Raw genomic sequence first — 255,147 nt, 5'->3', positions numbered from 1 at the left:
ATGGGTTCCTCATCTTCTTCCTCTTCCATGAAAGAGAAGTATCAGACCATGCCACTATATCCAGGTGAGCTTAATAATGTAAGAGGTCATCTTCCCTGTGGGCAGGACTGCATCTGTCATAACATTTTCTTTAGGAAAACTATTTTCTCTACCTGGGTCTTGGGAAGCTAGGGACTAGATTCCAATAGGGGAGATATGTCATTTTGCAGTTGACTCACTTCCTTACTCCTATCCCAGGTGGGGGGCATGGAGTCTGAAAAGATACACTTGTTAAAAAGTACTTATTTCTGGATTGTTGGATTACTGATTACTGTTTTAAACTTCCTTCTGTATACTTTTTTCATATTACAGTGAGTATACAACACAGCTCTTTGCATTTCTTGAAAGTTCCCATAAAAACTTGCCTAGCTCTGAAAGACATAGGGAACCATGAATCTCTTCTCATTCATAACTTGAACCATTACCTACTCATCTTTTCACATTAGGTTTTATTTTGGGTGGAGCTGTTTAGCTCAATCTCCTATACCAACCCTTCTTATTTTCCCACCTTATCATCCCATCTATTTTATTGTCTCCATCAGTAACTTTTCATCTCCATCACTATCAAATTAATTTATACACCCACAAACAGAAAGTATAATGTAAAACAAAAGTAAGAAGCTATTTAAGATGCAGTGGTCCTTACTGAGATTTTCTGGAGAGAGATTTTGACAGAAGACCACGTATCTAATCGTCGATCAAGAATAATGGTAAACCGGGAGTCAGATCCATTTTGCCTGTGAGATAAGAGAAAATAATATGTATTTCTTAGTAATAATCCAAATTTGCTAGATATGTGCTTACTTTTGATTATTTAGTTTACAGCTGATGTCTTGATGGAAGACAGATTTGGATTTGGAAGCTATCACAAAGGGCTGCCTTGGAAAACCAAATTTGTTCCATATTCCACCACTCACTATTTAAAATTTTTTTCAGGAGCCCTGGCCAAGTAACTCAGTTGGTTAGAACATTGACTCACTACACCAAGGTTGTGGGTTCAATCCCCAGTCAGGATACACACAAGAATCAACCAAGGAATACATAAATGGCACAACAAATCAATGCCTGTCTGTCCCCCTTCCTCTCTTTCTCCCTCACTTTAAAATCAATTAAAAAAAGTTTTAAAATTTTCTTTTTGGCATGACTGTCAATTTTTTAAAGGAGCAAGTGATTAGTGTAATGCAGAGAGGTTACTAAAATGGATCTGAAATACTGCAGACTTGGTTACGGGCAAATCTTATAGACAGCTGTGTTTAATGACATCAGATTTAACTTGCCATGGCAATTCATCATAAATCAATGATCATTCATTCATTCAGAAAAATACTATTAAATATGTTAAATATGTTTTTATCTCTAGTCTACCCTTTTAGGGAAGGCAGTTTAGTGGATAATAGAACTATTTTTTTTGGTTGTCAAATGATCTTTCATTAAAATATTTTCCATTGTGGTTCTTAACTGGCTAGGCATCCCACTGCCCCACTGAGGATCCCATCTATGATGTCATGAGGGTGGCGATCATCAACACTGCAGCTTGCAGACTGGGCCGTCCCCAGGATCTCTTTAATGTTTCCAGAGGGTTCTCTAGCTAAAGATCAGTGCTGCACGTGTTAGACAATGTTAACAATATCGTCAAAAGTGGTATTTCCAGTGTGCTTAATGTTTTGTTTTTTATTTTGCTTCTTTCTGTCTTCTGGTAATTCTTTGAGGGCTTTGATGACCAGGGCAGAAGCAGAAGGCACAGCCTCCATCTGGGCCTGTTTTGAATGATCAGTTTCATTGTGATCCTCAGACCCTTCCAATCACAGGTGGCTTTGGAAATGTCATCACCAACCTTTTGGGGGGACAGGCCCAGGGGACCGATCTTGGAGGCAAGGGCAAACATGGCACTGACTTCCCCACCAGTGCACCTCGGGAATATAACTTTGATATAATTGGGGTTGAACTTCGGTGGCACGGTAGAAGCATCTGGTGTTGGATGAACCCAGATTCAAGACAACTGAGGACAGCCAAACCTACCTCCTCTGAGCTAAAAGCTGAAAGCTAGAACTTGTATTTTCCCTAAAAAGACCACTTTCAAGCTTCAAAAGGTGCCCTCACAATTTTATCAGCCTAGATTTGTGCCCCCCTTAGTATTCAGGATCAGTAACCAGAAAATGTTTCTTTTAAAAACTTTGTCTTTGACCTAAATAAAATCTTTAAGGAAGCTTTTCAAATATTCCCTCTTAAAGTGTCCAAGTCTCAAATGTCCTCCAATATCAATAAGTTCCTCCTAATATATTCCAGTATCACTTTTGAGTCTATTTAACATTCAATATTGTTTTATCTTTGGAAGAAATGAAGAATAGCTACCTTAACTCTTGACCACTAAGATTTCCTTTTATACAAATTAAAGCCTTTATGTATGATCATCATTTTCAACTTCTGTTCTTTATAAGGATAAATACTTCTAGACCCCCAATTTTGTATTCATAAATCCTCAATATAATTTTTACAGCAATTTAGGTAACTAACAGCTTCACCTTCTATTTCTCATCTACTCTGAAGGTGAGTCTTATGACCATTTACAATAATAATAATAGTCATAGTAAAAAGCCATTTCCCTGTTACTCTATTCATATGGGTATCCAATATAAAACAAACTGAAAAAAAAAGTTAGAAAATGCCATACCTTGCCACATATGTCAAGTAAGTCAGTACTTTTTCTATCACTTCTTCTGATATACATTTGAAATTACAATTTTCTGGAAATGTAACGATCCAAGCATCATCCTTTCCCCGACCACCTAAAATGGTATTTAAAAATCAAACAAATTAATAATTTGTGTCACAACAATGCAATAAAGAGAATTTTTACATTTGAGAGAAGCAGTTAGGAGACAGTTTTTGGCCAATGAAACTTTTATAAGGATGATATCTCCACATAAACCAACATGAGACCATGTTCCTAAGTTTAAATAGTGACAGAGTGGTTTCTAAAGGGACACAGAGAGAGAGAGAACAGCAAATGAGTGAATATAGTTAGAATAAAATTTCATGGAATGTGTAGTCAAAAATACAGTCAATATCTCCAATTGGACAACAGAAATAATAACTGTTTCTATACCAATGCAATGAGCCTAAATTCAAAACAGGTAACTGGAGGTTTGACAGCAAGTGGAAACTTTGATATAACCAACCCCTCAGTCATGGTGAGCATGAAAGAATACAGGACACAACTGTAGGAAATAAGTGATGTTCTAATGGATTCATGGAAGACCCAACATTAGCAAGTAATAGCAACAATGGTATAGAAATCCTACCAGTGCAAAGAAAGACTGATTATAAATCCTTGTGGGTTAAAATTCAATGTGCATCCCACTCCATAACCCCCTCTGCAGCCTGGGGCATGAGGAACAGTGAGAATGAAATCCACCTAAGTGCAGGGATGAGCCTTACTTACACTTGTTTAAATTTCCACTCTACATCCAGCCTAACACATGGGCACAGAATAGTTGCTCAATGAATATTTGGCACTAAATGGAAGTTGAAAAATTATTTTAGGAGGAAAACTGTTGGGTGGCCTTAGAACTTAGCTCACAAATAGAAATTTCTAAAGAGGTTTAATTGTAATTCTTATTTAGATGAATTTAAGTGAATAGAAATATAAGGATATAAAAAATTCAATGTACAATAAAAATATGACAATGGCAAAGAAGATAGAGTGGAATGACAAATACTCAATCCAAAAGAAAGCAGAAATGGGGGGAACCTCCAACCAAAAAAATTAATGGGACAAATAATAAGATAGTAGATTTAAACCCAGCCATATGAATATTCACATTAAATATACATGATCTGGATGACCCAATAAAAAGTGATTATCAAATTGGATAAAAAATTATGACACAGCTATAGGCAGTACTGCCTACAAGAAATACACTTTAAATATGAAGGCACAAGAGCATTAAAATCAAATGGATAGAAAAAGATATGCCATGCTAAAATTACTCAGAGGAAGATAATTTTCAACAAAGTAGATTTCAGAGTCAAGAATATTATAGGTATTAAGAAGATAATTTGATAATCAAGCAACAATAAATACATCAAGAGGACATAATCTCAAATGCTACATACCTGATTACAGAGCCTCAAAATACATGAAACAAAAACTAATAGAGCTCCAAGGAGAAATTGACAAGACTACAATTTTTGTTAGAAATTTCACCCCCTCTCTCTTAACAATGGATATGACAGGAAATTTACAAGGACCTAGTACACTTGAATGACAATCTCAACCAACAATGACCTGACATTTACAGAACAATCCACCCAATAAAAAGCAGAACACACCCAGTCTTCTCCAGTGCACTTGAAAAAATATCAAATTCATCTAACCAAGGCAAACTCAAGGGAGTGTCCCCATTCCCAAATTATCTTTTGAATCAAATTAGTCCAAAGCATTCAATCAAATAATGATAAATCTTCACTATATAACTGACTTAAAGAGAAAGATCTTTAAGGAAGATATAGTCATAGAGAATTATGGCATCTGAACAAGTCTTAAAGAAACTCAAAGGAGAAACTGTACAACTCTGAACCAAGAGATTTAGTGCACCATTAAACAGAGTCTCTATAGATAAGATACAGTGTAGAACTAGTAATATAAATAATATATAATTATAATATAATATATATCTTACATACAATATAACATAGACCTGCCAAGTAAGCCGGTAAGCACTTGAGTTAAAGACAGAACCAACTAGCACTTAAGCAAACTATAACTACCAAAGGAAAGAATGCAAGGTTCTTACAAGAGTAAGTTATCATCAACTAATCTATAAACTGTACACCTACAAATGCTGTACTAGGTAGTGCATTTGTAAGAAAAGAACAAAAGAGATATTTAAATTCTAAATTGGAGATTGTAATTATTTTCCCCATTGGGAACCCTTTCTTTAAAAGAAAACATATGCAGAAACATTTTGAAAACAACTACAAAAAGCAGATAAGGAAGGAATTGTGGAGAGGGGTCTGGTGGGAAAATAAGCCCTGAGTGTAATTATTATATTTGGAACACAGTTTGAAAAACACTGATGGGCTTCAGTAAAATACCCCAAACTCAACCGTGACAGTATGTCACACATTTATACCACTTATAAAATAAAACATAAAACCACATTAAGTCACCACTAATTCACGATTACCACTAATTATAATCATTAAAGCAGAAGCTAGATTAAAGTGCCCAGTTAAAATCATCTATAAAGTAAATGCTTGTTTAGTAAGCTGAGCATGTAGATGTCATTTTAGGAGGAATAATTAAACCACTGAACACCTAAAGAAACATTCATTTCCATGCAAACAATGCATATGCTTGTAAAGTTTTATCTGTTTAATATAATATGTAATGTTTAATAGTATACTTCAAATTACTCTAATACCTGAAAGCAATTAGCTTGTCTTTAAGCAAAATTTTCCTAGATATCTGACCAAGTAAAAATGAAATGGATGGTTTACCATAAGTTTATCTCTAAAAATATGTATTGCTGTTGAGTAGCATTATTCACAGTAGCCAAAGGCAGAAGTAACCCAAATATCCATCAATAGAAGATTGGACAAACAAAATGTAATATATACATAATATGGAATAGTATTCAGCCTTAAAAAGGAAGAAAGTCCTGACACCTACTACAACATGGATAGACTGGAGAACATTGTGCTAAGTCAAATAAGTCAGTCACAGAAAGAAAAATGCTGTAGGAGTCCACTGATACAAACTGTTCTCATTACACTAGCAATGGCTGGGCCTTTTCCAGACAGGCCTCATATATGCAGAGCCCATGGACACAAGACAACACTGTTGTGAAAGCCTGGTTTGGGGGAGGATGGTCAGGGGATGGATGGAGGGAAGCAAAGGAGGAGAAATGGGGAGAATCTGTAATAGTGTCAACAATAAAAATTAGTGAAGAGGATAAATTCTTTGTCATGTGTATTTCATCACAATTTTAAAATATATATATATATATTTTATTGATTATGCTATTACAATTGTCCCAATATTTTCCCCTTTGTTCCCCTCTACCCAGTACCCCTATTCCTTGCAGCAACCCCCCCCCCCCGCCTCACTTCATGTCCATGCGTAGTGCATATAAGTTCTTTGGCTTCTCCATTTCCCATACTATTCTTAACTTCCCCCGGTCTATTTTGTACCTACCATTTATGCTTCTTATTCCCTGTACCTTTTCCCCCACTCTCCCCCTTCCTCCTCCCAGATGATAACTCTACAAATGATCTCCATATCTATGATTCTGTTCCTGTTCTGCTTGTTTGCTTAGTTTGTTATTTGGATTCAATTATTGATAGTTGTGAATTTATTGTCCTTTAAATGTTCATTGTTTTGATCCTCTTATCTAATTCTCTTTAGTATTTCATATAATAATAACTTGGTGATAATGAACTCCTTTAGCTTTACCTTGTCTACAGAGCACTTTATCTGCCCTTCCATTCTAAATGATAGCTTTGCTGGACAGAGTAATCTAGGTTTTAGGTCCTTGCTTTTTACCACCTTGAATACTTCTTGCCAGTTCCTTCTAGCCTGCAAAGTTTCTTTTGAAAAATTACCTGAGAGTCTTATGAGAACACCTTTGTAGGTAATTGTCTGCTTTTCTCTTGCTGCTTTTAAGATTCTCTCTTTAACATTTGGCATTTTAATTATATGTCTTAGTGTGAGACTGTTTACATTCATCTTGTTTGGGTCTCTCTGTGCTTCCTGGACTTGTATGTCTATTTCCTTAACCAAGTTAGGAAAGTTTTCTTTTATTATTTTTTTTCAAATAAGTTTTCAATTTCTTTAACTTTGTCTTCTTCTCCTGGCACCCCTATGATTTGAATGTCTGTACATTTAAAATGTCCTAGAGGTTCCTAAGCCTATCCTCATTTTTTTTAATTCTTTTTTCTTGTTGGTATTCTGACAGAATGCTTTTTTCTTCCATATGTTCCAAAACATTGATTTGATTCATGGTTTCACCCCTTCCAATGTTGGTTCCCTATAGGTTTTCCTTTATTGTACTTAATGTAACCTGCATTTCTGCCTAGGTCTTTTTTATGGTGTTGAAGTACCCAATGAGTTCCAGGAGTGTCATTATAGCCAACATTTTGAACTGTGCATCTAATAGGTTGCTTATCTCCATTTCATTTAGTTCTTTTTGTGGAGTTTTGTTCTATTTTTTCACTTGGGCCACATTTCTTTGACGCATGTTTACCTACACCTCCATTTTGACCAGAAGTTTATTTCATCACAATTTTAAAAAATTCTATAGCAGCGCTATTTACAATAGCCAAGTGTTGGAAACAGCCCAAGTGCCCATCAGTAGATAAGTGGATAAAAGAACTGGTACTTTTACACAATGGAATACTACGCAGTGGAAAGAAAGAAGGAACTCCTACCTTTTGCAGTACCATGGATGGAAATGGAGACTATTATGCTAAGTGAAACAAGCCAGTGGACAAAAGACAAATACCATATAATCTCACTTATAACTGGAAACTAATGAACAAAAAATAAACTAATGAGAAAAATAGAACAGCGACATGGAAACATGGAACAGACTGATAGCTATAGGAGGGAAAGTAGAAGGGGGGAATGGGAGAAAGAAGGGGAAGAGACTATTCAAAGAACATGTATGAATGTCTCATGGACATGGACAACAGAGAGGGCATTGACTGTGGGAGACAGAGGAGGGCTTGGGAGAGGAGGGAAAAACGGAAAAGTTGGGACAACTGTAATAGAATAAACAATAAAAATTATACAAATGCATATACATAAACACAGATATATACTTCAGAAAAGTAAACTTCTTTTATAATGCATAAATGAAACCCTAAAGAAAAATAACTTAGTACAGCTGCTTGGTTAGGTGAATGACTTCACAGAATTTGTAACAAACATTTAAGTAATCAAAGTATGGTGGAGGAGGAAACCTGAAAGAAACCACCTGAGTCATCAACCTCTTACCCAGTCAGCACCCACCTAGGAGATGTATTCTACTTTCACCTCTCATGGATTTCTAAACACTTGTCTGAAAGTCAAATATACAAGCATGGTAAGTTTGGTTTTAATCACATATCTAAACATATTGAAAAGTCTCCAATTATTCTGTAAATGTCCATTTTTTAGCAACTATGTGCAAAATGTATGAATGTTTATTAAAACAGCATTTTGCAAAAATATATACACATATACCAATAAGGACCAAACTAACTTTGCTAATCGATTCATAGATTTATCCAGTCTAAATATATGTAAAAGTCTGCTTACCAGACAAAAAGGCGATGTCTTGCATTAAGAAATGACTGATGTCCTTTACACGGAGATGCAGCTCAGAGTCTAAGACAAATGGGAAAGAGAGAGAAATGACACACATGTCAAAGTACTGCTAGAACCATGCAATTGCACATTATGCTAAAAAGAACTCCAGGGTTCCCACAGATCTGTGCACACAGACACACTGCTGATCTTCTCTTCTTTACCCCTCAGCTCTTTGGCAAGGAAATTTCACTGGTGAAAACATCACTAAGTATGACTGGTGTCCTACTTCTCAGAATCTATGCCCAGGACATAAACTACTCTCACTAACCAGAAAGCCAAGGGCAAAGGTCCAAACTCCAGGACACCTGGATATATTTTTAAAGGGTAGATAGTCATGTGGAGACCCTAGCAGGTTGTCTTCTGCTTCTGATAATGCCTTTCATTCTGCAAAGCTTTATTAGAGATTACAGACACTTCTCAGATCTCTTATCTTATTGAATCCTTAAAATAACCCCAAGGAAGATATTGTTATTCCATCTTATAAGTCAGGAAAAGAGTCAGAGAGTAAGCCCAGTGTAGTAGTTAACCATGTAGCTTTTGAGTCATACAGACTTGAATTCAAATCTCAGTTTCTTGCATTTACTGGCTGTATAGAAGTGCAAGTTACTTAGCTTCCCTGAGCCTCAGTTTCCTTACTTGTAAACTGGGCATAATAACCTCTACTTCACAGGGTGCTGTGCCAGCTAAATGCAAAATACCTGGCATAACAGTGGGTGTTTTATAAACACTAGCATATTAACTCACCTTTGATCATTACAGGTGGAACAACATCCATGCACTCATTGTTCAGTATGTTTTAGTTGTCCCTGATCTTAAGTGCTGATTTCTAATGTTCAATTCTAGTGAACTCTACAGGGGCCAAAAATCAAAGTCCACTACCTCTCTCTGGTCCATGAGCAAGGACAACTCTTTAAAAGAAATAGGTCATCAGACAAGGCTATTTTGGATTGTTGGTTTTAATGCCTGTGGTTCCACATCTCTTATAGAAGCCGTATTTCCACTTGCTGTCTTATACAAAAGGCCTTCAAAGATGTCGTGTCTGGTGGGATCTGACTGATGACATATTACCCTTCTTAGTGCTCCTGAAATCACACTGGGTTGGCCAAAAAGTCTGTTTAATTTTTCCCATAAAAGACACATTTTTCATTTTCACCAATAACTTCATTGATTTGGATATTTTGAGTATGTCAGCTATCTCCTGCTGATGGCTTCTAGTGGGTGGAAGTGAGGGAGGCTGCTAAACACCTTCCAATGTATAAGACAGCCCCCCCCCACAGCAAAGAATTATTTGGTCAAAATGTCCACAGTATCCAGAAAATTCGCAAAACACTTTTGACACATTTTCTCAGTCACAGCACCTTCTCCATATACTGAACAAATCTTTTTTTGTGTGTTTCAGTTTTGTTTTTACCTTTCTTGAAATGATAAAGCATAAAACACCTAAAGTGTTACATATCGTCTTCCATCTTCAATATTAAAATGGCCACACAAAAGTTCACCAATTTTGATGTTTTAAATGCACAATGATATGACAGCTGTCACAGTACAATGTAACAGAATTCTTTCGAATGAAATTAAAGACAACTAAGCACTACTAGAGCCACCATACAGAAAAAAATAAATGAACTTTTTGGCCAACCCAATACTATATGAAGGTGGTTTATCAGGGTCAACCATGCTCAAGGGGATGACAAAAACAAGTTTCTGAGGGGTTCACACTAAACACTGGAATAGGGTATCTGTTACAGAATGAACTACCCCTCATCCTCCCCCATCTGAAACATTAAAAAATTAATTAACAAAATTATTTTTGTAAGAACCATGCCATTAAAAATCTTAAATTTGCCCTGGCTGGTGTAGCTCAGTGGACTGAGTGCCGGCCTGCAAACCAAAGGGTCGCTGGTTGGATTCCCAGTCAGAGCACATGCCTGGGTTGCAGGGCAAGTCCCCAGTAGGGGGCACATGAGAGGCAACCACACTGATGTTTCTCTCCCTCTCTTCCTCCCTCCCATCTCTAAAAATAAATTAATTAAATTTTTTAAATCTTAAATTTGTCAGGACATAAAATTTAGTTCCTAAAAATGTCTTATAATGTTTTTTTTTAAATGAGGCTCCTGCTATGCCCCATGGACTTTTACATTTTTATGTCTTCACAACCAAACTGCTCAATGAAGTTATTTTTCCAGTGCTACATGTTTCCTCCGATAAAAGAATGTTGCTGACAGCCGCAAATGTGTCACACATTGACATTTTTAGGTATGGACACATGTAAGAAGGGTAAGAATAGGGATCATGCAAAGAGGACTAGAACTCTTTCTGCCCTTCACGGCCTATAAAGTGGCAATGTCCCGAATGTGTCCCACCATTTAAATAGGAGCACTAGACATTGAAATATTCCTATATAATAAAACTCAAATCCCTCCCTGCTTGGACCAGTTGAAGACAAATTAATGAATTTTGTCAGATGGCAGATCTGGATGCACTATCAATAATAATAACTACAACTAGATTCCTCCCATACCATTCAGGCTCTTGCATAGCTACAGAAACTATATCCACTTACTCTACATTTTCTTAACCCACTTATGTAATAAGAGAGGTATCAGACATAAAAGGCTAAGGGCTGGGAGCAGGAGGACCTGGGCCTAGAGCTGGCTCTGTCAATGTGCTGCTCTGTGATCCTGAGGCAAGTCATTCCCTACCCCTGACCTCATTACCCCCATTTCAGAAGTGAGAGAGATATAACTAATGCTTTTTAAGGCCCCTTACATTCTGTAAGATCAAACAGCAGATAAATCCATAGATGTAAGAGAAATATGGTGGTTTCTACCATAAAATGTCTCCTGCAATGTGCCAACAAAATAATATTTCCATACCAATGAAAAAGGATGAAATAATGATTAAGAGAGGAAATGGTATTCCTTTAAGAAATGATAACATTATATGGCATGGCTGGTGTGGCTCAGTGGACTGAGCGCTGGTCTGTAAACCAAAAGGTTGCTGGTTCGATTCCCAGTCAGGTACATGCTTGGGTTTCGGGCCAGGTCCCCAGTAGGGGGTGTGCAAGAGGCAACCACACATGGATGTTTCTCTACCTCTCTTTCTCCCTCCCTTCTCCTCTCTCTAAAAATAAATAAAATCTATACAAATTTTTAAAAAAGAAATGATAACACTATGGGATGGAAACAGACTGAAAAGAAAGGTGATAACAGCAGAAAGGAAACAGTGACAGGATTATCACTGAGCAAGCACAAAAGAGAGCACTGATTTTGGAGAGAGTTGACACTGAGTTCCACCTAACTTTGTATCTGACTCTTAAATATCTGCACAGATTTCCTACTAAAATACAAAAGTGAGAATAAATATGATTTATCATTTTCCTCTTGCTGACCCTTTAAACTCTTACTCCAGAGCATAAGAAATAAAAAACCTGGATCAGCAATGCTGGATCAAGTCCACATGACAGCATGTTTCTTGTTGGCCAGATTCACACTTGATAGGAGGCTTGTCAAGCTGTGCCAGGTGGAAAGCTCAATTACTCACGAATGAAAAGCATGTATTCTATTTACTTATGACTAGTTGCTAAGCTCCAAAAGGGCCGGTTGGGAAGCCAAAAAGGGTGGGGGGGCACTAACTCAACAGGTAATCTGACAAACACCCTTAAAAACACCCAGTTGCAGCACTGCTTCATTTAAGAGGCTTGCTGAAGCACCATGTGCTTGTAAAATCAAACACAATCAGGCACAAACTGGAAACAAAAGACAAGAACAGTGCTTGCCAATTTCTTCATTCCATACATTTGATCAGGAAGCAAAAAGAGACAAGCTTTTGTTGTGAAGTCATCACTAATATTTCTTTTTAGGTAATAAAAAGTAATTTGTGCAAATAAGGATACAAACTCCAATTTCAAATATAAAGAATTTTTTTAAATCCTAACAGATGTGGAAGTAAATATTTAGGATAGTTCACAGAGGAGGAACGTCTACCCATTCAATTTTTGTTATGTCACTTGCAGAGATGGAGAACACTTGTCACCTTGATAAAGGGTACCCTTTATCATGTTTAGAGATTTTATATTCATTAACTTTTTAAACAACCATTTATTGAGCACCAGTTACTGTTCTAAGTTGTGAACAGACACACTGTGTAAAAGCAAAGGTTCACAAATAAATAAGTTTGTGAAATGTCAGGGTTTAGACACATTGAAATATTCCCCAGCAAATACACACAGAAGCATTTCAACTCCTTGGCTATGAGCTATGTATGCAGTGTTTCCCAAAACTATTTGATCAGGTACTCCTTTGTTCCTTTGGTTGGTTGGTTGGTTGGTTGGTTGGTTGGTTGGTTGATTGTTTCATTGGTTGGCTGGTTGGTTTTGAGAAAGGGGGGAGGGGAGGGAAGAGAGGAGGGGAGGGAGGGGAGAGATAAAGGAAGCAGAGGAGACGGGAAAGTGGGGAAGATGGTAACAGAGCTACAGAGACTTCAGGTGAACAATCACTTTGCTCTAGAAGATGTAGATAAAATGATGGCCATGGTAAGGTAGAGAAGTCCTTTGCTATCATTGATAGAGTTATTTCAAACAAAGGCTGAGCAGCTCTGTGGCAAGAAAACTAGAGACAACAATCAAGCATGCAGTGGGACTGGAATAAATAATCTTTTATGTCCTACTTCTTCAAGAGTACGCCTCCATGATTTGAGTATGTATTACCATTCCAAGGAATTGCAATTCTACTGAGCTTATTAATGGCTCCTGTAGGGAAAATCATGGTTTAGAAAGTTAAGTAAATTGGCATCTATAAGTGTTCTCATTTTATAGAAAGTATTTTTACTCCAGATTCTGGTGTGTAACAGCAGTAATTCTAACCCTTGAAACTTTATTTCACAATGACACTTTCTCTCCTGTCATATACAAAAGAATATGAGTCCTGAACCATGCTGCACACACGTCACTTTGTCCAGGCACTACAGAGTCATGACAAATAAACCGCATGAAAGAGCAAACACCTCTATTCTCATGTTTTCCTAAAAATAAGAGGCAAAATGGAGCACACATTAAAATAGAAAGGAAAATCAAGGAAATGTCAACCAGAAAGATACAGGCCCGTCCATGGCAATCAACCCTTTGCCACCACCGATATGAAAACCAGGGGGAAAAGGTAGTAAATGATTAATAATAGATATCACTTGAGGAGGTATGACTTATAAACAACCTGCCAGGCACCACATAAAGCAGTTGGTACGCATTTTTGCTGGTCTTAGCAATATTCTCCAAAGCAGATATTAAAACCCTCCTCTTACAGATGAGGAACCAGGCTCCCATTCATGCACTTATTCATTCAAGAAATTCATACATTTGCCAGGCACCAGGGACTGTTCACACCCAAGGCAGAATCTAGTAGAAGAATTTTAGAAGATGCTTTTATGGTGCCATCTATGTGGTTCCCTAAACTCAGACAGGCAATCTCAAAAGCACACACAAAATACGCTCAATTAGCTCCACTGCAACTTATTAACTAGATATGGCTTCATAACCTCCCATTTGCTTCCAGCAAGGGTTTCATCCCAAACCATATCAAGAATGTTTTTATACAATCTTTTGCAAGAAACACCACTATTTTTACAGCCTGAAATTCTTAACAATGGTGCTTACTTTCAGCAATCATCTCTTTGAAAGTTCCCTATTGCTGATGTGCAGGAGTCAAATGAAATTAAGTTTTGTTTCGGGGTCTAAATCCCGTTGCCAGGCAGATGGGATTCTATGAGTGTGATTTTTCCCTTTCAAAGTGAACGTCAGATATACTAGCCCATCTGTAAACAGTAATGATTTAGCACATGCAAAAAATTGAAGTGCTGTCTTGACACGCGTTATGCTTTGAAAGGCAGAACAAATAAAAGGGTAACTGTGAAACTGTCACAAAATGAATTCCCATTAGACGATAGTAGAACAAACTATGCAGTACATTGTTCTGCAATAAAGGTACAGTATAATTCTGTACTAACAAAAGTATGATTCTTTCTAAATCCTCCCTCTGTTAACAACCTACCAGACCTCCTTCCCATCCATTGTAATTCAATTCAGCAAACATCCACTGGGCTTCTATTTGCTCCCCTCGGCTAGGTGCTGAGGCCCATTGGAATATGAATAGTTCCTCACTTTAAAAAAGCTTAAAAATTTAAACTCATGGACAGGGACAACAGTGTAGTGATTGAGCGGGAAGGTGAAGGAGAGGGTACAGTGGGGATAAATGGTGACTGAAGGAGACTTGACTTAGGGTGGAGAACACACAATACAGTGTACAGATGATGTGTTGCAGGATTAATTGTGCACCTGAAAGCTCTACAATTTTGTTAACCACTATCACCCCATACATTCAATAAAAAGGAGGGGAGCTTAAAAATGTAACAAAACCTATGGCATAAACAACTGGCCATAATATAGAGTACAAGATGTGCTATATCTGAAATATATAATATAGTGTATAGGGAGAAGGGAAATCATTAAGTCTAAACTGAGAGAGTGAGAAAAAGAAAGGTTTTGTAGATGATGTGACATTTGAGCTGGGCCTTGAAATTTTATGAGAATTCAAATGCATGGACAGGAGAATAGAAAAGGACTTTCCAGGTGAAAGATACAAGGCACCAACACAGGAGTAGGTAAAGGAACAGGGGATTATATATGACCTGATATGGTTTGAGTTTAGAGCATGGGCAAGTCTAGCTAAAGCTTGAAAGAAAGACTAGAAGCAAAAAGTGGAGAACTTTGCAGGCTTCCAGAGGAGAGCAGGCTTCTGGAATGCCTTTGATCCAGGATCACTGACTTAGCACAAAGGTATTTTCCAAGCAAGCAACTCCTACAACAGAAAAGCTGGGATGGAGAAATGGGCGTATTCTACAATCAATTAGCTACCAATTTTTGGTGTAGCCTCAGGCAATTCACGGAAGGTTCCCTATGGCTCCCGTTGTTTATAAGCACCTATAGAACACAAAGCCTGTGGGAAGGGGAAGGGAAAGGGAAAGCTCTCCTTTTGTGTTATAATCTCCAAATAAAACTTGGCTTGAGTTCTATTATAAACTTTTGCTTTGCATCTGTTTGTTGCAATAAATGCTAGTTACGAGTGCGAATATAGGCAGAGTTCCATGAGTCCACCTAGTAAAAGTCATCGAATCTGGGGTGGTCTTGAGGATGCCCGAAATACAGTCAATTCCCCAAAAAGAGAAGCAAAACTATCTGCATTTGCAAATGACACAATCTTGTATAGACAAAATACTAAGGGATTCACACACAGGGACACACGCACAATAAAGCCTGTTCATGCAAATGAGTTCAGCAAGGGTATAGATTTTTGTATATTATAGATCAGTATACAAAAATCAATTACATTTCTATTGTGCAAAGTATAAATGCAAAACATACTCTGAAAACTACAAAACAATACTGAGAGAAATTAAAGATAATCCAAATAAATGGAAAGCCATCCCACAGTCAGGAAATCCACTTAATATTATTATGGCAGCAATACTCACTTAACTGATATGCAGATTCAAAGCAACCCCTATGAAAATCCTGTGTTAGCTTTTTGTCTCCAGAAATTAAAAACGTGATCCTAAAATTCACATGAAAATGCATGGGAGGCAGATTAACCAAAAAAACCTTGAAAAAAATAAAGTTGGAGGACCCATACTTCCCAATTTCAAAACTTACAACACACAAAACTACAATAATAAACAAGACAGTGTAGTGCTGGCATAATGCTAGATGTAAAAATCAATGCAATACAATTGAGAGTCCAAAAATTAGCCCATATATCTGAAGTCAATTGATTTTTTTAACAAGGACAAGACAATTCAATGAGGAAAGAATAGCCTTTTCAACAAATGGTAATGGAAGACAGGATGCCCACATTGAAAAGAATAAAGTTGAACCCGTACTTTACACCGTATATAAAAATTAACTCACAGTGGGGCAGACATTGAAATGTAAGAGCTAAAACAATGACATTCTTAAAATAAAATACAGGAATAAATCTTTGTGACCTTGCATTAAGCAAAACCTTCATATATATGACATCAAAGGCAAAGCAATAATAGGAAAAAAAAAACAGATAAATTTGACTTTGTCAAAGTTTAAACTTTTTGTGTTTCAAAGGACACTGACAAGAAAGCGAAAAGATAATCCACAGAAAGAGAGAATATATTTCTAAATTATCTGTTCAGGAATATGTATCTTGAACACAAAGAGCACTTACTAATCAGTAATAAAAAGGCAAATAACAATTGGAAATGGGCAAAGGAATAGACACATCTCCAAAGAAGATATAAAAATGGCCAATAAACACATGCAAGGATGCTCAACATCATTTAGTCATTATGAACTGCACATTAAGACCACAAGGGGATATACACTTCACACCCATGGAGATGGCTATAATCGAAAAGATGTACAATAACAAGTGTTAGTAAATATGTGGACAAATGAGAACCCTCATACACTGTTCATGGGAATGTAAAATGGTTTAGTCCCTGTGCAAAACAGCTGTGCAATTCCTCAGAGTTAAACAGAGTTACCTTTGACCCAGCAACTCTACTTTTAGGTATGTATCCAAAAGAAATGAAAACATACATCTACACATGTATAAGAATGTTAATATCATTATTCATAATAACCAAAAGGTGGAAACAACACAAATGCCCATCTGATACACGCAACAACATAAGTGGACCTTGAAGGAAATTGCTAAGTGTAAGAAGTAACAAATTATATGATTTTGTTTATATGAAATATCCAGAATAGACATAGGAGAGACAGAAAATAGATTAGTGCTTGGTTAGGGACAGGGGCTGTGGGGGAATGGGGAGATGACAACTGAGGCACAGGATTTCTTTTTTAACTTTTTTATTGTTACTCAATTACAGCTGTCTCCACTTCCTCCCCACCACTCCCCCCTACCCCAGCCATCTCCACTTCCCACCCTGGTTGCCACCCCCCCTTGATTTTGTCCATGTGTCCTTTATACCTGTTCCTGAAAACACTTCTCCCTTCCCCCACCCATTATCCCCTCCCACCTCCCCCCTGGTTACTGTCAGTTTGTTCTTAGTTTCAATGTCTCTGGTTCTATTTTGCTTGCTTGTTTGTTTTGTTGATTTTAGGACGGATAAAATGACCTAAAACTGCCTGTGGTGATGGTCACACAACTCTGTGAACAGTGCTAATAAAAACAGTGAATTCTACACTTTAAATGGGTAAATTGTATGCTGTGTGAATTGTATCTCAATAAAACTGTTACAAAAAAACAAGTACATAAAAGGACTAGTGTTTATAATAAAAGAAGTTCATTTGCATATAGGATTACTTTTTCAAAAGCACATCCTTCCAAAAGAATTTAATCATGAAATGCAAATAGAAGGGAGCTCAACTTTTAGAAATACACGATAAAGAAAAAGAGATGACAGTTGTGTATAAAGATAAATGATAATGACATCATAGTACCAATTAGTTAACATGGTGGTTATACTTGGGTGTTATTTTGGGTGATATACACACATAAAATTCTGAGTTTTTCCACATAAATCAGTATGTCATACAGAGGTAATACAGCATGGTATTTTTGAGTGCATTCTCCAGAGGCAGATTGCCTGGATTACAATTCCAGCTCTACCACTAGCAAGTTGTATGGCATTGGGCAAGCTGCATAAATTCTTTGTGTCTCAGTTTCCTTTAGTGGTAAAATGGAGGAAATTATAATACCCATTTCATGGGGTTACTGTAATGTTAAAATTGTTAATACATGGAAAGACTTGGAACAGTGCCTTTATATGGAAAATGCTCAATAAGTGTTGGCCTTTGTTACAGAAAAAATGAAAAAATAACATCATAATTTAAAAGGTTTAGTGTACAGCCCTGGCTGGTGTGGCTCAGCGGATTGAACATTGGCCTGCAAACCAAAGAAAGGGTCGCCGCTTTGATTCCCAGTCAGGGCACATGCCTGGGTTGTGGGCGAGGTCCTCAGCAGAGGCCGTATGAGAGACAACCACATAGTGATGTTTCTCTCCCTTTCTCCCTCCTTTCCCCTCTAAAAATAAATAAGTAAAATCCTTTAAAAAAAGGTTTAGTGTACAAGTAAGCATTCAGGCAGTGGCATACAATGACGGTTAGCATTATGTTTCTGCAAATATTTTAATTCTCACCTCCCCCAGTTACAACTGCTTCAAGGCCAGAATACCACTCCCACCTTTCAGTTCATCTGCAAATAGGGGAATAAGATTATGGTTCCTTATCCATATCTCAGATCTTGTATATAAGGAAAACTCTTAAATGATATCACATTTGAATATAAAAATTGAACTTGCATGTTTGAAAAACATGGAGGAGTTTCCCTTACTGGTCACAATGGGGGGCTAAAAATCCTGAAAAACCTTCCTGCTACAAAACAGAAAAACATGGTGGGAAAAATAAAGTTAAAGCCTTTCTAATGCATGGCCGAGCTGGCAGAAGAGACAAGGAAATCCTCAGAGGCCAAAACCACTACTAGAGCAAATGTCCTGAGAAGTGAGCCAACTAAGAACAAAAGTTGCCCCCGGGCATCTGCCAATTCCCAGGTGACTTAACAATTTGGTTTTAATGGTCATGCACTGGTGAAGATTCAAAGCCTACAGCATTAGGAATCAGATCAGAGAGAATACAAGAACATATCTGTACAACCTGTGGGTAGGATAAAATTTTTTAATCAGGATACAAGAAGCACAAAGCATAAAGGAAAAGACTGATAGTTTAGGCAACATTAAATTTAAATTTTTCTTTCATCAATGACATCATAAAAAAGAGGTAGGCAACAAATTGGGTTTAGATATTTGCAACACATAATTGAAAAAAATGCTATCAAGGCTATATAAAAGATTCTAAGCTAATTTTTAAAAAGACAAATCACCAAACAGAAAAATGGAATAAAAATAACACAAACAGGCACTTCACAAAGAAGAAACAGGAATGGCCAATAAGCATCAGAAGAGATCCTCCCCTGTATTAGTAATGTGTGAAATACAAATTTCAAGGACAGTAAAATAATCTTTTATACCTACCAGTTAAGCATCAATTTTTAAAAAATCAACATTAGCAAGGCCCTTTATGTGCAACAACATAATCATTATAGAAGTGCTTTGCTTTTGGCCTTGGCTCTTACCACAAATTTTTTTTTCCATAAAGCATCCATGTTGAAAGAGCACCTTATAAATTGTTTTAGTGATAACTGAAAAAAAAAACCACATGAGATAAAGTTTTACCCTGATAGAGCTGAAGAGTAAATATAGTGACTTTCCACAGTCTAAAATGGGGGGGGAAATCAGTTAGATGTGGCAACAAAGATCACAGGAAGTCTGAGGTTGCGTTCAAGACTTGTGTAATGTGAAATCAAACACTGAAAAGTGTTGCCTGACTACCTAGTAAGCTTTCGATGTCATTTTACCACTTGTTTACACAGCACATAATAAACAGTTTCCAAATCAGGGAAGCATATTCACAAACCTCACTGTTCTCAGATGCTCAACTGTGGGATTGTTTTACCCCCAGGTAACACGAAGCAGAATTCTAGGGGGGGGGGTGCGTGGAAAATGTAAGGAAGGGATGACTGAACGGAGGGAGCAAACAGGAATACAAAACAAGAACCCATGGTTCGACACAACTTTTAATAAGTGCCTTCGCCATTTATCAGCCACTCTACTCATTCATGTATTTCCTTTTTCAACAAACCTCTGCCAGACTCCCATTTTACGCCAGGTCCTGTGCGGTGCTGGGGCCACTGGCCCAGATCTCATGGGGCTCTTCATCTAGGAACAGGAGACGATTACAGTCCAGAGGGATGAGTTAACAAGAGTGTTGAGCCAGGATGCCGCGGGCACACAGAGAAAAGATATCCAGCACTAAACTGATAAAAACAGACTATGTACTTAAAACATAAAAGAAAAAAGTGTTATGGCCTAGCTTCTGCTGAATACCTCCCGGAACTCACTTTCAGCATAAGTTCTAGGTCATGACTTAATGTTATACTAAAGTCAACGGACCCTGACGTGCTTCCAAGGATAGGAGAAATCTGGAAGCGAGTTCTGACATATTTTCATGGAGCAGACATAAATTTGTGCCTGCTGCAAGAGATGGGGAATGATTCATTTCTGTAACTTTTGCGAACACTGGTGGTTGTGTGCATGCATATAGTGCACAAATGTAGACATATTCAGTACTGTAATTAAAGTGTTTGGTTTTGAAAGTTCACTTTGCCATCTTTAAAATCACATGTTAAATCAATTATGCAATTATGAGGACGCTCACACAGAGAGGAAAAGGAAGACCATGCAGTGTAAGAGCCTTTTCTTACTCTTCTCCAGTGCTATAAAGCTCTTTTTTGTGATTTGATCATGTATGTCTTAAAATTGAAAATCCATAAAAACTGGCAAAATCTTTGCAAAATGTCAGAATTACAGTAAATGGGTTTTTAAGATGTACCAGCATCTACTGGAAATATCAGGGGAAACACTTGGTAAAGTATATGATTGTCTGACCACTATGCTGAACATCTGAAACCAATATAAAATAATACTGAAAGTAGCCCTAGCTGGTGTGGCTTAGTGGCTTGAGCACTGGCCTGTGAACCAAAGGGTCACAGGTTCAATTCTCAGCCAGGGCACATGCCTGGGTTGCATTCCAAGTCCCCAGTTGGGGGCGCATGAAACACAACCACACATTGATGTTTCTTCCCCCCTTTCTCTTTCCCTTCCCCTCTAAAAATAAATAAGTAAAATCTTTAAAAAAACCAAAAACCTTGTTTTAAATAAATAAATACTGAAAGTAAACTAATTGAAAAATAAAAATGCAAAAAAAAAAAAGATGTATTGGCATTATCTTAAAAACTCTACATTATCTGTTGTGAAAATGAATGTCTTTGAGAATTAGTTTCCTAGAGTCCCTTGAAAGTGCAGTTTAAAGAAAAAACTCTTCATCATACAATTTTGAATGTTCCAGATTATTTCTCAACAATAGAAATTTGGGGGAAAGGCATGAAAACCCAAGGGGCATCATTTTATTCATACGAATCATTGTCACTCAGTACCCACAGTGCAAATGAGCAGAAACCTGTTGGAACATGAGTGTAAAGACAAAATGACAGTCCCTAACCACTAGAGTTATGGCCAGCACTAGATAATTCTAAGCACACTAGCTTAGCAACAGGTAAATATTACCATCAGCCACTTTTTAAGTTTTTATTATAACATCAGTCCTCTGGAGAGCAGCTACCTCAAGTACAAGCTTGAGAAGTAAACAAGATGATCTACTAATGTCAGAACTCACAATATCCATGTAGACATATGACTAAATGTCAGATCTCCTATTCCATGAGTCTTCTTGGGTTCAGAAAACCTAATTTTGAAATGCACGGCATCTGCAAAGGTAATCCAGTTAAAACGATTTGCTTTAGTTTATAAGGCATGCAGAAGAACACACATCTGCTAATGGTCCTTGGAATGCCTCAACTAAGAAACCAAAACTGACCCTCTTGTAAACTGACAAGTGCAAAATGACAAAGAAAAATGGGGATGCTGCTTGTTGCTCTGTGTCTAATCACGTGATCTGCCTGGTAATTATAAACTCAAAGACATCACTCGAATACACATATACTAATCTTAAGTGTCATCAAAGAGTCGAAGAATATCTCATCACACCATATATTTAAAATAACTTCCTGTGGTTTGTCTTGTCATCAAGCTGTACATTAAACAGCTAATGCTTCAACTTAATGATCAGTGACACAAGAGCACAAATGAAGTTTTGATGAACTGAGAACCCAGAGTATCCTGGAAAGGGCAGCTCAACTCTGACACAAAGTTATTCAAAAGTCATGTTCCAGTAGTATCTACAACCTTTCTATTTTGCCTAGAAGTTTTACAAAGAGAATCATTAGCAACTTATTAAAATGAAGTCAGAATATAATACTATGTAATTATATATAATCTATGAAATATGTATATAATATATACACATACATATACATATAAAGTATATATGTGACTTGATTTTCAAACTTGATTTCCAGGGAAGAGAATGTTGTTTTCGTGGAACTGTTGGGAGGTGGGGGGGAATAATAACTAGATTTTTTTTTAGATTTTTACTTATTTTTAGAGAGAGGGGAAGAGAAGGACAAAGAGAGGGACAGAAACATCAATGTGTGGTTGCACTTTTCCACCCCCTACTGGGGAAGTAGTCTGCAACCCAGGCACATGCCCTGACTGGGAATCGAACCAGTGACCCTTTGGTTCACAGCCCATGCTCAATCCACTGAGCTACGCCAGCCAGGGCTGATAACTGAATTTTTTTTTAAGTTCAAACTTCCCCTTTTTACTAATTGAGTAAGAGATCATTTGAATATCAATAAATTCAAGTAATCATGGTGATACCAACTTTATATTTTAAAGCCATTGGCTCTTTATTTTTTAAATCCTCACCTTGAGGACAGTTTTTCATTTCTTTTAGAGGGGAAGGGAGAGAGAGAAACTTTGATGTGATAGAGAAACATTAATTGGTTGACTTCTCATACATGCCCCAACTGGGGATGGAACACAGCCTGGGTATGTGTTCTGACCAGAAATCGAACCTGCTATCTTTCGGTCTATAGGACAAAGTTCCAGCCAGCTGAGCTACACTGGCCAGGGCAAACCCATTAGTTCTTTATACCCATAAATACATTACAGACAAGGATCCATTTCTTAAAAAAATATATGCATGAGAATATCACTGTAATGTTAATTAATTTCCTGAGTAGCAGGAGGTGGTCTCAGCATGCAATTGATCCAGTCTATATCAAGGAAATACAGAAAGACTACATAAAATTTCACCTACTTATTCAGATATAAGCAATTTGAACAATCGTGTAAAGAAAGTACCTTTCTCAAATCTAGCAGCTTCTGCATGGGTTTTATTTAAACTATAAGCCCACTAGGACAAAACTGGACAAATACTTTTTGTGCTGAAAAGGTACAGTAGCCTCTTTGTGCTTTATGAAAGGAAAATTTTTAATTAATATAACACAATAATTTTATATATTTTATTTCTTGGACTCTTGTGTGTATGAAGAACTTTGTGCTCTGCCCTGGATGGTGTTGTTCAGGGAGCTGAGCATTGGCATGCAAACCAAAAAGTCACTGGTTCAATTCCCAGTCAGGGCACATGGCTGGGTTGCGGGCCAGGTCCCCAGTGGGGGCTGTGAAAGAGGCAACAAATTGATGTTTCTCTCCCTCTCTTTCTTCCTCCCTTTCCCTCTCTCTAAAAAATAAATTAAATATGTATTTTTAAAAATTTCATGCCCTGACCATGTGGCTGTGTTGGTTGGACATGGTACCACAAAGCAAAAGATCTCTGGTTCGATTCTTAGTCAGGGCACATGCTTGGGTTGCAGATTTGGTCCCCAGTTGGGGTGCACGTAAGAAGCAACCAATCGATGTTTGTCTCTCACACTGATGTTTCTCTCCTTTGTCTTCCTCCCTTCTCATGTCTCTGATAAATATTAAAAAATTCATAATGAAATAATTTTTAAATAAGCACACCCAAATGTAAGCCATAGGTCAACATATGGGGTATGATCCCAGTTTGGTAAAATACCTAAATACATGTGGATTCTTTATTGTCATACTTGCTAGTTAGAAATAAACACCATGAAGATAGGGGTTTTTTGTCTGCTTTGTTCTCCAAAATATCCTAACAGTGTCTAGCACATAGGAGGTGTTCAATCAATGTTTATGGAGTTGAACTGCTATAAATATCCATATCCATAGAAAGTTCCTATAGCCACAAACCAAAACTGTTAGCAGTGCATTCCTGCAAACAGTAGGACCCAGCTAGGCCCCGGGAGGGGATGACTTTTGCTTATCAGTTTATGGGCATGTTTATTGTTCAGGTGCTTTACAAACATCATATATAAATCATTTAATTTAAAAACATAAGAAAAATGGGAGGGTTATCAGTGGGGAGGGGGTGAGGGAAGGGGGAAAAGGTATAAAGAAGCATAATTGGTAGGCACAAAATAGACAGGGGGAGGTTAAGAACAGTATGGGAAATGGAGAAGCCAAAGAACTTATATGTACGACCCATGAACGTGAACTAAGTAGGGAGGAGCGCAGCGGGAATGCTGGTGGGAGGGGGGTACAGGGCAGAGAGGAATAAAGGGGGAAAATGGGACAACTCTAATAGCATAATCAAAAATAGGTTTATTTAAAAAAAATGAGAAAATGGGAGGGGGAAGGCCCTTACCAAAAGCATAAAAAAATAATTAAAAACATGCAAAAACAAAAAAAGTACTGGGTTGGCCAAAAAGTATATGTTTAGTTTTTTCCATACAGTAACTCTAGTAGTGCTTATTTGTCTTTAACTTCATTCAGAACAATTTTGTTAGACTGTACTGTGACAACTGTCATATCAGCATGCATTTAAATAAACATCAAAATCAGTGAATCTTTGCGTAGCCATTTTAATACTGAAGATAGAAGAAAATATGCAACATTTTGCCACATTATGTTTTATTATTTCAGGAAAGGTAAAAACACAACTGACACACCAAAAAAGATTTGTGCAGTGTGTGGAGAAGGTGCTGTGACTGATCAAACGTGTCAAAAGTGGTTTGCAAAGTTTCTTGGTAGTGTTGACATTTTGGCCAAATAATTCCTTGCTGGGGGCTGTCTTATGCATTGGAAGATGTTTAGCAGCACCCCTGGCCTGTACCCTCTAGAAGCCAATAGCAGGAGATAGCCTACATACTCAAAATATCCAAATCAATAAAGTTATTGGTGAAATGAAAAATGTGTCTTTTATGGAAAAAACCTAAATGGACTTTTGGCCAACCCAATACATAAGGCACTAGGCATGAAGGAAATAAGAGGAAAATCCAAGAAGACAGAGAGGTGAAAGGGAGAGAGCCAAAAAGTACATGAGAAAAATGAGGTGCGGCAGGTGGGAAATGACGAGGAAGTGACCGCCATCCAAGAAATTAGTATCCCAAGTTGCTGGGCCTCCCGTGTCTCCTGCAAGTGTTTAATTAAGGGCATGGCTATGGAAAGCTTTTCCAGCTTTTCTTTCCACCCCCCTTCGGATTAAAAACCACCCAATGGAGACAGCAGGTTTTCCTTATACAACAAAGAGAGCTGCCATTGTCTCAGAAACTTGCCTAACAATTACAGCCCAGTGAATTCATTATTCAGAAACCCAATACATGTAAGTACATTCTGAGAGGGACTAAATCATTCCATGAACATAACTGCCTATGTGGTGATTTAGTGTATGCAAAAATAGATATAGAAATGTTCTTCCCACTTAAAGCATTGGCAAATCCACAGCAGAGTGGCCCAAGCGTATCTGTTTAGCACCGAAATCTCTTTTCCTAAAAGACATCTCCTGCCATTGGAAGGAGGAGGATTACACACTTGACTGACACATGGTCTTGTCCAACCTGGGAAGGTCTTTGCAGAGTCCTGATCAATGTGGTATCAAAACACATGCCTCTCATTTTCCCTACGTTATCTCACCCGAGTCCCACACAGGCTTTCATGCTCAATGCGGGATCCCAAAAACTAAGGCAATTGAGTTAGTGACTATACTAGTGTTTTGTTTTTTATCTTCATTTGTGCTTTTGTTCTTCCTTGGGAGAACTCTTGTGGATATTTACTTTTTTGCCTCTTAAGCTTTTAGGAGGGTCTCTAAAATAATTCCATACTGTGAATTAATTAATATATTGTAATCCTTCTAAACACATGAAAAAACTATATATGGATAACCATACAATATGAGTGCTGATGGCCACGATGCCTTACAGTGAATAACTCCCACACACCTTTAATGTGAATACCCCATATTTTGGGAAACCTCAATTTGTACAACTATACACAGGAGGTTCAGACATTCCCTAAATTGAGCTATAGATTCAATGCAATCCCTTGCAAAATCCCAGCTAGTGTTTTATGCAGAAAATGACAAACCTAATCCTAAAATTTATATGGAAATGCAACAGTCACAGAACAGCCAATACAATCTTGACAAAGAAGAACAACGTTGGAAAATTCACACTGCCTGATTCCAAAATTTGGTTCACAGCAACAGTCATTAAGACAGTGTGCTACAGGGATAATGGCAGACTTATACATAAATCAGGGGAATGAAACTGAGAGTCCAGAAATAAACCCTTGCACCTATGTTCAATTGATTTTAAATCAGGGTACCAAGACATCTGAAAGAATATTCTTTTCAACAGATGGTTTTGGTAACATCTGGATATATGCACATGCAAGGGAATGAAGTTTGACCCTAATTCACATCGTACCCCAAAATCAACTCAAAATTGATGAAAGACCTAAATGTAAGTGTTCAAACTATAAAACTCAGACAAACACATAGGTTTGGCAACAGGGATGGACCTACAGGATATTATGCTATGTGAAATAAGTCAGACAAATACCATATGATCTCACTTATATGTGAAATACAAAACAAATGAACAAACAAAGTTCATTGCTAAAGAAAACAGATTATTGGTTGGATGGGGGATTTGGGGTGAAGGGGTTCAAAAGGTACAAACTCAGTTATAAAATAAATGAGTCATGGGGATGTAATGTACCGCATCGTCACAATAGTTAGCAATATCATAGTGCACATTTGAAAGTTGCTAAGATAGTAAAATAGATCTTAAAATTCTCATCGCAAAAGAAAAACTATTTATGGTGATGGATGTTAACCAGACTTATTGTGGTGATCATTTTGCAATATATAAAAATATATTGGAAAATAGTCTGGGAGTTCCCCCAAAGATTAAACACACAATTTCTCTATAACCTAAAAATTCTACTCATATATTTTGTGTATCTGAGAGAAATGAAAACATATGTCCACACAAAAACATGTATAAGGCTGTTCATAGCAACATTACTCATAATAGCAACTCAAATGTCCATCAACAGAAGAATAATTAAAATATGGCCTATATCTACAACACAATAATATTCAACAACATAAAAGAATGAAGTACTGACAAGTGCTACAACATGGATGAAACTTGCAAATCTTATGCTAAGTGAAAGAAGCCAGTCACAATAGACCACACTTTATGTTTTATCTCAATATTTGGAATAGGCACATCTATAAAGATAGAAAGTGTAGCCCTGGCTGGTGTAGCTCAGTAGATTGAGCATGGGCTGAGAAGCAAAGGGTTGCCAGTTCAATTCCCAGTCAGGGCACATGCCTGGGTTGTGGACCAGGTCCCCAGTAGGAGGCATGCGAGAGGCAGCCACACAGTGGTGTTTCTCTCGTTCTCTGCCTCCCTCCCTTCCCCTCTAAAAGTAAATAAATAAAATCTTAAAAAAAAAAGATAGAAAGTGTATTATTGGCTGCCAGGGGCTGGTGGGGAGGGCTGCTGGGAGGAAAGGGGGAGTGACAGGTAATGGGTAAGGCTAATGGGTACAAGGGTTTCTTTTGGGAATAAGTGATGGGACTGTTTGAAAGTTGTGGTAATGATTGTACTACTCTATGATTACACTAGAAACTCTCAAGTATATATTTTAAATGAGTTAATTGTATGGTATGAGAATTATATCTCAATAAAACTGTTTTAAAAAACTAGAATGGGCTCCTGTTTCTCCCATTTCCCCCTCTGGTTAACAAAACTTTCCTGCTCCTCCTTGCTAGGAGTGGCTCTCCTTCCCTTTTCAGATTAATGCACAAAATTATCTGAAAACAGAGAAGACATAACCCCCATAAAGTTGCTGGCTCATAATTTTCCAGAGACAGAATACACATATGTGAGCTAAATTGCTGCTAAAAAAGTCTGCTTTCCCAGTATCTGCAGGGTTAACAGCCAGCTTAATTTCTTCATGACAGAGGTGACAATATTATTCACAAATATTTGAAAGTCAGAGAGAAGGTAATCTACCCCGAGAGTAAATTTCAATATATTAAAATGTCACCGTATTTGCTTCTTCAACTATTTTATTTTATTTTTAATTGAATTTTTTGGAGTAATATTGGTCCACAAAACCATAGGCCTCGAACTTGACTCTGAGTAAAAAAATGGATTGCTTTCCAATTTGCAATCAGGCTTTGGCTTTCCATTAAAGTATAATTTTTTAAGAAAACTATCCCATGTGCTGAAAATGATAGGAGGTCACTGAACCGAGGTCTTCTCAATTGGAAAGCAATAGTGGCCACTTAATATTTCTACTAAAGCAAAAATAAGACAGGAAGAGATTCATCTGCACCAAATGACTAACCTACAGATTTCTTGTACCCATAAAGAAAATAATTTAACAGTGAAGTTGTAGTTTCCCTCTTTGAAGAGCTTTAAACATAGACCTCGTCTTTACCCACAGGCAAGGACTGCCGTGTGCTCCAGGCTGAAGGAAGAAACATGAGTCAAAGTGACCTGTGAGCATACTCACGACCATTTGAACAACAAACCAGAGAAATGATTTGTCTTTTTGGAGCACTGCCTTCCTTCCTCCCCAAATAAACACTGCCTTGGGGAAGAGTCATAGGTCATTCATGAGTCTTCATTGGTGGGACACAAACCAACTGTCTCTTCTAATTGATCTCTATACTCACTCATCCAGGCTTTAAATACCTCCTCCTATACGACAAGGATTCCAAAATTTATATCCCCAGGCCTGACCCCTTCCTTCAATGCCAGATTCCTATATGCAATTGCCTACTCGACATGTCCACATGGATAGCTTATAGGCACCTCAAAGTTAACAGGTTCCATACCAAACTTCTGATACTCATTGATTCCCCCCACAAACCTGCTCCCCGTGCTGGCATCTCCGTCTTCATTAAAGATGTTTCCTGCTGTCCACTTGTTCAAGCCCAAACTCTTAAGAGTCATCATTGACACTTCTCTTTTTCTCATGGACAAACCATTAGCAAATCCTTCCATTTGTACCTTCAAAATATATCCCGAATCTGACTACTTCTCAACACTTCCACTATTACCTCAGGTTCCAGCCATCATCATCAATCATAATAGCCTGTTTTTTAAATCCTCACCAGAGGACATGCTTATTGATTTTAGAGAGAGGGGAAGACAGGGAGAGAAACATCAATGTGACAGAGAAATATAGATCTGTTGCCTCTCCTACGTTCCCCTGACAGGGAACTAAACCCACAACCTAGGTATGTGCCCTGACCCAGAATGAACCCCACGACCTTTTGGTTCACTGAGATGATCCTACCAAGCCACACCAGCCAGGGCAATCCCAATAGCCTCTTAACTGGTCTCCCTGCTTCCACCTTTGTCCCACCTTTAGCCTATTCTCCACAGAGCATCCAGAGAGAAGATCTAAGTCACCATTCTCAAAACCTTTCTGTAACTCCTCATCTAACTCAGGGTAAAAGCCAGTCTTTACCAAGCCCTGCATGATCCAGCCCCCTTACCTCAGGCTTCAGTTCATCACCCGCTCACAGGCACGCACGCACACATGCACTCAAACACGCACTCACGTGCGCATGCACGCGCGCCTGTGCTCCCACACACCTGAATGCACTTACTGCTTCAGCCACATTGATCCCTTTCCTGTTTCTTGAATTTGTCAGCACTCTCTCAACTCAAGGCCTTTGCCTCAACTATCCCCTCTGCCTGAAACACTCTCCTCCTCAGATTCCTCTGATGACTTCCTCACCTCCTTTAGGTCTTTGCTCAATGTCACATTCACAGCACTGAAAGTAAGAAGAAGGCAGTCAGATACTTACTGATGTTAAAATGAGGGGAGGGTTTGGGTGAAAAACAGTGGGTTGGCCAAAAAGTTCATTTGGTTTTTTCCATAAGATGGCTCTAGTAGCGCTTAGTCACCCTTAACTTCATTTGAAACAATTTTGTTAGACTGCATTGTGACAGCTGTCGTATCGGCGTGCATTTAGAATAAACTTATCAAAATTGGTGAATTTTTGTGCATCCACTTTAATACTGAAGATGGGAGAAAATATGCATCATCAGCATATGCTTTATTGCTACAAGAAAGGTAAAAACACAACCGAAATGGAAAAGGAAAAGATTTGTGCAGTCTATGGAGAAGGTGCTGTGACTGATCGAACGTGTGTCAAAAGTGGTTTGCAGAGTTTCCAGCTGGAGATTTCTCACTGGACAGTGCTCCAAGGTTGGGTAGACCAGCTGAAGTTGATAGCAATCAAATCGAGACATTAATTGAAAACAAGCAATGTAATACCACGTGGGAGACAGCTGACATACTCAAAATATCCAAATCAATAAAGCTATCAGTGAAAATGAAAAATGTGTGTTTTATTTTACAGAGAAAACCCATACGGACACTTTGGCCAACCCAGTAAATTAGAGGAGGTTCTGTGAGTGACACTGGTCTCTTACCAGTAGCTAACTGCCACTGGGGCAAGACCTTGGCAACAATCATATAAGAGGCATCTCCCTTTCTGGGCTGACCTGTTCTTCTGCCCTGGGGCAGATGAGTTGCAGGCTTTTCCTGGCACCTTCAGAGGGTGCTTACTGGAGAAGATGTTATACAGAGACATTAACTTCAATCCTTGGGGGCAACTTCTAAGACTGAAGTGCCTCCTAGTGCCAAGCACTTACAGGCAAGCTCAAGACATGCAATGAATAAAATGCCTCTTAATTTTCTGATAGATTCTGAAGACCTTTGTTTCTTTTCAAAGAAAGTAACATATTACAACTTCATATACTGTCATACCTCAATTTACAAGAGGACACAGGTTTTACTAATAACTTATTAAATAGCATCAACCCTCCAGAATATAATTAAGAACCTGAAAAAAATGAGCTTTTTTTTTGCAATTGGAGTACATATCACAGAGTCCCTAAGATAATGCTGATATATGTGAGTAGTTGACTATCACGGCCCTACTCATAGTTCATTGACTCCTATTTTGCAGACAATTCTAACAAGTTTCTAGCTCATAACAACACACCCAAAGGAGCAACGAAGGAGGGAGGAGAGAGGATTAGGTGATAAACTGCTGGTTGGTATAAACTGTTAAAATAATAGTAGCAAGAAATGACAGCTAACAGAGGGGATATATGGAAAGACTAGAAAACCAGGCATTGCAAATTAAGAGGCAGAACAATCTGTGGCCAATATAATGTAGGGACAAACAGCCCTCCACAATTTAGGAGCCCTTCAGGCAACACTATATACAGCACTTCAATGTTGGTTATTAAGAGGATAACCTTGAGTCATTAAGAAAGGATGCATCCCTGGCTGGTGTGGCTCAGTTGGTTGAGGGTCATCTAGCAAAGTGAAAGGTCACCTGTTGGATTCCTGGTCAGGGCATATGCCTGGGTTTGGAGCCAGGTCCCCGTTGGGGGCATGCCAGAGACAGCTGATTGATGTATCTCTCATACATGAATGTTTCTCTCCCTTTCTTTCTCCCTCCCTTTCCCACTCTCTGAAAATAAATAATAAATAAAATCTTTGGAAAAAATTAAAAAGAAAATTTTATAGTAAATGTGCACAACTTTTATGCTAGACTTTCTGAGTCACCAAGGTGGTCCATCTAAGTAGATTTAAAGAAAGAACTTCACGTCAGTGCCAGGGGTTGTTTAATAGATGCCAGAGACGAGGATGAGAAATTAGATTCCCTTCTTTCCAGCTCCAGACCTATATTGGTCAGCTCCTTCTGAATGTTCCACGAAAACCGCATACCCAAAACTGAACCGAAAAATCTGTTTTTCCTCTTCCATTTCCTCCTTTAATGATATCTCTCCGCACCCAGTCATCCTAACTAGAAACCTAGAATTAACCTAGTCTCCTTGCCTATTCTTCAAACCTCACACCTAGTCAGCAGGTCAAACAAACTTTACCCTCTCAATTCATCAAGCTTCTCCCCTGTACCCCATCTGCAGATTTGACTTAGTCCATCCCTCCATCCACTCTTGCCCTGTTTTCTACAATTGCCATCTTACTGGCCACTCTATTTTGGGTCCTCTTCCTCTCTGCTGCACACTTCACACACTGTGTCCACCACGCAACTACCACAGTGGTATCTGTAAAAGCAAGAAGCCCCACCATGCATTGTCATTGTTGCCCACCCTGCACACTGTGCACTGAACAGCTCTAGCAAGGGCCGGTCAGTCTGTGTGAATGCAGCCCATAAGGGTTTTGCAGGGCACGACCTGTACCACCATATGGAGAAGGCATTGCTCTATTCCCCCACTTACCACACTCCAGTGAGTCCCCATCACCCTTCAAATAAAGTAAAGCCTTTTAATATGCCTTACAAAGCTCTGCCTGATCCAACCCCTGCCTACATTCCAAATTTCTCTCTCTTGTACTTGCCACAACTTACACTCCACTCATTTAAAAAAGTTTCCAAAACCTGTTATGTTGAGGCCTTTCTTCTTCTTTTCACACATCTTATTTCCTTTACCTAGAATACCCCTCACCCTCCCTATCCCCACCATACTACATCCCCATCCCCATTTCACAGGAAATTTGTCCTTGAAGATTTGAATCATGCACCACCCTTTCTCTGAAGTCTTCCCTTAACTCCTTAAGTGGAGCTGATCTTCCCCTCCTCTGGCTGTGCCCCCGCAAATCTATTTTTTGGGTGCCAAAACTCACAGTAGATCACGCATGAACACATGTAATTAGCTTATTACACTGTAGCATGTTTCCGGTAGTCTATAAATGATGATTATTGAAATGATCTTCCAGAAAGTTCTGTACCACCATGAAAAACTTTGTAAACCTATTTTAAATATCTGAATATTTTTGAAATACTTGAAATCCTTTTCACATGCAAAATTATCGTATTCTAACAGCACAGGTACAAACCACTTCCAGGACACTCTGTTGGTCTGCAGAGAGATAGATGGCACTGCTAAAAAGGCGGAAAGGCAGAAAAGTACTGCAAGCCCGTATGAAAACACAGCATAGCAACTGGTGTCATTCAGGTCTGCGATGCATTATCCCCAGGGAAAGGGGACCTGCCAGTCCTGAATAAGGAGGGATATTTGGCTGTGTGTTGTGGCCACCTCATCTGTGGAAAACTACCACCAAATGTATTTTTTTGGATGCCAAAACTCCCATTGAAAGACTTAGCACGTGCTAAACCAAACGACAAAGGGAGCAAGGGAAGGCATGTCCATCAATTGCAGTACGTCTCAGACCGCTCTGAAAAGCCCTAGCTGCACTTAAAAGTCGCAGAGGCGCATCTTGCTCTTGCCTTGCTCCTGCGCCCGCGTCTGCAGGGTCCCAAAGAAACTGAGGTCCTTGGAGCTAGCTGCAGAGCCCGCAAGCACCAAACCACAAAACTTGGCACCTCCAGCTGGGTAAAAGTCTGTGCATCACGGATAGCAAGTGCCCACGCTCAGATTATACCGCTTACACCCCTGATGCAAACCGCGACAGCAGCAGAAAAGTTTTTGTGGGTTTGTTGGGTTTTGCTTGTCTGTCCTCACAGACGAAAACGTCTGCCTTTGTAGCGAGGACCCCAAGAGGCAGGAAGCTCAGGGACCAAGCGGGAAAGATGCACTAGCCGGGAAAAAAGCCTGAGTCGCTGGCGGCACTGCTTCTCTCTAACTGCGGTGCCGCCCGTCTCAGAATCCCAGCGCCTTTTTAGACTTGGTTTCCCCGTACGTATTATTCAACCCCCGCCTCTCGCTTCTCCAGCATTTGGGAAATATTACAAGGGACGTGAACCCTCGGGAGGCTGGCTTCTGCTCTATAGGAGGAACAATTGGAAGATACCGTCTATTCCCATCTCTCTGGGGACACACAGGAGCGGGTGAGGGCTGCAGAGGGGACCTAAATCAACCACGGCGGAGACGTCCTCACCCCGCTGCCCACACTTTCTCACGGTTCGCCTGTGGGCCATACCCTGCAGCGGTGACCGGGGAAACAACCGGAGCTGGGAGCGCCACCGCAGTGGGGACGGGTGTGCGTGCGCGTGGGGCGAGGGAAGACAAAGTGTGCGAGCCAGGCGGGCTAGGGAGGGAGCGGGAGAGGAGAGGAGCGCGCCAGCCAGCTAGGCAGAGCCAGGGCTGCCGGGCGGTACGCGCAGGAGGGTACCTACCTGCGACGAAGACGGTTGGCAGGAGACAGAGGTAGCTGTTGGTGCACTTCTCCACACGCTTCCCGCGCTCCTGGGCCATGGCCATGTCCACCTGCAGAGGGATAATCTGGGCAGTAGGCAGGGACACGCAGCCATCCTGGTCAGGAGGCAGGTCCCGGCTTCTGCCGCCCAGCAGAGGGGTCTGTGGTGCCGAGGCCTGAGGCACGTGCCGCGCCTCCAGAGTGGGCGAGCCCAGGTTGGGCCGGGAGCCGTCTGCCGCCATCCGCACGCGGGAGTCCGGGCTAGGACCGCCACCCCGGCAGTCCGCCGCTGAACTCCGCCCTGCGTCTGCCCCTGCGCGTCCACGCACCGCCGGAGGGGTCGTGCCGCCGGGCTCGTTCAGCCCAGCTGTGGCCAGCTCGCCTATCCCCCCGCCCACTAATCCGCTAGTGGGGCCAGGGGCGGAGAAGGTGGCACAGCGCTGCACGCAGGGGGCCCGGGAACTTGCTCCGAGTTTGGGGCCCCGGTGGAGTGTTTCAGGCTGCTGCCACCGCGAAGGCAACTCCTCCAGGGTGCGCACACATGCCCCCGCTTAGCTTCCAAGAGGATGGGAGGAGGCGGGGGATGTGGAGGAGGGGCTCAAGTAGCCAAAAGGGAGAACCCCTGTGGCGTCGCCCATTGTCAGGGAGGGAAGGCCGGACTAGGCCAGCACACGTGGTGGGAGGAGCTGGCCCGTCCTCGCACTCCCATGGCAACTCTTGCAAATCTTGGCGGTTCCTTAGCATCCCGGCCAGTACTGGCCAGAGCGAAGATTCGCCACTCGGGGGAGTTGCTCAGTGCAGGCACAGGCAGGTGGCCCTGCCAGGACTGCTGACCCCGCCGGCGCCAAGAGGAAACTAGCCCTGGGGAGCATGAAAGAGTCTCTGCTGAAGCCAGAATAAATGCCCTTCCCAACAAGCTCGCTCTCTCCCCCGCCCTCTCTCTCTCTCATTCCCATCTCTTGGGGATGCTAAATCCCTTGCCCTCCAGATCCTTGATTCGCAAGCTCCTAGGAAGCCGCCTGTATTGATATCTGGGCTACAATCTCTCAGAAGCTTAGGTATCTTCACACTTCTTGGGGCACAAGACAACAGGAAGGCAAAGGGAGGCGCCTCTGCAAAGAAGCCTGGAGGAAAAGGAAGGGAGCTAGACATCTTTCCTTTCCCCAGAGCCCCCAGGGATCTGGAAGAGGAAAGATGGGGCTCTGCAGGCCTGGAAGGCAAGGAGTGAGCAGGGCTTGCGTGATCCCTGGGGATCCCAGGAAGCTGCAGCCAGTAGAGAAAAGACCAGGGGTTGTCAGTATGAAAACCATGCAAGTCTGAAACCAAGCCAGTGAAATGGATTCTCCCAGTTTCTCTCCAGTGCTAGAAGTCTTCATAGGAACTGCAACTACCAGTTCTTTATTTGATCCTACCCTTTTCTGAATGGTGTATCCGGAGAGTGATCTGATGTTACATAGTCCAGTCATTCCAAGTGGATCTTTTAAGCGCTCTACGGGGAGTCACAGATTTATACCTGAGGAGAATAGACCCACACAAAGTACAAAAGGCAAGAGTGAGTAGGGGAGGAACACACGCACTCGCCCACGCACACACGAAGACACTTGCCTCTGGCCAGTTTAAGCTCTGTCTGAATGTGTCAAGTCAATAGGCAGAATGCTTGCCTGCCTCTCTCTTGAATATGTGCGGAGAGAAGAGGAGCAACTGCTTTTAATTGTCCCCTCTGTTGTGGACAAGATGGCATTGAGAATTCCACCAATGCTACAGTCGTTCTTTTACAACAAATTAAGTTAAAAATAAATAAAAATAGCAGCCTATAAAAGTTGTAAATGACTATATAGGAGGATACTTTTTATAACTATGGGGTGGAGAAGGCTCTACTTAGCATAAGAAAAGTATGCAATTGATGCACATATGGAAAGACATCCTGCTATATTGTCAAATGAAAAGAAGTAAGATGCAAAACCATACTTATAGTTCAATACCAGTTTTATTTTTTAATATTATTTATACCATCTTTATTTCAACCTTTTGTAAGGTTGAAATAAATCCTCCAACCTTTTGTAAGGTTGCATTCCATTCCTCTGACCATGTTTTAGTATGCTTAATTTACTAAGTACTTAATATAGTAGATCTAGTACTTAAATTAGTGTGACTATTAGTATATGTATATCATTAGTGAATAAATAAGTGCTGGTGGAGCAACCCACTTTTTAAACCTCATACATGTGCATATGCATACAAAATAGTTGGGAAGGGTACAAACTTCTAACAGTGGTAGTGCCTGGAGACCAAAAATGGCAATAAGACCATTCAATGGAGAAAGAATATTCTTTTCAAAAAGGGTGCTGGGACAACTGAACATCTATATGCAAAACAATGAAGTTGGGCCTGTACCTTACATTATATACAAACATTATTCAAAGTTGATCAATGATCTAAATGTGTTAAAATTACAAAACTAGTAGAGAAAACAAAGGGATAAATATTAATGACCATGAATTGAATGGACAATGGTTTTTTAAATTATTTTATTGACTTGAAAGAGAAAGGGAGGAAGGGAGAGGGAGAGAGAAAAAATATCTATTTGCTGTAATATATAAAGAACTCTTACACTTCTAAGATAAAAAGACAAATAAAGTAACTTCAAATGAACAAAGGATTTAAGCAGACATTTGTCTAAAGATAATGTACAAATGATGGAGAAGGGAGAAGTACATGGGAAGATGCTCAACATTGTTAGCCATCAGGTAAATGCAAGTCAAAACCACATTGTGATACCACTTTATACACTCTAGAAGGGTTATAATTATTTTATTTTTATTTTTTTTAAGATTTTATTCATTTATTTTTAGAGAATGGAAGGGAGGGAGAAAGAGAGGGAGAGAAACATCAATGTGTGGTTGCCTCATGTGAGCCCCCTACTGGGGATCTGGCCCACAACCCAGGCATGTGCCCTGACTGGGAATCTAACCAGCAACGCTTTGGTTCACAGGCTGGCACTCAATCCACTGAGCCACACCAGCCAGGGCGGATTACAATTTTTTAAAAAGACAGAAAATAACAAATGTTGACAAGAATGTAAAGAAAATGAAACCTTCATTCATTGTTTATGGGAATGTAAAATATGGCAGTCACTGTGGAAAATAGTCTGGCAGTTCCTCAAAAAATTAGAGTTAACACATAACCCCTACAATTCCACTGTGAGGTATCTACCCAAAAGGGATGAAAATGTGCCCACACAGAGACTTGTACACAAGTGTTTACAGCAGTATTATTCATAATTGCAAGATGGCTGAAACAACTTAAATGTCTATCAACAGATACATGGATAAACAAAATGTTGTATATCCATACAATGAAATATTGTTTGACTTTAAAATGAATACAATTTGGGGACATGCTATAACATAGATGAACCTTGGCAACAATATACTTAAGCAAATGGTGCCAGTCACAAAGGACCACACATTTTATGATCCCATTTATATGAAATGTCTAGAATAGGCAATATAGTGATTAAAAAATAGAATAGTGGTTGCCAGGGAATGGGGAGGATGGAGGGATTGGGGATAACAACTAAGGGGATCAGACTTCTTTTTTCTTAGGGTAATGAAATGTTCTAAAATGATTGTGCTGATAGGTGGTCAATTCTGTGAATATACTAAAAGCCATTGAATTGTACAGTTTCATGAGTAAAATGCATGGTATTTTATTTTTATCACAATAAAGCTCTTTAAAATACCCTTAACATGCAAAGAGTATTCATAAATTAATAAGAAAATGTAAGGAAAATTCCCTGGCTGGTGTGATTCAGTGGATTGAGTGCCAGCCTGTGAACCAAAGGGTTGCTGGTTCGATTCTCAGTCAGAGCACATGCCTGGGTTGCGGGCCAGGCCCCAGTTGGCAGTGCACAAGAGACAACCACACATTGATGTTCTCTCCCTCTCTTTCAACTTCCCTTCCCCTCTCTCTAAAAATAAATAAATAAAATCTAAAAAAAAGAAAGAAAATGTCACAGAAATGGTCAAAAGATAGGAACAGATAACTCTCTGGAGAATAACAATAAGAAACCTAATATATACACATACATATATATGTTTATATAAATGCTCAGCTTAAATATTTTTAAAAAACAAACAATCCCAAGATATTTTTCACTCATCAGTTGGCAAAGACTTTTTAAACACTTGACATTAGTTGATGTGGTAAGCCAAGCACTTTCATGCACTGCAGGAATATAACCTGGTACAACCTTTCTGGAAAGCAATGTGGCAATTCGTATTGAGAACCTTAAAGTGTACATATCCCTTGACTCAACAAACCTCCTTCAAGGAATTTCTCCTACAGAAATAATCAGAGATTTGGGCAAAGATTTATAGACAAGGATATTTCTATAGCATTATTTTTTACAGTCCCAACAGGAAACAACCTGCATGTCAAACAATAGCAGGGTTCATAAATTATGATACAGTACACCTATAAAATGGATTATTAAGCATTTATTTCTAATGATATCTTCTTGTGCTGATGGAACTCTTCTGTGTCTTGATTGTATCAGCGTCATTATACTGGTTGTGATATTAAACTCTAGTTTTGCAAAATGTTGCCATTCAGGGAAACTGAGTGAAGGGTACATGAGAGCTCTCTGTATTATTTCTTACAACTGCTTATAAATCTATAATTACCTTAAAATTAAAAGACCAATTTTTAAATTACTTTCTTAAAGAATGTTTATGAACAGAAGAAAGCATTCATGATCTTTAGTCGATTGGATTATCTGTATTCAGTAGGATCTTAACTACATGTCCACCCTACCAGCACCCCCAATCCAGCGTAGGAAAGGGACCCAGGCATAGTAAATTAGTGCACAGGGATTTGCCACTGTGATAGGTTTAAACCACCAAGACACCATCCCGGGGCTTTCTGGAAATAGTGAAAAGGAGAATAACTCTTCAATAGAATTGTAAGTTACAGGGTTGAGGTGAACCTGGGGCTGCAAACAGAGCCTGCCCAAGAATGAAACCAGGGCAATAAAAGCTGTTACATAAGCCCTGGCTGGTGTAGCTCAGTGGACTGAGCATGGGCCTGTGAACCAAAGGGTTGCCAGTTAGATTCCCAGTCAGGGCACATACCTGGGTTGCAGGCCAGGTTCCCAGTAGGGGGTGCATGAGAGTCAACCACACATTGATGTTTCTCTCTTTCTCCTTCCCTTCCCCTCTCTCTAAAAATAAATAAATGAGTAAAATCTTTTTTAAAAAGCAGTTACATGAACCTCTAGATCTAGCCATGCCCAAAGAAAACTCCACCCCCTGGATTTTTCAGTTACATAGATCAATAAATTTTCTTCTGTGCTTAAACCAGTTTGTAGTTGAGTTTCTATCATTTACAACCAAAATAATCCCAACTAATGCATTATTATTGGTACATATAATCTTATTTAACCGTGAATTGGCATCATGATACCTTCTAGGTGCACAAATAAACCCAGAAATGCATGTTAATGCTGGGAAGCCTCTTTGACTGCCTGAGATAAGTAAAATCAAACAGGTTAATGAAGTAATGCAATTCCAGACCCTAACATTGACCTGAAGTTTACACTTTCTCAGGAAATTGTCCAGAAACATTATTTCATTTGTTACTATTTTTTAAAATTTCCATTTGTTGCCGTTTTAACAGCCAAAACTTTGCTTTCCAAGGAAAACACAGTTTCAGAAGCAAATATTTTAATTTCTGCTGTTTGTTACAGGAAGTGATTGCTTGAAACTTTGCTCTGGTCTGAGGACACAATGCATTCTTTTTCTTTTTTTTCATCTTTTAGGTAAAAGTGACAAATAAACCAAATACTTTTTTTAAAGAAGGAATTTTATTTATTTTTTATTCATTGATTTGAGGGAGAGAGAGACCGATTTGTTATTCCACTTATTTACACATTCATTGGTTCATCCTTTTAAAAAAATTTTATTTCTTTATTTTTAGACAGGGGAAGAGAGGGAGAGAGGGAGAGAAACATCAATGTGTGGTTGCCTCTTGCGTGCCCCCTACTAGGGACCTGGCCTGCAACGCAGGCATGTACCTAGACTGGGAATCGAACTGGTGACCCATTGGTTCGCAGGCCGGCACTCAATCCACTGAGCTATACCAGCCAGGGTTAAGTTTTCATATATAAATATTGAAACCTTGGTATTTTTGAAGTAAAAATATTTTTTCTCCTTAGAACACTGTTATTTTAAAAATCTAATCTTGAGAGTGAGTACAGAAGTATATGCTGCCGTAAAATTTCAAATCAGAGATACATTTTCAAAGTGTTCTGAGGACCTCCCTCTGTATAAAACCCTTCCAAGGTCTCTTCCTATTGTTGAAGTGGCTGATTCTGGGTTATTTGTGAGGCTGAACACCTTTTTCTGTTTCCTAGTCATCTAGTTCTTCTCTTGGAGACTGTTTGTAACTTTGGTCTGTTTCTAGAGGCCTCTGATGGAATAAACTTAGGATGGAGTGTGAGTATTAAAATAAAAGGGCTGGGGAAAGAAGGAAGTTATGGTGGGGGGTGATGACAGGAGAAGGATGGGGGCTGGGGATGTTCTTAGGCCCAGTTCCTAGAGATTTCGCTTGAACTTGACCACCTCCTTTTCCCTGATTTGAGTTCTCTCTGTTTCCCTCTTGCCTTTCAATCCAGGCCAGATTTCTTAGGATCCTATCTCTCCTTTCTGATGGTAATTTATTCTACTCACAATCTTCTTTTTCAGTCATCCTATCTTGAGACACTTAAGCCAGAAGGACAGAACAGCCTCATCTGAGCTTCTCCCGGGAGGAACATGTTATAAGAGAAGATGATAATCATGTTTCAATTTTTTTCTTTTAAGTATATTTTATTGATTATGCTATTACAGTTGTCCCATTTTCCCCAGCTTTCAGTCACTTCCCCTGCTACACACAAGCAAATTGGGCCCTTCTTGTGCTGATTTCCGGATGGGTGAGTTTGTGTCTGTTCCAGGGCCCTGTGGGTGTCTCCAACAAACTCTCCTGAGAGGCTGGGAGTTTCTCTTGCTGCCTCAACCCCCAAGGTTTTTTTCAGTCAGAGATTTTGAGGCTTCATTTCCCACCCACCCCCACTCCCCCCACCCCCTACCCCACACTGGAACCCTGGGTTGCATGGTCTGTCTCACTCCCCAGTTGTTCCTCCTGATTTATCTGCACGCAAATGTGGGACTGCCCGGTCTGCCAGCTGCCACCTTGCCCTCCAGGTCCTCCAGCCGCCACCTTGCCATGAGTCCTCTCTGCTCTGGTTGCCCATCTCCGCCCCTCCTACGAGTCTGAATGAATATTTCTTCTTTAACTCCTTGGTTGTTGGACTTTCATACAATTCAATTTTCTGGCAGTTCTGTTTGTTTTTTGTTTTTAAATTTGTTGTTGTCCTTCTTTTGATGGTGCAAGGAAGCAAAGTGTGTCTACCTACACCTCCATCTTGGCCAAACATTCCAGAATTCTTTACTGAGCCAAAATGTCAAACAAATATGAAGGTGTACTAAAGACATTCTGAGACATGCAAATAATATTTTAGAAACTCATCACCCATAAACTTTTCTTAGGAAGTCGCTAGAGAATGCATTCCCTCAAAATGAAGAAGTATATTAAGAAAGATAGGGTCGCTGGTTCAATTCCCAGTCAGGGCACATGCCTGGGTTGCAGGCCAGGTCCCCAGGGGAGCCACGTGAGAAGCAACCATACAATGATGTTTCTCTCCCTCTCATTCTTTCTCCTTTCCCCTCTCTCCAAAAATAAATAAATAAAATCTTTGAAAAAATTACTTAAAATATGCAAAAGAAAAAGGGAAAAGAAAGAGGAAGACCAGGAATTTAGGAGGAAGGCAAGGAATTTAGGAAGTAGGATCCAATACAGGTGCATAAACAAAGGAAATTCTAGAAGCAGAGATATGCAGCAAGCCTGGACTACAACCAGCTCAGAAACAAAAGGACAGAGGGCCCTAGGAGGAAGCGACTCCCAACTCTTTCTACTTCTTTGTAACCAAATTCTTTACATGTTCCCTGAGGCCTTTGGTCCACCCAAACAGGCTTTAACAACTTTGCATATCAAAGAATAAAGAGTCCAACTCCTCATTCGTAGAAGACTTCCAGGCTCCTTACATAAATATGCCAGTTCTTTTTCCAGATAGTATCTACCACCACAAATCAGTACTATAGAACAAAATAAAATGTAAAGTTTTGCATCACTAGACACTCTACTCCAAAAAAAAAAGGTGAGAAATGTCACCATATTCTTCTAGAGAAAACTGTGCTCAACTCCTATTTTTCTTTCCTCTCCAAGTCTATGCTTCCCAGCCACCTTCTGGGGACCAAAGTGGTATCCAGGCATTGTGGGCCTTTTAAAAATGTGCTTAAAATGAACTGGACACAAATAGTGGAAAGGTCTTTTCCCCACTGAAAATGAATTTTGGGTGTCCAAATTTCAAAGCCAATCTTGTGTAAGTTCAGGCAACAATGAGGTAGTTTCTCAGAGACTGAGACTCTGGATTCCACAGGGAACCCACCAAGGTACGCCTATCCCAGGAAGCCCAGCCCCCAAAAACCAGATGAGCAGATCTGTTCCACTAGGAATCCAGCTTTACTACTGGTAAAGTCCTAATCCAGAAATGGGAAATTTCTGTCTGCTGGGCAGACAAAGAACTGGTAGAGCAATCTGAAGCAGGTTATCACAGTGTGTCTGTATAAATACACCGTTACCAGAACTGCACTCTATCTGCAAGTCATTGGTCCTAGATCTGTAGGATTCTGAGGAAAAGACCACTGCATGAAATGGAAGTGACTGCCTATAGTGGATGTTATTTTATATGAAAATATTCCAGGACTGACCTACTTCTGCCTAAATTCATATCTTATATTAGTCTAAGGCAACAAAATCCCTACTCTATTTGTCCTTAAGATAGTCACTGCTCAGTCTGTTTCCTCAGCCAAAAGGAACCACAATTAATCATAGCTTGTCTCTCCACTTGCTTTGTGAACAGACTTTCTTGCTCTTAACTTCAAATTAAACATGAGGATTTGGACCAAGGCTAGATAGCTCAGTTGGTTAGAGCGTCGTCTTGAAATGCAAGGTTGTAGGTTCTGATCCCTGGTCGGGGCACATAAGAGAAGCAACCAATGAATGCATAAGCAAATGGAACACCAAATCCATGCCTCTCTCTCTCTCTTCCCACATCCTCTCTGTTTCTAAAATCAGTAATAAATAAAAAATGTAAAAAAAATAAAGGTTTGGGAACATGTGTCAAAACCAAGCTGCTATCAGCAACTACAAACTTAGAGAAGCCTTGACTTGAAGTAGAACTCAGAAAACAGTTTTGTAAACCATACACTGTATCACAACAGAGGAAGGGGACCTACAATTGTTTTATTTGCAAAGGCTACACTAGGGGAATGGAGCTGCCGCTAAAAACTAAACAGAACAAGCCTGTGAGATTCAAAGTAAAAGATTTTTGCTCAGAATGTACAGGGGTCCCTGACCGGTGTGGGTCAGATGTTTGGGCATTATCCCGTAAAGTAAACAGTCATCTGTTCAGTTCCCGGTCAGGGCGCATGCCTGGGCTGCAGTGCAGGCTGATCCCCAGTTGGGACACGTAGGAGAGGCAACTCTCATCCGGGAGGGAGAGACATCTGATTGATGTTTCTCTCCCTCCCCTCTCTCTAAAAATAAATGAATAAATAAAATCTATAAAAAACATATACAAGGGTCTGCACCAGCACAACTTTAAGGTACCTCCCAACCTTAAAATGTGTGTGTGTGTGTGTGTGTGTGTGTGTGTGTGTGTGTGTACACACATGTGTGTATCCCTGAAGGCTTATTAAAATACTCTCACCCTTACTTAGCTCTTTTTTCTTTTTTTTCTTCAGCTAAGACAGCAGAAGAGATGATTTATTGTACACACTACATTCAGCCACAACTGAGACTGGAACTAGTCTAGAATGTCACCAGTCCAGGGCAAAGGGCCAAAAGGGACTGTTTTTGTGTGAGCAACTTGGGTCTCTCAAAAGCATTCGCTTCTTCTTCCACTTGGCACAGAGGTTTCTTCAAGAGGATGGCGGAAAGGCTGAGAGTTCTAAACCTTTCTATCTTATCTACATATTTGAAAACGTACATATATTTAGCTTATAACAAGAAAATGTAAATCATATTTCAAAATAGACAATAGGCCCTGACTGGCATAGCTAAGTGGATTGAGTGTGGGCCTGTGACCCAAAGGGTTCCCAGTTCGATTCCCAGTCAGGGCACATGCCTGGGTTGGGGGCCAGGTCCCCAGTAGGGGGCGCTCAAGAGGCAACCACACATTGATGTTTCTCTCCCTCTCTTTCTCCTTCTCTTCCCCTGTCTCTAAAAATAAATAAATAAAATCTTTTAAACAATAAAAATAGACAACAGAATTAGACTAAGTGCTCCTTTTTAAAACTTAAGTCAGATCATGTCATAATACTACAAACTTGCATTGAAATCAGAATAAAATTTATCATCTCAACCTTGGCCTACAACGTTCTACATGAGCTCATCTCCCACTGCCTCCTTAATTTCAACTTCTACCACTCTCCCTCCACCTTGGCCACATGCCACATAATCTGCCATCTCGGGGTCTATGCATTTGTTGTTTCCACTGTCGGGGTTCCCCTTCATCTATGTATACAAAAGGGTCCCTCTCTTGCTTATTTCAATTCTCTACTCAAATGTCAACTTGTCAGAGAACTTCTCGCACTACCATATCTAAAACACGACTTGCTGTCATTCTCTGAATACGTATATTATTACATACTCAGAGCTTCCTTTGTAAAGAGATGTCATACGTGACACAGAGAAAAATACTTGCAAATATATGACACAATGTATTTTTCCTGATAAATAAAGAGCTGTTACAAGTAAGGAAGGAAAAAAAATGAGCAACCTAAAAGAACAATTGGCAAAGGAAATTACTTGACAAGGGAAAAAAAATACAAACACCTACCTGTTTAAAATATTTAAACTCATGATTATGCAAAGCACAGCAAATACTACTAAAGAGTAAGACACTATTTTCCTCTAAATCAGTGGTTGGCAAACTTTGTGCAGATCTGGGTAGTAGAACTTTCCATTTTGTGAGCCACAATATGCTCTGTCACATATTCTTTGGTATCTTTTCTTTTCTCAAACAACAACTCTTTAAAAGTAAAGCTATTCCTGGCTGGTGTAGCTCAGTGGATTGAGCGCGGGCTGTGAACCAAAGTGTCGCAGGTTCAATTCCCAGCCAGGGTACATGCCTGGGTTGCAGGCCATGACCCCCAGCAACCGCACATTGCTGTTTCCCTCTCTCTCTCTTTTTCCCTCCCTTCCCTCTCTAAAAATAAATAAATAAACTCTTCAAAAAAAAGTAAAGCTGTTGACTATGCTGACTGGATTTGGCCCAAGTGTTCCAGTTTGCAAACCCATGATTTTATGGGGGGGGGGGAGGGTACAGATGATACAAGTTTTCTGAGGGACAGTTTGTCAATATGTATCAGAATTTTAAATGTGCACATCCTTTGCACCAGGAATCCCCCAAGTTTGATTTTATTGGGTTGGCCAAAAAGTCTGTATGTTTTTTTTGTGTGTGTGTGTGTGTGAAATAAAAGACATATTTTTTTCATTTTCACGAATAACTTTATTGATTTGGGTATTTTGAGTATGTTGGCTATCTCCCATGTGGTACAACATTGATTTTTCTCGATTAATATCTCGATTTGCTCGCTATCAGTTTCAACTGGTTTACCATGGAACATCATCCAGTGAGAAATCTCCAGCATGAGACCTCACAAAGCACTTCTGACACGTTCAATCAGTCATACTACCTTCTCCACACACTGCACAGATCTTTTGTTGTGTTTCAGTTGTGTTTTAACATTTCTTGAAGTAATAAAGCATAATATGCTGAAAATGTTGCCTATTTCTTCCATCTTCAATATTGAAATGGCTACACAAAAATTCACCAATTTTGATATTTTAAGTGAATGCTGATATGACAGCTGTCACAATGCAATCTGACAACATTGCTTCAAATGAAGTTAAAGACAACGACGTGTTACTAGAGCCATGTCACAGGTTCACACTGACAAAGTTAGAACAAGACTTCAGATTAAGCTCTTAGAAATGAGAATATTAAAGCCCTGGTTGGCATACCTCAGTGGATTGAGCTCAGGCTGCAAGCCAAAGCATCGCAGGTTTGATTCCCAGTCAGGCCACATGCCTGGGTTGCGGGCCACGTGAGAGGCAACCACACATTAATGTTTCTCTCTCTCTTTCTCCCCCCCCCTTCCCCTCTCTAAAAATAAATAAGTAAATAAATCTTAAAAAAAAAGAAATGAGAATATTAGCCCTGGCTGGTGTGGCTCAGTGAACTGAGTGCCAGCCTACAAACCAAAGGGTCGCTGATTCGATCCCCAGTAAGGGCACATGCCTGGGTTGCAGGCCAAGTCCCCAGTGAGGGGTGCATGGGAGGCAACCACACATTGGTGTTTCTCTCCCTCTTCCTCCTTCCCTTCCCCTCTATCTAAAAATAAATAAATAAAATCTTTAAAAAAGAAATGGGAGTATTACACTGTTCAAATTTATTACATTTTTTATATTTGAGGAAAACTATTGATTTATTTGTTTTCTGTGTGTTTTTTTAATTATAAAAGTAAAACATGCTCATTGTGGAAGATTTTAAAACTATGGAAAAACATAAATAAACAGAAAAGCAAAGCCCAGCCTTAATGACATTATTCAGTGGCCACTATGGTTAATATTACAGCATTTTTCCTCCAGTCATTTTGAGACATTTGATTATTTTTTTTACTAAGCATTAAAGTGTACTCATTTCTCACTGACAATATCTTTTTAATGAGTGTGAAGAAAAATGTCTCAAAACTTCGAATATCAAACTAGTGATAAAATGAGGTTAACAGATGACATTTGCACAACGTGTTTCTTCATGCTTCTATCGTTAAAATCTAGAGTCCTACTCAAAATTGCATTTTAAATACCATGCAAATAATATTTAAAAAACACAGAAATCTAAACAATGAATTAGACAATGCTTTCAATCAAATGGTCAGAAGATTTTTTATAATCAAAAGGAGAGTCTTTACAGGGGAAGTATTAAATAGGCCACCAATGAACATAATGTTACTTACCCTTTGATGGTCCTTCAGTGATTGACAAGAAGGTTATAACTGCTATTTAAATTTTACATACAGATCAATTTTAAGGCATGGAAAGAAAACAAGATAAAAATCTGTCATCCCTTTCTAGTTCCAAAATTATTAAATAGAACAGATAATTTAAATGTCAGGAAAGAGCCATTCAAAAGCTTTCAGAAATATTGACAAATTACATAAATAATCTTCACCTGACAAATATTTTTGTAATTTAAAACGTATTTTTCATTTATCAAAAAATATTCTGAAGTCTTCACATCAGTTTCATCTGTTAAACAATAGGACACTATTCAATTAAAATTCAAAGCAAGTTTATATTTAGATTTCAATAGTACATGTTCATCCTTAAAGGTTATAGTTTGTTTGAAAGAGCACAGCCATCTGTCCCGTGATGGCTCATATGAGTTTAATTATCAAAGAAGTCCAGGTGGAATTTCTCACACAAATATACATCCTGCTGATCTGTACTAAAACATGACATTTGACTCTGATAGTTCGATTTTAAAGGCAATTACAGTCTTGAGTTCACTATTTTTCAGTAGTATAAACCACTAATGTCTGTCACCTTATATACTACATTCTATCACCTCCTATAAAATTGTAAAGCAGTTATTACTTCTGGAATTTTCTTATTCTTGACTGTTGATCTGGTATTGCAATGATTGATTATATATTTAAGCTTTCTTTGTATACAATTTTTGATATATAGAGCTTGTGTAATGACTTGCACTCAAACAAAGTCATTTATTTTGTATCAGTGACTTAAATCAAATCTTAAAAGGCAAGCCTATCAAATTTGCACATATCACAGAGTTTGGAGGTAACATTATACCAGAGATTATAGAATCAACATTTAAAATATCTCAGCAAGTTGAAAAAGTAATACATGCTCATTGTGGAAGATTTTAAAACTATCGCAATAGTTTTGGTTGAAAACCAGTGTAGCACCCTGGCTGGTGTGGGTCAGTGGATTGAGTGCCAGCCTGTGAACCAAAGGGTTGCCGGTTTGATTCCCAGTCAGAGCACATGCCTGGGTTGCGGGCCAGGCCCCAGTTGGCAGTACACAAGAGGCAACCACACATAGCTGCTTCTCTCCCTCTCTTTCTCCCTCCCTTTCTCTGAAAATAAATAAATAAAATCTTTTTTTAAAACAGTGTATTGAGGACTCCAGCTCAGACATAAAGTTGTGGTATTTTCATGACTTACCCACATGGTAGTATGTCTGCATCTGTAAGATGATTTTGTGGCAGGTGTAGATCTACAGAAAGGGACTGAGGAGCTTCATAGGAAGGAAGTCACTTAAGTGACATATGAAGGCACAGGGACAGTAATTAGGCTAGTTATTAGGAGAAGAAATAGTTTGAATACAGAAGGTTCGTTAGTTCATTTGTTCATTCAGCAAATAGTGACCTCATACAATTTTCTAGACACTCAGAGGATATGTGGAGAGCAAAACCAGACAGGGGTCTTGCCCTCAGGGAGCTTACAAGTGTAGGGGGGAGAAATATATACACCAATAAAGTATGACGTTATTATTTGACCAGACTTAAATTGTGCCAGGTACTTTCCAAAGGGTTTTACTTATCGTTCACCTACATAACAATCACAGAATGTAGACTCTGTTATCATCTCCAGTCTACAGATGAGGAACCTAGAGTACACAGTGACTTGCTCAAGGTCACCCTACTAGTAACTTGCAGAGTCCACACACTTCACCCCTATGCTGTACTGCCTTGGAATGACAATGGTGCAGATATAGAATGATGGAGGTGTCTCTCACAGCTTTCTCTCAGGTGATTTTGGGTCATTAGTTCTTCAGTATTTGCTCATTCAACAAATGTTTACTAGGGGTCCTGCTCTGTGGCAGGCACTGCATTGGGCAATAAGGACACAGTGATGAACAAGACTTACTGAGTCACTGACTTCAATAGAGCCTGCAGACCAGCAGGGAAGGAAAATATTGAACAAGTGACATGAAACGGGAAGTACAGAGAGTGATGGGAGCAAATAGGCTGGGCCCCTGGCCCAGGTCGGGGAGCAAATGTCTCCATCACTCAGACTGTCCCTTGGCTCAGGCTCCACAGGGATCAGACCTCCAGACTCCCCTCCAAGTAGGGAAAAGCAGCATTCTATGATATCTGTGTGAGACATAGGAAGCACAAGGGATATTGTTTAGGGGCTGCAGACAAGGTGGAGGGAGGAGGGCTTCTGCCTGGGACACCATCTAGGGTGAGACAGCATCAGTCACACGGCGGGATCCATGGTGGGAGGTAGTGTTAGTGTCAGACCTTCACAGCAGCTTTGTCGATGTAGATGTGATCTCATTTGGTAAAAGGGTCTTTACAGATATAATTAAATACCTTGATTTCAGACTTCTTGTCTCCAGAACCATGAAAGGATACATTTCTGGGTTGGTTTTTTTTTTTCAGCTGTGAAGTCTGTAGAATTGTAATTTGTTATGCCAACCCTAGGAAAATAGCATGGATATGTGGCTGGGCAACAGTATATGTAAAAATATCTGGGCCAACATCATAACATGGCTGATAAAGTAAATGCATGTGGTCCTCGGCCACGGCAACAGAAACAAAGTTCACAGATCGAGGAAAGTAATTGCTCTACCATGGAGCTGCAACATTGCACTCTGTCCTTACTGCCACCTTTTGGGAGGGACATTGATGAATGGGAGCCTAGTCAGAGACAAGTGACCAGGACGGTGACAGTTCTAGAAAGCTTGTCATACTAAGGATGAGTTGGAGGATACAACATTGGAGATGGGTATCCTGGAAAAGGGGTGGATGAACATGAGAGCAACCCTGACATATGTGAAACGATGTTTTATCAAAGAGGATATTGTCTTTTTTCGTGTTGCTCCAGGAGGGAAAATTAGGTCTAGCAGGTGGAAAGTAAACATGGAGAAGTTGTCTAACAATTGCCAGTTATAGAAACTCAAAATGCTGGAAGAATTTGAAAAAGAAAAATATTTTGGATTCTTATTTCCTGAGACATGGCCTGTGGTTCTGCCTCTACAGCTAACTGGTTATATGACTCTGGATATATCATTTGCCCTTCTTTGGACCTAAGTCTTTTTTTCTATGTACAATTAAGGGGTTGGATCAAGTGCTTGCCCAAAGTTTCTTTGCTTTTGATCACTTCACATTCTATGGTTTAATAAAAATGTTAAGATGTTTTACAATTTTTCCCTGGCTAGTGTGGCTCAGTGGATTGAGCTCCAAACCGTGGAGCAAAAGGCTGCCTGTTCGACTCCCAGTCAGGTTGCCCAGGTTTTATTCCCAGTCAGGGCACATGCCTGGGTTGTTGGCCAGGTCCCTAGTTAGGGTGTGTGAGTGGCAACCGATCAATGTTTCTCTCACACATTGATGTTTCTCTCCCTCTCTTTTCCCTTCCCTTCTTTGCTGTCTAAAAATAAATAAATAAACCTTTTTTTTTTAAAAAAAGATGTTTTACAACTTCTTAGTACCTACTATGTGCTAAGGCTAGCATCCACGCTAGATGTTTCAATGTGTATGATCCCATATAATCCTCTCCGCCCTGTAGGGTAGGTATAGGTATGTTACCCTCATTTTACACATTAGGACACTGGGAGATTGTGACTCGCCCAAGGTCATAAAACATGTATTTGGCTGAGCTAAAACTTGAATTCAGATGCTCCTGTTTCTGTTACTATTTCCACTACACTATGCTGCATCTTTTATAGTGTACTGACCCTTTGCCACACCTGAATTTAGCAAATCATAGAATTCAGTGTCAAAGAACTCCCTGAAAATCAGTTACCTGCTGCTATTAACAATCTCACACAAAAGATCAGAGCATTTCTCAGCCATCCAAATGATTGTGCCAAAGTCCATAAACTTTATTCACAAAAATCCTCGGGGGGGATGTGGAGAAAAGGAAACCCTCATGCACTGTTGGTGGGAATGCAGATGGGTGCAGCCACTGTGGAAAACAATTTTCATCAAAAAATTTGAAGTGGCTATCTCATCATTGCTTACTTTTATTTTTTCTGGAGTTTTGATCTATTCTTTCATTTGGGCCATTTTTTTTTGTCCAGGCATGTCCATTATGTAGTTAGGGGCAGAGCCTTAGGTGTTGGCCAGAGTGGGGATGCCCGCCTCGCTGTGCTGTGGTGCTATGTGTGGGGGAGGGGTCCAAGAGGGAACAGTGCTGCTTGCTCAGCTCTCTGACAGCTTTCAGTCACTTCCCCTGCTACCCACAAGCAAATTGGGTCCTTCTGGTGCTGATTCCTGGGTGGGTGGGTTTCTGTACATTCTAGGACCCTGGGGGTCTCTCCAATGAATTCTCCTGTGAGGTTGGAAGTTTCTCCTGCCAGTACAATTCCCACAGGTGTTTTCAGTCACATGTTTTTGAGGCTTTATTTGCATGGTGTGCCTCGCTCCCCAGTAGTTCCTCTTGGTATATCTGCATGCAAATGTGGCACCACCCACCACAGTCCTCCAGCAACCGCCTTGCCTCCAGTCCTCTCCACCCCACTGCCCATCTCTGCCCCTCCTACTGGTCTGGATGAATGTTGCTTCTTTAACTCCTTGGTTGTCAGACTGCCATGAAGTTCAATTTTCTGGAAGTTCTGATTGTTTTTTGTTTTGGTTGTGTGAGGAGGCACAGTGTATCTACCTACGACTCCATCTTGGCCAGAAGTTCAAAATACTGGTAATCAGGATGCTCACAGAATTGGTTGAATACAGTCACAAAATAGAGGAAACAGTGAAGGTTATGAAACAAAGTAAAATGCACAGGGAATCAACAGTGATGGGAAGGAAACTGGGACTCAAATCAACAGTTTGGACCAAAAGGAAGAAATAAACATTCAACCAGAACAGAATAAAGAAACAAGAATTCAAAAAAAAATGAGAAGAGGCTTAGGAACTTTTGGGACAACTTTAAACATTCCAACATCCAAACTATAGGAGTGCCAAAAGAAGAAGAGGAAGAGCAAGAAATTGAAAACTTACTAGAAGAAATAATGAGGAACTTCCCTAATCTGGCAAAGGAAATAGACTTCCAGGAAGTCCAGGAAGCTCAGAGAGTCCCAAAGAAGTTGGATGCAAAGAAACACACACCAAGGCACATCATAATTACATTAACCAAGATTAAAGAGGAATCTTTTTTTTTAAGATTTTATTTATTTTTAGAGAGAGGGAAAGGGAGAGAAGGGGGAGAGAAATATCAATGTGTGGTTGTCTCTCGTGCACCCCCCACCAGGGCCCTGGCCTGCAACCCAGGCATGTGCCCTGACTGGGAATCAAACCGGTGATCTTTCGGTTCACAGGCTGGCACAGAATCCACTAAGCCACACCAGCCAGGGAGAGGAGGAGAGAATCTTAAAAGCAGCAAGAGAAAAGGAGACAGTTACCTACAAAGGATTTCTCAAAAGAAACATTACAGGCAAGAAGGGGCTGGAAAGAAGTATTCCAAGTCATGAAAGGCAAGGACCTACATCCAAAATTACCCTATCCAGCAAAGCTATCATTTAGGATGGAAGGGCAGATAAAGTGCTTCCCAGATAAGGTCAAGTTAAAGGAGTTCCTCATCACCAAACTCTTATTATATGAAATGTTAAAGGAACTTATCTAAGAAAAAGAAGATGATCTAAAATATGAACAGTAAAATGACAACAAACTCACAACTATCGACATCTGAACCTAAAAACAAAAAGAAAACTAAGCAAACAACTGGAACAGGAATAGATATCACAGAAATGGATATCACATGAAGGGTTATCAGCAGGGAGGGAGGGGGAAGAATGGGGAAAAATGTATAAGGAATAAGAAGCATAAATGGTAGGTGCAAAATAGACAGGGGGAATGTAAGAATATTATGGGAAATGTAGAAGTAAAAGAACTTATATGTACAACCCATGAACATGAACTAAGGCAGGGGGGATGCAGGTGGGATGTGGTACAGGGTGGAGCAGAATAAAGGGGGGAGATGGGACAACTGTAATAACGTAATCAATAAAATATATTTAAAAATTAAAATCAATGAATGTATAAGCTGTATAAGACAAATAAATAATTTAAAGTGGAACTGCCTTATGACCTAGAGATTCCACTTCTGGGTACATATTCAAAGAAACCCAAAATAGTAATCTGAAAGAATATATGCACCCCTATGTTCACTGCAGCATTATTTACAATAGCCAAGATATGGAAGTAATGCAAGTGCCCATCAATAGAGGAGTGGATTAAAAAAGTGGTGGTACCTTTACACAATGGAATATCACTCAGCCATCCAAAAGAACAAAATCTTACCATTTGCGACAGCATGGATGGACTGAGGGCAGGGGGGTCAAACTCATCTTCACCAGGGGCCACGTCAGCCTCGCGGTTGCCTTGAAAGGGCCAAATGTAATTTAGAACTGTATCAAAGTAACTACTCCCTAACAGTTAAGCGACAGCTCGGCGCTGCTGCTGGGTAGAAACTAGGTGCCAGGCTGAATAAAACAAGGTGGACAGCTGGATTCAGCCCGCAGGCCTTATGTTTGCCACCTGTTACCTAGGGGGTATTATGCTCAGTGAAATCAGTCAGAGAAAGATGAATAGCATATGATTTCACTTATATGTGGAACCTAAAGAACAAAGTAAACAAACAAATAAAATGGAAACAGACTCATATACACAGAACAGTTGACTGATGGTTGCCAGAGGGGAGGGGGTTGGGAGAGTGGAGGAAAAGATGAAGGGATTGAGAGGTACAAATTGGTAGTTACAAAATAGTCACAGAGACATAAAGTGCAGCATGGGGAATATAGTCAATAATATTGTAATAACTAGGTACGGTGCCAGGCGGGTACTGGAAGTATCAGAGAGAACACTTTGGAAAGGACATGATTGTCTAACTACTATGCTGTACACCTGAAACTAATACAAAATAACACTGAGTGCAAACTGTAGAAAAAACTTTTTTAATAAAAAAAAATGCAGGGGCTGCTCCCTCAGAGCTTTTCTCTCATCATTTTGCATGCCGTCTCTGATCTTCCTCTCTGAAAAGAAGGGCAAGCTAGAAGGGCTGGTCAGCAGCACCCTGGGAGCCTGGCACAGCCTGGGCTGTTGGGCTGTGGAGCATGGAGGTGAAAGGAAAAAGGAGTGGCAGTGTCCTGTGGAGTTGCCACAAAAGGGGAAGACCAATGGGAATGTGAGTTCTAGTTCCCTAGAATTCCATGCAGGAGAGCCTCAGCACAGGAAGCCGGCTGAGTCGGCTTGGAGAAATATGTTGAACCAAAGGAGTACTCAGCCAGCTGCAGGTTTTTTACACGATTCCTGAGGCTCTGGGGTGGGAAGGAGTGGGCACCATCCCTGAGAGCTCAGTACAGTCCAAGGTCAGCATGCATGGAGTTCTGACACACTTACTCATGTGAATCTTTAGTCAGTTACATCGTCTACTTTACAAAGAAACTGGTGGGAGAAGAAGAAAGCAGGCATGATATAAACATAGCAGGAAGCAGTAGTAACTGACAGTGGCAGCACGGGAGGTGCCAGGGTGACTATAGAAAGAAATCTGGTATCCACTTAAAGCCAAGTAGTGTGAGAGCACCCAAACGGGGGCATTACCATACTTCCTGCCTGGTCCTATACTGCATATCCATATTGATGATCCAGGGTTATCAAGAAACAGGTAGTATTTTGTGCCTCCTGTATATAAGGGCAGAAAAAAAAAGGGGCAACAGTATAAAAAGTCTTCCACTCAAAATGATATACAGAAAAAAGTTTTGATGCCTACATGGGTAAGTTATCTAGGGAATCCAATTAGGTAGACAGACATTGAGAGTGGACGATGAGAGACATAATGCTGTGATGGAAACGCAGCAAATGCAGGGGCAGGTGTGCACTCAATCACTAGATTTAAAAAATAAATTCAGTTTCTGACCCTGCCTACCCCCCATCCTGCTGGGCCATCTAAATAAATGAATGAGTGAATGAATGAAAGGAAATCGTTGTTCCTGGTGTCCCCCTTTCCTCAGGGTTGTACTATGGTAGTTGGGGCTAATGCAGTGTCCAGGCCTTGGGAATGGCTGAGCGCACCTATCTGGTCCTTGATCATCATCTATATACCTTAACACCTGAGAGGTCCATTCCCCCAGTCTACACAGTGTCTCCTACAGCCAGTTCTCCTGGCTCTTGCCAAGGCTGGCTAGGATCTTGTCTGCCTTGATACACCCCACTGTCGGTCTCTCCGTTCCTGCTGTTTCCCTGAAAGTGCTGCTTCGTAGGAGAGAGTAAATCCTGCCTGCTCTTTGGACTCCAAGACCCCTTTGTCATTTCTCCTTCAGCAGCCTGGGGAAGGCTCTGTGATCATGTAACTCCAAGACACTCCAGGCCCACGACTCCCCCTTTTCCCCCTTCTTGCAAACCTTCTACGTTCTTCTTAGTGATCTACCTTTGGAACACAAGAACCAAGGTCTTGAGCTCGGGACTGGCTAGCTGAACCTGAAGGTAAAGGAGGAAACGTGAAGAACACTCTCGGCTGTGTATGGTAATATCCCTCTCCCCCGTGAGCTCAAAGCCAGCTGGGAAATAGGCTCAGGCAACAGTCAGACATAAAGGAATAATCATTAATTAAACACATGTTTGTTAAATATGTATTTACAGTCCCAGCATAGCTCTAGGCCATACGAACACAGAACGGTCTAAAGCAGACAAAATAGCCACCTATTATTTGCAAAGTTGCACTTTAAAATTTGCCCTAGCCTGAGGCTAAAATGACCTCCCTTGAATTGTATTTAAGGTCAATTTAAGATGTGATATATATGTTCTTGAATTTTGAATATGATGTAGGTAAACTTCATTTATCTAGATATGCTTACTCCTTTATTTAGCTCTAGTCTGTGTAATGCTGAAGTGTCTTTACTACTAATTAAGAAGCTACCTCCTACTTCCATTAATCTGTGTATCCATAAATCATCATTCATCTCACACTACATACCTTACAAAGCTGAGTTCACATTTGTTTTTCTACATTTTCTTCATCTGGGAAATACAAAGGATGAGGTTTATGAAGAGGCTAAAATCTAGTTTCTTAAGGTTTCATCTTTAATATCCACTGTTACATTAAATTTGAACCTGACTCATTACATCCTAGACGTGCCGGCTGTGGGCCTGTTTTCCCTCGAAGGCATTCCTTACCGCTCACTGCTCTACTCTGCACCGTAGGGATGGCGAGTGAGCCCTGTAAACTGTTCCCCAGGCTCCCAACGTTGGCTGCTTGCAGCCAATTGAAGGCACTGGCTGGAAGCCTGGGGACAGCCAGGGGAAGAAGCCAGTGTTCCTACCTCAGGCTGCATCTTCAACAGTGACTGAGTGAGACTCTGTGGCCCCAGCTGCTGCTCGATATGGCCCCAGTGATTCCCATTGCTGCCAAGCGACCAGGCCCGAAGATCCAGAATCTCCACCACCTCTTTGTCCCAGCAGCCTAACACTGGTTCTGGCCTCCTACTCTTTCTAATCTGTGGGCTGCTTTGCATGGAGTCCTCAATGGGCATTTCGGCTCTGATATGCTATCAATTCTCTATATTAAGTTCTCTCCACTTTAAATAAATGGGATGGTCTGTTTTCCACTTTGGTCTTTGATCCTTTTGGCTTAAAAACTATATTTACATCTTTGTCAGATCATGAAAGTGAACTCCATCAAGTGGGTGGGGAGGAGTGAGTGATTCATACAGTCACCAGTGTCGAGAATTTAGCTATTGTTTCATTTCTCAAGCGAAATACCACAGAAAACTGCACTCCACTGATTTGTTGTGATGGCCGATGCAAAATGGGTTTCTTGGTCCAGTGTTTGCAACATACTGAGTTAAACAAAGTTCAATGGCTTTCTTTAATATTCTCTCTCAGAGACTTTAATGTTCTAGTATGCATTGTAACTTCTCGACCAGGGACATTCATACACAGAGCTTCCCGGTGTTATTTGCCCAGGGAACCCACTTTTTCAAGAAAACCTAATAACATTCCCTAGGACTCTAGTTTCATACAACCCAGCTTGCGAAATGCTGAATAACAATCATCTCAAATCAGATTTTGATAGAGGATTGGGGCAGACTCATTTGAGATGGAGTGCTGGCAGTATCTCCATGTTCTTGCCTTAAGTACACAATTTAGACACCAGAGGTAGCGGTGACTAAACTGATGCCTCATAATTAAATTGAAGGAGACTGCTGGTGTTCTCTCTCAGAGGGCAGGAGGAAGGGGAAAGGGAAAACTGGCCTGGGACACCTGAATAAGCAGTACTTGGGGGGAAGCCCAGTTTACGGACAAACGGGAAAACCTGGACCTACCGCATTCTGCGGCCACCACCTCAACGCTTCAAGTGTCAACACGATTTCTGTGTATGGTTTGACTTGGAGCAGGGCTGACTGCATCCTGATTGGCCCACAGGGAAATGATTGCACTATGGTTTTTTAATCTCTCCAGAATCCAGGAGGACATGCTTTAAGAGCCCTGAACTGCAGTGTGGTGTAGTGGGAAAGGCATGGATCAGGCCTGGGTTCCGTCCTGTTGGACCAGGGGCAAGATAATTAACCTGTCTGAGCCTTCATCTTTATTTGTAAAAATCTGGAGTTCAATGAGCTGTACACGGGCTGTTGTAAAGATTAAATGAGGTATGTAAACGCATTCCAGAAAGTGCCATGCAGATATTAGCTAATAATTTATATTTCAGTCTTCTCCATTCAGTTCAATTTAATGTTCCCTCAGGTTATTTTTATGCTTCATTGTGTTTTAACTTTTTAATTTTTCAAATTATAACTTTGAAATATCTTCAGACGTCAATCGCAAAAATTAGAAAAAATTCCCATATACTTTTCACTCAGCTTCTCCAAAATATAACGTGTATAATCACAGTACAATTCCAAATCTCAGGATATGAACATTATAACATATAGTTGCACATGATGTACATACCATAATGTTGACCAATAACCCCACTTATGTCCCATTTCTGGTTCAGCATCCAACTGAGCATCATATGCTGCACTTAGTTCTGTTGTCTAGGTGGCCATTGCTTAGCCTTTGTCTTTCATAATCTTTATCACTTTGCCGTTTACAAGCCAGTTAATTTGTAGAATCTCTCTCAGCTTGGGCCTGTCCGATGCTGTCATGGTTAATATTAGTGCTTTGCACTAACATCGTGATTCTTTGTTTATTCATGCCATCGGGGTGTTATAATGATGGGAACAGTATCCTGGTTAAATGTATGATCTCTAGTCAGAATGCCTGGATCCCAGATCTGCCTCGACCAAACTGGGTGCGCCCTTGGTTTGTGAGACAGCTTCCTTATGTCAAATGAATACATGTTAACGCCCATTTCATAGCGTTGTTGCATTATTAAAGGAGTGAATATGTAATAGTATGGTAGTGCTTAGGTGTGTGTGTTAGTTAATGTGGGAGTATTAGCTAATACTCCCATATTAGGATTTAGTTGAGATTTACTGAGCTTACTAGAGGAAACAGGCTCTTGCAAACTGATGAAGAGACCAAAGCAGCAGCAGCAGGCATTTTAGCCGTGAGCATCCTTTGCCTTTCCCCACCCAAAGAGTCAGGGGCTGCAGACCTGCCGCTGGCAGGAACGCTGGCCCACCAAAAGATGCGCTGCCCCTTTCAGTCAGAGGCCTGCGCCAAGCACCAGCTCCTAAGTCCCATGAAATGAGGACTGGCTTGATCCACACACAGCAGTCATTTCTTCAGCATAATAGGTCCATGTCCTAGGAACTGAGCCCACATTTCCTTTCTCCAGCAGTTGCTGGGGAAAAATGTGTCAAAATAATTTTTTAAAATGTCGTGAAATAATTAAGTTCCCCCTTTTCTTCCTGACAACTACTTTGAGAACTCAGCCCTTCAAGCTTCATTAGTATGCATCTGGCACTTCAGCCACGGACACATTCACTGAATAACCATAGTGATAACCTCAGCCCCTAACCTTTGCATGTCCTTCTTGTTGAAGGGGCCAAACCACTCAAGACCCTCACAATACTTATTCTATTGGCCAGTCCTGGGCAGACTCAGCATTGAGGCAGCTCCCAGCAAGGTTGGTTGGGGGAAGGGAAGGAAGCCTCAATAGACTAATTCTAAGAAGGCGGAAAGAATCTAAAGCACATCTATGAAAATTTGGTAAATTGACAACTATTCATTTAAAAAGTCAAAGCAACCCAAGCTCTACATATAAAACATGATGCTTTCATCCGAATACCAGATGACATTTTACAAAGCAATTTTGATCCTTTACCTCATCTGACCACCCCTCACTCCCAACACACCATTTCGCAAGGGAGAAGAAAGAGGATTGAGAGGGAAATGTCACTAAGTGGCAAAGCTGAAACTTGAACTTTCAAATACAGCCCATTTCCTACCTAATGAAACAAAGGGCCACAAAAAGAAACTGAAGTGTCAGAATGTAATGCATGAAATGACAGTGGAGAAATTTTAGTTTCTTAACAGTGAAGGTGAGCAGAGTTTTTCAAAAGGGGCTTTCATGTCTGAGGAGAGGAGGGGAAGGAGAGAAGTGGGGGAGAGGGAAAGAGGGAGAGAGAGGTGCACACAGACATTTTGGACCGAGTTCCAAGCTACTGTAAAATCCCTGCGTCTTTGGCTACTTAAGAATCAAGTGATTTCAATGGGATGGAGACACAGACCATGAATCACATCACTTCCGATGCATGGGCAGCAGCAAGTGCGCACGGCCAAACACACAGGAGACTTTCAAATTGTATTTGCTGATGTGGCCGGACTTTTATCTATGCGGTGACAAGATACAGTCTTATTGAATACCCCTGCCAATATTGTGACCTCCACAAAATTAGATACTGCCGTAAAGTGTCAGTTGAACGCGTGGAGAAATGGTCCATCTTTTGTGATTTGTACAGGCAAAGAGGAAATTAGAAACTTATTTCCCATCACCAAACTGCTTCCATATTGTTTTATGCCAAACAGATCTTTCCAAAAAAGAGGCTAAAATGTCAATTGTATCATACCAAAGTTTATTGATTACATCAAAGAAAATTTTTGTCATGAAAAAGGCAAGTTGCATTCATAAAAGATGGCATTCACATTCATTATAGAAAGCAACAACATAGATGTAAAAAATTGCCTAAGTGAAAAATGTCATATTGCAGTCCCATTTTGCAAGCTGAAAAGTTATTTTGTCAACACACATTAAAATCTGCACATTTATATACCGCATGTTATTAAAAATGTCATTACTAAATTATTATGAATTTTGCAAATTTATGCTTCCATTCATACTGTTGCTGGTGTAAATGTAGTAGGTATGGAATTAATTTTTTCAGTTTAGTAGATAACATCCTCAAACAATGGACAACAGCTGTGAAATTACAAGGACATTGATGGTTCAAAATTATTCAAATGATGTAATATGATCCTACTATTACACTTTTCTCCTTCTCTGTCACAAAATAAGGTAGTTAGTTATAGTGCTGGGCATACTGGATGGCTTACTTCAAGTCGTTCCATCTGTTAACCCCACATTAGCCATTTTTTATAGCTCATTAATAAAATGTTTCTCAAAAAGGAGAGGCAGGTCCCCTCAAGGATCTAAACCATGGTATTATACGTCATGGCCATTGTGAACTTGGAGCGCAGTGTCATGTGTGGCTGAGACATGACAGCCCCCCCTTACTCATCTTTCTCGCTGGCTGCAAGAAATTTTAAAGGCCACCAGTTTTATTTCCACTACCATGGATATTCTGATTATGTTAAATCTCCAATGGCTCTGCATGAAACGACCTTCTTTCTCCACTGTGGCTCTCTCATTTGTATTCACAGTCCCTCGAGTTTTTACATAAAACAGTAACAATACAGCAACAACAATGAAAATAAGAACAACAATCAAACACCCAAAGCTTTCTTGGGTCTCTCTTTTTAGCTCTTTGGAATAGGCAAAGAATATCCAGACTTTGCTTTTAGATACAGGCTACCAGAACACGGAACATGTACGTAAGGTGTGAATGACACCAAAAAAAACCAAAAAAACTCAAAAATAATACTGATAGATGAGAACAAACGCAGTAGTGAGAATGGGTCAGTGGTGATGAAATGATTCTGACGAGTGAAATTATGTCCTTCTAAAATTTAAGAAAAGTCACACCTAAACATTAACACAAACTAGATATGGGAAGAATCAAATGTGCCATATGGACTATATAAACACAGTGGTACCGATTGAACCCAATACTTTTCCAAAAGGGTACAATATAAACACTAATAACAGTACAGGCAAACAGAAATGGAAACTGGTATGACAACACTTTTTAAAAGACCATTTCAATCTAGTAGTCACATGTCATTGATATATAAAAAAAGTATGTTTCATGTTTACATGTAATGACGACATTTCACATTTACTTTTATGTTTGAAGTGAACCCATGAAGAGGCTAAAAGCTCCTTCTAGCCCAGGAAGTCGAGGGCTTTACCAAGGTGGGTCTCACGGTTTAGAGTCAGACCGTGACCCAGCCGAGTTTGCTGAGAGAGACAACATTTATGTCATGGCTCTGCAGGCTGAAACACACCGTCCTGGGGTGGATCCTTCCCTCCCAAACTGGCAATGAAAAAAGTGCTGAATATATGCAGACACGTAGCCTCTTTCAAATTAAAACCATTAAGTCTGAAAGAAGCTACTCTTACTTGCTCCCTACAAAGTTATGAAAGACTGATGTTCAGAATGACCTTCACTTTTACAGAACTATGGTTTTGCTCACCTTACCTCATCCCAGTATGGCTAATATAGGAAAAAATCTGTTATAATTGAACTACTTTAAGGGGTTACTAAGTGACTAGAAATGTTTTATTTGCAAATCTAGTAGCCACGCACCCATTAAATGGGACTCATTCAGAAGAACAAAACTAAAATACATTTTTTGGATTCTCATAAAAACATCCAGGACTAACATTATTTCCACGTACATGTTCAAGGTATTTTTTTTTGGCAAGGATATTTTATTCAGACAAATTTAGCAAGTGGGTAAATGGAAAGGATTAATTATTCTATCTGATGCATTGATATCATCATCTAGTCTTTCTGAATTTTCAAGTACTCCTTTCATATGTTGAAAAAGTAATTTAAGATTATCATTCAGCAGGAACAAGAAATGTGGTCCAAACAGCCGATATCTTCCGCCAGGCAAAAAGAAAAGACATATTAGCAAAATCTATTCATTCTCATTGCATGACTTCTATTTTATACTATTGTATTAAAATCCATTCACAAATTTCATGGGTTAAAAGAGCACCCATTTGGAAAGTTATATTATTCTATTTAAAGCTGGAAATTCTAAATATTCTTCCTTTCAACCTTCATGTCATTCATAACTTAGAGCTTTGGCCATAATGGCTGCTTACAATAACTGTAAATGATTGTGATAGTCATTTGGTATTTAATGGACATTTATTCTGAACTCTAGACATAACAGAGCGGTTCAGTTTGTTGCATATTGAGTATCCTGAGATGATAACTTTTTGTAGTTGTTTCTTCATGCTGTCTTTTTTAGCTGTAACCACTGTCAATATGCTTGTAGGACAATAACATAGGCAGTTCAAGATTCTGATTCTGAAAAATTCAAAATATACAGAGTTAAAAGGCTTATTTTAATAAGAGCAAGGTGAAGCCATCTGCATAGCATTTTCAAGAATAAATCAAGTAGTCAATTTTGTTACGATAGGAAAGCAACTGTCTTAAAGTGCCAAGTTTTATTCACATGCAGGGAAAAAGAAAGAGTGACACAATCACCAGTTTTTAATCATTTCATCATTGGTCAGCAGAGTGAGATTCAGGCTTGCTTTCTGCGTTTGGACCGCTCCAGGGCTCTCCTGACAGCTGCTGCCACTGGGACTACCTCCCACAGCAGGTCCCATCCTCTAGCTCGGGAGCTCCTTGAAAATGTTTTATTTATCTATCTCCAGCGCCTAGCACGGTGTCTGGTACACAGCAGATGCTCGGGGCATGCTGAGTGAATGCATCCATGACTGGTTTCTGGATGTGTACATTTTGGCAGAGATTGTCTGAAGAGAGTGTTGTTTGGAAAAACTGTTGTTGTGAAAGTATTTTCCCTTTATTGAAAGAAACATGTCTCTTCCCTGTAATACTGAAGTTAATGTTCTTCTTGGAAGATCATGTATCTATGGGTCAACGAACTCTTCTGTTTTTCTCGTTCATTATCTTTTAAGAAAACAGAGAAATTTCCCTAAAGAAAATTGTGCATTTTTTTCTGTCCTCTAAATATTATCAAATGCTATGATCGGGATGGGTCATGATAGGCCAACGGATCCCTGAGTGAATCTGGTATGTTGAAAAGTAGAAATCTTACGTTGAGGGAAGGAGCCTAACTTTGATTCTCTACTCTAGAACCCGACCTTTTCAAACCTGAGTAGTGGAAGGCTTTAATGGGGTGTGTTATTTCCTTCCCATTTCTTTCCCAAGGAAGGTGCACCCTCCTTGCCGTGGCTGGACTAGAAGTCCTCTACGGTACCTTCAATTCCTCTTTATGTTCCACATTCTCACACTGCTTTTTCAGAGAGCAGGGTCATGGGGACTAATGAAAATAAGACTGCCACTGTCACTCGAGTGACAAGCTCAGTGGGGCTAAACTAATTGCCAAATATTTTCCTTGGAGGAGAACTAATGCCACGCGAATGTATATTCCTGGAAGAAATGAGCATGTTAAAATAGAACAAGTGCTAAAGAAAAGCACAACTCCCTTAGCTGTCTATTATGTATTACACGAGTTAAGGCCCTGGAGAGGCCAAAAGCAGCAGCAGGGTCTGAGACCCAGCCTAGTCCCCCAAACCACAGAACAAGCTAAAGACAGCAATCCAGGGGGATACAAAATTTACTGGAAAAAGTATAGTTAAAATGCACCACACAGCTTAGGACAAGACTATCTGGGACAAAAGAGTCAAAGACTTTAAAGGCTACTGGGAAGCGGAGTCATCACTGAGGGAAAATATAAGCAGGCAAGCTGCTCAAAATGGGGGGTAGGGGGCCGCCGATGGAGGCAAAACCAGTCAGCTTCCAAAATAGTATGGCAGATGCAGACTGTGAACTGTAGGAGATAGGAGAACCGATGAAATCAGTCCATTAGTTCAATATTTATTCTTCGCTGGAGCGTGAAGAAGTTGACGGCCAGCAAGAGAGGGGGCCTATGAGGTGTGGACTCACCATTGTTAGCTTCAAAACGAACTGACCTAAAATTTCTTTCACGATAAGCATTCATTTTTACGTGTTCAGGAAAGACAGCCCTGCCCTAAGCTGTATAGAGTTGTTTCCAAGCTGACAAGCTTGTAAACCTCATTCATGAATTACTCTAAATTCCCAATAATGGATAAAAGACCAATAAAGGTCTGGGTAACAGGTCCCTGCGGGGACATTCCGAGTTCAAGGATTCCTCCCATAGCATATTAATTCCTTCCAAATATTCTTTTGTTGGCAAATGAAATTTACTCATTTGTGGGAAAATTAATTATGGAGCAGTATGCAGAATTAGGCTAGCACCCCCCTGAATGGCTAGGAAGAGATTTTACCTCTGAAAGTTGAAACATTTAGCTTGAATAAAACTTGACATTAAAAGTGATTAGACTAGACTGGCTCATTAATATATATTTGGGGATTAGACATTTACGAGGACATTAAATTTAAACCTGCAAACACACAGACACAGCACATGGAGATACAAACACATTAAATTATTTTCACATAATTCCCAAAAGAACATGCAGTGCTAAACTGACTTGATATTATACAGATGCAATTTTGGAATATTTATTTTCAATGTTTCAAATGACATTTAAAAATCAAAATTATACTTCTTGGTCAGTATTAATGAGCATTTTCACATGATGGTACTGCCGTGACTACTGGCCCCTTACAAACAAAAGATATTGTATTTACTCTCCAGCTCTGAAAAATGCTGAACATTTTATTTGGGGGTTAGCAAATTTAAAATTCATATTTCCCCATATTCCAAGTAATGCATCTTTATATTTTGGCAAAGAATAGTATAAAGTTCACCACACCAACAGCAGAAAAAATTTAGAGTGATATTTTCATTTTTTCTTTATAATGCTGTTAATCTTTTTCTTTAAAGCCAGCCCACTTAACACTAGGTACCTGTTACAATATATTAGATTCGTCTGAGAATGTTCGTAAAAGAAGTGGTCTGACTGAAGGTCTGGCGGATAATGAGTCAGATGCCTTTTTACAGCTCAGATTTCTCTGTAATAGTGAGGTAAAGATACTTAAAGAATTTGAAGACTGGTTAACCTACCTGCTAATAAAAATGTAGAAGAAAAAAAAATCATTTTCTACAGACTACTCTTCTGGCTAAAAGAACAAATGATCACACTATAGCAAATGCATAACATTTACATGAATACACTTAAAAGACCCAAGAAGTCTCCAACTTGAATTGTTTTCATGGTAGAAGTATACAGACATTAGTAGTATGTGCCAAACTCGGGTTTTTGGAATGACACTGGTAGGTTATGTGGTAGATGAGTCAATATGGTCTGATTAGTAAACCACGCCATCCTTTTGGTGAACACCTCTGAGAGTTGTGGCAGTGCCGTCAGTGTATCAAAGAGAAATTTGTGCAAAACCTTCCTGTCTGGGTGAGCAGATCAGCTCTAACACGCCGTGGCTCTACCGTGTACTGGGAATCAATGGGACCAGAGACTTACTGTCCAAGTTTTTGAAAATCATGTCCTCTCCAGTGTGACGATCTCAGAAGATGAACAAATGATTAAAGAAAAATGACAAAATACTCTTAAGTATCAATAGAAGATATCCAAATGAGTCATGAGAAGCAATTCCTCATAATCAGAAAATGGTGTCAAGCAGATGAGAATGCAAGCAAGTTGGTACATTAAGAAAGGAAATCACCTTATTCACTCCAAGAGAAACTGTGATTGCTGGAAGTTTGAGAAAGCATGAAGATAGTAGATGTTCCTGAGGAAGGGAGGCGTTTCGTTACCTTGTTCACAATTGCACAAAAGGTGGAAAATTGCAGTAGAAAAAAGAGAAATGCAGAAACCAAAACAAAAAAAAAAGTAAATATTCTCTGAAATGTAAGACATTTAAAAAGAAACCTTGAGAATTTGAAGTCAAAATGATATGTTATTTTTGAAGACGTTACTTTCTCAAGTAAAAGTAGAAGTTAGAACTAGGAATAGTCTATTATATGTGCAAACTACTATTTCTCTGTATATCGATGTAAAATTATTTGTTAATGGGAAAATGGACTATTTTGAATGAAATAATTAAAAAGTATGCTTCTCATTGAAATAAGGCTTATCTCTAATCTTTAATTTACTAAGTCATTAATAAATACATTGTTCAAAATCCGTCGATCCGAGGTCTATGTCCACGGTTCACCACCACTCTGCCTTGAAGCAACTATGTCCCCTAGCCAACTGCACAAATACAATCTGAAGGGATAGACTGACTGCCCTTGGGCAGCTGCGGGTTAAAAACCTACTCAAAACTAACACGATGGGAAAACATTTGGTGAAAGCACACTTTAGTCCCATTTACCTCTGAGTCAGTGCTTGACTACTTTTATTCTAACACAATGTGATGGGTTTCCTCCTCTTTCTTACAGAGAGCTCCTCAAAAGGCTAGGCTAAGGAGCTGTACATTTTACCTTTAAAACGCCCAGGAAAAAAGTAAACATTGATAAAGTTTCATCAGAAAACCAGAAAGGTTATGTTTTTCTTTCTTATTCTATGCCTGAAGTTATAAGCTAATTTACAGTCTAGCTTTTGGCATTGCCCAAGCAAAACGGAAGATGAGTGGTGGACTAGTGGAATAAGTTTAACAATGCTGCCAATTACCCACATTATCTACTTAGTAACTACCGAAAATAGGCTTAAAAAAAGAAACCAGTTAAAGCAATATATGTATCCAGCAGAGTCCAATAAATAAACTTTTAAAGGCAAATTACTTTGATTTATTCCTGTTTTAACATTACTACATTTTTTATTAGTATTTTACCTTAAGGAAAGTTGGGGATGTGTTGATAACATGCAAATTGCAAATGAATATAGCTAGAGAAATATTGAGTTTCTAGAACACTTTTGAAAATTGCGTTGTCTTCTATTTTGCGGGCAAACATCATGACAAAGTCCCCCACCCTCATGTTTATTCTGCAAGCGTATCTATTTAAGACTGCAACGGCAAACACATTTTGGCCCACGCAAAACCTTATATCCAGCCATCGGAGATAAAGTTATTTCTGTGAAGCACAAAATTTAGGGGCCTATAGATTATGTTATTTATCAAGGAAAAAAAGGAAATATGAAAGTACAGAAGGTGGTACCGAACATGGAAAGAGTATCTGAAGCAATCAAAACTGTATAGCTGGCAGAGAATGGGAGATAATGAGCTGAAACAGTATGACATTTCCACATTCCTTTGCAGTCATCTAGAGACCTTTGACACCAGCTCAGTTAGCAGCATGTCAAAGAGGCCAATGCATAAAGATCCATCTCAACAGCCACAATGTTCGAATTCAACTTTATTTTTGTCTAATCCAGTTCACAGGACTGTTATCCTCAGAACCAACGGCCGTAGGTGACTGTCAGCATTTCAATAGAATGATGATTGTCACCATTGTTATTACAAGGATAAATTTTCATTCCTAAAAATTTCAAAGTGCTTTCTTTTAGAATTTTGTTCAGACAGCTGACATTCTTCCTTGTCTTCCACTCTGAAAGAACTCCCTACATAATGGAAAATTTCTGCTTGTTTGTGCAGACATCCAGTGCTAGGCATTGCCATATTGTTGGGTCCCTTCCTGCTGGATTATGGTGTTGCTATGTCTAATAGGCAGAGTCAAGCCTCCCTTTTTACTGTGGTGATTCAAATGGGAAAACTTACATAAAGATATGTGGAAAATTCCTCCATTGGTAATGGGAAGTGATATTTACTGCTTGGCCAGAAAGCCTAGATATATTTTACTGATTGAGAGACAGCTCAACAATTGTGCTCAGAGGGAAACGCAACTTTTGAAATACCAAAAATCCTAAACTTTAAGTTTCCTTTGAAATTTCATCATGCACTGTCAGCAGCATGGCAGTGCAGCTTTGTCAATTTATAAGCTATAGAAAAGCCCTGTGATCCTTAACGATGGACTCTTAGCTCAAAAATTAGGCACACTGTGTGCCCTGGCAGGTGTAGCTCAGATGGTTCGAGTGTCATCCCGTATACCAAAAGGCTGGGGGACTGATTCCCAGGCAGGGCACATACCTAGGTTGCAGGTTCGATCCCTGGTCAGGGTGTGTATGGGAGGCAGCAAATTGATATTTCTCTCCCATACCGATGTTTCTCTGTCTCTCTCGCTCTCCCCCTCTCTCTCCCTTCCTTGCTCTCTAAAATCAATAAACATATTTAGAAATTTTTAAAATAATTAAGCATGCTGCTGAAAATATAGCTAAGGAATATATTAGCTTAACTACACCTTTGAGTTAAATGACTGAGGACACCTATATGTGAAGATAGCAGAAATTCCACCCCTCACTTTTTAAAAATTAAATAGGAAAAAGTCTTTCAATTATAGTTACTGTATAATATTAGATTAGTTTCAGCTGTAAAACGATTAGACATTCATATAACTTACAAAGTGATCACCCTGATAAATCTAATACCTGCCTGGCCCCATACATAGTTATTACAATATCATTGACTATATTCCCTATGCTGTACTTTACACCCCCAGGACTATTCTGTAACTACCAATTTGTACTTCTTAATCCCCTCACCTTTTTGAAGATGGAAGAACTGTTTATAATGTTACTGCCATGACAGAACTTGGCTGTACAAGTTCTTTCATGCCGTTATACAAGCCTTTTTACTGGAGGCTTCAGGAGAGAGTGACTCAGACACTGAAATACCTCAGTTGTCTTAAAACAAGCCATACCATTGACTCCACTATTCTGCTTATATAATATGAATCCCCTTTATAACTTAACTAGGGTGATACCCCTTATGAGCTGAGGCCTTATCTGATTCATCCCTGAATTAGCAACACCTAGTACAGTAGCTAATTTATAGCGGACCCTCAGGGAATGTGGGATAAATTGAATAGGAGTCACCAGAAGGCTGCTTCTGTAATTGTTACATATAAATGGCTTGCTTCTTTCTCAAAGCCCACCGAGCCAGTTTCACGACCCGCTGCTAAATTTCCTTCTCCAGGAACCATCCAAGATCCATGTGAGGATAGCACTGGGAGTTTACTTGCCACAGACATTTCTGGCAATGGATACAAAGTATCCAGGATGCTTCCTGGTTGGTGGTCAGGACATCTTCTACCTCTAGGTAGGGACATATCCTTTATCCCATTAGGGAGTCTGTCAGGTAAGAAGAGGCCAACCTAGTGGAAAAGAATCTTTTGCCCCTGTTTAAAATGAGGCCAATGCCTTAGCAAGGGATACTGAACAAAGCAGGAAGTCACTCAGGATGTCAGGCTGTTGATCATTAAGATATGCTTTTTCCTTTATCTTAGAAGTGGCTTCTGCCACTTTGATATGGCCAAATAGGGCCTTATGTAAACCTGTGACTTATCAGAACACTGTGGCTGTGATGTTTTAGTTGGCCTTTATGCATTCACATTTACTACTTTACTCTTGTGTTTTCTCACAAGAGAAAAAATGGCAAAAAAAAAAAAAAAAGAAAGAAAAAGAAAAAAAAGTGGCAGCACCGCTGAGCTCCTACAACATTCGGTCTCATCTGTAACTCTCAAAATCACACAGAGTCTGAAAAACCATTTAGACTTTCAGACATTGGTTGTAAAGAGAGATGTTCATCATTAGGTGGTTCAACACGTTCACTGGTTCGATGAGGGTAGGGATGAATGAATGAATGAATGAATGATTGAATGCACGAAGGTGATGATGGAAAGTCTCCTCATTGTTCTAGCACGTCAGCATGCCAAGCTACAGCACGGACACTAGAATTCTTCCTACGATGTACATAAACCAGGGAAAACAGATTTCATGCTGAATGCCTGGCAATGTTGTATGCTTGCTACGTAAAAAGGGCTGTGGTCCCAAGGACTGCATGCTTTCAACAGAAATTAGGAATGTTCTCGTCTTTATCTGTGACTGCTTTGTAGCCTCCTCCCATTTAACAACTATTTAATTTATGTAAAAGTCATGTTCAGCCAGTATCTAATTTTTTCATGTCTGTTAATCACTCTTATCACCTAAGTATCTAGTTTTTTTAAAGGAAGGGCCCATTGAGCACGGGCTGCAAACCAAAGCATCACAGGTTCGATTCCTAGTCAGGGTACATGCCTGGATTGTAGGCCACAGCCCCCAGCAACCGCACATTGATGCTTCTCTCTTTCTCTCTCCCTTCCCTCTCTAAAAGTAAATAAATAAAATCTTAAAAAAAGGAAGGGCCCAAAAAAGAGGATAAGATATGTTTGAAGGTATTGACTTTTGAGATTTTTTATGTTTAGAGCATGAAGCTGGGCAGGAGCCATTATTTACTAGGAGCTCCATTACTCCAAATAAGAAAAACATTTAGGACCATCCCAAAGTGTACTCCCAAATAAAGAGAATGGGAGGACACCTCAGAGATCCTTCCAAGACAAATTCTTTATTATAAAAAGGTACCAAACCATTTTTTACTGTGACATTCTTTATTTGGCTTTATGCAAATTGCCACTGGAGCAATTATAACGTATTATAGCAGTCTGTTTTACCTCTGTTCAACTGATATTAACATATAATCACACAAGTAAATGTCACTTTCCCATCCTCAGACTAAACACCAGGCTAGAGGGAGTTAGTCAGGAGTCTACTGGAAAGATGGAAGAGCAGACTAAGGCAGTCTTAGCTAGGTTAACTTCATTGTGTTCAGTTCTACCCATTAGGCCTGCAGAAGCAGGGAATTAAGGCCCATTCTGACCACTTAACTATGCACTGACCGGCCTCGTCCAGCAAGAATCAATGTGGCTTATGCCACTGATAGTCTATTGCTTTTGACGGGGTCAGTCCTGACTTGTATCAATGATACGCCTCTTTTATTAAGGATACGGATCTAATCATTGAAGATATTCTCACTATAATTATTTTAGTTCCCTATGTCTGCATGAACCAACCACTGGATTCTATCAATCCAATAGGCCAAAAAAAAAAAAAATCAAACAAAGCAGTATTGTGGCTAAACTGGTTCAGAAATGTGATCAAATAGGTCAGACAGATATAGCTTAGACTAGTTCCTAAAAATGTTGCCTTGGAGGGGCTACAAGATCTAGTTGGTGTCAACATCACAGAAACAGGGTTTTGTTTGGCAAAATGAGCTAATGTTGACTGGAATGACATATTTAATTAATGTGTTGGTCAAAATCTGCCAGAAGTTTTTTGTTTTCCAGGCTAATCTACCCCTCTCACTTTGAAGACTTTTCTAGAAATGTTCAAAAAATATCAGGCAATGCAGGTGCCAAGCAATTAGGCTGACAGAGGGTAGTAACTTCTCATTCCCGCAAAAAAAAAATGTACAATTTAAGCAGCAACAATAAAAACACACTTATAAAACCATCTTGAATTTTTACAAGTGTGTTCAGGAGGGTAAGGATATAGAAACCACATCCAGGGGATTTTCTTTGGTTCAATTATACTGCTGGACAGACAGGGCTAGAAGCAACTCAGAGATTAAGCAGCACTATAATTAAAGGAAGGGGAAAGGTTTTGAAGAGGCAAATCAGGATTATCAACTGAAAAAAAAATCTGCAAACGCACCCACAGGGAAATTTCTAAGGTTCAAGCTGGAATGTTGGTGTGGAAATTCCTGGTGTGAATATTTTAGGCTAAAGAAAAACATCATTTTCCATTTAAAATTCCATAGGGAGCATATGTGATACTCCATATGGATTGCTAACGGTCACATAGAACACTATTAAGGAATCTACTTACCACCTGTATTGGATAACGAAGTTTTTACTATACTTTTTATGCAGAAGAGGAAATTAAGTGATGAACCTGTAAGGAGGGGTTTAACATGCTGTAACTAATGCAATTCTCTAAATAAGGCTTTTAGTTCACGGCAGATATCGAAGCTCCTTCCAAAAATCAGGTTGTAATATTAACTTAGTTCTTACCCTGGCGCTTCTTCTTCTTACATTCTTTAATACTATCAGGAGAATCTCAGGGAAAAGGCTGATAAATATTAGAAGAACTATGGCCAACCATATGGATACAGAAGACAGCATTTGGGCAAATACAAAATACATTCTCTGTTGTTTGAGAAAAGGCCTAGAGTGGAAAGAAAATACATAATGGAAAAACAAATCAGTTCATGTCACGTGAAACAGAAGTGTAACTGAAAGTGTCTTTTGTATTTAAAAGGAATTTTCCTTATTTACATTAACAAAAATAATTTTCTGTAGAACATTCCAAAAGTAGTAAACACATTTCATTTATCAAATGTTTGACAAGAAATGATAATCAAAAAAGAAAAAAATGGCCCTGGCTGGTGTGGCTCAGTGGACTGAGTGACAGCGTGCAAACCAGGGGGTTGCCAGTTTGATTCCCAGTCAGGGCACATGCCTGGGTTGCGGTGCCAGGTCCCCAGTGGGGGGTGTGCAAGAGGCAACCACACATTGATGTTTCTATCCCTTTTTTTCTCCCTTCCTTCCCCTCTCTCTCTAAACATAAAATTTTAAAAAACCTTAAAAAAAGAAAAAAGATAATAAAATACACTTGACTTTTTTTTTAATTTTAAAAAATATTTATTGATTTTAGAGAGAGAGAGCAAGGGGAGCAAACATTGATGTGAGAGAGAAACATCGATTGGTTGCCTCCCATGTGTGCCCAGATGGGGGATTGAACCCACAACCTTTTGGTGAATGGGATGATGATTCAACCAATTGAGCCACACCAGCCAGGGCAAATGCACTTGACTTTAAAACAACCAAGCAATCAACTTTAAAGCTGCCAACTGGAAAATATTTATTTACATTAGAAAATGTTAAGGCTCCAAAGATATGCAAGAAAAATGATGGTTATTTTTTACACTAAATAGCATTTTACTTCCTTGGCTGTTTTTTTTTTTTTTTTAAAATATGGGAGTAGATTTATGCTCTATATTCCAAATTTAAAAGATTTTTATAACCCTCTCAAATCTCTATATAAATACAAAAAGAACCGTAGAGCTTATCTCTCTCAAACGGGAAGATTCTACCACAAACATATTGAGTACTAGTGTGTGCCAAATAGCTTGACAGACAAAGAATATTGCCAATAGGACATTAAACTTTGGAGTTCAGAAATCCAGGAGGGCCCCTCATTCTGATGTTGGATTTCATTCCAAGTCATGCACTGAACTACTGTTACGTGGCTACTGAGAAGCATAAACAGGTGTTCTTCCCCTGCCTGAGCTGCACCACAGAGCTGCTGTTCAAGGTCGGGATTCACATTAGACTATCCTCCGATTAGGAGCCCTCCACAGACAACTGGTTGGTCCCGTTTGTTAGATCACACATAGTGTTCACTGAACATGAACTTGGTTCTCATTAAAAATTGATGTTTGTGCATGCTTATGTAACATGATAAAACAAAAACAAAAACAAAAAACCTTGTAGCTCTATACATATGAGGACTAGACTGAAGGATAAAAAGTGAGAATAGCCCTGGCCAGTGTGGCTCAGTTGGTTGGAGTGTCGTCCCACACTTCAAAATGTTCTGGAGTTCTTTCCTGGTAAGGGCACATGCCTAGGTTGTGGGTTCTATCCCCAGTCAGGGCATGTACGGGAGTCAACTGATTAATGCTTCTCACATCGATGTCTTTTCTCTCTCTCCCTCTTCCCCTCTCCCTAAAATCAGTAAATATATCCTCAGGTGAGGATTAAAAAATTGTGAGCAGAACAGTGAACTGGGGAAACGTAAGAGGTCTGGGATAAACATGCTTTCTAGGGTCCCTACCATACAGAAAAAAAAGCTTCAGAGCTCTACCCACACTCTAGTTTTGAAAAGCACCCAAATTTTCTAGGCAGTTAGTTAATCGAACCATCAGGGCTCAACAGACAAATGACAGCTAGTCACAAAGTATTCCTTTGCGTGGTACCTACAATGCTCTGTGATTAATAGCTCTAGAGTTTTGTTTCCTTTGATTGTTTTTTTACCTTCATTCCTTTTATTTTGATGGCGTCTATAGATCTTTGCAGGGGAGTAGTGAAAACAGAAGGTATTACAGGATTGGGTTTGGGTCTCGGAAATCATCATTCCCACTGACCGCTCCCAACAAGGAGCGTGTTACAATGCCTCAGGGTTGAATGTGTCCTGAGATATTAGCCGCAACCAGCATTCAGCTGAAGCTTCATGTGGTTTCTAGTCACATTTTGCTGGTTGCTTTACTGTATAAATTGTATGTTCACGTAGTAGCTCAACTCAAGTGCTACTTAAGGACAACACTACAGGCAACAAAATAAAGATTAATATTTCATTATTAGTTAAGTATCGGTAATGAACTGAAGTAGGTATTATGATATCAATCATTTAAAGGATTCATTTACATTAACAAGGGATAGTATATGGTAAGAGTTAGATTCATAGAATTATGGTACTGTGGCAGAGCTTCAATTGCATATTACATTTGGTTAATTAACTGATTCATTTGTGTACTATTAAAGAAAATAGAGGTTTAGCTTCACTGCCTCAATAATTACCTACACAGGTGCCAAATATATGCTGTAAGTATACTGTTTGGAGCAGTACTTCCTTAAGTGATTAAGTATTTCATATTTTTATTTATTAAGGTTATTTTATTGTATTATTTTTAAAGATTTTATTTATTTATTTTTAGAGAGAGGGGGAGGGAGGGAGAAAGAAAGGGAGAGAAACATCACTGTGGGGTTGCCTCTCATGCGGCCCCCACTGGGGACCCGGACCACAACCCAGGCACGTGTCCTGACTGGGAATCAAACTGGCGACCCTTTGGTTCACAGCCCATGCTCAATCCACTGAGCTACACCAGCCAGGGCTACTTATTAAGGTTTTTTTTTTAAAAAGCCTTTCAAAACACTACAAGTTTCTTCCAATTAAGTCTCAAGCGATATAAACATGGTGCTCACATCTCTGTGATAACATGGAATGTGGTATATGTGTGACTTTGCTCAAACCAGTGAAAATATGGACTCCTGGAATCTTTAGGGCTTACTCTAGCCATGCTCTCTGCTGCTGACATCCTTATCAGGGGAAGCCACTGGTTAATGAAAACAACAGTAATCTTAAAAAAAAAAAAAAAAACCTAGTCGGCCCTTGAACACATGGGTAAGTATACAGTTGGCCCTATGTATCTGCAGTTTCACATACATGGATTCAACTAAATGTATATGGAAAACATTATTTTTGATCTGTGGTTGCAAATCCACGAATGGAAAGGGCTGTCTGCAGTTTTATACAATTTTATATAAGGCATTTGCACAGCCACAAACTTTGGTATTCACAACAATCCTGAAATAAATCCCCAGCAGATACCAAGGAATGACTGTAGTTTTAAGTTTTTTGGTGAGTCAAAATATTGCATGTGGATTTTCGACTATGCAAGGAATTGGGGGGAGGGGTGCAGTTTGGTCCCTAACCTCCATGTTGTGGGTAAGTAAAGGTGCTGAAAATCTAACTTATTTTCATTCTTTTTAACTCCCCCAATCACAGCCATGTGTCCCTCCATGGACTGTAATCTCCTTGAGGCAGAGGTACAGTCTATGTCTTTGTAGCCCACAGAGTACCTTGCATAAAATAAATCCTGAATACACACTTATGAAACCAAAGTGAACTGAATGAATTTTAAGGCCAAGCTGTAGAATCTGCCTTTATCCCTCCAAACAATGAGGTGGTGGTTTTAAGATATAACCCACTGAGTATTAACTGGTATGTATTCCATACCTTGAGCACCTCTGCAGTGGCATGAATGACAGCTATGTACCATAAAGAGAGAATGAGGGCCAAGCAGATAATAATATACCCAACAGCCACTATATTGTGTAGAAAATTTACGGAATGAGTATTTCCACCAGGAATCACATGGGAGGTCAAGCTAGAAATTAGTTTCACTTCATAGAGATGTTTACACACTTTCAAGTTGAAAGATTTGGGCAGAGGCTACCAGAAGGGAGGTCTTTTGAGGAACTCGTGCAGTCCAAACTTGTATTTGAAATCTCACTGAAATTAGCAGTGTTACTGTGTAGAAGTAACTTCCAGTGCATTTATACTGAATACTTGCCACCTTATATAATCAAAATTTAAAAGTATAATTAATGTTTGCATGTACAATATACCATACATATACCTATTTTGTTATTTACATATTACTCACACATGTACATCTGCTTACCAAATAATTCCTCCCCAGAAGAATGAGAAAAATACATAAAAGGCTAAAGAACCCCAAATCACAAAGTGATTTATCCATGTCCAGAAATGAGTATCCAAGGCAAGCTGAAAAGATACAACACAAGAGATTTCATGATGGGTAAACATTGCACCAGGCAGTAATACACCGTGGTATCTGATTACTTGTATACAATATGATACCTACAGGGGACCCGGCATGGGCCAGGCTTCCAGAAGAGAATGGAACTAAAATCAGGACAAGGTCCAGGTTTTTCAAAAAGCAAGGATATGAAAGAGCTTAACTCTGCCCTAAGTCCTCTAGACTCTGGAATACAGGTATGGAGATGTGGTCAAGCAAGTGGCTAGTAGGGATGGGGCTAGAGATGTCTCACTAGTAAAGGAAGGGCAAAGAATGAGGTAATGGTAACTAACATCTAGGAGTCTAAGCCTCGAGCCCTCAGGTAGTGGCGGCCAGGGAAATGATGGCAAAAGGAGAAGCCCTAGCTCGTGGAGGGAGGTACACTGAAAAGCACTAGAAGAGGGAAGGGGGAGCTAGGAAAGGTAAACAAACTACAAAAACAGTAGTGACAGCTCAAGCACAACAGATAGGAGTACCTGAATACAAAGGCAACTAGCTCTATGCGCCTGCTTCATGTAGCAATGGATCATGGGTCTGGCTATGCAGTGTGCCTTTCAACTGCAAAAACCCTTATCTTTCAATTAAATTAATATTTTCAGCTGTCCTAGATTCTAATTCCTTCATATTCCTGCCAGGGTTGAGTGTTATTTTCAAATGCAATCTAAAACCAAGAAAGTATGGTCGGTTTCGCTTGCTGATAATTTCTGGGCCACACGAATTAATATCCAGGGCATTTAATTATCAAAGAGGAGGTGGTATCTCAGTTTCCATACTTGCTGCGACACCATGTTCCGCAGCTCTCTGATACAATTTCTCACCCATAAACAGGATATTGATAACATTGTTAATGTAGCCCAGTCTTGAATTCTCACCCTCTGGGCTGCTAGGGAAAATGTCACAATAATATCCATCCAAAGAACAGGGAGTGGATGTCTTCTGAGGGACTCACTGAAAGATGTTGCTGTAAGGCCAACTTTAACTATGAAAGGCACTTGGAAGCCCTGAGGCCACACACAAGGCTAGGAGGAAAAAGGGTGGGAGGTTTCCATTTCAAATCATCATCCTGTAAAACACAGGAATGAGTAACAACTAGCATTTATTGTACTGGGCACATTCTATGTGCCAGACTCCATTCTGAGTGCTTTATATGTATCATCCACTTCACACACACACACAATGCTAAAACAGGTAGGTGCTATTTTAACCTCTATCTTAAAGAAGATGAAATGGAGGTACTGAGAAAGCCAAGGTTATATATACTCTGCTAGTAAGTAGCTAAACTGAGATGAATTGTACCATTTCTGGTAGGCCTAAAATATTACTGGAAATAGTAGATGCAAACATATGCTAGTTCTTTAAGGTGTAAGAAATTAACCAGGAATAGAATTTTAGAGGGGGATTGATTAGAAATGTACTGTCAATTATACCTCTGAATTCTAGTTCTGACCATGGGGCATATTAGAATTTATTTAAGGGAACTCATTCTTGGATCCCATGTGAGGTGTTTATTACTGTAACAATCAAAAGAATCTGATTATGCTTTCAACTAGGTGAGCGCCCCAACTCATGAGCCTCAAGGGTAGTGTTCATCAAGGCTTCAGAGCCATTACCACATTACTGCCAATGATTTTGCCAAAACTATCCTTCTTGCATGTTACCTGCTATGTATTTTTACCCATGTGATCATGAATCTAGGTAAATTTCAGTGATGAATACATTATATGAAATTTCATCACTACCAAGCTCTTTTGCATACATATCCCGCTGAACTGTCTTAAGCACCCAAATTCATTTAAGGCCTGGCATTCTTGAACAAATATATAACTTTAATATTCAAGTACTTAACATGGTAACACACTCACACACACACACACAGTCTGATTATATACCACTTATAACATCTTGAAAATAGCTGGAAAGAAGGAAGATATTTCTAACATAAGTATAACATACGAATTAAAAAAAATGAAAACCAAATAAAGAGGACAGATAATAAACAGTAAAAAAAGTAACTCACAAATACTATACAAATGCCCAAATCTCCAATATCATACATATTTTGGTAAGCATTCAGAGTTGGATGACAACCCATAATAAAAATAAAGCTTAAAAGACAAAAAAGACATTAGTGAAAGACCAGAAAGTATTACAAAAAATGGTGTTAAATATAGTTGAATAAATAAAAAATCTAACCTTCAGAGTTACAGTGAATATTAAGACTGTAAAAACAATGGTTCCAAAAGTCCAGTTTCCGTACACCTGAAAAAAAAATTTATAATTACATGTACCAACAACACACAAGCCTGCTTAACAAAAATAAAAGCCAAGTTTAATCTTGTGTATGACTACAAAAAAAAAGTTTGTATGAACTGTTTGGGGAATGTCAGGTCAAAAGATCAGGCCAAAATGTTGGATTTTATTGTGACCTTAGATTTTCTTGGCCAGGGACAGTACATTTGTGGTTGGTAGCATTTATTTCCATTATTCCATGCAGCACCAAACAGGGAAAACACTGGCATAATAAAGGCAGAGAAAAAATCCTATGCCACTAACACTAATGTCCATTAAAACAAGTCATTGCATGACTTGTCACTAATGAGACTGATATGGGCTTTTCCTGTCATAAAGAACTCAAGCTCTGAAAAAGGACTAATTTACAGACAAATGGACTCACATTTTGAAAGCCGAGTCTTTTGGCTGTAAATATCACAGCTGTCAGCATGTGCACATCAAAGAAAAGCAAATACCATGTATAAATCCAAACAACGGCAACGAATGGCACATATGCTTACCAAATGCTGTCAAGATCTGAGTGCATAACATTAAAACAGAAAATGAAATGTAAAAGGTTTTCAGAAAATAAAAACAAAAACTTAAGGTTAATAGAAGCAAAAAAAAAAGAACTTGATCAAATCATACATGGGTGTTATGTTTTAAGTGCTGATAGCAGTTCTTACAACTCACTGTAAATTTAGCGAACATTCAGGACAGTGATAGATACAGTAAAATCTAGTCTGGACACCATGAACTGAACATGGGTGACGAATTAATTGGACACAGGCTGTGTGGAGGCACCACCTGAAGAATTTGCTGAGCAAATGAACCACGCCACTAGGACTGAACCACGCCACTAGGACTGCAGGAGAGTATCCACCTACTTTGCAGCAAACTTTTTAAAAAGCGAGAGTTGCCTCTATGTAATTCATGTGCCAATAAACATCAAATAAAAAGTGAAAGTCACAGAATGAGTCATAAAGCTTAAAAACTTGAGAAATCATAAAATCCAATTCCTTCCTTTTACTGGTGGGCAAAGTTGACTTGGAAAGCTGAAGTGACTTGCCCAAGGGCATGCGCAGATATTAAGTAGGGCACGTTTCTTGGCAAGTGCTGCATGTACTTACTATAAAGGACTAGATCTGTATTCGCTAATAGATATGACTATCTAGGTTCTAGACATAGTCATTTTATTCAGTAAATTCTGTCTGAACATTAACTTTGTTTCATATTATGAATATATAAAAAAAAAGGAATGACCTTAAAAGAGGAAGCCCCAAAACAGCAGACACAGTGAAAGCAGCACGTAGGGTGGTGGGTACGATTTTCCACTGTGTGGCTGGAGAAGACTTCACCCCACTAGCAATTCTCTCCTACAGCACCTCCCGGGCAACATCGTCCCGGTGCAGGTGCTGACCTATGTGGTCACTTGCTGGGAATGCACTGGTAGGAACAGTGTGACCATTCTGGAAAACACTACACTACCATGCGGAAGGGAAGGAGGAAGAGAAGGGAATTCTAAAGATATGACAGTTACTTCCCCACCTTGAACTCCAAGCTTTGGAAGGCTACTATGAATAAGAACTGAGTAGGGCCAGGCTTGGCTTTTAAAATGGGAAAAGCTTTGCTCACATCAAAGTAGTGGTCTAAAGCCTGAAATCCCCAAAAGTCTGTTCATCTAATAAAAATTACAGTCAAGTTAAATTAAGCTTCCAGAAGGTTTGCACGTAACCTCTCTAGTTAGACATGCACATAGCAAGTGATTTTGAATGTCAACACTTCTATTGTTCTAAAGAAGTTGTGAGAACTAAGTATTGTACCTTTAAAAAATTTGCAAAATGATTATAGCTACAATACGTGTATGATCGATCCAGTGCCTATGCAAAAAAAGATTTCCCATAAGCCATGCTTATAATGCCAAAAGAGTAATCTCATATATCTACCTTTGCATTTTCTTCTAGGGATGAAGTCTGAAAAAGAAAGTAAGTCCCAAAGAAGAACACTGCCCCTTCAAATGCAGCCAGTAACGTCCAATATAAGAAGGGGCCCAACTGCAGCATGGCATTGCCAGAGATTTTCCTATTGAGAAATGGAAAAAAAATACAGGTTAATGAATGTCTGTAGTCTGTTTATTTAAAGACACAGTGACATGCCGAGAGTGCATATGGAGTTTGACCCTGGTATAATGAAAGGAGCTAGCCCCGAGGGACCAAAAGGTCAGAGTGAGCTACAAGTTTATTTTCGTGTAATCACCTCCTGATTTTGATATTGGAGCAAACTGTCTGAGCACTTCTAAGTTAAGCTTTTGGCTACCTGACAACAATAATATCACTACTAATGAGCCCCCATTTATTGAGTTATCATGTCAGAAAATTGGATTAAGAGTTTTATATACATAGTCTATTTTATCGATATAAAAATCACATGACATAGGTAGTTTTATCAATCCTATCTATAAATAATAAGGAGCCTCAAAAAGGTGTATCATAATGCCTCCCAAACTTTGATGCACATTGGAATCACCTGGGGATCTCTGACCGCACTGATGCATGGCTCCCAAAGTCATTCTGATTTAATTGGCATGAGGCTAACCCAGGCACCAGGGTATTTTTAAAGCTCCCCAGGTGATTCTATCATCTGGGAATCACCAGTGTGGCAGCACACCACAGTTCACTCATTCAGGGAGGGACAGTCCTAGATTTCCTTGACTCCAGATCATGTTTTCAAATAAGCTTTCCAACTGCCTCCGCTTTCCAACTATAGTTGTTAAAAAATTTCTTTTTATCATGATTTCTTCCTGGGAATTTAACCTTGTTTGGTCTTGGGATACCCTTTATATCTTTCAATTGAGTCAAATCACATGTTTGAAGCTGTACAGTCATGCTTTGATGAATGGAAGGCGGATAGATCAAAAGTTTAAAATCTGTCAAAAAATAACACAATCTTGTCAGTACAAGTCAGAATATTAAATGAGGCTACCAATTCCAATGGAGCAGAGCTACAGATAGAAGATGGATTTATGCATAGATTTTTATTGGAGTCTATTTCAAATTACTCTTAACATTTATCAAAAGGTATCTAATACCTCAAAAGCAGCACATCAGTCCTCAATACTACCAAGAATGTCACTGGGCTGTATGGAGTAAGAAACACCCTTGTAATGTAAGTGCAACTGATCCTCATTCAGCTGGTACAGAGTACTGTGGGCTTTCCTGAAAAGGTGCTAAGTACACAACTTTTACGTAGTTACATTTCTAGGTACATGAAGGTATCTGAAATTCTGGGGATGCATAAAGCAATGCACTACTGTCTGCCTTGGAAAAACTGCAGGAGGAAAGGTGTAGCTGCTTCCCAGAATCAAGCTCTCCCCACAGCCACTAAGTCAGATTCCCAAGGCACATGGGAGCCACAGGGGAGGCACCTTCCTGAAGATCCTTGCAGGAACTGCCCAGCAACTGCCAGCCAATGAGGCTTTTCAGAGTCACTGTCTTGGGCTGAGGCAAAAGTGGTTCTTGTGTTTCCAGACCTTCTCTGGGAGTTACACTGCATACTGTGGGAAGACAGACAGGAGCATCACAGTGCGTTGGGTTATATGTGAGGCCTTCCAGCTGCACCCAGGTAAATGGCCAAGCTGCCGGAAACAATATGACAGCCAACATGCAGGAGAACGTGAGAGAGACTATACCTCTGGGGAGCAGCTGACCAGCAGCACAGGCCTGAGCACCTCCATAGGGTGGGGGGTAGCTGGTGGACTGGGCTTTCTTTTGCCTTTTAAAGCTGTAGAAGAAACAAACTATGCCTTTTCCCTCTGTAAAAGAACTAGTTTACTTTTAATATTTCTCTTAAAAATATGGAACTATCTAATTATGTTTTCCTTGTTTCACGTCAAAATGTATGGGAAATGCCTAAGTCAGTGAGTCCCTGATGGTGAAATCTAAAATCTGCTCCACAACTACAGAGAGAGGCACATATGAAGACGAGGATTTCATATTCACAAAAGAATACTTGGCCTACTGGAGTGGTCCACAGCGACAGGCCGACGGCAGTGTCTCATCAGAGTAGGCAAGAAGGGAAACTGAATTTTGGGCTGGGCGACAGGTATGTCATGGCCTTCATTTCTGCATCAGATGTGGCAAGTATACCCTCGCTGCAAAACTGTTTAATAGTTCATGACCTATACTTGCTGTTCAGTAAGTAAAACTTCCTGAAAACGCTTAAAATAATTTATACCCAACAGTTTTCTTTAGCTTTTCAACATTCTTAATGTACAAAAGTGCTTGATACAGCCCTGAAGTAGCGGAGGGTGTTAGAATAAGATCAAATAGCTACCATCTATTGAAAACTTACTATGTGCTAGGCACTGTTTTTTTAAAGAGACTTTTGTAATTCTTTTATTTATTTATTTAATTTATTTACTTTTTAGAAAGGGAGGGAGTAAGGGAGAAAGAGAAGAGAAACATCAGTGTGCACGAGATACATTGATTGGTTGCCTCTCACATGCCCCCAACTGGGACCTGGCCTATAACCCAGGTATGTGCCCTGGCCGGGAATCGAACCAGGGACCAACACTCAATCCAGTGAGACACACCATCCAGGGCCAGGCACTGTTTTTTAAGTTCTTTTATGCATAGTCACTCACACAATCCTCACAAAACCATTGTGAATTAGGTGCTCCCATTACCCAGATTTTATCACAGATGAAATAGAGGCACATGTCAGTCAAGTAACCTGTGCAAGGTCACATAGTTTAGTGAGTGGCACAGCCAGGGCTGGCACTCAGGCAATTAGCTTGAGCTCTTGCTGGGACTGAATGGGAGGGATTCTGCTTACTGCCGCCCAACCCCACTCAAGCAGGGCAATAGCACTTTTGGCCCCCACTTTAGTTGTTGACAGAAGACAGATTACACTGTTGGTTCAGTGCTGGAAAAGCACCAGCCTGCTGGTAAGAGCACAAGGCTGGTCACCAGGAAGACTGAATTCTGAGTTTGGTTTGGCCTCCAGTTATACCTGTGTCCTTAGGAAAGTCATTTCTGTGTCCTGGTTCCTCATTTTAAAAATAAGAGTATGGGAGCCCTGGCTGGTGCAGCACAGTGGATTGGGCACCAGCCTACAAATCAAAGGATCAGTGGTTCGATTCCCGGTCAGGGTGCATGCCTGGGTTATGGGCCAGGTCCCCAGTGGGAGCATGGGAGAGGCAACTGATTGATGTTTCTCTCACATGTCGATGTTTCTTTCCCCTTTCTTTCTCCTTCCCTTCCTTTCTCTCTAAAAAATAAATAAAATCTTTTAAAAAATGGGAGCTGATGATGTGCAAGATTTCTACCAAGGTTTTTAGGATTCCCCTCTAGATCTAACTATCCCTTTGCAACAAATACAGGGAAAGAAAGAACATGTTGAACAATGCCATCAATGCAATCAACAAACTTTAGATCAGGGGAAGCTCTATAAGACAAATGATCCGGTTTCATCAACAGAAATTGCCAGGTTAGCCTCAAGAAGCATGTTAACCAACTGCAAAATATGCACCTTATATCCTGATTCAAACAAGCATGCTATTCAAAGAAATGAGCCAGTTGGAGAAATTTGAACATTGACTGAATATTTGACATTATGGACTTGTAAAACTTTAAGATATGATAAGCACTGTTATTTTTTAAGTCCTTATGTTGAAGGCATACACACTGAAATAACTATTTTATACAATGGTTGATATTTACCTCAAAATAAGTCTGTGATAGAGAAGACAGGGTTATTAATGAAAAAAAAAATTGGCTCTGAGTTGATAATTGGTGAAGCTGAGTGGTGAGGACAAAGACACTCACTGTATTAATAGTATTTTTGCTACTTCTGTGCATGTTTGAACATTTCCTTTAAAAATGATGATGATATATTTTATGAATCTAGTTAAGTGTATCACAATTACTAAATGCGAATTTTATGAGTTATACTGGTTAAATCCCTTAATTTGTACACCTTCACTTCATACATGTCAACCACCAAGTCTCTCTTCTGTACTTGCTGTCCACTATTTAGCAACACTTATTATCTGCTGTAAATTAACACCTTCATCCTTAGCTTCAGGCTTTAGTTATACAAATCCAATTAAAGTATAGGTTAAGCAACTGGGGCTCGCTAGTACCAAGTCCGCCCATCCATACAGAAATGTGTGCATTTCCAATGGACACACAATGAATATAATGGCTTGATGAATTATTCTCTCCAACAAAAAGTTTTAGAATGGGGATAACAAAGGGAGAGAGGCTACATTTCAAGGGGCAGTTTACAAGAGAAAGCCTAACATGGCATCATCAGTTCAATCCATTATAGGTAGGAATAAATATTGTAAACTAACAAAGATCTTTGTGTGAGGCTTTTTTTTTTTTTTGCTAGTTAAAACATTGTCCTCCTTTAAGACTCCAGAACTCTATGACAATGTAGGTTCAAGTTTTAGGAATTAGTAATTTTGAACTAAATGGTTCACACACATTTAAGGAAAGGACCTATACCTAGGAAATAGGAGTAGATCGTTTTCCTGTTCAATGGAACAGAACCATGTGATGAAACCAGGTGAGGAGTGTGTGTCCTTCCCACCTTCATATGACGTGAAACCCACAACTCTGTAAGTCTGAGGGGGTTTTAACTGTAATGTTCCACTTACATATACAATCGGGGATCTGAGGTCAGAGTGTCAATGTTGATGTGTTGTTCCAGTAGACTATAAGCCAGGATGGGCAAGGATGTGAAGCAGATATTGTACATTGTAAGGTAAGCAGCATCATACAGTGGCTGAAATGACAAGAAAGGACAAAGAAATATACTGTAACAATCATCTTCAAGATGACATTTATGTGCTTGGACAAAAAATCACAACCTAAAACAAGACAGTTATTTTCACTTTTTGTAATAACAAAGGAAGTTAAAAAAATTATTTTGAAACTATATTACTTTTAAATTGTAGTTGACAATATTATATTAATCTCTGGTATACAACCCAATGATTAAACATTTATGTAATTTATACAATGATCACCCCATCTAGTATCCATCTGACACCACACATATTTATTACAATATTATTGATTATATTCCCTATGCTGTACTTTGCATCTCCATGACTATTCTGTAACTACTAATTTGTACTTTTCCTTCCCTTCCTCTTTTTCACCCAGCGCCCCCCAATCTGAAAACTGTCAAAACTTTCTCTGTATCTATCATTCTATTTTTTGCTTGTTTATTTTGTTTTTCAGATTCCACATAAGTGAAATCACATGGTATTTGTCTTTCTCTGACTGACTTATTTCACTCATCATAATACCCTTTACGTTCATCCACGTTACTATAGATGGCAAGATTTCATTCTTTATTATGGCTGAGTCATATTCCACTGTATGTATGGACCAGTTCTTTATCCACTCATCTACTGATGGGCACTAGGGTTACTTCTGTACCTTGGCTATTGTAAACAATGTTGCAATAAACATATGATTGCACATGTCTTTTCAATTTAGTGTTTTGGGTTTCTTTGGATAAATACCAAGCCCTGGCTCCTGTGGCTCAGTGGACTGAGTGTTGGTCTGTGAACTGAAAGGTTGCTGGTTCCATTCTCACTCTGGGCACATGAGTTATGGGCCAGGTTCCTGGTTGGGGGCGTGCAAGAGGCAATCGATCAATGTGTCTCTCACACACTGATGTTTCTCTCTCCCTCTCCCTCCTTCCTCTCTAAAAAATAAATACAATTTTAAAAAATATCCAGAAGTGGAATTGCTCAGTCCTTCTTTGTTTCTTACTAGTCTGTGTTGTCTGGTATTAGTCTATTTTGTCTGGTATAAGTATTGCTACCCCAGCTTTTTTTTTTTTCTATTTCCATTTTCATGAAATATTTTTCCCATTTTTTTACTTTCAGTCTGTGTATCTTTCTATCCGAAGTGAGTCTCTTAGAGACAGCATATTCAGGGTCTTATTTTCTTATCCATTCAGTCACCCCATGCCTTTTGATTGGAGCACTTAATCATATGCATTTAAGGTAATTGTTGATACCCTGGCCAAATGGCTCAGTTGGTTGGAGCATCATCCCTTACATGAAAAGTTTGTGGATTCAATTCCTGGTCAGGGCATACACCTAGGTTGCAGGTTCGATCCCTGGTTGGGTTACATATGTGAGGTGACCGATTAATAGTTCTCTCTCACACATCGATGGTTCTCCCCCCAACCCAATAAACAAACCACCATGGGTGAGGATTAAAAAACCCCACAAAATATTGAAAGATATGTATTTATTGCCATTTTTAAGAACTGATTTTTAGAGGAAGGGAGGGAGAAAAAAAGGGAGAGAAACATCAATGTGTGGTTGCCTCTCACGTGCCCCTACTGGGGACCTGGCTCACAACCCAGGCATGTGCCCTCACTGGGAATTGAATTGGTGACCCTTTGGTTCGCAGGCCTGTGCTCAATCTACTGAGCTATGTCAGCCAGGGCTGTTAAATATTTTATATGGCTTTAAATATCAGCTTCTTCAGGATTATTTATAATAACAAATGTGACCATTTACTAGAGATTAAATAAATGTATTCACAAAACCAAAGATAAATAAATATATGTATATATGGTATGACTTTCAACTCTTTCTGGTCCTGAATTGCCCTAGGCTGCAGTCCAAATTTCCCAACTGTCTGCTGGCTGTTCCATAGGCACCTGCAGCTCAAAATGTCTCAAACCAAACACATTAACTTTCCCCTTCAATTTGCTTTCTCCTATGTTTCCTACTGCAGTGAGTGGCCCCACAATGTCTGCGACCCTAGTATCTACCTTGGTGCCTGGTACCACTAAGGTGCTCAAAAAATATTTTGAAATGAGTGATTTTCTTCCTACCTCACTAGCTATTCCTTCTCAGTCTCCTATTCTCCCTGAGCCCTTCGTTGGAGTGTTGCAGAACTCAGTGTTTGGAACTTTTATGTATACTCACTCTCTAGGTGACCTCGTTCAGTCCTGTGATTTTATTTTTAGTTTAATTCATTTTAATACATTTTAGTTTTTTAAAATTATTTTATTGTTGTTCAATTACAGTTATCTGCATTTTCTCCCTACCACTCCCCCCTACCCCAGCCAAACCCACTTCCCTCCCTTGCTTTCACCCTCCCCCTTGGTTTTGTCTCTGTGACCTTTATAGTAGTTCCTGAAAACCCTTCCCCCCACTGTCCCCTCCCACTCCCCTCTGGTTACTGCCAGATTGTTCTTAATTTCAATGTCCCTGGTTATATTTTGTTTGCTTTTTTCTTTTGTTAATTATGTTCCAGTTAAAGCTGAGATCATATGGTATTTGTCCCTCACCGCCTGGCTTATTTCACTTAGCATAATGCTCTCCAGTTCCATCCATGCTGTCGCAAAGGGTAGGAGTCCTGTGATTTTAATATTAGTTGTTCACTGCAAACTCCCCAATATCTATCTCCAGCCAGGCCTGTCCCTGTATATGCAATTACTCACTTGAAATCTCCTCTTGGGCATCTAGTATATTTCAAACTTATGCCCATAACTGGACACCTGACCTGTCCTCACCTCAAATCTGCTCCTCTTGAAGTCTTGCCTATCTCAGGAAAGGGCAACTAAATCTTTCTGATGATTAAGAACCAAAATCTTGGATTCACCTTTGACTACTCCTTTTCCCACCTCACATCTAATCAATTAAGAAGTGTTTATTGTCTCTATCTTTGAATATATTCAGAATCACAACACTTCTGGGCACCTCCACTATTACCACCCCACAAGCCTCCTAAATGGTTTTCCTGCTTATCCTTTTGACCTATAGTCTATTCTAAGCCCTGAGCAGATCTATTATAAAATAAGACTCAAGTCATCACTTTTTTTCAAGGTCTGAATGTAAAAAAAAAAACAAAAACCCAAACAAACAAAAAACATTTCTGGGGTGGCTATAAAGCCATTCTTCTTCTTCTTCTTCTTCTTCTTCTTTTTTTTTAACCTATAAAGCCATTCTTGATCTGGCATCTCCTATCTGTCTGACCTTGTTTCTAACCTTCCTGCTGCTTGTTCATTCTACTCCAGCAGCAGTGGCTTCCTCACCACACCTCTGACTTAAGACGTTCCTTGAACTGGTTGTTGCCCCACCTGGAACATCTTTCCCACAGTACTTCCTCATTTCCTTTAAATCTCAGGTCAAATGTCACCTTCTCAGGGAGACCATCTTTGATTTAACTTGCCACTCCGTCTCTCGCAGACACATGTCCCTTTATCCTGTTTTTTTTCCCCTATACTACCAATCACCTGCTAACTTACATTGTAAGTTTATTATGTTTACTATTTCCTCACACTAGCATTTAAGCTCCACGAGGGCAGGGATTTTTATTTATTTATTTTTAAATATTTTTTTAAGATTTCATTTATTTATTTTTAGAGAGGGAAGGGAGGGAGATAGAGAAACATCAATGTGGGGTTGCTAGGGGTTATGGCCTGCAACCCAGGCATGTACCCTGGCTGGGAATCGAACCTGTGACACTTGGGTTGGATTTTTATTTATTTTGTGACAGCTGTAGCCTGAGAAAAAGCAAAGCAGCCCCTGTCACCACAGAGCTGGCTGAGCACTCACAGCTGGTCAGCGGTGTTCTCCTGCCAAACACGCACAATTTCACAGAACTGCCAATATCAAACAAGGACATTCTGTCGCTATGATGAACCAAAACAAAAATAACACCACTCCACAATCACACCTGACATGGAGTATGAATACTGTCCAAACCATAAACAATGACTAACATCCCCATTCTGGCTACTGTGAGTGACTACTGCTTCTTGACCAATGACAGCATTGGCCTCCTTCTGGTCTTCATTCCTCCTGGATAAGATTTATGAAATACTCAGTCATAAAATTACCGCTGCTCACTAAGAGCACCTCCTCTAGAGGAAGGCCCTGTTTCTTTAATCCCTTTCCAAATTACCTAACTCAATCCAAAGCTTATTAAGACTTTCCTAACACTGTCTTCCTGAGAGGCCCCACTCTTCCTCATGGTGTATATTCTTTTTCATTGCATCGAGTAATAAACCGAATTTGCTCAACTACAAGTATGTTCCTGGTGGTGTCTGGCTAGAGGGCTTTGGCAATCTTGAGCTCTTAGAACTTGGCGCGTAAAAAGCATTCAATATTGAATGAATGAATGAGTAGAGACTGGAAGTTATAACACATTTGTGAAAGACTGATCTGAGATTTAAACTTTTTCTGTATGAAAAAAAAAAACGGTATTCTCTGAACCTCATTTTGATGAAAATACTTACTGAGTTCAACATTTTTCTACACAGTGCTAGATGCTCATCTTGGCAATGTCAATGAACTGCTCACAGATTAACTATGAAAATTTCTGAGTCATTGAGCATTATAGCTCCTATATTTAGGTGTACTTGCACTAGAAGCAATGCAAAATCCATTTCAGTTGTTAAAGTGAGAAACGTGCCGGCTCATCCTGCCACTTAAATATCAAGTTAATATATAGCATATTCTTTATGTAATAAATGTTCAGAAAACAATAAAGGCTAGATGTTGTCATAGAACAATTACCTGTGGCCTGAATAAATAATATCCCATATTCACGTGTATTTTCACACATACAAATGTTGTCTGATTAATAAAATACATTTTAAAGATTTTATTTATTTATTTATTTTTAGAGAGAGGGGAAGGGAGGGAGAAAGAGAGGGAAAGAAACATCAGTGTGTGGTTGCCTCTCATGTGCCCCCAACTGGGAACCTGGCCTGCAACCCAGGTGGTGCCCTGACTAGGAATCGAACCAGTGACCTTTGGTTCACAGGCTCAATCCGAGCCACACCAGCCAGGGCTAAGATGCATTTAAATGTGACATACATTAACATAATTATGTATTTTGGTTACTAAAGATACACTGACTATCATAATGGGAGTTGCCTCAAAAAGGGTGAGAAAAACCTGAATAGAGCCTTAGTTATGTCTTTAGTTGACCTCAAAAACATTTACTGAGTGCTTACGAAGTGACGAGTACTGGGGACAGAGAAGATTCATGCCCTTGTCTGCCAAAGGCACACAGATCAGAGAGGAGAAGGTAGAGTCTTGAGTGTACAAAGAGCTGGGAGAGCCCGGAGGAAGGGATAACACTGGCCTCCAGCAGAGACAAAGCAAGATAATGTGCACACAAAATTCTCCATGAAGTTAAAAATATGGCTTTACATAGAACATGGAGATACTTCCCATACAGAGATTTAAACTCAGCAAAAATGTTCTACTGAATTACAAAGTACTCCCCAAAGAGGGTTACATTCCTTTTAATTCTCAAGGGAAGGGACTAGTCTGCTGGCATATAACACTGTATTTTCATCGGAAACTATCCATTTTTGCTAATGAGAAAATTGAAAAAATAACTCAGACTGATTGGTGTGTAATTTAGTCTTGAATTTCATTCAAACAAAAGAAGCATCAATCTACTTTTGTTCCATTATGGTACTTTGAGGTTACATGAAAGAGAATTGTAATTCTTAGATGCATAATTAGAGAGGATAGAATGTTTTCAAAACAAACAACAGGTTTAGTTGACAATGCTGTTTGTTAAACCTGTTACAAATTTTCCTTTTCATGAAGAAAAAAGAGCAGTACTATTCTAGCTTCGCTAAATTAAGGGCTGCTTTTTTGCTTAAAGAATCAGAATCCTGGTCACATTTCCACATTTTCCATAGCTCCCTCTCCAAGTCTGGGGTTGAAGAGAAGACCTGATGTGGACCTAAGATGAAAAGGGCTGAGTGACTGCCTGTAAGAATTCCAAAGATATTTGCAACAAAGGTTGCTACATTCAGCAGAAGCACCAGGCCAAATTCAGAACTAATGATATTCTATATCAGGTCACCACCTCAGAGACCTTTCTTTACCTGATAAATTTTTCCCCTAAGTCTTAGGCCCTAAGATATCTCACAGCTCCCTCATCTCCTTAACATCTCTGCCCAAAGGTCTCCTCCTCAGAGAGAACTTTCCCAATCAGCTGCTTAAAATAGTGACCCTCTTCCCTGGTCATACTCTATCAGTTTAGTATACTTCTTTTACCCATTCAGAAGAGCATTTACTGGCAGCCAATGATATATTTATCTGATTGTTGTCTGTCTTTCCCCTAACACTATATTGCAAGCTCCATGCAGGTAAGGTTTTTGATCATTGTTATATCCCCAGCACTTAGCCTGGCACACAGCAGGCACACAAGAAATATTTGTTAAATGAATGAATATACCAGTTGAGCAACTGAGAAAGCCAAACATCGACTATCCTATGGAAACCTAAGCAGTTAAGGTAACCTAAGGTAACATCCCTGGGTGGGGATCTCAGCTGGCTTTATTAGGAATAAGTCCTTCCTCTCTTCATACAATTTGTGCTTGGCAAATATCTTTTAAAAGGATAAGAAAGGAAAAGACCCCTTTCAAAATAAAAACAATGTTTTAACCAGATGAAGCCTATTTTCCTTTAGCATTTCCCTACAATATTTGGAATATCTTGCTCATGCTTACATCCCTCTAAGCGAGGAATTAGAAACATTTTGATCAATAGTAACCTGAATGTGCACAAAAAGCAGATTCATCAGAATTCATAAAACTCTTTGTAGCTAATAGTATCAGTTTTGAATAAAGAAGGCTGATGGCACTTCCTACAGCTAGATGATTAATTCGTAAAGCATTCTGCTTAACTGGCACCATGTGGCTGATGACATGGCGCTGATGTAAGAGAGAGCATACCAAACGGTTAAGGGGCAAGTTCAAGAGAAAGAGCAGTCATCTTCCATTGAGAAGAAGACATTCACTTAAAAATACTGCCACGAAATTAGACCAAAATCCCTTCTACCACGAGGAATTAAGCATACCTTGAAATTCAGAAGCTCAATCTGTAACACCTGTGGTGATGTTACCAGCAGCTCATCTTGGCAATGTCAATGAACTGCTCACAGATTAACTATGAAAATTTCTGAGTCATTGAGCATTATAGCTCCTATATTTAGGTGTACTTGCACTAGAAGCAATGCAAAATCCATTTCAGTTGTTAAAGTGAGAAACGTGCCGGCTCATCCTGCCACTTAAATATCAAGTTAATATATAGCATATTCTTTATGTAATAAATGTTCAGAAAACAATAAAGGGCAGCCCTGACCACATGGCTCAGTTGGTTAGAACATTGTCCCATATACCTAAAAGTTGTGGGTTCGATTCCCAGTCACAACACATACCTAGGTTATGGGTTCAATCCCTAGTTGGGGTGCATATGGGAGGCAACTGATCAATGTTTCTCTCTCACTGATGTCTCTCTCTCTAAAATCAATAAATATAATCTCAGGTGAGGATTAAAAAAAAGCAAAAGAAAACAATAGGGGACAAAAACTGCAGAGTTGTTCAGATAATCCAAGGTTTTATCCAGGAATCAAAGCTTTGTGGCCAGCTTAAAGGTCAATGTTTTTCTAGAAAATCAACCTGAGAAGCTGCAAAGGTGTGAGATTTTATGTGATGAAATATTAAACTGTAGCATTTTAGGATTATTGAAAAACACTGTATATGCTAACACAAAGAAAAAATAGAATATTCTTTTAAAGCTTATCTCAATTCCAACCAGGTATACTAAATAATTTTAAAAATAAAGTAATAATAAGAACACTGCTAAAGCAAAAACACAAACATTCACTATTGTCAAAATGAAACCCAATGATATCATCTGCTGAACCAAAAAAAAAAAAATTCTAACAACAAAAACACAAACCTCCTTTTACTTCGGTCATACTTTTCTAATAGCTACAATCCAATAAATACTGAAAAAGGTAAATTATTAACAGCAAATGTAAACTACATTATAACAAATAACTAGGGAACAAACCTGTTGTGAGAATCCGCAGAAGAACTGGTACAAAAACTGTGGCAAAATGAAACAAAGGTTCTGGAAAAAAAAAATGAAGAAGAGGGTTAATGTTTTCACTTAAGTTTCTGAACTAAAACAGGAAACTGCTCCAAATAGTTTTAAGTCAGTTCTAAGCCCTTCTAATATCAGAATGCAATAAGTCTCTACTCTAGAGTTGTAAGGAAATAACCCAAAAACAAATGACTAATTCATATTAATACCAACTTTTGCCCTACCAAGGCAGAAAAGATCTTACTTTATGAAAACCTCTTGTTATTCTTTGTCCAGGGAAGAAATGTGATCATACAACACAATTCCCTAATGGCACTGGCTTTTAAACGCCAATTAGACCTGCAAAATCATTATAAAATATAATGACATAAAGCTGTAAGTGTGTACAGGGGAGGGCAAAACTAAGTTTACAGCTGTTCACATGGAAAAAGACATGTAGGTTATGATTAGTACAACAGCTTTATTAACTCTGTGTTTTGTGTACTCACAACTGTAAACCTACTTTTGCCCAGCCCATATTTTAAGTCAATTGATGCCATTAAAGAGCTAGGAAATTATTACAGTGTATGTTGACACTAACAGTATCAACTAATGCTTTACTGCCTTTATCACTGCCTCATCAAACAATCAACATATTGATACTAGTCATTTGTTCTATGCAAAGATGGCACTGTGGGTGACACAAAAGCAAAATGAAACTTCTTATTCCTAAGGGACTTATGATTTAGTTGGGAGAATACTGAAAACAGATTTAAAAAACATAAGCAGAGAATTCACAAGACATTAAGTTACTAGGTGTGATTCTAAATACTGAAATTAATGTCTTCAGGACAAATGATCATAACTAATAGTTTCAAATGAGTGCTATTCCTCGGGGCAGGCTGTGACCTTATTTGAGTGTCGCCTGTCACCTGTTCATGTTGTCTGTGGATTTCTCTTTGGGCAGCGCTTTCAAGATCCCATTTTTGAGCCACATCAAAAAACCAGTCTCCTTCTTTCTGTCACACAGGTACTTTCCCAGGCTGGGAGAGTTGAGGCTGTTTTAAAAAATCCAATGCATCCTCAAAGGATGAACATCTTCTAGGCTGAGGATACTTAGGTGAAATACCACAGGCTCTGGAGGATGTTCCTAAAGAAAAATGCTACCCATGTTTTGAGTAACTCCTACGGCACACGCGGCAAACACAAGGCCGGTGGGCTGAATGTGGCCCTCCCCCTTGCTTTATCCGGCACCTTGTTTCTACCTGGCGGGAGCGCCAAGCTCCTGGCCCCTAGTTAAGGGGTAGTTATATTTACACAGTCCTAAAGTTACATCCAGCCCTTTGAAGGCAACTGCGAGGCTAATGTGGCCCCAGGTGAAAATGAGTTTGACACCCCTGTCCTACGGCATAGAATATGTGTCATAGCTCCAAAGAGCTCATCATCTGGAAGGGCAACATTCAACCATATGCATCAGCTCTAGCAGAATGCAAAATATCATAGGTAGCATTTCTAGAGTCATACTTTATTCTTTAAAAAGTTCTGATGCTAGAGGAGGCAGTGCTCAGTGGGGGCTATGGGGGTGCTTTGTGGGAAGGGGAGGTCTGACCCTCCCACTAGAATGTAATTTCCATGAGAACAAGGCCCTTGCCTATCTTATTCCATTGTGGATTCTCAGGGCCTAAAACAGTGCTTGGCACCTGGTAACACATTCAAACATAACTGCTGATTGAATAGAGAAGTTAACAGTTGAATTGGATGCTAAAGATGAATCTGATGTGTTGATGGCAGAAACCTAGGTAAGGCCTTGTGTATTTTAAACAGACGAGGTGAGACAAGGAGAGACTATGGGGTGCCTTGAAAGTCAGACCAATCCTGGACAATGGAGAGTAAAGTTTCTGGAATACAACTGAAAAGTGGTTCGCTGTTTTGTTTGTTTTTTTTGGAAAAGTGGCATTTTTCAAACATTAACCTGGCTGAATTATGCAAAGTAGATGGCATGGAGAAATCGAAAGCAAGAAGACCTGCCCCGGAAGCACTCCGGCGGGGAGGCAATGGCAAACTGAAGATGCAGAAAGGCTCCTTAGATCAGCCAAAGAGGGTCAAAAATATTAGAAATCATCTTGGGGCAAAATGCAGCACAAAAAAAGGAATACTGTTAAGCCAGTAACTAAGAGATAATGGGCACAGAGATCCTACGAAGATGGAGGGCACCACCTACATAAATAATCCCCTCCCTCGGGAAGCCTCAATTACTGACTACACTAGTGAACATGAGCCATTTTAGCGCTTGTTTTGTTTTCCTGAACAGAGTATTCCTTCCATCTGGTGGCAGGTGAATGAATTGCAGGTCAAAATCTTAAAGAGGCAAACTAAGCCTCTGGAATTAGAGATCAGATGGTTGGCAGATCTCTACGGCAAATCTTCATGGGCGGTCCTACTAAGGGGAGGTAAGAGGGAATAACAACCCATCTCCATGCGGGGCTGTTAGGTTACTGAGTCTAAGGCCCGAGAGCCCATCATTATGATGTACAGAGTCCTGGAATGAAAGTACAGCTATTGTGGAAATCTTGTTCTGTCACCTCCTAGCTGGCTCCAAAGGCAAGTTATGTAAGGTCTCTGAGCCCTAGATTATACACATTTTAAATGGACATAATACTAACTGCCTCATAAAATATTTGTGAGGATTAAATAAGAAAATACTTTTGTCAACCAGTGAATTATATTACATATACTGGGCTAATTATCATTATTAATCACCACCATATTTGGCCTGGATACCAGTTGATACTGGTTGACAGGGTCTTAGCAAATCTGTAAACCTGAGGTCAAGGTTATATATTCTTTTGGAAACATAAAGTTAATAAGACCTGGGTTTCATCACAGAAAACTGACACATAAAAGCGGTTGCTGAGCTTTCCCTCCTATGATATACAGGGTAAAAAACACCGTAACTGCTTGAATCACTGAAAAATGGTACACTAACTTGATAATATATCTATAAATTGGAACTGAATTAAAATCTTTGGTAAATTGTATTCTCTGGTAGACAAACGTAAGTATGCAGGCTCAGTTTAACGTATTTTGATTGGTGCTAAAAGAAAATCAAGGTGTTATCGGGGAAACTACCTCAGTTTCCAAACATGAGGGTTTGGGATACTGCACAATAACTGTGTTTTAGATTAATATTTAATGTAGTATAAAAAGGCTCAGAATATATTAAATAAAAAGGGCAAAGTGCAAAACAGTGCGCTTTGGGGCTGACTGCTATGTTTGGGGTTTCTTATTGGAGTGATGGAAATGTCCTGGAATTAGTGGTGATGGTTGCAAGTCACAGTGAACATACTAAAAGCCACTGTACTTTACACTACAGTGAGTTTTATTCTTTGATTTTTTAAAAATATTTTATTTATTTACTCTTAGAGAGAGGGGAAGGGAAGGAGAAAGAGAAAGAAACATCAACGTGTGGTTACCTCTCATGTGGCCCCACTGGGGACCTGGCCTGCAACCCAGGCATGTGCCCTGACTGGGAATCGAACCAGCAACCCTTTGATTCGCAGGCCCGTGCTCAATCCACTGAGCTACACCAGCCAGGGCTTGCTCTTTGAATTATATCGCAATAAAAACTGAAAAAACTCATTATATATAGTATTTAAAAACAATGTATACGTACATTAATTTGTATAGACAAAAGAATAGGCCATACAATGTTACCCTTTGCTCTCTCTATTGGTATGCATTTACAGAGAACTTCAACATTTTCATTTTAGAAAAGAACTTATGTATAAAAATATTTGAGAAAAGTCACTGTTGTATAATTCTCCTTTTATTTAGAGCATTAACTCACTAGGCAACATCCTCAGAGAACCTCATCTTGAGGAGAACCATGCGTTTCACATCATCAAAAAATCAAAATCAGGCAAGATTAGCGAGGAAGGACCCAAAGGGAACACAAATAAGAACTTAACCTGAGTATATTACAAAGAAATAACACCACCACACTGAAATGGAAGAAAATGAGGGGGGGGGAGAGTAACTTTGAAAATAGTATTTGACTATACACTCCAAGGCTAAAGACAAACAGAAGTGCACACATACTACTCAAGTTAGTCAGTTTGTTTGTCCCAGGAGTGAGTTAGCAATTCTGAATTTACTTTAAATGTACTCTAGGATTGAGCAAATAAGTAAACAGGGTAAATAAGTATTCAGGGTAATGAGAACCAGGTTTCTCATCTCTGGAGAAAGGAGTCACAAATAAGGAAATGGGAAGAGCTAGAAAGAACTTTGTGGTGTTGGGTGGCATCAAAGGTATCAGTATAAACTGAGTTCACATGCTGGATTCATACTGATACCTTGGCTTCCAACTCCAACACCAATACATATTTTCCAGCTCTGTCCACTGAGAAGACCTACAACCAACCTCAGCTCAGTAGCAATGAGTACATCTAGCATCTAGATCTTGATTTTTTTTAATTTAAAAAACTGTTTATTGACTTTAGAGAATGAGGAAGTGGGAAGACGGAGGGAGACAAGGAGGAAGGTAGGGAGGGAGACACAAAGAGACAGAGACATCGATGAGAAAAACATCAATTGGTTGCCTCCCATATGTGCAATGACAGGGAATTGTACCTGCAACCTGGTTACATGCCCTGACCAGGAATCAAACCCCCAACCTTTTGTGTACAGGACAACACTCCAACTGAGCCACACCAGCCAGGACTTGATTTCTAAATATTATTTGCAAAGAAAAGAAACTAGTATTCCTTGAAGAAATGTTCAAATCTAGGGCAGGAGCAGGAAAAAATACAAGATGAGCCTAGAACATCATGTGGTACTGGAAAATAAAGAAGTCTTGAAAAAAGGTTGGGGATGGGGGCAGAGAGTAACAGGGAGTTGCTACTCAATGTGTGCAAAGTTTTCATTATGCAAGATGAGCAAGTTATGAGGTCTGCTGCACAATATTGTGCCTGTAGTTCACAATACTGTATTGTATACTTTAAAATCTGTTCAGTGAGTAGAGCTCTTATCACAATAAAATAAAAACTTAAAAATGATAGAGATATGTTGAAAGGACATAGGGGCCAAATCTATAACAATATGAGTACCAGAACAATAACAGTAATGGATTTTAACTCAGAAAAAAATATCTGTTTTACTGGCAGATTGTTTTCTCCCCACCCCACCGGGATCACAGGCTTTATGGTCCAGTAGAAGGAATAGACGCAAATATACAAAGAAGCGTATCATAGATGTCTCAGAAGGGAGTGGTCAAATGTACACAGCAGAGTCAGGAAGGGCTTCATAGTTGAAGCCATTTGTGTGTGTGTGTGTGTGACTTCTAAGGCTAACTGCCTCTTTTGGTTTTTAAAACTGAATTTATTGGGGAGACATTGATTAATAAAATTGCATAGGTTTCAGGTGTACAGTTCTATGATACATCATCTGTATATTGTATTGTGTGTTCACCTCCCCACGTCAAGTCTCCTTCCATCACTAACTGTCTGTTTTCAGGACCTGGGGATATGTGACCTTGGCTTTTTTTTAATTAACATATAATTGATATACAATGTTGTGTAAGTTTAAGGTGTGCATGTTGGTTTGATACATTTTTTTTACTGAAACTGATTACTAGCATAATGTTAGCTGACACCTCTGGCACATCACATAATTATCAACATTGAAGATCTAGAGTCTTAGCAACTTTGAAGTATACAGTACAATATAATTAATTACAATCACCATACTGTACATAAATCTGAAGAACTTACTCATCTTTCAGTGGCATGTCTGTACCCTTAAATAACATCTCCCCATTTCCCCTTCACCCCAGCCTCTGGTAACCACTAGAATGCTCTTTTCAAATGAAATTACACAGAACAAAGTTGTAGGGTCTTGGAAACACCATTTCCATCAAGTTTCCAAAGTCAACATTGTCAGGAATGAGACATACTGACCACATGTGCCAAAAATGCATAACTTGAAACTAACAGTAAGCAAATGTTAGGCAAACTCTGATGGATGGAGATTCTATAAACCACTGGCAAAATTCCAATCTGGTATGTAGGCTAATCAATAATGTGCCAATTAGCCCTGGCTGGCATAGCTCAGTGGATTGAGCTCGGGCTGCGAACCAAAGCATCGCAGGTTCGATTCCCAGTCAGGGCACATGCCTGGGTTGTGGGTTTTGGGCCACGTGAGAGGCAACAACACATTAATGTTTCTCTCTCTCTCTCTTTCTCCCTCCCTTCCCCTCTCTAATAAATAAATAAATCTTTAAAAAATAATGTGCCAATTGATATCAACTTACTAATCTTGATAACTATTGTTGTGGGTTATCTAAAGTATTAACAGGTAGCAAAACGGGGCAAAGAATATGTAAGAATTATTTCCAGTAATTTTGCCATGTCTCTGAAGTCAGAAATGATTTAAAAATTAAATGTAAAAAGTCTTTAAAAAACTACACTGGACATAATACAGGAAAGGAGATCAATTTCTGGGCTGTCTTGGCTAAAAATGATGTGCATGGTTTAGGCTAGTTACTTCACCTTCATGTATGACACGTTCATTATGTGTAAAATGAGCGGCTTAAATTATATTCATAGATACCAAACTGCTCTGAGGAACCTCTGGGCAGGACAGTGAAGTTGAGCAAGTACACAGCTCTGGCCCCATCATTTTTTAGTCAACGCAACCCTGCTTCTATCTGCTGTTACCTGTGTAATTTCATTTGAAAAGAGAATACTAAAAAGAGTAGTTTAGAATACTGTTCACAATAAAAAAGGGAACCAACTACTGATAGACGATACAATATGGATGAAACTCAAAAACATGCAAAATGAAACAGGCCAGACACAAGAGTACCTATGATTCTATTTAGTACTAAAACAAGCATATCTAATGTGTTTATTGTATAAATTATATCTAAACATATATGCTATGTATTACAATACTATATATGTTAATATAAATTAGATTAGTCATTGTTTGGGTCAGGGGTGGAGGAGAATGGGAAGGAGCACATGAGAACTTTCTGGGATGATGGACATGTTCTAGTTTTTTTTTTTTAATTTGTTAAAGATTTTATTTATTTATTTTTAGAAAGAGGGGAAGGGAGGGAGAAAGAAAGGGAGACAAACATCAGTGTGTGGTTGCCTCTTGCGCACCCCTCATTGGGGACCTGGGCCGCAACCCAGGCACGTGTCCTGACTGGGAATCAAACTGGTGACTCTTTGGTTTGCAAGTCAGCACTCAATCCACTGAGCCACACCAGCTAGTTCAACAATACTACATATATATGTTAATATAAATCAGATTAGTCATTGTTTGGGTCAAGGGTAGAGGAGAATGGGAAGGAAGACATGGAACTTTCTGGGGTGATAGAAATGTCCTACATTTGATTGGGATGGTAGTTACATGAATGTGTATACATTTGTCAAAATAGAACTGTATACAGTTTTATCCTCACCTGAGGACATCATTGCTGAGAGAGAGAAACATCGATCGTTTGCCTCCCATATGCATCCCACTTGGGCCAGGGCAGAGGGGGGATTGAACCCCAACCTAGTTATGTGACCTGATCAGGATCAAACCCTCAACCTTTCAGTTTTCAGGCTAATGCTCCAACCAACTGAGCCACACTGGCCAAGGGCAGAACTGTATGCTTTTAATGGGAACATTTTATTGTATTTCAACTATAGTTCAAGAAAGCTGGCTGAAAATTTCATCTCAAATCTCTCACATTAAAAGAAATTTCTAGCTTCTGATTCCATGAACAGATTTGTTTTAATGACCACACACTTCAGTATGAAGACAAAAGGAACACGAGAAAAGAAGGAAAAACACCATGACTAAGCTGAGCCCACGTTGGATTAAGTAGTCTTTAGTTAAATTGCAAATATGTGACCACATACCTTATAGAAGAAATATTGTACAAGGTGTGCTATTCTCACATAATATAGATGTCCGTGAGCCAACAGCAGTTTCTTTAAATGTTTAAACTTTGGAACAGAATAATCGCTATTCCTGGCTGCTTGGCGACCTTCTTTGCCTTTAATACCTAAAAAAAGAAAATCTCTATAGGGTGAGTATTTTATTGAATAAGCAAGACACGGACTTGCTCTTTTCATATTTTTAACTTGCTTACATATTCCACTTTAAATGTAGTTTAGCTTAGCTTTTGTAAGCAAAAAGTGCTTTCTTTAACAATGACAATGAGACAGCAATAAATGGTAAAACGAAGTTTAACTGGTACTTACCTATTTCTAACACAATACACAACTAAATAGAATCATTATTTTAATTATTATAAGGCAAAAATTATCTTGAGAAAAAAAAATTAAATCTCAAAATTAGTTTAAGGCCACTTAGTGCTTAATTGTGCACGGCAGCAGTCTGGGGGCAATATTAAAGCAACCCAGAGACCTGGGGTCTGTGGTCTAGGAGCTCAAAACTGAAATGTTACAATGAGATGGTGAAGTTCTTTCACTGAAGGAAACTCCCAATAGCAGCCCAAGTTTCTCTGAACTCAAGCGGCTTTAGGCCACTGCCACAATGAATAACCAATGAGTAGAAGGAAGAATTCCACACAACACAGGGTTACTTCCAAATGAGAAGAATTGGGGAATTTGGGAATCCAAACTGTAGTACAATAATTCACAAGATGGTAGTTCCATTATTTCTCCCCCTTCAAAAATAAACAGGCTTGCTGGCGTATTAGGATGGCTGCCCACCAGCAGCCTGACCAGGGGGATGGGTGGGGAATGGGACAGGTTGTACAGGAGCTGTTGTTACGTGCCAACATATTAATTCAACACTACAGCCCAAACCACCCATAAATATCACCATGCAGAAAACCAGCCAAGCAATTATCACTTCTTAGTACCAAACAGTTAAGAATCTCTCTATAAAGATATAGTGCAGCAACGTAAGCAGATCTGGCCAGGAACGGAAAAACAATACAGTTTCATGCATGCTGTCCAAGTGAGAGCTAAATGATCAATTGTGCTGCCAGCAGGTTTGGGAAATTCACTTTACTTGACTCCTGTAAAAAGATCCTCACCTTGGTATTCCTACATTCCCCCCACGGGTAGGTCGGTCTTTGGGATGGATGCGTTACATGATCATATGAGAACACTAATTCCATGAACAGTTATCATTCCCAAATTAGAATTCAGGATGAGCAACCAAAACAATCTCTGTAGAATACAACATCATGCCAGCTAAAAACAATACTGATACCTTACAGCTGCCATCTCATTAGATGTTTCTTACCTATTCCCACATGGGATTCCAAGATCATACTAACATCATTGGCGCCATCACCTATCGACAGTGTTATTGGGCTGCCTTTTAAATTCTTCACCATTCTGACAATCTAAACATTAAATACAAAAGAGGTACAGAAAAGGTCAAAGTTGAATGTGAGATTGCACTACATTACGGGTAGATGCCTCATTCACACTTGTAAATGGAGGCCACGCAAACAGGGAGTTTGTGCATGTGTGTACAACAGTCTCAAATTCTCAGAGGCAGAAGAACACAGCTTTTCAAAATACAATGCCAGTGCCCATTCGTTTCTGGTTCTGTGAATGTATGAACTATCAAAACCCCCTACTTCTTATCTATATTAAAGACCAACATGTTTCCCTCTCTTTCATTGCTTCATGTGTCCTTTGAGATTGAGTGTTGAACGCATGACAGTGGAGACCAGAAAGCTGATTTGGGGCACCATGCATAGGGCTAACAGAACAAAAGTGGAAAGTGACAGAACAATGTTTTAGGGTACCTCTTCCTCTCCCCTCCCTGATGACACTCCCACTCCCCATTGGTGCCCTTCACACCTTATTCCCAGGGGCTTATCTAATGTTAAATTATTTCACTCATGTAGCTGGCAACTACAGTTCTCCCACTGCCCATATGACTTCGCCTCTCGTATAGGTAGCTGCATTTTAAAAGGGATCATCTTAAAGGTGGTGAGATTTGCAGAAAGTAGCTGAGATATGTATGTGTAAAAAGCCTGTCACTGTTCCTTGGGTGTCTCTTCAAGGTGTTGACACAGTGTAGCTCCATGCTGTGTTCATGGTAGGCACTGAATAAAATAAACCTTCTGGTGGAGTTACTTGTGGGAAGTGTATTGGGTAAGCGGCTGTCCTCCTACTCTATGTTTTAGATAATGACTGCTTTATGTGTCAACCCTCAAAATCCCTGGGAACCTAGCAGCTTTTAAAAGCTTATATAATCCAGTAGTTAAATAATGCCTTGTAAAAATGCTGGCCTCACAATTGCTTTCACCAGTTAACATAATCAAAACCCACTGTAAACACAACTGAAGTGATTAAAAATAATTTATACAAGGCTAAACCACCCCCTAGTCTTTTCTGTAAACAAAATTCAGTTAGGTTTCATTTAGTATTAAATAGCATACCCGCAAAGCCACACAGTCAATCCAACTGAACACCAAAATGATGGTACTGTGAAATGCCAGCTTTCCTCCAATCCCTCCTCTCATCCGGGTTCTTTTACAAAACCTTATTAAGACTGTCAGAAATAATCTGTGAGTCTTTGAAAAAATTAGAGAACCCAAACTAAATTGGTTTTTTATTGGCTACAATACTGGTTAAACTAATTGTACTTGTTATACTACGTGCAGTAATGACTTGTACCTCAAGGAAGAAAAACTGCAGCCAGGAAAGGTCTAGGAAAGACAATGGAAATTATCAAGGGTGACAGCTTCTGCATGAAAATATAGATTAAAAAGATTAAAGCTTGTCCTCACAGAAAGATAAAATGCTATACGATCATGGACTATAAAATAATGAAAGATTTAGAGAGATAAACATGTTTTTTTTTAACTGACCCCCAGGTCACCTGGATTAAGAATTTCTCTTCAATCTCTAGGATAGGTTCATGAAAAAGAAATCAATATACCAAAAGCTAGTTATCGATCAACTATAACTACATGTAACTCAAAGTGCAAAACAATGTACAAAATACCAAAAAAGATACAAGGATTGGTCACACACCTTAAAAAGCATATGATGAAGTAGTACAGATAGGGAATGAATAGAAGAATATTAGGAAATTTGATTAATACAAAATAACAATATGCAATAATCTGTGCAAGGGAATATATATCAGTGTCATCTAAGTCATCCACATAAGAAGGTCTATGATCTCAGAGAAGGAAGAGGACACCATATGCCACAGTAATCAGAAGTGATTTTATAGAAGAGTGTTCTGATCTAAATCATAGGTGTCCAACACAAGGCCCATGGGCCAAATCCGGCCCTCCACCTTGTTTCTACCCAGTGGCAGCACTGAGCTCCTTGTCCCTAGTTAAGGAGTAGTTATATTTATACAGTCCTAACATTACATTCAGCCCTTTGAAGGCAATCGCGAGGCTGACATGGCCCCCGATGAAAATAAGTTTGACACCCCTGATCTATATCATAAAAGACTGTTAAGATTTACATGGATGGGGAAAAGGGGGTTGGAAGAGTATTCCAGATGAAGAAATGCCATGTTCTAAGGCATACAGCTAGATAAGTACAGCATACGCTCAGAAAATAGAGCTGGCTTGAACAGATCAGTGAGTTTTCATATACTGGGAATGGACAGGTATACCTGGGGCCAGATCGACAGGGAGTGATATTCTGAAAGTGACATGCAGCAGGATGCAAGAGGAATGGAAGAAAAAGCAAGACTGCAGGCAAAGAGAAGTTAGGTTAGGCTAGTTATAGGTGCAGTTAAATTAGTTGTTAAAGGCCTGGACTGGGAAACGAATGGATGGAAACGACAAAAGATGTATTAGAAAACAGACAGAGTTCAGTGACTGAGGTCATGTGGTAGGGTAAAGCATGAGGGAAGTCAACAGAGATTTCAAGCTTTTGAATCTAGAAACCTGGATGTACAGTACACTCAGTAGCAAATGAAAAATAAAAGAGAAATGACAGTTGGGCTCTAGAGAAGGCTGAGCTGAGGTGATGACACACCCAAGAAGATGTGTTCAGTAAGAAGCTATTGAAGTAAAGCAGAAACCCAACAATTTGGATTGGAGAAGTGACTTGAAAATCACCTATATGGCCATGACAGATGAGTAAGTGATAGCCCAGAAGAGACTCTAGTGATAGAAATACAACAGAACGAGGACTGCAGCACAGGGGGCCCCCCATTCTGGGTGGGAGAAGCAGCACTGGGTCAGGAATTCAGACACCAGCCTGAGCAATGGAGCAGTTAAAATCCAGGTGAGCAACTTGAACAACAATTGGGGGGGAGGGGTATTGCCTCTGACTAAAGGGTGAGATTTCTGCGGATCCTGTTCTGGCAGGATGTGCTTCCCCAGCTGATGCTAACCAGGGTTCTCAAGGTTGAACAAAAAAAAAAAAGCAGCTGACTGTGGTGGGGATTCAGAGTGACAAGAAAGCAGACAGTGACAATGCCCTAAGTTAGGATGGGCTGTGTTTGCGTGCGCGCATACGCGTGCATGCAAGTGTGAGGCAGGGGGTGATTTATAGATAAAGGAGAATCCAAAAACACAGCCATCCCATGGGTGTAGAGCAAGCAGTTGAAGAATCTGAAGAAGCAAGGCTAATACATATGAAAGAATACGCCACAGTGTATACAGCAGTGAAAAAGTGTGTAACCGAGACTCTAAAGTTCCTTGGATCCAGTGAGTACAAGGAAGCAAGGTGAAGCAGATCAATGTGGGCTGGAGGAGCTGAAAAGGACAGCATATTCATGTGGTCCTTGAACTGGGTTTTATTATGAATATACCATATTTTTCAGGTTATAAGACACACACCCCCCGCCCCCATTTGGGAGGCATAATGGTTGTTAATGCTGCTCTTGAGTTCTGTTTACATTTACATTGGTGAAATATTATGTTATTTATGTTATTAAATATTTTACCACATTTTTTACTTCAAAAATGTTTTCCCCTATTTTCCTCCTTTAAAACCTAGGTGTGTCTTGTGGTCCGAAAAAATACGGTGATTGTTAGGCCAAGGGGAATTCCGAGAGAATTCCAGATGAGGAAATAATGTGAGAAAAGTGAGAAAAGCTTGGAGGTTGGCATGTGGAAAGGACACAAATGGACAACAATTCACATGGGACATGGGAGTTACGGTGGACACAAAGTGTGTAGGCACACATTTAGGGCCAACACGGAGAGCCCCCAGTGCCACACTGAGTCATCTGCCCTTCATCCTGAGGGACTAGGAAACTACTGAAAGTGTCTGAGCAAGAATATATGACGAGAAAAGGAGCGTTTTAACAAGATTAATTTGGGAGTGAGGGGCAAGAGATTAAAAGGGGGATTGTGAAAGCAAGGAAACCAAATCAGTCTCTGGGTAAAGTTGTAAGGGCTTGGACTGGGCTGGAGGTAAGAGGTTTAAAAAATGGCACCAAAATGACAGTTATGACAAGAGGTAAAACCAATAGAAGGACAGGGTGACTATATATGGAGTGAAGAAGAGCAGGGTCAGCCTTGGCTGGTGTAGCTCAGTGGATTGAGTACGGGCCTGCGAACCAAAGGGTCACTGCTTTGATTCCCAGTCAGGGCACATGCCTGGGTTGTGGGCCAGGCCCCTAGTGGGGGGCGTGTAAGAGGCAACCACACATTGATGTTTCTTTCTCTCTCTTTCTCCTTCCCTTCTCCTCTCTCTAAATAAATAAATAAATACAATCTTTAAAAAAAAAAAAGAGCAGGGCCAGAAGTATTGAAGACTTAGTTAGAAAGCAAAAGAAAAAATGGCACTGGTAACAGGAATAATGAAGACATGAAACAAACTAGCCTGAAGGACAAAAATTGTAGGATCTGTTTAGAATGCTAGAATTTAATGTGGCAGTGGGGAATCCACATGGAGCTGTCTATAGGCAGCCAGAAATATGAGACTTAATGAAAAGAAAAAGTCAAGACCAGAGAAAACTGGTCATTAGAGAGAAGACAGAGGATGAAACCAAATAAAAAGACACTAGATTGCCAAGCAGGGGGATAAAAAGTCAGGACTGCGGACCATCACGGAAACCAAGGATGGCGAGTTTTAAGGAGAATGTAATTGAGAGTGTCACCTGCAGCGGAGAACTGAGCAGGGGAATGGAAGACAGCATGATGGATTCGGCAAGGAGGCCACTGCTGTCCTCCAGGCGATCCAACAGAGTAAGATGAGAAGAAAGAATGGATGGGGCTAGGGGAGGCAGCAGACACAAATACTCATTAGAGAAGCTTGGAAGGCGAGGAACTGGGCAGCCCGCTTAAAGGGAACAAGTGAAGCATAGGTTTAATTTAAATTGGTGCAAAGACTCCTCCTGGCTTTGACCACCAAGAGGATGATGCCAGGGAAGATGTAATAAGGTAGGAATGGCCCTTTGAAGAAGAAACAAAGAAAGTAAAGTGAACATCTGTGCATGTGTAATACAACTCCCCTGAATGGAATAGTAATTAACATCCAGTCACCTGTGCTTTCTGCAACGGTGCCATCCGGCAGCAGAGCACTGCAGTGCACTTCATACAAATCTGTAGGAAAATGCTTTTGTAATTGTTAGAACTGGAGTCTTGACTAGAATTTAATATGAGTGACAATGTGGAGCCATCGATGATCAATCCATATTCCTGATGGTCTGTCCATGCTCTGAAAAAGAAAAATAATGCTGCATTTGAATCTATTATACACTTCTATTTAGGACCCCGATTTCTTTTAAACTACAAAGAGAAGGGTCATACATGAGAGGCATCATCAATCCGCTTCCTATAAATTCTAAAGAAGCAACTGTCTCAATTAATGGCACAACAAAGTTTTCATCAAATGTTTGATATTCAAGCTGCCTATACTGATGATGTTAAGTTCTAAAAGATGTAAAAATAATGAACATCTAGCGGTCAGTCTCCATATAAGAAACTGAAAGTGAGCCCTGGCTGGTGTGACTCAGCCGGTTGGAACATTGTCCTGTAGCTGAAGGATCCTGTAACAGAAGGCAGCCGATCGATGCTTCTCTCTCGCATTGATGTTTCTCTCTCTCCCTTCCTCTCTCTAAAAACAACAACAAAAATGTCCTTGCGTGAAAAAAATTTTTTAAAGTCCGTTAAAAAAAAAAAAAGAAACTACAGGTGAATTTTGGAAATACAGATTAAACTCTGATATGAAGACAAATCATTAATCAGTCTAAAAACTCCTTAACACTACAAGGAAAAGACAAAATGGCTTTGGGGTATACAGTCACAGAATACCTTTTCCTAATATTTTTTTCCCGAGTGACATAAACCATCAAGTTACCTGGCTTCTCAAATAAGATGAAGTACCTAAAATATATGGTGTTTATACCATATGGTGCTATAGGTTCCTTAAGTATCATTTTATACTAGGTTAGTGGTCTTCAACCATAGCCTTCCCATTAGAATCATCTGAGCAGCTTTAAAAAACTGGCTATGGCTAAGGTCTATCCCCAGACAAATTAAATCAGAGTATCTTGGGAAGGACTCAGCTATACATAGGTATGCTTTAAAAAGCTCAGTAGGTGATTCTCATGCACAGCCAGGACTAAGAGGTATTAGGTACCGGGAGAGAAAAATGTAACCAGTGCCAAGTATTTAAGAAAAACATTTGAGGGAAAACTTCCAACTGAGAAAATTCTACCAATTAACATGTTGTTTTTTTTTTACAATGAAGAAAAAAATAGTGATTAGTCCATATGAGCTCAGGAAATCCAGGGTGCCGTTTGAGAACCACTATGGTGAAAATATTAGACACAGCTTGATCTCATCATTATAGATTCATTTGTCTAACTTGATGGTTCTCAAAGTTGAATGTTTAGAGGAATGTTGTTCAAGTTTCTGGGACTCTTGCAGATTCGGATTCAGCAGGTTTGTGGTGGGATATGAAATTCTGTATTCCTAACAAGCTTCTGGTGATCATGGAGCTGCTGTTCTTGGGACTAAAACTTTGAGTAGCAAGAGCCTAATAAGCCCCATCTTCCCTTTAGTCCATATTTCTTGGGTGTATACTGCTAATACCATAACATTTTGTACTTATTCATATTTTCCTTCATAATTTTATGACCATTTTTTCACTAATTAAAGCAATTAGCAAACATGTGTTCTTCTTTGCTCCCCCACCCACAGAGCTAACTTCATGTGCAGAAAACAGTGGCTCAATAAGCAAGCAAGCAAGCAATATTGTCAGCATCCACTTTATCTACGCTATGCAGAAGAATGAAAAGAATTATTAACTAATCTTTCCTTGGAGAACAGAAAAGGTCCTTGTGGTGACAGAAGCATATATGATAGATGATACCCATCCAAACAAGATATAAAATAGTCAATATCCAATGACTGGCATAATAAATACACAGGAAGAACAGTGGGTTCTTTGTCAGCTGTAATATCTGAAATGGAACTTCAAAAGACAGGGCAGAAATTGGTGGGGGGAGAGAATGTATGCCGTGTTGCACCAGGAAAACAAGTTGAAAATGTCACTTGAGGCCTTAGATGCAAACTGACTCTGTGGGTCATGGAGAACCACTAAAGGTTTCTGAGCAGAGACATGGTATATAGTCAGTACTTTACATTCAAGGCCCATTTGGCTGGCGAGGGGCTAGAGGGATTTGAGGCTTGAGTCGCTATAGACCTGATGGGGAGCACGAGTGGTGAAACTGGGGACATGAATAAGGCTCAGTAGCTGGTCTGAAGTGGAAGGGACAAAGGAGTAGAAGCTGGACAAGGTGATTCTAGGTCTGACACCTATGTGAGCTGGGGAAAGAGGGAATGTTCTGAGCCGGTGAGTGAAGTTTTCCATAAGCCCTGGCTTTCATAAAAGTGCCCCAGAGCAGCTGAATGGTGCTATGGACTGAACTGTGTCCTGTACCAAGTCCTATGTTGAAGCCCTTACCCGCAATGTGATGGTGGTATTTGGAGATGCAGCCTTTGGGAAATATTTAGGTTTAAATGCTGAGGCCTTTATGATAGGACCAGTGCCCTTATAAGAGAAAAGAGACACCAGAGCTTCCTCTCTCTCTCTGCAAGCTAGAAACAGGGACCACACCAGATGTGAGAAATTAGTTTCCACTGTTTAAGCTACCCAGTGATAGCCTAAGCAGACTAAGACAAATGGACAAGTAAAATGCATGTATTTTGGACTGCCTTTGTAAGTATCTCTGGCTAAAGAAAGGACACATTACTCATAGGCAATTAATAAAAACCTGTTTACTCTCATTGATACCCTAATACCAGAACAACAGCTGTTTCAGAATTGGCCGTAGCCTCAAAAATGTGGGCTATTCATCTTTAAAGTTGGTCTAAACATGAAAGATGAGAAAGCAGATATTGTTAAAGATACAGCATGGGCTCTGGAACTGGACAGACTTGTTCCATCCCTTATTAAATAGCTTTGTCATCTTGAATTAAGTCATTTCATCTCTCTGAGCCTCAGTTTCCCTATCTAAAAAATGAGGAAAATAAGATTGCTTTACTGGGTTGTAGTGAAGATTAAATGAGAATAATTATATAAAGTGGCTAACATTGTTTCCAGAGCAAAAAGCATGCTCAAGAAATGGAAAATAGTATTATCTAGGGGGTTCTTTGAATTTAGTGCAGGTACATCCTGTGGCAATCCTGAAGAGGAAACCAATATGTTTATGGCCAAGGTAAATCCCAGTAATTGGTTTAGGCAAGGCTAAGCCTTGGTTAGTGATATGTATAGAAAAATACATCACTGAATTAATGTGGATCAGTGGCTTTCCTTGAGATTCTTAGGTCCCACAAGTTCTTCTGAAGTAGCTAGTTGAAAGCAGAGTTGAAGTGTCCATGTTAACAAGAATTTGGTTCCCTTTGGAATTCTGGGGCATGAATATCCACACAGAAAATGACTCCAGGGTCTCAAAATACAGGGAAACTATTACAAAGACCAGTTGTATTACATTCAGTTTAAGAGACTGTGAAAAGTAGCATTTTATTTCTTAACATGGACCAGGCCAGAATATCAATGCTAAATATCCAGACCCTAAACATCGAGAATCTGAACTAGTCCCCTAGACTTTGACAGGTTCAGTGTTTTCTTTGAAATTAAAGGTAAGGTTGAAAGTGCCAATTAATGTCAACTGGGCTGTTAGCCACATCCTCAGGGCAAGATTTAAGTTACAAGGATAAAACACCTGCAAACACAGTATGATGAAAAATGGAGCCTCCTGCATAAGCACCTGTGATTTACATCTGTACCAATGTCTAAATAAAAGAAACTAGCCCTGGCTGGTGTGGCTCATTGGCTTGAGTGCCAGCCTGCCGACCAAAGGGTCGCTAGTTCGATTCCCAGTCAGGGTACATGCCTGAGTTATGGGCCATGTCCCCAGTAGGTGGCACGTGAGAGGTAACCACACATTGATGCCTCTCACCCTCTCTTTCTGCCTCCCTTTCCTTCTCTAAAATAAATAAATAAATAAAAAATCTTTAAAAATAAATAAATATAAGAAACTAATGCAATTTCTTACTTTTTAAGGTTTCTAGTACTTTTAGGAAATTCATGCACCAGCTTCTTACGATATTCTATCAACAATTCATGTAATCGATCTTCTTTCCTTTCACTTTCTTCAATGGTTTTTGTGGTCAGTTCCAAGAGTTCAGTGCTGGTTTGGAAAAGGCGGCAGGCATAGCAGGTGGATCTGGCTGTCTCCATCTTATCCCCAGTAAGCACCCAGACTTTTAGACCTGCTGCATGCAAAGCTTCAATGGTTTCAGCTGCTTGATCTTGTAGCCTGGAGCACAAAGGAAATCTTGTTATTCTCAAAAACTCCTCACAGGGATTCTGCAAGAAGGCTTATTAAAGAGAGTATGTTCACAATTCACAGCATTTCTAGAGTCTAGGCATGTTATCACAGTTGGTTTTCTTATATATCCTCTACTCTGGGTGTGTTTTCTCTGGCGTAATTTTACTTATTAGAGTGAAATTCAAACAATGAGGTTTGGAAAAATTCATGACATCTCTTGATATAACTGGTATCCTATGGCAGAATTAAGAATCATCATTCTTAGCTAAAATGTTCAGAAACTCAGCAAGCATTCTTATTCATTGTCACATTGGCATATTACATTATATTTTACATCTCACCACACAAATACTTAACATGGTCCAAAACAGAAAGGGCCAAAGATGTTTTAATGAGATATTGAGGGAAGTTAGTGAATCCCATCTCCAAGCAGCTTTAAGATTAGGAAAGTGAACCATCCTGAAAGAGAATTTAAGCATAATTCTGAAAGGCAGTGATAAAAAGAGCATGATGCTTTCTTTGAGTTCCTTTTGGCAAGAGAATAAAAATGAAATTAGACTAAATGAATTTCATTAGAATTTCAGTAGCTTCCAATGTGGCTACATGCATGTTTGTAATTTTTTGTTTGGTTAAGTCTCACAATTTGCACTTATAATTTCTAAAAACAAAAAAAAATCTTGGACTTCCGGCCAAGATGGAGACATAGGTGGACACACTGTGCCTCCTCGCACAACCAAGATAGGGACAACAATTTAGAAACAGAATAACAACCAGAACTTCCAGAAAATTGATCTGAATGGAAGTCGGATAACCAAGAAGTTGAAACAGACACGTTCATCCAGACTGGTAGGAGGGGTGGAGTCGGGCAGCCAGGCACGGGCTGCGGCGCCAAGAGCAGAGAGCACTGGGACTGGGCACGAAAGGCATCCGGGGTGCGCAAGACTGCTGCGGGTGGACCCTGAGTGTGCAAGCGGCAGCTGGCAGACCCAGTGAGGCAGTGATTGTAAAGCAAGGCAGTGCACGCAACCCAGGATCCCAGCGCTGGGAAATAGAGCTTCAGGACACTGATTGAGGACACCTGTGGGGGTTGAGGCACAGGGAGAGACACCCAGCCTCACAGGGGAGGTCCTTGGAGGGTCCCACCGCGTGCACAAGTCCACCCACATGGGAATTGGCACCAGAGGGGCCCAGTTTGCTTGGGGGAAGCAGCAGAAGGGACTCAGGTCCCACGGAGAATGGAGCAACTGCCATTGTTCCCTCTTGACCCCGCCCCCACATACAACCGTCACAACCCAGCAACTGGAGTGCCCAGCCCTAGTGAACACCTAAGGCTCCGCCCCTCACAGTAACAGGCATGACCAGACCAGAAAAAAAAAAAGAGAGAGAGAGAGAGAGAGATGGCTCAAACGGAAGACCAAATGAAGGCCCCACAACCCATCCTTTTAAGCGACTGAGAGATAGCCAATGTATCAGATGCACAAGTCAAAACACTGGTGATGAGGAAGCTCACAGAATTGGTTGATTTTGGTCGCAAATTAGATGAAAAAATTAAGGCTACAATAAGTGAAATGAAGAAAAATATACAGGGAACCAATAGTGATGGAAAGCTGGGTCTCACATCAATGGAGTGGACCAGAAGGAAAAAAGAAACAACCACACAGAAAAGAATGAACAAATAAGAATTCAAAAAAATGAGGAGAGGCGTAGGAACCTCTGGGGCATCTTTAAACGTTCCAACATCTGAATTATAGGAGTACCAGAGAGAGAAGAAGAAGAGCAACAAGTGGAAAAGTTATTTGAACAAATAATAAAGGAGAACTTCCCCATTCTGGCAAAGGAAATGGACTTCCAGGAAGTCCAGGAAGCCCAGAGAGTCCCAAAGAAGTTGGACCCAAGAAGGAACACACCAGGGCACATCATAATTACATTAGCCAAGGTAAAAATGAAGGAGAGAATCCTAGAAGCAGCAAGAGATAAGGAGACAGTTACCTACAAATGAGTTCCCATCAGACTGTCAGCTGATTTCCAAAAAGAGACCTTATAGGCAAGAAGGGGCTGGAAAAAAGTATTCCAAGCCATGAAAGGCAAGGTCCTATATCCCAGATTGCTCTATCCAGCAAAGCTTTTATTTAGAATGGAAGGGCAGATAAAGTGCTTCTCAGATAAGGTCAAGTGAAAGGACTTCATCATCACCAAGCCCTTATTACATGAAATGTTAAAGGGACTTATCTAAGAAAAAGAAGATAAAAAACATGTATAGTATAATGACAGCAAACTCACAATTATTAACAATCACACCTAAAACAAAAACAAAAACAAACTAAGGAAACAACTAGAACAAGAACAGAGCCACAGAAATGGAGATCACATGGAGGGCTAGCAACAGGGGAGTGGGAGGAGGAGAGAGGGGGAAAAGGTACAGAGAGTAAGTAGCATAGATGGTAGGTAGAAAATAGACAGGGGGAGTGCAAGAATAGTATGGGAAATGTAGAAGCTAAAGAACCTATGACACATGGACATGAACTAAAGGGGGAGAATGTGGGTGGGAGAGGGTGTGCAGGGTGAAGGAGGGAAATGGGACAACTGTAATAGCATAATCAATAAAATATACTTTCTAAAAATACCCTAAAATATTAAGAGTGTAAAATTTTCAGGAAGATCATTGCTGAAGCCCTACAATCATGTCTGTCAGAGCTCAATCTATTAGTTAAAGAAAATCATTTTAAAGTATGCAAAAACAAGCTCTACTCTGTTAAACCAGGTTACAATGAACTCTCATGTTATTTGCGCTACCTTGAATTTCCTTTCTGCTCATCTCTGTCAAAAATTTCACCCATTCTACCAGGCACCACCCCAGGTCAAATGATGCCTCCAGCACAAAGCTCCCTACACATAATAAGACTATTTCATAAATATCCACGTAAATGGATGGCTTCGTAAATATTCACAAGACCATAGAGATGTCTGATTCATTGTTCTAAGGCACAAATATTTAACTTGAAAACCACTCTACCAACAATTCAAAATCTGGTGTGTAGATATGCAAAATGAAACATTTCAAAACTGGAGATTAGTTACCAATCTGAACAGATACCCCCCTAAATGCCTGGTCATTCAAATAATAAGAATGTCATCTTTAGTTACTTGTCTTCCACTGCAGTGGCTCCAATTAAATTCATGTTTGTCTCAATATCATCAAAAATCTTTTCCATTTTCTCTTCTCTGTCTTGTAAGGCCATTTTTGCCTCCATGAGCTGTCTGTCAATTCTTTCATAATCATCTGGAGCAATTTCTTTGAAGGCTACACAAAGTGTCCGATACCCATCCTAGAAGCAAAATAGGAGACCTCTAGTTATGCACATATTAATAGAAAAAAAAACCACTCTCTTTAAATACTCTTGCTTTACCACACAAAAGAAATTCTGACACATTTTTAGTTTAAAAAAAAAAGAATTACAACTATAAAGGTAACGTTCAATTAGGCTCAAAATAACAAAATAATTATCTCTGGGGGTGAAAATAAAAGCAGAACGTAATACAAAGATTCTTGAAAAGTCTTGAAGGCTGCAAATTCTGAAAAGAAACTTGCTATAGGATAATGTTTTATATTAAGAAAAACAATATTACTAAAGCCCTAAATCTAAAAATAGACCATAAATATAAGCTAAAATCCACACAGATATTTGAACAGCAATCCCATAAACATAATCATCTCCAGCGTTTCTCTTTCTATTTCTCAGGGGTAGGGCTGTACGCTCACCATTGCATTTCGTTCCACATGGGCTTTCGTTGGCTCAATTTCATGATTTTGCACCCTGGGGAAAACTGCTGAGTCTGCTCCTTTACAAAAGAGAAGTACATCTCCTAAAATAAAGAACCAAAGTACTTGACTTAGAATTTGAAGACTGGTAGTGGGACTTTAATAACAGAATAACTATTAGAGTGGACGTTCCCACCCAGCTGTTATATGAGTATATCCTGAGCCTGCCTTGCAATGCTCCCCCAAATGGAAGGAGACATCTTGATCTTTTCTCTGTCGGGACAATATTTACCACCTCTTGAGACCAATATGGACACAAGTAATAACTCACAGTTGACAACATGCACCTCTGTTAAAATATACTTCCTTCCAGTGAATCATGAAAGACTGTGCTTGTGTCAAGAAGCTGCATCTGAATGATCTTTGAAAATGCTGTCAACCTCGATTTATAGAGCACATGTGATCCAACAAGATCAAATCATTTTACTTAATTTTTTTAAAGATTTTATTTATTTTTAGAGAGAGGGGAACAGAGGGAGAAAGAGAAGGAGAGAAACATCAATGTGTGGTTGCCTCTCGCGCACCCCCTACTGGGAACCTGGCCCACAACCCAGGCATATGCCCTGGCTAGGAATCGAACTGGCAACCCTTTGCTTTGCAGATTGGTATTCAATGCACTGAGCCACACCAGCCAGGACTCACTTTAAATAATTATACAAATTAGCTTTTAAAATAGTAGCTTGATCGTTTTTACCCAAAACTTGAGAATACCTTGGTAGAATGGTAGTACAACTATAGCTTGATATCAGTCCATGCACCCTGGAAAGTAGTCACAGTTGAGCATTAAGAAAGAAACTTCATTCTTATAAGGCAAAATGCTGAATTCAACAATTAAAAAAAAAAGTGTAGCTCAGAGGTCAAGGCCCCTGACACCTTACCCTTTGCAGTAGAATGCATGTATGCATGTGCACAGGTAAAAACAGCCAGTATATCAAATATTAAGTGTTTTTTATTTCATTTTCTCTCACACATCCAAGTTGTTTAAAAGCCACAAAGCAAATTCCACAATGACATAATGTAAAGTTGGATGTGTTCCCTGTAGAGCCTGTCTGTATCTTCCCATCCTCACATTACGGAATATGCAACAGATTGAATACTAGAAATTAAATTACTAGAAAAGTAATCAAGGCTATTTTGGAAGAAACCACCTGGAAACACACACACACACACCCCCCACAGATACAGAGGCTTCTGAGAGCCCACAAATGAAACAGTTCTCCCTATGAGTCATGCTGAATTCAACCACCAACCACCCTGATTCCTTCCAAAGATATGGTGGGGGGGCCTGGGATGATGGTACTGTTTCCCTTGCAAAGGGCAAGCTTCTTTATTCTGTCAAAGAGGCCAGAGTGCTGGGGTAAAATTAGAATGCCCTTTGCCATTAGATGAGCCCTTAGTTATCTTTAGCTCATCGGCTTCCAGGGAATGTAAAGCAGTGTGGAATGAGGAAGGTCAGGGAGGAATAACCAGTAATTCTCTATACTCAAGAACTTCTGCCCTGGCTGGTGTGGCTCAGTGGACTGAGCACTGGCCTGCAAACCAAAGGGCAGCCAGCTCAATTCTCAGTCAGGGCACATGCCTGGGCTGCAAGCCAGGTGCCCAGTAGGGGGCGAGCCAGTGGCAACCACACATTGATGTTTCCCTCCCTCTCTTTCTCCCTTCCCCTGTACAAAAATAAATAAAAGCTTTTAAAAACAAGAAAAGAAAAAGAACTTTATGGCTAGTAACCACAATCCCCACAACTCTACTGGTCTGATGCATATAGACATTATTGGTGACTGGTACATGGAACAAAAAAGTCACCCTTTCAGTTCCTGTTTGGACAACCAGGACTGAGGAGTCGAGTTCAGTTTCTAAGAAAATGTACATGCTGTCATACCAAGGGTTCTGCCACTGACAATCTGGCAAGCTGAACATATGTACTTACTTACATAAATACATTAAGGCCTATACGAAAGCTACTGCTTTGCCTGGTGTTAGGTAATCATAAACTACTACTGAAATGTTTCCTTTCTGGAAGTTGTCAACATAAACATATAAATCTAAAATGGAAAAAGAGAAGTCACATTTTAAAAATACAGACCTGCTTGAGTCTTCACAATGACACTCATACGACGGCGGACAGAATCAAAATTTAAGGTGTGAAGAAGTTCGAACCTTTATAAGAAAAATGAGAAAAGTAAAATACCTAGAGCACATTGGGGAAAAATAAAACACTAGAGAAATATTCAAACATCTTAAATGAACAGAGCTCTCCTCTTGGGGTAAGGGATGCTGGTTAAGTATACAACTGGTGATTTCCCTTGCATTTTTGGAATTTCCCAGCAGTTAGAACATGCTGTCAGAGGACACCATTGTCGGTAAGGGGTATCTGTATCCTCTTGCTATAATATCAACAGTCGTAAGGAGAGAGTAACTACAGAGGAATGGGTGACCATGAGATGTCCCACCAAACCATATCTGAAGAGGTCTAGAAATTGTCTCACCCTGCCAATTACTTTAATCATCTATGGAATGCTAACTATGTGGCAGGCACACTGCTAGGTGCTGGAAAATAGACAGGAATCTGCCTGAGGCCCATCCCTCAAAGAGCTCCCCATATAATAAAGGAGTCAGAGGGTCATGAGATGAGTACCTCCCAGTCTGCCAAATACTGTTATAAAGGAACTCACAGGGGAGAAGACATCCGAAGGAAGGCTTCCAGGAAACAGTTGTATCTGAGCTGTGTTTTCTCCAAGGGAGGTGATGAAGAAAGGGTAGCACGGCATACTGAGAGAGGGAAGCGCATGTGCAAAGGCACGGGAGCAGCACAGCACATGGACCATGGGAAGGAGGCTATAAAGCAGTTCACTGAGGCTTGAAATCTCATTGATAGGGGAATAGTAAGAGAGCTAAGCAGGGGCTGGGAAATGAGAACACTGGGATTTTATCGTAAGAGCAACAGGAATCCACTGAAGAGTTTACACAGTGGAATGATATGATTAGATTTGTGTGCGATGGCTGAGTTATATTAATCAAATGAAAGAATGCAAAGGGGTAAAAATAAGAGTTAATTATTAACAAAAGGTGAGGAAATACTTTTCTTGAAAATAAATAACGTGGATACAAAGCATTTGACCTAAAAATATTTATTACAAAGCTTGTTTTCAATGGGAGTGAAGAGGTCACTGATTTTGCCTGTGTGTGTGTGTGTGTGTGTGTGTGTGTGTGTGTGTGTGTAAGATATCTATATGTAGCGTTTCATTTGGTGTTGGCCAAGACAGGGACACTCCTGTGAACTGGCTACAACCTGAACTGATGATGATTCTGGGCTCTTGGCAGTCAGGCCAAAGAGCTTTCCTCTGGCTTCTGAGCATCTCTCCCCAAAGGGGATGCATATTCCCTAAGCAGGTTTGTGAGACGGGTCTCGCGTGAAAAGCTGCAGGCCAGAATGTAAGCCAGATAATTAAACTGCAAGTTCAGATGAAGGAATTCAAATTAATCACAGAGCCTAATTCAAATTTGCTATTAAGCCAAGGTGGCTTTGTTTGCTGGGGGGACACCGACGCATCAGAGTACTTGTCCTGAGGCTCAACCCTGAGCATCTAGAGCAAGGCAAAGCTTCTGACACCGAAGCTGCCATGACTGGCTGGGCTTGAAACAATCCCAGTTATTGGTTGAGTTCTGGACAGAAGGTTTCATGTATGTTCACTGGTTTTTCTTGCAGCGTGTGCTGGAGACACGAAATGGCACTTTGATTTCAGAAAGAAAAGCCCAGGCAGACTCTCGTTCAGGCCACTGGACTCATGTGAACCAAACTGGTATCATTTCTACCTCAAATCTCTGCTTCTGCCATTCTGTGAAAAACATCTTTCTCCTCCAACTACTGTTACATAAAACCCTGAACTGGGAGAGCAGAGTCCTACACTTACAGATGCAATCAGTTTCCTTTGCTGCCCTTACTAATAAACTCAACTAAGGTTGACTGCGGGGTTAAGACGTAACAAACACACACACAGTGCTACTTACTCTTCTATTTCTTTTCTTGGGTTCTTTACTCTCATATGGCCGTTCCGAGTTCCTAAAAATGTGAACCCATACCTGTCAAAAACAATAAAAAAGACCTTTGTATGTCTCTAAAGAATGACTAATTTCCCATGCACTGGGGTTACTTGCGATCTTTTATTCTTTTCTTCTCTTTCATATGAACTCAATCTACAATTGCATTTCACTTTACTGGCTGAGATGATAACACAGAGCAAGTCAATGCCCAGTCACAGACTGTAATCAAGAAAGAGGCAATTTGTAATTTCAGTTCTGTAACGAACACACTGGGTGACCTTTTAGCTACTTAATTATCTGGGGCCTCCTGGGTAAAATGGAACTGTTGTTCCCAAACGGTATCAAAATTGCTGGGAGCACTTCAGAAATGATGCGTTGTACAAAAAGTGGCCATTGTTACGATTTGCAAAATATAACGTGAACATTTAGACTTCTGGCTAGAATACATAAATAGTACTGTAAGTTATAGCTATGCATTACTATTTTCTTTTTGCTCTTAATTGTTAGGGTTTGGGAATTTTCCATAAACTTACAGATAAAGGAGTCTGACTTTTTATTAAAGAATAAGAATAGTTACAAGATAAGGTTACTGAAGCAAACAGAGGGAAAAAAAAAAAACCGACAAACTCCTGTCCTGTAATTTCACTTTTTCAGGACAAGTACAGGAAGTGCCTTTTTTCACTCTTCAAAAATGCTAATGTATTCTTCTACAATTTCCCTCAGGGTTTTTAAAACAACTTTATTGAGCTATAACTGATATACGAAGAACTGCACATATTTAATGTGTGAGATTTGATGCCTTTGGACACACGCAAACACCTGTGATACTACCACCACAATTAAGGTAAGAGACATATCTGCTACCTCTCAAAGTTTCTTTTTGTCCCTTTTTTGTTGTTGTTTGTGGTAAAAACATTTCCTATGAGATCTTTCTCCTAACAAATTCTGAAGTGCTAAAATACTGTATTGTTAACTATAGGTACAGCTTTGTACAGCACTGCACAGCAGATCTGTAGAACTTACTCATCTACAATAGTGTAAGTGCTTACTTTGTAGCTCCTTTCACCAAAGCTATTTCATCTGGTGAAGAGGACATATAAATTAATTCAGCTGATTCTGTAGCTCCATCAACAACATCATTTGTTTTAATTTCTACAGTATGGCATAAACACAAGGCACGCAGAAAGAGCTCCTCTCGATTCTGTTAAACAGTAACAAAAAAAAATAACTATATTATTTTCACTTCGATCGCTTGGTAACTAGTCCGTGAACAGAGATATTAATGTAAGAGAAAGTTATAACCTCTGGCAAATTGAGTTAGCAGAAATTTATAAATTCTTAATACTCAATTGAGCTATATATTCTCTTAGTACCTAACAGCACTCCTGGTTCTCAGCTAACATACCCTAAGGGCTGTGTTAACTCATTCAGGTTAGTGTAACTCCAGCTAACACCAAAGCAGTGACTTCTTCATAGCCTAAAAGAGTTCATTCATTATCTAATTCACAATCTGGCAGTAGCTCAGGCACAGGGAACTCTGGTTCATTTAATGCCTAGATACTCCTGGGACTTGAATGACTTGAATGATTTGAACAGACACCATTTTTGGAGTAGCTCAGATTTTAAAGACAAAGCACAAAAATTACAATCACACAGACAGGGCAGTGAAAGTTTTACCCAAATGCAGTTTCCCATAATTCTCTCTACTTATAAATTCTACAATACCTGTTTACAAATTCCAGAGGTGTTAGTAAAACAAGAAAGGTGAAATGAGAGAACAAATGGTTATTCAAAAGTCTATGTCACAGGCCCAAATTCTTCATTTCTACTCTGCAGGGTTAACACAGGCATACATAGATTGATTTCTGAAGGTAAAATGGTAACGAAGAAAAATGCCACCTTATCTGCTTTGTCAAAGTATGCTAAGGGTCCATCAGTCTGAGAGAGTCCATCAGTATCCTGAGTTACACCTTTATACTTGTGCCCATCTATGCAGCATTCAATGAATTCCATGCTGTTTTCAGTGAGTGTTCCAGTTTTATCTGTAAATACATAGTCCACCTAAAAACAAGGACACAAACATACATTTTAACTCTGTTCAGTGTGATTAGTATGTAGCTGGGTATAAGGCAGAGCAAATTCCATACTCATAGAAAACACCTTTCTAAGACTTCTTGTCAAATGCCAGGAAGTTACAGAAACAATATTGTCAAATGAATGAGAAATGAGTATTTTTAAAGACAGCAAAACAGTATCACACGTCTGAGGTAGATCTACTCAAATATAGATGGTTAATAGAAAAAAAGAATGTGTCTGTCTATTTTATCAAAGAACCCTTCAATTTAATACTTACTCATTGTGATGTAAAGAAGTTACATAAGAACAGTCAATTTTCCAAGGGGAAAAGAAGAACATACTGACCACTTATCTGATGCGTGCACACGTGTGTGTACCCACCCACCCAAATATAAACATACATTTGACCGGAACCTAAACTAACTGGGATATGATAAAACTTTTCCTTAAAAAGTAAAATATTCTATCAATATGCTGGATTGATGTAAAATGTACTGTTTCATACAACATGTATAAGAGCTACAAAATATAGATGGGACAGGGGAGATGATAATATTAAGTTACTTGACCAAGAGACACAGTAAGTCAATAATGATCAAAAACATAATTGAAATTTATTTTCATGTACCATATATATTTTCAGATACATCTCAGAAAAGTTTCCAAACAAAAAAAGCAGAGTTTTATGATAGGTTGAAGTATAATATAAGCAAATTTTCATAAATAATGGGAAAAATAAGCTACAAAGTAAATTTTCCATGTGAAATAAGTCATTTTGAGCATTTCTATTTTATCTCAGTTTTTTATCTCTTCTATTTATAACATCTGGCTTTTGGAAACCCACAATTTTATTGTCCTTTTGGCAATTTATGCTTAAATAGTTAAAATTATGGGCTGACAGGAAAAAGCATAAGCCCAAGATTAAGGTTTCTATTATGTAAGGGAGAAAGAGAGGAACTCCAGAAGTAGTTGCTTTCTAATTATTTTTCAAAGCTTTTTACGTTAGCAGCACTGGTACAAATATAGAATTCCAATCTTCCTATTTTTTTTTTCCTCTTAGCCAGCCAAGTTTGAATTCTCTCTTTAAATTAATCCAAGTGGTATTATTCCTGTGTTGTTAGATTTCTTCCAGTTAAATGAAAAGTCTTTGGGGCTTTTTTTCTGATCAAAATTATTAACTTTCCTTTTGCCCTAAAGGTTACCCTTGCTTATCGTACCTCCTGTGCTAGGGTGAACATTAATGAACTCATTAGGAAACCTTTTATGAGTGTCAAAGGTGGTCATTTTAAAAATATAAAGTGTGACTGTTTGCAGATATAGAATAGGTTGCGTGGTATGGCTCTGCATACAGTAACTCTCAAAGGGATAGGCCAATAAACTATAACCTAATATAGTAATTATCAAACCGTAGTGTGCATCACACTTACTTGGAGGACTTATTGAAACTCAGATCGATGGGCTCTATCCCCCAGAGTTTCTAACTCAGTAGCTCTAGGACAGGGTCGGTTAATGTGAATTTCTAGCAATTCATCAAGTGATGTTAATGCTGCTAGCTTCAAGATCATACTAGAGAATCACTACTCTAACATACATCTTATACTCAGGAAAGGGGGAGGAGAGGATTGACTGTTAATAAAAAGTAGGTATTCTCATATTAAAGGAAGACAGACGGCTGAGGAGTGGTAGACTGCTGTTTGCCTCTGACTCTCAACAGCTTCTTCCTCTTTAATTGTGGGTTTGAACCACCGAAAAAGGCCCCTCTCTATCAACAGGCTCAAACCCATCACTTCATGGATGGAAAACCTAAAGTGAGATAGGTGTTCTAAGGTAGACTCTGAATTGAAGGCTGAACACATACAATTGCCTATTTCATAATTCAAAACTGGTCAACAATGTTTAACCTAAAGGAACACTTAGAATGGAGTGTGGCTCTAGCACCTGCTAACTTTGAGACCTTGGGGAAATTCTCTTCATTTCTCTGAACTATAAACATTAGCCTTAAGGAACTAAACCTGCTGCAAAAGGCTGTAAAGAATACAAATTAAAGCTTGACAATAAATATGTTGGTAAACTATGACGTGTTATACAGATGCTGACTGTCACTGTTACCGACTTAAGCAAAATTAAACATACTGGACTCATCTCTGCATCATCCCACCCTCCCTAATTTTTCTGAACTATTATGATCATATTGCTATAGTTAGGTACGATATGTGAATTTCTCCAACTAAATGGTGCAAAACTTGAGGGTTTCTTGTTTATTATATAAAAATAACCACCAATACCAAGAACATATCCTACATACACAGAAGTTCAATACGTATCACTGGATTGAATTGTTGGCATCAGAGTACATCCTCAGATGCACCATTAAGCATGGCTGCAAGACCGGGAGGGGATATGACAAAGGAGGCTATCCCCGCGGTGCTTTTTTCAAGACAGGTTGACACCATTTGGTAGTTGAAAAGACTGATGTCTGATTATAAAAGGCCCCAATCCTTTTCCAACTGAACTGGGTGAGCAGTCTACTTCTTTTTGTTTCTGAAGTAACACCCTGCCCTAAACATATCTCCCTATTTTTAAAAATAGTAATGTGGGTCATTTTTAAAAGGGTTACGCCAAGTGTTTGCGATAGTGTTGATGAAAACTAATTGACGCTGCTTTTAGCAACATACAAAGCCCTCTATATCTTAAATTATGATTCATCAAAGAGAAAACTGATTATATTGCATTTTGTGTGTGATGTTCCACTGAAAGCTACATGATCTAAGAAACTATTTCAAGACTTCTTTGCCATTTTCACTTGGGGAGTTTCTACACGTGTAAGCGGATAATGATGGCAAGTTGCTTTTTTTTTTTTCCACTGCATAAATTGAGGTGGTGGTCTGGTTATATAAAGCAAATGACAATCACACCCAAAAAGCAGGTTTTGTTTGGAGGTGGATGAAATGAGGACGGTAGTTTCTTTTCAAGGATCAAATTTATCAGATCATCACCGAAAGATCCACTTTACCTTCTGCAGTGTGAATACAGTCTAAATGATAGGGATTACATTCCCATAGGTAACATGGAACCTGCTGAGGTGGAGATCTGAAAGGAACAGATTAAGAGTCTTATCTAGTGGAACCTGCCTGGATATCCTGCCTGTTTCTGGTGGGCATTAGGCACCGTATGTGGAATGATGGCTGTTTAATCTGCAGTAGCCCGAGCCTCACTAGCCATGTTCACCTTTGGGTAGGTTAATCCACATAGCCAAGCACTGAATTTGCTCAACTGAATCAGCTGTCAGGCACTGACCAGTGTGACTGAGTTCATCGGGCATCGTCCTGCAAATGGTTGCCGGTTCGATTCTCGGTCAGGGCACTTGCCTGGTTTGTGGGTTCGGTCCCCAGTCAGGGCACGTGCGAGAGGCAACTGATCAATGTTTCTCTTTCACATTGATCTTTCTCTCCCTCTCTTTCTCCCTCCCTTCCCCTTTCTCTAAAAACAAACTCGTTTTTAAAAAATGTCAGCTGTCAGGAAAAAGTTCCCCAGAGATGGTTTGCAATTTAATTTTTGTTTTTCCATGCAAAAATGCTGCTAATTAATGCCTTTTATAGGAACCAGAGTAGTTTTGCTCATATACCTCTGTCCCTGATGAAAATTTCCGGTTTGTAAAAGGCTAAGGTCAGTTGTTGCAGCTGAAATCACTTACAAAAGAATCTTCTGAGAACTGTATCTAAGGGGAAAGCATTCATTCATTTCTTGTTGTATCCTTAGTGATTTAGTATCATTGTGGGTTGCAGACTCCATGGTTCGGAATCCTGGAGTCCTGAAGTCAGGTTTCAACAAAATTATATCTGGAGAATTTTTTCACTCTTGTGACTGGAGCTGTCAAGAGGGTACTTCGGTTTATGTAAAGGCTGTGTAAAGAACAGAAATAGAGAGCGGGGGTGGAGGGGGACTAAATTCAGGAAGAGAGTTTTGAAATGTAGATGCAAATTGGCACCATTTAAAACAAGTGTGAGGCCCTGTTCCAGCCACACAGTTCCATTAACTGAATTTGCATCTCACAGTCACAGGAATGACATTTCCACATCCCTGACATTCTAAATATCATGAGAACCAAATGCAGCCAAAAACTTCCCTGAGCTTGTGAAGATCATTGCGTGGCACAGTAAATTGAGACAAAGGGGAAAAACTCTCTCAGTACTGGTAAGAAAAGCACCTAGGAAATTGTCACCTGAAGAACTACAGCTAGACTGCATTGCATGGGAAAATGAATCCACTCAGGTCAGAAACAAGGTCACAGCCTGGGCTACGTTGGTATGGGAAGCAAAAAGCATTTTGAGGAGTTCATGCCCTCACATTTTTCCTTCATTTAAATGTTTGAACTAGGATAAATAACCGCTTCTAGGTCCATATTCCATCTGACCAGAAATGTACTAAGAAAATGTCAATAGGACAATGCTGGTCAATCTAATTTATGGAACAAAAATGCATTTATAAAATTGCTTTATTTACTACCCCATATTCTATCCACAAATGGTTAGAGTTGGTGCTGAAGACTACATGTTTCCTGTTCCAAAAGCAATAACCCATAACCTGACAGCATCACCAGGTGAGTTTTAGAATTTCTTTAACATTCAAATTCAATACATAAATTGAAGTCTTTACCAAAAATGCCAGTAAAATGACTGATGGTATAGTTATGAAAACATCGCACACCTTCATTGCATGTCTGTATAAAGTTCTTCTCTCTGAATCACATTCCCAAATGTTAAATGCTTACATATATCAGTAATCCAGACTACGATAAAAAGATATTTTAACTATGTTAACTTATTTTAAGTGAAAATAAGTTCTAACCTGACCAAGTTCTTCATTAAGGTCTGATGTGTTAACCAGGGCTCCTTCATTAATTTCTTCATCATAAAAGTCTTTATCCCATGCAATGAAGAAGGAGCCCAAGAATTTCTGCATTTCTACTGTGACGTACATGGAGACAGGGATGATAAAGTTGAACAGAACCATAAACGAGAGGAAGTCGGTGAACATTTTCAAAACCTAAAACAAACAAATAGTTCATGCTAATTAGATGCACAGTTCTATTAAACAAGTGTAATATAAAAAACTAGGTAACTTTCTATCTTTCACTTCAATGCTGAAAGCACTGTTCATGCTATAAAGACAAAACTTCCTGAAGACAATAACTAGATCATTGGTCAAGATGATTATCACAGGATGTGAAAACACCCTCGATTGTCATTCTTCTTCCATAAGTGTACATTTTGACTCCATACTTTTTTACGTCCTTAAGTTGTCCTCTCCTCCTACCGCAAGACAGGAATGCAAGAGCAAAGTTTACATGTTGGCATTCATTACAGTCTTTGCATAATAAACCACAAACTTGTATTATATATTAACACGCCAGCTTCTTGCCCCAATTACTTAAAACTCAAAGGCATCATTATCTGAGCAGCATTTCAATAAAGGGTGGCATGGTCAGAAAGTGCTATAGTTAAAATTTTCAGCATAAAACAAATTACCTTCAAAGTTTCCCGCTCTTTCTGGGTCTTTTGGTTATACCAAGGTTCATCATTATGTGGCGTACTTTGCCAAACATACTTTAGAGTAGTGCATACTGCAGCTTTGGTCAGTAAGATAAATAAATACACAATCAAGAAGAGATTAATGGACCTGGAAAATAAGATATTATGGGTTGAAAAACCATCTAGTTACTTAAGATATCAACCAGGTGTAAATTGAACTATTCAGTTTTCTAAAGCTTCTCCTGTCTATGGTGTGTGACCACAGCACAAGCCTCTAAGTATGTATGAACCTTGGTTATCACTGGTGGAGTGTTAATCTCAAGTGGTAAAATGGAAAAGCCATGCCTGACCTGTATGTTGGTGACCGGTGCTCCCCAAAGTGCAACGGCTGACTAGCTTAACCCGCCTTTAGTAAGGATCCTATAAAACAATAGGACACACACGCGCGCACACAGCATTACCTACTCAACCCCAATAGGAGGAGTAGGTTGTCTCTGTTTCCCTGAATCCTCAAGATTTGGAGCACGGGGTGCAAAAGCAAATGTGAAATTCTCAAGCTCACTGTGGATTCTCTTAGTCTGCAAGTAGAGCTATGGGGAGGGTGTCACTGATGGGCTGGGTATCCATGCCAACAACAGTTAGGTCCAGGCCAGCGTCAACTGGCTTGAAGTGCTGCCGGGTTCCACTTCAACATTTGCCCAGAGACTATCATCTATGTTGTAGAAACTCCTTAAATATAACAACTAACATAACAACATCATCCAGAAGTAAATAGAATACATTTACATATCAACTAAGCTATGCCTTTTCGTAGCTATGTGAGCTTAGGCAAGTCACTTATCTCTGAGATGATTTCTTCATCTGTGAAGTGAATGGGCTAACAGGAATTACTTCATAGAGCTGCTTAGAGTATTAAACAAAATCAGAAATACAAATCATTGTGTACAGTTTCTGGTAACATTAAAAGTGCTCAAAATGGCAGCTGCTATTATAATTGACATTGTTTTTTCATTAGGGTTCTTATTGGAATTCTTGAGAAGGAACTACCCCAGTTCAAGAACAACTAAAGAAATTGTGGTGCACACTAACTTTTCAACAGCAGAACGTTTCTGACATTTCCCTTGGTAGTTCAAAGCCATTTTGGTTTCCATCCCTGTGTAAACAGCAACTCCTAAGGAATAACAGAATAAAATGAAAACTAAGTTACAACCAACTCCCCGCATCCCTGGATGTATGCATTTTTTTATCCTATAAAAGTAGGAATTTTAAACCCTCTTGTATTCAACAGTTGATATATCATTTATAGTATAATTTTAATTCTACATAATATGTCATCCTTCAAGTTGGTTTACTATCTTATAAATTATCAATATCAAAAAATAAGCTAAGGTTCAGTGGCAAATATCTATGTTCAATTTTTAACATGTACTCTTCAGGCACAGACTTCATAAAGTGTATTTCTGATAAGTATATCTTAAAAATTGTTCACCATATATCTTCTCGGTATTTTTCAGTGTAGCTCCTTTCAATAAGAGATTTTCAGGTCCCAAAGACCTAAATAAAAAATGAACAGAGCTAAATTAAAAAATGAACAACCCAATAAATAGCACCATCAACTTTGGGGACATATTTTCCCCATACATCCATGTCCTGGGTTCAGAATGTATTTGTCTACTTGTACCATATGCTTACTCCCCAGAACCAGCTGAAAGACCCTTCCCTATGAAGTTACTTGAAGATAGAGCACAGGGAAAAGCACTATACAGGAGTAGCCATTAACACACAGAGGTAAAGAGATATAAAAGGGTTATGAGCCATAGACAACAAGACCAGAACAGGACAAAGTAGCAGACAGCAAGACACAGGAAGAGGTGACAGACAAAAGACTGGGGAGGCAAATGTCGAGGTGGAATAGACACACTGACATATTTAGAGAGAGGAGAGTAAACCCGCCTTTGGGGGGGATCATTGGGCAACCAGGCGTTTCTTTTACTTCCTTTTGAGTATGGTATAAAGGCCAAGTGGAAAAGTTGAGGTACTGGATGATAAAAGAGGGGGGAAAAACACCTCTTTTTATATGAATTGCTTTGTTATAAATGATTAGCCTTTTGTTTTACTGAAGCCTATGTATTCTCCCAGCACTTTATCCACTGCCCATACCCACAATGACTCTCCCTTAAACCACTGAACAACCAAGGACAATACAGCGCCTAGAAGAGATTTGGGAATATCAAAGTGTCTGGAGCTCTGCAATTCTGGGAACCTCTGACATCACTTCTAATACCACCCTCTTCCAGGACACACACACTCCACAGAAGAGCCCCTACCAATGAAAGGGTTAGTTACTTAAGACCCTCTAGTGGGATACTGGCTAGTTACTCCAGATTTATTCACCTTCACATCTCTCTTTATAAAAAATGTATTTGGCCATTTTAAAGGGCTTAAAAGTGAAGCATCCCCCACCGCAGGACAGATGAAAGGAATAGCAAACTAACCTCGCAGTAGCCTCAGTGCTATTATTATAAACACTGATGCGCCCAACAAATCTGCAAATAGAAGACAACAGCAAATGAGTTTTCTATATCCAGGTAAAACCTATATATCACAAAAATGAAAACGGGTCAAAATATAAAGAATGCAAGAGAGATAAGGCTCGGAACTATGAATGCCCATTATATTTCTGGAAAAGTTATGAAATAATGGCAAGGAGTTTTACATTTTAACCCACTTCTTAAAATAATATTCTAAGAACACAAATATTCTAAATTGGTTCTCAGGATCTCCTTGGCATTGTATATGCATATAACGCCCCTCTCATTTATACTTTATATATTCATATGAAGAAAGTTTTCTGCTGCTAACACAGCTTTCAAACCCATTATTTAGTTCAGTAGTTCTTTCGCTTGAGCATGCATCAGAATCACTGGAGGTCTTATTTAACTATGGATTTCTGGGGCCCCTACCCAAGATTACGATTCAGGCAATAATTTGCATTCCCAGCTGGTTCCTAAGTGATGCTGATGCTGCTGGCCTGAACAAGCCTTTGAGAACCATGGCATTAGTTTTAGCCGGTGAACCACTGACTATTATCTTGGAAAATTCCAACTGTCTTGCAGCTGATGTCATTACTGAGCTTGATCCAATCACTTAATATGGGTAGACATATATAATCTGCATTGCTGAAAGAATGGGATAAAAAGGCCCAACTCCTCCTTAACAAGAGTGTTGTAGTTTACAATCTGTATTATATTTTGTCAGAAAAATGAAAATGACTACTGTATTCCAAAATATGAAGCTCTGCTAGTTCAGTCATCATATATTAATTGTGCAGGTACTGTGCGAGGTGCTAGAGATACACTAACGAGTAAGAAAGACATTACTTGCCCTAAGACAGACAAGCAGGCAATTTCAAAGTAAGTGATTACACCACCAGGGCAGTGAAAGTACAAGGCACTCTGAAGTCACATAGTAAGGGCACTCAATCTAGTTTAGAAAATTAGGAATAACCTTCCCTGACCTAAAAAAATTCTCCTTCATATTTAAGGTAACTAGGGCTTTAGGAGTTGCCCTGTAAGTATGCAAGAATGTGTATTTGTCTCTAATTCAGCCAGTCCGTTTTCTGTGATTCCATGGACCTTTGAATTCACCTCTCTTACCTCACTGTAAGTCTAGCTTTACTGTTTTATCTCCTTTGCAAACTGTGAGCTCCTTGTAGGCAGGGCACAGCTGTTTTGCTTTGTGGTCCTAGTTCCTAATATCAAGGTGGATACAGAAGAAGGGAGAGAGGGAAGAAGGAAGGGAGGATAGAAGGGAGGACACTGTTCTTGTAGTAAGACCACTATTGGTATTTTGTTTCTCCACTACTGAGCATTCATACAAGCTACATCCAACCATCTGACCCATTATGACCATCAGCATTCATCACCGAGATGGCTGGAATAGGTAATGGATGCCCCATCTGTAATGGTGTAATACAATGAAAGTAACTGGCACACCTGGGGAAAAACCTGTTGCTCGACCTGAGTTAATACCATGTTCTAATCAACCAAACTGACCAGCTTAAAAATCAAATTCCAAATTCCTGACAACCCAGTTACTGTTCATCAGCAAATCTACTCCAGAAAGCCTAAGTGTAGTAAAATAGAGGACATCACACCATTATACTACTCCCTTTACTTAACTGTTCACTGTGGACCCCCCGCCGCAAAAAAAAGCAAAGCTTATCTGAAACATGCAGTTCATCATCATCATCACATAAAAGGATAGAGTGTCTACTAATTCCATGGTTCCACACCCCCTTCTATCTTTGATGTAAGAAGACACACAAAGTGGTGCATTTGTTTTAGTTACCTCTGGTTAATGCATGAATTTGGTAGGCCAGTCTTACAGGATAATATCATTTTAACATTTGATGGATGGCCATGTTTACAAATAACAAAAGTAAAAGAAAAATCAAAAGTGAAAACAGATGCTTGAGCCCATACTGATTTATCTTGGGCTGGTAGTGAACAAGGCTGCTCTAATTCATTTCCCTGCCAGAAGGAAGGAATAGCTCATAAAAACACAAAGGAGAGGAGGCTGGTAAGTGGTGGGTGATTCTTTGCGATACTGGTGGCAAAGATAGGCAGAGCCAACAGACAGCACTAAAATGAAACCAGGTGATGTTTACTTGTAGAGGTCAGGTTGAGGCTGTTCGCATTCAATGGCTGCTCGGAGGGTTTTAATGGATTCAGGTGTCCGTAGTCCAACGCTATCACACACTGCATAATGCGTCTAGATGGAAGCAGAAGAAAAAGCAAACCCAAGAAAGTACTTCTTTTCATAATCATACACCCACCTGACTCCAGAGACACAGTATGTTTTAGGAAGAGGCCCTGGCAGAATAATACAAGTACTGAGGCACATTTCCAACTAACTAAAAGCCTCAAAATATATTACAAATAATGAGAAAGACAACCCTGCTGCAAGGGGATTCCAAAGATAATAATAAAAAAACTAAAAGCTTTTATTGGTACTGATAGCAGAGAGAATTCCATTTGCAGCATGTATGTAATTAACTGAAACCCCCCATAAAAATTTAATGCATTCATTTTTATTGAGACCTATTATTTTGCTCACCCTAGTGTATGGTGATATAAATATACACATATAAATTAAGCCCCTTTTGGTCATAAGACTGCTAACATCTTGCCAACAGAAAGAAAAAAATCATTAATAGTTTCATTACACAAATAGCATAATTAATGATATTGAAAACGCTCAAAGTGGCTACATTTCATATAAGGAGCAGGAATATGATGTGTCTTGCTTTAGTCTGACAGAATATTCGACTAGTGTGTATCGTGTACTTGATTTACCCAGAACTCAAGGCAGGCTCCAGTGAACCCATTTATAAATCATCAAAGAAAGGCTGACACAGACTCAAAGACTGCACCACATCCACCGAAGGGAAAGCTGTTGCATAGTCTCTGGGGAATATTATGGAACTGCCTGAGCTGTCTTTAAAACTCTCTCCTGACTTTGAAAACCTACGTACTTTCGGCTGATTTGATTGGATCCACTTAAAAACGTTTTCCCCTTTCAGGGAATCTTTAGGTAGATTTCTTGATTTTTATCTTGACATTCCCTTGAACACAACTTTGTTTCTGAACAGTTTAAATGGGACTAGTTTATCACCATACCCTGGAAGTATAGAAGGTAGTCATCTAAGGCATTTACGGTCCTTTTTCTTATACTGAGTCCTGGTACTCAACTCCAGATGGAATAAACAAAGGAGAACTCTCAAGTATACACACAGAGGTGAGCATATTAGTATCATTTCTTAAAGGCAGCATGTAGAGAACACATATTCATACTCCACGGAACTCTGGACAATGACCAAGAACTGACTGTGTCAGAAAGTACCAGGAAAGTAATTGATTTTTCCAAGTTTGAGCAAATTTACTTGAACAGGTTTTATAATTCTTACTAGTTGCAATAAAGTAAACATTAGACAAACTACGCCCTAAGGTACTGTTTAAAAAGCAATCAAATTACTCCAGATTAGATTTTCTACATGTCAGGAACAAACATTTTGAAGGAAAAATATTCATCACTTTTAAAATAAAAACAGATCAAACTGTAAGGTGAGAGTAGTTGAAATTATTTTTATAGTTATATAGTTTCAGCTTATGATTACTCTATTTTTAAAAGCCTACATAAAATATTGAGTGGGTTATATCACTATGAAATGCAAGCAATGCTATTAAAAATGTGGTGGCTTTTATTTGGGACACGCAGTTTCCTCACCCAACACTGCCCTTTTCCCTAAAGTTAGGGATTTGCTTAGAAGCTAAAAGATAATTATAGAAGAGCTGTCTTCAAATACAAAACTCACACAAATAAAATAAGATAAATAATTAGAAGGCAGTGAAAAAAGAGTATTTTCTAACTAACTATCCTGAGCTTAAAATGTTAAGGCGTGGTCGGCATTACCTTGCAATTGGATTCCCCATCAAGACTGGCTGTAGTAACATAACAGATTCCATCACTAGTGCAGGAAGATAGAAGGATAAGATCACAGGGAAAGGTCTCATCTGCCTGCACTTCTACTACATCGCCGACCTAGAATGGAAAAAAATATAAATATTCTTAACTCTAAACAAAGGATTCATTATATGCAAGTCAAAAGAGTAGCAAGAGACTTCCTGTTTTGGGGCTCAGAAAGTGTCTCAGCATTTTACACCACATGAAAGCGGATGAAGGAATATTACTCAACATTCAGCATCCCCTTTAAGGTCATGAGGACTTGTGATGCTTTCAGGTGACCTTAGCATTGAACTGTAATATCTAATGAATGACACTTCTGCACCCAGGGACCCATGTGCTCTCTAATGTTTCTGGCACTGATGTTTCTTAAGACAGTGATCATTATCACTTCATGAATGAATAAAAAAAATCTACATGTCTCAACTTGAGCACTTCGTAAATATTGGGCAGTAACACTCCTCCTCTGCATTCACACATATTTTAATATGTTTTCTTGTCAATGTGTTAACAGCTATTTTTGTTGGGTGGTGCCAATTCTTTCTTCAGTGCTCAGAAAACTGTTAATTACAGGCACCTATTTTCTCAGAACATTTGAAAAATTCAAATAGGTCATTTTCCACCAATTCACCTGCTCTCGGAACAGTCAATTAATACAGCAATGAGAAACAATTTCCTATGTGCAAGTACAAAAAAGCTCAAGTAGAAAAAAAATGAGAGAAGAAATCATGAACCCTTTCTATTGCAGGTAATTTAGTAACGCAGGGAATCAATCAAAATGGTTGAGACTTCCAGTCAAGATGGCAACACAGGCAGACATGGCTCACCTCTCTGCACAACCACATCAAAACTACAACTAAAATATTCAACAACCATCATTCAGAACCATCAGAAATTGAGTTGAATGAGTCTGACAACTATGGAACTGAAGAAACCACCTCCATACAGACTGGTGGGAGGGGTGCTGACGCAGAACAGACTGGTCCCTCATCCACATGTCATGCATCAAATTCCAGGAGGAATATATTGGGAATGAGGAGTCCCACCCCCACACCAGGACCAACAGCCCAGGGTTCCAGTCCCAGGAAGATAAGTCTCCACAACTTCTGGCTACAAAAAACCAGCAGGGATTGAGTCTGTGAAAGAAACTGCTACCTAAGCAGTTCCTCTTAAAGAAGTCACACATGGACTCACCTACTCAGACTCACTCCCTCTGAGCTCCAGAACCAGATAGCACCTTGAAAGGCACCAACGGGATACAGGTCTGGTATCAAGGCAAGCAGAGGCGACTGTACCTTTTCTGAACCCTTGCCCCACTGAGCTGATAAGCTGGTGCCATACCTGAGGCTCCATCAATCTGGCCACCACTCATTGACCCACCTTGGAGATCCCCAGAGACTCCACCCCACCCAACTTACAGCCTACCCAAGCTGTTTTTCTGAATGCGCTGGATTTGGCTCATTCTTCACGACTTTCTAAACCCTGTCAAATAAGCAACAGCAGGCCTCAGTGAGCCCCAGGTCCGGCACGAGCAGAAGCCAGCCTAGTTTCATAGCTTGGCTTCACCTGGGAATTTCCAAGCCCAGCACAAGGAGCAGCCATCTCAGATTGTTTTATACCTCTGGAAGAGTGGCTCTAGGCAGAACACAGGTGGGGGCTGACCTTGGCCTGCACCACCAGTGAAACCCCAGAGCCTGCAGACCCAGTGAACAGCTACAGACCATGTCAGAGCACCACCACCCTGACCCTGCACTGCTGATCCTCCACAGAGGGCGGAAGTTGGGGGTAAGTGGTCACAGCCAGTCCTCCTAGCCAGCTGGCCTGGTTAAATCCCTCCCGTCGACCTGCCAACAGCAACCAAGGCTCAACTACAAGAGGAGGGTATATTCACTCACACCTCAAGTACCCAGCTTGGGTGACAGGGTAAGCTATGCCACTGGACCCTACAGGACACCTACTACATTAGGCCATAGTACCAAGACACGGAGTCAAAGCAGTTCTACCTAATACATAGAGACAAACACAGGGAGTCTGCCAAATGAAGAGACAAAGAAACACGGCCTGAATGAACAGATCAAAACTCCAGAAAGGAGCTAAATGAAATGGAGATAAGTAATCTATCAGAGGAAAAGTTCAAAACACAAGTTATAAGGATGCTCAAGGAACTCAGTGGGGACTTCAACAGAATAAGAAAGATCCAGTCATAAACCAAAGATACACTAATTGAAATAAAGAACAATTTACAGGGAAACAACAGTAGAGTGGATGAAGCCAAGAACGAAATCAATGATTTGGAACATAAGGGAGCAAAAACCAATCAATTAGAACAAGAAAAAAGAATCCAAAAAAATGGGGATAATATAAGCAGCCTCTGGAACAACTTCAAGAGGTCCAACTTTTGCATCATAGGGGTGCCGGAAGGAAAAGAGAAAGAACAAGAAATTAGAAATCTATTCGAGAAAATAGTGAAAGAAAACATCCCTAATTTAGCAAAGGAAATAGACATGAAAGTCCAGGAAGCAGAGAGAGTCCAAAACAAGATGGATGCAAAGTGGCGCACCTACTCCATGACACATCATAATTACAATGCCAAAGGTTAAAGATAAAGAGAGAATCTTAACAGCAGCAAGAGAAAGCAGAGAGTTACCTACAATGAAGTTCCTATGAGACTATCAGCTGATTTCTCAAAAGAAACACTGCAGGCTAGAAGGGATTTACAAGAAGCAGGGACCTACAGCCAAGACTGCTCTACCCAGCAAAGCTATCATTCAGAATTGAAGGGCAGATAAAGAGTTTCCCAGACAAGAAAAAACTAAAGGAGTTCATCATCACCAAAATATTATTATGTGAAATGTTAGCGAGACTTATTTAAGAAAAAGATCAAAACTATGAACAATAAAATGGCAATAAATACCTATCTATCAACAATTGAATCTAAAAAACAAACTAAGCAAACAAGAACAGAGACAGAATCATGGATACAGAGAGCGTTTTGATGGTTGCCAGATGGGATGAGGGTGTGGAAAAATGGGTGAAGAGGTGAGGGGAGTATGAAGTACAAATAGGCAGTTACAGAATGGCCATGGGGATATAAAGTACAGTGTAGGAAATAGAGGAGCCAAAGAACTTACATGCATGACCCATGGACATGAACAATGGTGGGGGGATTGCCTGAGGGAGTGGGGGGTGCTGGGTGGGGGGGTGAGGGGGAAATCAGGACAACTGTAACAGCATAATCCATAAAATATAATTTTAAAAAATTATGATGGTTAAAAGGTAAGACTTTTTTCACCTGATTTTGTGTCCCAGCTTTGCCACTTACCTATAGGACCTTGGGTAAGTGCCCTAGATGATCGTTAACTACCTAACAGGACTGGTTTGAGCATGAAATGAGGACAAAGGTAGTGCCTTGCAAACTCCTGGCACACAGACACCATCTGATAGGTATTAATTATAATTATTACCAATACCTTGTAACTAGTTTACTCCCAATGTTTTTGGGAGAGAAAATGTAGGGAAAATCGTCCAGTCCAGCACTTCCCAACATTTTTCACACCATGGCATATTCAGAAAACACTTCCGTACAGCACCGTCAAATAAAGGGAAGAAGGTGCTGGTGGCAGAAGACAATCCACTTTATGAGCTAAATAACTGATATTTGACACACCAAACTAGACACACTCATTGTGAAATGCTGAGCTAATAAATAACACACTTGCCTATTTGCTCCATAATTTGGCAGATAAGGATGAGGATTGTAAGACCTATTCAGGAACAATTTTATTTTCTTTACCAATCTGCATAGGTTGCCAAGAGCAACAGCGTCAATAATTGAACTAATTTGTAAATAGCATTTTATTTTGTTGGATCTTTCCTTCCTCAAGCACATAAACTTATGCTGTTTTCCTAAAACCATAATTGATGCTTAAATACACAAAGGAAACATGGATGAAACTCTAAATCATGTCACAAGAAGGAAACACTCATTAAAGGATGGAAGGTGATTCTCAGGCCCTGAAAAATAAAGACCACAAACGGAGAATTTCTAAAACAACATTTAGGGTTTGCTTGTATAGTAACTACCAGGGTCCCTCCAGGGGCCCTGCATCTGACGTGCAAACTGAGTCCCGATGAAATGGATATGGGCTAGATCTCAAAGGTCCTGGCAGGCCAGGCTTAGGGCTTAGGGCACACCTTGAAGGCAAAGGTGAACTGGGAAAGGACATTGAAAGAAAGGGAACAACACAGTCCAGTTAGATAATCAACTCTCAAGTCCTGTTTCCATTTAGCAAGTTAAAAACCATGAGAGAATAGCATCGTTCCTCAACATAAATATCAGAAAATCTACAAAATCATGTTTCTTTTTAGTCCATCAGAGAGCTGAGGTTGCAAAGCAACCAAGTGAACTGAATTTCAAACGCTGAAAAGCTCCCCTAAGGAGACAACTGTTTCACAATTGACAAAAGCACCGGGTGAAGAGATGGCTTCCATAAATGTTCATTAAAAAGAAAACTAGATTTCTAACCAAATCTGAAAGGCTTGTAGCCAGGCGGTGAGGGACAAATCCATATGATCTCACCTTTAACTGGAACATAATCAACAAAAGAAAAAAGCAAATGAAATATAACCAGAGACATTGAAATTAAGAACAATCTAACAACAGCCGGGCGGGGGGGGGGGGGCAGTGGGGAGAAGGATTTTCAGGAACTTCTACAAAGGTCACTTGGACAAAACCAAGGGGGAGGGTGGAAGCAAGGGAGGGAGGTGAGGATGGCTGGGGTGGGAGGGAGCAGTGGGGAGAAAATTCAGACAACTGTAATTGAACAACAATAAAGTCACTGAAATGAATGAATGAATGAATGACTCGGTAGGAGCTAATGTGACATCAGAATCTATGCAAGCCTGACAGAAAAGACGAGACCATAACCACTCATCGGTTCTTCTCTACAGGCATCCGCTGGGTGCTCATGAGAAACCAGGAGGGTGGGAGACCTAAAAGACCCTTCCTCACCAGTATGGGCATACAGGTCATGATGGATTGTATGCCAGAATCATGGACCCTTTCCCCATTTGAGACAAAAGCCATCTGTCTAGGAGAAAGGCAAGAAATTCTCCCTGGCACAGTATCAGGGAAATGTCACTCTTGCCACAGGAGGTAGAAGCAAAAGCCATCTGCTGCTGCGGATGGGACAGGAAACTCACTCTTACCAAGGACTTAGCACTGATAAAAGGCAAAGTTCAGCTGTCATGGGAAGTGGAGTGGGAGTAATCAGGAAGTTCCACCCTGGGGTAAAGGTATGTAAATCCAGCCTAATATTGAGATTAGAGCATGAGACCCAAGAAACCACTCTGTTCCAAACAGGAGCCCTGCAATGAATAACGACAAAGAGCAATCTGCGACTGAAGGAGGGGAAAGGGACAAGAGGGAGGCATCCACTGCGTCTCAGGGATGTAGGACCTGCAGAAGGTGGAAAAGGAACACTGAGAAAAACCCTTTGGCACACCAGGCCCCACACAAAGGACAAGGCAACCGCAACCCAGTATTCCAAAAACCTGAAGTGCAGTGGTATACTGAAATATCAATAGCCACAGGAAAACCAAAGTCAGCTCAACTCCAGACTAGATTGATGTAACTCCTGACATTAATGGACTGACAGAAGAGGCCTGCCTACTTCAGAATAAAAACACCGTTTACCTAGGTCTCTACCATTCTTTTCTGTAGTGTCCAAAGTTTAATAAAAAAAAAACGAAAAGTAGACAACATTCATGTGCAGATGAGGAACTTGGGCAGAGAGATGGAAACTATAAAAAATAAGAGCAAATGGAGAAGTTAGAAATTAAAAGAATATCACAGATAAATATTTCCTTTAATGGGCTTATCAGCAGGCTGGATACAACAAAGGAAATAATCAGTAAACCTAAAGAAACTCTTACAATATTTCTAATGCCAAAACCCATACTCTTTCCCTTACAGATAATCTGCAGCTGGATTCTGTAAGTTTTCTGTCTAGATTGTCTTCTCTGTGTTCTATGTGATTCCATCCAGTCTCATGGCTTCATATGCCATCTACATGCAAATGAAACCCAAATTTCTACTTCCACCTAAAACATCTCTCAGCTCTAGGCTTGACAATTCCATCTGGATGTCTATAGGTATCTCAGTATTAATGTGGCCAAAATGGAATTCCTGATTTCCCTTCATTCCCACCTGTCCCCGAACCTGTTCTTCTCCATCTTATTTAATAACACTAGTATTCTGTTTAATTGCATTATTTAATACATCCACTTGCTCATGCCAGAACCAAGGCTATCTTTTATTCTTTTTTTATTGTTGTTTAATTACAGTCGTCCCAATTTTCCCTCCATTGCTCCCTCCTGCCCCCCACCCTCCCCCGCTCCCTCACTCAGTTCCCACCCTGTTGTCCAAGGAACATTATACATGTTCCTTGACAAGACCCTTCCCCTTCTTTCCCCCGCTACCTCTCCCCTTCCCCTCGGGTCACTGTCAGTGCGTTCTTTATTTCCATGTCTCTGGTTCTATTTTGCTCGTTTGTTTGTTTTCTTCAATAGATTCTCCTTATAGGTGAGATCATATGGTATTTGTCCCTCACCGCCTGGCTTATTTCACTTAGCATGATGGTCTCCAGTTCCATCATGTCTCACTCCCTACGTCCAATATGTCACTAAATCCTGATGTCCACTGCTTGTGTGTAAGTTTCTTAACATCTCTGTGCCTCACTCGCATCAGTTATAAAGAGGGGAGAATAATACCAAAAAAGGCACACCCTACCTCATAGGACTACTGTGAATTAAGGAGGAAATTAGTTAATGTAATGTAAAAGTGAGTGCTTGGCATAGTCATGTAATATATAAATGTTAAGTACTATTTTTTTTATAATTATCTCTACTACTATCATCCTCATACAAAGTCTCACCATCTTTTGCAGCAGCTATCTACCTCGCCTCCCTGATTCCACTTTACCACGCTTCAGAGATGTCTTTTGAAAACAGAATGTCTTTGGGAGAAAAAAAGATCAAGTCACTTCCTGACTTTGAAACCCTTCAAAGATTTCCCATTGCTCTGAGGATATGGACCAAGTCATGCTTCTTTCTGCTCAACAACTACACATTTAGACACTTTTGGTTTATAAGCACCTCTTTACACATACAGAAAAGGCTCAATCAAATGATCAAACAGTGGTTCACACATCAGCATCAACTGATTTAATTAAGATTATACTTGACTGAGGTAAGCCTTAAGGCAATGAAGCCTAGTGAAGGGAAGGTAGAAGATGGGTGTCTTTCAAAGAGGGTGGGTGTAACCACAAAATCAGAAAGAGAAAATGGGAGAAAGGGAGAGGATTGGGAGACTTTTACTTGCTTTGCAATTATACTAAGTGTACTCTGAGCAACAGATTTAATGCTACGAATCATTTAGAATGCCTTGGTTCTTATGCTGAACAGCAATGCTGAGTTTCTACCAACTGGTTTGAAAACTTCAGGTTCTAACCACTCCAGTTCATCACATGGTCTTCCCTCTGGGATGCAGAGACTGGAGGAAAAAAGAAGACAAACAGAAAGACATTCTATGCTCAACTTGGGTAACTCTCCCACTTTGTAGCCTTCTTCCCATCATTACTCTAAGATGCAACACAATTTACTTATCACTGGGGCTATAGAGAACTTATGTCCAGAAATTCCAGGTACTTCATAAACAATTCAGCAGTGATAACACTTGATAAAAGTACAGGAAGTATCTTTTTTATGAATTTATATGACAGTCCTAAACCATTCTGGAATGATACTTTCACCTACCTGCTTCTCTTTCTGCTCCCCCCATCTTTTTCCCTGGTTCTGGGGGAATTTGATTTATATTAGCTTTTGTATTTTAATCCATATTCACATAGAAATATTATTTCAAAATACCATGCAAAATCAACAAACTTGACAAACCCTAGGGCAGACTAAGAAAAAGAGACTCAAATACCTAAAACAAAGAGAAGACATTACAACTGATGCCATGAAATAAAAAGGATAAGAGACAACAAACAACTGCATTCTGACAAGACAAACAGGATAACATAGAAGAAACAGAAAAATGCCTGGAAACACAGAACCCACCAAAACTGAATCATGAAGAAATAAAGTATCTGAACAGATACAATACTAGTGAGAAGATAAAAGCAAGAAGCAAAAACCTCCCCCTCAAAAAAGGCCAGACCCAGATGATTTCATTGGAGAATTATACCTAGCATTAAAAGAAGAAATGACACTAATCCTTCTAAAACTCTTCTAAAGAATGGAAGAAGAGGGAATATTACTACACTCATTCTATGATACCCTAATACCATTACCAGAAAAGCACACAAGGAAATACAACTACAGACGAATATCCTCAATAAATTTTGAAGCAAAAGTCCTAAACAAAATACTGTCCAATCAAATTCAACAGTATATTAAAATTATCATATGCCATGACCAAATTGGATTTATCCTTCGGATTCAGATACATGATGAGGTCTGTCTGGAAAAAGTCCAGCCACTGTTAACATAATGAGAATGGTTTGTGCGACACTGATGTAACCTGGCAGCCAAGGAGAGTGGACTGGAATGCGCATGTGTAAACAATGATGACTTCACTGTACTGGTCAGTGGAGGAGGTAAATGTTGAATGACCATGTGTGCTGAGCAGCTGTCACATTCAAAATATCTAAGCAAGTACAGCAACAAATCTGCATCAAATTTTGCATTAAGATTGAGCATTCCTCCATGGAAACTATTCAAATGATTCAGAAGGCCACAGCTATGGGCAACTGGTGATCAGCAGCTTCATCACGACAATGTGCCTGCTCGCACATCACATCTCATGCAGAATTTTTTGGCAAAAGATCAAATCACACAAGTGACTCAGCCCCCCTACAGCTCAGATTTGGTACCTTGTGAATTCTGGCTTTTCTCAAAACTAAAATCACCATTGAAAGGGAAGAGATTTCAGACTGTCAATGAGATTCAGGAAAATATGACGGGGCAGCTGATGGTGAGTGGGAGAACTGTGTGAGGTTCCTAGGTGCCTATTTGGAAGGGGACTGAAGTGACACTGTCCTATGTACAATGTTTCTTGTATCTTGTATTTCCTCCAATAAATGTCTCTATTTTCCACATTACATGCTGGATACCTTCTGGACAGACCCCCCCCCCACACACACACGGAGAAAACCTACACAATCATCTCAATTGATGCAGAAAAGGCAAAAAAGCAATTGGTACAATTCAACACACTTTTCATGATAAAAACGCTTAATAACCTAGGAAGAAAAGGACATGTCCCCAACATAGTAAAAGCCACATATGAAAAGCATACAACTAATATACTCAATGGGGAAATACTTTTTCTCCCAAAGCTTTTCTTTCCTCTAAGATCAGGACCGAAGCTAGGTTGTCTACTCCCAGCACTACTATTTAACATTGTACTGGAAATTCTAGTAAGAGCAATTACAAAAGTAACAAAAATAAATAAAAGGCATGTAATATAAATTGGAAAGGAAGTAAAAATATCCTGGTTTGCAAATGATATGATATTACAGGTTAAAAACCCTTTAGAGTCCACAAAGAAATTTAGAATTAGTAAACAAATTCAGCAAAGTTGCAGGATATCAAATCAGCACTCAAATATCAATCACATTTTTATATACTAACAATGACCAATCCCTAAAGAAAATTAAGAAAACCCATTTACAATACCATCAAAAGGAACAGAACACTTAGGAATAAACTTAACCAAAATAGGTAAAGACTTGCACATTAAAAGCTACAAAGCACTGCTAAAAGAAATCAAACATAACATACATACATGGAAAGATATTTCATGCTTGTGTATGAAAAAACCTAATATAAAAATGCCTATAATATTCAAAGCAATCTGCAATGGAATTCCTATGAAAATGAAAATCCCTATGGATTTTCGTAGGAATGGCATTTGTTCCACAGCATTTTTTTTTTTTGCAGAAATAGAAAAAAGAATTCCTGAAATTCATATGAAATTTCACAGGACAGCCCCCCCATCCCCAAATAGCCAAAACAATCTTAAAAAATAAAACTTGGTTGCCTCACACTCCCAAATTTCAAAACATACTATTAAGAACAGTAATTAACATGGCTGGTACGGCGTAAAGACAGATATATAGGCCAATGAATAGACACCTGAAAAAACCCTTGAATATATGGCCAAATGATTTTCAGCAAGGGTGTCAAGATTATGTGATGGGCAAAGGACAGTCTCTCTTTAACAAATATTGCTGGAAAAACTGGTTATCACCATGGAAAAAAATGAAATTGGACTATTACCTTACACCATATACAAAAATTAACCAAAAATAAGATAAAGAACTAAATGTAAGATCTAAATCTATCAGACTCCTAGAAGAACATGAGGGAACAGATTCAAAATATTGGATTTAATGATGATTTCTTGGATATAACATCAAAACCACAGGAAAACATCAATGTTAGAAATGTAAATATATCAAACTTAAAAACCTCTTACCAAAGGACACTATCAACAAATTAAAAAGACAATCTATGAAACAGGAGAACATATTTGCAAGTCATCTGTCTGATAAAGGGTTAATAGTCAGAATACATAAGGAGCTTCTCTGTAAGTCAACAACAAGCAGCCTGATTAACACTGGGCAAATAGCCCTGACTGGTGCAGCTCAGTGGGCTGGGCAACAGAAAGGTTGCAGGTTTGATTCCCAGTCAGGGCACATGCCTGGGTTGTGGGCCAGGTCCCCAGTAGGGGGCGCACAAGAGGCAATCACACATTGATGTTTTTCTCCCTCTTTCTCTCTCTCCCTTCCCCTCTGTAAAAAAGGAATAAATAAAATCTTTTAAAAAATGGACCAAGGGCTTGAATAGAAACTTCTCCAAAGACATACGAAAGGCCAATAAGTACATGAAAAGACGCTCAACATCACTAATCATTAGGGAAATGCAAATCAAATCCAAAATGAGATATCACCCAACACCCATCAGAATGGTCACTATCAATAAAGAAAAGAACAACTGTTGGAGAGGATGTCAAGAAGTTGAAACCCTGTGCACTCTAGGTACAAACATACAATTATGCATATATTATGAAAAATTATATGGAAGCTCCTCAAAAAATTAAAAATAGAATTACCATATAATCCAAAAATTCTACTTCTGGGTAAATATCTAACCTAACTTAGAGCAGGATATTTTTTAAAAATATTTATTTAAAAATTTTCAATTAGTTTATTTTCAGTATTACTTTGTATTAGTTTCAGGTGTACAGCATAGTGGTTAGACAATCATATATTTTATAAAGTGTTCCCACCAATATTTCCAGTACACACCTGGTACCAGGTAGTTATTACAATATTAATGACTATATTCCCTATGCTGTACTTTACATCCCTGTGACTATTTTGTAAATATCAATTTGTGCTGCTTAATTCCACCACCTCTTTTATCCAGTCCCCCAATCTCCCTCCTCTCTGGTAACCAGCAGTACACTCTCTTTGTCTATGAGTCCCTTTCAATATTGTTTGTTCATTTATATTGTTCTTCAGATTCCATATACATGTGAAATCATAGGTATTTGTCTTTTCTGACTTTTTGTACTGAGTATAATATCCTCTAGGTCCATCCCTGCTGTTGCAAAAGGTAAGATTTTGTTCTTTTCTATGGCCAAGTAGTACTCCATTATATTTATGTACTACTGTTGTTTTTTATCTACTGGTCTACTGATGGACATTTAGCTTGCTTCTGAATTCTAGCTATTGAAAATAATGCTGCAATGAACACAGGAGTGCATATATTCTTTTGAATTAGTGTTTTGAGTTTCTTTGGATACATACCCAGAGTCATAAGGCAGCTCCATTTTCAATTCCTCAAGGGAAGTTTATACTGTTTTTCATAGTGGATGCACCAATCCACATTCCCACCAAGACTGCAGGAGAGCTTCCTTTTCTCCACATCCTCACCAGCACTTGTTGTTTGCTGACTTATTGATGATGGCCATTCTGACAGGTGTGAGGTAATACCTTACTGTGTACCACAACTTTCTTATCCACTTGTCTATTGATGGGTACCTGGGCTGCTTCCATATCTTGTCAAAGCAGGATCTTGAAGAGTTACTTACACATGTGTATTCATCACAGCATTATTCACATAGCCAAGAGGTGGAAGCAACCCAAATGTATACCCATAAATGAATGGATAAGGGAAATGTGCTATTTGCATACAATAAAAAATTATGTAGCCTTAAAAAGAAGAAACTCCTATCATATGCTACCCTGTGGATAAAGCCTGAAGACCTTTTTGCTAAGTAAAATAAGCCAGTCACAAAAGGACAAATACTGTATGATCCCACTTATAGGAAGTGTCTCTCTAAAGTAATCAGTCATAAAAACAGAAAATAGAAAGGTCTTTATGAAGGGCTGGAGGCAGGGGGAATTAGTGTCTAGTGGGTACAAAAATACTGCTTTTCCATATGAATGGTCAGTCTTGGCTCACGCTTCACAACTTCCTAAACTCTCTCAAACAACCAACAGCCAGCCTCAGTGAGCCTCAGGGCCAGCACTAGCATCAATCAGCCTAGATTCACAGCTTGGCTTTGCCTGGGAATCTCCAAGCCCAGCACAAGGAGCAGCCATCTCAGATTGTTTTAGAGCTCAGGCAGGGTGGCCCCAGGCAAAACACAGGTTCAGGAGGACCCTGGCCTGCACCATCTGGGAAACCACAGAGATTGTGCACCCAAGGGACAGCTACAGACCACACTGGAGCACCACCATTCTGCCCTGCACTGCTCATCCTCTATGGGGGTGGACATTGGTGGTCAGTGGTCATACCCAGTCTTTGCAGCTGACTGACCTGGGTAAACCCCTCCCATTGATCTGCCAACCGCAATCATGGCTCCACTACAAGAGGAGGGTGTACTCGGCCCACAGAGAGGGCACACCTCGAGTACCCAGCTTGGGTGATAGGGGAGGCTGTGCCACCAGATGCTACAGGACACCTACTACATTAGGCCACACTACCAAGACAGGGAGCCATAGCAGCTGTACCTAACACACAGAAACAAACACAGGGAGGCTGCTAAAATGAGACAAAGAAACATGGCCCAAATGAAAGAACAGAAGAAAACTCCAGAAAAAGAGCTAGACACAATGGAAATAAGCAATCTATCAGATGCAGACTTCAAAATACTGGTTATTAGGATGTTCGAGGAACTCAGCGAGGACCTCAACAGAATAGATCTAGTCAGAAATGCAGGATACACTAATTGAAATAAAGAACAATTTACAGGAAAATAACAGTAGAGTGGATGAAGCCAAGAATCAAATCAATGATTTGGAACATAAGGGAGCAAGAAACAACCAATCAGAACGATAAAAAGAAATAAAGAATCCCCCCAAAATGAGGATGATGCAAGCGGCCTCTGGGACAACTTCAAGTGGTCCAATATTCTCATCATAAGGTGCCAGGAGGAGAATAGAAAGAACAAGAAATTGGAAATCTATTTGAAAAAATAGTGAATGAAAATTTCCCTAATATGGGGAAGGGCATAGATATGCAAGTCCAGGAAGCACAGAGTCCCAAACAAGATGGATGCAAAGAGGTCCACTCCATGAGAAATCTTAATTAAAATGCAAAAGTTAAAGGTAAAGAGAGAATCTTAAAAGCTGTAAGAGAAAAGCAGTTAGTTACCTACAGGAGAGTTTCCATAAGACTGTCAGCTGATTTCTCAAAAGAAACTTTGCAGGCTAGAAGGGCCTGGCAAGAAATATTCCAAGTCATGAAAAGCAGGAGCCTACAGCCAAGATTGCTCTACCCAGAAAGGATATCATTTAGAATTGAAGGGCAGATAAAGAGCTTTCCAGACAAGAAAAAACTAAAGGAGTTCATCATCACGAAACCATTATTATATGAAATGTTAAAGGGGCTTATTTAAGAAAAAGACCGTGAAAACTATAAATAATAAAATTGCAATAAATACATCTCTATCAACAACTGAATCTAAAAAACAAACTAAGCAAACAAGAAGAACAGAGTCAGAAGCACGGATACAGAGAACATTTTGATGGTTGCCAGATGGGATGAGGGTGTGGGGTAATGGGTGAAGAGGTGAGGGGATTAAGAAGTACAAGTACGTAGTTACAGAATAGCCATGGGGATGTAAAGCACAGTATAGGAAATGGAGTAGCCAAAGAACTTATACAAACAATGGGGATTGCTTAAGGGAGTGGGGGGGGGGGGCAAATGGGGAGAAATTGGGACAACTGTAATAGCATAATTAATAAAGTATAATTTAAAAAATAAAAATACTAAAATAAAACTGTTGGCAACAAAAGTATTATTTGACGTAGGCAAGTTTGAAATCTTACTGACAAGAATCTTAGGTAATAATAAACATTGATTAGTTTGAATAAAAACTAAAATACCTGAGATATTAAAAAACAATAACAACTTTGGAACTCTTAGACATTGCTGGTAGAATATAAAATGGTAAGCTGCTGTGGAAGACAGTTTGTAGTTCATGAAAAAGTTAATCATAGAATTACTGTTATCACCTAGCAATTTTACTCCTAGGTGTGTGTGTGTGTGTGTGTATATATATATATATATATATTTTATATATATATATATACCCAAAAGAATTGAAAACAGGTGTTCAAACAAAAACTTGTATATGAAATATTCATAACAGCAATATTCCTAATAGCCAATAGATGGAAAAAAGCCAAATTTCCATGAACTGGTAAATGGATAAGCAAACTGTGGTATAGCCACCCAATGTAATGTTATTCAGCTGTAAAAACTAATGAAGAATACATGCTACAGCATGAATGACTCTCAGGAACATTAAATTAAATGAGAAGGCAGCAAAAAAAGGCCACTCAGTGTACAATTTCTTTTATATAAAATATCTAAAATAGGTAAATCCATAGAGACGGAAAGAAGATTAGTGGTTGCCAGCGCCCGGGGGAGGGAGGAATGTGGCATGGCCACTTAATGGCTTATGGGGGTTTCTTTGGGGGTGATGAAAATGTTCTGGAACGAGACAGTGTTGATGGTTGTACAGCACTGAGAATGTACTAAATGCCACTGAATTAACTGTTCATTTTTAAAAGGTGTGTTTTCACCACAACAAGAATGGGCTACAAAAATTAATACCTTGATTTTTTCACTCTCTTTTATAACTCGCTTTGCATTTTCAATAATGTAAACAGTTCTCTTGTTGACTTCATTGTCAGCTCTGTGTCTCAGCCAATCCTCGTATCCCTAGAAACATAAAAAAAAAAACCCTATGTCAAGCTCACATAATGAAGTTATTAATTTCTATAATCCCCTAAACGAGTTGGCAGCAGATATTTATAATTACAGTATTTAATTCAATTCATGATGCTAAAGAGACAACATTGTACATTTTTACAGAATAACTAAGATAAGTTTTCAAAATAACCCTTAAGTAAATACCTTTATTGTATTAAAAGATTCCTTCATTTTATATTTTAACTATTAATGAAAACAGGCATTACAGCCTTAATATTCTTCAACTGTGAAGGACAATGATCCATTCTTCTAATTTTACTCTTGTTCAAGGTAATGTGAATTGTTTCCACTTTTGAATTTGAAGAAAATTTTTTCTGGATGGTATTTTCTTACAGACTTAACAACAAATATTATATTTTGTCATGTATAATGTGCTCCTGTGCATAATGTGGACCCATGTTTTTGTATGCATTATACACAGGATTATTATGCCCATCATTATACTCATGATATGTAATCATTATACCCATGTATATGCCCTGGCCGGTGTGGCCCAGTGGATTGAGCACCAGCCTGAGAACCAAAGGTTCAATTCCCAGTCAGAGCACATGCCTGGGTTGTAGTCCAGGTCAGGTCCCCAGTAGGGGGCGTGAGAGAGCGAACCACACATTGATGTTTCTCTTTCTCCCTTCCCCTCTGTCTAAAATAAATAAATAAAATCTAAAAAAAAACGTGTATAATCATAATTTTTACCACATCCTTATTTTTCACTCAAAAATTTGGGCATAAAAGTACACACTATACAAGGCAAAATACGGTATTCTTCTGTAGTAGACTACTGGAATGGTTATCTCTGAGGAAACTAAATTCTTCCAGGGACAGAATAGAAAAGGCAAGCTAGGATTATTTTGGCAGAGAATCTACAATTTGTTTTAGAGATCAACAGTGAAACTTCTACACTGACTTAGTGATAGAAAAATATAAATTGGTGTTCATTTTTTAGAATTAAAGGTAATCAGGGAAAAGTCTAATGGCTCATTTTTCTTTGGGCTTTTTGTCTGAAGTATATTTAAGGGAAAAGAACCAAGGAAGGAGGATGTTCATTTGTTTTGGAACAACCTCCTCTCCTTGTTTTTACATCACTTTCCTTTTTTTCTTTATAATATGTTTGTACCTTTTAACATAACTGTTTAAAGAATCCTTTGATCGCTTCCCCCCTTTTTTCTCAATTTCTATATTCACTCCTATTCTGTCACTCTTTATGACAATGCAAGGCTATCACTTTGAGAAAAGAAAGGCCCTAACAGGAAATAGTACTGAGCATCAAATGAATCAGTAAGAGCTTTTGAAATCATACAGGTGATTTTGTGAAGTAGCAATTCTATGACATTAAAGAAAATAATCCTAACAGCCTAAGGGAAGACACATTCCAAAAGTCTTCATTTAGCAACCAAGAACTCGATAAAATATTCTTGTAGTTTCTGTTAGGCCAGGTAGAAGACCAGATAACCACAAGAGGAAAGGAAATCTTGTTCCCAATACTGTTAAGGAGACCTTTATTTTGGACGTTGAGACACTGTTAAAAGCACTTTGGTAAGTACTGTCTAAAAGGTACTATCATATAAAATGCTCAAAATACTTCAAAGACATTGTAACCACACAGGAACTTCATTTCTTTAGTGTGGCCTTTTCTCCTGTCTTTCCTTTTGATTCAAACTGGCCTCGTCCAGCACCCTGATCCACCCGCATCCTTCTCTCTCCCATGGCCACTCCCTTAAGCATTAAGCCCTCAGGACAAGGAGTTTCTGGTCAGCATCAGATAATCTCAGGAACAAAGCATCAGGTCTGTTGACCACAGAGACAGTTTCTGTCAAACTAGGGATAACATCTAGGCCTCAGCTGTGTTTCGGCTCCAGGCCCAGAAACGCAGCGAAACCAGACCACGCGATGCCATGGCTGCATCTGGACCAGCTGCTCCGATCACCTACCCCTACCCTAGTGCTGACCACTCAGTAGAGGTCACAACCCTGACTCCCTTAGTCACCATGACTAATGATCTCTCCCCAATATAACCCATCCCCTGAAAGCCATGGGGGAGCCAGGTCTTTGAGCATTAGCTCACCTGTGACTCTGGGCATGGGCTACTATCTAAAAATAAACCCTTACCTTTCTTGCTGCACGCAGGCAAATGGATACCTTTAGCCTCTTTAGTCCCTTAATAACATCAGCATTACAAACTGGCAGTTGTCAGCTTTGACAAGAAACAATAAAAGTCTCCTCTACCCACCATCCCCTTCAGCATCCTCAAGAAAGACAAAAAAGCAAAAGTATTTATGCTCTTGCGTTCTCTGCTATAGGCAAACAAACAAAAAAGCCCACTAGAATGGAAATTTTTCGTGACAGACATACCGCAATGAAAAGATTAATGCATATTAAAAATTTGCCTCCCATTTCCTGACTAAGCTATACCTTCCACCTACTCTTTTTGAGTTACGTTGCCACACACAATATTGAGCAGGAAAGGAGCAAGAAAATTAAGCATGTACTTTACAATCATTTTAACAGGTTTTCAACAGGAACCAAATATAAGTTAAATCCAGAGACAATGCCCACTCTATACACATGTGGAAAAAAAAAGACCATTGAAAATGAAATTTAAACCAAACAGGAATAAAATGCAAGCAAAATTGTAAATAAGTTTACCTGCTTGATGGCTGTAACAGTTATAACAAAGAAAAGTGGAAGTCCACTGGTAACTGGGCTAGTTGGTGTGTCTACTGTGACCTAAGTAAAGACATTAAATTGAAAGTAAAATGAAAATAAGCTAATAACTTATATGTAGCACTTACCTGCTGCAAAAATTTCAGCCAGAATGCAGACAAAACACATTCTGGTAGCAGGATGAATGTTAACTTTCATTAAAACAAAAGTAATCCACACAGCAGTTAGTTTAAGAAAAAAGTTCTAGATCAGGCTGAGTTTTCATCCCAGCTTGGATTAACCCCGTTACTGAAATACACCCATTCATTTACCATCTACTTTTTGAGCGCCACTCTGTCAGACCCTGTGTGCTATTATCAGCCAGGCTCTAGAGATGCTGCTTTAAACAAATGGGGGAAGTTCCCTGACCTCATATAGCTGGTGGCTTAAAGGGAAAACCAAACACTAAACAAATGATTCATTGAGATCTGAAGAATAAACAGAAGTTAACCGGATGAAAGGGGGGTTGCTTTCCAGAAACAGTAAACAGCGTATACAATGTCCCTACGTGGGAGGGAGTGTGGCACAGGTTAAGGAAATAAAGGAAGCCAGTAGCAAAACAGTGTCATATGAGATGGGGCTAGAAAGAGAGATGCGCCAGACCAAGCTGACTCACTACACTAGAATTCATTCTTTTTTTAAAATTTATTTATTGATTGATTGATAGAGGGGAAGGGAGAGAAACATCAATGTGCGGTTGTCTCTCGAGTGTTCCCTACTGGGGACCTGGCCCACAACCCAGTCATATGCCCTGACTGGGAAATCAAACCAGGGACCGTTTGGTTCGCAGTCCAGCGCTCAATCCACTGAGCTCCACCAGCCAGGGCTAGAATTCATTCTCTGTCCCACCAATAGTGGAAAATAATTGAAGCTTCTAAACAGGGAGAGGTCACATGAAGAGAACTGTATTTTGAAAAGATTCTCACTGCTTTGTGGAAAAGAAAATGAAAGAGAATGAGAATGGAGGCAAGGAGTCTATTTAGGAGGCTACTACTCTGATCTAAATAAAAGATGATGGCTTGGATGAGGGGGGTAGCAGCAGACATGGAAATATGTTCCAGAGATATTTAGGAGGCAAAAATGACAGGAATGGTAAGGAATTTGTCATGAGGGGTGATTAAAGATGTCTTCCAAGCATCTGGTAACATAGCTGGTGGGTGTTGTCATCAGTCACTGAAATAGGAGAGTAAAAGAGAGAAATAGGTTTGATTTGAGGGGCAGAGGACCATGAGCTCCCTCTGCCCTCGCAATTCACTGACTCTCATCTCTAACCCCCATCCAGTCCTGCCCCTGCCACACATGCTATGTTGCAGACACAGACTGAAATACCACTGACAGTCTCTAATCCTTCAAGGTTTAGTTCAGAAATCACCTACTCTTTGAAGCCTTTCCAAGCTCCTCTTGGGTAGAAAAAAATCACAACTTCTACCACATCCCCATAGCATTTTACTCATGCTATTTTTATGAGTTTTACTATATTAAATTAAGCGAATACATAACTGTTTTTGGCTATACCCTAAATTCATTAAGGCTAGAAAAGCCGTATCTGGATCTTCATTGCATCTGCTAAAGTCTTTGTTGTCTGGACTACTGAATGGCATTTAATAGGTGCTTGGTATATGCTCACTGAATTGAACTGAAATCGCTGCACGCCAAGTGGAATGACTCTTCTGAATACAATCCTCTATGCAGTTTATTTTACACTGTTCTGTAAGACATCTTACCATGAGTGGAAAGGAGCTCCTTTTCAAATGCCCCATCATTCAAGATTGAAATTGGCTCTTTCCCATATCACAACCCAGATTGGTTTTAAGAAGCAGGGCTAAATTCAATTACAGCACCATTTACTCAAAGACTTAAAGTGAATAAACAGAAGCACTTAACACCAACAAGGCATTTGAGCAATTGCACGGGATGTTTCTCCCTCATTTAAAAAAAAAAATGAAGTGAGAAAAAAAAGTATTTTCAATGCAGTAAAATTTTCAGGAGGTGATTTTTGGTAAGGGAAAGATTTTAATAGCTTATAGACTTAAAAATGGAAGATGCAAGTTAAAACCTCTAAATACTAGGCTTTCCCCCTAAAAGTAAATGAATGAAGAGCAAAACTAATAATCAGAAAGATAAGTGATAAATTTTCAATTAGGCTGAAACTAGTACTTAAAAAAGGAAACTAGTAACCTATTTTCAATTTAATATATTGAAAATATATTATACCATTGTGTTTAATAGTATCCAGTACATGTCTTTCTGGCATAAACAAAGATAAAAAACCCATGTAAGTTTTTTAAAAGCGTGCAAGTCTAAACAAGTTTTCTAGTAAAAATGCTACTTTAGAAATATGTAAAATAATATCAATTTTAAAATATAATTAATGTTACAACTTTAAAAAGTATTATTACAATAAGTCCTGAAGCATCTTTTTAATCGCAGGGCATTTTAATGTTAGAAATCACTTCCAGCCAAGATGGAGGCATAGGTAGACACACTTTGGCTCCTCGCACAACCAAAAGAAGGACAACAACAAACTTAAAAACAAAAACCAACCAGAAATGACAGAAAATCGAACTATATGGAAGTCTGACAACCAAGGAGTTAAAGAAAAAACATTCATCTAGACTGGAAGGAGGGGTGGAGACAGGCATCCGGGGGGACAGGACCTGTGGCAAGGTGGTGGCTGGAGGACTGGGGCAGCGAGGCAGCAGCTGGGGGAGCAGGTAGTCCCCCATTTGTGTGTGGATAAGCCAGGAAGAATAACCAGAGAGCAAGACAGACCTCAAAACCCAGGGTTCCAGTTCAGGGAAATAAAGCCTCAAAACCTCTGACTGAAAAAACCTGTGTTGGTTGAGGTGGCAGGAGAAACTCCAAGCCACACAGGACAGTTTGTTGGATAGACCCACAAGGTCCTCAAACATACACAAAATAACCTCCCCTCCCTGGAATCAGCACCAGAAAGGCCCAAGTTGCTTGTGAGTAGCAGAGGAAGAGATTGAAAGCGGGCCAAGAGCTGAGCAAGTGGCATTGTTCCCTCTCAGACCCCACCCCCACGTATAGTGCCACAAAGCTGCAATGTGGGCTGCCCTGCCCTGGCGAATACCTAAGGCTCTGCCCCTTATTACTTAACAAGCACAGCAACACACACAAAAAATGGCCTAAATGAAAGAACAGATCAAAGCTCCAGAAAAGATACAACTAAGTGACGAAGAGATAGCCAACCTATCAGATGCAGAGTTCAAAATACTGGTAATCAGGATGCTAACAGAATTGGTTGAGTATGGTCACAAAATAGAGGAAAAAGTGAAGGCTAATAAAAGTGAAATAAAGGAAAATGTACAGGGAACCAACAGTGAAGGGAAGGAAACCAGGACTCAAATCAATGGTTTGGAGAAGGAAGAAATAAACATTCAACCTGAACAGAATGAAGAAACAAGAATGCAAACAAATTAGGACAGGCTTAGGAACCTCTGGGACAACTTTAAACATCCCAATATCCAAATCATAGGCGTGCCTGAAGGAGAAGAGGAAGAGCAAGAAATTGAAAACATAAAGAAGGAGAACTTCCCCAATCTGCAAAGGAAATAGACTTCCAGGAAGTCCAGGAAGCTCACAGAGTCCCAAAGAAGCTGGACCCAAGGAGGAACACAGCAAGGCACATCATAATTACATTGGCCAAGGTAAAAAGGAAGGACAGAATCCTAGAAGCAGCAAGAGATAAGGAGACAGTCGCCTACAAAGGAGTTCCCATCAGACTGTCAGCTGATTTCTCAAAAGACACCTTTCAAGCAAGAAGGGGCTGGGAAGAAGTATTCCAAGTCATGAAAGGCAAGGACCTACATCCAAGATTGCTCTATCCAGCAAAGCTCTCATTTAGAATGGAAGGGCAGATAGAGTCCTTCCCAGATAAGGTCAAGTTAAAGGAGTTCATCATCACCAAGCCCTTATTTTATGAAATGTTAAAGGGACTTATCTAAGAAAGAGAAGATCAAAAATACAAACAGTAAAATGACAGCAAACTCACAACTATCCATAACCAAACCTAAATAAAGAAAAACAAAACAAAAAAATGAACTATGGAACAGATTCACAGAAATAAAGATCACATGGAGGGTATGAGAGGGGAGGGGGGGAATGGGGGAAAAGGTACAGGGAGTAAGAGGCATAAATGGTAGGCACAAAATAGACAGGGGGAGGTTAAGAATAGTATGGGAAAGAAATGGAGAAGCCAAAGAACTTATATGTATGACCCATGAACATGAACTAAGGTGGGAGGGGGATACAGGGTAGAGGGGATTAAAGCAGAGAAAAAAATGGGACAACTGTTAATAGCATAATCAATAATATATATTTTTAAAAAGATTAGGAATAGACTGAAAATTTGTTTGAAGTAATTAAGTTTCTAAAAGTGGAATGCCTATTTGTGGAGCTCTTACCTGTACAAGGAAAATGATGAGAAAATAAAAGTTTGCAATTCTTCTGAACTGTTCAAACAGATTCTTTGGGAGGAAATTCCAAAGTGTATACTGTAAAGAAGAAAAAAATACACATTATCGGAAAGCAAACAAAAAAACCTTAGTAATAATAAGTCATATGGGTCCCAGTTACCCCAATACTCTGAAAACATGTTAAAACCCAAATATCACACATATGAATAAGCATTTAATTAGAGGCAGAGTAAGAAAACACACTTTTAAATAATAAAGTTTTCACTTTGACCATTACAACCGGACCATCTAGTCCCCTACATCTGCTTTCTCTGACATGGCTTAAATTAGGTTTCTTGTTACGTGCTCTCACATCACCGTATACTTCCTCGATTACACTTGTTGCAGTGGATCATTATATATGTGTGTGTGTGTGTGTGTTTTAATTAAAATGTCTCCCTCAACAGGCATGAGTTATATGGGCAGGCTGTTCATTCGTCTTTTCTTTATTTTCCCCAACATCTAGCATGGTGTCTGACACAAAGTAGACACTCAATAGCATTAGCTGGATGAATGAATGAACAAATTAATTTCTCTGGCTTAGCTAAACTTTGGATTCTTGATCACAATCACGGATATAACTCTGTCCCCATCAGTACCTCCGTGACAACTGAGGTGTACACATAACCCTGGGTTACACATGGCTTTTACTTTAATCAACAACGTACCATCCTGTGCTCTGGTAACTGATAATCAGTAAAGGTTTCATGGCTAAATTGTACACGCTCAAGAGGAGAGAATTCTTCAGCCAGTAGTCAAATCCCATAGACTTTCTCACTGGTAACTTAAGCTGAAGGACTGGGTCACTAAAAATCATCAGACATTGGATTTTATAGCTGTCTTAATAAAGAAGACCAGAAGACAGAAAAAACACATTCCTTAACCCAAAGCTCTAAATTTATACTGGAACAGTCCCAAGTATCTCCATAATGTGAAAAAATATCCATTAACTTAAATAAGGTGTATGAGAATTTACAGCTAATCCTTCTTACAAAGCCTTACGGGCTCAAGATCCCCCCAGGAAATCGCAAGAAAAATGAAGACGAGCGGAGGGAAACATATCCAGTGATGGAGCTGCATTACAACCAACAGGCAACCTACAAAGTGCTTCCCCCAAGGTTCAGAAATTCCTCAAGGAAAGCCATTCAAAATGAAGTGCACAATTGTGTGTGCCTGGGCATCAGTCAGGAGAAGAGAGTCCATACTTTCCTCAGGCAGCTTGTGTCCAAAAATAAAAGGGGTCAAAATCACTGATTCAGTCACACTTTGAAGCTGATGCAGTCCAGATTGGCACCTAACTATCCCAACAACAGGCAAACAGATGAACTTCTGGCTTGTTGACCTTGTTATACAACTAAAGGATTTTTAAAAAAAAACCTTGGAATATCACTTTATTTTTTAACTTTTAGATTTTATTTATTTATTTTGAGAGAGGGGAAGGAAGGGAGAAACAGAGGGACAGAAACATCAATGTGCGAGAGATACATTGGTTGCCTCTTGCACACCCTCAACTGGGGACCTGGCCCACAATCCAGCCATGTGCCCTGACTGGGAATGAAACCAGTACCCTTTAAGTTTGCAGGCCTGCACCCCATCCACTAAGCCATACCCACCAGGGCTAACTAAAGGATTTTTAATTAAACAAACATTAGGAAGGCATCAGCCTCCCAGTTGCTTTCAAAAGCCTGAAATAATTTTAGGATTGTATAAATGTAGCTAGTCCTTAACTGTTAAGGAATTGAAATTACATTTGGCCCTCTGAAGGCAACCACGAGACTGAAGTGACCCCCCGTGAAAATGGGTTTGATATCCCTGCTTTAGAGGAAACTACCAGTATATGCCCTCCTCTTTCCTATTCGAGGTCATGAGTTATTATTATGAGGCACCGTTGTGGATAGACCTAGAAAGTGTTAATGCTAAATGAGATAAGTCAGTCAGAGAGAGACAAATACCATATGATTTCACTTACATGTGCAATCTAAAGAAAATAAATGAACAAACAAAATGGAAGCAAACTCTTAGGTAAAGAACATTTTGATGGTTGCCAGATGGGACGGGAGTTGGAGGAATGGGTAAAACACAAGAAAGGGTTAAGTGCAGATTGGTAGTTACAAACTAGTCATGGGGATGTAGAGTGCAGCATAGGGAATATAGTCAGTAATATTGTAATAACTGTGCGCTGCCAGGTGGGTACTGGAAATATAAGGGGGAATCACTTTGTAAAGTATATGGCTATCTATCCACTATGCTATACACCTGAAACTAATACAAAATAATATTGAATGTAAACTGTAACTGAAAGAAATTTTAAAACTGCAGCATAGGGAATATAGTCAATAATATTATAATAACTATGTATGGTGCCAGGTGTCTACTAGATTTATTGGGGTGATACCAAATACAATGTTAGTTCACAGGAACTAAGTGTTTATAGCATTTGTTTCAGTAACAATCAGAATGGAGATTATGGAGGGGTCATAAGTGAGTTCTTGTTCAAAGAAGTCAGTAAGTATATCTTTTATACTATCGTAACATGCCATTATAAACTTAAAAAGCAACACCAACATTTAGAGCATGTTCAAAAATGGGTTCGATGCCCTGGCCAGTGTGGCTCAGTGAGGTGGAGCAATCCCCCATAAACTGAAAGGTCAGGTTCCATTCCTGGTCAGGGCACATGCCTAGGTTATGGGTTCGGTCCCCAGTCAGGATGGGTGCAAGAGGCAACCGATTGATATTTCTCTCTCACATTGATGTTCTCCTGCCCCCTCTCTCCAAAATCAATAAACATATCCTCAGGTGAGAATAAAAAACTAAAATAAATTTTAAAAATGCATTCTACGCAAAGACGCCAGCTTACCAAGTCTATATAATGCATTTTACATCTGCTCTATAGTTAACTAAACTGTGGATCAGCCCCTCAAACATTAATCACTTATTAAAGGTGGGGGTTGAAATGAATTAAATCACAGTTTGAGAGTCTATTATTTCAATTTATGCAGAGGGAGGCTTTAGAACATTACCTGTTTTTACCTAAGGTCCAAAATTTTTCAGCTTTAGCACTAAAAAATGGTGACGGTGTAGTAAGGCTCTAAATAACTTTGTTCCACTGTGTCAGTACACCACAAGGGAAGGGTAACCGTTACAAAGGAAGTAGTAACTATTTAACTATTTAAAGTTAACAGCCAATTGTGAAGGAGCTATCAGAAGGAATACTGACTTTTCTAAGTACTAGGATTTCGATGTGATAGAACAAAATAACTGTATTTTAAGATTAGTTGTAAATAAGCACCCAGTCGTAAATAAGCAGAGCTCTAGCTTGAGTAACTCTTCATTCTGTTTAAATTACTGTATTCATTTGATGATCAGCTCTCCTTATTATAGGCATTAAATACAATTTTCAGCATCACAGTAGTTGACTTTCATTTCTATTACCAATGCCAAGCAGAAATTTCTCTTTTTAAGTATCACTCTTTCTACCATAAATTCAGAAGAGCAAAAAAGAGTAGCCAGGATATTATTGCATTAGGATTTTGTAACTTCAGTTAAAAAGGCACCTTCAAGGAGTTTGATAAGACTCAAAGAAAACAACATATGATAAATTCTACAGGTGAATCTGATTTTTTAAGTATTTATTTATTGCTGTTCTATTACACTTGTCCCAATTCCACCCCCTTGCTCTCCCCTACCCCACCTATTCCCCCCAGTCAACCCCCACCCACCCTTTTGTCCATATCCATAGGTCCTTTACCTGATTATTTTTATTTTAATTTTATTTTTTAAGTTTATTTTGTTATTGTTGTTTGAGTACAGTTGTCTCCATTTCCCCCCCACCACAGCCATCCCCACGTCTCACCCTCGATCCCACCCCCTCCTTGGCTCTGTTCCTGTGTCCTTTATACACGTTCCTGAAACCCTTCCCCCTATTATCCCCTCCCACCTCCCCTCAGCTTTATCTGATTTTTAAAATGAGGATAAATACTAGTGTAATTTTAGGCTTGAAAGTTTAATCCAAGATGTCCTCTTACATAAGAGTACTCAGATTAATTTGGGCACACCTTCAAAGAGCTAGGTGGAATTCACTGATTCTTATCCCACTGAATGGCCTTCAAGATGAGGCTTAGGATTTTTAAAGGAAAAAAGAAAGCAGAACAGAGGAGTACCACAAAAGCTATAGCAATCCATTCTTCTTTTGCTACAAGAGGGGATTTCCAAGAGTTTCATACCAACTACAAACTTCTGGTGATTCCCAAACAAGTTTTTCTAAAGAAAATGTTTGTGTTCCCAAAAGAAAAGAACACTAATTTTTAAAAAGATTTTATTTATTTATTTTTTTAGAGAGAGGGGAAGGGAAGGAGGAAGACAGGGAGAGAAACATTACTGTGTGGCTGCCTCTCACATATCGCCTGCTGGGGACCTGTCTGGCAACCCAGGCATGTGCCCTGACTGGGGATCCACTGGCAACCCGGTGGTTAGCAGGCCAGCACTCACTCCACTGAGCCACACCAGCCAGGGCAGAAGAACACTAATTTTATAAGAAAAATTTCAAGTAGGTCAAAGTGTTTTTTTGTTTGTCTTTTTTTTTTTTTATCTTTAGTGCTCCTTACATTAACAAGACTTATTCCCAGTGTTACACTGGCATTACTGATGACATTTATAAATAAACAGAAAGCAATCAATCAAAAGAAAATTATTTTTATTATTGAAGAGTTGAGAAAGAAAATCAATACTTGCTACAAAGTTGGAAGGTAGCTAACATATACCATAAATTGTACATTTCTTCATTAAAAGATTCTGGTATAAATACAGACAAAAGACAATGTGAGGAAGAAAAAGTCAAATTATAAAACAATTGCTCTCTCCAGAATGGACCCAAAGGCCTCCTTTTTCCTTCTGAATGCTTCACATTCAAAATAGATGAGACTGAAGAAATCAATAGTACTGTTCAGGACTATAATAACAATAATCACAGAAATACAAGTATGACAGCAACTACCATTAAGTTGTTACTATGAGTCAAGCACAGTGCTTAAATGTTTGCTGTGGGTCACTTGACCTCATTCCTTATCTCAATCCTATAAGGTAAGTACTGTTAATATCCCCATTTTACAGATAAAAAAATTGAGACACAGAGAGGTTAAATGACTTATTTTAACCTCAAACTCAGATTTTCTGTCTACAAGGATGAAGTTCTCTACTGCTATACACTGTATACTATCCTCTTATATTCATTGTATTAAGATTTCATTCTTTTTATGGTTAGTATGAGGGGGGACTCCCCCCCAAAAATAACTGGAATTCTTTTCTAGAGGGTGGAACCCTTGTAGTACAGGTTTCCCCCACTAGGTGCGTGTTCTAGCAATCCATATGTATCAGTGTGCCAGCTGGCACTGTTGAGAGGCTGTGTTTGACCTCAGTGAAATTTTTTTGAAGACTCTTTCAAATCATTTGCCTATTTCATGATGGTTGATTTACAAGTATCTGCCCACACCACACTGAGTGTTCAGTTTTTAACCAAAAACAGGATGACCCCCATGCCCCATACTCCCTATTCACCTGATCTTGCCTTAAGTGATTTTTTTGTTTCCCTGATGAAAAGCAGTCCTCAAAAGGAAATGTTTTGCCAATGCAGAGGAGGTGAAACAAAAAAATGGCAGAAGCACTAAGATACATCAAAATCAACAAGTTCAAAAACTGTTTTGAGCAGTGGGAAAAAATGTCGATAGGTGTATTACATCAAATGGAGAGTACTTTGGCCTTGGCTGGTATAGCTCAGTGGATTGAGTGCAGGCTGCAAACTAAATGATTGCTGGTTCGATTCCAGCCAGGGCACATGCCTGGATTGCAGGCCAGGTCCCTAGTGGGGGCCATATGAAAGGCAACCACACATTGATATTTCTCTCTCTCTCTTTCTCCCTCCCTTCCCTTCTCTAAAAATAAATAAATAAAATCTTTAAAAAAAGGAGAGTACTTTGAAGGTGACTGAAGTTTAAACTTGTAAGCATACACAATTTTTTATAAATAAATTCCATGTGTTTGGAGGTCCCCCCTCATACACTGTCATTTCTTCTTTTTCTGCTCTAGAGTATTTATGAAAAAGCAGATTGGTTAATACGCAGTTAACCACAAAAACTGTAAACCTAATATTTACAGAGGAAAAAAGAAATCTGTAGGTTTATCAATGTTAACTTCTTTATTCTGGTTTCTAAAACATCTACACAAATATATAAACAAATTTGTTTAGACATAATCTTTATGTGCCCTGTGAGCTCCTGAATATTTTAAAAAACATCCTACTGCATTATTTTACCTGCTGGCAAAACGGAAGCTAGATAAAATATGAAAAATGTTCTATTAAATACCAAAAAAACTGAGAATTAAGCTGAGTTTTATATGTTCCTTGAAAATATGAAAGTGCAAAGATATCACAACAAAATGATTATCACTAGTTCAATGGAAAAGTCACTTTAACGTCTTCCACATAAAACACTATGGAAAACAATAGTTCCCTAGAAAATACTTCATATTTCACTTGACGCAGAAGGAGAGATAAAACTGAGAAAGAAACCCAAATAGCACAACGATATGAAAAGGGCTTTAGTGGATTGAGAGTGGGCCTTCAAAGCATTGCCAGTTCAATTCCTAGTCAGGGCACCTGTGGGCCAGGTCCCCAGTGGGGGTCGATCGAGCAGCAACTACACACTGATGTTTCTTTCTCTCCCTCTCTTTTTTCCTTCCCTTCGCCTCTCTCTAAAAATAAATAAATAAAATCTTTAAAAAAGTAGAAAAGAAAAGGGTTTTATCACTAACTCTGCTTGGAGGCCATGTCACTTATTTCTTGTGGGTTTACTTTCTCCATCTGCAAAGTGAGCTGGTCTTAGGGTCTTTAGGTTCTACAACTCTATGATTCTGAGTCAAATAACTACTACTGGTTGTTTTCTTAGATATTATGGGGTAAGTCACAATTTTCAGTGAAGGCCTGCCTTGGGCACACACATGGAAGTTACTGGCTGAAGATAAATTTTCTGCCATAAGGTTAAAAATGAACAGGAAAGACACTGTATCCAAGTACGCTCATAGTGTGCTACAGGCCAACAGATCATAAGACAGCAGTGTTCACTCATTCTGTCCACATTGTACACATTAATCTCCTAGCTAAGTACAGTCCGTACTGTATCACTACCCAAAGATAAATCACATGTACCTTTAAAAACTAATGTTAATTTTTCTAAAAATTGCATAATTTTGTGTTGCAGGCCCTAAGATGTTTGCAAATATGCTGTGAACCAACCGTCACCAACATTTTAGATATGCCTTGTCAGGTGGCATGACTATGGAAAATTTTCAAAATCTGCTCCATGGTACAAGAGGTAGCAGTGGGTTAACTGTTCAGTACCTAGCACCCAATCTGGTCAGCCAAAGGTAAAGGTTAAGATTAATAAACTAATACTTGTCGAAAGATGACTATGGGTACCAGGAACTATAAGGAGTGCTTTCACATATCAAATATTAGCTCTATTTCACTGAGGAGAACATTCAGACTTAGGGATTAAATTGGTCAAGGTCACAGAGCTGGTAAGTTATTTAAACTCAGATCTTCAGATCCTTAACCACTGAGGCACTGTACCAAGCAGGGCACAGCCTTAGGCCCTAGGGGTGTACTTGAGAAGCTCCTCAGTGAAAGAGAAAGCAATACAGATGTCATTCCAGGAAAGCACTCTCCAAAGAAAAAGTAAATTATTTACAAACTAGTCCATCCAATTAAGGGCAATACTGGAAGCTTTGGGCAAGTAAATAATTCCTACTTTTAGCATACTTTATGGCTTAAAGTAAGAGGCATAATCAACAGACACTGTGAATCATAATGGAAGGCAAGTGAAAGATGTTTCAGCTGTAACAAGACAAAGTGATGCTTTAAAAAAACTGCCTTTTGGTGGATGAATTATCACAGTTGGTTCATGACTGGTATAAGTGCACGTCCATGTATGCATATATAAATGCACCAGCTTCTGCAGAAGCATAAATAAAAATAAGTGCATTATCTGGCTCACTGCATGAATATATATTGAGTTAAAAACTTACCTTCGATGAAACTATCCTATTATCACAGAACCTTTGTGCGATGCAAACTTCTGTTGTCGAATCTGGACGATTGCCAACAAACACAGTACGTGTACCAACTCGTTTCTCTTCGCCAGCACACTGACCAACAGAAAGAGGGAAACAGTCAGTGTTTCATCACATTTCTCCATGCTTCTGCGGAACTCAAAATTCTTGTCTAAGCATGTTTAGCTATGGTCTAAAGAGAGAGAAAGAGCAATAGAGAGAGGACAAAATCTTGTTAGGAATGTCAAACTCCACTAAGCTCTCAGTTGCTGATTTAGTGCAAGTGTTGCTAGAGCCAACTGTTCTGAGGCCAACAGTGCAATTTTAAAATGTTTAAATTAAGCAAAGCATTCTAGAGAAACAATAATTTTTATTGTCAGCCATTTTTCCTTCATCCACAGAATCTCAACAATCACCATCACAGCAACACACTAACTTAGGAAAGGTCTGACTGGAAATATTTAATTTCTATACAACTATTGATGACAGCTTTGTCAATACCCTTACCAGACAGCAGAAAACAGAATGCAAATTACTTCTACACTCAAAATAATTACTTATAAGAATACAGAAATACCATGGCTGTCTCTATTAACAAAATGATCAGCTATTTCTACAAAGAAAATTTATAAATTCTTAGGCTTCACAGGAAAGACATTTCTTTGCAATCTCTCAGGGCCTACTGTCAAAAAAAAGTCCCATTTCAGCCCTGGCTGGTGTCACTCAGTGGATTGAGCACCGGACTGTGAACCGAAGGGTCATCAGTTCAATTCCCAGTCATGGAATATGCCTGAGTTGCAGGCCAGGTTCCCAGTAGGGGGGTGAGTGAGAGGCAACCACACACTGCTGTTTCTCTCCCTCTTTTTCCCTCCTTCCTCTCTCTAAAAGTAAATAAATAAAATCTGTTTTAAAAAGCCCCATTTCACAAAATATATCTCTAAAATCTCTTTTACATTTCTAAAAAGTAGATGTGCTGAATCTAGATCTTCCAAAGTTGAGCTCCATTTTACCTCAGCCTTGTATTTCATGGAGGCTTTACTCTATTTTCTTTTCTTAAGTCAGGGTAGTACTTTTTCTTATATAAATTTGGGGCTGTCTCCTTTAATGGTACTATATTACCGTGTTTGAGACAACCATATATTTAAGTCAAAGGATATATGACAGAAGCCAATACCCATTTATATATTTCCATTATTTTTGAAAAAGATAATCCCTCAACCTAAAAATGTTTTAAAAGTGTATAACCACAAAGACTTTCCTTCCTTTTGATGATCTATTCAAAGATCAAAGATGTAAACCTCTACCTGAAAATAATCACTTTAAACAAAACCACTTGGAGCTTGCAAAATTCTCCAAACGTCTGTTTGGATGTATGCTAGTCTGACTTTTTTGCACCTTATGTATATAGTATGGGAAACATGCTCTTTTACTTTTACAAAATACAAATCACCCCAAAATATAGATAGGTAAGACCTTTTGCCTCACCATTTTTGATTTAAGCTTATTAAATAATTATTTAGTGGGGATTTCCTTCAAAATCTGTAGGGAATCAACTGAAGAGTAATTGGGATAAACTGAAGTAGGAGAGATTGAGGCTATAAAGGGTAACTTCTGGGGCTAAGGGAGATTGTGGGAATCTCTATCCATGGCAAGCTGGAAAAAAAATCATTTGTAAGTATCTGTGCTGGATAGCTTAGCTATTTAGCCATCAGCCTAAATACAGGGCATTGGAACAACTGATTGTACAGGTCCTTCACATGCCAAGAGTGATTAGCAGGTAAATTTTCAAACAATTTCTGGAAACAAATAAAAAATACCTTTACCAGAATGGTAGCTATAAACATTTTGATTCAGGAACTGACTTTTGTTTGCATTGGGAAAATATCGGGTCTGATGCAGCTTACTAATAAGATCACTAAATTTTCCATTAAGATCCACTTTGTAAAACGTAAACTAAAGTGAATACTACCAGAAGTGTAGTTTATTCTTCTTCACACTTTTCCTCACCTTCTGTTCCAAGTTATAGTCTCACTCTATAGTCTCTACAACATGTGAACCATATAACACGCCAATTTGAATTACAGAAATTGTCGAGTTCATACATACACTGCAATTTACAACATTTTGTTTAATATTCATATGGTTGTTTAGTTTTCCACACAAGCAAGAACTGGCACAGAGTAAATAAAAAAGAGCTACCTTTAAGGCAGTTCTCAGATCATTCTGCAAATGGAAAGGGGAAAAGTAAAGACAAGTGGCGGAAAGTCCGTTGAGTGCTTTCTGCAGGATGTTGCATACGCTGCCGCTGCCGATATAAATTGTTCCCCTCAGTTAACAATGGCCACTGATGAACTCAAAACAAAAATGAACTAGTACTTCCCCAATTCTGAAATGTCTTCAACTTTCTTCTCTAGCAGGTCACAGCATTCCAGGGAACAAAGGGAACAAGCAAAATGCAATTTTTCAGGCACATGATATTTTTATGAATTCTGTACATCTGAATAGCATTTACAGTTTCCCTAAGTGCTTTCCCCATACATTATCTCTGGGACCGCTTTCAAATAGGCCAAAGTGACCTCTATCTCCATTTAATTGGACAAAATGGATTAGAATTGGTATGGGGGGGGGGCAGACCCTGACAGTGAGCATTATTAGATAATGAAATAGAGGCCTGAGAGCTGCAGCTTGTCCACTCCAGAGGATTTTTCATAAAAGGCCAGTCTCCTCAGCCCAGGCAGGATTGAGTTTGGAGCTTCCTGAGAACTGAGGGTGAGGTAGGGTGAAACAGATAACTTTCCCATGCCTGTTTTCACTCTAGAATCTGATGAACCTGCAATTTCTGGTGGAATCTGCTCTGTTTAATGTTTTTGGTCTGCATATAAATGGCAATGCTGAACTGGTGTAAATTCACTGTAATTTTCCACTTGCTACCAATGTAGTGTTAAAACAGTGGTTTTAATTCTTAGGATTTTGAATAATGTAGGTGCTTTAGCCAAGGCAGGGAAGAGAAACTCCAAGTAGGAATTGAAATAATTTCGCATTTGGGCGGCATACAATGTAGTCTGCAGTGGATGTGTACGATTCCTACCACCTTATAATGAATTTTAATCTATTAAGAGTCTATCCTGTGTTGAACTGCTTCCCATTCAAATGTCTTTAGAAACAATTTAAAAAATTGAAATATACTGGCACCAATTCTATTTTCACGACACATCATACACTATAATGACAAGTATTATATAAAGAATATTGAAAAGTATATTTATAATACATGAATTAACAGAGAAAGCAATTTCATTTTCTTCTTCAAGATAAAAAATTGTCCTTTTGTACTCCTGACTCATAGCTCCACAATGTAAACTGAATATTGTTTTAGCTCTGGCTGGTATGGCTCAGTGGGTTGAGCATCATCCCATAGGCCGAGGGGTCGCTGGTTCAATTCCCAGTCGGGGCACATGCTTAGGTTGCAGGCAGGGTCCCCAGCTGTGGACATGCAAAAGAAAACTGATTGATGTTTCTCTCCCTCTCCTTGTCTCTCCCTCCCCCTCTCTAAAAATAAGTAAATAAAATCTTTAAAAGAAATTAGTAAATAAAAGAAAGTAACTTTCACCAGAACATACTCTCTCAATAAAAATCAGAGTAGAGTGGTACTATTATTCAACTAGCACCATCTTAAAATCCTATGCTTTTGCAAGTCTCAAAACACAGAAAGCCATTGGAAGTGTAATTTGTTTCTGGATTACCTCTAGACCAGTAACTCAGTAAGAACTAAGGGAAAATAGAGACCTCCATATAAGACTGTCAGTATAAAAGCTGTCACAGGATCTGAAACAGAGCTCACTCTCTCCGTACTTTCCAGGTGTTGGCCGACTTAAATATATCACTTATTCATAAACCAGTGGTTCTTACTTCTTGCCACATACTGGCTTTAAACATAATACTAATACTTGCATATTTTATTTGAAGTTTAATTTAATTTTTGGAAGCTCCCCAGGTGACAATTCTAATATGCAGCCAGGGCTGAGAAAAATGCTACAGAATTATTGCTCATTGAATTAATTGCTCTTAACCAACATCCTACAAGTTAGCCATAGTCCTACACGTTTAAGTAATTAAAATAATTAAAATAATTTGCTTTTCACAAGGTATCCCCTTCCAACCATTTTAAGCTGTTCACAAAATGTGGTTCTCCTTCAGTATTTATTTTGCATGTGGCTCTACCATCAATTATTCAGATCACTGATAAAAATTACATAATATAATGCCAAACAACTCACTTTAGCAACGACTCATCACTGATGTCATTCTCGGCAGCCACAAAATTCTTTTTTTATTTTTCATGAGACTGTTCTTTGTGAGTTACTAAATATAAGTATTTGCCAAAAAATGAACAAAAATGTTTATTAAAAGCTGAAATCTTGGCAATGATTTAAAACTGTTCTCTGCACCCCAGCCCCACAGCTATTTTCTTCTCTGCAGCACTAGTATACTCGAACAGCATCATCAGTCTTAAAAGTCCAAATGAATTAAAAATTAAAAGAAAGAGCATTTCATCAAACTTTTAGCTATCTATTAAAATGCTCCCCAAAGTCAGCCTTTTTATACGAGGGTTGGAGGGGTGGGGCGTGCAAGGAGAGCACTACTTTGCTGGGAAACATTTCCCGAGAGTGTTAAGCTTCTTGGTTAAACTTGCTGCAATGTATTCAGTGGTCAAATGGCTGAGGTTTCCAAGCCCACTCCACTATAACAAGCCAAAAAGAGTAATCTGGATGTGTAATTTAGTCATAACTTTAAAACGAGCCTTAAAATTCTACTTTTCACAATTTGCTTTTATTGCATCTTTTTTAAGTGATTAAGCTGTCTCTCCCTCCTTTGCCAGAGGCAGCGAAGCAAAACGGGAGACAAGACATTTTGTATCTCCTTGCCTTTAAAACTTAATTATGGTTATATTAACTGAAACTCTCAAATACCTGATCAAAAGACAACTGAATATTCAAAGTACATCCCTAGACGCAAAGATTATCTCTAATTGGACATTACCCGATGGCAGCACATTTAATTGAATAGAAACTGCTATAGGAAATGGATTAAGTCCTGCAAAAGCACACACCTAAGTCAGCAAGCACAATGCTTAGGAAAAAGCAGTGACCGTGAGGACTTGGATGAGAACACCTTTTTTTGAAGCTCAGAGTTAGACTTGCATTATCTAAATGTGATCCACGGAGCAGTTTAATTTCGCCAAGAACAATCTATCCTGAGTGTTTCCAATCTGATACAACTTCACACCATGTCCTCACCCCAAGGACCCCAGGGCTACACAAATGTGACTCTAAAGATGAAATACAACTCTCTTACAGGATGGCTAATAGAGAGTCAAGGAGATAGAATAAAATGTTGTAAGCATGTAGTGATTCAAGATTCTTACAAGAATATTTTTTAATGATTCAGGGATTCTTCCATTTATAGAAAGTAACCTCGAACTCTTAAAAGTTTGTCCTGGGCCTCCACTTTCTTTGTTAACAGTATTTCTCCTGACAGCCTGACAATATAAGTTATGTCCAGAAAAAGTCCAGCCATTGTTAATATTACGAGAATGGTTTGCATGACATCAACGTATTCTGGCAGCCAAGGAGGGTGGGCTGGAATGAGCACGTGTGAACAATGATGACTTCACTGTACTAGTCAGTGGGGGCAGTACAGGCTGCTGAGTGAGCATGTGTACTGCATGGCATCGCATTCAAAATGACTGAAAAGCAACGAATCTGGTTCAAGTTTTGTGTTAAGCTTGAACATTCCTCTATGGAAACTATTCAGATGATTCAGAAGGCCGCAGCTAAGGGCAACTGGTGATTGGCACCTTCATCACAACAATGAGCCTGCTCATGCATCACGTCTTATGCAGAGTTTTTTTGGCAAAACATCCAATCACCCAGGTGAATCAGTATCCCTACAGCCCAGAGTTGGTGCCCTATGACTTCTGGTTTTTCCTAAAAGTAAAATCACCTTGAAAAGGAAGAGATTTCAGACCATTGATGAAATTCAGGAAAACACGACAGGGAAGCTGATGGCTACTGGGAGAACTGTGTAAGGTCCCAGGGTACCTAATTTGAAGGGGACGGAGGGGTCATTGTCCTATGTACAATTGAAGCAGGAGACAACATAGGAAGAACTCTAAGACTGCAATACTGTCACTGGCCAGCATTTAGCACCCTGGTTGCCAGGAAACGCCTTTTACCAATTAGGTAGATTAAATAGTAAACCGAGGCAGGGAGGAGGAAGGAGACAAGTCTCACATGCTAACTCAGCAGTCCTAAGCCTGTTCTGATATTGCCAGGTGTTTCAATATCACAAGAAACACTATATTAACAAGAAAGAAAGCCTTGAAACTGTGCTTTCATCCCAAGGCCTGAATGTGGAAGAGGGTCCCGGGGCCCAAAAAAGAGCCCATAAAACAACTTTGGTTAATTGCCTACCTCCGGTCACTATCTGTTTTATGAGGGAGTCCCTGATGCTTACAGAAAAAGCCCATAAACAACTTTGGAAAGTGCCTCAATTTTAATTAACTGTCAGGTATTTGTTTTACAACAAGATGACCAAATGGGGTCTGGAGCAAGATAAGAATTTGGATAGTCACATTCCCCCAGGAAAGCTGGCACCACGTTTACCTATTAATCATTATGTAACTTTTTCTGTCCTATCCCACCAACTATATAAGTCTCTCGGGGTGTGCCTCTCTCTTCCTCTCTGGCTCGTAGCTCTTGGGCCACAGGGCCTCTGGCCTTAGGCTGCCCAGGGGCTTGCCACCCTGGTTTTCAGCCACTCTCACCCTGCTTTGCCCTGAAACTTTCCCTTTCACCCCCTACTCTATCTGGTCCTGTTCTCTTCCATGGAAGCAAGCCACTAATAAACTGATTGCATACTACTAGATTTGCTGATATGTAATTCTTTACATGCGTCAGCAAGAAGAAACCAGGTCTCTCCCGTCAACACAATGTTTCTTATATCTTGTATCTTCTTCAATAAATGTCTCTATTTTTCATATTACGTGGCTGGATACCTGCTGGACAGACCTTGTATCCACACAAACTTAACTAGAGGCAAACTGAGCACATATGTCTACAAGACCTCAGAAATTAACTTTTCACTTTCACTACCTGATGCAGACCCCAGTTTGTGGGGTCCACGTCATTATGGATGAAATATGAGACAAATTCACACAAGTCCTGTGGAGGAAAAGGGACAGCATGCCTTTTCTTTCAAGGGGGGGCAAAAGCCTTGGACCTTGCTTGCTCCAATGAGCTTTTATTGTCGTACTGGGCACATTACAAGAAGGTCCTCATTTACTATGCACAGGTTTGCTTTAGGTGGTTACTTTATACAGAAAACAAAGGAGAGAATGCTGGTAATCACAGCACAGAAGAGGGATATTTGCAAATGAAACGGCAAAAGTAGTTGGACTAGTTACACTCATCCTTGGAAGGTCTAGCATGGTTTTTAGGAAGTTGCTTTGCAGTAATTATCCTCAATTCAGGGTGAGGGAGTTTTATCAAAAAGCAAGACTCACAGCGGCCTAGGTACACTGCAGGCCTGATTCCCCGTGGGAAAACCTATCTGTGGGCGTGGGTCCTGTGCATCTCCCAGTGGGAGCTGGGCCCACGCCATGCAGAGCGGCCTCCCACAACTCCCCATATGTATATACCAGCTAGCATTTCAAACACTTAACAAACTTTTAAAATCTAATTTGGGAGGTACGTAACTTTTTATTTAAAGATTTTATTTATTGTTAGAGAAAGGGAAAGGGAGGGAGAAAGAGAGGGAGAGAAACAACAATGTGTGGTTGCCTCTTGTGCACCCCCTATTGGGAACCTGGCCTGCAACCCAAGCATGTGCCCTGACTGGGAATCCAACCAGCAACGCTTTGGTTTGCAGGCCAGCATTCAATCCACTGAGCCACGCCAGCCAGAACCCAGCCAGAACCCAACCAGAACCGTACATAATTTATAAGGATAGGATCCATGAGGTTGACTGACAATCCAGCTAAACATTTCCCATAGTCCTGGGGGGAAAAGGATAAAAACATACATGCAAATAGAAAGCAAGCATAATGAGGCTCAGGACCTCAAAGCCCAATCTGGCTTAAAGATAACAGAATAAATTACTACTGATTATAAACAGCAGAGGCAGGAGGGAAAGATGGGACCACCTGCAGAGAATCACATGAGAATTTTCTAATCCAATGGCAGCTAAATCGCTTCAGATTAATAAGTAACTTGTAGTAACCCCTGTGATCCCTGCATAGTTTCCCAGAATTTGGGACGTAATTGTGGCTTGCAAATTTGTGTAGCCCAAAGTAGGTGGCAAAGGAAGCACCGGAGGACTGGTCTATCTCTTAAGACTTTAAAACAGTACTCTGGTGGTCTGACCTCCATTACAGCATTTTGTATCTTTTTTGTTATTCCTTTCAAATGACCTGATTTGCCTTTGTAACTTTTGATTTTAACGTATTATGATTTTAAAAACTTAGTATCCTGTACCACATAGTACTTTCTCCTCATCTTGTGAAATTCTTTTCTAAACCATGCCTGCAATAAATGGGCCATGATAGGAAGTGGGGCTAAAAATCAAACTTCTGAGGAAAAGTTCAACTGAACTTCTGGTTCTAGGCAGGTAAGTAGTATAAGAGGAAAAGGCATAATCTAGGGATTCACAATGATACACTGAGTGCCCCCACTGTGAGTGACTGTGATACCATACATTGAAGCTTCAAAAATGTGTGCCAAATAATCACTTTCTAGGTCGTCAGAGAAAAATTTTTATTACCCAGATAAACTCTAGCTAGAGCAAATATATATATATTAAAAGAAGTGTCTGATGTCCCAAACAGGGTTTTATCTGCCATTTCAATGACAGCATCATTATTATAAAATTGATAATAAGTGAACTTCTAGCAAGGTCTAACAGTTGAAATACATGCTGGAGGATGTTGGTGAGACTAATGAATGCAATTTTTTTCCTGGTATTGTTAAATATATCATACAGAAAGAAAGCCACCTCGGAAAAAAACGTCAAAGCTGTACATGTAATTAATTTAAATAGCACATTCAGGCCATATCTTTTTATTTTTTAACAGCCCCCCAACAAAAGAAGTAGGTAAAAAACAAGTTTCCACTGTGAAGCGCAGCTGAGTTGAATAAGCAAGGAAAACACAGGGGAGGGGCTCTAGCCTCACAACTCCAGTCACTGCCTCAGTGAGGCTAGCGGAACCTCAGCCAGCTTCTCCGCTCACATGACGTCTGAAAGAAATGTTTGTTCTTGAAAAGAGTATCCTCCCTAGATGAAGGCTTTTGGGGGCAAGGTTTGGAGGAGACAGGAGAAACAGTAAAGACATGACCCTGGGAAACATATAGGGCTTAGTTGAGCCTCTATTTCCTTAATAGTAAAATGAGGTGATGTAACTTAAAAGACTACTCACAGTACGATTAACAACACTTGGAGATCAATTTAAAGGGCTCCAAAGGCTGTTCACATCAGATGAGGTTTATTAACCAATTATATGACTTTTTAAATTTTTAACTTTTTTATTTTTTTAAATGTTTTATTTATGGCATTACAGTTGTCCCAATTTTCCCCCCGTTGCCCCCTCCCCCCAGCCCACCCCCACTTTCACAGTCAGTCCCCACACCACTGTCCATGTGCGCGGGTCCTTCATATATGTTCTTTGACTAACATTTTTACTTTTTATCAATCAGTCCCCAGCTCCCCCCTTCCTCTTAACAGCTGTCAGTGTATTCCACCATTCCATGCCTCTGGTTCTATTTGGTTCATTGGTTTATTTTATTCATTAGATTCCTCTTATAAGTGAGAACATGGTATTTGTCTTTCACCAACTGGCTTATTTCACTTAGCATAATAGTCTCCAGTTCCATCCATGCTGTCGGAAAAGGTAGGAATTCCTTCTACTTCTCTGCTGCACAGAATTCCATTGTGTAAATGTACCACAAGTATTTTTTTTCCACTCATCTACTGATGGGCATTTAGACTGTTTCCAAATCTTGGCTAGTGCAAATAGCGCTGCTATGAACATAGGGGTGCACATATTCTTTTGGATTGGTGTTTTGGGATTCTTGGGGTATATTCCCAGCAGTGGAATCGCTGGGTCGAAAGGCAGTAAAAACGCAAATATCTCACATAGCAATATTTTTGCTGATATATTTCCAGGGCAATGGAAATAAAAGAAAAAATAAACAAATGGGACTACCTCAAATTAAAAACCTTCTGCACAGCTAAAGAAACCACCAAGAAAATGAAAAGGGAACTGAATGCGCGGGAAAACATATTTGCCAATAACACATCAGACAATGGTTTGATCTCCAAAATACATAAAGAACTGACATGACTCCACACCAAGAAGACAAACAACCCAATTAAAAAATGGGCAAAGGACCTTGAATAGACACTTCTCCAAAGAGGACATACAGACAGCCTACAGCCATGTGAAAAAATGCTCAGCATCACTAACCATCAGAGAGATGCAAGTTAAAACCACAATATCACCTCACACCTGCCCAAAAGGCTATCATTAATAAATCAACAAACAACATGTGCTGGCAAGGATGTGGAGAAAAGGGAACCCTCGTGCACTGTTGGTGGGAAAGCAGACTGGTGTAGCCACTGTGGAAAACAGTATGGAATTTCCTCAAAACATTAAAAAATGGAACTGCCAACTATAATGATTATTAAAGCTCCAGGAACTGGGTTAGCACAGAACTAGGAAATGGCCTCAGCATAACTCAGATGTACATGTTTTACTTAAAGCAAGGAAGTTTCTGGCTTTGCAGAAGAGCTAGAATAGGCAAGTCTGCTGCCACCCCTGTACAAAGAGGCAGGGTGAGCTATGACCCAATGGCAGAGTGCTTGGTGTTTAACACACCACTCATTAGTGTTAGAGGGCTAGAGATGGCCAGGGAGGCTGACAGGTGATATTTTTGACCTCAGGTGAGGGCCACTCAAGGACTCCCCTGGAGCCTGTTGGCCATAATATAAGCCATCAGTTCTTTGGAACTGTTGATTTGACACCACGGTAGTAAAACCAGGAACACATTTCTCCCTTTGGGACAGAGCACATGGTCACTTGGGAACTACACTAGAATTACTGACACTGTCTCTTAATCTCCCTTCTCTCTCCCAAAGCTTTGGATTTAAAGTCCCTGTGCATTATAAATATCAGGTGTGGCTATAAATTTAATAGGTGACCTGTTTGTAATTATTTCTAACACATGCTTAAAAGAGACATTAGAAATTATCAAAATGTACAAAGTATAACTTATAACTTCCTGTATATTGAACCACAGAAGGAAGAGCACTTCAAATGAGTATCTGATTTCTTTATGGCTTATGTACAATAAAAGTTGTTTTGTTTTGTGTTTTTTTGGAATTTTATTTATTTTTTTTAAAGATTTTATTTTATTTATTTTTTAGGGAGGGAAGGGGGGGAGAGAGAGAGAGAGAGAGAGAGCAACATCAATGTGCGGTTGCTGGGGTTATGGCCTGCAACCCAGGCATGTACCCTGGCTGGGAATCGAACCTGGGACACTTTGGTTCCCAGCCCGCGCTCAATCCACTGAGCTATGCCAGCCAGGGCATGGAATTTTAATATACCTTTGAGTACCTTTAACTGGGCATCCAAATGAAGACAAACTGGCAAGGATATTAGAATACATCACTCAATGTTTCCTAAACTGCATTACATGGAACAAGTTGATAATAATGTTCCTTAGCAAAGGGGGATGGAAGGCTGCTCCTATAATCCTCCTCCTGATTATTCACAATGCATATTCATATAAGAGCTCTAAAAAGTCTTAAAGTAAAGAAACCTCTTTATGTTTGGTTAGCATTTGCCATAGAAATCTCACCCCCCACCCCCGCCACCCTGCCAAAGATCCAATGACATCATGTTCTGTATGACACAGTTTGGGCTCTGCTACTCTAATATATTTTTCTTTCTTTTTTAAAAAGATTTTATTTATTCATTTTTAGAGAGAGGGAAAGGGAAGGAGAAAGAGAGGGAGAAAACATCAATGTTTGGCTGCCTCTGGCATGCCCCCTACTGGTAACCTGGCCTGCAACCCAGGCATGTGCCCTGACTAGGAACTGAACCGGTGACCCTTTGCTTTGCAGCCCTGCACTCAATCCACTGAGCTAGGCCAGCCAGGGTGTTACTCTAATATATTTCTTAATCACAATCAGCTATGCTGGCAAAGCATTCAAGGGTATGAGGTAAAATAACTTAAATTTGTGATAATGTCTCTACCTGTATGCCAAAAATAGATAAGAAAAATTAAGTGTCTGGTCATGATCCCAGATGGGTGTGCTTTTGCTTTTAAGCTTAATTACGACAGGCAAGAAACCAGGAGATCTTGGTTCTAATGTGTTCTACTACTGATTGGACTGTGTGTGTCTTGGGGGAAGTCCCATATTGATTTCTTCATAGGTAACTGGAGGAGAGTTTAATTAAATAATCTAATCAAGCGGACGCAGAGGAATTGGGTCCCAATCTTCTAGCAATAAAAATTGGAATGTGGGCCCTGGCCAGGTAGCCCAGTTAGAGCGTCAACCTGATATGCCATGGTTGCGGTTTTGATCCCTGGTCGGGGCACATATGACAATGAATGCATAAATAAGTGGAGCAACAAATTGATGCCTCTCTCTCTCTCTCTCTCTCAAATCAATAAACAAAACTTTAATGAAACAGAACAAAACAAAAAAATCCTTGAAATGTGATTTTGAATCTTGTACCATTTGTTACCTTTTTTTACCTGGACCACCCCCCCCCAAAAAAAAAACCTTTCCAAGGGTGGGGAAAAGATGTTTAAGGGTAAGGAATAACTTACTAACCAATATGCAACGAGATGATAGTGTATTCAGGATAGAATTTATTCATACACTTCAAAGTGGAGAAGAAGTGAAAAATAAAAGAAATGTTGAAAATTCACAAAGACCAGGGAAGGGTTCATGTGCCTTCAGGGCACTCATTTTCATACATTTGAAGATACAGTGGCTCTTTCAAGCTTTAACAATGCCCACTTAAAACAACAGTCAATTTATTTAATGATAGCCTTTAGATGTGGGGAAAAAAATGAATGCCTTCTCAAATGTACCTGTTATGGAAGGGAAACAATTTATTTCTCTGATAAAACAGAATGAGATTTGCCCTGGCTGATGTGGCTCAGTTGGTTGGACATCCTCCTGTAAAGTGGAGGGTGGCTGGTTCAATTCCCCACCAGGGTGCGTGTGTGGGTTGCGGGCCCAGTCTCCAGTTGGGGAACGTGCAAGAGGCAACTGATTGATGTTTCTCTGGCACATCGATATTTCTCTCCCTCCCTTCCTTCCTTCCCCTCTCTCTAAAAATAAACAAAATCTTAGTACAAACAACTTTAAGTTAAAACAGATTAGGATTGGCCCTGGTTGGGTAGCTCAATTGGTTAGAGCACTACCCCAATACTTCAAGGTTGTGGGTCCAATCCCCCACTGGGGCACATGCAAGAATCAACCAATGAATGCATAACTAAGTGGAAAAACAAAGCAATGTTTCTCTCTCTCTCTCTCAATCAATCAATTAAAAAGATTGTTAAAAACAGGTTAGGATTAACTGCTATAAAGGCAACTACAAAAAATTACAAGTTTTACTTGAACAAAAGGTTTTTGCTATAAAATGAAACGCACACAAAACCACCTAAAAGAATTATTACAGCACACACATTCGAAATGTATGACTTTGAAAAACAAACCTTACTTAGAACTAAAAGTCATACCACCCCCGGACAAGTAAGATAAACAGTAGTTTGAGATTCTGTTCAAGTACATGACTGGAAAGAGCAATGGGATTATTTCCGAAGCACACGTAGGGGTCATCCAGAGCAACTGGAAGAATTTACAGCTGATGTTAAAAATACCTGGCAAGCTTTGAACAGGAAAAATGCTTTCAGCTAAACCATGAAACAGCATAGAGGTTGGAGCATTAAGAGACTGTCACTCAGTGGAACACAAGCAGATTAGTTATGACCAGTACTTGCCAATTCAATGTTCGCCAAGACTCAATTCTTCTGACTGCATTTCACTCTACTTCACATTATTATAAAAGGCACATGTATGCAAATCTGTCAGCACAGTTCTGAGTCCATTCTTACTCTACTTTGTAAACTCAGATGATGTAAAACCTTCTAAAACTGACAAACAGAAAATAATGAATAACAGCATTAGTTAAGGGTGGGAAAATGGCAGAACCCAGCTGATCTTCAAAGGCTGGAAATTTAGGTGTCAGATTAGTCCTTTAGACCTTGTCTTCAATCCTAAAAATGGTAGGTAAGAGGAAAAGGTGGGGTTATCCTAACAGTTGCAAAACTTTCTTAGAAGGCAACATACCAGAATGATGTTGAACACAGATTTTACAGATTTAGAATCCAATACCATACAGTGTGCCTTTGAGCTTCACTACAATTTTTCATAATGTTGAACAACAATGTGATGAGGTATCAAAGAATAAAATATTCACTGCAAAAAAAAAAGGAGGTTTGTTCATGCATTTATCCTTCTAGGATAGTTAGAGTTTTAAGGAGATATGGAAAATAAAAAGTGTTGGTGGGGACACCTTGTGAAGAAATTGGAACCCTCATACATTGCTGGTAGGAATATAAATAGTTCAGCCTCTGAGGAAAACAGCTTGGTGGGTTATCAAAAAGCAAAACAAAGAATTACTATATGAGCCAGCAATTTTCCTCCTATATATATACTCGAAAGAACTGAAAACAAATGTTCAAACAAAACCTTGTGCATTACTGTTCATAATAGCACTATTTACAATAGTCAAAAGAGGGAGACAACTTTAATATCCACCGATTGATGAATAAACAAAATATAGTGTATTTATACAATGCAATATTATTCAGGCACACAAAGGAATGAAGTGCTGATACATTCTACAACATGAATAAACATCGAAAAATTGCATTGAGAGGAACCAGACACAAAAGGTCACATATTGTATGATTCCATTTACATGAAATATTCAAGAGAGCTAATTTCATAGAAATGGAAAGCATATTGGTGGTTATCAGGATATGGGGGAAGGGAGATGGGTATGGAGTTTGCTTTTGAGAAGATGAAAATGTCATGGAACACGACAGAGTTGGTAGTTTCATAACATGTGAATATATTAAATGCCACTGAATTGTTTGCTTTAAAGTAATTTAAGTTATATAAAATCAGTTAAAAAGCAACACTCTTGTCTCATAACAAGTCACAAGATGAAGTTGTTAACATATATGGTTGATGCATTCATTCAACCAATATATTTATGGAGCCCCTAGTATGCCTAGACACTAGGAATAGACTGATGAATTAAAAAAAGACACAGTCCCTGCCTTTAAGGAGTTTAGAGTGATGGGCGGTGACCAGACATCAATCAAATACTTAAACAGATCTATTAGGTGACAAGAATGATGGCTGCAGAGAATGAGAGCTGACCTGGCCAGGACCACACAACAACCACATGCAACACAAGCCTGATCATATTGCTCCTACAGTACGCCCTCCCCATTTCAATGGGTTCTCACTGATCTCAGAACTGGAACCTAAAATCCTCACTCTGATCTGCAAGGTCTTGCACGGTCAGGTCTCTTCCTTCTGCTTCTCCAATTCAAGCCTCACATACTCCTGCTTTCTCTGTTACAGCGCACCAGTGTCCTTTCCATGCAAGGTGAGCCCCAGGCCCCTTCTTGCCCTAGGTCTTCCACTTCATTGCTTCACGCCATGTAGAATATTCCTCCTCTCCTCTTTACCTTCTTGTAATCACCATTCAGATCTCCCAACTCTATTTTCTCACTAAAGCTTTCCCTGATGGCAACTCCAATAAAGAGAGACCAATAACTTCTTCTCCAAAATCTGTCTGCTACAAGGAATTCACAATGAGCAACGAATGTAAAGCACGAAAAGAAAAAATCTCAATTCAGCTTTTCAAAAAACCATCACTCCAAGTCTCCCCCAAATCCTCCTCAAATATTCTTGTCAACATGTACCCAAAGAAATCCTTTGTGACTTCTTTGCCTTTGTAGAAAGTGTTTTTCTAACCTGCTGATTTGTTTCAGTAAAAACAAGGCCATGATTGTGACAATAACTCTTTATAGTCTACTTACACATTAGCTCATTAATGACTGGCTATTGTGATACCTTGTTAACTGATTTATACACACTTCAGACAATTTTATCCTGGGCAGTATTCAGATTTATCATTTCTAGTTGATTGAACAGTTAATTAAAATGGGTGGTTATGATCATTTTTATTTAAAAAAAAAAGTCAGGCATCAGACCAGGAATATAATCCTCAATGTAAAAATATTTCAATGACTAAAATCAGATTAAACCTATATTACTTTGATTTCCATGAACATAACCTGCCATGACTCACAAGGACAAGTTGTAAGAGATTTTCAGGAGGGCCTATCACCTAGTGAGTGTGCACTATGGAACAAAAGCTAGGACAAAAACCAACATAATTCAAATCAGCCAGCCATGTGCTGTTCTCTTTTCAAAACCACCTCATTTAATAATCATAAACTGGGCCAGGGTATTTTTCAAAGCCCTGATTTCTTTGCAAGCAGAGCAGAGGGAAATATCACTAAACTATAGAAAGCCCCACCCAAAAAGACTGCGTTAAAGCCTGAAAGGACATTTATACAATATAACAATATTCCCGTGCTTTCTGGAAGTAAAACTAAATTGCACTAGAACATAACATCTCAATGATTAACAGATATTAGCTATTTGTACATATTTGACATAACCATTAGTAATAAAGCTTACACAAAGTGTTTACTAATAAATGAGTAAACACTAGCATGTAATCAGTACCACTATTTCTTAAATCATAGCTTCTAACCTTAAAGAACACTATGGATGGACAGGGAAGAGGGTATGGAATTTAAAACCTGAAACACAAAGTCTAGATACTCCATTCCAAACAGAAAACAAGACTGGTGGTTTTTCCCCAGTAGTTCTCACCTGTACCCCTAAATGTTTATAAATACAAAATGCCAGTTCAGGACTTAGGTCTAAACATTGCTAAGATCAAATAGTTGTTTCTATTTGATTGCAGCAAATACATCCTATGAACGAATTTCCTAAAAGTTAAGACACGGCAGGGAAGGAGAACTGCAGGTTGAAATGGCTGTCAGTACAATGGGTTGGGAACGAAAGCTAATTGTTCAAATAAAACTCTAATGTGAAGACTAAAATTCAACATTCAAGACCAGCACAGGAAAGACCAAAGCCTCTCCTTTCATCAAAAACATGTGAGTGAATTTTCTCCCTTCAGCTTTTGCTCAGTCTGTACGGAGGCCACAGTAGATGTGTTGTAGAAAAACAACTCGAACACATACATAACAACTGATATATTTCAATCGCAAAATTGTCACTTATCAAAATTTTTAGCTTCCCTGATAGTAGAAAGGTCACAAAAAATGAGGTTTTAGAAATATTTTACACACATACCATCTTAATCTAGAGCTGATAAATAACAGAACCTAACAGACGATTTTTCAAAAAGTGATTTCATTTCCCTGGGGGAAATCTTTCTTCCTAGTTCCCCTAGCTAACTAGGTTCCTGGGACTGGGAAATCTCAGAGGTTACAAGTCAAAGAGGACCCCATGGCCTTAGGCCCCCAAGTATCTTGCGTAGTCCAGGGTATATGGGTAGGTTTTGAATTCTTCACCCTCTACATTCCCCCTGCCAACCTGCCAGCCAAAAAGTCTCCCCCATTCTTTTACCTGTTGCCATGGTGGGAGGTCATCAGGCAGCAAGCAGAGGAAGACTGGAGTAAACCCCAATCATTTCGCTCCCTGTTCCTGGACTCAACCCCTTACTGACTTGGATTGTACCCCAGTTCCTAAACTACAGTTCCTGAGGTACAATCTCATTGGATTGACAGAAAGAACACAAGTAGGATTTATGTGACAGGAGTATATAAACACATCTGCAGCACACTGCTAAGGAAACCCAGAAATTAGAGGGAAGGATAAAGATTGCTGAGATGTAGAGGCTTACTAGAGCCAGACAGAGTTCGCCTAGGGAGATTTCCAGGTTAATGCATGTCCGAGCCTTGGGTAATTTTGGCCTCTTCTAATCCAGAGTATGTATGATCAAAGTCATGAAAAATCTGTTTTTTTATTTTTATTGTTGGCATTATTATAGATGTCCCCACCCACCGCCCCTTCCTTACCTTACCGACACACTGTTGTCGGTGTCTGTGGGTCATGGGTATGTATAGGTTCTTTGGCGTATCTCTTCATCTTCTTTCATCCAGCCCCCCCCCACTGCCCCCCGCTGACAGTTGTCAGTCTGTTCCATGTGCCCGTGCCTGTGTTTCTATTTTGTTTGTCAGTTTATTTTGTTCACTAGATTCCACATATAAGTGAAATCATATAGTATTTATCATTTTTAATTCTATTGTACATTTCTCATGCGCCGTACTCCAAAGCTAGAAGTTGGAGAAAATGACAAAAGAGAACTTTATTTTTAGTCACATACAGTGCTTGGTTTCAGGACTCCTCTAACACAGCCCGACTTTCCTAGACATTCTAACTGCATTTTCTGCTAGCAGTTTCCCCAACAAGAGGGCTCTGCTCTCACCAGACTGATCTCTCTCATTTTCCCCCTAAGTATCTCAGGTTTATTCCAAGCTGCTGCTCTCCTGGACTGGAATTACCTAGTCTCCTTGAAAGGAAACTGAAGGTTCAGCTATGCCAAATTCAGCAACCTAATTAAGAGACCCTAATGTATGGGGGGCTGTAGATACATAAAACTGGCAAATCTTTCAGCAGGGGTGTCCAAACTTTTGGTGTCCTGTGGGCCACACTGGAAGAGGAAGAGTTGTCCTTGTGCCACACATTAAATTCATTGCAACACATAATCATTAAAAAAATCTCATAAAGTTTTAAGTAAATTCACGATTTTGTGCTGGGTCACATTCATTGTCATCCTGAACACATGCGGCCCTCAGGCTGCAAGTTGGACACCTCTGCTTTACAGGCTGGTTTCCCTCTCAAAGTGATTAGCCAGTGATCCTGTCAGCTCTGTGCCTTATTCTGTTAATATACATCTGGGATTTGCTTCCTCAGTAAGGATAAGCCAATGTTATAAGCAGATGAAGAATTCTGTAGGTCGATAGACAAAAAGTAGATGGGTGGAATGATGAAAGATTACAAGCAGACAGATATGGTTCACTCATTTGACTAAACCAACCTAGCCCCAAAATCAGAGTATCATTTAGAGCCATTGGAGATCACCAAGAAACATCAAGCTATAACCTAAGATGAAAATATACTTTGATCAAGGCCAGACTCTCAATGTTTAACCGCTTCATAAATATCTTCTAATGGTGGTATTCTTAATGCCAAAAAAAAAACCAAAAACAGAGGCATTCTGACATTTGCTATTCTAATGACCTTCTTTCAAGAGTGGCAATTACCGAGGTGCTTCAAAGTGGCCATAAAAGAGACAGTGAGGAAGAGGAGCATACTGCTAAACGTGTGGGTTCTGGGGCCAAACATCTAGGCTCAAATCCTGATTATGCTACTTACTGGCTAAGTGACCATGGGCAAATTCTTGAACCATATATCTCAGTTTCCCTATCTGTACAAATGAGGGTGATGGTGATAATAAGGCAATTGTGAGACAGTGTCTTCACATAGTAAATATTCAAACAATATTAGTTACTGTTTTATATAATACAGTATAGGAAAATAGCAAATTCCTTTGCTGCCTCTAGTCAGTTGCTTCCACCACAGATAAAAAATAGCCTATGTAAAAAAAAGTAATCCTAACACAAATAATTGAAATATAGCTATAGGGTTATTACACTTGAAATGCAGTGGCACAAGTGAAATCAATGTGAACATATTTGTAACTAGAATAAAAATAAATACAATCTTTGTAAAATGGAAGCATAAAGGAAGCATGCTGACAAAATCAAAATGATCATGAGTATTTCTTTAAATGATGTGTGTCATGCTGACTAGGTAATACTTCTTAATTAGTATATATGCATGAGATAAAGTAATGCACTGCAACTTTACTCAGGACTTCAGTGGAACTAGAAGACCTACATTTCATTCAAAATGCCTGCAAAAGAAGAAACTAAAGCCAACTTCAAAAGGCTCAAGATTGGAGTCCAGAGAGTATCAGAGAGTGGAGGGCTCTGAGTAAGGCACTCAGTTGGAAGTGGAAATAAATAGCATGTGTAATAGAATGCACACAACTATGAATTAGCACATGGCTCCACAACACCTGCTGGAAGCGAGAGGAAATCACACACACACAAGCAGACAGTGTGAAGAAACCTCCCATCCTGCCCCGGCAGCCGCACCCTTTCTAAAGGGAAAAAAAAGGTGGTCAGAGCACAGAGTGGCTCTGGACAAAGAGAGGGCCACGAGTTTATACCTGGAAACAACTGGCCTTAGAAATTCACCAACTTGACATTTATTCCAAATGAAATTAAATGATATGTGCGGGGGGGGGGGGGGTATTAGTGAGATCCCCTAAACCAAAACGGATCTACCCACTTTTAACTGAAACATATGTTTAAAGAGCGTCTAGAGAGCTAAACACAGCGATAAGCATCATTCCTATGCTAAACTCAAGGGGCTTTCTTCACCAGAAAGCCAATTCTGAGTCTCCGTTCCCACTCATAGTCTCAGTTTTCCCATTAATAAAATGTGGCTCCCAGCTGGTACCCTGGCATCAAGTCTTGCTTTCACTAAGCAGCGGTGGCTCCATGTTTTGATTTCAGTGGCCGCAGCTGATCTGAAACTGAATGAAATCGGTAACCCTTTCCGGAGCTTCTGCTTTTAAGAGAAGTGGAAAAAACTGCCATAAATAGTTCTGCCTTTTCATTAACGTGTTCTTATTAATAAATGTTTAAAGTAATTTATTTTTAATATCAAGAGAGATCAGGGATTTCTAAGAGACAGTATATAAATAAAGGGTGGCGCAATGGGAGAAGTCTAAATATAGTTCACATATTCAGGTGAATGGAGAAAATGAAGAGAAGCTGATGGGCCTAACACTAAGTACAAACTACATTAGAGTTTTTAAACATTGGAGTACTTGAGTACCCAATAAAGTTTATAAATAAAATACCCTGAAAGATGACATTTAATATTGTAGTCACCTTTCAGAAACTACTGCCTTTATCCATAATTTCTATTTAAGACCCAAGGTAGGCCTTTCCAAATAACTGTTCCTGGCAATAAAACACTAATTCTCTGCTTTTCTAAGTTTTCATCAGTACAACTAAAATCCTTAAACATCTTTGCAATCACTTGACAAACATGTGTATGTTTGCCAAATAGCTCATCCCATTCATTTCTGGTATGTTTCAATGGATTTGAATTGGGAATAATTAAACTTAAGAAACAAACTCCCACTTGAACAACAATTAAAAAATAAACAAACTCCCAGAGCAAGAAGAAAGTTGTAGCCACTATACAGATTGTTCAGACTACTGTGTGAGAATCTCTGTCATGTCATTTTCATCATGGATTTTCTGATTTTAATGTGATCCTTCAAAAATAAGGTTGTCTTGTACATTTATATTTAAAAGCTTATAGTAAAAAGCCATACATCACTTGACCTTAAGAAATAGCACCTCTTGCATTAACTCAGATAACCTCTAGCTGTTCACTGGTATATTATATAACACAGAGAAGAAAAATTTGCTAAGGGGTTTCACCGTTACTATTGTTCAGTTGTTTACAACCTAGTGAACACTGGATTTCCTCCTTAAATAATTCCACCACCCCAAAGAATTACTAAACAACTAAACTGTAAAATTTTTGTGGTGTAAGTGGCTATAAATCTCAGTAATAATCACCTTTGAACTTGTTTAGTTGACTGACGTTTATCTGATAATCAGGATCAAAGAATGTCAAAACTGGCTTTGTAAATGTTTAAGCAAGATTGGGTTGAGCAATTGTGGCATAGTGTAATTCACAATGTAACTTCCAAGGTTTACTTTTGCCATCTTTATTTCATCTTTTCTTTATAAATACATAAGTAGAGAAATTTATTTACATGAATAAAGACCCAATCACCAAGGTTCTACAGTGAAAGCAGGGTTTGAACTCTGATGGTGACCCTAAAATACTATGAAGAAATTCCTTCATTCACTTCTAGGAATAAATGTTTAAAATTTGTAAAAAAAAAAAAAATCTGTAACTGTAGGAGGTAATGAATGTACAATACATGGACAACCCATCCAGAAACTAGATTTTTCAAGTTCAAGAAATATTTTGCTAGAAGGATCTGCACCTTTGCTCTGCTTTAGCTAACTACTCTATGGTGATAGACTAGGATTGGTTAATACCTACTGCTTCATTTCTGACACTTCAAAAACCAACAGCTCTCGCTTTGCACCCCTCACAACTTTTCAGCTTACACTCCCACTACAGTGGCTCTTTTCAAAACCTCTACTCTTTTATTTTTTATTTATTTTTTCAATCATAGTTTATATTAGTCTGTATTAGTTTCAGGTGTACAGCACAGTGATTAGACAATCACATACTTCAAAGTGTTCTCTGTGATATTTCCAGTACACTCCTGATACCATACATAGTTAATACAATGATTGACTATATTCCCTATGCTGTACTTCACATCCGGTGACTATTTTGTAACTACCAATTTGTACTTTTCCATCCCTTCATCTTTTTCACCCAGCTCCCTAAACCACCCCCTCCCCTCTGGCAACCATCAGTCTCTTCTCTGTATCTATGAGTCTGTTTCTGTAAAACCTCTAGTGTCTTGATCCCACCCTCAGTTTCTCAAAGTCTTTATCTTCACTTTCCATATGGCGCCTGAATACCATGTTCACTCACGGAACTTACCAGGCCCCTTCGATTCCTTTCCAGCCTGGCTTTCTGTCATAATTGATATACAAAATCCAAAATTCAGCCAGCCCTGGCTGGTGTGGCTCAGTGGACTGAGCACTGGCCTGGGAACCAAAGGGTTGCCAGTTCCATTCCCAGTCAAAGCACATGCTTGGGTTGCGTGTGGGCCAGGTCCCCAGTAGGGGGCGCTCAAGAGGCAACTATGCATTGATGTTTCTCTCCCTTCCCTTCAGTCTAAAATACATAAAATCTTAAAACAAACAAACAAACAAACAAACAAACAAACAGTTCAGTACCAGTCTCAGATACTGCTTCTTCATTCCTGCATGAAGGAAGCTGAGAACAGTTTTGGTATAACCACACTAATGTGAAGAATGATGCCATTACAAATCCCTCAGTGCCATTCCACAAACCCCTCACTTGTACTTGTTCATCTCATTCTCCGTTTACCCTAAGTACTGATTTCAAAGCTTCATGGCTGTCCTCTGGTCCCTTACCCCACTGTTTTCTATATGGGTGACCTTGCTCCTATAAAATCAGGCTCATCTGGTGGGCATTTCTTCACACTTCCCCACTGTGTGCATTTTCCCTCCAATTTTAAAAGAGGGAATCTCTCATCCTCCTCAAGACCAATAAAGAGCCTCCATATATGTTCTTGATCTCCATCTTCCCATCTTTATGCACCAATAATTATCCCACCTCTCCTATACTGTCAACCACATAATCTATCTCCCAATGGTTTCTTAGGTGAAATGCTTAAGCCCTCCTTTTCTTAAATTTGCGCATGCATGCACACACAGGACACACTCTTGTTGATAAAGTACCCTTTTCCAGCCTTATCTCTCCTTCCCTACACAGGCTCAATATAAAGTAAAGCTTCTTTAAGGCAGGAATTTTGGAAGAGTTTTTGTTTTATTTTGTTCACAGGTATACCGCTAACCTACAGCAGGGCCTGGCATATGGCAGGAGCTCAATAAAGAATTGTTTAATAAATGAGTAACCTCCTAAAAAAGAATGCATTTACTATGTCTACTTCCTCACCTCCTTATCACTCTCTCAGCCCACTCTGTAAGCTGGTTCCTGCGCCCACACTCCCACAGCTCTAACTTGCCAAACTGAATGCACAGTTCCCTACTTATCCTTTGTCTACTACTGACACTATTAACCATCTTCTTGAAAGACTGTTTTGTCCTTTGCTTCCATGATATCACACCTCCTCTTACCACTCTAGACACTCCTTTTTGAGTCTCCTTTGCCAAATCTGCTTGTCCTGCCACCAGACTAAATTACTAAATGCTGATGTTTCCCTAGATTCAGCGCTCAGCTGTCTGTCCTTCACCATCCTGTACGCTCTACCTAAATAACATAATGCATATGCATGGCTTTAATGAACATCTATACACTGATGGCTGATGGCACTCTAGCCACAGACTTCTCTTCTGAGCTCTACAAGCATAGGAAAACAATGACAACTGTTTACATTTGAGGGTTTGCATACCAAAGCACAATTCTAAAATCTTAAGGTTTATACTCACTTAGTCTCCACAATCAGCCCATCAGGAAGGTACTATTATTGCCACCATATATGGATGAGAAAGTCATGGCACAAAAAGGAAAGCAACTTGCTCCAGGCCACACAGTAAGTGGTGGAGCTGGTAAACATGAGTACCTTTTTAAAATAGCAGCTTTATTGAGATATAATTCACATACTATAGAATTCAGTTAACAATGACATAATTATTATGTTCATGTTGTACAACCATTACCACAATCTAATTTGATAACATTTCAACACCCCAAAAAGAAACCCAGTACCCACAAGCAGTCGCTGATATGGATACTTTCTAACTTTGATTTTCAGGTACATTCAAAAAAAGAAACAAATACGATGTGTTAAGCCAGTCAAGACAAAATGACTTCCTTTTTTTTAAAGTGTACATTTGTGTTTCTCCAGTACAAAAATTTATTTTTTGTGTGTTTAAAATGAAAGTTTTCTACCAGGATTGGATTTACCCATATGGTACAAGACATCCAAACAGGAAAAAGCTACATATTCCTCCAACAAGGCAAATATTGCAGCCTTTATGTGCTACAAGAAGGCGGACACTCAATCCTCACACGAATAGTAAAAAGAATACCTTTAGCCGACTGAATAAAGAATGACCTCTTCTTACATACAAAGTTTTACACAATACGTGTGTCTAGTTACATGAAAAAATAAAGCCAATTGTATAAAGTCAGTAGAGTATGAAAATGGCAATTATCAACAGCATATATGGCACAAATTGAAAAGAAACTGCTTAACAGAAGAAAATGTAAAAGGCTTTTTAAAAATAGAATTTCATTAGACTTTTAATGACTCTAATTAGAGAAAGTACTTTCATGCTGCTCCAGGTGGAGAGATGCAATGAGAGGGAAACTGCACCATTGATGCCAGCTTTCCTTGCCCAGTAACTGCAAAGCACTAATGAGTTATTTCCAATCCAATTTACTGTTTAAGGACTTGGGACAGACCAAGAAAGAAAAGGAAATAAAATAGATATGTAGCTTTTCAATGACATCAGAAAAACACAACCAGAAGAAAAGCATCAGTATTCAATTTTATGAAACGGAATTCTTTCAAATGTTTGGTTTCTGCCTCTTCCCCCTCACAGATCTGCACCTAATTGAGTTTCAAAATGTATTACTTCCAAACAAGTCAGATTCAGATCCCACAGCAACTAATAATCTGGAAGCCATCATTGGTTTAAAAAGGCAGCTCTTTACTTCCATCTTGAGGAATGTGAACTCAACTCCTGACTCTGTTCAATTCAGCAATCATTTGTCAAGCACCTACTATGCCCCAGACTCTATGTTGGGTTGTGGGGACCAGAGAGGAAGAAGACAAAATTCCTCTCCCTCTCAGTTAAGTGGGAGAGAAAATATACATCTAAATAAGGAAGAATATGAGACTATGATAAATAGTACAGCCTGGATATAGGAAGAATATTCTGTTTTTTTGATCAAACATCCCAAATTTTTGTTCCAGAAAACATGGTGAGTCCAGCTACAAAAGCCATGTGAGTCATGGGAGAAAGAGATTAGTTTCTAAAGAAATGGAGAGGGTAAATCTGAGAAACATAAAGGTATTCCTTCACTCACTAATTCATTAAGTACCTACTGTATGCTAGGCTCAAAACCTGTAAAGGTCTCAGTTTAGTGAGCACAATAAACAAACATTGATATTGCATGCTGAGAAGTAGAAATAATAATAATAATAATGATAATAATGGTTAACATCTATTGAAGATTTAGTATGTGCCAGGTATCATTCAAAGCATTTTATATGTATTAACTCATTTACTCCTTAAAACCACTCTGTGAGGTAGGTAGCTATTCATTTCCCCATTTTATGGATGAGGAAACTGAAGCACAAAGATAATATTTCACTTATCCTAGGTCAGGTGCCTAGGAAGGAACAGAGCCAAGGTTTGCATGTGCACACTCCAGCCTGCATCCTTAACCCCAATACTATACTGTCTTTGGCAAATGCATAAATCAAGATTATGCAATCCTGTTAAATAATCCTTACAGCAAAGCTACAAAATAGGTTTTACCACCTTAATTTAGAGGGGAGAAAATTGAGGGACAGAGAAGATAACTAAAGCATTCAAAGTCTTCCAGTTAAGTAGTAGAGCCAGAATATAAATACAGATCTGCCATAAAGCTCTTTATATATTACAAATGTCTGCTGTAAGCACTCTGAAAAAGTAAACCACTATGTACACAGTTCTTCCAGAGCAGCAGTATCGTACTGAAAACATAGAGTATTTAAAATGCCTTAGGCACGTGGTACCTTGGGGAGTAAGTGCTGCAGCATCTGGGTCTGCATTAAACAGTTACCACAGAAACTGGTAATTCCTGAGGACCAGCAATACACATAGCACTTTGATTTGTTTTGATAAGAACAGAAATCCCCTGGAACAGAAGACAAACAGGACATAGGACTAACACGACCATTTTGTTGGTAATATAGCTGGAGCAGTTGTTATTACACTGCATGCTACATAGCAACTTATTCAGGGAGAATTCTGTTATCTGAGGATTTTGATTTCAAAGTAATTTTATCTATTAATTCTACTACTTAGAACACGTTTGTTTTCACCATTCCTGAAAACCATATAAAATGGCACTCATCAGGGCCACAAAGCACCCCCAGGGGTATGCACTTACTGAGGAGCTTATTCAAATGCAAATGACTGATGACACATACAAATATTGCTTCAGAGTTAGAAGAGAGAAGCTAGAACAATTTTATTAATGGAAAGTGTGACATTTCCAAAAAATGCTGAAGCCATTAAAAAAAATTCCCTAAAGTATTTTTAAAGAAAATGTAGTAATAAAAAAGCATTTTAGAATAACTGAAACATGTAATCATGTTAAGGATTCTCTATACATCTAAAATAATATTGTAGTTTATAAAATCATAGTGTATGTGTGATATGAGTATTACAGTATAGATTTAGAGACATTAATTTTTAATTTACTTGTTGAGTACATTTTCCAGTATATTTTTTGGAATTAACTTCTTACAACTAGAGCTACAAATTTCTCAACTTTAAGAAAACCAAGACGGGTTTAACTTTGTGCCAATTTTTGAAAAGTAGCAGATCCACTAGCCCAATCCCAGCCTGGAATCCTATTACAGAATCAATACTCCTCAAAAACTTAAGGCTCTTCTACCATCAGATACTGAGTGGGCTTACTGCTCCAATAAAGGTCAAAGGTCAAAGTTCTCATTTTTGTGTACAATGGTTATGGCTTTCCTTTAGATACTCACATATCTAATATCTATCTATCTATCTATCTATAGACAGAGGGGAAGGGAGTGATGATGAGAGGGAGAGAAACATCAGTGTGTGGTTGCCTCTCATGTGCCCCCCACTGGGAACCTGGCCCACAACCCAAGCATGTGCCCTGACTGGGAATCAAACTGGCAACCCTTCAGTTCACAGGGTTGCACTCAATCCACTGAGCCACATCAGCCAGGGCCACATATCTATTTTAAATACAAACTGCTATAGTAATTGTTAAAAATTCTAAACACTAATAAAAAGAAAACATTTTTGAACAATCTGTTTAAACCCCATTCAAACATTTATTTCAGAAAGAATTATTTGATATTTTCAAAGCATGCAATATCAGACTGGACTCTGGAAATTCAGAGATAAACATATAGCTATAGTAGGTGCCCCTAAGGCAATGTCCTAAAAGAGAAATAACAATAATGAGTACTTATTGACCATTTACTATATACCAGGTACTCTTATAATATGTTATATAGGCCTACTTATTTAATATTCATGAAAACTGTACAGTAAATATGAGTACGGGGCCCATTTCACAGAAGAGGAGACTCAGACAAATTATGTACCCTATCCATGGTCAGAAAGACTTTTCAAAAAAAAAAACCCCACGTGTTGTATATGGAACCAAGCATTCTGGCTACAGGCAGTACACTCCTAACATCCAGTTAACCCTTGAACAAGAGTTTGGACTGCATGGGTCCACTTATACACAGATTTAAAAAAATACTGTGAATGTAATTTCTCTCTATGATTTTCTTAATATTTTCTTTTCTCTAGCTTACTTTATTGTAAGAATACAGTATATATTACATATAACATACAAAATGTGTTTATTGACTGCATGTGATGGATAAGGCTTCCATTCAACAGCAGGCTATTAGTTAAATTTGGGGGGAGTCCAAAAGTTATATGTGAATTTTCAACTGGGGGGTTGGCACTCCTAACCCCTACATTGTTTATGGGCCAGCTGTACTCCCTCAGGCAGATAAAGCAAACATTCTTTCCATCATTCAACAAATATTTGCTGAGTGCCTACCATGCACCTGGTACTGGTTTATGCAGTAAGAATATGAGTTAAAAAAAGAGACAAAAATCCCTTTCCTCATGGAACTTATATTGTAGTGGGAGAAGACAGACAACAAATAAAGCAAGTGAAATATATAGTGGTAAGGAGAACAAAAGCAAGGAAGAAGAGTAAGTGTTGGGGAAGGTTGCAATTTTAGATAAGATTGCAAAGGAAGGCCTTCTTGAGAAGGAGATTTCATGACTAAAGGAAGGACACGCACCTTTCTTACACGGAGACACAAAGAAACTAGAACAGGATTTCCTCTCATGGCTGCAGTCTCTAAAACCTTACCATCTGGAAGAGAAGACAGATACTCAAAGAGATCACAATAATCCAGTGTGGTGGATGTCACATCAGAATCACTATAAGCAAGAGGGAGAAAGAGGGTGACTAACTCAAACCCAGTTACAAGTCAGAGAAGCCTTCATGGATGTGATGCCTGAAGCAAGTCTTACACAGATAAATAGAGGTTGGCTAGGCTAAGAAGGAGGAAGAATGCAGAGGAATCAGCAGGTCCAAAGGCCCAAAGGCCAAAGACGGCATTGAGTAATTAGGTGATCTACAAGTTCTTCTATTGTTAGAGAAAAATGTATAAAACAAGAAAGATGTTGAGAGACAAGGCAGGACAGGGACCAAGCACACAAGTGCACGTGACCTCATTCACTTTGGCATGGCCTGTTAAGGGCCTGAACCATAACTGCTCACAGAGGATGGTAAAAAGCAGATGGAGTTGTTTGAGAAAAAAGTAATAGGACTTGGAGGTCTATTGCTTGCCTGATGGTAAATGGGAACATCATTCACTCAGACAGGAAATACAGAAGTATCAGATTTGTGAGTGGAGGTGATTATGAGCTCTATTAAACACAGTGCTGCTTCTGAGGGACCTGTTAGAAAGCCAGGTGGACCTCTTCAGTAGGCAGCCCCAAATATAGATATGTAGCTCAGGGGAGAAGACTCACTGGAGAAGAAATAGATTTGTTCTTCATCCCCATAAACTTAACAACTGAGGGCATGACATTGAAGGAGACCGCTCCACCAGTCAAGGACACACCTTCAAAGAACGACAACATTTTAAGGGCTCTCTGTTGTTTTATAATGCTGGACAATATATAAAATTCACAGGTTTAAAGTTATAATTCAATGGTTTATAATATGTTCAGAGTTGGGCAATCATTACTATGATTCAGTTTCAGAACGTTCTATCCCCTGAGACCCGGTAACTGTTAGCAGTCGCTCCCATCTCCCCTTTTCTTCCCTTCCCTTAATCCCTGATCATCACTAATTAACTTTCTACTTATTCTGAACCTTTTAAATAAATAAAATAATATACTATGTGGTCTCATCTTACTTCTGTCACTTAGCATATTTTCAAGGTTCATCCACACTGTAGGTGTATCAGTACTTCATTCCTTTTTATGGTCATACAGAACGTTCCACTGAGTGGATGTACCATTTTTTGTGTATGTATGCATTCCTCAGTTGGTGGACATCTGAGCTATTTTCATCTTGTGCCTATCATGAATGCTGCTATAAACATTTGTGGACAAGTTTTTGTACAAACATGTGTTTTCAATTTTCTTGGGCACACACCTAGTAGCAGGACTCCTGGGTAATAAGGTAATTCCATGATTTACTTTTTGAGCAACCAGCACACTGTTTTCCACAATGTTTGCACCACCTGACATTCCCACTAACAAAGTGTAAGGGTTCTGATTTCTCTATATCTACCCCAACACTTTTATTTTCCCTTCAAAAAAAAAATAGTCATCCAAAGTGGATGAGAAGTGGTATCTCACTGTAGTTTTGATGAACATTTCCTGCACAATTAATTGTGCTGAGCACCTTTTCATGTGTTTATTAGCCAGTTGTACATCACTGGAGAAATGTCTATTAAAATCCAGTGCCCATTTTTCAATTGGATTTTTTTATTGTTGAATACACACTGTTTTGGAGCCTTCCCTCTGCCACTACCTATGGGACCTTGGACAAGTCTTTAACCTTTCTCTAGTCAGTTGGAAACAATAATGGTACCTATCCACACAGTTTGAGGATTAATTAAATAAGATAATGTTGGTGATCATGAAATGGTAACTATTATTGTTCAAAAGAATATTTACACACATTTTTACATATACAAGGGTGAGCAAAAGTAGGTTTACATTTACTACAATCATACAATAATAAATAAATAAATACAAGAGTATCTGAAAACTCTGTGCACTCACAACTGTAAACCTACTTTTGCCCACTTCTGTATCTATTAAGTGTGTGTGATGATAGTTTTCCTTCTTATTGTTCCAAAACTTCTGTTTACACTGGTTTTAGTTTAAAATTATGAACTATCAGATAGGAAAACTTTTGATAATATCATTAATCCAATTTTTAAAAACAGCTGTGTGATACTACATAAGATTAATAAAATATAGAAGGATATTTGTTAACACCATTGTTTATAATAGTAAAACAGTTAACTAAATAATTCAAAGGTCCATCAGGAGGAGGCTGTTTAACAATGGATTACTGTGCAACTGTTAAAACATGAGTAGCTCAAAATGTATCAATATGAAATCATCTCTAACATACATTAAATGAAAAAATCAAAGAATATTATACATTCTGATTCCTACTGTATAAGAGGTGTGTGTGTGTGTATCCTCACATAGATATAAAAACAATCTGAAATTTAACAGTGGTTACCTCTGGAGAATAGGGCTACGAATGAAGCAGGAATGTCAACTTTTTTATACTTCCTGGAGTTTAAGAATATTTAACCACATATAATACTTTTCAATTAAAAAAAAATCCTTAGCCCTGGCTGGCATAGCTCAGTGGATTGAGTGCGGGCTGCAAACCAAAGTGTCGCAGGTTCGATTCCCAGTCAGGGCACATGCCTGGGTTGCAGGCCACGGCCCCTAGCAACTTCACATTGATGTTTCTCTCTCTTTCTCCCTCCCTTCCCTCTCTAAAAATAAATAAATAAAATCTTAAAAAAAAATCCTGAATCCTGAACCATGCAGCTCAGTAGGCTGGGTGTCATCCCACAAGATGAAGGTCTCCAGTGTGATTCCTGATCAGGGCACATGCCAGGGTTACAGGTTCAGTCCCCAGGCAGGGCACTTATGAAAAGCAACCAATCAATGTTTCTCTCACATCAATGTTTATCTGCCTCTCTTTCTCCCTCCCTTCCCCACTCTCTAAAAATAAATAAATAAAAATCTTAAAAAAAGAAAATAAAATCCTGATTAATGATTGTCAACCAAGCTTTTCTCAATCATATCTATCCTAATTTATATAAAATGCCAGCGAGAGACAGCATGAATGAAATCATTCTTACTGATTTTAGGATTAGATAATAATTTATCTAAATTTTAAGTTATTATCAAGTACATTTCAGTATTGTAAGACAATCCAAGGAATTAAAACAGAGGAACGCTATCTTTAAATATCTAAAAACTGATTTGATTACAATAACTTTCAGAACAACAGCATTTGAAATAATCAACACCAGGCTTACCTTTGACCAGATTCACCAAGGTGCCAGGTAAAAATCCAATCTTATAACAGTTCTTAGGTGCTACCAAAAAGGTTTCCTATTGTGATTTCCCTATGGCTTCACTGTACTGTCTTCTAATCTGCTCTGAATAATTGCAAAAGAAATTTCGATTTGAGTAGTGTTCCACTGTACATATGTATGTATTACATCTTCTTTATTAAATCATCTATTGAAGGACACATAAACAACCCAAGTGTCTCAATCAGAAAAAAACCTGTAATCTTTTATCCACTTTGAATTGCATGTCTGGTGATTTAAAGGCCCTGGAATTCTTGACCCCAGAATATTTCATCATCTTCCCTGCCAGTTCCTTAGCCTGAATCATCCCCACTATCTACCTGTCTGAATACTCCCAGACCACAGACTGTTACTGAAAAAAATATTGTAATGGAACTAAAGGCATCTTTGTTCTTACCAGGTGATTTTATTGTTGAGGATCTAGAATGGGCTTTACAGGCTGTATTCTAAACTCATTCCCCTTTTCTGATATCCTGAAATTTTCTCTCTACACGTGGCAGATATTATGTATCATAAGTGGAATAAAAATCAAGAACATCTGATTTGTTCCTGGTTGTCTTTATTTCATCATACCTTTGTCTTTTTAACATATGCTTTCTTCCTGTCAATGCATTTCCGTTCCTCCTTCCTATCTGGATGAATGTGACTTCTTTAATTCCTTGGTTGTTGGACTTCCACACAGCTCAATTTTCTGATGATTCTAAGTGGTGTTTGTTTTGTAGCCTACTTGTAATTTTTGCTGTGTTTTTGAGAGGAGGCGAGCTATTTACCTACGCCTCCATCTTAACCAGAAGCTAAGTTCAGAGATTTTGATTTTTAGGAGTCTCCCAGAAAGAGAAGAAAAAAGGAGTGGGTGAGGGAACTGTATCTTCAAACACTTGAAATGAAAGTATAATGCCTACGTAACCATACAATTCTGTTTTCTAAGTATTAGTAACCTGTGAGTAATTTACTTTAAAAAATGATGGGAGGAAAAAATTAAGTGGGGCTTCAGCTTTCATAATCATCACTTTTAGCATACGTTTTGCTTTGTCCAAAACATCCCAAAATATACAATTCCATTATTTAAAGTTATTGAGTGTAATAGATTTTTAGTATGATGCAGCAATTTGCATGAATTCATGTGACTGAAAATGTATTTATTTTCCAAAGAAACATCCAACTATAAAGCTTGTTTCTCCTTTCAGTGCAGTTTTCTTATCTGCAAGTTGCCAAATAAAAACCTAGTTCTATATAGTGGTGTGGACCTCAAATGCTTTAAGAGATACAATCTCTTTCTTTAAGGCAGGCTAAATTCTTGCAGACTGGTACAACCACTATGGAAAACAGTATGGAATTTTCTCAGAAAACTAAAAATGGATCTGCCTTCTGACCCAGAAATTCCACTGCTAGGATTACATCCTAAGAACCCTGAAACACCAATCCAAAAGAACCCATGCACCCCAATGTTCATAGCAGCACAATTTACAATAGCCAAGTGTCGGAAGCAACCTAAGTGTCCATCAGTAAATGAATGGATCAAAAAACAATGGCACATTTACACAATGGGATTCTATTCAGCAGAAAGAAAAAAGGAGCTCCTACCCTTTGCTACAGCGTGTGCAACTGGAAAGCATTAAGCTAAGCGAAATAAGCCAGGCAGTGAAAGACAAATACCATATGATCTCACCTTTAACAGGAACCTAATCAACAAAACAAACAAACAAGCAAAATATAACCAAAGACACTGAAATAGAGAACAGACTGACAGTGACCAGAGGGGAGAGGGGAGGGAATTTCAGGGGAAAAGGGGAAGGGTTTACAGGAACAAGTATAAAGGACACATGGACAAAAACAAGGGTGGGTGGAAATGGGAAAAAGGTGGGAAGGGCTGGGGGGGTGGGCTGGGATGGGAGTAAAAGGCAGAAAACTGTACTTGAACAACAATTAAAATTTAAAAAATAAATAAATAAAGTATCTTTGACTTTATGTTTCAACACTGAGTATACATTTGTAAATCCTGGTTTGATTTGTAATGTTTTTATCTAAAAAAAATCAATAGCAAAGCTGGTGGCTATGGAGATTAATGGCATACAGTTAAAAGTTGGTTGACTATCAGAGACAAAGTAGAGTGGTGGCACATAGGGATTAGGGGAAGGGGAGAATTGCAAGTTATTATTTAATTATTGAAGAGTTTCAGTTCTGCAGGATGAAAATAGTTCTGGAAATGGATGGTGGTGGTGCTTCACAGCAGTGTGGGTGCACTTAATGCCACAGAATCATACACTTAAAGCAGTTAAGAGTGTAAACCTTTATTTGTATTTTACCACAATTAAAAATAACTAACAAAAAGCTCCAGCTGGTGTGGCTCAGTGAGTTGAGTGCCAGCCTGCAAACCAAAGGGTTGCCGGTTCGATTCCCAGTCAGGGCACATGCCTGGGTCTCGGGCCAGGTCCCCAGTGGGGGGCGTATGAGAGGCAACCACACATGGCTGTTTCTCTCCCCTCTCTTCCCTTCTCTCTAAAAATAAATAAAATCTTTTAAAAAACAACAAAAAACTAAATTGGCTTGTTTCTGAAACATTTTTTTTAAAAGTTGATTGGCTGCAAAGGCAGTGCAGTTGTGGTTAGAGTGCCACAAGGAGTCTTGAACCAAGGGTAACTATGATTCCAATTTCTATTTTGTAACTTCTTTTAAATTTTTTTATTTATTAATTTTTAGATAAGGGAATGGAGGGAAGAGGAGAGAGAGAAAGGGAGGGAGGGAGGGAGGGAGGGGGAGAGGGGGAGGGAGAGAGAGGGGGAGAGAGGGGGGAGAGAGGGGGGGAGAGAGGGGGGGGGGAGAGAGAGGGGGGAGAGGGGGAGAGAGAGGGAGAGAGAGGGAGGGAGGGGGGAGAGGGGGAGAGGGGGAGAGGGAGAGAGAGGGAGAGAGAGGGAGAGAGAGAGAACACATCTGTTTGGTGTTCTACTTATTTATCCATTCATTGGTTACTTCTTGTATGTGCCCTAACAGGAGACTGAACCCACAACCTTGGCATTATTGGGATGATGCTGTAACCAAATGCTCTAACCCAGCCAAGGCCTTGATTCCAATTTCCTGAACCTGAGATCCACTAAGAACAGAAACACAGTGCGGATGGGAGTGGCTTGCCTGGATAAACTTCCTGCTCTGCCCCTAATTAGTTCTGTGATTTGGACAAGTCATTTTAAACTCTCTGACCCTCAGTTTCCTTTTCTGTAACATATAGAAAATAAATAGTACCTATCTTCCCCAGGTTTTTCTGAGAATTTCCTGAGAAAATACCTGTTAGAGCACACATCACACTCAATAATCCTCAGCTATTACTAGCAACCACATAAATGTACAAAGTTAATTTTCCCAAACTGAACAGAGATGCACATTTGTTCCCATTTTGGCAAAGGTATAAGAGGACAAGTGGGTGTGTGTGGCTGTATGCCAACACTCAATGCTGATTGTAGGTGTTCAGTCAATGGCCGACCAGTTATGGGGATATTTGGGCCCTACGTTGAATTCAGGCTTTCTCAAAGGATGCTTCTAAGAAGGTCTGCAAGAGAATCCCTGGAGAATTTGTTTAAAATACAGAGCTCTCTGCCCCAAGCCACACCTTGTGAATCCTAATCTCTGGAGGTAAGGAGGCTTGGGAATCACATGTACACTGGCTGTGAGCAGAGAGAATGAGGGGAATTTGAGGGCACGGATGGAGAAACTGAAAGGGATCTGGCTCTATAGAACGGCTTGCTGATTTCTCTTGCTTTGATTAACTTTACTAGCAGATGGTGCTTGGATCTTGACATCTATATCCATGACTAGCCAAATGCCTTGCCTAATTTATTTTTTCTTCCCTCTCATGCTACCTTCCTCTTCCCAATCTCATTCACTGATGGAAAGTACACCAGACAAAATTTGAACTCAATCCTCTTACCATCATACCACTTTCCTTACCCACTTGTTTACTCCCATTGTGGGAAAAGAAGATGAAACAAATATATTCTCAGAATATTACTGCACAAATTATAGGCATTATAATACCTATTTCTGAGATCTACCTGGTTTCTCATCTGGCTACTTAAATCTTGGTATTGCTCTTCTCTTTAGCCAAGGAAAGAAAATCACCTTTGGCCCTGGCTGGTGTGACTCAGTGGATTGAGCACCAGCCTGCAAACCAAAGGGTCACCAGTTCGATTACCAGTCAGGGCACATGTCTGGGTTGCTGGCCAGATCCCCAGTAGGGCGGTGTGCAAGAGGCAACCACACATTGCCGTTTCTCCCCCTCTCTCTCTGCTCTCTAAAAATAAATAAAATCTTTTTTTTAAAGCACCTTTGAAGACCCTTCCTCAGAGTATGCAAGAGACCACCTGGAACACTAGTAACCTGAACAGCAGCCTGATCTCTGCGGGGGAGTGGAATTTTCTTCAGACACAAGGCAAGGTTCGATAATGAAAAAGGAAAAGTCACAAGATGTCCCTAAATTTTTTTTTTTGAGAAGTGCTTCTAGTTCATTTTTCCTGTCAAGCTGCACAGCAGCCTCATACATTTTACCTGACAAGAAAACACAATACTTCATCTGCAGCACCAGGAACTGACAAGAGTCAAACGGTTGACTATCAGCCACTAAATCCATCTATAGCTTAGAATATAACAGAAAGCAGAGTAGTCTGGGAAAAGAAACAACATGCCCCCTCAAAAACACTTACTAGAAAAGTTATTGATGAAGTATCAATTGAAAGAAAATGCCACAGTCACTTTTCTAACAAGTAGAACAGCAAAAGAAATGGTCCCCCAACCCAAAAATGTTTACATATAAGTCCTAGAGAAAACCATTATTTCCAGAAGCACACTCCCAGCCACATTGTTTTTTCAAGTGCCCTTTCTAAACAAAACAGTAATCTGAAGCAGAAAGTGCAGTTCAAATTCCTAATACAACAAATTTATTTTATAAGAAATCTTAGTTGCAAGTGATAACCCATTTGCATCTTGAGCTTTAAAGCAGAGATAATAATATTGCCACCTCAGAGGATCTGTGAAAGTACTGTAGGAGATACATGTGTGTGTAAAGCAATTTAAACACTTAGCACCTAGCATTGCTAAGACAACTAAAAACATTAGATATTATTTTTGTTAGTTTTGAAAAATAGTCACATGCAATAAGGTCTTACACAACCAAACATTCTCAATGAACCCTGGTAATTTGCTGAAATGGAAAGCTGACTTGAAAAACCAAAATACAGTAAGAAGGTTCTTTGAAACAACAAGAAACACTAGCACGTGAGCAACACCCTATCTATGCCATCTGCAGGACTCAGCGGTACCAAAGAGCGTGAAGCTCAAAGAAAAACGACAATTTCTGCCCCAGAGAGGCCAACACACTAGTAAGGGAAAAAAGACAAACACTGTCACTGCCACTGGCACAAGTGTGAGACCAGACATTATGCATCTGTGCTCCTCTCTGCCCACCTACCGGCAATGATTCCCTAAATGGCTGTCACTCCGTTGCTCCGGTCTCAGACCCAATTCCTCCAGAGTCCCTGGTCTGGGTTTCTGTAAGCCCCGTGGTCTGTATGTGGGACCAACTATTGGAGCATTCCTCTACCGGTGTTCTTCCACTTAATTGTTTCTCTAATTGTTTATACTTGAATTTTCTTTTAGCACCTCAGAGGGAAGTTAAAAAAAAGCCATTAACATTAACCACCAATATAATTTTAAAAGACACAACTTACCACCTTGCCAGGCACAAGGCAAATGATCCTTAAGGCAGTAGCCATAAGCTAAGTAATACATGTGGCCAAAAAGAGATATGGCAATACAAGAGCAATCTCCTTATTTGTGGCTCACTGAGAGCCATTAACCAAACCACCACTCATTAGCCACAAGAAATACACACCTAATGTTAACAGGGCTAGAGAGAGGAGCCCTGAACAGAAGCAGTTTGGGAAGGTGGAAAGAGCTTAAAAAGTGACTACAGCGTAGTGCCACAATGGGTAACATACCTCCACAAATGAAACATGCTCCATAAATGTTGTGCAAAGATCTATTCTTTGCAACTGAGAACATACTTCCGCTCTGTTTTTTTAAATTTAAAGATTTTATGTATTTATTTATTTAGAGATAGGGTAATGGAAGGAGAAAGAGAGGGAGATATGCGAGAGATACATTGATCAGCTGCCTCTCACACACCCCCAATGTGGGGCCTGGCCCGCAACCCAGGTATGTGCCCTGACCAGGAATCACACTGGTGACCTCTTGGTTTGCAGGCCAACACCCAATCCACTGAGCCACACCAGCCAGAGCTAGAACAGACTTTCTTAACAAGCAGTGACACAGAATGGTAAAGAGAGCGTGAGTTTTACATTTCTAGTCAGACTGTGAGACTTTGAACCCTAGTTCTTCTTTTAGGCTTTATGACCTTACATTGTTTAACTTCCCTAAGCTTCAGTGCCTTGACCTGTAAAATGAAAATATAGTGAGGAGTCAGTAAATAATACACAGGGGCTTAGCACACTGTCTGGCACATAGTTGGCGCTCAAATATTAACAGTAAATAAATACTAGAAATGTTAGTGGCAGAAAATAAATTAACTTAAAAAAACTGTGTAAAATAGAAAGGAATACTTAAGGAGAAGCAAGCTTGATCATATGATTGATTGTATGATTCTGTGTCAATTGTGAAGAAAATTTGAAACCTGAAGCTTTAAATATATTTTATATATATATATATATTCATTCAGCAAATCTTAATGAGCACCTACTAAGCATTACATAGTCTGTTATGTACAAGAGACAATGACAGATGCTAATGAAAGAACACAGATAATATACTATAATGAGCACAGAGCACAGGGATGGGGGAATTCATTCTGTCCCAAGAACGTCTGGAAGGGGAGATCCACGACAGCTTCACAGCAGAACTGACCTCTGAATTGGGAACACAGGCAACTCCAGAAAGCGGAAGCAAGTGCCTGGGCATATATGGCAAACACCTGGAGACATCTGAGGTCTCGGGGAACCTGTGCATAATTCAGTATGGCCAGTCACTGGGGTATTAGGGAGAATAAGTGTCACAGAAAGGTGGCTGCAAAGGTACGCCTGAGAAAACCCGTGAGGGAATTTCTGCATTCCCTAGGCTTTAGCATAAAGGTAACCAGATATGGCAAGGATGATGGTTTTAAAGCCGCCCTTGTGATAAAGAAATGCAAGGAAATAACTACTTTAAAAGTCAGAATAGTTACTTGGGAAGGAGGAAGGGTTTATGATTGGGACAGGCCCCTGAAGGGACTTAGGGAGTGGTTGACAATGTTGTTTCTTGATCTGGATGTTTGCCTTGTAATACTGTAGTAAGCTACACATTCAGTTGTGTGTGTGTGTGTGTGTGTGTGTGTGTGTGTTTTACATCCATGTGTCATTTCCTAATTTTAAAAAAGCCCTGGCTGGTGTGGCTGAGTGGATTGAGTGCCAGCCTGCGAACCAAAGAGTTGATGGTTTGATTCCCAGTCAGGGCACATGCCTAGGTTGCAGGCCAAGTCCTTAGTAGGGGGTGCTCAAAAGGCAATCACGCACTGATGTTTCCCTTTCTTTCTCCCTCCCTTCTCCTCTCTAAAAATAAATAAAATCTTTTTCTAAAAAAGCTAAGAAAAGAAAAAAGGCACCCTCTTGTAACACTGTATAGCCAGAAGAGGGAAGAGTAGGAACTAAAAGGAACATAAGGAAAGTAGTTATTGCCTCTAGATGCAAGATGATGAGGGGCAGTAGCCTCAGGACAAGGGCAGTGGGAACGAGGAAGAAATAAACCCATTTGAGAAACATCTTGACAGCTGACTGTCAGGGGCACAGAGAAGATGCAGACAGTGAGTACAGATTTGGACATAGCATGAGAAACCTTTGGGACTTCAAATAATACTCCCCCCAACCTCTTTAATTTAGAGCTTCCCTTTGTCTTGGTACATATCGACTAGTAGTAATATTCTATTTCCTATCAGTAATAATTCAATTCATGTTTTTGGCTTTCAAAAAGAGAAGCAAGATAGGAGTAGCTCTTGATGTAATATCAAGACTTGGGGGGAATAGGAGGAAAATGGTTAAGAGACACGTGTAAACACACGTGAAAGAGAAGCTCTTTGGTGAAATTTATGACAGAAGTAAATGGACAGTCTCCCAAGTGAACTATTGCACTAAAATGTAAAAAATGATATGGAAGGCAAAAGCTATTCGGGTCAAAGAGTTTCCCAATATGATAAACAAAAACATCAAGGCAGGGAAATGCATCGTGCACTCTTCTGATTTTCACATGTCTTTCTTAAACTAGGTATTGTAAGCTAAAGAAAAAATGATAGAAACTGGAAGGTAAAAGAGATGGATCAACGAGAAAGGAAAAGTATTCCATACCAGGTCAGAGCACAGTGGAGGAGGAAGTGATTTTGCTCATGCACAAGCCAAAATGAACTGTCTTCATTTGAGAGAAGAAACAGGTATCAGCAATTACATATGTCAGATTGATTACAGAATGGGCCACAGCAGCCCCAAAAGAGTCCCTTTCTGCTTTATCACAGAATAGGCACTCACCAAATGAACAACCAACTTTGATAATACTTACCTGGAAATAGGATTTTACCCTCAGACCCCTGCTTCTACTGCATAATAATAATAAAAGCTGGCTACCATTTATTGAACAAATACTTTATTCCAGGCACAGTCTAAGCCCTCAGCATATATTACCTGATGAATCCCCACAGTAAGCCTATGATACCTTTATTCATCTCCACATTACAAATCAAGAAACTTGCATCCTTTCAAGTGGCAACTGTGGATGAATAAGACATGAAGAAGACTGCATAGGACAGACTTGGGCCTGAGCAAAAAGAGCCTGCCTCACCCTGGCTGGTATGGCCCAGTGGACTGGGTGTGGGCTGTGAACGAAAGGGTTGCTAGTTTGATTCCCAGTCAGGGCACATGTCTGGATTGCGGGCCAGGTCCTCAGTAAGGAGTGCATGAGAGGCAACCACACATTGATCTTTCTGTCCCTCTCCTTTCTCCTTCCCTTCTCCTCTCTCTGAACATAAATAAATCTTTTTTTAAAAAGCCTGCTTCATACATGGTCCAACCCAAGTCACCAGGGGGTGACTATATTACCTAGAAATCAAGGGCTAAATCTCCAGTTGCTGAAAAGAATGATTCTGTCTTATCCTCAGTGTGTCTATCTCATCTGACAACATGTGGCAATCAATGGCAGGCAGTTGGCAGTGATTTGGGTTCCTGGCTAGCTGTTTCTTTCCATAGAAATATGACCAACATCTGGCAGAGTCACCAAATGTCAAGATGAATGGGTCCCCACTAATTCATATGTTTATAATAAACTGGATTGTCAAAATTGGTCAGATTCCATTACAGAATTACAGTTCAGCTACACGTAATGCTGAACACACATGAGCCATTAGCTGGAACTTTGAAATCTCTTTGCTCTATGGAAATTTCTATTCTGGTAGTAGTTGTACGAGATTTGATCTTTATCGCTTTTCCTGGCAGCAGTAAAATTCCATTTCCATGAACTCTGTTTCCTCTCAGGAAATACTCTAAACATTTTTCTCAACGAACTTCTCAAATATGAATCATTTTCAATTGCCAGGAAGACACTCCTTCCCCCACTGTTTCGCATCATAGTAATTTCCCTAAAATGACAGTTTTGGAGCAAGACACACTTACTTGGAAGAAAAAAAAACAGAGTACGTTCTTCATCTCCCCTCCTCCTATGGCTTTGCTCAAGCAGTTCATTTGGACTCAACAATCTTCTCCCATCTATCTTCTTGTCCATGTCCCACCAACTCATTCATTCATTCAACAAATATTTCCTGAGCACTTACCTACTAGTTTTTCAGTCCTGTAATAGGTGGTATGGGTTCAAGAAAGTGTATTAGGAATTAACCAGGCAGAGACTAGGGAATGATCATTGTATGCAGTGGGACCGTCATGTAACATGCCGAGAATTTCCTTTGAGGAAAAGTTTCCCAATAGAGCACACGTGGCAAACACAAGGTGTATGGGCCGAATCCGGCCCTCCACCTTGTTTTATCCAGCCAGGCACCTTGTTTCTACCCAGCGGCAGCGCAGAGTTCTCACTTAACTGTTAAGGAGTAGTTACATTCATACAGTCCTAAATTACATTTGGCCCTTTGAAGGCAACCGCGAGGCTGTTGTGGCCCCTGGTGAAAATGAGTTTGACACCCCTGCAATAGAGGATACATTTACAGCAGACCTTTTCAAGAAAAGTAGGAGGACTTAGAGGAAAGAGGAAAGGCATTTATGCAAGCTTAGAGGAAAGCTAAATACAAAGACCAAAACTGAACTGCTGCCTCAGAAGTTCATCCTAATGTCTGTACTGAAGCCACACTTCCAATGGACTATACCTACCTGACCAACGCCTGAGTACAGCAAGAACAGGACCCCACTGAATGCTGACTTTGGACTCCCCAAAGGCTTTTCTGAACGCTCCTTCAACTGCACCTCAGTCTGGAAAGCTTCTGCGTAAACTACTACTATCTCCCCTTCACTAGGGGGTCAGGCTTACAACATGGACTGATGGCACACCTACCCTTCCAATCTCCTTTCACCATTCTCTCTCACACAGGCAGCTTCCCTTAATAAAATCCTTGCCATCCCTGGCCAGTTGTGGCTCAGTTGTTTGAAGCATAGTCTCCTAGATCAAAAGGTTGCAGGTTTGATTCCTGGTCTGGGCACATACCCAGCTTGTGTGTTTGATCCCCGGTCAGGCATACATGAGAAGGCAACCAACTGATGTGTCTCTCTTTCTCCCTTCCTCTCTAAAAGCAATGAAAAATGTCCTCAGGTGAGGATAAAATAAAATGAAAATAAAATCCTTGCCAGTTTAATCCTAAATTTGTTTCTCAGAGGACCCAGGCTAACACAGCATTCTAGACAGATTGTCTAGCATGAGTAAACACCCAGAGGCATGAAAAATCATGAGGTGCTCAAAGCATCCCAAGGAGTGGTATGTGTCTGACGCTTTCTATAAAGGTGTAAGTATAGAGGGCAATGGAGCTGGGCCAAATCAGAGAAGTCTTGTATGTTTATTAAGAATTTTGGATTTGCAACCTTCTGGTCAAGATGGAGGCACAGGTAAACGCGGCACTCAAATCCTTGCACCACCACATCAAAAATTCAACTAAACTAGAGAACAGTCATCATTCAGAACTGCCTGAAATCTACCTGAATGGAAGTACAACAGTTAGGGATTTAAAGAAATCACACAGAGACTGGCAGGAGGGGCAGAGTCGTGGAACAGACTGGTCCCACACCCATGTGTGGTAGTTTAAAATTGGGGTGGAGGATCTCGGTTGTGGAGGTCCTCCTGAGGAGCAAGGGATCCCAGCCCCACAGCAGGCCCCTAACCCAGGGTTCCAGTGCCAGGAAGAGAAGTCCCCATAACTTCTGTCTATAAAAACCAGTGGGAATTGTGGCTGAATGATGGAACTCTTTGGGAGTCCCAGGCACTTCCTCTTAAAGGGCCCCCACACAGACTTACTTGGACTTAATCCTCTGAGCTCCAGTGCTGGGACACCAGCATGCACGGAACCAGAACATACAGGGAGGAACTAAATTGTCTGGCATCAGGACAAGACCTGGGGGGCAGCTTTCTGCTAGAGAGAAGTGCTGGCAGAGGCTACTGCCCTTTGCTGAGCCTTTCCCTCACAGAGACAGCAGGTGGGTGCCATATCCGAGTTTCCACCAACCTGGCTCACACTGTTTTCCCTAGTCTTGGGATTCCCTGAGATCCTGCTCCACCCAACTCGCATCCAAGCTGTGAGGCCCATCCAAGGCCCATTCAAGATGCTTCCAGTGGCTTTTCCATACAACTGGCCTCTCTTGCCTCATGCTTTGGACTTTCCTAAAATCTCTCAAACAAGCAGCATTTGTACTCTGTGTACCCGCTACCTCTTATTAAGTGGCCCTAGGCCCAGCACTATCAGCAGCCAGCCTTGGTTCACAGCTTGGCCTCTCCTGGGTACCTCCCAGTCCAGCACAAGTAGAAGCCATCTTTAGAACTTTCTGTAGCTTGTGTCAGGTGGCCCCAGGCAGGGCACCAGGTAGACAGCCTGAGACTAAGCCAGATTACAACCCTACCACCTCCACAAATGACATACTCAAGGAACGAACTCAGTGAGCCCCAAAGCCCCACTGAAATGAGTCCTGCTCAGCAGGGTCTACTCCTGTGCTACAGTCATGGGCAATCCTTGCAGCCAGTTGGCCTAGGTGTCAATCCCTCCCAGTGATGCCAACAGCAGTCAAGGCTCAACTACAACCGGACAGTGCACACAGCCCACACAGGGGGTGCACCTGGTGTCCTCAGCTTGGGTGACAGTGGAGGCTACACCACTGGTCTCTACAGTATACCTGCTACGCAAGGCCACTCTAACACACCTGGAGCATGTAGTGGTTCTGCTTAATACACAGAAACAAACATAGAGAAGCAGCCAAAATGCAAAGACAAAGACAGGTCTCAAATGAAAGAACAGGAGAAATCTCCAGAAAAAGAACTAAATGAAATATAGGCAAACAAACTACCAGACACAGAGTTCAAAACAATGGTTGTAAGGATGCTCACAGAATTTAGTGAGAACTTCAATAACATGAAAAAGTACATAGAGACTATAAAAAAGAACAAGTCAGAAATGAAAGATACACTAAGTGAAATAAAGAATAATTTATAGGGAATCAACAGTAGAGTAGATGATGCCAAGAATCAAATCAGTAATTTGGAATATAAGGAAGTAAAAAACATGCAACTGGAACAGCAAAAAGAAAAAAGAATCAAAAAAACATGAAGACAGTATAAGGAGCCGCTGGAACAACTTCAAGCAAACCAACATTTGCATCATGGAGGTTCTGGAAAGAGAAGATGGAGAGCAAGAAATTGAAAACCTATTTGAAAAGATACAAACAGAAAACTTCCCTAATGTTAGGAAGTTTTCCTAACATCTTCACACAAAGGAGACACACAAGTCCAGGAAGCACAGACAGTCCCGAACAAGAGGAACCCAAAGAGGCCCACACCAAGATACATCATAATTAAAATTCAAACAGTTAAAGACAAACAGAGAATCTTAAAAGCAACAAGAGAAAAGCGGTTACTTACCTATAAGGAAGCTCCTATAAAACTCTCAGCTGATTTCTCAACAGAAACACTTCAGGTCAGAAAAGACTGGGAGAAATATTCAATGTGATGAAAAGCAAGGACCTACAATGAAGATTACTCTACCCGGCAAAGGTATCATTTAGAATCCAAGGAAAGATAAAGTGCTTCTCATACAAGAAAAAGCTAAACGAGTTCATCACTACCAAACCAGTATTACATGAAATGTTAAAGGGAGAAGGAAAAAGAGGAGGAGGAAGAGAAGAGATAAAAATTATAAACAATGGCAACAATTACATATCTATCAACAATTAAACCTAAAAATCACAATAAACAAACAAGGAAAACAGAAACAGACTCATATATACAGAGAACATTTTGATAAATGCCAGATGACAGAAGAGTTGGAGGATGGGTAAAAAAGGTGAAGGGATTAAGAAATACAAATTGGTAGTTACAGAATAGTCATGGGGATGTAAAGTACAGCATAGGAAATGCAGTCAACAATATTCTAATAAATATGTGTAGTGTCAGATGGGTATGAGATTTACCAGGATGATCACTTAGTAAGATATATGTCTAATCACTAGTGTGTACACCTGAAACTAATATAATACTGTATGTCAACTGTAATTGAAAAATAATAAATGAATTTAAAAAGAATCCTGGACTTGGAAAGATTTTGTACAACAAAGGAAACCATCAATGTAATGAAACCCATAGAAACGGAGAACATATTCATCCATGTATCTGATAAGGGGCTAATGCCCAAAGTTTATAAAGAACTAATAAAACTCAACACTAAAAAAAAATCAAACAATTCAATTAAAAAATGAACAAAGGACCTGAAGAGACACTTCTCCAAGGAGGACGTACAGAGGGCCAATAGACATATGAAAAGATGCTCAACCTGACTAATCATTACAGACATACAAATTACAACCACAGTGAGATACCACCTCACACCTCTCAATAAATTAACAAATAACAAGTATTGGCAAGGATTTTGGAAAAAAGGGAATCCTCATGCAATGTTGGGAATGCAGATTAGTGCAGCCACTGTGGAAAGCAGTATGGGGATACCTCAAAAAATTAAGAATGGAACTGCCTTATGACCCAGTGATTCTATTTCTGGGAATTTATCCCAAGAAACCCAAAACACTAATTTGAAAGAATATGTGCACCCCTATGTTCATTGCAGTGTTATTTATAATAGCCAAAATTTGGAAGCAGCCCAAGTGTCCATCAGTAGATGAGGGGGAAAAAAAGGTATGGTACATTTATACAATGCAATACTACTTGGCCATAAAAAAGAAGGAAATCTTACCATTTGCGACAGCATGGAAGAATCTGGACAGCATTATGCGAAGTGAAATAAGCCAATTACATAAAGACAAGTACCATATGATTTCACTCATATGTGGAATCTAATGAACAAACTGAACTAACAAGCAAAATAGTGACAGACTCATAGATGGAGAGCAGGCTGACAGCTGTCTGAGGGGAGGTGGCTGGGGGTGCGGTGGAGGGATTGAGAAAAAAAAAAGGAAGAGAGAAAAAACTCAGACACAGACAACAGTATGGTTATTGTCCAGGGGGTTGGAGGATGGAGGGAGGTATAGTGGGATAAATGGCAATAGAAAGAGACTTGATTTGGGGTGATGAACACACAACATAGTGTAGAGATGTGTTGTGGAACTGTGCACCATAAATTTCTATAATTTTGTTAATCAGTATCACCCCAATAAATTCAAAAAAAAGGAAAAAAAGATTGAATCTTAAGACAACAACAACAACAACAACAACAAACAAGAATCTTGGATTTGGCCCTCTGAGAAAGAGAGTACCACCAGAAAGTTTTAAGCAAGGAAAGGGCATGTGTTTTCAAAACACTATTCTGCTTGCAGAATGGATCATGGACCAGAGGAAGCCAGAAAATGGAAGCATCTCTATGTATGCTTCCATTTTGTCTGCTAGCTTTTGAGGTCCTAAAGAGCAAAAATCATTTGTTTTGGTTTAATCTCTATGCACCAATAATGCTTACAATAGTGTTTAACACTAAGTAGTTACTCAAGAGGCCTTGCCATATCAACCAGGCTGGGCCTCAACTCACTGCCCAACATTTTAATTAAAACCACTCAAAAGTTTGCCCTGGCTGGTGTGGTTCAGTGGGATGAGTGCTGGCCTGCAAACTAAAGGGTTGCCAGTTTGATTCCCACTCAGGGCACATGCCTGGGTTGTGGGCCATGTCCCCAGTGGGGAGACATGTGAGAAGACACCACACATTGCTGTTTCTCTCCCTTTCTCCTTCCCTTCCCCTCTTTCTAAATATAAATAAATGAAAGCTTTTAAAAAACACTCAGAAGTGTAAGGATCAGCTGTTGAACATTCCTGCTTTAACACTGAGACTCTATCTAGAAAATTTAGAACAGTTAAGTTACAGTTATAAAGGGTACAAGTTATTCCTAAAACATTAGTTTTTTAATATGTATGAGGTCAATAAAGTATAGAGAGCCAGATAAGGCTCAAGGCCCAGAAGCGTATGCACCGAGCACTGGATAAAAGTCAGAATTGGGTTCTGGATACTGGTACAATATCTAATGAACTTTGGGAAAACATATCCCTAAGGTCTGGGTTTTTTTTTTTTTTCATCATAAAGAAGGAATAAAACTACTCTAATTTATTTAATGAGAATATGTGGGTCAAAGTGCTTTGAAAACAATAGGAGGTAAAATATTGTATTGCCACTTAAAATTTTGAGAGTAGATGTCAAGTTAGGGGTTCCCGCCACACACACACACACACACACACAATATAAAGGCAGGAAGAGACTTTAGAAGGTGATGGGTATGTATATTACCCTGATTATGGTAATGATTTTAAGGGTTCATACATATGTTCAAACCCGTCAAACTGCATACATTAAACATGTGTAGTAGTTTGTAAATAATCACACCTCAATAAAGCTGTTTTAAAAAGACTAGTGATTGCTAATTGTGATTTGCAACAATATCAAGGGATGGTGTGATATCCAAAAATGCTCAAAATACAGTGGATTTCCCTTTAGTTTCATCTGTCAAACAGCAAATTTAGTTGAGAGGGTACTGCTACAAAATCAAATAGTAATCAGAATCAATTCCTGGAAGGCTATGCGTTGCTGGAGCTGGAACTAACAGCCCTCCTGATGTCCCGGGCACTGAAAGGTCATTTGATGATGGCCTGCTGTCCTTTCACTCAGCTTTCTCGTCGCTATCCCCCAGATATGACTGACGAAACTCCAGGGACCTACCATAGGTCCCAGGACATAGGTTAGACAGTCATGAGCAGAGCAAGCATGATGGGCCAGGTACAGAAGGTCACCAGGGTGGAAAGCCCCGGATACCTAGCAACGGGCAAAACTGGGAAAACAAGGACCTCACTCCCAGGGTAACCTTTCTTCTCCTAGCATATCGCTTGTCATGCAGTTTAGATCCTGACGTTTCATATCACTGGTCGTTCGGTTCAGACCCTCCCCTTCTCTCTGCTGGCATGAAGCTAATCCTGTGGGTTAGATCCCCTTAGAGTGGGAACCCACAAGGATGCCGGGGAATAGCCCTTGAACATTAAGCCCACAGGACAATGAGGTTCTGACCCACATCAAATACATTTAGGCCTCATTTGTGTTTCAGCCCCAGGCCTAGACATCAGCAAAACCATGGCTGACATTAGGACCAGCTGCAATGACTAATGAACCTCTGCCCTGGTTCTGACCAATCAGTGGAGACCATGACCATGAAAGGACACACCTGGAAAGCTGATGCATCTTCTTCTGGGATCCTCTCCCGAGATCTCTACAAAAATACACTCAAGATGGAGGACCCAGTGTGGCTCTCCAATACATACAGCACTTCTGCACCTTTCCCTACCTGCTTCCCCCAGGCACACATTCTTTGTCTCTCTCTCTCCAAAGCTCCAAGAGCCCTTCATTTGCCTCTGTAACTTGTTTCCTGATCCCATTTCTTCTACCTCTGTGACTTTCTAAACGCACTTTCTCTTATAGTTTGCGTCTTGACTCTGAATTCTTTCTCAGCCTGAACTCAAGTACCGAGTTTGCTCAACCGAGGTCCAGTCTGACTCCAGAAGTCTAACACCTGGTGCCGATGCTGCCCACAGGCCCTACTTGTGATCACAAAAAATAACCTCACTGAAAAAGGCAACCATTACCTGCAAACAGCCTGAAGTGGTTAGTGTCAGTTGGAGAATAAAGTCACGATGACTTAGAAACTGTCAGATCAGACTGGCATGCGCTAAGGAAATAAAGCTAGCTATCAATGGCTGGTTGCCTGTGCAAAATGAAAACGGCATCTCCAGCTCTCTGTGCTAAGACAACCACTTCCAGACCCTCCCCCCAAACACACACACTTCTGAAACCCAAAGCATTTGACAGTACTTTTTAAATCTTGCAAATCTGCAAATTGATTTAGTAACTTGCTGTTTTTTTTACTTAGGAAGGAGATGGGTAAAAAGTAGAGGAAACTAGGTCCATTTTTACAAAAAGGAACTTGCTCTAGGCTATTTTGGCAAAAGAACTAGCCACATTGCAGAAATCATTCAAAGTCACATTTCGCAGTTTCCAAACCCAAATTATTTATTTCCAGTTATAAAGCACACTGAGTAGTAGGAAATCAATAATGAGAGTAATGGACAACACTATATTGAGCACCTTCTATGTACAAGGCACTTTACATATATTATCTATATTCATCGTAATAACCCATGTTAATATCCTACATTTCAAATTAAGATAAAAATGAATGTCAGGGAGACAAATGTGCCACAAATCAAGTAAATGGCAGAGGTGAAATCCAAACCAAGATATCTGAAAGCCCAGATTTTTAGATGGCAAATCCTACCCTCCTTGTCCCTGTCCCTGTCATGCCCCCTCCCTTCTACACACATGCATGCACTCACTTACAAAGGAAGGCAGTACAGTGTAGTGGGGTGATAATGGGGTTTAATAAACAAACCCACACTGAAGTTCTGACCCCTTCATTTACTACATGCAAAATTTCAGTGGTAAAAATTACTTACGAACCTCAATTTCTCATTATAGTTAATTAATTTAAATAAATGTACACAGACACTTGCTATATTTGTTGCCTTTTCCCTTACTCTCTTTTGATAGCCTGAAGACCAAATGAAGATGAAGTAAAAATACCTGTATAAGCAAGGTCAGCAAGTGGTTCTAGTGACCTATAAAACACATATAGTTAAGGACCTGTTAACGGCTTTGTGGCATCTAACCATGATTTTTATCCATAAAATAAAGGAGAATAACATATAACGATCACATGGAATTTAGCCTATGAATGTAAGGTTGGTTCAGCATTTATAACTCAAACAACACCATTCACAGTGTCAACAGCCTAAGGAAGAAATTCCATATGATTATGTACTTAGATGCAGAAAAAGTATGACATTCATTCAACAGCCATTTATGCTTTTTAAAAATACTCATTTAACTAGGAGAAATACAAGGGAACATCCTCAGCCTAATAAATAGTATCTATGAAAAACGTACAGCTAACTCATACTTGATGGCGAAAGACTGAATGATTTTATCCTACTGCAAGGAACAAGACAAGGAGTTCACTCTTACCAGTTCTACACATCTAACCACATAGAAGTCCTAGTTAATGCAGTAAGGCATGGAAAACAAATACAGACAAAATTGGACAGGAGAAATAATAGTCTTTTTTTCCACAGAAAACATAATTATCTAAGTATAAAGTCCAAAAAGTGCCTACAAAAAACTACTAGATGTAGTAACTAACTTCAGCAAGATTGGAAAATACAATATCACTATACAAAAATCAACTATAGTTTTATATATAGCAGTGAAAAACTGGAGACTGAATTTTTTATAAGCACCATTTACAATGGCACCAGTAAATATTCAAGACTTAGGGATCAATCTAACAAAGTACTGTAAGATTTATATGTTGAAAATTATTTTAAAAATTGATGAGAGAAATCAAAGAGGACGTAATTGAAGAGATAAACTGTGTTTAATGGATCAAAGGACTCAACATCATCAATACCGCAATTCTCTACAAAATCAATCTATGGATTCAACTCAACCCCAAATAAAATCCAAGCAAGTTATTTTTTTAGAAATTTGCAAGATGATTCTAAAAGTTATAAAGAAAAACAAATAATTTAGGATAACTAAAAACAATTTGGAAGAAGTTAGAACTCAAACCAACTCATTTCAAGATTTTTCCATAAAGCTATACTATTCCAGACAGTATGATATTGGCAAAAGGACAAACATACAGGTCAATGGAACAGAGCATAACAGAAATTGATACACACACACACACACACACACACACACACACATACATACATATGGTCAACTGATTTTTGTAAAAGATGTCAAGTTAACTCAATAAAAAAGATAAATCTTTTGGTGTTTCAACAAATGGTGTTGGAACAATAGAACATACCCTATATTTAAAAAATGAACCTTGCCCTGGCCGGTGTGGCTCACTGGATTGAGTGCCGGTCTGTGAACCAGAGGTCATCAGTTTGATTCCCAGTGAGGGCACATGCCTGGATTATGGGCCAGGTTCCCCAGCTGGGGGCATGGGAGAGGCAACCACACATTGATATCTCTCTCCCTCTATTCCCCTCTGTTTTTAAGTAAATAAAGTCTTAAAAAATAAACCTCCACCTAAACCTCTCTATATACAGGGTCTGGCACAAACAATGCCCCCTTTTTATTACATAAAAATATTTTATTAAAAAATTATAAGCATGTAATTCTGTAACATAACAATATCACATTCAAGCACACCATATGACATTTTAGGTGAAATGTTCAAATTGCTGTCCGACTTGTGCAAGACATTCACATACCCTATCAATCACACTCAATGACGTTACTTCTGCCAGACCTTGTATATATACCACTTGGAATGGACCATAGACTGAAATGTAAGCCAAACCAAAAGCTATAAAACTTCTAGGAAAAAAAAAAACACAGAATTAAACCTTTATGATTTTAGGTCTGGTAGTTATTTTCTTTTAATTTTTTTTTGTTCAATTACAACTGTCCCCACTTTCCCCCCACCCATTACTCTCCCCTGCCCTGCCCACCCACCACCTCCCACATTCAATCCTCCCTGGCGTTGTCCTTGTCCATGGGTCCTCTATACATGTTCCTTGACTTGACCTTTCCCTGGTAATTATTTCTTATGCAGGGCAGAAAAAGCGTGAACCATAAAAGAGAAATGTGATAAACAGAATTTTAACAAAATTTAAAACTTTTGCACTTTGAAAGATAGTAATGAAATAAAACACAGACTGAGAAAAATATTTATAAAGCACATGTAACAAAGGGCTTAACCAAAATATACAGAACCCTCAAAACTGTGTGTGTGTGCACGTATATACACATACAGACACCTAACTCAAAATCATTAGTCATTAGGAAAAATGCAGAATAAAATTACAATGAGGTTATCACTAACCACCTACTAGAATGGCTAAAATTTAAAAAGACAGAGAAAAACAATGTTGGCAAGAATACTGTAGCAACTGGAGCCTTATTATTGCTGATGGGAATCAAAAACAGTATAGTCACTTTGGAAAACAGTTTTACAATTTCTTATAAAGTTAAACACACTTATAAAACCAAGCCATCCCAGTCCTTGGCATTTACCTAACAGAAATAAATACATATGTCCACACAAACATCTGAAGACCAATGTTTACAGCAACTTTATTCAAAACCACTAAAAACTTGAAATTCTCCAACTGTTCATCAACTTTTGAATGGATAAGCAAAGGCAGCAAACTTTGAATAAATGCAATGCCGTGCATGACTCTCAAAAGCATTATGTATGCTAAGTGAAGTAAGCCAGACTCAAAAGGCTACATATTCTGATCCCATTTGTATGAAGTTCTGGAAATGATACAACTATAGAGACAGAAATTAGACCAGTGGTTGCCAGAGGTTGGCAGTGCAGGGAGGGGATTGATTCCAAAGGTGCATGAGAGAACATTTTGCATGGCAAAAAAATTCTATTCTCTTGATTTCAGTGGTAGCTACAAACTATATAATTTGGTCAAAATTCATAGACTTGCACACACCTTAAAAGGGTGATTTTTACTGTATGTAAATTATATCTCAATAAACCTGAAACACAAAAACAAAAATACATACCACTTCAGAAATGGCTAACAATTTTAGGCAGAGATCTACAACTTATCAGAACTAAACATACAAAATTTTAGTTTTAGTTTTTGGATTTTTTAAAGATTTTATTTTTTTTAGACAGAGGGGGAGAAAGAGAGGGAAAGAAACATCAATGCGTGGTTGTCTCTTGCGCACCCCCAAACTGGGGACCTGGCCTGCAACCCAGGCATGTGCCCTGACTGGGAATCGAACCATCAACTCTTTGGTTTGCAGGCTGGCACTCAATCCACTGAGCCATACCAGCCAGGGCAACATTCAGAATTTTGACTGTAAGTTTATGATCCACGATTAAAGGACGGAAGATAGGGAGGACAAGCTCATGACAGTTTTTTGTGTCTTCCACTGGTCATTGATAAAATTGTGTAAAAGAGGCCTCTAGTAAGAAGATGATAAATATGGAATTTATGATCAAAAGTCTCCATTTGCTATTTGAAACATATTAACCTAAAATGATAAATGGCCAGTAACTGCCTTCACCAATTGCTAGAGTTTGTAGATTACTCATTCAAAGGACTGCCTAATGGGACAGAAACCTGTTCAAGTACTAATTCTCCTTAATGTACAAGTGTTCTGATTTATAAGAGCAAGGAAGAAGCATTTTCATTCTATAGAATTTCTTTCTCTTGGTTAGTGTTGAAGAGACATAGGAAAAGCTTATCTTGACAGCAGAGGCTGCAGGATGGGAGAAGGTAAAGAGTTGTCCAACACCCCCACCCCCACCACCAAAGGGCCTTTATCCTCATTTGGCAAGCTATTCAGTAATAGTTGCAGGCAGGTGTCTAGTAGTAGATAAACCAATGTGAATGGTCCTGTGTTTGCAGGGAGCTATGATCAAAAACAATGGTAGAAGTCATTTAGGTAGCCTTTTCAGAGTCCCAAAGAAAACCTAAACTGGAAAACAGACTACAGAAAACTTGTCTTTATTTATTCATCCACTCATCCAACAGTATCTATTGACTGCCCATTCTAGGCCAGGCTCTGGGTCAAGGCTGAAGACATAGAAATACCTACCTGGTCTAGAGTATCTTACAATCTTCTGGTGGACAGGGGTGGGGGGGTGTATGCATAAGGTCCAATAACAGACAATAGGATGAAGTGCACCTTAATGGAAGAGAAAAGCTATAGCTGTGATTTATTCCTCCTTGTAAATCATTTTCTATTAGGCTCTCAGCAACCCAGAGTTCACCCAGAACACAAGACAGGCAGTCATTCCAAGCAGCAAGAACAGCATATGCAACAGAAGCATAAACTTGACATAGCCAGGAAACTACATGAAGTTCTGTGGTACTGACAACCTGATAGAAAATGGCAGGTAATGAGACTGGAGAAGTAGGCATGAACCAGAAAGGTTGAGGGCTCTGTAAGTTGTGCCAAAAAAAATTAGATGTCAGTTTATGGGGCAGACAAATGGAAAGCCTATTAATAAGAGAGTAACAAACCAAGATTTGCATTTAGAAAGATGATTCCAAGGGCAAGTCAAGGACGGACAGGGGCAGAAAGGAGATGGAGAGTTTCCTCTCTCTCTCTTTTCTGGGCAGTTGAAAAGCTGATGGAGGCCCTGGGTCAGGTAGCTCAGTCAGTTGTGGGTTTGATCTTCAGTCAGGGCATATACAAGCAGCCAGTAAGTGCAGAGATAAGTGGAACCAATCAATCGATCTCTCTCTCTCTCATCAATCAATTTTAAAAAAAGGTTTTAAAAGAAAGGCCAAAGGAGTACTGGAGAGTTGGTGTCCATTATAGAGCAACCAACTTCCATAAACCAACCTTGAGTCATGCAGAAGAAATGACCCATTCTTTTGCCTATTGCGGGTCTCTAGCTAGCAACTGTGATGACTTCTCTCTCCACCCACCCCAGCCCCTACCGAAGTAGCAGCTGCCTAAGGACAAGAATGGTGTCTGTCTGTCTGTCTGTCTGTCTGTCTGTCTGTCTCTCTCTCTCACACACACACACACACACAGACACACACACTAATTTATATCCTAGTGCCTTGCTAAGAGTAGTAACTATGTTGACTGAGTGAATGAATAAATGACTGAATTAATAGTTTGGGCCCAAGAAACCAATTGAGAGCTGTTGCAAAATGTGATTTATGGATTATTTAGGGAGTTGGTAAGCTACTCATCACATGGAAAGTTGAAATGGATACCTTTGGAAGCCCCTTCCACTATGAAGATTGTATGATTCTAGGCAACTCCCGTGAAAGTAACAAGTAGCTGAATATGAGATATGTGAGATCTGTTCTAAAGAAACACAAAAATATCAGAAAATAATGAACTAAGTCAGCTGAAAGCTAATGGTACATTTTTATAAAGGCCCCCGAGAAAGGAAACCACTGATTATGATAATTAAGCTTCTGAACGTAGTCAGTGTAGTAGATCAGGCCCTGTAATCTACACAGACCCCTCTACACAGGAGGGAGCGAATGTCAAGTGCTTGGAGGTGGGCCCAGAAATAAGGTCTAGGAGGAATTCCAAGTAGGCAAGAGCACACAATTGGAAAAGGAGAGTGGGCAGCAATAGGCAGAGGTGTAGGCAGGTGAGCAATGAGCATCAGGATACTCAGCATGGAGAAAGCAGACAGAACACAATTATCAGGGAAACCTGATAAAAAGCAATTAGTCAGTGAACATCAGTATCTACAATGGGCAGCAAAGTCCCAACCACAGGCATGCGTCTAGGCAGATCTCAAGTTCTCAAGTTCCTGAGAGGCCTGGCTACGAAAGCATATCTCTGCCCTTAGAGGAACTAGGGCACCGACCACTGTGTGCAGACAAGGACTTCACAGGGGAAAAGCAGAACAGGGCCCCATTTCTGGCACGGAAATACAAGGGCATTCTTAATCACAACTAAGCAAAAGCAGCCTTACAAAAACCTAAGCACAAAAAGTCAGAGTGAGACTAGCAGACATGCTGATCCGCTGAGCTAGTTGTTTCCAAAATTCTCCCCAACTCAAGACAGATTAAAGCCCAGAGCCTCATTCCCAGCTTGACCTACCCCAACTCTGTCCACCAAACTGCTGTGAAGACATGAAAGCCAGCAGGGCCTCACAGCCCTCCGGACATCAGATAACAGGACGCAGGCCATGCAGAGAGAAGAGCGGCTTAAAGAATATCAATGGAAGAGAAAGAGTCACGTGGAAGGACCAGGGAAAAGAAATTCAGTGTATAGACAATGTCTTCTCTGGTCACTTTCTCCATCTACCACCATTTCCCTAAACCAGAAGATAAATCTTAAAAAGCTCTATGGCCTGTAGGTATTACCCAGAAAACTATTCACTTTTATATTTGTGGTTATATCTAGAAGAAAATAATAATTTGGCATCGGTTCCTTGGTCAAGACCTATACCCACAACTATATGTAAAATGTGTTGTGGGAAGATCAGATTCCCATTACATGTTTTTCCTTATGTAACATACACCACGGTCATAATGTGTAACTGGGAGGACAGCCCGTATTGCTACTCGTCTTTCCCGTTCTGAACCACACACTTAGAAGGTCTTGAAGGGTTTAAACAATGCTCTGGCCTATCTGCTCTCACTGTACAGATGAAAATCTGAGGGCCACTTGGGAAAGTTACATTAAAAAGAAATTACACAACAAACTCGTGGCAAAGCCAGGAACGAAACCCAGGCGTCTCTGCTCCTTCCATGATTGCAGTGTCACCAAATCTGGCAGATACGCCTGTCATCAGGAAGCAAAATTCAGCTAAATGCATTCACTCCTAATTTTTAACCCTTCCCACTTGAGCTCACACACAGCCCAACATAAAATCTCTTTCCACGTGCAGAGGCGTTCTGTGATTCACGGCACAATGGAAATCCCCCCACTAGAAGTTACACAGTTTAAATTATCCAACTCCAAAGCAAGAGAAAGCCTCAAGCAACACCATCTGATTATGATATCTTGCTGCTGCAGAAAATTAATCAAATTCATCCTAGAGACTCATCTGCTGCATGACACACTCATGTCTTGATATTGAAACTCCCTAACAAATTTCAGCACAAGATGTGCTGATGAATTCTTTGCTAGCACTTTCTGATCTTCATCTGTTACTGTGACTAGCACTTGAAGAAATGCAAATGAGGAAGTTGCTCGACCCATAATACATATATAATCCGTTGTACTGACATGAAAGATGGGAGGATAGAAAGGGTCTCGTTTAGGGAAATTCTTTTCACTGTTACTTCCGAATATAAACAAATGAAAAGGGAAGGTGAGAAAGTCTAACTGGTAAATCATGAATAACTAAGTTGCGATAACATTTGAAAAATGTCAATTAAATTATTTAACAATAGTCATCTGTAACGAAATAGTTGATTCTTTAAATCCTGTGGGACTTTCCCCCCGGAAAATCCTTTCTGAGAAGTGCTTTAAGTTTTGTTAGGCACCAAGGACACGAATTAAGGATGGAGTCAACAGTGAGTGGGGCCACTGGAGACCATGTCCCCACGGCACTAACCCTGGTCATCAGTCTTGAAGCAAGCGCTGTCACTGCTTTAATTCTTATTCCCTCTTCCTCAGCTACATTTGAATCTGGTGATTTCTAGGAATGAACCTTCTTTGTGACACATGCTGTATATTACTGTTTGAACAAGCCTTGAGTTTATGTGAAGTAAAGCAATGTTCTTTTTTCAAAGCTCTCAGTTCTTAAAATATCGGAACCTGCAAAAAGCACATGCAGCGATGTTGTTATCCCTTCAGATCAATAGCTCAGTCATTGCTGTGAGGTATTAAGAAAAGAAATGGGAAAACAAAGCAAATCTTTAGGGCTGCATCTATTCTGGCAAATGAAGCCCAGCAGAGAGGCACAAACATATTAAAAACCATTTTAGGGAGTGAGATCTTGCCAAGCAAAAAAATCTGGGGCCACTCCATCTACCCAAATGTTTTCCTAGAGATGTTAGCTAATAGGCAATTAAATTCTAGGAGCAGCTACAAGCAAACAGAGACTTGGTGGGTGAAAAATAAGAGTGGATGTGGGCGACAGCTGAAGACAGAGGAATATTTGCAAAAATATATTAGGGTCTCCTAACTGCTCCGGAACAAATACTCACTAAAATACTCATTTTAATCTTAAATCCCTTCAGCTGAATAAACTTCACAATTTAAATAAACATTTGAAACATGTCAACTGCATTATACCTGTCTCCTAATTAAAATAAAACTTAAAAGGAGATACTAAAAATTAACAGAGAAGTTCCCATTGAGCAAGAAAGATATGATATGGCCCTGGCCAGATGGCTCAGTTAGTTGGAGTGTTGTTGTCTTATACAACAAAAGTTTGTGGGTCCAATTCCTGATCAGGACACATACCTAGGTTGCAGTTCGATCCCTGGTTGGGGCATTTATGAGAGGCAACCTATCAATGTTTCTTCCTCATCTATCTCTCTCCCCTTCCTCCCCACCATCTCTTCCTCTGTCTTGCAAATCAATAAACATACTCTCGAATGATGAATGAGAAAAAAGATGTTACATAGAATTTCATATTTAAAAAATAATCTCTTGGGCTACACTTAGTGACTTGTTTCCAAAGAGTACAGTATGGAAAGGAGGAAAAGAGTAGTTATATCATGGAGGAATCTGGGAAACACTAGTATAAGCAGGTGATTAAGTTAATCAGCAACAGTGATAAATCATATTGATATGTAATCGATATGGTGTGATAAAGGTGGCACTTCACCTCTCCCTCTTTGGTCTTCCTCCCAAAACTCAACAGCCTCAGTCTAATTCATCATGAGAAAAGGAGATAAAACCCAGTGGAGGGACATACTACAAAATTCCTGACCAATACTTCTCAAAGTTGTCAACATCACCTAAACCAAGGAAAGTCTGAGAAACTGTCACAGCCAAGAGGAAACTAAGGAGATACAACTAAATTTGATGTAGTATCTTGAATAGGATCCTGAAATAGGAAGATTATATTAATGGAAAACTGAGGAAAACTAAATAAAATATGGACTTTGGTTATATCGATATTGGTTCATTATTCTGACAAATTTGCATTACTAGTGCACAATGTTAGTAATGTGGGAAACCATGTGTGGGGTATATGAAAACCCTCTGTGTTAACACTGCAACTTTCTTATAAATCTAAAAATGCTCTAAAATAAAAAGATTTTTTAACACATTTAAAATTTGTTTCTTGGATATCTCCCTTGTCCATTCAAATCCTGTGCTTCTAACCAAGTATCAGAAAGCGAATCAATGAGGCTGGGCCACCTGTTCTGTGAGAAAGAAACCTGCACTTAACTTCCAATGGATCACTGTCACCAGGAGAGAATGGTCTTGTCAAAATAGTGTCCTTGAGTCAAACATGGAGGAAAGTTAAAATCAATGGCAAAATTGGGCATGAGTGACCTTTAGCAATGTAGTCAATCCGTCAGCAAAAACAGATTGATGGTGCAGCACAGCCCTGGAATCTAAACCCAGGAGAAGAGTACCCAGAGTACCCAGAGAAGAGTATGTGCAATTAAACCTTGGTAACGAATGCTTCAAAATACTTTAGATAGAAATCTAGAAACTAGAACAACATAAGCTTTAGCAAAAAATAGTTTGACCTTGTATGAAAAACATTTAAAAAAATTTGAAAAAAAAATGCTCCAGTGCTGGAATCACGGGCATTATCAGTTTTACAATCATTTCCTGGATTTGGATGGCAGTGGACAAAAGTTAGGTTTACAGGGATAAAGGTTAAAAAGTACTATGCAATTTTTAAAGTCCAGGTTTGGGTTGACTAATCAAGTAGACACTGTTTACATTTCAGTTGAAATCTGAAGACATTAACTGATACAAGGGAGGTGGGGGGGTGGGAGACTGAAAAGTAGTTTACTACCAAGTGTTGGTGAGAAACAACGTACCTGATTTTGAAAGGTCTACATTGAATCAACCCTCAGTCAATTATTTTTTATAGAAGACTGGTTCTCAAATATTACTATGCATCAGCATCACCTGGAGGGCTTGTTACAAAACAGACTGCTAGGCGCCACTCCCGGAGTCGCCGATGTAGTAGGTCTGTATCAGTGGTCTGAAAAGTGCATTTCTAATAGCTCCCAGGTGTTGAGGATACTTGTCTTCGCTACTGTCTTTTGTAAACACTCCAACATTAGACAACCTACCACACTCAAATTTACATGATTTGGGACTTTTCTGCTCTTTTTCTTTAGCAACAAATATTTTGAGCACTTATTCTAGTGTCCAGCACCATATTAGACGCTGGCTTGAGTATAGAGAGCAGTGAATAGGTTAAAGCACACAGCCCTTAGATCTTTTTCCAGGAGAGGTAGCTAACAATTAGTTCCAAAATTCATTAATTATAATTTCAGAAAGACCTAAGTAAGAGAAGTACAAGGTGCTATAAGACCCTGTGAGACAGGGTGTTCTGATCTCAGCAGGGGTCAAGGGAAGTCCTCCTTAAGCAAGTGATGCTTGAGCTTAGTTATGAAGAAAGAATAGAAATGGGTCCTTGGAGAGAGGATTCCATACAGTAGGAGCAGAATGTGCAGTAGCATAATGGTGCCTTTCCACTATCTAAATATTTTCAGATAAGGTCTAAGATTCAAGCGTGTTAAAAACCAACTCGGCGCTATGGCAGACCTCATAACAGCTCAGAAGGACATTCCTTGCTCACAGACTTCATTCAGAGCTTTATTTTATTCACACGGCACCTTTCCAGGGTGACCTTCCTTTGTCACCCTATGAAAGACTGGCCACCTCCCCTACCCAATACTTCCTATCCTCCTTCCCTGCTTTCTTTTCCCCTTATCACTCATCACTATAAGACACTACAATTATATTTTTGTTTATAGTCTGTTGCCCTGTCTACTGGTTGTCCACCCAGACCTGTTCTTCCTTTCTTCCTGAGCACCTGGCTTTTCAGCTAATAACTACATTTCCCTGTTTCTCTTGTGGCTAGGGAGGACCACGTGACTAAGATTTCTCCGAAGGTACGTGGGTAACACTGATGTGTAAAACTCTCTGGTCATTTTCCTAAAGAAGCTTGCCCTGACCCCTCTCTCCTAGCTGCTGGAACCTGAAAACCAAATGCGGAGGAAAGCAGAGCTGCCACCCCGCTAGCCTGGCATGGAATGACCTCATGGAATACAGGCCGACTGCTGACTCCTCGCCCTGGGCTAGTACATGCCACATCACAGACATCTACCTTTTGCTGGCCACTGCATTCTGGAGCTCTCTTATATCATCTTACTCTTTACCCTAACGACATCCTTCCACATTAAAGTGTAAGGTCCATGGGGACAGAGATTTTTCTGTTTTACTCACCAGTGCATCCCTAACAAGCGGAATGTGCCTGACACATGGTAGAATACTCGACAAATATGTGTGAACTGATTAAATTGACAATTTCATTATCACCACCATTCCACATCTACAAATCACCTTCGTGGCTCCAAGAAGTTCAGATTAAGAGAACCAAACTGTTCCCCAGACAGTGCCCCAAAATCCTATACCTCTTTCCTGCCATCTTCCCTCCCCTTCCTCCACTGAAAGTGCCCTTCAGCCACATTACCCTCCTTCCAGTTTCCCAATGTGCCTTGCTCTTGCCCAACTCAGGACCTTTCAAAAAGTTGGTTCCAATATCTACTCCCAACCCCCTTTGCAGAAGTAGTCCCTCGTCCCTTCAGTTATCTACTGAAATGCCATTTCCTCAAATGGAACTTCTTGGCCACCCTATCAAAATACAGACCCTATTTCTGATATCTGTTTCTATTTATTTTATTTATAGCTTATGAAAATGAGTCATTATAAACTTTTGCTTCTTTTGAATTGTAAATTAGATTACAATTCTATAGTGCACGAATCACTTTTGTTTTTGTTCACCACTAAGTTCCCATTGCTTAGCATAGTGCTTGCCTGTCATATGACGTCAATAAAGTGGGGAATAAATAAAATGCACTAAAGATGGTGTTTTTAAAATATTTGAGGTAGACATGAGTGAAAGCACATGTAGCTCTCCACAAATGCAGTATTTGAATGTCTCTGACTACCAACCCAAGGATAACTTAAGTTTCTAATTTATGGAGCTATAAACCAATGCACATTCAGTCCTGCTTTTGTTTTCTTAGGATCATCATTCTTCCTTTCCATTACTACATTTTAGTTGCTAATGACCAGGTGGGATTCAAATCATTCCTACTGGTGTGATGGACCAAGAGCAGGTTTTACCAGGATGTCTTAAAAGCAGATTCATATGGGCAATATACAATTTCAAATAAATGATTATATTTTGTGGGCCTGCCAACTGGCCTCCCAAGACCTCAGGCCCAAGAACCAAAGTTCCTCTTATCTCACAGGTCAACATTTCAGCTCATCAATTTGCTTCTGGATTATGTAATCTGAGGTGGCCTACTGGAACTGTGTGGGCACCAGCCAAACTGGGCACTCTGGAACACTGAAGGTACTCAAGGACATGGGCTTTTAAAAACACCATTTTTAAAAACTGTTTCCTCCTGTAGCTTGTGAAAATACAAAGTGACACATGGGATAAAACTGCACAGAGCTAAACACATACACAGAAACACAATGGAGTACGAGTATAACAGGAGAAATATGAGTAAGACCAGTAGATATTATATCCATATCAATATCAAGATCCTGATTGTGGACATTATACTAGTTTTGCAAGACCTTACCATTGGGAGAAACTAGGTAAAGGGAACATGGGATCTCTATTACTTCTTACAAATGCATGCATATCTACAAGTATCTCAATCCAAATTTCAATTTAAAAATTTGCTTCAACATATAAACTCTATGTTGCAGAATTCAACTGGTTACTCTTCTTAAAACAAAACAAAAAAACAGGAAGGAAGAGCTGGGGAAATGAGAGAAAGAGAAGTAAAGTAGGAGTGAATTGAAATAAATAAACATGAAGTAGGAGTGAATATGAAACTTCATAGTTGGGGATATTATTAAAAGAACAGTATAATATCTGAAAATATACATACACATCTTCAGTGTACTTTCATAAGAACATTAACAAATAAAATAAGATATATGAAATGAGAAATAAAACATATACACACATGTATCTTCAGTGTACCTTCAGGTCACAATGTCAAAGAGTAAAAGATTGTTCAAGAACACCTAGTTCAATCCCTGCATTTCCCAGTTCTGGAAAAATAAGGCTCAAAAAATAATTTGCTAAACTTTAAAACTTTTAGAAAATGATACAACTTTGGTATAGGGAAGGACTGCTTAAACAAGACACATAAAAACACTAACCATAAAGAAAAAGACCAAAAAAATTAACAACGTTAAAATTAAGAACTTGTTTGTGAAAAGACATCAAACAGTAAAAGGACAAACCACAAACTGAGAAGGTATTTGCAACAAATATAACCAACAAAGGACTAATATCCTGAATATGAAAAGGATTCATAATTATAAGTAAGTATGAGGAAGATAACCCAATAGAAAATAGTTAAAAGACATGGATAAGTATTTCAGAGGGGAAATATAAGTGGCCCCAAAACATGCAAAGATGCTTAACTTCATTAGTAATCACAGAATGGGGGAAAAAAAAGAGTCAGACAATACCCAGCGTTGAAAACATATGAAGCAATGTGAACTCATACATTGTTAGTGTACGTGTATATTGGTAAAACCACTTTGGAGAACAATTTCACCTCTTCTGATGAAGTTGTACATTTCAAGATCTAATATTACACATGTGTCTGAGTGTATATGCCCAAGTGTGAATGTTTTTATGTGTCTATGTGTACACACACAGGGGAAACCCCCTTTTATAAATACGCACCAAAAGACATATTTTCTGATCATAACAGGGAAAAAAACATACAAACAACCTAAAGGTCCATCAACAAAACAATGGATAAGGTATGGAATATTCTCAAAGTGAAATATTACTCAGCAGTGATAATGAATGCTACATAAAATCTTAAAAGGAATCTTAAGAACATATGCCCTGGCTGGGGTGGCTCAGTGGATTGAGCATCAGCCTATGAACCAAAAGGTTGCCGGTTTGATTCCCAGTCAGGACACATGCCTTGGTTGCAGGCCAGACCCCCAGTTAGGGGTGGGTAAGAGGCAAACAGTTGATGTTTCTCTCCCTCTCTCTCTCTAAAAAAATATTTTTAAAAATTTAGAAAGGAAAAATTTTAAAAAGGATCTTAAGAATATAATACTGAATAAGAAAAAAACAGCATACTACTTCTAAAGCTCAAAAAATAAAAACATATTATCTAGGTTTGCATACATGTGTTAAAATTATTTTTTAAAGCAATAGAATGACTCACAGAAATAAGATTAATAGTTACAGAGTGAGGGAAGACAGGGGGATGAGGTAAGGAAGTAGCACATAGGTAGACAGAATTATATTGGTAATGGTTTAATTTTCAAGTTAAGTGGTAGGTACAAGAGAGTTCCTTTTATTATTATGTATATATTTTCCAATATTCTTCAGCATGCACTGAATATTACATTTTTAAAAGAAAGTAATTTTTGCCCTGGCAGGGTAGCTAAGTTGGTTAGAGACTTGTCCCAATACACCAAGGTTGTGGGTTCAATGCCTGGTCAGGGCACATACAGGAATCAACCAATGAATGCATAAATAAGTGGAATAACAAATCAATGTTACTCTCTCTCTAAAATCAATCAATAAAAATTTTGTTATAAAGAAAGTGATTTTCCTAAGGCTATACTTCTGTTTAGTGGAGGGATCATAACAGAGAAGTTTCCTGTTCCATACATCAAAAAAACTTTCCCAGTGGTAAGTACCATATTTTGCTACGTATAATGCACACCCACTTTCTTGGCCCAAACTTTCAGGGGGGAAAAATCTTTTGATTTAATTTTTAATTCTATTTATTTATTTATTTATTTATTTATATTTTGATACCTGTTTTTGTATTATAAAGGAATTTTAGCATCTATTTTTGAACATATTATGGTACAAGAAATTTTAGGTAACAAATAATTACAAAACACAAGAACAAATACAAGGTATTTCATGTACTACCTACACCCATGTAGAATGCACATCCTTATTTTTCCCTCAAAATTTGGGCAAAAAAGTGTGCATTATACATGGCAAAATATGGTATATATTAGGAACTAAAGAGACATTCATTGAGGCAAAAAGAATTTCATGACTACTTAAGTTATTAATTCCAAACATGAATTCTCATAAATCCATTACTATGACTTCTGATTTCATTTTACTTTTATTACATTGCCTTCTTTGATATCTTTGATAAGTAATAGGTCCAAATTTTCACAAAGATATTTTAATAGCAATGCCTTACATTTCAAAACAGTGATATATATTCTACTGGTACTTTTCATCAAGGTCTAGGGTCTAACCTAAATTAACAAATGATTATGACTTAAAAGAGATTTATAGAATTCCATTTCATGAAACTACTTGTTTGCTATGGCCATTATCCTTTGATTGAATCATTGCCTATAATAAAACATTGCAAGCAGAGGATTCTGCTTCATAAAACCATTGGTTCTCAAATATATACATAAGAATTGTCTACTTACTGCCTCCTACTGTCTCCTAACCACTGGCACTCAGACAGTCAAAGAGATGCTGCACTGTCCACCATTGTGCACCTGACTGTGTTCATGAATAGGGATGAATAAGTGTCTTTGAGAAATAATGTTAAGAGGCCAATGGCAAAAAAGATAGTGGTAGTGCTCCCCAGGAAGCCTGCCCATCATATTGTAGAATCACCAAAAAATGCTCTCCACCATTACAGGTGTTAGCTAAGAGGTTAATAAAACCAGAATTGAGTTTAACTCTATGCTTAGAGTACTAACAAAGGTACAGGCCTACATTTGATCCCCCATCATGCAGGTTGGGGTAAAACGAAAAAGCACATGACCATTAAAAGCCCCTAAATGACACAAACAGCACTTCCTAAAATTTGCCATTGTTCCCATTCAAAGTATAGACAATTTAGTTCGCAAACATTACTATTAAAGAGGAAAGTGAAGTTCCAGGCAGAGTACAAATGACCAATCAAGAGATGAAGACCTGAAGAGTAGCCAAGTTACAAAGAAAAACAAAAGAAAACAGTGAAAAAAACTCCACTGCTTGACTGTGAAACCTAAACATAGAGTATAAAATTATAACCCTGGGGAAAAAAACTTAAATACATATGACTTAAAAGCCCTCATGATTCATAGAGGAGGAAACTGAAGATAGGGTACAGAGCTGACCTTGAATTCCATATTTCTGAACTCGCATTCACTGAATAATCTTACAACCACTTGCTCGCTCTCTGTCCATTTCCTCAGGTGTAAAATGAAGAGACTGAGTGATTGAATGGTCTCTAAGATGCCTTACCAGTTCTAAGACTTGCTAAGACTTACAGGCTTTGTAGAAGTCCAAGCCTTTCACTTTGTAGGTGGGAAGGCTAGCAAACTATTGTTATTTATGGTAAGATCTTCCATTCCTGGTCTATACACTCTTTAGATTTGTTCACTTGTCCTCACACAATCATAAGACATAAGTATAATAGTTAATTGTATGTGCTATCTTGATGGGGCCACACAGTGCCTAGGTATTTGGTCAAACATTATTCTGGCTGTGTCTCTGAGGATATTTCTGGATGAGATTAACATTTGAATTGGAAGACAGAGTAAATCAGAGCACACAGGTTACCTTCCATATCGTGAGTAGACTTCATCCAATCAGTTGAAAGTCTAAAGACAACAAAAATACTGACCTTCCTCTAAATAAGGGGTGGGGGGGGTGGTAATGTTCAACGTATATTTGCTTAAGGAATGAAATATGATTCCTCTCCGTATTTCTAATCTTATTTCCCATTTATAATCATAGACTTTTAGAACTTGACTGACAGATCAAATTGTTCATTCTTTAGACATCGTTGTCATGTTCAGTTAATAAAATTATCTTTGCTCAGACTTTAGAAGTGAAGCCATTTACTCTAGGCTCACATGCTGTGTTTTGTAATACATACAATAGTATCTGTCTCTTACATTTATGTTTTTAGGTATTTAATATTTCTTCATGTAGTTAATAACTTTTTATATTTATCAGCATCACCATTGTTGTGCACATATTTATTGGGTTGGCCAAAAAAGTCTGTTACGGTTTTTCCATAAAATAAAAGCTATTTTTCATTTCACTAATAACTTTATTGATTTGGATATTTTGAGTATGTAAGCTATCTCCCCCTATTGGCTTCTCTAGTGGGTAGAGGCCAGGGGTGCCGCTAAACATCTTCCAGTGCATAAGACAGCCCCACAGCAAAGAATTATTCAGCCAAAATATCAATAGTACCAAGAAACTTTGCAAACCACTTTTGACACATTTGATCAGTCACAACACCTTCTCCACACACTGCACAAATATTTTTTGCGTTTCAGTTGCATCTTTATCTTTCTTGAAATAATAAAGCATAACATATCAAAAATATATTCTAGCCCTGGCTGGCATAGCTCGGTGGATTGAGTGCAAGCTGCAAACCAAAGGGTAGCAGGTTTAATTCCCAGTCAGGGCACACCCTGGATTGTGGGCCAGGTCCCCAGTGGGGGCCATGTGAGAAGCAACCACACATTGATGTTTCTCTCTCTCTTTCTCCCTCCCTTCCCCTCTCTAAAAATAAATAAAATCTTTAAAAAATGTTATATTCCATCTTCAATATTAAAATGGATGCACAAAATTTCACCAATTTTGATGTTTTTTTAAATGCACACTGATATGACAGCTGTCACAAAACAATCTAACAAAATTATTTCAAATAAAGTTCAGACAATTACTAGAGTCATCGTATGGAAAAAAACATAACAGACTTTTTGGCCAACCAATACATAATTGACTTCCTTGAGAATTTGCTATTATACTTTAAAAGTACTCACTTCACTATGAACAACATGAAGCACTACTGATTAAAATGTTTTTTTATTTTGTCTTTTGATCATTTTATCCACATATTTTACAAATACTTTATTTTTATTATTTTTTTAAAAGATTGTATTTATTTTAGAGAGGGGAAGGGAGGGAGAAAAAGAGGGAGAAAAACATTAATGTGTGGTTACCTCTTCTGTGCCCCCTACTGGGGACCTGGCCCACAACCCAGGCATGTGCCCTGACTGGGAATTGAACCAGCGACCCTGTGGTTCACAAGCTGGCACTCAATCCTGAGCCACACCAGCCAGGGCTATATACTTAATTTTTAAATTAAAAAAGCTTATATTGAGGTATAAGTACTTTCAATGTTATAATTCTTGTGAGTTTATTGCACTTTTGCTGGTTACCAGATTCAGAAATGATAGTGGTGTCTCATTTAAGCCCTTAATACACAAGGATAGAAATAATCTCTTTTATATGGACCAAAATTTGAAATGAGATTTCTTTTTCATATTTTTTATAAAAATTTTACCATTAATGTAGGCATTTGTGTTATATCAGGCTATTTGCAGAACTAATTATTCCAATCAGTACTTCGAATTTCTGATCCATGGCTTCATTGATATATTGCAGGTATATGGACTTGTTTTGGTTGTAAGTTGTCTTTGTTTTCTTACCATTATAACAGCTACCACCAAAGTGGTAAGTTCCTGACACTGTTTTAAGTGATTTACAAGCATGAGTTCATTATACAAATTTGATTATTATAGTAATCGGTGTTTTCCAAAGAAACAGAACCATGTGTGTTTATTTGTGTGTTACACGTGTGTATGTAAATACCTGTATATTTCATATACTTAATATTATTATTTATATGTATATATAAACAAATAAGGAATTGGCTCACATGGTTAGGAAGGCCTGAGAACCAGGAGAGCTGGTGGTGAGGGCTAGTAGGCTCTATACCCAGGAAGAACCAATGTTTTACTTCAGGCCCGAAGGCAGGTGAAACTGATGCTGCAGCTCAAAGGGAGGAGGACACAACAGTGATGTCTAAAGAATGAACAATTTGATCTCTCAGTCAAGCTCTAAAAGTCTATGATTATAAATGGGAAACAAGATTAGAAATACAGAGAGGAATCATATTTCATTCCTTAAGCAAATATGTATTGAGCATATCCTATGTCAGGCACTGAGGCATTTGCAACAGTAATAAGCAAAAATAGTCACAGTTCTTATCTTCATGGAACTTACTATGAGCAAAGCTTGATACTGAATAGGTCAGCAAACAAAATAATAAGTGTAAAGGAAAGGCTCAAAGTGCTACCTGGCATTGTCTGAGGGAAGGATAAGGGACAGCTTCCTTGGGGAAGTGATGAGTAAGCTGAGCTCTGAGAGATGCATACGAGCTCAGGCAACAGAGTACAAGAGAGAGGCTTACCAGACAAGGAAAACAGTATACACAAAGGACCTGTGGCAGATAGAGCACAAAAAGTGAGGAAGACTTTGCAGAAACAGGAAAATCCATCCTAAAATCTATATAATATAAAATCTTTAGGGACCCTGACTATCCAAAATAATCCCAAAAAAAGAACAGAGTTGGAGGTGTCACACTTTTTTAATTCACAACATACTGCAAAGCTAGAGTAATGAAAATAGTGTAGTGCTAGCATAAAGACAGACATAGATCAAAGGAATAGAATAGAGAGTCCTGAAATAACTCTCACATATGGTCAAATCATACATGGTCAAATGATCCCCACCAAAGGTGCCAAGGCCACTCAATGGGGAAAAGTGAGTCTTTTCAACAAGTGGCAAAACCAAATACCCATATGCAAAGGAATGAAGTTGGACCCTTACCTTACACTCTGCACAAAAATCAATTCAAAATAGACTAAAGACCAAAATGCAAGACTTAAAATGATGAAAATACTAGAAGAGAACATAGGGTGAAAGCTTCACAGCATTGGATTTGGCAATGATATCTGAAAGTGTGCACTTATTAGGTAAGCAAGAGAATTAAATAACTAGTCATTTAATATTATATAAAGCAGTCTCATGAAATATTAACCCAAATGCTTATTCCACCCCAGTTCCTGCCTTATTTTTCCTGCACCAAATCAGAAGCTCCAGGACCATCATCACTGGAGGCACTGATTTCAGAAAGGAGCATTTGCGGAAAGATTCCTATAGCTATTGTTGTTGAGGCAGAAAGCCAACTAATGTCCATGTTTAGTGCTCCTTTTTTAAAGTCTGAATCTCACCACAGCAAACACAAGGCACTGAAGACCAAGGTTTTGGTCTTTCTGCTGCATTTAGAATTGAAACCTATGCCCTCTAAATTAACTGGCTCCCCTGTAAGTGCTGTAAGCAATAACCACCCAATTGCTTGGGTAACTGCCTCCACCTGGGGGTCCCCTGCCACCTAGTTCACATGCGACCTCCTCTATAAGTCCCACCCCCAGCCACTAGAGCCAGAGTGAGATTCAGTGCCCTCTTCTGAATGTCTGCTGCACGCACTTTGTGTGCCTTCAAAAGAACAGCACTGATGACCTGTTACCTTGTGAGGAGGTTGGTCCTGTGTTGTCCTGTCTCTAACAGAGTGCAAACTACTGGAGAGCAGGGCTGTGCCTTATATACGTATTTTGGACCATAAGACACACCTAGGTTTCAGAGGAAAATAGGAAAAAAATTTTGAAACCAAAAATGTGGTAAAATATTTAATAACATAAATAACATAATATTTCACCAATGTAAATGTAAACAGAACTCAACAGCAGCATTAACAACCATTATTCCTCCCAAATGGGGGGGCGTCTTATAGTCCGAAAAATACGGTGCTTCTAAGGCGCCAAGTAGAGCACAAATGTTGAAAGGAAGTTTGTGATTCAAATGAATGTTTTCAAAAAAGAAGCCAAAGTAAACTGTGCATTATACTATAGATCCCTTAATCCAAACTCCTGCAAACTACATTAATTGTAAAGCTTAAAGAATATCCCCACTGCTTAGACAAACAGGTGTGGCTTACATAATCTGCTCTCTCCAGCTGTTACTTATTTGTGACACCCTTCCTAGCTTCTGCTCCCTGTTGATCTGTAGGATTACTTCAACTTTCACGTTTGATTTTCTAATTTATTCCTTACCCAAATCCTAAAATAATTTTAATTTCCTTATTTAAAAAAATTCATTAACTTTAGAGAGAAAGGAAAGAAAGGAGGAGGGAGAAGAGAGATGGAGACAGAGGGAGGGAGGGAGGGAAACATCAATTTGTTGTTCCACTCATTTATACATTCATTGGTTAATTCCTGTATGTGCCCTGACCAGGGATCAAACCCGCAACCGTGGCGTATCTAGATGATGCTCTAACCAAATAAGCTACCTGGCAAGGGCCTAATTTCCCTTTTTGATGACAGGGGAAAAAAGCTGCCACTTAAAAATAATCAGAACCATATCCCTGGGGTTTTCCATGACTATAAAACTGGAAAACAAACCTGGAATAAAACGGTATTTATAAATATTGCTATAAAATTCATTTATTAGTCCAATAACTTTTTTCTTTTGGCAGTTCTTCCTATATAATTATCCTTAACTAAATACTGTCCAGTATGCCTGCCCTTTGGAATTGTGTTTCCCAAAACAACTTTTAAATCACTGCCTATGAGCTAACTGGTAGCCATGTATAGAATAAGATGAAGTAATGATGCAAATAAGTGTTGAAACTATGGGCACATAGATGGAAGAAGGAGGGTTGCGAGTAATGGCAAAAGTCAGAAAAAAAATGAAAATCCACGAACCTAGTGATGCTCCAGAGAGGAAACCAGCAAGTGTTGACGCTAAACTAGCAGAAACATCAATACTTCCTGGCTCCCCCACTGGGTGCATCAATTTACCACCGGCAAGTTGCTCTTCTGCTGCAAGTGACAAATAGCAAATGTGTTCAACAATCTGAAAGGAACGACTCATAACCCAGAAGCCTGGCTGTGTGCAGCAATGAAAAGAAGTTAGTGACTGTTGAAATTCTCAGTCTCAGCTCTGAGGATTATCTTAATGATCAGGGGCAAGTCGTTTCCCCTCACTGAAAAATACCACTGTTTCCTAACATTAGTGTGTAGGACAGAGTAACATAGCAGGCCTGAGACTGCTATCCTTAAAAAGATCTGCTTTCAAGGTTGGTACCCAGCTGGTGTCTAGGGTATTGGATTTCAGGAAGGTTCCTAACACCCTAACTGAAAAGAGTAGCTCACTGTATGTAAACTGTGCAAACAACATGGTTAATGCTAAATACCTGTTTTCCTTCTTGGAGTCTGGAATTTTGGCACATACCAGGCACAGGGTGTCTGTGTAACCAGCTCCCAACACAAGCCCTGGGCACCGAGTCTCTGATGAGCTTCCTTGGTAGACAGCATGTCACACAAGGTGTCACAACTCATTGCTGGAGAAATTAGGCACAACCTGTGTGACTCCAGTGGGACAAGACGGTTGGAAGCTGCGCCTGGTTTCCTCCCAAGTTGGCCCCATGTGCCTTTTCTCTTTGCTGACTTTGCTTTCTATCCTTTTGCTGTAATAAATCATAGCTGTGAATGCAACTATCTGCTGAGTCCTGTGAGTTCTGCCAGTAAACCATCAAACCTGAGAGTGGTGTGGGGGACCTCTGACACACCTGGTAGTGCTGAACAGTCTACCAAATATCTTTCCAACAACCTTGTGAAGTAGGTATCCTTTTCATTCCACAGATAAAGTAAAGTTCAGAGAGGTAAACAGTATACACAGAAAATAAATAAATACTGCAGTGTTTATTATATATGGACATTCTCAAATTTTAGTGAACCAAAGAACTATCTGGAGTGCTTGCCAAAAATGCAGTTTCCTGGGCTCTGTCACATGAGTTTTGAATTCAGCAGGTATGAGGCCCAGGAACCTGTATTTATAATCAACATCCCAGATGATTCTTATGCAAGTAGTCCTAGAACCACATTTTGACACACACTTTGATGTATGCGAACTACAATGTCCAGTTTCCCAAGCTGCGCAGTAAATGGCAGAACTAGAAGTTGCACTAACCCTTCTTAACAAGGCTGAGGCTCTTTTCACAACAAAATTGCTTCCAAATATCTCAAACTCTTCTGTTCCTCTGGTTTGCTCTGCCTTTTTGCTATAGGTATCCACCAAGCTGATGGCAATTTGGTACAAAAAAAGAAAGTGTCTTAAATTCCCAGCACCGAACACTAAATGGTATCCTGAAACCAAATAATGCACACTTACCACGGAAAGTCAAAAATATACAGCTCTTGAAGAGTTAAATACTACAGCCTTAGTTTTCAAAAAAGATCTGATGTGCTAGTGGCAACAGAAAATGTAAGCTTATGCACAGATTTAATGAAAAGAATATGAATTTGCTTACAACTTTAGAAGCAACATGATAATTATCATTTTCTGTGAAAGACCAAGAAAGGGGAGGGTGATAAAGATTATTTAGGATACCAAATTATCTCTCTGGCTAATCGAGAAAACAGCCTTAAATAAATGCTCAACTTTTTAATTACTTTTCAAGTGGGCATAAAAGTATTCTTTTTCTCATTTAGAATAAGCATAGTATAGCATTTTGTCCATTGAAAGAGAATTATTTTCAGTGTTTTGCACTTAATAGTAGCTGTGTCTGAAATGCATAAACTTCTTGGTAGCTGCTTACTCAACTGATCATTTTTCACCTGTTATTACTGACTCAGACTGTGTTCTCAATTCAGTTCAAAACAATTCAGCAAGTATTTATTTAGCACCTGTGGTTTACCTGATGCTACACTAGCCACAAGATCATTACTAAGAAAACTGTTCTCATTTTCCCAATACCCAGGTAATGAGGAAGAGACTAGGAAAATACAGCCACCATAATAGTTTAAGAAAACGTATCATAGAAGAGCCAAAGAAAACAAATAATACCTGCTTAAACAGAGTAGGCCTCACCAATTTTCCCATATAGATAAACATGGGGCAAAAAATGATGACAAATCTGGATATCCACGGTCCAACATCATCTCTAAACCCATAGATAATCAAGAAGTCAGCCAAACCAGCAATCTGTCCACACACCGCAGTAATTGAGAGGCGTCTGCCATCGTGCTGGCATAGGGCATCTTATGCCCTCATCTGCAGTGCTGAGCACTCATTCATCATTAAACTGCAGCAGTGTTAACATATGCTGCAGTTGTGCTAATGTTTGTTTTACAGTCACGGCTGATGTACCCTTATACCAGCCAAGAAGGTAAGTGTCAAGTGACCGGAAATAAACTCGAAAACAGCACCTAGTTCAACCTCCCTCCACCAAACCAGAAAATCTACCCCCTCATCTCAAGGATTCCAATGTAAAAGAGTAAAACGTATAAAGCCCTGCAGGTGTACAGGAAACTACACTACCTTGATGAAAATATAATATTTTTATTTTGTGTCCCATGCCTTCACCCTCTTTGGGAAAACAAATCAACGACGTTAGGCAAGCAGTCAACCTTGATGATTTTTTCCATCACTCAACAAACCAAAACTTGAAATCACTCACGGGTCAGTTCTTTTCATATCATCCAGATCAGGCAGGGTTAGAATGTTCTCCTAGGGGCCAGTGACCATCCTTTACCTCCTAGAACTCATAGCCCAGCTGGTGGTCAACTGGCAGAGGAAATAAGCTAAGTTGGACAGTTGTATGAGTATGAAAAGGGCTAGCTTCACCTGCCTGAATTTCACCTCTGCTAAAAGTTCATTAAGAGCACTGAAAACTACCTGATTTGTAGGCACTCGATATTACCCACTAAAAGGGTGAATTATGAGCAACAGTCATAAACAGAAGAAGCCAAAGGTAAACTCTCATAGAAGGTATTTAGAAGAGATTCAGCATTTTATGTTGCTTAATCAGTAAAAGGCAGATCAGGAAAAAAAAGACAAAAACTTGTTTTCAGGTTCTTTAATACACAACTGATTTAATAAATATTTATTTCAAGTAACAGAGAGATTCAATAGGTTTCCCATCTTACACAGGATTCAGCCTGAAATAAGTCAAAAGTGGGGAATTCTTGTTTAGATTCTCATTAAACCTTTAAATCCATGTGAAAATGCTGCCGCAATCACTAAGAATTGTATGTAGAGTAAAAGAAAGGATAACATAGAAGTCCCTGACTCATAAGTCTTAACTAGTCCAGACTTCCAATTAAATATTCCCTTGCGCAGGGGTGTCCAACCTGAGGGCAACCTGATTGCCCATTTCCCAAATATTGCAACGAGCTTTTTGTCACCTCTCCCCTTTTGTCATCCCCAAACACCCCGAGGGCTGCATGCAGCCCAGAATGGCTGCAAATGAGGTCCAACACAAAAGTGTACATTTACTTAAACATTATGAGATTTTTGTGCGTGATTACATGTTGCAGTGTATTTAATGTGTGTGGCCCAAGATAACTCTCCTTCCAGTGTGGCAGAGAGACGCAAAAAGGGCAGACACCCCTGCTTTAAAGAAAATAAACTGTATAGGCAAACCACTATTATTTAATAAATAAATTTATGGAGAATGGAGATGTTGACTAGAAGCAGGCAGTGCTTTTATTATACTCAGTAGCATCAAACTCTTAAATTGTCTAAGACACCCCTTACTTGCCTAAGTTTTAAAATCCTACACCAAATCCACCAATTTCTCCCTCAAAACTGTCAAAATGGAAGTCATAACTCATCGGAAAGAAAATTATTAATGCAAAGATGGCAAGGCCGTGTCTTTAAAAAATACAATGAATCACTCTTTATTTTTTACCTATCTTTTTTTATTCAAATACTGCTCTGATCACTCATGATCCAAGAACATTCAAATAATAAACCAAAAAGAAACATGTTAAAGATTTGTCTTCAAACATTAGAACAAATGATGCCACGCTTGCCTCTGATCTCGCAGACATAAAACCATATCCACACCTCAGTGGCAACCAAACCATTCAGGAGAGCTTCCTTAACTGTGAGCTGTTTTGAAGATACCAATTTGAGCACTAGTGACCTTTTTTATTAAATCTCTGGAAAGCTGCAGGGATCTCAGCAGGGGTTGGAGGAACCAGCTCAACCATGGGATCGCGCCAAAATGTGGCTAATCAAGGCTTCAAGCCACAGCATCTTTACCAATGAACACGAGGGGCAAATGGGAGAGCTGGTTACAGACAAACTGGGCCATGCATGGTTCAAGGATGGAAAGTCTATGTCTTTTAGCTTGAAATTTGAGATCCTGGGGAAATAAATGGCCCTTTAAAAATGATGCAGCAAACACTACTAAGCCATAGATGCTGCTACTCCCAAGAGATAGTTACTTCCCATTTCAGGCTTAAAATATAAAGCACTGTCCTATCATGTAGTTTCTAGTTTTCAGTGGCCAACAACTACAAACAACACCACTATAATTTATTTCACATTCAAAGTCAATTTCAGACATCAGTCATATTTTTAAAAGACAACCCTTAATTTTGGTAAGAAATCATAGCCCCATCTCTGAAATATAAAAGCAATCACAAAACAGCATACAACTTGGACTACACTGCTGTGCAAATCTCAGTCCAACCTAAATCTTTAATGGTAGCCTTATAGTAATTTCAATGGAAGTGTCCCTCAAATGATCTCTACCAGGCAAAGGGTCAAGACACGTGGCTTTCTGATCTCAAGGAGATAAAATCTGGCCCCCCCCAAACTTTGAAGTTATTCTTTAGCAACGAGTATTCAATAGTACGTTTCACATTCAATCAGATCATTTGCAGACTAATTCCTTGCCCTAGGCCTGAGCTACAACTCCTGAGAACCTGCCAGTTTACGACACTGGTAGGAATTCCAAGTCTTACCAGAGTCATGGTTACGTAGGAAAATGTGAGCAGTCGGGTATTCCAGCTGAAGCAATGAGGTCAAAGCTCATTTCAGTGTGAGCTTAAGTAATTCTCTGCAGAAAGACTCTGGGTGAGGATGCAAAGTACTAGCCTCAAACCTGCACGTTGGCACCTCAAGGACGGCTGAAAATTCTACTGCGTGCCCTGGCTTTCTGGGCCAACACTGCTTAATTACTACTCTGATACAATGCAGATCACTCTTAGCAAAATTAAAGCAAAAGGGTGTTTTAGACCAATACTTGGGTTGTTTGATTTAAAATGTTCATATTATAAAAAAAATAAGGATGTCAACATCTTAATTTTAAGGTGATGAATTTATTACAAACCAGAGGCCAGTTGTTTTCCACTATGAGTATAACATGAACAGACTGCCCTTTTTCCCAAATGTTTCAATTAGCTTTTTGTCACTTCTCTCCTTTTGTCACCCCCAAACAATAATCCAAGATGCCAAGAATCTATGGGAAACAGAACTATGAAGTAGAATATTCTTTCAATTTTTCAGGGTAAATGTGAGAAGCCAATTTTAGTCACTTGCTGTATAGCAAAGCATCCTATACAAGCCAATTCCTATGGATCAAGACCCTTGGTATGTACAACCTATAGTGTTCTGTGCCACACATAATCTGCTTCAATGTCGTAAGGTATGTTTATAGGTGAGGTAAACATTTAGAAAAACATTAATGCAGCACTCCTGTGATAACAGTATCCTAAAAGGGGATGTACAATCCTTTCTTTCAGCCAGGGTACATTTGTGAAAGTTTCAAATGCAGAAAAAAATCAGAGCAAACTCAACCGATGATAAAAAATGTCAGCAATGCTTTGATCAAGAATAAATGACCTGGCTGGCGTAGCTCAGTGGATTGAGCGCGGGCTGCGAACCAAAGTGTCGCAGGTTCGATTCCCAGTCAGGGCACATGTCTACGTTGCAGGCCATGGCCCCCAGCAACCGCACATTGATGTTTCTCTCTCTCTTTCTCCTTCCCTTCCCTCTCTAAAAATAAATAAATAAAATCTTTAAAAAAAAGAATAAATGCATTAAAAGAGCCAAATCGACAAGTTTTCAAACCTATATTGTGAGGGGGTTGTTGAGGAGTGCACAGAACTCAACCATTTTTCCTGTGGACAGAAAAATCTAAACTTAAAGATAAACCCCTTCTTTCACATCATTGGCAGAAATAAAATCCTATTCCCGCCACCTCATCTTGCAATTAAGGAAGTTGCTACAAATAGCAGCATAGAAGTCATGGTCCCTGTTTTGCTCCATTCTTAACGTACCCTCTGGGAGTAAAACAGATTACTCAAAAGGCAGTAGGCAGAAATCGCTTTTCCCTATGCCCAACTCCCTATTCTGCAGGCTTGGAGGTGGGTAAACATGGGCGGAAGAGTCCAGCAGCAGCCTGCCTTGTCCCAAGGGTCCAACGTCTGGGGTGCTCGGCGGCAAGGGTTCAGACGCGACGCTCAGCAGCGACTGTGCCGCCTCCTGGAGTCTCCACATCTACCCAGCCCACCCTGACAATCGCCCTAGCTTTTATCAACCCCTAAGGTGAGCTTTTTAGTCTGGGTCTCCAAAGTTTGCCCAGCCTCCTACCGTCAACCACCCACCGCCCGTCTGGCCGAGCCCCGGGGAAGGCTGAGTCCTGCCCTGGCCTCCAACCCCCTCAGTCCCCAGGGTTTTGGGGGGGCCACAGAGACAGGTTTACGTTTACCTCCATGTGCTCGCAGCAGAGGAAACAAAAGAAAGCCACCTCCCTGATAATAAAACGCCATCTTCAACTAATTGGCAAACCGAGGGGCCTCTGGGTCTGTCCCTCGCTATCTGGCCCTAGGCGACGCCCCCCACCCTGGTCTCAGGCGGAGTTTGTAACCATCCAGGGAAGCTCTGCTTAAACCTTTCGGGGTGGTGGGGGGTGGGGATCAGGGACTCTAAGAGCCCTACCTGACTCCACACCCTGGTCACCAGGGCAGCGTATTTCGGTGAGAATTAAAAAGGGGTGGTAGTGTCTCCCACAGATGCACTTAATCTTCGCAGAAAACTGTTCTGAGGGACCTAGCGGAGGGGTTGATGAGACAGCGAACCGGCCCGCGTGGAGCCGCAGCGCGTGTACTTACAAAGCTATTAAAGCTCCGGCGGAACATCGCGTCCAAGGCTGGGGGCGCCGAGCTGCGCTCTGCCGGGCTGTCTGGGAAGGTGCCGTCCACAGAACACACTGCAGCGTGGGCCGGTGGCGCCAAGCGCACGGGAGGAAGGCTAACCCGCCACCCGCCCGCTGCCGCCGCCGCCCTCTTTGGCTCTGCGCGCTCCCCCCGCCCCCCGGCGCGCGCGCCCCAGCTCACCCCACACGCCCCCGCCCCGCCTCACTCGCGGCCCGCGCCGGCCAGTCCTGGGGTCTGTGGCTGGCCCTGTAGCTCCCCCTTATCTGGCTTCCCGCCGCCCCTGCGCTCCCGCAGCAACCCGCGGAGAAGGCGCACCCGAAGCGCGAGGGAGGGAAGGCGGAGGAGCCCTAGACTCCTCCTGCGGTGAGGGGACGCCCCTATTTCTCCGCTGGCGCCGGACTCGGCCCCCTGCAGGCTGCACTCTTACCCTGAGCAGTGCCACCTCCCGCCCTCCCCGTAGGCCAGCCCGCGTGCTTCCGCCCCACCTCGGGCTAGGGGGATGGGGCGGGGACTCTCCCAGGCACCTTTCGCCTCACCTTGCCTCAGTCCCGCACTACTCCACTGGCTCAATCTCGAGTCACAGCCTCCCCTGCCCCGGCCCTAACTCCGCCGCAGCGCCGCTTCACTCGCAGCCCCTCCTCGCCCCTCCAGGTCCGTGACTGCACAGTGCAGCCCAGCAGCCCGCCCCGAGCCCACGAGGCAGCAGGTCTCAGAGCAAGGAGGGGCACGGCACTGTAGAGACCCCAGAGCAAGCAGGGCAGGGGAACTAGTTATGAAAGCCGCCCCGTTCTCATCTGGAAAGGCGCGGGCCACCCCACTACCCTCGCCTAGCTCCGCTCCCACCTACGCGGCTGTTCCCCCCTTAGTTCTTTCTCTCCTCCTGTCGCCCACCTAAGCCATCTTACTTCCACTTTCTCGGAGCTAGTTAAGTCAAGCTTTGTGTCGCCACTGCGCAGCGGGGCGGGATTTCCCTGCCCCTCCACCTCAAACCCCGCCCCCCTCGCCTCCCTCCCCGCCCCCCGGAATTCTTGCAGAGCAGCCTGGGGATTGTAGTACAACCCCACCTCTATTCCGCGTAGTACTGCGGGCCGGGAGCTCCCCCAATCGCCCGTGCAGGGTTTGCCCAGAGGGTTGGCGAAGGAAGCGGCTGAAACCTCCTGGCCCAACCGTGGTTCTCTGCACCGGCTGGATGTGGAGGCCAGGAGAGCTCGGTAGATTGCCCGTGATGGGATATGTGCGAGGGATAAATGAGGCGAAGCCCAGAAGGCTGATAGCTGCCCCTAGGGCGCGAAAATTGTGAAATCCTCTATGCCCTCGGCTTCTAGTTTAGAACTGTAATTTGCGAAACTAAAAATGAGATATGAAAGCTGAGTCTAGAATTGCTCCGAGACTGGGCATCCCAACCCCCACCTGTTTATAGCTTGCTCCGTGGCCGTTAAAGAACTTTCGAATCCCTCTATAAAAGTAAAGAACTAAGTTCACTTACCAGAGCCTTCTGCCGCATCACATTCTCTTGTCGGTCTAGAGCTGAGGACAGGGTCCAGCTACGCAACGGGCTTCCCCTCAGGTGGTGAAGGACCTTTAACGCTGTTCACAGGCTCTTCTTTTCCTCTCAGGGGTTCATACTCACTTCAACAAACCATTATTGTGCATTTTCTTTGTACCGTGCAATGTGGTAGGGGCTGAACTCAGTGACTACCTGAAAGACCTCCTCAATAGGCTGGTCGCAGTCTAGTCAGGGGATACCTGCTGGAGTAGAGGTTCGAAAAGGGCGGACAATATTGCATCTGAAAGGGGGTCTGGGAAGCTTTTCACAAATCGCTGAAGCTTAAACTGGACCTTGAAGTGTGGGGAGATTATACAGGAGCTAACAAAAAGAGCCTAGTTGAGTCAAGCCCAGGGTGGAGGGACAGGTCCGTGAGAAAGTACAGAAAGAGCCAATAAAAAGAACACGGTGCCCTGACAGACGCCCAGGATGTGTGAGCGGGGGCGGCAGGCATGAACTAAACCCCAAAAACAATGTTCAAAAATACGCTACGAAGTTTGAACTTGATTCTTTGAGTGAGGAGCCCAACCTCAAAGAAATGCAAATGGAAGAGACGTAAGGTATGTTCTGAAACTGCCCTTATTGACAAGAAGTAAAAACCTACGAATCTCCTTCTTTCCCTATTGTGGTTCCATCAGTTTGCTCACACTTGAGGGGATATCTAATGATTTTTGAGATTTATGTTAAGTGTATATTAATGAGATATTAGGATATTTTATTTTATTGCAAAATGGATCTAAGGTTTTGCTATCTACTATCTAAAAGATCTATTTTCAAATAGAGTTTATTTTCTGGCTTTACTTTTATTGAATACAGCAGCTAATATCATTTAACTCACTAATTATTTGTTGAACATCTATTATGTAAAAGGCCCTATTCTAGATACTGAAATTTGGGGGTGGAAGAAGTTGTTGTTTGCAGTAGGCATTAGATTAGAATCCTTATCAATAAAATGCATCCTTATCAGTAAAATACATAATAGGAAATGAATTTAATAATTGTATATTTTCATGTACAATTTTTTCAACAAATGGAAAAATGTACTTTGCTATGGATTCAAACAGATGAACTTTAAAAATTAGGGAACTGGACATTGTTTTGCAGTGTTCTCTCACACACCATTGTGTATCATCTCACATGCCGTTGTCAGGTTGCCCAGCTTAAAAGCAAGCCATTTAGCCCCAAGATATAGCAGTTATGTTTGTCATATTTTCATTTGTTGTTATAGTTCTACTATCTCTATGTCCTCCTAATTTATTTCATCACAACATCTATATTCATGGGTTTAGACTAATTTGCTTGAGTATAAAAATGCAATTGCACACAAAGCAATATATGCTCAGCAAAACATGAAATTAATGCAAGGTAATTTTTTTTCCATATTTAAACTCAACCTGAAATTAGAGTTGCTCTCACAAACATGTTTTAGAGTTACTTTCCTTTGAGTTATTTTTTAAGACAAGAAGGAATTATTCTTGTTCTTTTCAGTGCCTCTTCACAGTTTCTAAAGAAAACCCAGGTGTTGTAGAAAGCTGTTGTCAATGACTATGAAAAGCAGACCTTCAGCCTGCATTTTTATTTGGCCAACTCCATAAACAGAACTGCAAAAACTAACTTCCAGCCTAAACTGTCAGAAGCCTCGGTATATATAACACCAACTCTTGTGGTGTAGCAGCTGACTGCAGCAGAAGCCCCGATCTCCTGCCGGCAGGAATTGTGAGGAAGCAGTCTTCTGTCCGTTTCACATCTTGGCTAGATATAATGCTTACTGTAGGATAAAGGGAAGGGAAAGTGTTCTTCTTTGACTATTTTAATTCTGCTGCCCCATTTCTGTGCAAGCCTCTCATAAGCCCTTTTTCTCTATTGATCCCCTTGTTCTTTCCCACCTTTTACCTCAACCCCTCAGAAATCTCACCATGGCAAATGGGCAGAACAAAATCTCACGCACAGGATGCAGTCCACACTTGTGAAGGAGGGGAGCGCACTGCTTCTGCAGTCAGCCAGTTGGTCAGCAATTCAGGGATCCAGCAAGAAGGGAATGGTAAGAAGTAGTTCCTTCCTCCATCTAATACTAAAAAAAGAAAAGAAAAAAATGAAGCTGTTTTATCAGCATCTAAATCAGTGCCATCAGCAAGTTGAAGAAATTCAGGTGTCTCTGCTGAGCTTTCAAACATACCTCATAAGACTACCTTTTGCCCACTTGAAAAATTTTTCTCCCTTCCAAGACTGACCTTAATGTTTATTTTAGACCAATTTTACTCATATCTTCCTAACTGTCGGCCCTCTCCAAGTCAGTTTTTACACTGCAACCACAGAAATTTTTGGAGGACAAATCAGATCAAATCATCCCGTTTATGACTTTTCAGTAGCTTCTCACGACTGTTAGGATAAGTCCCAAATCTTGCTTTACCATCATTCACATGACCCTGAATTCTCTGACCCCTGCCTTCCTCTCTAGCCTCAGTGGTCCCACTCTCCCCCTCGCTCACCAAGCTCCAACCCACTCGACACCTTTCTTCCCTTGAGTTTCCAAAGATCCTTCTCCCTTGACAGCTTTTGCACATGCCACCATCTCTGTTGGAATGCTTTCACACGGCCTTTGCTATTCATCTTTCAGATCTTAGCTTAAATTACACTTTGTCAGATGAGATCAAGGCTACCTGTTATAGTGCTCCAAATAGTTCATATTAATGACATGGGGGGGCACTGACAAATGAAGTTACTAATCTTGGAGAACAGCAGAATTCCAAGGACATTGTGGATGATCTAGTGTTGTTTTGCTTTTCAAAAAGGGGAAGTTGGTGTATTCTAGTAATCATGATATTAAAGGGATACACGTTTCTAGAACTGACTATTGAAAGGATAAGGTATTTTATTACAGTAGAAGGGAAGAGGCAATCACTAGGAACCATAGTGAAGTCACTAAGATATAGTTTGGCCTTCAGGATTGTGAGAAAATTATTTCTAATTCACAATGTTTCCTCCTCCCAGACTATATGGGGAGGATAAACAGAAAAGATGTTAGAAAGGTTATGGCATAGGAAGACAAAATCTTTAACATCCATAGTAAGAAGGCTTTAACTTAAAATATATCAGTATAGTTAGATTATTTAGAAATAAAGAGGTAAATAAATACAAGAAGAAACAGCTAAAATAATGGAAAGTACTTGCCCCTAGGAACACAAATTGAGAATGGAAAAGAGTGGGATAAGGGACTTTTTTTTCCTCTTTGCAAGTCTTATAACTAACTTTTAAACTATGTGCGTATATTATTTTCATAAACATAAAAGTGTGTTCAAAATGCAAATAGCATTTGGACCTCCAAGCAGAAAGTTGGAGAGCATTCTAACCGAGAGAAATGGTGACGATGTGGAGATACAAGTGTTCTAGTAAATGGTAAGTGTACCTGCCTACCGGAGCAATAGGTCCATATTGAAGATGAGTAAATGATACAAAATATAAACCTCCCTTCTCAAGAAGCCACTGGAATATGCATTCCATCATATTAGAGACTAAACCAAGGAAGATATGTGACCCAGGAAATGGGGTATGAACATAAAAGAAAAGTGAAGGGAATTGCCTAGATGATAATAAAAGAAAATTCAAGATAAATAGTTGTGTGTCATACCTAGAGAGCAATCAGACCCAAAGAAAGTAGGAGGATGGAGGAACATAGGAGGGCTTTATCTAAAGAAAAAAATTTTAATTAACTGATAGATTACCTGTTATGTCTGACCACATGGAGAATAGTATTCAGAAAGGTTTTACAATTGTATGAGACAATTAATGAAGAATTAGTGAATGATACATAGAAAAGGCAGCCAACAAACTAACAAAAACCAAGGCAGTTTTTAACTCCAGGAAAAAATAGAAGTTGCTCAAGACACTAAATGAGTCGTGATGAAATGCTACTTGGCTCCAAAGTAAAAGACAGTAGTCATAGCCATAACAATGAAAACACTGCCTTACTGATATACCAAATCCTAACTCTTTTGTAGGACAAAGGGAAAACAAGCCAGAAAGTTTGATGTTATAAGAAGTCTGAATCTCTATTTTCCATAAAAAGACAGCAATAAATGCTATCTAAAAATCAAAAGATCAAGAAACATCAGTATAAATATGTTATATAGAAATGTGGAAGTAAATACCAGAAGAAACACCTAAAATTATTAAAAGTGGTTGCTCTCATACTACATACAGATCAGAAGTTGGGAGAGATGTAGGGTTCTACTCTTTTTATTTATAAGTCTTATTAATCTAACCTTTTAACTATGGATATGCATTACTTTCAAAAATAAAAGTTAATAAGAACATTTGAGATCTTGCTTCCTGGCAGTGTCATCAGCTTGATTCAAATAAACTCATAAAAATTCTGTACAAATTTGGAATTCTTATTTTTTTTAAAGATTTTATTTATTTATTTCTAAACAGAGGGGAAAGGAGAGAGAAAGAGGAAAGAAACATCAATGTGTGGTTGTCTCTTGCAGGCCCCCTACTGGGGACCTGGCCTGCAACCCAGGCATGTGCCTCAATGGGGAATCCAACCAGTGACCTTTTGGCTCACAAGCTGGGACTCAGTCCACTGAACCACACCGGGAAGGGCAAATTTGGATGTTTCTTATATCGACATTTACTTGGCATTGCTGGCAGGATTCTGAAGAAGCCCAACCAGGACCATCCTATGCTAAGTACCAGCATAAGCCCATTATGCCCCACTGTTTCTCTGCTTCAAATTGGGTGAAGTTGGAAAGGACATCAAATAAAGACACTCTCCAATCTTGTTGGAAGGAACTTCATCTGCCACCTAACCATGAATGAACACCTACCCTTGCCTCTACCTACAAGAGACATCAGCCCTGGCTGGTGTGGCTCAGTGGATTGAATGTCAATCTGCAAACCAAAAGGTCACTGGTTCAATTCCCAGTCAGGGCACGTGCCTGGGTTGCAGGCCTGGACCCCAGTTGGGGACAAGCAAGAGGCAACCAGTCCATGTTTTTCTCTCCCTCTCTTTCTCCCTCCCTCCCCTTTATCTAAAATAAATAAATAAAATCCTCTTTTAAAAGGGAAATCAAAGACTCCTCTAGGATGAGAAGTTGTTAACATCAGAGATAGACAGCTATCGCAAGACATTGACAAGGCCTGTGTCCCTATGGATTGATGCTGAACTCAGGAACCATTTTGCTTAATTGTCTTTACCTGTCTGCTAATATTAACCATAATAATTGTTCTTGGGTTTTTTTATATAGTCTAACTGTTTATGATTACTAAACATGTATAACTGTTAATACTCTTTTTATGGCTTATGTAAATGTTATATTAGGTGCAAAATATATAAAAATGAAAATAATAAGTATTTTCCCAGCTTTACTGACATATAACACGTCAGTAAATAGCATTTTGAATGGGCAGGAAGGAGGAAAGCATTCTAGTCAATTGAAACAGCAAATACAGGAAGTACCAAGTGGACCTCGCTAGGGGAATATGAGTTCACACTGGGGAGTAGCGAGAGATAATTTGAATAGCTATCAGTTATTGAACCCTTGCTATGTGCCAGCCATTGTGCTAAGCATTTACATGCATTATCTCATTCTCACTAACGTCATAAGCTTCCACTATTATCCTCATGTTATAAATAAAGAAACTGAAAGGTTAGGGAACTTGCCAAAAGTCATAGCTAGAAAATAACAAAGCAAAGAGTCAAACAGGTCTGCCTGACTTGAAATCCATGCACTTAACCACCACATTTGAAGGCAGAATTGCTAAGATTTGATCACTGATTTAATTTATGGGACAAAGGAGAGAAGTAAATTCAAAATGAGTCCAAGGAATTAAGGTTGGTGAACTAGGAGAATGATGTTTATTCATTTCAACAAATGGTTTTTTGGATACTGACTGTATCCAAGCAGTGTGACAGCTATGGTAATGTACTTGAGAGATATGATCCCTGCTCTCACAGAGCTTACCTTCAGTCATGCATAGGAAAACCATTCAGGGGGAGTATCAGTGGAGAAAATGATGAGTTCGGTTTTAACTATGTTGAAGTAATAGAATGCTCAAATAAAAGTGTCTGGTATGCATGGAAAATGTGGTACTAGAGCTTGGTATAAAATGCTCTAACCTCCAAAACCTATTCTTGGTCGAAGGAAATCAAAACTTTAGAAAAGCTATTTTCATTTAATGCTTCAGAAATCCTGCATGAGCTTTAAGAGTACAGTTTCAATGGTAGGTGGGCTGGAAGCCAGACTGCAGGAGTTTATAGGTATAAACTGTTCATGTGCAAAGCTTGATGGTGGAAAAAGGAAAAAAGCACAATAGCTAGGAGGGCCATCAGAATGAAGCAACTTTGTTTTCTAAACCAAAGGAGACCTATGCATGTTTAAAAGCAGAGAGGGAAGGATTCTGTAGAAAGGGGAAGCTAAAGATTTTAGAAAGAGAAACAATTGAGAAAGCCAGGTGTGAAATGAAGTCAGAGGGGATGGACTGGAGAAAATGAGGCTGAGGTTTGAGAAGGGAGGAGGGAACCGTTTTCCTCTAAGAGGAAAGAAGGCTGAGAGGGGAGGGAGGAAATCAAACGTGTTAGAGAAAAGATGCCCAGGAGTGAGCAGTCTCAGTCTTTTGAACAGAGCTTAGATTTTTTTTTTTTTTTAAGGAAGGTCAACTGGGGAAGGGGATGGAGTTTTGTAAGGAAACAAAGAATTGAATTTGAAGTTTAGGTCTAAAAATTAATGAATTTGAGGGATATTCAACAGCCTTATTTCAACCACTTTCTACTGTTTAAAATAATGGTAGGTTGCACCATCCTCCAGTCTTTCTGATCAATTAATTCAAATTTTATCTCACCCAGGCCAACATTTAGATACTAAGACTCAGGCAGGATGCCATCAAAATCCATTAAAAATGGCTCTCTTCCCAGCAGTAATAGTGAGGCAAACTCCCCTTAACTATCAAATCCAATCTTCAATTAATTAATATCTCTGTTGGTGTCTGATTTATTTTTGAGTCATATAGTTCTCAGCGCCTCACTTTCTAACAGTTTTTTATTCCATTTGACATTCTTCAGCAAGTATTGAGTCTGCTCTACTTGAAAAAGAATTTGCCATTTTGGTTTCACTTATTTCTTGTCACAGGATATAACTAGAATACACAAACATGCACAAAACAAAACAAACACAAGAGCTTCTTGAGGACAGAGACCATGCCTTATTTATATTTATCCCTATTTCCCAGAGAAGAGGCTGACACACTGTTGAAACTCAAGAAATGTTGACAACGGAATAAATGTTTATTTACATGCTGTTATGGGAAGAGCCCAAAACTGAGATCCAGATATCAGCTCTGGCTGAAATCTAGAGTTCCCCTTGGACCAAGCCATACATTCTCTGGGCCTTATTTTCCCCGTGGGAAAATGAGAGGGTTGGCTAATTTATTACTTCTGAATTTTTATATCATTTTTAAATAGGTAAAATTTCAGGTTTCCAAGTAGCAATGTTTAGATTGCTATTAGAAACTTTTTCTAAGTCCCTGGCCAACCAGATGTGCTACTCAAAGTTATGTCCATTGGGAAGATTTCCCTTCCCCAGTGTCTTTTTGGAGTACCCTACAGTGGAGTTGTAGTGTTGGAGTCATTCCCCACCTCTTAGATGGTGCCAGCTTAACTATACAAAGTTATGTGCAAACTGGGCTCATGTATTTCTTTTTTATCTTAAGACATTTGGTCACAGGTAACTTACCATGAGACCACAGGTATGAATTGATGGAGGGGCAGCAGTATGACAGGAGGAGGTGCCACGGGAATCTGGGCCACCTGCTTATTAAACAAACTTACACCTTCAGAGCCTGCTCAGGCTCCATCCCACATATACAACTTCCATGAGGTGATGAAATACTTCTGGGCACCCCAGACTTTATGGCCAGGCAGATTAGTTAACACCGTTTGTGTTGGGAAATCTGTGTCTTTATCCTCACTTGGCCAGGCATTCAGTCTCCACCGGAAACTGTCAGCAAACCAGAAGATTCTTCTCAAAAGGAGAATTCCCAGCAAAGCTGGCAATCAATTGAGATGAGCAAGGTGGACATCCCAGCAGGTTTCTACTAGACATTCTCAAACTCCCATGCCCCTATTTTTAACACTGCCTTTTCCTAGCCCCTGTCTCAGAGCCCAGGGCTCT

The 255,147-nt window shown here is 39.5% G+C and overlaps 1 protein-coding gene across 2 annotated transcripts; it reads right to left on the bottom strand.

Annotated features, from left to right (window-relative positions):
- Positions 1–60,668: 60,668 nt before the first annotated feature.
- Positions 60,669–245,617, bottom strand: ATP11C (ATPase phospholipid transporting 11C). 2 transcript variants are annotated; one of them, XM_045839388.1, is made up of 30 exons: positions 245,389–245,617; positions 165,707–165,826; positions 157,577–157,666; positions 153,093–153,173; positions 150,291–150,398; positions 135,042–135,170; positions 133,237–133,340; positions 131,063–131,113; positions 130,057–130,121; positions 129,657–129,738; positions 128,565–128,715; positions 127,885–128,082; positions 122,860–123,021; positions 122,010–122,161; positions 120,928–120,999; positions 119,003–119,076; positions 116,860–116,963; positions 116,244–116,425; positions 112,824–113,087; positions 108,802–108,976; positions 103,620–103,722; positions 102,260–102,405; positions 94,338–94,397; positions 86,127–86,254; positions 81,412–81,547; positions 79,388–79,453; positions 77,057–77,160; positions 72,825–72,978; positions 65,834–65,938; positions 60,669–63,277 (listed from the first exon to the last, which is right to left on the bottom strand). In XM_045839388.1, exons 1-29 carry the CDS (start codon positions 245,413–245,415, stop codon positions 65,837–65,839), a joined length of 3,390 nt encoding a protein of 1,129 aa, XP_045695344.1. In that variant the 5' UTR covers positions 245,416–245,617; the 3' UTR covers positions 60,669–63,277; positions 65,834–65,836. The 2 variants fall into 2 exon arrangements, with proteins under 2 accessions (XP_045695344.1, XP_045695343.1); XM_045839387.1 differs by lacking the exon at positions 65,834–65,938 and having other exon boundaries at positions 245,389–245,607.
- Positions 245,618–255,147: the final 9,530 nt, after the last annotated feature.

This window comes from Phyllostomus hastatus, unplaced genomic scaffold (assembly GCF_019186645.2).
Source record: "Phyllostomus hastatus isolate PE091 unplaced genomic scaffold, TTU_PhHast_1.1 phas_contig_30, whole genome shotgun sequence".
Lineage (NCBI taxonomy): Eukaryota > Metazoa > Chordata > Mammalia > Chiroptera > Phyllostomidae > Phyllostomus > Phyllostomus hastatus.
This window is presented reverse-complemented; position numbering and strand designations above follow the sequence as displayed.

Bases quoted from the DNA above. Each gene is read 5' to 3' on its own strand.
- ATP11C (XM_045839388.1), bottom strand. From the start codon at position 245,415: ATGTTCCGCCGGAGCTTTAATAGCTTT. The intron at 165,827-245,388 runs GTAAGTACACGC...TCTGTTGGTCAG, and splicing joins GCCGGAGCTTTAATAGCTTT to TGTGCTGGCGAAGAGAAACG. The intron at 77,161-79,387 runs GTTAGATTTTTT...GTATCTTTTCAG, and splicing joins TATTCACTGTAACTCTGAAG to CTTGCCTTGGATACTCATTT.